This window comes from Pan troglodytes, chromosome 11 (assembly GCF_028858775.2).
Source record: "Pan troglodytes isolate AG18354 chromosome 11, NHGRI_mPanTro3-v2.0_pri, whole genome shotgun sequence".
NCBI lineage: Eukaryota > Metazoa > Chordata > Mammalia > Primates > Hominidae > Pan > Pan troglodytes.
Window position 1 is genome coordinate 77,886,210 of NC_072409.2, and position 287,387 is coordinate 78,173,596.

At 46.7% G+C, this 287,387-nt stretch overlaps 4 protein-coding genes, 1 non-coding gene and 1 pseudogene across 18 annotated transcripts in view; 3 read left to right on the top strand and 3 right to left on the bottom strand.

The window, feature by feature from the left end:
• Positions 1–25,670: 25,670 nt before the first annotated feature.
• On the top strand, positions 25,671–175,656 carry SHB (SH2 domain containing adaptor protein B). 2 transcript variants are annotated; one of them, XM_016960905.3, is made up of 6 exons: positions 25,671–26,785; positions 78,637–78,757; positions 119,956–120,171; positions 138,755–138,926; positions 146,088–146,207; positions 174,784–175,656. In XM_016960905.3, the coding sequence occupies exons 1-6, from the start codon at positions 26,069–26,071 to the stop codon at positions 174,965–174,967; spliced, it is 1,530 nt and encodes a 509-aa protein (XP_016816394.1). In that variant the 5' UTR covers positions 25,671–26,068; the 3' UTR covers positions 174,968–175,656. The 2 variants fall into 2 exon arrangements, with proteins under 2 accessions (XP_016816394.1, XP_054514024.1); XM_054658049.2 differs by lacking the exon at positions 174,784–175,656 and adding an exon at positions 147,656–147,773 and having other exon boundaries at positions 25,942–26,785.
• On the top strand, positions 158,056–158,117 carry LOC112204454 (U7 small nuclear RNA). Its single transcript, XR_002938099.1, has one exon. It is a non-coding gene; the product is annotated as a U7 small nuclear RNA (small nuclear RNA).
• Positions 175,657–190,492: 14,836 nt separating the features above from the next.
• Positions 190,493–207,408, top strand: SLC25A51 (solute carrier family 25 member 51). 4 transcript variants are annotated; one of them, XM_063788553.1, is made up of 3 exons: positions 190,493–191,317; positions 194,865–194,986; positions 206,420–207,408. In XM_063788553.1, the coding sequence occupies exon 3, from the start codon at positions 206,462–206,464 to the stop codon at positions 207,353–207,355; it is 894 nt and encodes a 297-aa protein (XP_063644623.1). In that variant the 5' UTR covers positions 190,493–191,317; positions 194,865–194,986; positions 206,420–206,461; the 3' UTR covers positions 207,356–207,408. The 4 variants fall into 4 exon arrangements, with proteins under 4 accessions (XP_063644623.1, XP_063644622.1, XP_063644624.1 ...); XM_063788552.1 differs by having other exon boundaries at positions 190,496–190,780; XM_063788554.1 differs by lacking the exon at positions 194,865–194,986 and having other exon boundaries at positions 191,241–191,317.
• Positions 207,409–208,515: 1,107 nt separating this feature from the next.
• LOC473236 (thioredoxin-related transmembrane protein 2) lies at positions 208,516–211,654 on the bottom strand. The gene is given in 1 exon segment (XM_054658054.2): positions 208,516–211,654. A coding segment is annotated over 1 exon segment (696 nt). The 5' UTR covers positions 209,322–211,654; the 3' UTR covers positions 208,516–208,625.
• A 4,524-nt stretch (positions 211,655–216,178) lies between these two features.
• On the bottom strand, positions 216,179–217,064 carry LOC134807737 (bifunctional phosphoribosylaminoimidazole carboxylase/phosphoribosylaminoimidazole succinocarboxamide synthetase-like; annotated as a pseudogene).
• Positions 217,065–233,064: 16,000 nt separating this feature from the next.
• Positions 233,065–287,387, bottom strand: part of DCAF10 (DDB1 and CUL4 associated factor 10) — a 60,867-nt gene continuing 6,544 nt past the window's right edge. Inside the window, exons 2-7 of one of the 10 annotated variants that reach the window (XM_001170070.7) lie at positions 275,441–275,554; positions 252,557–252,754; positions 240,109–240,311; positions 237,740–237,850; positions 234,887–235,032; positions 233,065–233,936 (exon numbers count right to left, since the gene is read on the bottom strand). In XM_001170070.7, coding sequence (XP_001170070.1) covers positions 233,568–233,936; positions 234,887–235,032; positions 237,740–237,850; positions 240,109–240,311; positions 252,557–252,754; positions 275,441–275,554 — 1,141 coding nt within the window. In that variant the 3' untranslated portion in view covers positions 233,065–233,567. Of the gene's footprint in view, positions 233,937–234,454; positions 235,033–237,739; positions 237,851–240,108; positions 240,312–252,556; positions 252,755–275,440; positions 275,555–287,387 lie in introns of those variants that run through there. The other 9 variants (XM_009456648.5, XM_009456647.5, XM_063788550.1 and 6 more) reach the window with 9 other exon arrangements.

The following is a 287,387-nucleotide window of genomic DNA, read 5'->3' on the forward strand; positions in this document are numbered from 1 at the left end:
GCCTGGCAAATATGGAGAAACCCCATCTCTACTAAAAATACAAAAATTAGCTGAGCATGCTGGCGCATGTCTATAATCCCAGCTACTCGGAAGGCTGAGGCAGAAGAACTGCTTGAACCCAGGAGGCAGAGGTTGCAGTGAGCCAAGATCACACCATTGCACTCCAGCCTGGGCGACACAGCAAGACTCTTGTCTTAAAAAGAAAAAAAAAAAAAAAAAGAAAGCAGATAAAGGGACCAATACACTCCCCACCATACCTCACTTTCCAAATGTGACTCTTCCTCCGACTCCCAACCACACTGCCAAGAGAAGGCCCAGAAGCCCTCCCCCTCCACACCCTAGAACATCGCAATTATATTCAATAGTTACTGAGCAGTTCTCCTGTGCCAGGAGCTGTGCTGAATGCCTTTTGTGCAGGATTCCCCAACCCAGGAGGCAGGTCAGGCCACCCTCAGGGGTCCCAGCCAGGCCCCAGTTTTCAAAACAAAACCTTCTGGGACTCCTGCAGCCTCAAAGCCCAACCCTTTAGGCAACACCAGCCCCAAAGATCCCCAAGCAGCCAGGCACGGTGGCTCACACCTGTAATCCCAGCACTTTGAGGCCGAGGCAGGCAGATTACCTGAGGTCAGGACTTCGAGACCAGCCTGGCCAACATGGTGAAACCCTGTCTCTACTAAAAATACAAAAATTAACTGGGCATAGTGGCAGGCACCTGTAGTAATCCCAGCTACTCAGGAGGCTGAGGTAGGAGGATCACTTGAACTCAGGAGGCAGAAGTTGCAGTGAGCCAACATTGCACCACTGTACTCCAGCCTGGGTGATAGAGTGACTCCATCTCAAAAAATATTTTAAAAAATGATCTCCAGGCATGGCTTCCTGAGGCTGGACATTACTGAGAGCAAGCCTTCGAAACCCAGCGCTCTCCCACATGCCCCCTTTTTTAATTTCGACTTTTTTCTGAACTGATAGAGCAATGTTCCTTGGAAAACAAGAAAAATTGAAAATGACATTTATCAAAGTCATTCTATCAACTTTGCTTTTCAGTTGGGTTTTTACCGAGTTTGACAAATTGGAGATACAGTAACAGCTTTCTAGTCCTTTCATAAATATATAGATCTGCAACCCTGAAACTTGAAAGGAAAGGAAATTATCCATTTAAATAGACTGGGTTTGCCCGGCAGCTCCCTTTCCCCTTCCTTTCTCTCCCTATACATATTAACAGAATTTCATAAGATGTCTCCTAGCAGCGTTTCCACTGTAATTAATTGCTTTTCACTCAAAGTGACACATCTAAGAAATGAACTAGCACAAAGAAAGATATATTTAAGAAATTGAGAGCTCAGTTAACTTTGCTACGGACTGCTGTGAAAAGAAGTAGCTCTTCTTTAGAAAGAGGGACTCTCGAAGATTAAAGTTTGCTTCACTTAGAAAAAGATTACAAGAAACAGAGCAAAATGTTATCAGGTGTTGCCTCTGGGTGATCGAAGGGTAGATACACATTTCCTTGCTTCTAATGCTTTTGTGAGCTTTCTACATGTTCAAAAATAAGCATGAGTTATTCTTATAGAAAAAAGAAAAATATATACTCGGGGTGATGGCTGCTGAGATTAAGACCCCAATCTCACAAGTCATTTCCCACCTCTCACTTCCCACCTTTTCCTCGTGAAAACATCAGGGGAAAGGAGGGAGAAGGTTGTATCATTGAGAAGGCCTTGTCCTTAAGTGAGCAGATGAGAACTCAAGAGATCGCACAACTTGCCCACAGTCACGAGGTCATTGGCAAAGTTATGATTGCTCTCTGTGGCTCTAGGTTATCGGGTTATCTGCCCATAAAATTATGTGATACTTTTCCCATTGCTCAGTTCTAATAAATAATTAAAAAATGTTCTAAGGCAGTCCAGAAACAGGCACACCCATTAGAATAGATACTACCAAGGAAACAGAAAACAACAAGTGTTGGCGAAGATAGGAAGAAATTGGAAGCCTTGTGCTCTGTTGGAGGGAACATATGATTGTATACAACTGCTGTGGAAGCTAGCATGGTAGCTCCTCAGAAAATTAAAAATAGAACTAACATATGCTCCAGCAATTTCTCCTCAGGGAATATTTCCAAAAGAATTGAAAGCAAGGGTCTCAAGAGATATTTGCACACACCCATGTTTACTGCAGCATTATTCACAATAGCCAAGAGATGGGAACAACTCGACACTGACAGAGGAATGAAGACAATGCATATCCATATTATGGAATATTATTCACCCTTAAAGAGGAATGAAATTCTGATACATGCTACACATGGATGAACCTTGAGTACATTACAGTAAGAAATAAGCCAGTCACAAAAATACATATACTGCATGATTCCACTTATATGAGGTATCTAAAATCATCAAATTCATAGAAACACAAAGTAGAGCGGTAGTTACCAGGGGCTGGAGGGAGGAGGTGAGAGTAGTTATTGTTTAACGGGTATAGGTTTCAGTTTTGCAAGACAAAAGCCTTCTGGAGTGCTGCTTCACAACAATGTGAGTATATTTAACATGACTGAACTGTACACACAAAAATGTTAAAACAGCCGGGCACGGTTTCTCACGCCTATAATCCCAGCACTTTGGGAGGCCAAGGCAGGTGGATTGCTTGAGTCCAGGTGTTTGAGACCAGCCTGGCCAATATGGCAAAACCCTGTCTCTACCAAAAATACAAGAATTTAGCTGGGCGTGGTGGCACAGGCCTCTGGTCCCAGCTACTCAGAAGGCTGAGGTGGATGACTGCTTGAGCCTGGGAGGCAGAGGTCACAATGAGCTGAGGTCACCACTGCCCTCCAGCCTGAGTGACAGAGAGATCCCTTCTCAAAAAAAAAAAAAAAAAATGAAAAGAAACATGGTAAGATGGTCAATTTTATGTTATGTGGGGGTTTTTAAACCACAACTTTATAAATAAAAAGAATAGGTTGAAGACATAAGCAGGCCATTGTCTGTTTCCATGGGCTTAAATGCATTTCTATAATAACCCTGGCAGTGATCTGATTAGCAGGCAGCCTGTGGTCACCCTCTGTTGATCCCATTGTTTCCTTCAATGTGACACCTACAGCAGGAGCCACACAGAGGTCCACTAGACATGGAGTGGCCATGGCCCAAGAACAGGGAGGGCCCTGACACCAAGCTGACTTCCTGTGGATGCCCTGTAACTCCTAAGTGAGCACCCCCAAGGAAAGACAGGGTTGGCCTCAGAGCTCAGCAGGTCTGAGCCTTTTAAGAGAAGAGGGGTTGGAGTCCGCTCCGGGAAGTGGAGGGCTGAGAGACAGAAAGCTAGGAAGAGTTACAGTCAGGCCCCTGCAGAGTCATAGATCAGTTGGGGCCCAAGGATTGATTTCCAAAGCAGAAAGAGGAACCAGAGATGAGCCGTTCCTGCTGCTGGGCTGCCTCTCATGTTCAGGTCACTCAGCTTGTCTTCTTGGTTTCACTCTGATTCCGCCAGCCTCTGATGTCCTCTTACCTACCGTGGCTCCTACCTCTTGTGTCTCCCTGATCTTACTACCATTTGCCACCTCTGCTCGTGAATTTTTTCATTTATTCTCCCACTCATTCTTCTGTTCATTCATTTATCCATTTGATCTATTACAGAGTTTAAGAGCACAGACTCTGCAGCCACACTGCCTGAGTTCAAGTCCCAGCTCTGCCCTTGACCTTAAGCAAGTTACTTCTCTGTGCCTCCATTTCTCCATCCCTAAAATGGAAATTAAAATGACGCTTACCTCAAAGTGTTACTAGAACATTAAAGGACTTAAATCCATGCCTGGCACAGAGTCAGCACTCAAAGCATGTTAGCTTTGATCACTCACTCATTCAGTCAGCAAACATTCACAAAGTATGCATGTCAGGCACGGGTGAAACTATATTGGGGGCAATGAAGAAAAAGAATCTAGATACAGTCCTTGCCCTTGATTTGCTCCCAATGTAGTGTGGGAAACAGACTTACATGCAACTAAATGTAAACCAAAATAGGAAAATAAGCAAAACACAGTGGGCAAGAGGGCAGAGAGAAAGGAAGAAATGATTTGTTGGGGGAAGGTCTTCTCAAAACCGTGGCCTGTAAGCTGGACCTATAAGTCAGTGTAAGATTCAAGAAACGAAGATATAAAAAGCTGGAGGGAGCCTCTTCCTGGTGGAAGTTGAGCCTGGAAATGTGTACATACTCGGGAAATGAGAAGTGCTATGCCCCTGGGTTAGGGTTGCCAGAGAAAATGCAGGATGCCAAGTTTGAATTTCAAATAAATTTTCAGTACAAATATGTCTCAAATATACAAAAAAAAAAAAAACAAACACTGCTTACCTAAAACTCAAATATAATATAACCGTGCATCCTATGTTTTTATTTGCTAATTCTGGCAGCCCTACCCTGGGGTGAGAATAAACCTGCTTTGAAACCTGCAACCTAGGTCACAGTTCAGGGTTCCCCCCACCGCCAACCCCATTTCTGGTTTGCTACCTTCATGAGTCATTTGGCATTCTTGACTCTGGGCTTCACGGGGACCTTTATGAACTGTCAGCAAATCACTTGGTGTCACTTTGTTATTAACAGTCACCGTCCCCATCCCCCAGGCAGAGATGAATGGAAAAATCTCAAATTTGTTCATCCTGTTGAAGGTCACTGTGTCTTCCGTTTTTATGTTGGCGTCTTTATTTCTGAGATCTTATCTCCTTTTTTTCCCCCTTTGAGATTCATTAACATCATGATGGGAAGGAATTCATTCCCTTCATGGCTGTTGGGAAGAGACGCAGGCAGGGGGGATCCAGCAGAATGGAGTGTCTGAAGCCTACAGCACTGGCTGTGAGGTGCAATGAGATAATCAGGTCTTCAGGGTGGGCCCAGAGCTGCTACAGGCTGGTGGCATTTTGTGCCAACTCTTGGGGCGTGTCTAGCTTCCACCCAGGCTGGGCCTTCCAGAGGTTATCAGCAGTGAGAGAAGCAGCTGCTAAACCTTCACCTACAGAAGAGTAGGCTGGGCAATCTGCAACCAAGTCAGAGGCTGAGGACATGAAAGGCAGTCCTCAGGACCCTCCCCTCATCCATAAAACATGCCATGCAGAGTCATTTCACGCCCCAGCTTCCATTCACTGTTCCAGAAAGGTACACCTATTCATCTTTCTCAAAAATGATTATGGAGAGGAATTATCAGCAAGAGAAAACAAATTCTCAGGCAAGATACTGCCCTTTGTGGGATATCTATTTCTGTAGAACCCTGACAATGGGGATGATGTCTGGTTTGACTGCGGTATGCCTGAGAGCACTGGGGAGAGACAAGCTTTAGGAAAATCCCTGGGGCTGGGGGGATTCTGCTACCCTGATGCCTGCCTATATGATGGCTTAGTTGAAAGACAGATGTTGAAATGAAGTTTCTGAGATTAAAGGAAAGTGAAAGGGGGTGTTCTTTACTTGTTGATACACTCAAAGCTTGCACAGGCTCTCAGGCCAGAAGACATGAGACAAAAACTAATAATGGTAAGAAATGACCCCCCACTTCAACTCAGCTGCCTCAAGCAGGAGGATTTTTCCCATCAGGTGCCACAGACAGAGGACAGAGGACCTACGAGCTTCTCAAGAGCCTCGAAAAATGTTTCATGCACTACAAAAATTCTCATTGACTCCAAGTTACAAAATGAAAATTCCAGTCAAAATGTAATGAAATGCCCTGAAATTCTGTGTTACATCAACTCTATACATCGTTATACTTAGTATCTGTAAATTTTTTTATATTTGAAAACAATTAGCAGATTCTTTCACTTCAAGGAATTCCTAACTATGCACAATGATTTCTAAGAAACCATAGCCATTGAAAATAAAATTAGCAAAATAATCCTCAAAGCAAAATTATTAAAATGCCCCCAAAAACTATTTTAGAGAAAATGAATTGCATTTCCAGTGGGATGTGGGGGCATTTTGGTGTGTGCTATGTCATGGGTCAGTGCATCTAGAAATTATACTGCTCAGCTTCTACAAAGGTCTGAACAATCCTGGTCCCAAAGGACCAGGGCCTCCTCAAAAGTTGTAAAGAAAGCAGGTGTACACAGGCAGAAGTGAGAAAGACATGGTCTTTGCAGCCAACTAACTATTTTGTTCATGTCACTTAGAGACCATTGAAACTGAAAGGAACCCTGGTCATCATGGTGCGCCCAGTGCAAGGGTGGGGCTGGTCTCTCAGTCTCCAGACATCAAACTTATTTGGTAAGATGAGACACCTGAGGTTCAGAGAGGGAGAGGTCATCACCTAAGGACACACAGTACGAGCTTTCATCAGGGGCCATAGACACAGGATTGAGGAACTACAAGGTTAGAGATCAGACTCCAGACCCCTGCCTCCCAGACTCAGTCCTTGCCACTGTACTATGCCTGGGCTTCCTGCTTCCTTCTCCAGGACACTGAGTCATCCCCCATCCTTAGCAGAATATGTGGGTCACTGGACATTCATCACTTGCTGGTTTAATTTTGGAGATTCTAGCTCATATTCTTAGGTGTTTATCAATGTTTGCCATCCATCTGTTCATCCTTGGGCTTTCCTAACCTTGGTCCAGGCATACTGCTTCCTAGGCCTTCTGGTTGGGAGGCCCACTTTATCCTGTGCAAATCACCTAGGCCAAGATCCCCCTTCCAGCCAGGGCTCAACTAGCGGACCAGCCAGCTGGCTGACCCCACAGCCACAGCAATATTTTGGCACCTGGACCATGCCCTCTCTCGCCCCCTTGTGGCCACTTGGAGAGGTGCACCACCTGGGACTCAGGGTCCACCCCATGTGTGCCAAGTGCATTTGAGCCAGCTTGATTATTATTTCTCAAAAGGCTTCCTTATTCCTGGATGACTGTTACTTGGGCAGCACTACTCTTCTCCACTCCTGCTCTCCCATTTAATTGTCCATGGCAGCCTCAGACTCCCCGTTTGATTCACCAGTCCATCAACTCCCAAGGATTCTTGAGCACCAGTCAAAGGCGATCAATCTGTGGATGAGGATGCAGTCCATGGCGGGAAGTTACAGCCAATAAAGGGCAGCTGAAGCACTCATCAAAAATTTAATAATTTGTGGTTCAAATTAGACTGTGCCAAGAACTTCAAGAATTAAGAAATGGGGTAATGTAGCTGTGGAGGTCCCAGAGAGAAAATAATCAAATTGGTCTTTGGGAGACAGGAAGTCTTTTGAAAACAGAAGGAAAGGAAGAAGAGAATTCTGGAAGAAAACAAAACCCATGAGAAGCAATAACTAACAGCCTGAGCAACATGGGGAAACCCTGTCTACACCAAAGATACAAAAAATTAGCCGGGCGTGGTGGCATACACCTGTGGTCCCAGCTACTTTGGGGGCTGAGGCAGGAGGATCGCTTCAGCCTGGGGAAGTCAAAGCTGCAGTGAGGCAAGATCATACCACTGCACTGCAGCCTGGGCAATAAAGTGAGACCCTGTCTCAAAAAATAAAATAAATTAAAAATAAGTAATAACTAAGGTAGAATTATGGTTTAAATAGTGTTTCCAAGGAAAAAGATAAAACGGAGATGAACTTTTTTTTTTTTTTTTTTGAGATGGAGTCTCACTCCTGTCATGCAGGCTGGAGTGCAGTGGTGCAATTTTGGCTCACTGCAACCTCCACCTCCCAGGTTCAAGCGATTTTCCTGCCTCAGCCTCCCGAGCAGCTGGGATTGCAGGTGTACACCACCACGCCCAGCTCATTTTTGTATTTTCAGTAGAGATGGGCTGGCCAGACTGGTCTTGAACTCCTGACCCCAGGTGATCTGCCCCCACCTTGGCCTCCCAAAGTGCTGGGATTACAAGCATGAGCCACCGCACCTGGCTGAACTCTTTCTTATTATCTTCTCTAGGTGCTCAGATTCCTTTGTTAGTTCTTTTTGCAAAGCACACACCACACTCTGACTCTGCAATGTTTACATGCTCTCCCTTCTGCTATTCATTAAGACCCTCTTGGCTGCAAGTAACAGAAATCTAACTGAAATTAGCTACAGTGAAAAAGAAATGTATGGATGGATATAACTGAGAAGGACATGGAGAACACTGCATAAGGTAAGCCTTCAAATCCAGGGCTGGCACAATATAATCAGTGTGCTCTCTTTTTCAGCTCTGTCTTTTGCTCTGCTTTTCACTGTTTGGGGGCCTCATTCTCTCCTCCCACAGCTGGGCTTCCTCTAAGTGTCAGGGATAATGGCTTCCAAGGCAACCAGTTTCACATCCTTCCAGCTGTGACCCTAAGAAATAGTAAGAAAATGTCTTCTCCACTTGTCTCCAAGGAAAGCCTTTCCTTGACCAGCACCCCCCTTCTCTTCTCTCCCCTGGATCACAGGAGCTAGAAGCCTGGGAACTACATGTTCCAGAATCCCTGTCTTCAGAGTCCTGCATCGAAAAACACCCATGAGAAGCACTTGCCAAGATCTAGAAGGTAGAAAGAAGGCAGAAGCCAGATTTTTGCCCCTCTGGCAATGTCAAACTTTGGGCTTAGGCAGACATGGCATTTTCCAGCAGCTTCTAGGTACTTTCCTGAAAATCTCAGGCCTTGGGATTGGAGGCAACTGAGATCATCCCTAGTAGTTTTCCGAGTTCCTTCAAATTCCCTATCTGTGAAAGCTAGTGACAAAACCAGTGGCCTTCCTTGACCTTGGCTTGTCCAGACTGTCTTTTGAGTTTTGTTTGTCCAGACTTTCCAAGCACCTGATTGCCTTCATTAAATCCCTTTCCACATGGAAGGCCTAGAGTGGTTTCTGTTTGTGACTATACCCCAGGTGATTTATGCATGCACCTTGTGTGGGAGTATGGGGAATGAGGGAAGTCAGGGAGAAAATCCTAGGAGCCAAATCAAGAGCAAATAGTCGAAGAAATGTTCAGGTAGGGGACGAGGTAAGACCATGAAGGGTGCTGAGTGCCAGACAGACTCGATGTGCTGGGGAAAAAGGAAGCCAGGTGAATATGATGACAAGGGCCACATTTTAGGACAACCCATGGTGGCATGTATGGGACAGATAAGGATGAGGGCAACAGAAAGGAGGCAGTAGCAATAGAAGTGCCCTAGAATGGGGAAATGGGAAAGTACAGAAAAGGGTGCATTTGACAGGTGTGTTGGAAGAAAAAGCAGGATATTTTGGTATATTGTAATTAAGGACTTAATAGTGGCTGCCATTTATGAAGTTATGATTAATTATGCATCAGGTGACCTGCTAGGTTCTTTACTTATATTTGTTATAATCCTGCAAGGCCAAAACCATCTATATTTACAAGGAGGAAAACCAGGTTCTAGGAATATTCTTTGATAGGCTCAAGGTCAATCAGCCAGGGACATGAGCCAGAACTTGAGCTCTCCTCTGCTGCCCTTCACAGCGTACATTCATCCCACCAAACTGGGCTGCTTTTTTTCCCACTCCGGGCCTTTTAACAACATAAACAGCCACGCTCCATCCTCACCTGGTAAGAGGCAGTGGCAGATAATCAAAAGAGTAGAGCCTCTGTCCCCCTGACATGAAGCTCTTAAGAGGGAATGACCAGTCAAATCCAAATTGACAGATATTCTGTAAAACAACTGGCCTGGTCTCCTTAAAAAACGTCAGTGTTATAAAAGACCAAAAAACAAAAAAGACTGAAATACTCTTTGAGATGAAAAGAGACTCAAGAAACTTGACAAGTAAATGCAGTAAGTGATCCTGGATTGAATCCTAAATAAAAAAAAAAAATACTATAAGAAACATTTTGTAAACAATTGGGAAAATAAGCCAGATACCCGTTAAATGGTAATGTATTGATGTGAAATTTCCCAAGTGTAATCATTGTATTATGGTTCTGTGGGAAAATGCCCTTGTTCCTTGGAGATAAACTGAAATATTTAGAAGTAAATCAACACAATGTTCCCAAGTAATTCTCAGATGGATTAGCAAAATTAGTTAGGTAGCTGGGTAAGGTAGACAGAGAGAATGCAGATGTGGCAGAATGCTAACCATTAAAGGGTCCAGGGGGGTTACCATACAATCTTTCCATAGTCTGAAATTTTTCAAAATAAAAATGAGGGAAAAAAACCTTAAATGTATCCATTGCCCCACCCCTGCAAGGGAGAGAAAGAAAAAAAGAGGAAGGCCTTTAAGTTGAACACGCCTGAGTTTGCAACAAAGCGTCTGCCACTTCCTAGCCGTGGGACCTCTGAGCCCTCAGCTGGAGAAGTGTGCAGTAATGCCAACCCACTGTGCTTCTGTGGGGGTGATGTCAGACACAATCGGTGTGAAGCCGGGAGCTCAGCATCTAGCACAGTGTTCTCACTGTTCATATTTGTTCTCTTCCCTTCCTCCTTCCTAATCCCCATTTCATCTGCTGAATCCATTCAACTGGGCACTGAGGGAGATTAGCTCAGGATAAATAAGAAAAACTATGGATCCTGCAGGGCACACAATGGAGACGTGACGCCCCTGCAGGGACACTGACTGCAGCCTGCCTGCCTACCTGTGATGCAGGCTGGCCAATCCTCTGAATGTCAGACTTTTGGCTGGGGACATCGACCAGCCAAAAGTCAAAAATGCCTCCATCCCAGATTTTGTCACCCACAATTTGCTGGTTAATATTACAGATGAGAACTCAGACACTAACCAGAGTTTCTCAAAGTGGGGTCCCTCAGCCCATTGGCAACAGAATCGGCTGTGGCTCAGATTCCTGAGCCCCACTCAGCTCTGTTGAGTCAGCTTCCCTGGAGTGGCCATGGGAGTGTCCATGCTAACACTGATGTCTATGTGGCTCCGAGGCACAGTCGAGTCTGAGTGCCCCTGACCTGCACTGTGGTTGTGGGAGATGTGCTACCTTATTGCAAAACTGGTCCACTGGAGGAGTAAATTCCTGTGGTGAGTGCCTAATAATAACATGCAAAGGCTATACCTACCACAAAAATGTCTGTCAATGGGAGCAAACAGAAATACAAATCGACTTGTACATAAAGATAAAACCGGGCCTGGCACGGTGGCTCATACCTGTAATTCCAACACTTTGGGAGGCCAAGGCGGGTGGATCACCTGAGGTCAGGAGTTCAAGACAAGCATGGCCAACATGGTGAAACCCCATCTCTACTAAATATACAAAAATTAGTTGGGTGTGGTGGTGGGCACCTGTAATCCCAGCTACTCTGGAGGCTGCAGCAGGAGAATCACTTGAACCCAGGAGGTGGAGGTTGCAGTGAGCCGAGATCGTGCCATTGCACTCCAGCCTGGGAAACAAGAGCGAAACTCCATCTCAAAAAAAAAAAAAAAAAAAAAAAAAAGATAAAAGCATGAGGCTTAGGAAGAAAGCAGTGCTTCTCTCTGGCCTGCGCCAGCTCCTGACTCAAAGTGTCCAAATGAGACACTGCCCAGCCTTGGAGTGAGGAGGTCCATAGTCTAAAGCCCCCAAACAATCATTGCATCTTAAGACTGAAAGGATCAGAGTGGGCTCGAAGGCCTGGGCAGAAGTAGCCCCTCCACCCACCATGACTCTGGAAAACCACAAAAACCAACAGTTCTCTCCTTCGGACATTTGCAATACGCAATGATTCTATAGTATCTTGTAAATCCTAAGAGATCCAGAAATCCTAATGAGGAGATGCTCACTTAGATTCTGCTCCAGATCTGCCAGTGCCTCTCTGCACTGTGCCCAGCAGCCTCAGAGGACTCTGTGGGGGTGGATGCTCTGTCGGATGCCACTTAGGTGAAGGAAGATGACAGCAGTCATGTGGGTTCCCTGAGGGCCCTGAAAGAGCTTGTTAGTGGATGTTTGGTTTGGAAGGTTACTGAGCTCCTTCCTCTCTCTTCCAGCCCAAGAGATCAGACCATTTGGCCAGGAACATTCCCCTTCCAACTCTGAGAATCCTCCATGCCAAGCTAGCTCCTGCTCAGGGCAGGCATCTCCCCACAGGGTCTGAGCTATTTTAGGAGACTTGATATCCTACACTCAGCCCTAGGGAGGGGAAGAAAAGGACAGACAATTGGGTGGTATCCACCCCCATCCCCAGACTGAGAAAGACGACAGACGGCCATTTGCAACTTTAACTCTTTCTTGGCTCTGGCAAAGACCAATGCATCCCACTTAGCAAAGCCTCAGATGGCAGCGTGGTAACCATTTCAATTCGAGAAAAAAAAATAACAAAGTGTAGTGGGAGAAAATTATGCATGGAAAGTGACTTTTAAAAATTGCCTTTAAATATTACAGCCAAAGTGAGAGGCTGGAAATTGCATCAGAACATTTTTTGGTGTGGTTTAACACTGAAGAAATCAACCACTTTCCCAACTGCAGGGCTTCAAGTAATATTTCATCTTTTCAGGAACACCCAAGTTTAGTTTGACAAAGAGGAAAATTGGATTAAACTCTTCAGATTTAGGGTGTTTTCCTGGCACCCTAGCACATAAAGTCACTCACAAGTAAACCCAGGTAAATTTAATCTTGATGGTTTCAATGTTTAATGCCTTTATGTCCTTTTTTTTTTTTGAGACAGGGTCTCACTCTGTCACCCAGGCCAGGCTGGAGTGCAGTGGCACAATCATGGCTCACAGCAGCCTCGACCTCCTGGGCTCAAGCAATCCTCCCACCTCAGCCTCCCAAGTAGCTGGGACCACAGGCAAACGTCACCATGCCTGGCTAATATTTTATTTTGTATTTTTTGTAGAGATGGGGTTTTGCCATGCTGCCCAGGCTGGTCTCGAACTCCCGGACTCAAGCAATCCACCCACCTTGGCCTCCCAAACTGCTAGGATTATAGGCGTGAGCCACAGTGCCTGGTATGTCTTTTGTTTCAATTGTTACCGTCAGTATACAAAGCCCAGGTCCAGGAGCTGGGTGGGTCTAACATCTGGACTTCTGTGCACAGACAGGATGCTCTGCAGGAAGATGTGGGAGGGAGGGAGAGATGGATACAGCCAGCAGGAGGAGAGTCTGCAATGATTCTACAAAGATAAAGGTGCCCTTTTACACATGGTGGTGTGGTTTAAGGCCGGAGGTAATAACTGAGATTTAAGAACTGTGACTCGGTGAATGTCTGTTGGATTCAATCCCATACACAGTCACTGGGGCTAACACTTGGCAGGCACTCGGCCACCCACCAGGGTGGGCAGATAAATGCACAGCCCCTGCTGCCTGGTCTCCAGACCTCTCTCAAGAAGAGGAGGATCACACATCCTGGGCACCTGGTAATCCCAAAGCTAATCCCCCATAGAAGAAAACCTAAAGGTGCTGGTGGGCACGTAGTATTTAAGTCCTCCTCAGTTGCAGAAAAACACTGCTGTGTTCTTGATCACCACTTGCTTCTGAACCAAAGCAAGCACAGCCTCAAGGTCTGACCGCCCACCCAACCCTGCAGATATCCGCAGATATTCTCTCTCTGCCGGCACCCTTAGAACATGGGGACTCCTTGGCACCTGGCTGACCTGTGATGTCCTCTGACCAGGCCTGATTTCCTTTCTCCCCACGTTCACTTCCTCCTTGCCTACAAGCTCCACAGATCCTTCTGCCAGACCCTCAGGCTCTCTGACCCAGACCTTCTGCCCCTACATGCCCCTGCGTACTTCTGACTCTTATTGGCCTAACTTGACCTATTGCCAATAAGCCCCAGGTTCCAGTGGTGGCCTTCAAGACGGCTATCAGTCTGAGGTTTGGGACTGAAAAAGCCACTGCACTCAGTGGATTTGCAGCCTCCATAATCTATGCTGCACTTGCCAGATGCAGGCAGTTTGACCATTAAGATGCATCGCTACAAAGCAATTCAACTCATTTGCTGTCTTAGCACCCACCTGTAGATCAGGGCCCTGCGTACACAGCCCCTTGAGTAAGGTCACCAGAGAAAATATACAGCATTCAGTTATACTTGGATTTCTGGTAAATAAATAAGAATTAGCTATAAGTATGTCCCAACTATTGCATGGATGTCCTTTGTTGTTGTTTTTGAGACAGAGTCTCCCTCTGTCACCCAAGCTAGAGTGCAGTGGCACAATCATGTCTCACTGCAGCTTCAACCTCCCAGGCTCAAGTGATCCTCCCATCTCAGCCTCTTGAATAGCTGGGACTACAGGCTTGCACAACCATGTCCAGCTAATTTTTTTTTTTAATTTTTTTTTTTTTTTTAGAAGGAGTCTTGCTCTGTCGTCACCCAGGACGGAGTGCATGGTGCGATCTTGGCTCACTGCAACCTCCACCTCTGGGTTCAAGCGATTCTCCTGCCTCAGCCTCCCAAGTAGCTGGGGTTACAGATACCCACCACCACGCCTGGCTTATTTTTGTGGGTTTTTTTGTAAAGACGGGATTTCACCATGTTGGACAGGCTGGTCTTGAACTCCTGACCTCAAACAATCTGCCTGCCTCAGATTCCCAAAGTGCTGGGATTACAGGTATGAGCACCCAGCATAATTTTATTTTTTTGTAGAGACCAGGTCTCACTATGTTGCCCAGGGTGGTCTCCAATTGCTGGGCTCAAGCAATCCTCTTTGCCCTGGCTTTCCAAAGTGCTAGGCATGAGCCACCATGCCCAGCCTGTTTTGTTTTTTCTAAATATGGCAGCCCTATCCTAAGACACCTCTACTATCCTGAATGGAAAACAATGATCTGCCAGCTCCCATTTTGCAAACAGGGAAACTGTAGCCCCAGCGATCACAGAGGATATCAGGTAAGAACTCAGGAGTCTTGACCCCAGACTGGAACTCTTTGCTTCCATTACACTTAACTTCGCTAAAGGCATGTACCCTCTTGCTAGAGGTGACTGTCAGTCACCTGGAGGTGATTTCAAAGGGGTCACTGAGGTCATAATTTATGACCTCTCTGCTCCACCCCATCCTCACCTCCACCCCCCTTTCTATTGCTGTAGGTATTACAGAAGCTATCCTGGGTTATGGCCATTCTGGGACCATATCATTAATGGCCACCTCAGGGAGGAAGTGGGCTGTAAGTGGCAGGGTCAGAGACAGCTGTGAGTGAGAGCCCATCATTGGGTAACACAAGGACAAGTGGGATTTGAAACAGGCAAACACCGGGCAAAGCATGTTGGGAGAGGCTCACTTAATTCACAGAGACACTTGGAATTAGCTGTAAATTCTCTGGGAAGAGATCAAGGCAGCGGCATAAACAGCTCAATTAAACTGTTGGCTCAATGCTCAGTGCGCGGTAATGGTCAAAACACAGACTTTAATCTAGATATAGAGGATTATTTCTCGACCCGTAATGAGATTCCTAAGATTAGTTGTACCTGATGTGGAGAGAACAGCAGCTGGCTCAGTGACACTGGGGACAGGCTTGCATGTCAGCAGGACTGGGACTCACGTGGAAGCGGCTAACTGGATGCCACAACTTTCCTGGAGCCCCCTCCGGATGCCAGGAAGGCAGGGATGAGTCATGTTCTGCTTCCTCCATTTAAGAGATCTGGGAACAGAACCCCAGAATGCATGTGCTTCAAAAGTACAGCAAGTCAACACAGTATGGCTCTGGCATAAAAACAGACATATAGACCAACGGAAAGAATAGAGCCCAGAAATAAAACCGAGTATATATGGTCAACTAATTTTCGACATGGGCACCAAGAACACACAATGGGGAAAGGACAGTCTTTTCAATAAATGATATTGGGAAAATTGGATTTTCACATGGAAAATAATAAAATTGGACCCTGACCTTACACCAGACACAAAAATCAACTCAATATGAATCAAAGACCTAAATGAAAGACCCAAAGCTGTAAAACTCCTAGAAAAAAAACACGAAAGAAGAGCTCCTTGACACTGGCCTTGGCAATGATTTTTTTGAGGTATCACACCAAAAGCATAGGCAATGAAAACAAAAATAAACAAGTGGAACTACATCAAGTTAAAAAGCTTCTGCATAACAAAGGAAACAATCGACAAAATGAATCGGCAGCCTAAAGATTGGGAGGAAACATTTGCAAACCACATATCTGATAAGGGATTAATATTTAAAAGACGTAAGAAACTCACACAACTCAATAGCAAAAGGGTTTTTTGTTTGTTTTGAGATGGAGTCTTGCTCTGTTACCCAGGCTGGAGTGCAGTGGCACGATCTCGGCTCACTGCAACCTCCACCTCCTGGATTCAAGCAATTCTGTGCCTCAGCCTCCTGAGTAGCTGGGATTACAGGCACCCACCACGCCCGGCTACTTTTTTGTATTTTTAGTAGAGATGGGGTTTCACCATCTTGGCCAAGCTGGTCTCGAACTCCTGACCTTGCGATCCACCTGCCTCGGCCTCCCAAAGTGCTGGGATTACAGGTGTGAGCCACCGCGCCTGGCTTTTCTTTTAATTATTAAATAACTCAATTTAAAAATGGGCAAAGGGCTGGGCGCAGTGGCTCATGCCTGTAATCGCAGCCGTTTGGTAAGCCAAAGCAGGCGGATCACCTGAGTTCAGCATTCAAGACTAGCCTGGTCAACATGGTGAAACCTCGTCTCCATTAAAAATACAAAAATTAGCTGGGTGTGGTAGCAGGTGCCGTAATCCCAGCTACTTGGGAGGCTGAGGCAGGATAATTGCTTGAATCTGGGAAGCAGAGGTTGCAGTGAGCTGAGATCGCACCACTGCACTCCAGCCTGGGTGACAAAGCATGACTCCATCTCCAAAAAAAAAAAATTAAATTAAATTAAAATGGGCAAAGGACCTAAATGGACATTTCTCCCAACAAAGACATAAAAAATAGCCATGATATATAGGAAAGGTGCTCAACATCACTAATCAACAGGGAAATGCAAATTAAAACCACAATGAGATACCACCTCCCACCTCTTAGGAGGGCTGTTATCAAAGAGACAAGAGATAACAAGTGTAGGTGAGGGTGTGGAGAAAAGGGAACCTCTGCACACTGTTGATGGGAATGTAAATTAGTGCAGGCATTATGGAAAACAGTATGGAGTTTCCTCAAAAAAATTAAAACTAGAACTGCCATATGACCCAGTAAACTCTCTTCTGGGTATATACCCAAAGAAAATGAAATCAGCACCTCATAGAGATGGTGAACTACCATTGCAGCAGCTTTCACAATAGCCAAGATACAGAATTAACCTAACATTCACTCAATGGGTGAATGGGTTAAAAAATTGTGGTGGATACTCCATTTACTCTGATGTGATTATTACACATTGCATGCCTGTATTGAAATATCTCATATACCCCATAAATACATACACTTACTATGTACCCATTAAAATTAAAAATATGCTGAGTGCAGTGGCTCATGCCTATAATCCCAGCACTTTGGGAGGCCAAGGTGGGCAGATCACTTGAGCCTAGAAGTTCGAAACAAGCCTGGACAACATGGCAAAAACTTTACAAAAGTCTCTACAAAAAACTTAAAAAGTTGGCCAGGCATGGTGGCACACAACTGTAGTCCCAGCTACGCAGGAGGCTGAGGTGAGAGGATCACTTCAGGCTGGGAGGTTGCGGCTGCAGTGAGCCAAGATCATGCCACTGTACTCCAGCCTGGGTGACAGAGCGAGACCCTGCCTCAAAAATAAATAAATTTTAAAAAAATGATGTACACACAATGGGACACTATCCAGCTTTAGAAAAGGAGATACTGCCATTTGTGATGACATGGATTAATCTGGAAGATGTTCCACTAAATGTCAGATACAGAAAGACAAATACTGTTTGACCTCGCTTGTATGTAGAATCTGTTTTTAGAAAGTTGAATACATAGAAACAGAGGGGAATGGTGGTTACCAGAAGAGGGGAGAGGACAAGATGGGGGAGAACTGGGAGATATAGGTCGAGTACAGATATGTAGAAAAAATAAGTCTAGAGCTGTAATGTACAGCATGAGGACTCAAGTTAACAATATTGCATTGGATACTGGATATTTGCCAAGAGAATAGATCTTAGGTGCTCTTACTGTGTCCTGAAATTGGTGGGTTCTTGGTCTACACTGACTTCAAGAATGAAACTGCGGACTCTCGCGGTGAATGTTACGGTTCTTAAAGACGGTGTGTTCAGAGTTTGTTCCTTCTGATGTTCGGATGTGTTGGGAGTTTCTTCCTTCTGGTGGGTTCTTGGTCTCACTGACTTCAAGAATGAAGCCGCGGACCCTCGCGGTGAGTGTTAACAGTTCTTAGAAGTGGTGTGTCCGGAGTTTCTTCCTTCTGGTGGGTTTGTGGTCTCGCTGGCTCAGGAGTGAAGCTGCAGACCTTCGCGGTGAGTGTTACAGGTCTTAGCGGCTCGTCTGGAGTTCTTCGTTCCTCCCGGTGGGTTTGTGGTCTCACTGGTCTACAGGAGTGAACCTGCAGACCTTCACAGTGAGTGTTACAGCTCATAAGTGCAGTGTGGACCCAAACAGTGAGCAGCAGCAAGATTTATTGCAAAAAGCCAAAGAACAAGGCTTCCACACAAGGAAAAGGGACCCCACCAGGTTACTACTGCTGCTAGCTCGGGCAGCCTGCTTTTATTCTCTTATCTGGCCCCACCCACATCCTGCTGATTGGTCCATTTTACAGAGAGCCGATTGGTCCATTTTACAGAGAGCTGATTGGTCCGTTTTGACACGGTGCTGATTGGTGCCTTTACAATCGCCGAGCTAGACACAAAAGTTATCCACCTCCCCATTAGATTAGCTAGATACAGAGTGTCCACACAAAGGTTCTCCATGTTGCCACCAGAGTAGCTAGATACAGTGTCAATTGGTGCATTCACAAACCCTGAGCGAGACACAGGGTGCTGATTGGTGTCTTTACAAACCTTGAGCTAGATACAGAGTGCCAATTGGTGTATTTACAATCCCTTAGCTAGACATAAAGGTTCTCCAAGTCCCCACCAGAGTAGCTAGATACAGAGTGTCAATTGGTGCATTCACAAACCCTGAACTAGACACAGGGTGCTGATTGGTGTGTTTAGAAACCTTGAGCTAGATACAGAGTGCCGATTGGTGTATTAACAATCCCTTAGCTAGACATAAAGGTTCCCCACCAGCCTCAGGAGCCCAGTTGGCTTCACACAGTGGATCCCGTCCTGGGGCCGCAGGTGGATCTGCCTGCCAGTCCCACACCGTGTGCCCACACTCCTCAGCCCTTGGGTGGTCGATGGGACTGGGTGCCGTGGAGCAGGGGGCGGCACTCCTCAGGGAGGCTAGGGTGGCGCAGGAGCCTACAGCGGCAGGGGGAGGCTCAGCCATGGCGGGCTGCAGGTCGGGAGCCCTGTCCCGCGGGGAGGCAGCTAAGGCCCGGCGAGAAGTCGAGCACAGCAGCTGCTGGCCCAGGTGCTAAGCCCGGGTCGGCAGGGCCGGCTGGCTGCTCCGAGTGCGGGGCCCGCTGATCCCACGCCCACCCGGAACTCGCGCTGGCCCGCAAGCGCCACGCGCAGCCCCGGTTCCCGCCCGCGCCTCTCCCTCCACACCTCCCCGCAAGCTGAGGGAGCCGGAGCCGGCTCCGGCCTCAGCCAACCCAGGAAGGGGCTCCCACAGTGCAGCGGCGGGCTGAAGGGCTCCTCAAGTGCCGCCAAAGTGGGAGCCCAGGCAGAGGAGGCGCCGAGAGCGAGGGAGGGCTGCGAGGACTGCCAGCACGCTGTCACCTCTCATTACCACACACACAAAAAGGTCACTGTGTGAGATGATAGGTTAACTTGCTTAATTTGACTGTAGAAATTATTTCACTATGTATATGTATATCAAGACATCATGTTGTACATCTTACATATATATATTTTAAACCATAGTAAGTCTGACATGCTCCTACCTCCAGGCCAAGGCTAGCAAGCTGAAGTGGACGGAGATGTCCAGCTGTTACCTTCTGCTCTTCCACCCTCCATGATATCAATTGCTTCCATCCACTCATTCATTCAATAAATAGTTATCATGTGCCTACTATGACTACAGGCACTGTTCTGGACACTGGAGGTATGCAGTGAACAAAAGGGCAAAGATCTCTTTCCCGCTGTGGGGCAAGACAAAGAATAAACAAGAAATATACGTAAAATATACAGTAGGTGAAATGAGGAAGAGAGTTATCGGGAAAATAAAATGAGGGAGAGGGATGGCAAGTGTTCAGCGGGGACTGCAGTTCTAGACACTGTGCCCAGGGGAGGCCTCACTGAACATGTGACATTTAAATAAAGTCCTGAAGGAAGGCACAAGTGTGCCTAGAGGCTTCAAAGAACAGCAAAGAGGCAGCCTGGCTGCAGCAGGAGAGAGAGTACAGCATAACAGGAGGTTAGGAGTTTAAGGGGAGCAAGTCATATAAGGCCTTACGGGCTACTGTAAGAATTTTGGCATTTCCTGTTAGGAAAATCAGGATTCCAGGGGGGATGTGAAGAGAGGAAAGACATAATCACACCCATTTTTAACAGGATCACTGGCTGCTGGGGTGAGATGGAAGCAGGGAAGATGGATAAGAGACTCCCACAATAATCCAGGCAAGAGATGAAGGAGTCTTAGTCCAGGGTGGTAACAGTGGAGGGGGTGAGTAGTGGCCAGATTCTGCATATACTTTGCCGACGGGCTGGGTAAAGTAGGAATGAACTAAGGGGTCATGGATGACAGAAGTTTTTGCTTCAGATCTTTACTGAGTTCTAATAACTCCCAAATCCACACCTCCAGTCCAGACTTGTGCCCTGACCCTCACAGCTGTTTATACAGGTAGCTAATGCCAAGTCAACCACCTTCTCCTTCCTGCAGTATCACCTTTCAATGGGAAGTGGTTGGTCACCACTCACTAAGTAGCCCAAAGGCAAAGACTTGAGAGTCAGGCAGAGTCTGTCCTCTAAAATGACTTAACACCCTTTCACTACTTCAATGTTATTTATTCATTCAACAAAAGTACTGAGTGCCTTCTGTGCATTAGCTACTGTTCTCTGCACCATTTTCTGGTTCCTTAACATTCCTTTAACTGCTCTGCCTACTTTCTGTCTCTCCCCAAGAAATACATCTTCCACACTGCTTCCCAAATAATCTTTATAAAATGCAGAAAACATAAGGTAATTAATTTCCTTGCTCAAAGACCTTCAATGGCTCCCTATTGCCTACAAGATAAAAAATTCTCCTGAGTTTGATATTGAAAACTCTTCCTGATGTGGTACAGCCTACCTTTCTACCCTTACCCACCATTCCATGCATTCAGAGATTCTCAGCTACTCCACTCCACTTGACAACTCACTATGGCCCAAGTGGTTTACCACATGTTCCTGCTTCTATGCCTTTCACGATGTTGCTCTCTCTCTCTCCGCATGGAATTCTCTCGTCTACTTCTACTATATCATAATGCTACTCACTCTTCAAGGCCCAGACCAGATATCACCTCTACTAAGAACCCACTATGATCTGCCCCGCCCCATAATTAAAATCTCCCTTCCCTATAGCCCCATAGCTCTTTGTCCCTTGTTCTGTCCTGCACTTCTCTCATCTTGCCTTGTATAATTATTGGTGAGAGACTGTGGTCCAGATCATCTCTGCATCCTACAGGGCCTGGTACACAGACAGGGGACTGATGTTAACATTCAATGGACAGAACTGAATAATGTTATCTAAAAGAAGTAGATGAGGCCGGGTGCGGTGGCTCACGCATGTAATCCCAGCACTTTGGGAGGCCAAGGTGGGCGGATCACCTGAGGCCGGGAGTTCATGACCAGCCTGACCAACATGGAGAAACCCCATCTCTACTAAAAATACAAAATTAGCCCAGCATGGTGGCGCATGCCTGTAATCCCAGCTACTCGGGGGCTGAGGCAGGGGAATCACTTGAATCCAGGAGGCGGAGGTTGTGTTGAGCCAACATCACCCCATTGCACTCTAGCCTGGGCAACAAGAGTGAAACTCTGTCTCAAAAAAAAAAAAGGCCAGGCGCAGTGGCTCACACCTGTAATCCCAGCACTTTGGGAGGCTGAGGCAGGTGCGTCACGAGGTCAGGAGATCGAGACCATCCTGGCTAACGTGGTCTCTGCTAAAAAATTACAAAAAAAATTAGCCGGGTGTCGTGGCAGGGGCCTGTAGTCCCAGCCACTCAGGAGGCTGAGGCAGGAGAATGGCATGAACCTGGGAGGCTGAGCTTGCAGTGAGCGGAGATCGTGCCACTGCACTCCAGCCTGGGTGACAGAGCCAGTCTCTGTCTCAAAAAGAAGAAGAAGAAGAAGAAGAAGAAGAAGAAGAAGAAGTCGTCTGTTGGGTTGGTGGTGGCACTATTTTTCTGGACCTGTACAAGTGGCACAGCCTTCCTCCAGATACTGGAAGGAGGTGCAGCAAAGGAGACACCATGCCCCTGGCAGCTTGAGGAGCTCTTGGTCTAAGGTGAGAAGCTGAGATAGAACAGAAACAGAAACAGGGCCATACTCAACCCTTCTAATAAGAAAACTAGGGTGGGACTGGAGGAGGACATGAAAAGCAAAAATTCCAAAAATGATGGGCACAGTTTACAGCATCACATAATAATGAGTTTGTGATGTCAAGAGACTGGGGACCAATTCTAGCTGTGCCTCTTGATTTAATCTCTTCCCTTCACTGGTCCCAGTTTGCCCTCTGTAAAATGGAGTGGCTGGATCTCTGAAAAGAGAGTCTGTCCAGCTCTTACTTCCTATAATGCTCTAATACTTCTACAAGTGTTTGTCTTCCTAAACCGTTTGGCAAAGTCCTTAGGAAGCTTTTTCTATTTCCCTTCAGAATGATTATTTCGGACTCTGAGTCTTGGATGGTCGTCTCTACAAGCTCCCAAAGGAAAACACCCATGTGGTTTTTGCCTGCTTGAGGTAAATACCACCTTAGGCCAACTACCCCATCTGTAAACTGGGAATAACACCAGATTGCAGGGATGTTGAGGAGGGTTAATTATATACAGAGTGTCTAAGGGTTGAGCAGATACACAAGTGCTCTGGAAGTTCTTGGCATAATACTATAGCATTACAATAATTCTGGCTTGCAAATTATACCCCAGCAGAGGTATCACATGGAAAAGTGGATCCGACTCTATGGCCTGATGAAAGTGACATGGAAAAAATAAGTTATGAAATATAACTTCTCTTCCTGAACTTTTGGAAAAGGCAGAGATAACCTTTCCATGTGCAAGACACATGCAGGGAGCAAGCTTCCAGATTCTGGTGAGGACTTTCTTGTCTCAGGTGGCCTGGCCTATTGCCAGGATCTGAGCCCAGAAGTAGAAATGGGAAGGAAGGGAGCTGGGGAGGATTTGTGGTTGGATGAAAGGTGGGGCTTAAAACAAGGATGTCCTTGCCTTTCAGGTTTTCTACTGGGGCCTCCTTACGTGCAAGATAATTAAGTGCCAATGCGACAGAGGAACAATTTAAAGGGTAATGGAGATACTTAAGTCTAGGTATATTCAAAATAAACATCCTAGCCAGGTCAACTTCTGGGTCCTCTCTGCATGCCCCAGACACATCACATCTCTCTCTCTCTCTCTCTCTCTCTCTCTCTCTCTCACACACACACACACCTTAGATTATTTCCTGTGAAATGCTAAGTAAATAGATCTCAGGCAATGAAGATGCTCTGTAGCTGGTGATAGTATCTGCGACTGTGAGACGTCACATAGTGGGTTTGGAAAATTCAACTGGCCACAGAGGATGACAGTTTTGTCTGACCAAGGAGGGAAAGGGCAAATAGCTTGATTCTGAAATAACAAATTTGAAGTCAATTTCACTTTACCACTGTGTATGGCTGAGCAGACACAGGTCAGCTTCAGGATAAGACCGAGTTCAAGTCCTGCTTCTATCACTTCTGTGCTGTGGCCTCAGGCATGAGTCTGGGTGGGTTACAGAGAGGAAGCAGTAACAGCTCTCAGGCCTTCCCTGTCCAAATGTCTCAGATTGAGAGTTTGACCTCCACTTCCAGCGTGGCCAGAACTATGATGTGATCAAAAGAGCCCCTGGCCTTGCTGTCTGCCCTCACAGTTCCCACTGTTACTACAGGATATGGGAAAAACAGACTCCCCCAAAGCGCATCTATAACAGACAGACAGCAAATGCAGATTATTGATTTGGGCTATTGTTTTAGCAAATCAACATTCTTAGATAATTTCTCAGCTCTCAGGTGCCCACATCTTAGAGTTAAGTCACATTTTGAGGGTTGCCCAGGCAAATTCAAAGCAGCACCAGGCCCTAGTGGCAGTTACTTCATCTTTAGGCAGCATTTCCCTCTCAACAGGGAGCATGCCACCTCCCCTGGGTGCAGATCCCAGGAAAAGTTACACTGACCAAATCAGGCCACTCCTTGGGACTGTTTCCTCAATTTTGGTTAATAATCAAAGGATGATCTGAAATCGCAAAGAAGAGACTCTTGGAAAAGACATAATTATGGTACCACCCGACTTAGGAACTGGCATCCAAGTCCACCTGTGTGACTTTCCTCTGGGCCTCAGTTTCTCCATCTGTAAAATGAGGTCCTGTATTTATTTTTGAGACGGAATCTCCCTCTGTCGCCCAGGCTGGAGTGAAGTGGTGTGATCTCGGCTCACTGCAACCTCTGCCTCCCAGGTTCAAGCAATTCTCTGCCTCAGCCTTCCGAGTAGCTGCTGGGATTACAGGTACCCGCCACCACACCCGGCTAATTTTTGTATTTTTAGTAGAGACGGGGTTTCACCATCTTGGCCAGGCTGGTATTAAACTCCTGACCTCGTGATCCACCCGCCTCGGCCTCCCAAAGTGCTGGGATTACAGGCGTGAGACACCGCACTCGGCCGAGGTCCTGTATTAAATGGATCCTTGCCAGCTCCTACAACATAAGGCATTAAATGTTCCCACAACTTGCTCCCCTCGGCTGGCAGCGAATAGGGCTAAAGCCTCGACTTCCTCAGAGGTGAAAAGGTAAGCAAACATTCCGACCTCCCCTAGCCTTGCTCTCGGATTGGTGCTGGGCCCGGCTCCCACCGCCTATCCCGACCACATCCGTCATCTGGACTGCTAATACACTCATTAGCATAAAGATTCCTCCGAAGACCTGGCGCACGGGGCTGAACCGGAGTCTGTCCCTTTAAGGAAAAGAGGGACAGCCACTCTGTCCCTAAGGGCACTCGGCACTGCATTTCCTCCACTCGGGCCACGCTGTAAACTAGACAGGTTCCGTGTTAATCCACTGTCCCTCCTCAACCCCGACAGGGGGATCCCTGGAGTGAACAACGCGCGGGGTCCCGGGGGACTGCGGAAAGGTTTGGCCTCTGCGCGTAGCAGGCTCCGCCAGGCAACCTCTCGCCCGAGGCGGCGGCGAGCTGCAAGCTAGGTGGAGCCGGCTGCGCGGCGGGACCCCAGCGCTCTGGGGCAAGACCCTGGTGCTGGCGCCAGGGCGGCCGCGGGAGGTGGCGCGTACAGGAGCGGAGAGGTGCGCCCACCCCGGCCCCGGGCGCGAGAGGGGCGGGGCTTGGGCCGCGGCCCGGGGCCACGCTCGCTGGGGTGGGCGGTGCTGGGTCTGCGGGGGCGGGCGGGGGGCGGGGCGCGCGAGCGGGCTCCGGGAGGGCGGGGCGGCGGCGCGGGGCGGGCTCTGGCGGCCTGAGTGTCACACACGCGGCGGCTCGGGAGGCGGCGGCAGTGGCAGCGACAGGCGCCGCCGGGACGGGCACGGGCGCGCGGGCTCTGGCGGGCGCCGGCTGCCTTCCTCCGTCGCTCGCTGTCTCTCCCGGCCGCATTCTCCTCCGCTGCGGGGCCGAGCTCTCCCCAGCGCTCTCAGGAAGGAAGAAGGGAGCCGAGGACGCCGAGAAGTTCCCGCGGCAGCCGCGGATCCCGGCCAAGGCGGAGGCTGCGGCTCCGACGGGGCAGGAGCGCGATCCACGGCGAGGGGCGTACGGCCAAAGGGTCCGCGGCGTGGAGCGCTCGGACTTTCCGCTCTCCCCCGGGCGTGGGCCGGGACCCCATGAGACGCGCCCACGAGGGGCGCGAGATTCCTAGCTTGGGCGACGCTAGGCGGAGGGAGGTGTTGCAGCCGCCGGAGCCAGAGAGCTGCCGGCAGGAGGCGGCGGCGGCAAGAACTTGAACTTGGCGTCGGGAGCGGGCGCCCCGGACGCCCCCCGCCGGGGCGGGGGCGCCGAGGGACCTGCGCCGCAGCGCTGCCCCCCGAATGGCCGCGGCGGCGGACCGGTCTCCCGCGCCGCGGCCCTAGGCGGCCTCTCGCCATGGCCAAGTGGCTAAACAAGTACTTCAGCTTGGGCAACAGCAAGACCAAGAGCCCCCCGCAGCCGCCGCGGCCAGACTACCGCGAGCAGCGGCGCCGGGGCGAGCGGCCCTCACAGCCCCCACAGGCCGTGCCGCAGGCCTCCTCCGCCGCCTCGGCGTCCTGCGGTCCGGCCACCGCCTCCTGCTTCTCGGCCTCTTCGGGCTCGCTGCCCGACGACAGCGGCAGCACCAGCGACCTCATCCGCGCCTACCGCGCGCAGAAGGAGCGAGACTTCGAGGACCCCTACAACGGGCCTGGCTCGTCGCTGCGCAAACTGCGCGCCATGTGCCGCCTGGACTACTGCGGCGGCAGCGGGGAGCCAGGCGGGGTCCAGCGCGCCTTCTCGGCCTCGTCCGCGTCGGGCGCCGCGGGCTGTTGCTGCGCCTCCTCGGGCGCGGGGGCCGCCGCGTCCTCGTCCTCGTCCTCCGGCTCTCCGCACCTCTACCGCAGCAGCAGCGAGCGGCGGCCCGCCACGCCGGCCGAGGTGCGCTACATCTCCCCCAAGCACCGCCTCATCAAAGTGGAGAGCGCCGCGGGCGGTGGGGCCGGGGACCCCCTGGGGGGCGCCTGCGCGGGCGGCCGCACCTGGAGCCCGACGGCTTGCGGAGGCAAGAAACTGCTCAACAAGTGCGCCGCCTCAGCCGCGGAGGAGAGCGGGGCCGGCAAGAAGGACAAGGTAAGGTGCCCCTTGGCCTCTTCCCGAGGTTCCAGAGCCACGGTGCGCACGGGGAAACCGAGGCACCCACCGCTCTGGTGTCGCGTCTCTACTTCAGCTTCGGCCTAGGACCCTGGGTCGGGGCTGGCGTGCTGCTTCCCGCTTCTGCCTCCTCCCGCGCCCTTTTCCTGGGACCGGCGGCCTCCTGACCCCACCTCTTTCGCCGCTGCTCCCAGAACGTCCCCTCTCTGAGCGAGAGCGCCGGGCCCAGCCTTGCCCCAGGAAGACAGACCCAGTCAGCCCTTCCGGCTGCCAAGGAGTAAAGTCAGAGTCAGAGCTGTCTAGGACTTCAAAGAGCTTTGACTCCTGACACCCCTTATCCTAGCCTCCACCCTCCGCTCACGCTGTAGGTGGGAAACTGAGGTCCAGAGCAAGGAAGGGACTCGCCCAATATTACACAGCTTTCTTGGTGGCAGATCCGGACCGGCTGTCTCCAGCGTGTATATGTAAATCTCTTGCGGCTGCCCTGCCCGGCCCTGCTCTGCCCCACCCCCAGCTCCAGGTTTCCAAATCCGGGCTGCCTGGTACCGGAGCTGCTCCGGGAACCTCCACGCGTGCTTTTCCGGTTGAAATGCGCTGCCTGCAAGAGCGCTCCTCATCGAACCCGTCAGTTCCTCCCGCTGCGCGCGGGAGGGGGTCAGCCTATCAGGCCCGGCTGGAAGGAGACCCCACCCCTCCTATCCTCACCTGCTTCCTTCCTGACCTCACCCCTACCCCATAAGGTCCCAGGAACACGGGGGGACTTTGTGACAGCCCCCTTCCTAACGCATTAGGCCATCTAGATTCCTTCCTTTGAAGCAGACGAGATAATTACAGCCAGACTAGGCCCCCTCCTCCCCCTTCACACTCCTGTGAAGCCCTCCCTTCCCCCATAAAATAATACTTGTTCTGTCTTCTTCTGGTGGAAGGCAGTGTTTTGATTAAATCTGAGGCCCGGTGGGAGAGCTCCTTCCTTCTCAGCGCCCTGGTGCGTGGCTGTTGTTCTCCCCACCTTCTTCCCACAAAGGTAAACCTTTGCCCAGGCCTGGGCTGGGGGAGACTGATTAAGAGTCTGCGTTCCTTTTAGGACTGGATGTCCAGACAGGAGGGAGACAGGCTCTTACCTGCCATCTGGTGCTTGGAAAGGGATCTTTTTTGTTTGCCAGGAGAGAGGAGGAAGGGAATGTCCCTCTAGTTTTTCTGCCTGGCCTCCCCTCCCCGAGGTCCCCAGAATATCCCCTCCCCTGTTTGATCTGCATGGGCAGTCCGTGGAAGATCCCACCTCTCCCTGGAGGCAGTTTGGGGCACCCCTCGGAAGCTTGGACTCTGGGTTTCTAAAGCACCTAGGATGCCACACCTAGATGACGACTAGCTGGGAGCCAGGTGGCTACCTAGGAGCTGCTTTGGGAGAGGGGGCAGATTTCCCTGGGAGCCACCAGGACCCTGGGCTTGTGTTTGGTCAGTGAGGGAAACACCAGATAGGCTCCGTGCAGTCTTATGCATGGCTGAAGCTTGGCTTGGTGCAGGCACTGGGGAAACCTGGAGGTCTTGTATATAAAAGGCACGAGAGGGTCACGGCTAACTGCACTGGACTTTATGCATCCTCCTTGTTACTCTGCAGCCACACCCCAGGTGGGCAGATCTCCTTTCTCTTCCACTGCTAGTGGTTCAAAACTTCAGTAAACATTTTTTCCCATTTTTTCCCAGTTACAGTTAAGACTGTTTCAAACACTGAGGAATAATTTGTTTTATAGCCAGGATGTCAAGATGTTTAAGACTTGACTCTTTTCATCACCAGATATTTCTTACGGGTCTTCTCTGTGTCCTCCCCTGCTGGGTGCTGGAGCAGGGACCCTCTGCAGCGAATGCTATGACAGAGGCCATAGTGGCGTGATGGTGATGAGTGCTATGATGAGACCTCGTGTTACAGGGTTACAGGAGGGATGAAGGGCAAGGGAGAGGTTGGGGGGTGTGGCATTGAAGAGTGCACCTTGGAGGCAGGGCCATTATTGTGAGGGAGGGGTGGTCACCATGGTTGGCTGGAGAAGAACCCTGTGCTTCAGGGAACTGCAGGTGAAGTCCCTTGTGGCTGAAATTGAGAGGTTAAGAGTTGGGCAGGGCCTGAATCAGGGAGGACCTTGTAGGCTAAGCACAGAGGGGGCCTGTGAAGGGATTTAGCTACGAGAGTGTTGTGATCAGATATGGTTTTTTAGAAGATCTCTCTGGGTTACTTTTCACCTACTAGGTTGTGACTGCGAGACCCTTGATCTTTTGAGAAGTTGTCCAGATGTTCTTTCCACCCAGGAGGGAGGAGGCAGCCAGGGAGGGTCAGCAGGACGTTATAGTGCAGCGATCCTCAAACTTTAGTGCACCTAGAGGGCTGGTTACAACAGATTGCTGGGGCCCATCCTGCAGCGTCTGATTGAGCATGCCTGGTGGGGGACCTGAGTGTTTGCATTCCATCATTTCCCAGGTTGAGGGGAAATGGCTGAGGGTCCTGGGACCATGGTTTGAAAACCACTCATGCAACAGTGGCTTCTCCTTAACTGTCCTTCTGGGTCTTCTGGTCAGGGCAGCCTTGGGATGCAGAGACTCTGGATGCCCTTGTTTCTGCCATCTGTGTGTGGCTACCTCCTGATCCTGGGCCAGCACCCCTCCACCTCCACCCCATCAGGCAGTCAGGAAGCAGTTATTTTCACATTATTTCCAGCCAGACAGCTTTTGGGAGGCCAGGCACACTGTAGATCCGGCCTTCCTTCTGCCCCTCACTCATGGATCCAGGAAAACCACTTCTGGCACCTTATTTAGTCTTTATGTATTGTTAGAGGTCTCACTCTGTCACCTAGGCTGGAGTGCAGTTATGGCTCACTGCAGCCTCAACCTCCCAGGCTCAAGCAATCCTCCCGCCTTAGCCTCCTGAGTAACTGGGGCCATGTACTGTCACGCCTGGCTAATTTTTTTTATTTGTAGAGAGGAGGTCTCTCTGTGTTGCCCAGGCTCCTGGGCTCAAGCAATCCTCCTGCCTTGGCCTCCCAAAGTGCTGGGATTACAAGTGAGAACCACGGCACCCTGCCAACTTTTCCATTTAGAATTATTTGGAAGAGAAACTAGCCTTACTCTACTGGTTTCTCCCCTAACATAGCCCACTTTTTCCAGCATTTACTTTGTACTCAGAGATGTCTTGGTACAAGTGTGAGTGAGGAGGGGAGGTAGTGAAGGATGCAGGAGACTTGTCCATGATCTCTGGCCTGAGCTCCTGGAGGAGATTGACAGGAATTTCATCCTTTGTTTCCCAGTGTTTTTATCTTGAAGAATTTGGGAAGTTCATCACCTAGGAGGTGGCTTTGAGCTGGATCTAGGGTTGGAAGTGGAATCTCAGCTCAGGGGAGAGGGTGACTGTACGCTGCAGGAGTGCTTATGTGTCAGGGTGTGTATATGTAAGTGTATACGTGTGTGTGAACATAGACGTGTGTGTATGTGTATAAAATCTCAATGTGGGGCCTGTTCTTGGAAAGCAGCACTTTCATGCAGCTGGGCCTTGTTTGGGGAATGAGAGATGACAGTGTGAGAGAGGTAGGGGCTTGAAGTTGGACTCCACAGGGGAGACCTTGAAGGTTGTTGAGCCAGGGAAGGGATGTACTCAGAGCCATGGTGGAGGGGCATCCAGGCTATAAACAGCTGCCAAAATCTGGGGAAAATAGGATCAAAGTTAGGGGACAGTTGTAGTTCTGGTGAGAGACGGTGAGGTCCCGAGCTCCTGGGATGAGAAAACGAAACTGGAATAGGTAGACACAGTATTCCTTCAAGTTGTGCTTTATAAAAAAAAAAAAAAATGATGACAAAAGAGGCCAGTTACTTTGGTAGGTCTCCTTTTGTGCAGCCAAACAGGTCTCATCCAGTTATATTTTCTGCTGAAGTCTTGTTTCTTTTATTATAATTAAATAAATGTTGTTTCCACCACAACTAAGTCAGGAGCATCATGACATCAGTTTTCCCAGGTTTTAAATACATACTAATGTGTACCAACACTTTATATTTTGTCAGCATCCAGAGTTGAGTTAAATAACACTTTTTCCATAGTTACAGAATAAATAATATCATGTCTAACTTTTTTTTTTAAAAAAAAAACATCCAGCAAACAGTTTCTAAACTGCCTGCTAGGCAGAGGGAATTCAGAGAGAAGTAAGTGGTGGCTAACTTTCCAAAAAGGAAGCTTCTCAGTTTGCAGTTGAATACCAGCTTCTCCTGGTCTAGTCAGGGAGACAGATACAACCAGAGAGACAATATCACAACCCGAGGAATGCCAGAAGTGTGTGCAGAGGGCTGGGAGGGCCTGAACTTGGCTGGGAAGCCAAAGAGGGCCTTCAGCAGAAGGCCACTCTTGAGCTGAGTGTAGAAGGCTGAGTGGGAATTCCCAAGGCAGGGGAGTGGGGAAGAGGGCTTTTCATGCAGAAGGAATAAAGCAGCCTGTGCCATGGCCTGGAGGCTGGAGAGGATGGCTGGGGGCAGCAGGGCAGGTGTGGTGGGAGACTGCAGAAGGAGGTTGGAGCCCACAAAGGGAAGAAAGTCTCATGTGCCTTGCTGCGGAGTTGTGAATTATCATTTGTCCTGTTTCACATAAAATCATTGATGTAGGGCTTGATTGAAGCCGGGGTCAAACATGAGTTGTCAGTCATTCCCATTTGATGAACAGCCACACTCTCCAGTTCTTAAAATATCACTAATGGCAAAGGTCAGGGTTGCACTTGATAGCTGTGGTTTGGCTTGGGACACTTTCCCCTTTGAAGTCCCATCCCCTGAAAGCAGTGTGAGAGAAATGCTGCGTATCAAATCCAGTTTTTCCTGGTTGATTCCCCAGAAGGGAAATACATTCCCCAGGCTTCATAGTAACCACTTAATCGGTCATTTAATCCTCACTGTCCCACTGGGAGAGGCTTGAGTACTGTATTAGCTGTTGCTACATAACAAATCACCCCAAAACCGCCCGTGGTTTGATTGTGGGCCATGCTGTCTCTATTGTAGCTCTTCAGCTCTGCCACTGTAGCTTGAAAGCAGCCATAGACAATATGGAAATTAATGGGAACAGCTGTATCCCAATAAAACTTTATTTACAAAAACAGGCAGCTGGCCTGTGCGCTCTAGCTTCCAACCCCTGCTTTAAACGATAAGGTTTTATTATAGCCAAGAGCCTGCATATCTGAGTCATTTTTCTGGTCTCAGTTGGGCTCACTCATGCCTTTGCAGTCACTGGGGGTGGGGTGGGTATGCAGCTCTGCTGATCCTGGCTAGGCTTTCTTACGTGTTTGGTGGGCTGGTTTAGGATGGCCTTGGGCTGCAACAATTCAGCTCTGTTCCGTGTGGTCTCTCCTCCTCCAGCACATGTTCATATGACGGCAGCAGGATTCCAAGAAAAAGCAGGAGCGCATAAGGTCTCTTGAGGTTGGAAACTGGCATGGTGACCCTTCTGCTGCATTCAGTTGACTAAAGCAAATCATAAGGCCAGCCACAATTCAAGGAGAGAGGAGGAGCTGCAGTGTCTCATGGCAAAGGGCGGGGATACAGGCAAGCCATTAATTAGGGCCTTCGATGCCATCATCTACCTTATCCCCATATTCCAGATAAAGAAACTGAGGCTTAGAGAGGTTGATGACTTGCCTAATGTCACACAGCTGCAAAGTGATAGAGCAAGGATCACACCAGTGCAGTCTTGAGTTCAAAACCTATATGCTTCCTCTATTTTCCGTGGTTTCAATGGAAATAAGTAGTGTGAGGCTTTTGGATATTTACTGGAATATGTGTTACATGTCTCCTCCTCCCCTTTACTTAATGCTACTCTTCTTGCATCCCTCTGCTGTAATTTCTCCGCTTTCAGCCTTTACTTTGGTGTCCCTAGAAGAGGCCCTAGAGCTGGCTTTTCTGTTTCTCTGTCTCCCATCTGCCTCAGAGTTCCAGAAATGAGATGTTAATGCAGCACTTGAGTTATTTTATAGAGAAATTCTGAGCACAGAGTTGGCACATCCCAAGGGACAGCTGCACAAAACGTGAGTCTTGTAACTGTCATGTCTTCTCATTCTAACACCAAGCATTCCTTCCCTTCAAGGATTTGCCAGGCTGTGTGTGCTCTGTTTGGAGGAAAAGACTGGCGGTACATTGGCCCTGATCAACAAGGAACTTAAGTTTCCTTGAAGGAGATCAGGTGACTGTCCTCTCTAATCTGACAATCTCAGAACATGACTGATTACCCCAGGGCTTAACCCCCATGACTTGACCCTATCCTCTCTTTGCCCCCAGAGCATTTCTGACCCATAAAAATTAGCTTTAAAAGTCAAATCTGAAACAGCTGTGGTTTCTTCTGATCAGTCAGCAAGGTCTAACTTGCCTGTGGTCAAGCCTTCCCCTGATTAGTTTAGCTTGTGCTGGGAGAGCCCAGAAGTGGTGGCCTGTGGGGAATGGGTAGGCCAGGCTTGGCCCTAGAAAATAAACTGGGACGTGTGACTTTCCAACAGAGCTCGCATGCTGGCTGGCTGACACACCCTGTGGCTTTGCGAGGTTGGTTGATGGTGGTGGTAGGGGTGATGTATTTTCTATTTCTTTTTTTTTTTTTTTTGAGACAGGATCTCACTCCTGTCCCCCATACTGGAGTGAGTGGCACGATTACAGCTCACTGCAGCCTCAACTTCCCAGGCTCAGGCAATTCTCCCACCTCAGCCTCTCAAGTAGCTGGGACTATAGGCACACGCCAGCACACCCAACTAATGTTTGTATTTTTTTATTGCCCAGGCTGATCTCAAACTCCTGGGCTCAAGTGATCCGTCCGCCTTGGCCTCCCAAAGTGCTGGGATTACAGGTGTGAGCCACTGTGCCCAGAAGGTTGTGCATTTTCCGCAGGACAAAGGTGGTGGTCGTCTCTGACTTCCTAGCTTTCATTTGGCCTGTGCTGACTGAGGGATTGCTATATGCAGGCTACCATCAGGAGCTGTGTGGATACAGGGATGAATCAGGGCCTGGATAGTGCCCGCCCCTGAAAAGCTTATCTTTTGGTTGAGGACACAGGAACCAAGGTTGAAACCCACATCTGTATGTCAGAATTTATCTGTAAATAAAGTGGTGTGGGTGAGCTAAAAGCTGTCTTGGCACAGAGACTGTTCTGGGCAGGGCCTTGATTTCACGGAGCCACAGGAGATGCAGGGTGAGGAGGAGGTATTTGAGTAAAAAAGGTACAATCACTTGAATTAAGGGAGTTTTCCACTACAGTAATATTAGCTAATACTTTTATTATACATACTCTGAGCTAGGTGCAGTTCTGTGTGGTTTGTATGTAACTTTACTCCTCACTACAGTCCTTTGAGGTAGCTACTACTACTGCTACTTCTATTCTCATTTTTACATATGAGGAAACCAAGGCACAGACAAGTTAAGTCACTTGTCTAAAGTCAGGTCGGCCGGGCGTGGTGGTTCATGCCTGTAATCCCAGCACTTCCTGTAATCCCAGCACATTGGGAGGCCGAGGTGGATCACCTAAGGTCGGGAGTTGGAGACCAGCCTGGCCAACATGGTGAAACACCGTCTCTATTAAAAATACAAAAATTAGCTCGGCGTGTTGGCACATGTCTGTAATCCCAGCTACTTGGGAGGCTGAGGTGGGAGAATCGCTTGAACCCGGGAGGCAGAGGTTGTAGTGAGCCGAGATCAGGCCACTGCACTCCAGCCTGGGCACCAAAGCGAGACACTATCTCAAAAAAAAAAATAATAATAATAAAGTCAGACAGCCAGTAAGTGGCAGAGATGAGATGCGAAGCCAGATCTAGCATCTGTTTGTAACCACTGTGCCATACTACCTCAAGCTGCACAATCCCATGCCTGAATTTGCTCTATCGTCTCTGCCTTATTTGTGGCTAGACTTACTCTTTGTAAAATGTCCCCTCTGTTGGCATGGTAGAAGTGACTGATTCCAACATTTATGTAAGTATTCCACAGCTTAAAGGGCACTTTCACACCGGTAATTTGTTTGCTTCTCAGAGCCACTCTGCGAGGAAGGGGCTGTAATCTCCCTTTTGCAGATGGAGAAACAGAGGCTCATGGGGAGGAGTGCATTCTTCCCTGCCTCACAGCAGAGGCAGAGCTGGTGGCCAGTACCTGCTGTGTGTGTTGACCTTGTGTTGAGGCCAGTGCCCTTTGTGCCGGGGTGGTGTGGAGGTGGCGTGGCCGAAGCTGGAGTCTACAGGAAGGGTGACAGCCTGATTGATTTCCGCTTCTTCCCGTGTTTTGATTCTGAAACACTTTGCTGAGACCATTAAGGAGCATCGACAGAGGACTTTGCTTCCACAATGGAATTTTCCTTCTCTTCCTGTTTGGTATTTTCCAGTAATATTTCTATTAATGTTTCACTTTCAGCGGCACTAACTTCCTGAGAGTTTGAGCTTTCCTAACTCCTGAGGCAGGAAGAACTGAATTTTCCTCTAAATCATTCAGTTCCTTTCCAGTTTCTCCAAGGGGAGCTGTCTCTGGATTTCCCATTATGCTGTAAAGGAAGGATCTTGGAGGTGGGTCCAGGGGATGGAGAGAGAATTAGAGCCCCACCGAGTGACTCAGGCCCAGTGTTTTCCAAGCAACATGTAATACTCCTGGTCAGAAAGGGGCTTCCCACGGCCGAGGAGGGGAGAGTGACTCGACAGGTGGGTGGGTGGGTGGGGGAAGCAGATTCCCTGGCCCACTGCCGGGCCTTGACTTACAGGCTGGACCCAGAGTTCCCAGGGGGCTGTGAGAGCCCATGCCAAGTCCTTTCTTCTCATTCATTCATTCATTCATTCAGTAGACATTGTTGAGAGCCTGCTGTGTGCTGGGGATTTTTCTGTTTAGGTGCTGGGAATAGAGCCATGAACAAAGCAGATAAGAGTCTATGCTCCCCTGAGCTTGCTCTCTCATGACAGGAGTCAAGTAAATACAGTTACGTCAGGGGTGGGGACTGTAGAGGAAAGTAAAGAGGAATAAAGAGGCGATGGCAAACGTGAATTTGGGGTGGGATGCTTTTTATGTGGGTGCTCAGAGAGGGCCTTGCTAAAAGTTGTGATGGCATGAACCACCCCGCTCTCCAAGGAGGGCATTCCAGGCAGAGGGAAGAGGAACAGTGCAGAAGCCTGAGGCAGTAGCATGCCTCGGTGGTTCAGGGAGCAATGCAGAGATCTATATGACTGAGCGGAGCAGGTGAGGAGGAGGTATGAAGGCAGCTGAGGGCTGAGAGGTGTGGGGCAGAGGATGTCGGAACTCACAAGCATTGAAGAGGCCTTCCTCGCTAACCCTGCATGAGATGGGGGCAGCAGAGGGTTCTGAGCAGAGAAGCCAACCACGCATCTGACTTGGGTTTTTAAAGGGTGGCTCTGGAGATTGTAGAGCAGAGAGGGTACCAGCAGGCAGACCACTGAAAGCAGGGCTTTGACAGCAGGTGATGAGAAGAGGGGCAGATTCTGGTGTGTGGTGAAATTGGGCCTCAGGATTTCCTGACAGAGATGAGGGAGAAGAGCCAGGATGGCTGCAGGGTTTTGGCCCCGAGCAGCCACTGATGAAGTAGATTCAGCAGCTGAGGCCTAGGGGTCCAGAGTGGGGACACTCTCTGCCCTCTGGGTCCAGGAGGTGCCTGAGATCCCAGGGAAGAAATGGATGGCCCTCTGTCTGGGTCTGTGGGAGGAAATGGGGAAAACCGTCAGGAAGAGGAGGCCTCATGGGAGATGGGTCCAGAGGAAGGTGTGGATGGGGCATCCAAGACAGAGGGGATCCCATCTACAGTGGCTGAGATTGGAAGGGGAACTCTGCTGTGTGCAGTCAGGGGTGGCCAGAGCTTGGGGCATGCCATGGTATATTTGCCAGGGATAGAGGAAGGTGGCAAAGGGCCAGGCCCTGCCTGCCACTAGTCTGAAATTGCCCCAATACTCCTAATTCAAAAGAGGCCACCTGCTATGTTGCATGGCTGAGCTGGGCACCACAGGACGGTGGAGACACTGCAGCGATTAAGTCTCCAGGGACAGGGCTGGAGCAGCCACTGTTTTGCTCAGCAGAGCATTTCATTGCTGGCTGCTTCTGATAGGAAGTGGTCCCTTATATTATGGGTTCACTGGTACATGGGCTATGGGGAGAATGCAAACAGAACTAGGAGGAATGAGAGTCTGCAGGTTTCTCCAGGCCACGGCTAAATTCTAAAAATGAAAATCATCAGAAAGTTCTTAACAGTGAAACTTTACCATCTTGTTGGATGTGCACTCCCAGAAAGCCAGACAGCTCGGTAATCCCTCTGGTGCATTCCAAAGCCACACATGTGATCGGGGACTGCATGGCATTTGCGGAATGGCGCGGTGCCTACCTGCCCCGTGTGGGGCCCTTGCAAGTTGGCTGTGCTCTGAGCCGGTTCCTCAGAAAGGGGCCAGCTTGCATTTTGAGCTGTAGTTCCACATTTATCTTTTGACTAACCTTTTACCCCTTATAACAAAATTAAGACAAGTTTGGTATAGAAAATAATAAGTAAGCAAAACTCAGAAACCAACCCTAATTCCGTAATTCAAAGAAACCACCATTAACATTTTACTACTTTTTCATCTAGCCATTTTTCATTGCATATATATATATGTTTATTTTTCTCTCCACAAAAATTAAGTGATACCGTCTATATTTTTTTAAACGTAAAGACATGGAAAGATGTCTACAATATCTTAAATATTTAACAACTGTAATTTAATAGCTGCATTGTATTCTGTTCACATGTTAGGCTTTTCCTCGTTTTCACCAATTTAACAGTGCCGTAATGAACATCTTTGTAACTTAATTCTTTGCATAGGTCTGTGATTATTTCCTTGGGGTTGATTCTGAGAATTGTTGGATAAGACAGTAAAAAGTCTGATACATACTTTCAAATTGTGTTCTAGAAAGACCTTACAAGTTGACACCTATTTTACCCTTCTCACACAATCCTGGGAATTCTAATGCAAGTTAGTTGCATTTGCAGTTTCCTGGATTCCTGGTGCAAATGTGTGTTGACCATTTGTGTTGCTTTTCCAAAACTGTTTACTTTATCATCTGTTCATCCTTTTCTGCTGCAGGGTTTTCTCTGTTGATTTGTAAGAACTCTTTGTGGATTAACAATGGCAGCCCCTTACCTGCCATTTGGGTTGCAGAACATTTTTTAAAGTTTGTAATTTGCCTTTTGGTTCTATATGTGGCAATTGTTGTTGGTTACAATGAATTGTTTTCTATTTAATCAGTCTCCACCTTCATGATTTCTTGAGCATGCTGCTGAGAAAAGTCTTCCCATATGGGCGTGGTGGCTCACGCCTATAATCCCAGTACTTTGGGAGACTGAGGCGGGTGGATCACATGAGCTCAGGATTCAAGACCAGCCTGGGCAGCATAGCAAAAACCTGTCTCTACTAAAAATACAGAAAATTACCTGTGTGTGGTGGCATACCCCTGTAGTCCCAGCTACTTTAGAGGCTGAGGCACGAGAATTGCTTGAACCCAGGAGACAGAGGTTGCAGTGAACTGAGATTGCGCCAGTGTATTCCAGCCTGGAAGACAGAGCAAGACTCTGTCTCAAAAAAAACGAAGTCTTCCCTACTGTAGTATTTATATTTTCTTCTAATACTTTGATGGATTTTTTTTTTTACATTAAAATTTCCATCCCCCTAGAGTTTGATTTCATTGTATGAGGTATGGTTGTCATCTTATTTTCCAAATGGCTAGTGTGTGTCTGGGCACCCTGTATTGCTTGCTCATGATCTTCAGGTACCTTTTGAGACTTAAATATTTTGACTCCATCTTGCCCTGACAGTGTTTAGGTCTCATCAGTGATTATGATAATGATGATGAAGACCTGTCTTTATAAAATGACACCTTTCTTCTGCAGATACCCATGCGCTTATTACACATTCAACTCCTGACATCTGAGGAAAGTAACTAGGTATTAACTAGGGCTTCATCTTTACCCACCACAGCAGAATGCCAAACCTGCTGTGGTGTGTGGGATGTGGCCAAGACAGCCTTGTCTTGCCTCTGGTGGAGTCGGCATCCTCCTCTGATACCGGAGGCTGGGCTGTCTAGGTGTATTTGAGGCAATCACGGTGGTCTGCCCTGCCCATGTGGCTTGAGCCAAGCGAGTGTTTCAGTTTTCACAGAGTGGGTGTAGCGTTCAGTCATCCAACCATATTCCAGCACTGGGCTGAGTCCTATGGAACAATCAGAGACAGTTAAGCCTGGGTGCTCTAGCTGAGAGCCCAGGAGTGGGTATTGGAGAGGGAGGAATTCATTGCCAGCATAGACAGGCAGGTAAATGACTCCCTGAGCAGACAAGAGAAGCATTTGGGCTGAGGTGGGTATGGCTGGTGGGAGAGTTCAGAATGGGTAGGATTTGAAGGTGTGGCCTGTGTGGGCCACACGATTTTGGTCACTCAAATTTTTTAACACCTGCAAAAAGTTCAGGTCACCAAGTTCTTCCTCTGCACCCCACCGTTTTCGGCCCACCATCAACCCAAGTGTCCCGTGTCTTCAATCAGTGAGAGATTTTTTTCCAGACCACTATAGCCTATTTCTCTTTTTCTGGTTCATGCTGGTGTTAGGAAAATCCATCCTGCAGTGTTTGCTGTGAGGTTGATGACATGAACAAATTGGTATTAAAGGAAAAGATTAAGTCGTGGAGTGTTCATGGGGAATAAATCCAGGAAAAATGCAGATTTCTGAACACTGCCGAACATGACTGTGGTTCTAAGAGGCTGAAGGTGTCTGCCTAACTCACATCACGTCACTGAACCCAGGACCAGCCCTGGCAGCACAGTAAAATTACCTGCATAGCATTTTACAAATTTCAGTTTCCTAGGCTCCCATCCCAGATTAATTAATTTCTGGAGATACAGCCAGGGCATCGGTATTTTTTGAAGCTCCCAGATGATTGTGATCTGCAGCCAAGGTAGAAAGCTGCTATCCTTGACCTTTGGTGTCCCAGAGAGCTGGGGATCACCCCATCCAACTCTCTTCCATCCATGCTGAAAACTTCCAATGTTGAGATTTGTTACCTTTTGTCCGGCCACCTTTGCACAGCTGGGGTTGACTTTTTTTTTATTTTAAATGTTTACTCTAGCTTTTTGAGCACCTGGTATTCACAGGAACTCGTTGGTTGAACTCTTTTTCTTTGTAGATTCTACTACTGTCTTGGTTTGACTCTCTGAGGTCAAGTAGAACCAGTCTAACCTTGCTTCTCTCATATAAGGACCCTCAGATGTGCGATTGTATCTTCAAAGGCAGAGAGAAGCTACAGGCTATAACACTGCCCACAGAGCCAGATTCCCAGCCAGGACCCCAGCTGCTAAGGGCGAGGACCCTTTGATGTCACAACTGTGGAGGTCTTGATGGAGCCCAAGTCTAGGAGCTTCCTGTGGGCATGAAGTAATAGGCTAGAGCAGGTTCCCAGTGGGTGAGTTGAGGTTGGCACTGAGGTGTTAACTGTGCAGGCATGTGACTGGATGGGGAACAAGGTCAGATTCCCAGGTGGATTTGGGGAGTCTCAGCAAAGGAGCTGTCAGGAGTGGATTCCAGAGGAGTAGGTAGCAAGTGGAGCAGAGGTTGCCTGGCTGAAAGCAGTGTGATGTCAGGGTTGGGCATTCCCTGTCCTGCTTCTTGGCCCCTTGTGGGGGCTAGCTGACAAGGTCATACACCACAGGAGCCCAGGGCTGTTGCTCCAGACACAGCAGAACCCAAGTGTGTCTCACTGTGGTGGCATGAAACACTCACTGGCTTTAGGGTCGGAAGTCCAGAGCTCAAATCCTAGCCCTGGTGCTTGGAAGCTTAGTAACTTGGGACAAGTGATAAAATTCTCTGGGCCTGGAATGCCCCATCTTCTATGTAGGTAGAATAGTAACAGATGGTGTTTCCTGACCATTCACTCTGTCACCATAGGTAACACTTTCAGTACTTGATCCTTAACTGTGTGTCTTTGAGGTGTTGCTGTGAGAATCCCCATTTTACAGATGGTAAGGCATTTGGGAGATGAGGTTCTGGGGAAGTACATTGGGTCGTTGTGAGGATTAAATAAAATCATTTGTTGAAATGGCTAAGCACAATGCCTAGCATTTAGGAAGAGCTTTATGAATGTTTTATATTATTTTGGCCTGTGTGTCTTGGGCCTCAGTCCAGCTTTGAACTTTGGGCTTTCTATAGCCACAGTAAAGTCAGTGGGGTTGCCCTGTCTGGGCTGATGATGTGGTCCTCAAAGAGTGAACCTATCCTTATCTTGGTGGGTCTGCTTATGGTTAAGCTTTACCTGGGATCACCACTCTGTTCTAAGAGCTTGAGGTATGTTAGCTCACTGATTCCCACAACACCCCATAGGAGGCAAGTTCTATTAAGAGTCCCATTTTGGCTGGGTGTGGTGGCTCACACCTGTAATCCCAGCACTTTGGGAGACTGGGGTGGGCGGATCACGAGGTCAGGAGATGTAGACCATCCTGGCTAACATGGTGAAACCCCATCTCTACTGAAAATACAAAAAATTAGCTGGGCGTGGTGGCAAGCGCCTGTAGTCCCAGCTACTCAGGAGGCTGAGGCAGGAGAATTGCTTGAACCCGGGAGGTGGAGGTTGCAGTGAGCTGAGATCGCACCACTGTACTCCAGCCTCGGTAACAGAGAGTGACTCCATCTCAAAAAAAAAAAAAAAAAAAAAAAAGAGTCTGATTTTGCAGATGGAGAAACTGAGGCAAACAAGTTTGTATCTTATCGTAGATGACACTGCTAGTAGTGGGTAGAGCTGGAGCTGGGGTTCCAGCCAGGCAGTCAGTCTATGTTACACAGATGCAAGGGACAGTGACAGGGGTCAGCTCTGTGTCAGCTGATGGCCATTTATCAGCTGAATAGGTCTCTACTGTCATAGAAACCATAGGTCTCTACTGTCGATAAAGTGTCTAGTTTGGGCCAGGTACTCCCCATAGCCACATTCTCAGGACAATGCTGCCAAAGGGGCATCAAGGAAAGCTTCATGGAGGAGGCAGCATGGGAACTGGGCCTTCATGCATAAGGAGGATCTGGATATTTAGAGATTGGTGGATGTGAGGAGGACATCCTGGGAGAGGGGTCCTCTGAATGGTCCCTAGTAGATGATGGAGGAGAAGCCAGGTGTGGGAAGGCCTTCAGGGCCAGGCCACAGTTTGGTCTTTATTCTGTGGGTAAAGAAAGGTAGTGGAGGGAGTGAGTGAAAGGGTCAGCCTCATGCTTTAGGGACACCTGTATGTCTGTAGCCTGAGGGGATAGTTAGAAAGGAGTGGGGGTGGGGGGGGCTCTAAGCTGGGCATGGAGGTGGGGACCCAGTTAGGAGGACATGGAATGCTTTAGGCAGAGGCACCAAGGGCCTCAAATACTGCAACTGACTGCTCAGGCAGCTCTCAGATGACACTGGGCAATCGAGAGAAATTGACCGAGCGCTTGTCAGGAGGATAGATTTTTCTGTCAATAGCTGAAACGTCCTCTGTGGGAGTTTGTGAGTTACTCAGTCCATCAGAGCATTTGTCCACATTCTGTCAGAGCCAGACGGAACATGTGCTGGGGTCACGGAGTCTGAGCCGGGAATGGCCCTGCTGGTCGGAGAGTTGGGCGGAGGCGGCCTTGTACAAGTCAGACTGCTTGTTTCTGCTGAAACATGGAGCAGGAAAGGACAGAGCTACCGAGCAGCCCATCCATGAGGAAAGACATGGGGGACTAAGGAGATGGGGAGGGGGCTGTGTGTGTTCTGGGGGTGGACAGAGCTAGTCACCTGCCCTTGAGATGGAGCTCTCCCATCTGATGGCAGCACCTCGTGGAGTTAGAGACATTCCAGGATGTCCAGGCAAACGATGGCGGTTAGAAAGAAGCCATGTAAAGTTGCTGGTGTCGTAGTTGAAGTCTTCAGAAGACAGCAGTGCAAGAAGGGAAAGGGAAAACCAGGGCTCTGAGCCAGTGCGGGATGCTGACCTTCAGAGGATGTCCTTGCAGGGAGAAGCTCTTCGAAAAACAGTAAGTGCTCAGCCTCCTTTAGGTCCCCAGAGGGAAAGAAATGTTCGCCACGATGAAGATGTTTGCTGGGCTCAGTCAAAGAGCCCCTTGAAGATACCTGGACAATTCCTTACGCATTCCCCACTCCATCAGAGGGCCACTCTGACCGGCAGAGCTCGCTTTACAGGCTCAGAAGAAACGCTTTGTAAAGATCTAGGAATAATGTTGCCATCAGTCAGCTCCTGCTTGCCGGGCTTCTGTGGGGCTCTGGATCATCTGAAAGCCATCTGTGGTGTGACTGTGAAGTGACGAGATGGTGGGAGTTGGTGTCATCACTTCCTCATCACCCACAGGACAGCTGAGAATGCTGTCACAGCCTGGATGATATTCCCAGGCCTTGGGCCTGAAGGTTGTCAAAGTGCAGACACTCAACCCGGGCATGCTTTGAGGTCTTGCCTACTTGCCCTTTGTCCCTCTGCCTTGAATTTTTTTTTTTTTTTTTAGACGGAGTCTCACTCTGTCACCAGGTTGGAGTGCAGTGTTGCGATCTCGGCTCACTGCAACCTCTGACTCCCTGGTTCAGGCGATTCTCCTGCCTCAGCCTCCCGAGTAGCTGAGATTACAGATATGCGCCACCATGCCCAGCTAAATTTTTGTTATTTTTTAGTAGAGACAGGGTTTCACCGTGTTGGCCAGGATGGTCGCGATCTCCTGACCTCGTGATCTGCCTGCCTCGCCTTCCAAAGTGCTGGGATTACAGGCATGAGCCACCCTGCCTGGCCTGCCTTGAATTTTGTGTGCAACTTTGACTCAGATTCTTTGTCACCTGCAAACTAGGGTAGAAGTGGGCCTGGTTTTGAAAAGGCAGAGAAACTTTTCTTTATCCAGGCAAACTGTTTTGAGGAATCCTTACAGATGATTAGACTTGAAGCCTCCAGTGGGAGCAAAAATTGTGACAATTCAGAGGATGCTAAATAAGCAGTTTGTAGTAAAAGATTGTAGTCAGTGGTTGAGGTGTGAAGGCACATTCTTTTTTGTGTGATTTATACTATTCAGTTTTCTCCCATCACCCCCAAATTAGAAATCTCTCTTTTTTTTGTATCTGCCTGGCCTTTTTGGGAATGGTTATCCTAGAAAATATCTTACCCTTTGCTTTTGATGGTTTCTTCTGATTACATCTGTTTTCTACAGACTAGCAGACACTTAAGAGTATTGGATTTCTTAACATTCGGTGGCTTCTAGTTCCATATATATTCAAGCATTTCTTACTCTGAAAGTAAATTTCAGTTGTATACATTCATTCATTTAGAGAGTCATTTTATGCTTGGACATTTCTGACGGCCACCTTCATAGTTATGGGGAAGGGACTTTAGATCTGTGAAGGGTACTGAAACAAAACATATATTTTGTTCATACGTTCTTGTGTCTTCCCAGACTTTTCTTTAAAAAAAAATCCCAAAAAGGGAAATCAGGGCTTCCCTTGCAGAAGGAGGCCTGGCTGCCTTAAAATATGCATATATTTGAATTTCAAAGGTTTGTTTGAATGTGAAATCTAAGGTAACCTTGCATTCATAGTCTAAATTCAGAGTGAGCAAATTAGATTGTCATTATTAAGTCTATTCCTTAGACTTAATTGGGGCATGGCATTTTCTGCCGCTTAGTTCTTTAGTGGTAAAAGGGAACCTTTCCCATTGCTGAATAAAAGAAAGACTACTTGAGCCCTTTTGCTGAAGGACTGTGACATTTCCCTGCATTGGTTCTGGGGTTGGATGGTCAAGACATTGACAGGTGGATTTAAGATTACAGGGTGAGACTTGGGGACCATAGCAAGCTGTGTTTCAGATCATCATGCATTCAATTTTTAAATGTTGGCTGGGTGCAGTGGCTTACGCCTGTAATCCCAGCACTTTGGGAGGCCAAGACAGGAGGATCACTTGAGGTCAGGAGTTCGAGACCAACCTGACCAACATGGTGAAACCTCGTCTTTACAAAAATTAGCCAGATGTGGTGGCACATGCCTGTAATCCCAGCTACTTGGTAGGTTGAGGCAGGAGAATCACTTGAATCCGGGAGGCGGAGGTTGCAGTGAGCCAAGATTACACCACTGCACTCCAGCCTGGGCGACAAGAGCGAGACTCTGTCTCCAAAAAAAAAAAAAAAAAACTACCCATGGTACCTGCTGAAATACTGGCCTGCCTAGGGGCCTATGAGGGAAGCAGTGTGGGCCAGTGTTAGTGCCCAGGGTTAGTCTGGGTTCAGGGTCAGACTGTGACTATGGGCAAGTCACTTGACCTCTCTGAGCCTGTTTCCTTTTTTTTTTTTTTGCTTTGTTTTTTGTTTGTTTGTTTTTTTGAGACTGAGTCTTGCTGTGTTGCCCAGGCTGGAGTGCAGTGGTGCGATAGCTCACTGCAACCTCTGCCTCCTGGGTTCAAGTGATTCTTCTGTCTCAGCCTCCCAAGTAGCTGGGATTACAGGCGCACCTCACTGCACCCGGCCAATTTTTGCATTCTTTTAGTAGAGATGGGCTTTTGCCATGTTGGCTAGGCTGGTTTCAAACTCCTGACCTCAGGGGGTCTGCCCACCTCAGCCTCCCAAAGTGCTGGGATTACAGGCATGAGCCACCACACCCATCTGAGCCTGTTTTCAGTGAGGATATTGGCTGGGCTCTCACACCTGTAATCCCAGCACTTTGGGAGGCCGAGGCAGGAGGATTGCTTGAGCCCAGCTTGGGCAACATAGGGAGACTGCATCTCTACAAAATAAATTTAAAAATTAGCCAAGTGTGGTGGCATGCATCTGTGGTCTCAGTTAATTGGGAGGCTGAGGTAGGAGGATCACTTAAGTCTGGGAGGTTACGGCTGCAGTGAGCCAAGATGGCGCTACTGCACTCCAGTCTAGGTGACAGAGCGAGACTCTGTCTCAAAAATAAATAAAATAAAAAGGATGTTCGTTTCTGTCTTGAGATCAGCTGAGAAGGTGCCTGTGAATAGACTGTATTGTTGCCCTAAAAATGTTGTAGACTTGGTTTTAGGTCAAAAAGAGTGACTGGAAACAGTGAGAGAGCAACATGGAGAGGCTTAAAAGTTGTTACCCTGGGAACCCAGTGGTGCCCTCCTAGGGAAAAGCACCTAAAACATTTGGCAAAACCAAAAACTGGAAATTACCTAAATATCCAGCCATGGGAAATGGCTAATGTGTGGCCTAAAGTGAGAGGGAATACAGCCAACAAAAGCTGAGTTGAGTAACTCCACTGCAATATCATTAAGATGGAAAACACTCAACGATGTAATACTTTTTCATTTTTTATATGTGTATTTATCATTATTATTTTGAGGCAGGGCCTTGCTATGTCACCCAGGCTAGAGTGCAACAGTGCCATCATAGCTCACAGCAACCTCCACCTCAAGGGCTGAAGAGATCCTCCAGACTCAGCCTCCCACGTAGCTGGGACTACAGGCACTCACCACCATGCCCAGCAAATTTAAAAATTTTATGTAGAGTCAGGCTGTCACTGTGCTGCCCAGGCTGATCTCAAACTCAAGTGATCCTCCCACCTCAGTTCCCAAAGTGCTAGGATTACTGGCATGAGCTGCTGCAACTGGCCAGAAGTAATACTTTTTTAAATGCAGGATATAAAAAATGATGAATATTTGTATTCTTTTCCAATTACTGCATTCCCACCGACATATGTAGAAAAAAGACTGGAAGGAAATCGACCAAAATGTATACACTGGTTATCGCTGGAAGGTTGGAATATTTTACAGTTTTTAAAACCAAATGCAAATCATTTAATTACTATTGGAAATTTTTTTGAAGTGGTAACATTGCAAGCACAACGTGGGGAGGGGGATGAGAAGGTGAGGTAAGGGAGCACAGGCTCTCCACCTCCCAGCAGAGTTTTTGCTGGGGCCATCTGAATGAGTTGTTGAACTTCAAAGCCGCTGAGTGTCTCATTGTGTTGGAATGCTGGCGATGAGGATCACAGGAAGTGGTGACAAGCCCTTTGTTATATAAGCTCACCAGGCTTGCTCATTGGTGCCAGCTTTGGCCCTTAGTGTTCGATCGGGACTTTATCTGTCTGTGTCCGGGGCCACAGCGTTAGCTCGGGCAAGGACCTGTGCGGGAACTGCATAGTCAGGCACAGGAAGCTGCAACTCACACCCTTGTTTGCTTAACACCCACTGGCGCATTGGGCCATTCCATGAAAGGAGAAAGGACAAAGTGGAGGGATTTACTGGCGCTATTCCTGACCTGTAAAGATGGGGGATTTTCCCTTGCTTCTTTGGAAGAAATCTGTCTCACATCCTCCAAAAGCAAGAGCAACCTGCTTTTTGATCTGCTGCTGTTTCTCAGTTCCTGTTAGTTCTGTGTTTATAATTGTGGTCCTGCTGAAGGCATTAGCCAAGAGGGGTAGGAATGTTGCAGTTCCAGAGCCAGATTGCAGTTTTCCCCTCTGTTAACTTCCCTGTTGGAGGCAGGCAGGGCCATTCCTCACACAGGACAGGTGCTCAGTGAAGCCTTGCAGTCTCCAGTTTTCTGCACCGAAGGGGAGGTGTGTGTACACACTTGTGGGTAAGAAGATTGGACCGCTGCAACTAGAAAATAGCTCAGCCTTGTTCCTGAAGTGATTAGCTGCTTTCGGTTGAGCACTTACTGTATGCTATACTCTGCTGGGTGCTTCAGGTACATCTCTCATTGGAGTCCTCACAGGAATTGTGTAAGGAAGATACTATTTTTCATACAAGTAAGCAGACTTGGAGAGGTCAGGGGACATACCCAAGACCTGCCAAACTCCTCTGTTTTTATTGACATTCCTGTGTTATCTGGATACCAGGGACTGGACTCTTGGAGAACATGAACTCATTTTTCACTCATCCCCCACAGCTGGCACTGAACCTGAAACACTGGCCACTTTGGGTACGTTGAACCTTGAGGTGCCATGGCTAGGTGATGTTGGCAAGGCCCCTCCCCTCCCTGGGCCACAGTGTCTGCATTTGTAAAAAGGCCAGGTGTTCTTTTCTCTCACCAGGCCCCATCTTTTCCAAAAACTTCCCAGGACAGCCCTTAACAGCCCTCTCCAGACCGCAGGTTCCTGTGGAATGTGGTTTGTCTTGTAAGAGGTAGTCATAAGCCACAAGCGACGAAGGGATTTTTACTGTCAGGCCTGTCAGGCCGAGGCCCAAACATTATATGACTGTTGTCCCCAATTAATGAGACACAAGAAACCAAGTTGTGCAACTTTACAATGAAGCCACATCTCATTGCGATTTCAATTCCTTCCGTGTTAGAGGCATGCGTCCTGCCCCTGGCAAGTTTGTATGTTTCATTCCTTGGCGTGATCACCCACCTTTTCACCTAAATTGGTTTGGAAAAGCCGTGGGCAGTTTCTAGAAATTAAATCCACTCCAGAGTATGGAAGATTGACCACCCAAGATGTTCAGAGGAATGTGGTGTCTCCTGAGGGCCCTACTCGGAGAAGGAGGACCCGGGGGGCTTCGAGCATCAGTATATTGCCCTCAGGGCAACTGCTTGTTCTTGTTTGCCTGTATTCAATTCTTATGTGTCTAACACAGAGGTCAGCAAACTTTTTCTGTAAAGGGCCAAATAGTATTTCAGGCATTGCAGCAACACGGTTTCTGTTGCCTCTGTTCACTTCTTCAGGGAGCCATAGACAATATATAAATGAGCAGGCCTGGCCACGTTCAGCAATGCTTTACTTACAGAAGTGAAGCTTTGCCCAACCCTGGCTGAAAACATTAGGTGCCTCTTTTCTTCTTTTTTCTTATCTCGGCTCACTGCAACTTCCGCCTCCCGGTTTTGAGCGATTCTCCCACCTCAGCCTCCCGAATAGCTGGGATTACAGGCACGCACCACCACGCCTGGCTAATTTTCGTATTTTTAGTAGACACAGGGTTTCATCATGTTGGCCAGGCTGGTCTTGAACTCCTGACCTCAGGTGATCCGCCCTCCTCTGCCTCCCAAAGTGCTAGGATTACAGGCGTGAGCCACCTGTGCCTGGTGCCTCTTTTCATAATCATGACCCATGTTAACTTGTAATCTCTGTGTTTTATACATACCCATTTTGACCTGATTGTTTTGACCCCACTCCCTCTTGGTTTCTTTCAAGCTGTCTCTGGCCTAGACACGCTAGAAGATCTTTAATCAATCTTTACATTGCACAGAAGTTGCCCACGTTCTCATGTCAAAAAACATACGTCTTTTTAAAATGCACCGTTTTTATTGTACCTGTGTTGTGCTGTGTAGGATCTCACATTGTATAGTCAGGTTCATTACAAAGTGGTAGGAAATTGATATGTTGTCAAATTGTTTATTGTTGTGGCTTTGTTTTTTTTGGAGACAGGGTCTCGCTCTGTTGTCCAGGCTGAAGCGCAGTGGCACAATCCCAGCTCACTGCGACCTCTACCTCCCAGATTCAAGAGATTCTCCTGCCTTAGCCTCCCGAGTAGCTGGGATTACAGGTGCGCGCCACCTATCGGCTAATTTTTATATTTTTAGTAGAGACTGGGGGGGGGGGGGCGGGGTCTCACCATGTTGACCAAGCTGGTCTCGAACTCCTGGCCTCAAGTGATCCACCCACCTCAGCCTCCCAGAGTGCTGGGATTACAGGCGTGAGCCACCGCACCTGGTCGTTGTGGCTTTTACAAATGTTATTAGAAGAAAAGTTCCATACCTGATATCCCATGTGGCTGGAGTCTTGACCCTTTTGATTTGTCCTTTATCTTCTGTCTTCCAAAAGTGAGTCTGGACGTGTCATCATTTAGACACTACCCATGGCTTCTATCATGTCCAGACTCATAGCTTGACATTCCAGCTGACCCTTACCTCTTGGAAAGGCTTCTTTTTACTCCATCCCTTCCATGACAGCCAGCTGGGAACCTCTGGCCTTGTGCCAGGATGCAAGGCTCACCTGTATGCCTCTGTGTCTTCACTTGTGTGTCACACCTTTATCCTCCTCGTCCTCTTAAGTTCAGCTCAGCTGTCCTGCCATTTGGGAGGCTTCCTGACCTCCCACCCCTCCCTCCTCTGTGTACACATGTCCACACCTCTGGCGGGAGCAGTCACAGCATGTCATGGCTCCTGGAGAGCCACAGCGAGAGCCCTGCACCTTGCACGGGGCCTGACCTCAGAGTGGATGCAGGAGTGCTTGTCAGATAAGTGATCTCAGAGAGGTTGATTGAAGAGCCAGTATGCTGTAAAACCCCAATAGTCCCCAAATTGCCAGTAACTCCAACAAGGGAAAAAACCTCCAAACTCCAGTGCCCTCCAGAGCAGCCAAGACTCTACATTTTAGGCTTCTAGTGGCCTCATGCAGGCCTGTGCTGCCTGCCTTTTGGTGTGGTGGTGGGCATTGGGAAGAGCAGCTTTGATTCTCCTCAGTGGCAGGTGGGAGTGATGATTAAAAACAGTTAGTAATTACTGACCACCTCCTCTGTGGAGAGCTTTTAGCTGGGGACTTGTGTGTGATCTGCAAAGGATTCAGGACCCATGAGACCTTAGGAGTGCTTCAGCTCCTTCAGCATCATGCTTGGCACATAGTAGGTGCTTAGTAAACATCTTATAGATGAATAAATGAATTAGATTAGAAAGAGACTTTTCTGGAAAGAGTTGTTGCAGCCAGATTGAAGGGCTGCAAATACCATACTAAGGAGTTAATTGAGCCTTTGGCCCACAGGCAGTGGGACTCCAGGACAGGTTTGTGCAGGGAGGGACGTCTGCACAACATGTGTCGCGCTCACCCCATTATTTGCCCTTTCCGGTGTGACTGAGTTGCCAGATAATGAGGTGTTGGGCTGCACAAAGCGCTTCCTTGTGCTAGAGAGAGGCAGGGCCTGCCTTGAAGCCAGTTGGCCACCGGCCTCCTCCCTGTAATTTATGTGCAGTGGCAGGTTAGAGTGGGCTGCCAGGCAGAACCAGGGCATGCCCGCTTCTCCAGGTCAACGCCTTGGTGTGCTGGCTCCAGCATAGGGGCCACGGCCCTGGCTTGAGGCCTGGCCCTGAGCTTTCTCTGCCACCAGTGCGTTCAGGGAGAATGGTTTCTTTTCTTAATTTTTTTTTTTGAGACGGAGTTTTGCTCCTGTTCCTCAGGCTGGAGTGCAATGGCATAATCTCTGCTCACCTCAACCTCCGCCTCCCGGGTTCAAGCCATTCTCCTGCCTCAGCCTCCCAAGTAGCTGGGATTACAGGCATGTGCCACCACACCCAGCTAGTTTTGTATTTTTAGTAGAGATGGGGTTTCTTCATGTTGGTCAGGCTGGTCTCAAACTCCCGACCTCAGGTGATCCCCCCGCCTCGGCCTCCCAAAGTGCTGGGATTACAGGTGTGAGCCACTGCACCCGGCCAGGGTGGATGATTTCTATGGCAGGGGAAGGGGGAGCCCCACTGACCCTCGATACCTCTCCCCTCCAGCTCCATGTTCCCAGACTCAGACACCTTGCGTTTCTCTCCCATCTAAAGGTGGCTGCCTTCACAGCGGTGCTTCCAGTGATCACTTTTTCAGGGAGGATGCAACTCACTGCTTTCAGACGGGGAAATGCACAGTTAAGATGTCAGTCCCCAGAATCTAAGTACATGGAGCAGTTATCCTGTTCAAAGGAGGCTGTTGTTTTGTCTTTGTTTTTGGTTCAGTCCCCTATGTGTTTACTAGGTAATATCCCCAGGCATAGGCACAGTGGGGAATGCAGGACAGGGCACTGTGGCATAGGCAGAGAGAAGCTGGGGGCAGAGCATTGGACACAAGGACTTCCACTGCAAAGCAAGACAGGGTGTTGCAGTGTGTCAGATGGATTGATTCTGGGAGAGTAATCTGGGCAGGCTACTTGGAGGAGGTGGTTTTGGTCTGGGCTTGAACACTGGGTAGGGGAAGAATGAAATGTACTCTAGGCAGAGAGCACAGCTTGGCCAAAAGCACGGAGTTTGGCAAGGACAAGTTGGGTCTGGTGAGAAAGGTAGAGGACTGGAGCTCAGAGTGGGAACAGGTGGGGCTGTGGGCGGTCTGGCAGACCGGCGGAGTTTGAGCAGCTCCTAGAGCGTGGCCAGAGACTTAGCTGGGTAGTCATGGGTCTGAGGAGTCTCTGTGACTGCAGGGAGTCTGGGAAAGCCCAGAGCCTGGCCTGGCCTGGGGCGGACATTTGGTGGGGATAGTGAGAATTAACAGGAATTCGACTTCGAGGCTGGGCCAGGTCGCCCCAGGAAAGCCCATGCTTGGCCAGGCTGGAATTGGGCCCCTGCTATTCTGGCTGTGGCTGCTGCTTTCTTGGCCCAGCCTTCCAAGAGCCTGTCACAAGTGATTTCCGAGGGAAGCCAACAGAGGAGCATGATGGAAATGTCACTCCCTTGGAGGTAGATCCCCTCTTAAACACCCAGCTGAAGGTGGAGGCAAGAGAGTGCTAACCCCTGCACCGGCACTTTCCAGCTCGCTTTGAGCTGCCCCAGGAGGCAGAGAGACTGGGGATTCCCCCTTCCCATTTTAGGGTTGGAGAAGTGAACTGCTTGGTCACCCAGAAGTCAGTGAATACCTGAGCGGGGCTGGGGCCTCCCCACTCTGGACCCAGTGTGTTACGCACAACACTGCTCCTCAGTAATTAAAGGGCATGTGTGCAGTTTGGAGGTGAGGTTAGCAATTAAACGATAACTGAAGATGCTGGGTGATTTCTGGATCTACTAGTACATAGTGAGCTCTTACTGTGTCCCGGGCACCATGCTAAACTCTGCCTTGCTTTGTTGCAGCAACACTGGTGGGTAGGTATTTTCGTTACCCTGATGAGGAGACAGGGGCACAGAGGGTTTAAGTAACATACTTGGTGACCTGGCACAGGACAGATGTGGCAGTCCCACCCTAGGGCCTGCGCTCCAAACCTTGATGCCTTCTGGGCGAAGCCAGACGTCGGCACGTTTCCCCCGTCTGCCCCAGCGCTCCTAGCATGCTTTATAATTAGAACAGACTGCAGCGCCAGCTAATGACTTCCTCATGAGATTAATATTCAGAAACTCGGGAGAAAATTGAAGAACAAGAAAGGAAATAGGTAGAGAATGAGGTTGTTTCCACTAAGGCCCAAAGCACTATTTAAAAAGTATGTTTGAGAGCCGACTTCGGCTGCGTTTTGGCAATCAGAAGGCTTGCACTGTGAGTACCTCTCCTCTGCTTGTGCTTCGGGCATTCAGTACTGGCCCCTGTCACGACCTGTTTGTGGAGGGCAGCTGATCACATCCCTCCTGTCAAAGCATAAGCCTGAACCAGTTCCTCGACTTCTCAGAACCACCAGTGGCTTCCCACTGCCTTTGGGAATAATGTTGAGTTGCTTTAACCTGGTATCCAACTCTCCACCCCACCACCACCCCCAATGAGGTTTTCTCCACCTCCCTTTTCTTCCCTGAACTCACCGAAGTTTTATACCTCTGCACTTGCCTGTGCCCATTTCTGAAGCAGGCATGCCCTTCTCCTTCCCATCACCCATCCAGCCTAGCAAATGCAGGTTTGCCTCAGATCCTGCTAGTTGGCAAAACTCTGTCCCAACGCAGTCTCCCTCTTGCCCCATACCCATAGGTCATGCCTGGGCCTTGCTTGTGACTACCTGGCCCATCTCATGTCATAGTGGTAAGGTCACTTTAGGTCTGAGTCCCTTCCCCATACACAGCCCCCGCCTGACTGGTAGATTCACCATGCGTGTGCATGGTTATGGGAAGGGAGCTGGGGTAGAACCTTTACTGGGCAAAGGTAAAATGCCGGCTCTTGATTAGGGAAAAGGGCTTTCTGGGTATCAGGCATGAAGGGGAAAGGCTTGTTTCAGTTTGTGTAGAAAGAGAGCAAAGGACTTGGTGGTGGCCACTTTTGACCCTCCATCGCTGCCCAGAAGAAACTAAGCTGTGGCTTGTTAGCCTGGAGAAGAGGACTTCGGTAAGGACAAATGTCCTCAGACCTTCTCTGCTTGAGTCCCACCAGGTGCGCAGTCCTGTGGAAGTTAACTCTAAGCGTCCCTGGGGCAGTATCTTCCACCCCAGCCCTGCCACGTGTCCCCAGTGTGGCTTTATTCCCACCTAACCCCACCTCGCCACCCTCCCTTGCCACTCATCTTCCAGAGTGCACATCACACCTCTGCTCCAATACTTTCATGCTTCCTCCGTTTATGGCAAAGCCCCAAAGACTTTAGCATCTAGAGCCCTCAAAATCTATCCCCAAACTCCTTTTCTTCATTTTGCTCTATACCTCCCCACAAACTCTGCAACGTTGTAAACTGGTATCTTGACTGCCACTTTCCTCACTTGCAGCCCCCCCACCATAGTGTGCCCTATTGCTGATACCCCTGCCTGAGCCCAGGAGAGACCGCCACCTCCTCCAGGAAGCCCTCCCAGCCACTCCAGCACTACCTGCCTGTCTGCCTGCCCGCCCACTCACTTGCTATTGGTGGTATGGCATGCAGTGGCTGGGGACAGGGGTAGCTCTTCACTTGAGCAGAGCAGCGGAGCTCTGGCTGACCCTGTGCCCTCTCTGTCCCTCCACTGCACTACATGGGTGCCGACACATGTCTGGGGAGGCCTCCCTTCCCAAGCCCCCCTTTAGGGATAACGGCCGGCATTCATGTGGCAGCTTCCCACCGTGGTCTGGTTTCCTCCTCACAACAGCCCTCAGCGGACCATCATCTCTGTCTTACCCTTGAGGCAGCCAAGACTTGCCCAAGGTCACACACATGGCCAGCCAGTGGCGCAGTCGAGGCCACACCCCAGCCTTGCCCCATCGAGTTGTGCCCCCTCTGCTTCTCTGAACCTAATGTTCAGCTGCCATTGACGGTGAGTTCTGAGCCTTGGAAGGAGTCGCCTTCCTGCACACAGCAGACAGCGGCTATGGGGAAAGACCGGCCGACCTGAGGTAGTGTACTAATTTCTGAGGAGGAAAAACCCCCAGGCTTATCCTCCAGAAACAATCACCACAAGAATTAGGCGGCTGTAAACACGCCTGGGGCGCAGCTCTAGAACGCAGTTTCAGAACCCAAATCCTGGGTTCTGGCTTAAAATAAGACTGGGGCCCAGGGATTCATGGAGGGCAGGGCATGGGCCGCCAGACTCCTGTCGAGAGGCCCATTTCTCCTCCTCTCCCCTCGCCCCTCCAGCACCAGCTGCAAGTTGCCCCAGAGGCCTGTGGCCTACTGGACCAGCTGCTGCCCTCGCTGAGGCAGGAGGGGATGGTGGGCCCAGCCAGCCTGGCCTGGACTCATGAGGGAGCTGAGCTTCCCTGAGGTACTTCTTATAACAGGGCTGTTTCCGGATGACCCCTTTGCTACGTGTTTTACTGCCGTTGTGTGGTCAAGTTAAAGAGGTTGTTCAGGAAGTAGGATTACAACGGGACCTTGTCGTGGCTTTGTAACCTCTGCTCTGTAGATGGCAGGGACTGGGCCCACAGGGAGGGGCCAAGGGTAGTAAAATCCAGAATCTTGGAATCCATTCATTCACATACTCCTTTGCCACAAAGTGGGATGGGTGTGCTTGGCCCCAGGGCCATGACCCCCTTCGGATCTTGCAGACTTCTTGCAAACTTGAAGTGGCAGCAGCACATACAGGCTAATGACTAAGCAGTTCCCACTGGCTTTAAAGTCTTGCCTTAGGCTTTCAATTGTGCTTATCATTCAAAATGCTCTTTTTTGCAAAAGAGCCCATTTTGTCAGTTTTCTTCTTGTTTAGATTTAATGATTAATCAGAAAAGTGGTTTTTTTGTTTTTAGGGTTTTTTGTCTGGTTTGGAGATAACATTGGAGGCTTACCGCCTGACAGCAGTATCCGACAGGGCACTTTATCTTAAGGATGCTTTTCACCATTCCAGCTATATATTATCCACATTTTTCCGGGGAAGAAAATGTTCTCTGGCGACCCCTTTTTTGTAGTGTAGTGTCCTGGGCTGTCACGCCCGCCCGCCAGCCCTGCCTGATAAGCGTCAGGAGTTCAGAAACATGTTTTTCTTCACGGCTGACAGTCTGTCTCAAAAAACTTCCATCTCCTCACTTCCTCGGGCTCCTGATCCCACCCGCTCTATTCCTGCCTTTGTTCTCTTTGGCACACACTCCCTCTCCGGGGTTCCATCTGCCTTTCCCTACTTCTCCTTGATACCTCCCTGGGGGGTGGCCCCTGCCCACTGTCACTCCCCAACACCCAGTTTCTCCCTGCCCCACCCCCGGGACCTCCTAGATGCCCAGGCAGCTCATTGGTTGGCCTGGGAAGCGGGGCTGGCTCATGACCCGAGTAGGGAGCAGAGTGGGCTGCATCCCTGTGTCCTGGGGAAGGAGGCACTGGGCTGGGGCAGGAAGGAGTCTGGGAGTCAGGCAGACCCGCTGCTTTCCTTTGCTGTGTGACATTGAGCACATTTCTTAATCTCTCTGAGCCAGTTTCCTCATTTGTAAAATACATTTATTCATCTACTCAATACCTTACTGTGTGCCAGGCCCTGCATTAGACTCAGGGAGCAAAAAGATAAAGTGAACATAGGCCCTGTCCCAGAGTCTCCAGTTTGGGGTGGAGGTGGGGGTTCTTAGTAATCATGGTAAGATGACTCCCTGGGTGTTTGGGAAGGGGAAGTGACAGACACAGATGTGTTTTATGAACCACAAAGTGCAGTGCACATGTGGAGAGTGTTGGTTCCTGGGGTTCCCAGGTCCATTGCTTTTGTGATAGAACAGGGCCTGCCTTGTGGTGCTCTTAAGTCTGGAGGTCCCCCACGCCTGACCTGACCACGCCTGGTACCTGTGCGCCCAGCCTGTTGTGTGCTGCTGAGCTCTGGCCTGCATGGAATGGCTGGGCTGGGGCACACATGCATGGGGCGTAGGATGGGGAGGGCAGAGCCGGACAGCCAGACCCAAGCTATAAAGCAGGGTTAGGGGAAGATTCTGGGTGCTGTTTGGAGTTCTCCAAATAGAGTTTGGCCTGACTTTTAAAAACTCTTAGACAATGTGTTAGGAGTTAGTTAAACCACTTTTAGTCAGTAGGAAGAGAGCCAGATTTAAAAAAAAATCTTGTTAGAGTGTGACAGAATGTGAAATGTCACTTTTTAGCTCCTCTTCTAGCCCAGCCACCTTGTGTCGTGCCTATTTGTGAGCCTGTGGCTATCCCCCAATGAGCCTGTGTCTCCTGCAGGAAGGACCACTCCTTCTGCTCTATGTTCCAGAGCCCAGCACAGGATCTGCCCCAAGGTCAGCCCAGGGAGGCTGAATGGAGGAGCAGACAGAACTTCAGGGCTCAGAGGAGAGAGGCTCACTTCTAGCGGAGGTGGGGTTCTCAGAATGGTACATGGGGGCTGAATCGATGATAATGACACACAGTTGAGCCCCTCCTGTTGCCAAGCACTGAGGTGGGTTCTGTTACTATCCCCACTTTATAGTGAAGAAACTGAGGCCCAGAGAGGTTGAGCAAACTTCTCAAGGTGACACGGTGTGGATTTGAACCCACATTTCACTCTAGAGCTCATGTTCTCATGTGCCGAGCATTGGAGGTTAGATAGAATTTGAACATGCAGTGATCAGAGAAGAGAGAAGGGCACAGTATGAGTGAAGACCCCCTGGGGAAGTTGGGGGCTGGTGACTCTGCGTGTGACTGGAGCGGGCAGTGGTGGGGGCAGGTGTCGGAAACAAGCTCACAGCCCTGTTGACCATGGGCCTATATGGAGGTAAGATAGGAAGTTTCCAAATGACACGGAGTACTTCAGCAATTGGTACTTTACACAGACTGCAGACAAGAGCCCTGTGTGCCATCTCTTTCTCCAGTTCTCTTGTTTGAGCCCACTGTTGTGTCATAAGGAGATCACAGGATTCTTCTCCGGGAAAAGAGGGAGTTGTGTCAGCCTAGTAGGGCCCAAAGCCAGGCTGTCTACAGGGCAATACACAGAACTGCTTTTACCCCAGCTCCCATGCTGCGGGGTCCCGCACCAGTCCCTTGCTCTCTCTGGGTCTGTTTTGCTGTCTCTGCAGGGAGGAGTTTCATAGTAGAGTCACTTCTAAGTCTGTTGAGCATAAGATTAAGAGACTGCACCCGAGTTTGAATCAGGGCTCTGCAACTTACTGCTTTGGTGACCTTGGACATGTTATCCAGCCACCCCATGCCTTGTTTTTTTTCATCTGTAAAATGGGGACAATATGAGAATCAAATCCATAGGGATGTTGTATTAAAAGAACTGAGCATAGTCCCTGGTAGCTGCTCTCAGTATTTCTTGTATTATTATTCGGCCTCTCCCATCCTTGCTCTCTCAAGTCCCTCACTGTCCTGTGGCTCAATGGAGAGAACCCCAGAGAGTCTGGGGCTCAGAGACTCTCCAGTTATCTCCACTAGCAGAGCTCCTGCTAGGCGGGGGATGCCTGGGTCTGCCCTGTCTTTCGGAGCTCATTTGCTCTGTAGACGTTGAGATCATCGCCGCCAGCGGCCACCCAGCCTCAGCCAAGCTCTTGCAACATTCCCAAGGGCTCTGGGGGTTCCTTGTGCCCAAGTCCTGCGTGGGCAGAGCTCTAGGCAGGCGGCACGTTTTGGCAAGTCTTTAGTGGTGTCATTGGTAAAGAGTTTGCTGTGGCTGCGCTTGTTAGGACTGAAGAAATACAGTTTTTACAGCCCTAACTTTTGTTCCTCCCAGATGCTAATAAACTGTTAGCAATTTTGGTTAAAATGTGGCTGTTTTAGAAATTCATTCCCCTGTTAGTTCTACGTCGTTGAGGTTTGGTCTGGAGAGAGGGCAGTGCCCCATGCGTTAGAGTGGGTTGGGGCGAATGTGGCTGGTGTTTCTCTGGGGTCTTCACCTTATGGGGCAGCAGGGCTTGAGCAAGAAGGCCTAGTATCCCAAGCTCTGGAACAGGAGTTCGGGCCTGTCTGTGCCTCGGTGCTGCAGGGAGAAGATCTTGGGCTCAGATTCTTTGCCTCTTGATTCACTGTATGACCTTGAGCGAGTCACTTCCCCTCACTGGGTTTGGGAAATCACTGGGGATAATGCTGAGGTTTTGCACGCGCCTGTTTCTGCTGGAGACCAGTGAGTGATTCTCAGTCTTGGATGGATTGTATCCAAGCTCCTAGGGGAGCTTTTAGAAATACTAATCCCAGGCCCCACCTTGGGCCACTTAAATCAGAATTTCTGGGGGCCAAACTTAGGCATGGTGCATTGTAAAAGCTCCCCAGGAGTTTTTCTGATGTGCAGCTATGTTGAGAATCACTGGACTAAACCAGGAGTACTGTATGACCCTCAGGAACCTAAAATATTTTCTATATGGTAATTTACAGGAGAGGGTTGCTGACCTCTCCCTAGACTATCCACTCATTGAAGGTAGACACTGACTGAGCTTTGTCCTTCTGTCCCCAAGACCTGCCCCACCGTGGGCATTGCTGAACTTCAGGATGTGATTCTGTGCTTCTCCCATGGCACCCAACCTTTCACATGCCACTGGGGAAAGAGGTGGAGAACCTCTCCCACTGAGCAGTCTGTGAAAGTGAGAGGGAGGGATGCAGTTTTATAAGGTTGGAGCAACTCCTTCAACACTGGCTCCCCTATCCCCAGTCCTATGCTTCAGGGTACCATAAAAATCTCAGGAGGACTATAGAGTTTCTAGTGGCAAAGGATCTCAGTCTAGGTCCTCCTTGCCAAGTGCTCAACCCGCTTCTGCTTGGAGGTCCCCTGTGGCAGGGAGCTCACTACCTCCCCAAATACTCTGTTATACTTTGAATAGCTCTGTCTGATCATTCTTCCTGAAATTGAGTTGAAATCTTTTTGAGAACTTCTACTGGTTGGTTCTCATTCTGTTCTCTGATCCCACAGAACACGCCTGCATCCTGTGCCAGGGGTTGACCACTGTCTTGCATGCCCCCAACAGATACCCCTGAATCTTCTCTAGTAGATACCCCTCGGTCCCTTCAATTATGCCCATGAGACGTGGGGGAGAGTCTGGGCTCTTTATCATCCTGGTGACTGCTCCTTAATTAAAGTACAAGGCCCAGGCCGGATGGGGTGGCTCATGCCTGTAATCCCAGCACTTTGGGAGGCCGAGGTGGGCAGATCACCTGAGGCCAGGAGTTCTAGACCAGCCTGACCAACATGGTGAAACCCCATCTCTGCTAAAAATACAAAAAATAGCCAGGCATGGTGGTGCACACCTGTAATCCCAGCTACTCTGGAGGCTGAGGCAGGAGAATCACTTGAACCCGGGAGGCAGAGGTTGCAGTGAGCTGAGATCGCACCACTGCACTCCAGCCTGGGTGGCAGAGCGAGACTGCGTCTCAATAAAACAAACAAACGAACAAACAAAAAACATAAAGTACTAGAGAAGATTCAGGGGTATCTGTTGGGGGCATGCAAGACAGTGGTCAACCCCTGGCACAGGATGCAGGCGTGTTCTGTGGGATCAGAGGACAGAATGAGAACCAACCAGTAGAAGTTCTCAAAAAGATTTCAACTCAATTTCAGGAAGAATGATCAGACAGAGCTATTCAAAGTATAACAGAGTATTTGGGGAGGTAGTGAGCTCCCTGCCACAGGGGACCTCCCAAAGAGCTGGACGTGATTCTCCGTTGGTCCTTTGGTTGTACAGAGTAGAGGGAGACAGTCTCCTCTCTCATGGTGGATCATAACATCATTATCACTGTCCTTGCAGCCTGTGGTCAGGTTGGCTGTGGGAAGCTGTGTTAGACCACATGAGCACTGCATCACTTTCGTAAAGGTCCCAGGCAGTGGAGGCCTCTGAATTCTTGCATACAGGTGGCAAGTTATTACATTTTTTCTTCCTCCTGTCTACCTGCAGTTGGTTTTATGAGGGGCGTTAGTACACTTCCCAAAGGGCTTGCCCGCAGGGTGAGAGGTGCACATTGAACTCCCTCACCAGGCAGATGGGAAGTGTGGCCATGAGAGAGAGCTTCAGGGGCCCTGGGTTTATGACATTGCTGGGCCAGGAATGAGGTTAATATTTTTAATGGCGAAGGGTGAGCCCCGTTATTACCCGAGCTTATTCATCAATGGCAGAACCCGTTTCACCTGTTAAGTGCCCTCGGTGTGGGTAATTCATGAATGGGAATCCAATTTTCTTTTTAAAAACCAAGCCACCTCCCCCTTCTTAAATCCAGGAGGTGGTGCTGGGGAGGGTGTCAGGATTTTACAGCAGTTTTTTCCTGGGTAGGAAAGGCTGTGGACAGCTTTGAGGGCCCTTCCTGCCTTACTCACCAAGCAGGCCTGCGTGAGCCAGTCCGTAAGACTGAGAGTTATGGAGAGGCTGGGGCTGCAACAGCTCTAGTTGTGGGACCCAGGATAGATGGGAAACTCGGGACCACCTGTTTTATCCTGTTGCCCACTGATCAGAGGATGGGCATAACAAAAATATGGGGAGGGGGAGTGTAACGAGACCACTCAGGTGGACCCTCTCCAAGCCCTTCCGAAATGATTGGTCAACTAGGGCATTGGATTAATTTTAATTTTTATTTTTTGTGGAGGCAGGGTCTCCCTATATTATCCAGGCTGGTCTCGAACTCGCGGGCTCAAGTGATCCTCCCAACTTCTACCAGCATGAGCCACCGCACCAGCTGGGGTATTGGTTTAAATGTCTCCAAGGAGTACATTTTTCTGGGATCTGTGGGTTGGAAGGGCCCCCTCCCCGAATTGGCTGGCCCCAGTCAGTGGTGTTATCCCTGATAAATGGGCATGATCATGGGGCACCCATAGAGGTGATGGGGTGCTCACTTTTATCTTAGGAAAGCATAGGCTTTAAATTATTCCCAGATGCCCCACTGGAGCCAGCACCTGCTCTGAGGGTGATTGCAGGCTAACCATGCTGACCCTGAGGGCCGCCTCATCTCCTTAGATCGTCCAGTCCTCACTGCATTGTGGATGCTTGGTTTTCTAATTCAGCTGGTCTCACCCTAACCAGATGAAAATGGAACCACTTCTACCATAAAATTCCATTTTCTTGCTAGTTCTGATGAGAAAAATCAGGTTTTCTTTACAGTCATGTTTGAAAATAACAACAGCCAGCATATTTTAGCACTTAGTACTCAGTGCATACTGGGCCCAGTACCAGGGCTCACTCTTTCTAGAGAAGCAGGTTTTCCTTCTGGCTGTCATTCCCTCCTCTGCCTGGCACGGGTATGCTTCCATGTGCAGAGGTTTGGTGTTGGGGTCCGGGGCCTCTCCATGGGGACAACTTCAAAACAACGCTGGTGCTCATTCTGTGTAACTTGAAGACAAGGACTGTGCCACGCTGCACTGGCTTTGGTATGTGGGGAAGTAGGATCCCCCAGGCAGGAGGGATACGGCTGGTACAGGGTGGAGGGAGAGGAGAGCTGGAAGCCAGGCTTCAAAGGCTGCAGGCGGAAGCACTGCTTCCCCAGGTGTGGCCCGGGCAGGGCAGGTTGCAGGTGTGCCGGAGTCACAGGGCAGCTGAGGAAGGGGAAGGGAGACTTCCAGCACTCAGCTGACTTAAGGGAGTTGTCAGGTGGCCTTTGCTCACGGTTGGCGCAACTGAGCCAAGCTGGCAAAGCTGCTGCTTCTTCCTGTCAAACTTCCCTTCAGAGATCTCTTCCTGTTGCCCAGAAGGAGCCTGGACTTAGAAACTCATACAACAGGCTGTGGGTGGCCCAGGAGAGCCAGAGCTTTGGGGTGACGCTGGCCTGGGTTGAAACCTGCGTAGCCTTCTGTGCTCTGAGGCCTTGGCAGAGTTCCTAGACATTTCTGAGCTTCGGTTTTCTCATCTGAAAATGAGGTGATTAGGAAGGATGAAATACGATGATGTATGTGAAAGCACAGAGCCAAGAGCCTGGCTTGTAGAGAAGGTGCTCTCTAGGCGGTGCCCCCTCTGTAAGCATCGTCCCTTAGCCTCCTGCCTGTTCTAGTCCTCTAGAACACTCAGGCGCTTGGAGGGTCTGGTCCGAGGTTCTCAGGCCCTGGCACTGGAGGATCCCAGGCTCTGGGACTCAGCCCCCATGAGTCCTGCCCGGTCCCAGGTCTTCACAGAGAAGTGGGTGAAGAGAGAAAGCTGGGTGGGTGGTAGGTTGAGGTGTCTTGTGATAGCCAAGTTATCAGCAAGGAGCCTGCCTCCCCTTGATTTACTCATCAGCAGTGGATCAAAGTTTGCTCTTTTGAAATGGGTAAGTCTGGGATTCAGTTCAAGATACCTTTGCCTCCCTTTCAGGATAGAATGTTTCCAGTGGCAGGTGATTTATGACTTTGCATTTGGAAGGAGATTTTACAATGTGCATTAATAAATAAGGGCCATTCTGGGCCCGATTCATACAGCCGTTGTCAAGTGCTGTGTTGGTGTTTCATGGAAACCAGCTCCCGTGATGGTCTCAGATGTCCCCTTAAAGCGGAAGGGACACAGGGTGGGAAGAGGGTCTGGAAAAGTCAGTGCTCTTAAGCAATAACATGCACACCAGACCATTGACATCATAGGAAGTCTTGGTTTCTAAGGTAATACTAAAAGGACTGAAACACTCACCTGGGGTAATGCTTCCCTAGAAAGCATGGTGATCTCCAATGAAATTAGAAAAATGGACGGTTAGGGGTTTCTTATGAAGCTAAACTTACTCACCTTAAAGGACTATGCTTTATTCTCAATTTCCTTTTTACCTTTTTACTGTTAAATTGTTATTGTCTTTATCTTTTTTCGTTTGATTTTGTTTTGTTTTGTTTTTTGAGACATAGTCTCTCGCTCTGTCACCAGGCTAGAGTGCAGTGGCGAGATCTCGGCTCACTGCAACCTCTGCCTCCCGGGTTCAAGCGATTCTCCTGCCTCAGTCTCCCAAGTAGCTGGGATTACAAGCACACGCCACCACGCCCAGCTAATTTTTGTATTTTTAGTAGAGACGGGGTTTCACCATGGTTGGCCATGATGGTCTCTATCTCCTGACCTCGTGATGCTCCCACCTTGGCCTCCCAAAGTGCTGGGGTTAAAGGCATGAGCCACCATGCCCAGCCCTTTCCTTCATAAAATGTGGGTGAAGACAGATGGTGGTTGGGTTCTTTTAGTGTTCGTGATCTTGTCTTTCCCCCCCTTTTTTTTTTTGTATAATTTTTTTGTATAGTAGTCCATGAAATCCAGGATTCTGGCCCTAACAACCCACTCTACCCATTCTACAGATGGGGAAATTGAGGAGCTGATAGAATGACTTAGCTAATGGTGCCCTGCTGGCAAGAGGAGGGGATTACAGTCTGGGCCTCAAGCTCCCCATGGAAACTTCTGGATGTTGGTGTTTGGGGAGGGGTCATCACGATCAGCTACATAATTTGCAGGGCCCATCCCACAAAAAATAAGAATGTGAGGCCCCTCATTTAAAAATTATTAAGAATTTCCAAATGGTGATGGCAGGCTGTTAAACCAAGTGCAGGGGCCTTTGCGACTGCACAGGCCACTCACCTGTGAAGCTAGCCCTGGAAACTATAAACGTCAGTCCCTGATATACTGGCATTTAAAAATAAGAACCTAATGTTCTTAACCCCAGAAATAAAGTGCATTGGGCCCGGCCTCTTAAAATCCCCGTTATGCCTGACTTAGAGCATTTCCTCTGCTCTCTGCAGCCCTCTGTGAGGAAGCTTGAGGTTAGAGAAAGCAGCAAGTGGGAGGAATCGCAGCAGTGAGGCCTCTTATATACCTGGAGGAAAGAGGTGGGCAGGTGGTGTTTATCTGGGCTCATTTTGCTGTGTCGTCTACAGAGTGTGCGCTCTGGGGGCTCAACATCTCTGAGGGGGAAGTTGTACATGGTCCAGGACTAATGGATCTGGGGTCCCCTGCCCCAGGCCAGACCTGTGTGGGCTTGGTTGGGCGGGCAGTTGCTCTCTGACTGGGAGCAGCAGCTGGTGTGATAGCTGGGTCCAGCCAGATAGCTGGGTCCATTGGCCACAGCTGCTGGTCATGCCCTCACTGGACTTTGTGGTTTAGGGCAGACTGCAGCCCTTCTCCCTTTCCTCACTGGCTGTGAGAGTACACCCACATCCATCTCTCAGTGATGTGGAGAAAACCAGTTGCAATGCATGCTGTTGTGCTGAAGCATATGGGAGTGTGGGCATACTTGCTTGTGTACACGCATGCACGTGTACATCTAGGTGCAGGGGCAGATGCTGTGCAAATGTGTACACATTTACTTATTTATCAAATACTTCAGCAGTGCTTACCATGCATATTGGTCTAAGCATTTGACAAATACTCACTCATTTAAATCTCATAGCAGGCCGGGTGTGGTGGCTCACACCTGTAATCCCAGCACTTTTGGAGGCTGAGGCAGGCGTATCACTTGAGGTCAGGAGTTCGAGAGCAGCCTGGCCAACATGGTGAAACCCTGTCTGTACTAAAAATACAAAGATTAGCTGGACGTGGTGGCGTGTGCCTGTAATCCCAGCTACTCGGGAGGCAGAGGTGAGAGAATTGCTTGAACCAGGGGATGGAGGTTGCAGTGAGCCTAGATCACGCCATTGCACTTCACCCTGGGCAACAGAGCGAGATTCCATCTCAAAAATAAACAAATTAAAAAAAAAAATCTCATAGCAACCCCATGAGGGTAGGTCTTGGTATTATTCTCATTTTATAAATGAGGAAATGGAAGCACAGAGAGATCAAGTATGTCATGTAAGTTGCCCAAAGTCATGCAGCCAGAAAATGGGCAAGCACTTGAGTAAAACCTTGCTTGTCTATACTGTTGTATGAATTGTCCCTTATTGGCAGGACTTCTGGCTTTGCCCTGGAGAGAAATGGCCCCATAGACCCTCTGTAGATTAATTTGCTCATTGACTCCCCCAGCATTTACTCACACCCCTTTATGCCAGGCTGGGGCTGGGTAGAGTTGATTGGACCACTTGGTGTTGAAAGCTTTGGGCCTGGTGGAAATTTCAAGGCAAAGGCTGTGGTGGACTAGAATCATTTACATGTTTACAAATAGGCTTCTGGCTAGGATGCAGTAAGGGGTCCAGGGCCATGAAGGGAAGGCTCCAGGAGCAAGGAGGGTTCCCTGGGCCTGGGAAGCTCGGTGGTCCTGTATCCACTTGTCCATGCCCTGGCCCTGGAGGGCTTGATCACAGAGGAGCAGCGGGCAAGGTGCCCCCTCACCCTACCACCCCGTGGAATGGCAGGTGACCAGGGAGGCAGACAGCGTGCATCTGTGTGCTGTATTTCATTTCTTTCTGGTCCTTTTTCTATGGATATAAACACATTTCTTTGATGTTATATTTTAGAAAAATGGAATCCTTTTATAAGTACTGTTTTGAGACCTGATTTTGTCAATTGCTGAGATGCCAAAAAGGATTTTGTTTTAATGAATAAATAGACTCCTTAACTGCTTTCACTGGCTGTTAGTATGTCTCCTCAGCTAACTCAGCCTGTGCTGGAGCTGGCCTTGCCGGGTTAGAGGTGCCACAGGCCTTCTGGCTGGAGTTCCTCTTCGCAATTCTGGTGTGGCCTGAGCCATATTTGTTTGCACAAAGGAGGAGATTGGTTTTAGAGGCAGTCAGGAAGGGTATCACTGAAGGTGGCTTGCTTCTCTGTGTGTGGGGTTGTGAGCAAGCCTGGGTTTCCAGCACCCCAGCTGCAGGGTGATGAAATGGGCACACCGTGGTGTTCTGATTTACCACTAGCCAGTCGTGAGGGACTATGGCCTGGCCCACATGGACTTGCCCCTGAGGCCTTCATAGGTATCACAGGGTGCATGAGCCCGTCCATTATTGGCACAACAGCTCTGGGCCCTCCTTGAAGCTGCCAGGCTGATTGATGTTGCAGGATCTAAAGAGGCCCATAGGGTCCCCATTTGGTTTTGTCCATGTGCTTCCTCGGGGAGGTGCCTGCTTAGTCTCTGGGACAGGGCCCTAGACCAGGAGAAAATGATACTTGGGCTTTGGGAGGGGAGGCAGCCTGCACTAGGGAGGGTGGCTTCTGGGGACTCCTGTGATTGTGCGCAGTCTCCAATGCATTTGCAAAGCCATTATCTGCTTCAAACCCTAGGTGGGAGATGGGGTGTGAGATCCGGGGTAGGAGCCAAGCAGATGGGAGCCCCGCACAGTACCATTGCTTCAGCTGGGTAAACGCACCAGAAGAGACCTCTTGGCTCAGCTCCATCCCTCTCCAGGAGGCACCCCCTGCCCTGGGCAGCAGATGCTGTCAAGACCCACCCTGTCCCTTCTGCCTCCCCAGTCTGGCCTTCTCCAGCTGGCTCATCCACATCTCTGTGCCCGAGGGCTTTTCTAGAACATAGGAATGGGAACAGCCGCTCTGCCTACACCAGGAGCTCCCAGGAGTTGGTGCCTGACCCCCAGCTCCCTCACTCTTGGTAAGGTAATTCTGAGGGGTGGGTTGTGCATGGTTTCCCAGAGTTTACTCTATCAGATCATGCTCCATCTAGTTGCCCACCATGGGTAGCTGGCTTTGTAACCCAGCTTTCCTGATACCCTTCTCAGGCCCATTTTCCCTGTCCCCGGTAAGTGTCTTCTCCCAGATCAACCACTTGCATTTTAGTGCCTGCTTCAAGGTCTGTGTCTGGGTTCCCCAGACTAAAAGGCATGGCCTGTGGCCTCTAGAGGATAAGAGCAGCATCTTTTCTGTGTTCTCTAGTGCCCTTGTGCCCTTGCCTATGCCAGCATAATGTGACAGGCACTATGTATCCCTTGGTTCATTGACTCAGCTTCTCCTGCACCGCAGAAGGAAGATGTTTTCCCAGTGAAAGTGGGAGGGCTCAGGCTTAGAGAAAGTAGAGCTCCATAGCTGGTGAGAAATTGGGAAGCATTGGAGCTCAGGGCCCGGAATCCACCACCCTGGAGGCCCTGCCCTGCCCTGCCCCTGGTTTCAGCCCAGCACACCTTGCTGGGACCCTGCTGTGCACCAGGTGCTATATTGTAATAAAAAGGAAACAGAGCTCCAGAACCTGCCCTCCTGGTGGAGTGGAAGTAGACAGGCCTACACATAGCTGCAATTCAGGGCAGGGTGGGAAGGGCCCTTCACCCAGGCATTTACTCACCCTGCCTGGCACATGCCAGCCTGCCTTGGGGAGGTGAACTGAATAATGCCCATCTCCCCTGGGGACCTGGAAGCAATGCAAGAGCAGGGGGAGGAGGCCTGCCTTTCCTCTCCTCTGTATCCCCAGCACAGAGCCCATTGCCTGGCACGTGGAGGCACGAGGTGATCGGACTGAACAGCGATAAACACCATCACAGACCTGCTTGACATCGCAAAGCCCTAGCCACCCTAACTTTCCTGTACATTAGAAAGCGCCGAGTACATGTGAGAAACAGGCCTGTGAGGTTCAGGGTTTCCCAGCCTAGATGACGGCACAGGAGAAAGAGTTCATCAAGGCTTGGTTGCTGGAGGATACAGCATTATTTTAAAAAGTGAATCAGCATTTATGGAGCACCTGGTGTTAAGCGGAATGTAATTGGGAGCCCTCAAACATGAGGCTGGTAATTGTGGCTGATGCTGCCTATCCTCAATAAAGAGAGAGTGACTCTTGGGGAGAGCAGCTGTTTAATGCTGCTTGTGCCTTAAAGGGGCCTGGCCCAGCCTTTTAGCTCCCCTGTGGGAAATGTGCATGAGTCATCCTAATGGGCCCCGTTCGGGGAGAAATGATCCTTCACTTAGTGCGGGTTCCCGCGCCTCTGCAGCTGATCATTAAAAGGCACTATGCTGGCCCGATCTCGTGCTCCTCCAGGCCTGAGCTCTTTCTCCCCTTTAACCTTGGCTCCTAGCACAGGAAGCACACACGAGAGAGAGGGTGCACTTGGTGACTCCCAGGCCTTGACTGGGGCACTTAGGCCTGGCTTTGAAAGGTACCACATTGCACAGGAAAGGCCTTTGGCTCACAGGCGCTGCTGTTTTGCTTTTACATACTTTTCCTGTGAGCACACTGGAAGTTATTCTTACTGTACAGAGCCTTACGTTACCGTGAGAAAGCCTCACGGGCATTCCTGATCCTTCCTTGGGAAGGGGGTGGGGGACCAACAGGCTGTGCCTATCAGAAGCAGAAAAATGCCTCGAATTAAGCTGTCTGAAACCAGTTTGGGAGGCACGCTGTAAATATGTAGTTCAACAGATGACATAGGTCCTCTCATGGTTGGGATTTGATGGGAGTCTAGTTCTGTCACCCGCTCAGGAGTGTTCTGCTGTGTCATTTGTTACTTGGAGCCTCTGGTGGCTCCTCATCAACATGGGGAGGGGGATAGTCTGGATTTCTGATGTCCAGGTGACCCTGGGCAAGACCCAGACTCTGCAGGCTGGATGGTGTGTTGAGCTGATGGTGATCACACCTGACACTGAGCACTTGCTGTGCACCACCCTGTTCCGAATACACCATGTGCGTTGGCTCAGGTAGGCCTTGCCCCATCCTCATTTCACAGATGAGGAGGGTGAGAGCAGAGGGCTAAATGATTTGTGGAACCATCCGGCACCTGTGACCCTGAGCTTAACTAGTACCTTCCCCTTACCCTTCCAGCCTTCAGCTCTGAAGGAGAAAGGAGAAGAAAATCTTGCTCTTACTCTTCACGACCAGGGCTGGTCTGAGAGCTGGCTTAGTAACCAGCTTTCCTGATACCCTTCTCAGGCCCATTTTCCCTGTCCCTGGTAAGTGTCGCCTCAGGCCCCTAGGGGAGCACTCGTACCCCCTAGAGCAGGAAGCCTGAGAGGAAGGGCTGTCTGGCAAGGTGGACAGAGGTTGATGGAGTCTGCAGGAGAGCTGAGCAGAGCCAAGTAGGAGTTGAGGGGAGAATGAGGGGCGGCTAAGTCAGTGGCTCCATGGGGACCCAGCCTGGCCTGGAGCCCACCTCCCACAGAGAGCTGTCCACAGCGATGGGTGGTTGGTCCTTGTAAGGGGAGGTAGGGGGGTTCTTCTGTGAGGCAGTTGTGGTGATTATACTCTGAAATTTTTAAAGATGATTTTAAGAGGAAAGTTAGTGGTATAGGCATTGAAGAAATCGTGTGGACCTGGGAGTTTGGAAACATGGGTTGGGTTACCTGGTCCTGGCATTAACTTTACTAAGTTCATCCCCACTCACAGCCTTCTGTCCCCAGTGGGTAAATGGTTTTCAAACTATGCATGGTGTCACTTTCTTCAGTGGTGCATGTGTAAGATTCCCTTTGCAGAAATCATGCACACACAAGAGTTTGAGATCTAGCAGAATAGACCATCCCCCAGGGATCCTTTCAGTAGTGGCTGCAGACCCCTCCCCGGGTGTTTTTGTCCTCAGGAGGGATGTGCTGGATTTTCTATCCATAGTCCCTGGCTGAAAGCACTTAAGAAATTCTAGGATTGAGGTATTTCTGAGTTCAAAATAGAACCTCCCACTACTTGAGAGATGCTGAAAAGCCTGTCTCTACCACTTGAGGTTCTGGGGTAAACAGAGGGTAGAGCCAGGCTCTGTTCCCAGCAGCCTCCTACCCAGGACCCACAGCTCACTCTGAGGGGGTGAAGCTGGAAGACAGTGGGCTGTGTGTGTGTGTGATGGAGAGAGAGAGGCCGAGCAAGCAGGCTTGAGAGGAGCTGACAGAGGCTGGAATTTGGAATGTGTTTTTCCTAACAAGTTGGAGCCTGCAGGTGTCTAGGCAAGCAGCTGTGGCCGTGGGAGGGGCAGGACTGGAAAGACCAGTGGTGACCACTTTAACCCCCCCCACTCCCAGCCTCCTGACATGTGGGGCAGGTCACTGTCAGGTCTGTAAAGGAGCATTTAGGACAGAACACCTTAGGTCAGTAGAAAAACGGATAGTGGCTGCTGGGAGACAGATTTCAGCTCAGTGTAGGGAAGACACTTTAGTGGTGATGGCCGTCCCAGAGGACTGTGTTGCCACATCATGAGCTCCCTGCCCCTGAAGGCATGTGGGCGGAGTACTTGGCAGGGGCCTTCATGATGCAAGAGGGGGCTTTGAACTTTGAGGCAAGCCAGATCTTAGAAGGTAGAAAGCAAACCAATCCTAAATGGAGTGGAAAACCAACCTCCCCACCGTCTGATTTCCAGCAGTTGCAGCTGAGTGCATGAATGTAGCTAATTAATCTTCCCTAAATTAATTTCCTTACCATGTCAGCAGTGATTTATTGGCGTGCCTATAAGGAGAGTTGGTCTATGATGATAGTCAAAGCTGAGGACAGGAAGAGGCGAGTAGGGGGCGCTTGTGTGTGTACCTGCATGGGTGTCCCATATCCCTGAGTGGTGTAACAGCCTGGTGCTGTGGACCCCTCAGGGCCCTGGATGCTGGCCATAGGCAAGTCACACTTCTGTCTCCCAGCACACAGGCGGAAGTGCCTCGAGAGTTATGAGAGCTTCTCCACCACTTTGCCAGGTGCCCCAACTAGGGCATGAATCTTACCCAAAGCAGGAAAGGGGAGAAAAAAGAGCATTCACAAACATTTTCCTTTTTGTGTTTGAGAAATAGGACAGCTGTTGTCATGCATAATTGTAGCCATTTTCCCTGGTAATCACCGGGGCCTTGGCGGGGGTTTCTTTTCACGTCTTTGTCCTGTCTTCCCTACCAGATTTTCATCTTCTCGTGGGCAGAGACCCTGCCTGAAAGTGCTTTTGCCCCTCACCGCACTTACCTTCATCCTGGAGGTGCCACCTGCTCTGTAACAAGGACACGGCCTTTTCTTTATAAATTACTGACACATCCTTGGATCATCTGATTATTTGCTCCTTACAACGTTTATGTGAAGCTGAGAAGGCAAACCACCCTGCTCCACTTCACAGGTGACCTGCCGAAACTCAGAGAAAACAGGTTGCACGGAGTTACCCAGCAAGGGTGTAGCAGAACCAGTTCCAGAGCTCCACTTGCCTGGACTGTCCCTGCCTGGCTGCATCCTTTCTGCACTGCCAGCTGCCTTTCTGTATATTTACATAGCCTCGGGCAGCTGCTGCAGCCCAGCTGCCACTGGTCAGCCTTGGGACTTTGGAAATGCTGCCTGCCTCCGCCATGGCAGGGGTTCTGCAACCCACTTAGCCAGTCCTTAAAGCCAGGGCTCTGCTCGGGGCAGCTCAGACCTCTACGTCCAAGTTGAGTCTGGGCTTTGCACTGTATGTGCACTAGAAAGATACTGAGCGTGGCATCCAGTCAGCTGACCTTCCCCCCAAAGCAGAAGCCCATCTTAGAGCCTCTGTTTGGACACCCCATGCAGCAGGAGCTCCCTTTCCCAGACAGCGTGTTCCTTTACTGGCTGTCGATGTCTTTCCTGAATCACCTGGCTTGTGTCTGTATGGCTTCTGGGTCTGCACAGAACATCTGTCCACTACCGCTTCTCTGAGCGGCCTCATCATTATTTGAAGCCCTCTCCAGACCCCCAAATCTCTGTTTCTTTAATGTCATCTTTGTTGGCATGGCAACAGAGCCTCCTTCCTGTGGACATCAGGCCCGCTAGGGCCTGTGTTATGGGGGGGTCCCAAAGGAGGACTGGGACTTCAGGCCTCGGAGCGGGGACAGAGGCACTTGTGCTGCTGCTGCCGCCTCACGTCCCCAAATGCTATTTGCTCACCTTCAAGGAGCCCTCCTGACCCTCAGAGCTGGGGAGAGGGCCAGGGCTCCCGGCAAGCCAAGACAAAGAGCCCCAGGCCATCATTCTCTCAGAGTGACCCTCTCACAGTCAATGACAGGCCTGTGTCACACACCAAACCGCATTTTTAGCCAGGTGAATAATGAGTGTTGAATTACGATGCAGTCGACGCGTCGCATCTGCGCACCTGCCGCCTTGCTAAGGTCTTTAGGAGAGAGTGTCTTGTTTTCACTGTTCATTACTGTGGCCCTAGACAGGGGGGCTTGCTTCATGACCTTCCTATGATGTGCTCAACAACACTCTGTGGGTGTATGTAATGTGATGAGGGCAGGCACAACTTCATCAATGATCATATTCTCTAAGAGATTAGCGGCCCCCAAACTGTTAAGGAAATTAATGTATAGTCTTAAAGGTGAATCAGTGAGAAAATGGTCTGACTGGGAGCATTGAGAACATTCTCAAGTGCATTCATATGCGGTTTGCTTTGGCGTAGAGCAGAAGTCAAGGGCCTGGCAAGAATCAGGGGCCTTGTGGGGTGCTGCCGCCTCACTTTCCGGGGAGAGGAGAGCAGCACAGAGACCCTTCAGCCAGCAAGACACCCTCTCCTTTGCCTTAGCAAGGTGGCGGATGTGCAGATGCGACGTGCTGACTGCATCATAATTCAACACTCATTATTCACCTGTCTAAAAATGCAGTGTGGTGTGTGACACAGGCCTGTGCTGTCCCACAGACAGCAGGGCACATGAAGGTGACCATGGGGCAATAGGGACAGTGTGGGCCACTCGATCCTGGAAGATAGCAGCCAGTCTGCCTCTCTCATCATTCTTTTTTTTTTTTCTTTTGAGACAGAGTCTCGCTGTGTCACCCAGGCTGGAGTGCAGTGGCACGATCTCAGCTAACTGCAACCTCCGCCTCCTGGGTTCAAGCAATTCTTCTGCCTCAGCTTCCCAAGTAGCTGGGACTGCAGGCATGCACCACCACGCCCAGCTAATTTTTGTATTTTTTAATAGAGACAGAGTTTCACTATATGTTGGATAGGCTTGGTCTTGAACTCAGGTTATCTGACCTCAGGTTATCTGCCCACCTCGGCCTCCCAAAGTGCTGGGACTACAGGTGTGAGCCACCGTGCCCAGCCTCATCATTCTTTTTTATTTTATTTTTATTTTTTGAGACAGAGTTTCGCTCTTACTGCCCAGGCTGGAGTGCAATGGCGCGATCTCGGCTCACCACAACCTCCACCTCCCGGGTTCAAGTGATTCTCCTGCCTCAGCCTCCCAAGTAGCTGGGATTACAGGCATGCACCACCAGGCCCAGCTAATTTTTTTGTGTTTTTAGGAGAGACTGGGTTTCTCCATGTTGGTCGGGCTGGTCTCGAACTGCTGACCTCAGGTAATCCGCCCGCCTCGGCCTCCCAAAATGCTGGGATTACAGATGTGAGCCACTAAGCCCGGACATGCCTCATCATTCTTTTTAGCAGGTTTGAGCAATTTCAGCAGAGATTCCCTTTGCATTTCTGCAGTGGCTCCTCTTCTGAAGTGCCACCAGCCCTTCCTGTAGCCGGGTGATCCTCCTAGAACGAGTTTGCTGAGAGTAAATTGGCCTTGGCCTGAAAGCTGCTGTGGGTTTCAAACAGATAGCCTTGCCTTGCAAGATCCTCAGGGCTAGGATCCCTGTTGGGCCACCCCCCCACCCCGTCGCTTTCAGGGTGGTGACAGGGCAGAAGTCTTTTTTTAAATTTATTTAAATTTTTATTTCCATAGGTTATTGGAGAACAGGTGGTGTTTGGTTACATGACTAAGTTCTTTAGTGGTGATTTGTGAGATTTTGGTAGCCCTCTCCCCCTGCACAGGCCGAATTGCTCAATCTGGAGCCAGCCCACATGATTGCAGAGGGGTTACCATTTCCTCCATGTCTTAGATCCTGGAGATGGCACGTTGGGTCCTCTTTTTCTCCAGTTGACCCCCAGGGAAGAAAGCAAAAGAGCTGCAGTTAGCACAAACTTCTTGCTTCACTTCAACGAACAGGGCTGAGCAATACCTGGGAAAAGTACAATTCCAGAGTAATATCTGGAGGCTTGTCTCTAGACTGGTGGGGAAGGGTGCTGGCTCTAGCTTATTGTTTCCCAAGCTTTCCTGATAAGGATCACCTGGCTTGCTTGTTAAAATACAGATTATTGGGGCTAGGAATCTGTTTCCTTAACAAGCGTTCCAAGCCATTCCTGTCTTCAGGCAAGTTTGGGAAACATTCTGTCTACTGTACCAAAAATAGCCTGTGGAAGAGGAGTGCTTTTAAGCAAGTATAGTTTTGCACATAGTACATGAATAGGTTCTCCTTGTTTGAAAATGTTTTAACATTGCAGAGAAGGTCTCTTTTGACTTCCCCTAAGCACCCCATTCCAAGTCCTTCCCTCCTTCCCAAAGAGGGGTCAGTTTGGAGTGTGCATCTCCCAGACCCTTTCTTTAACTTAATAGAGATACAGGTTTCTGTTTTGTTTTTCATTAAGTAGGTATGATGTTGTAGTTATCATTCTACAGCTTGCTTGCTTTCCATTCAGAGCTATGTCATGGAGCGCTGTGCCAGCTCACACAGAGCAACTGCTTTTTTAAATTTTTTTTTTTTCAGCCTGCTGCATAATGTTACATCGTATGGAACTAGCACAGTTTATTTAGCGATTCCTCTATTGATGGATGCAGTAGTTTCGGGTGGTTTCTCATGATTACTTCAGGCAGCATCCTTGCCCATGGACCCTTATGCACATTTGGGAATAAATACTGAGAAGTAAAATTGCTGGGTCAAACTTGGGGCATTTGGGGATTTTAATGGATTCTGCCCAAAGTTACCCTTGTAAGTGTCTCCACCCAAGTGCATTTCCACTGAAAGCATGTGGAGAGGACCCAATTCTGCTCACAAGTGCAGCTGTCCCACAAAAGCAACTAAAACTCTCACCAGTCCGTAGGGAAGTGTGGCCAAGGGGCAACACCCACCTTCCTCTAGTCCTTTCCTTTGGGATGAACAGCTGCAGACTACTTCCTATCACAAAGTGAAGTTCCTAAGATAAAAACACAGGGGCCCCAGCAGTGTGCATTCCAGAGAGGAGGCATGGAGAGGCCATCCCCAGGCCACTGCTGGTTTGCTAGGTGACTGACAACGCCCTGCAGTGGGCCCTGTGGAAAACAAGGGGAGGTCAGAGCAGGTCTCCAGGAGGACAAACCTGTGGAAGCCCTGTAGGGGCTTTGGGCTGACCTGGGGTCTGTAGTTTTGTCTGAAAGCAAGAAAGGTGCTTGCCTGGGGTTTAGCACTCATCCCAAGAGGCAAAGCAAATAAAAGATGACGTGGCTCACTGGCTAAGCAGCCGCACTCTACAGCCTTTTTTTCTGCTACTGCTCAGCTCTGCCTCTGTGGCTGCCAGGTCTCTGCCAATCTGAGACTAAAAGGAAAGCTTCTTGTGGACCCAGGTGGCCTGGCCTGCAGAGGAGTCCCGGCTGGCTCCCTTTTGGTTGAATTGTTCAATTAGATATACAGGAGTTGTCCACTAACTGGGAAGTTTTAAAGCAAAGCAAAAGCAATCCCGTCAGAAATCCAATCTCACATCTGGAGAAAACTCATTCTCTTTCTTTTAGCTCAAAAAAGCAGCACGCTTCACACAAACCTTCTGCCTGGCCATCTGGACTGGCGGTGAGCCCCAGGCAGCTTGGACAGTGGTCACACTGCCCAGTCCTGATGGCTGGGGCCCATGGTACTTCACAGGGCACTCTGGTTGACTGCCTGCTCAACTCTCCTAACACCTGGTTGAATTTTTATTCCCAAAACTAGGACATCATTTTGCAAAAGATCAGACAGTTCAGTGTAGTGTTTGCCAAGTTTCAGGTTGCTCAAACCTCAAATTTCTTTCCCTCCACCAACCTCACTTTGAAGTTCAAAAGCAAATTGATTAAATATACATTTTAGGAACTTTCCAGTTTGCTTCTTAAACTAACAGAATTCTAGACTTTTTTTTTTTTTTTTCAATGGAAGGATTTTCAGCTGTCAGCAGGTATAACTGGAACCATATGTCAGCAGAGACCAGGGGCTTTTCCTGGTTTTAGGATTTGTACATTCTTATTGAAACGGAAGTAAGTGGAGCAGGCAGCCGCAGCTCCATGACAGCCTGAGCTCAGATCTCATTTTAATTAGAAAATATAGGTAGCACTTGCTGAATCACAGTCCTTCCAGAACTCCTGTCCCAGGGCAAACAAAGATTTGGTTTATATCCTGCAAACCTCTGTGTTTGCAAATTACAGAGCACTTCTGAGAGCTGGAATGGCGATTTCTAGATTACTATGGAGACTGCAACCCAACTGCCTCTCCCACCCCGCCAGCAAATCCCCCCAAATGATTTTGTTTTCCAGGGGAGACATTTTTTCCCTTCCTTATTGCAAAATAGATGGAGCATGTTCATGTTGAAGAGAGACAGTGAGGAAATCTGGGACAAGAGAAATAAGATTAGATGTTATCCACAGCAGCAACTCATTTTCTCCATTTGGATGTCTGGCCCCTTGAACTCTGAGACACAAAACCCTGCACCTGACCAGCATCTGAACTGTTCCGTTTGACAGCAGTTTATGTGTATAATTTTCTCCCTAATGTATTCTGCAAATGGTAGAGTAGAAATAGCAAATGAAAGACATTGCAAGGCCTAGCTCTCTCCCACCCCTTCTTTCCCCGGCCTGGTGTCATTTGAGCTCAGTGAGTCTCAAGAAAGGCTGCCATTACAATGTCAGCATCTGGAAGCCACCCCTACTGGGTCCCCACTGGGACTCAGAGCCTGAGCCACAGCCACGGAGAAAGCGGTGGAGTAGTGGCAGCGGGAGCCATAGATGCTCCAGTGCTGGGCACTCTGGGCTTCGGTCTTCACTGATGAGCTTCTCTTGTTTGGGGAGCAGTGACCGCTGTGTGCTAAACCTCCCGTTGGCCTCCAGCAACTTACCAGGGACAGAGCTGCCGCCTGCTGTCCCTTTCCGGGCATCACATTCCTGGCAGCTGGCGGTCACTTGCTCATCCTGCCAGGACGGCTGCCACAAGCTGCCATTTACCAGGCAGACAAAGGGGGATTTTCCCTTCCCCTGAGTTTGCAGGCCCCTCAAATGCCTTACATTCCAGGAGCTGAGAGAGAGAGCAGGCTCCTGTGGTTTCTAATTAAACCCACAATTTAAATAACAATTCATGTAACCCCAAGGGTTGAGAGGAACGCTAACCTGCCCCCTCCCAAGAGAAGCAGCCGGGTGGCACTGGCTGAGGAGCTGAGGGCTTGGTCTTTGCCAGAAATGTGACCAAAAAGGGCAAGAGGGAAGTCCCAGGGCAAGTTTATGATGAAGCGGGGCTAAGCAGGAGGGGCGTGGATTCGGTGGGTTCTGTGCCTCTCCTAAAGGTTAGGAAGTAAAAAGAGGGAGGAACACTTGCCATGTTTAATTGGAGCCTGCAATCGAGAATTTTTACTCTTCTCCAGGGAAAACGTGGAACGGTGGTCTCTGAAGTGTTAGAATCCTAGATACTCAGGTTCTCATGGGAGTGCCCCCCACCCCCAGGTGACTCACTCTTTGTCTGTGAGTTGGAGAATTTTTCTCTGGGGAGAAGAGGCAGGGGCTGTGTTCTGGACTACAGACAAGTGGGGAGCTCAGGCAGGGCCCTGGGAGGCAGAAGATCTGGCCAAGCCTCTGCTCACACTGGACCTCAGTTTACCCATGTGTTGTCGAGGGGTCTTTGGGTTTGTTGCTTTCAGGTCCTTACTGGCCCTGGCTGTCTGTCAATCCTTGAGCTGCTTTTGTGTTTTTATTTGGTCTGTCTGGGGCCACAGTGATCTTTGTATGTAGTTGATCTCACCAAATTGTTGTCTGATGACCCAAGGCGTGGTTATGTTCCAGGTCTGGGGAAATGGAACGCCGAGCTAATTATCTCTAGACAAACTCTTCTTTGCCTCAGCCAGCACCAGGAGCATGTCAGCATTTCTAGGCTTTCTGTGATCTCGTTTCCAACTTTTCCTCCACTTCTATTCCATTAAACCGAGCAACTCACATTCCCTGAGGATGCCCTCCAGGTTCTCGCCTCCATGCTTAGTGTGCATTGTTACCTTCACCAGATGCCCTTCTGTTCTCACCTCACTGTGCCTGGAGCCAGCCAGGCATGCACGAGCTCAGAGGGCTCTTCATCGCAGTGGAGCCCTGCCAGTATGGGTCCCATTCGTTACCCCTGTGAGACGTGGAGCTCCCTGAGTCCGGGCGCCGGCTTTGGTTCCTGCCTCCCCTGCCTCTCCTTGCTCATCTAGCTGAGGCCCAAAGCCTAGCTGTGAAGAGATGTGAAACAAAAAAGCCAAAGGTGGACTCACACCTGCCATCTTCCTCCCTGCAGGTGACCATAGCCGATGACTACTCAGATCCCTTTGATGCCAAGAATGATCTCAAGAGCAAAGCAGGAAAGGGGGAGAGTGCTGGCTACATGGAGCCCTATGAGGCACAGAGGATCATGACAGGTAAGTGGAGCTGAAGCGCAGGGGCTCACAGCTGGGGTTGTAGGGGTAGAAAGGGAGTGAGGGCACTGCCGGGTGGTCCCCAACCAGCCTCACTGGGGGCATGGTGTGTGCTTTCAAGTTGGTAGGTGGGAGCAATGCTGTATTAAGTCTTCCCCACAGTTTACCTGCTTATGTTTCACCTATATTAGGAAAAAAACTGGCCGGGCACCATGAGAGTCCAAATACAAGGATATCACGTGCAGTTAACCAAAGGTAGGGGCCAAGAAGTAAGTGGGGAGAGGAGGGAGAAAAAGTAGTTCTATCAGAAATTTCTGAGTGAAGAAAGATAGCATTTGAGACATAAAACTTTACTTAGAGCTTCCTAGTAGGCAGGGCAAAAAGGGAAGCAGGCTGGGTCACCTGGCTTTCGTTGCTTAGTAGAAGAGAGCTGGCCAGATTACTAGTAGAGACAAAATTATTTCTGGCTGCATCCCGAGAAATCTTTGTTTTGGAGCTGGAAGCAGCATAAATAACCCTGGTCTACATGACAGGTTTACAGGAAGCATGGAGACATTCCCCCAGTGGCTGTTTTCCTGTTGGCCCTTGATGACAAAACCTTGTCAAAGCAATTGTGTGGAGTCAAGAAGAATGTGGCTGGGTATGCAGCATCCTGGGGGCCTATTTTAGCCAGGATAATACAACACTTGGAGCATCTTTAAGAAGTGAAGGGTTAGCAGACATCAGTCATCTTGTAGGCAGGATTAGGGGGAGGTCACAAGCAAAAGGGAAACCCCTGTTGTGGCTTCTCCTGGTTCAAGAGGGCAGGCCAGACACTGAAGAGCAGCTGTGTAGGCTGCCCCTGTGACCCCACACAGGCAGGGCCATGGGCAGGGGCACATCAGCACATTGTGCTGCAGGGTGCAGGAGAGTGGCTGGGAGCAAGTTTGGGGCTGCCCGGGCTTTGGAGGCCTATCAAATTGGTACCCTGTGTATCTGGACACTTGGGATACAGATACCTCTTTCTGTGGCCCTCTTATTGTTTGTCTGGTTTTTGTTTGTTTTTTTGCATTCCTGTCTTTGAGCACCTTCTCCTGATTCCTTCTTGAATTAGGAGAAAGAAGGGAGAGGAAGCGGCATTTACTGAGCACTTAGCGTGTGCCGGGTCCATGTCCAGCGTCAGCTTATAGGGCTGTGTAGCCGTGCAAGTTGATTGTTGAAGGATCTGGGTGCACCTTCTAGGCTCTGCCTTTGCTGTTCTCTGCCTCCTGCTCCTCCTGTTCATGGAAGGAGATTCTCTGACCACCAGTGTGGCCTCCAGAACACTTAGCCACTTTGTGAGGGCCAGGGCAGAGAGCAGTGGACCAGAGGGACTTAGGTCCAGACTTCTGGAGCGTCCCTCTCATGCTCACTCCCATCTTTCTAATCTCCTCTGGCAAAGCAGCCTCAGTGGGCAACAAGAGGCCAAGAGTTGAGCTTGTGTTTGGATCTGGGGTCCTGAGGGAAGGCAGCCTGCTGTCCTCCAGTGGCTCAGGGAAGCAGGCTGGCTGGGGTAGTCCTCACCACAGATGTGATGCATGCCTGGGCTCTGCGACAACCACAGCCAGTGCATGCCCTCACCTCCATCAGGCTTGGTGAGACACCAGCTCTGTGGAAGCCCCAGGACCAGCTCCAGCCCTTGGGCTGTGGCCTGCGGCCTGCACCTCCCTGCAGCTCTGTCAGTCTTGCATTCAGCAGGCGTTGGCTCCGGTTTAAAGGAGCAGTGGTTACAGGAGCGACTTTGGGTCATGTTCAGAATGTCAGGGTGGGGAGGGATCATTGAGGTCATCTAAACCTAACAGCCTCATTTTACAGATTGGGAAACTGAGGTTGGGGCGGGGGGGACAGAGACTTTCTTGAGGACGCACAGTGAATTGATGGCAGAGTACAAAGTATGGCCTGCGCTTTGCAAACTTTGGGGTGGGGTACTGAAGGAAGTGTAGTGTTTGCATCAGATGCTGGGGCACCTAGACATTAGGAAATGGCAGGAGCCCCTGCCAGGGACCAGACTCCATGCTGGGCACTTTGACATATACCCTCATTAAGCCTCATTATGTTTCTTCATCATGAGGCTGAGGGAAACTGAGAGGTTCGGCTCCTTTCCTGGAGTCGCACCAATAGAAGTAAGTGGCTTGCCCTGAGTGCAGAACATGGGACAGGGGCTGAGGTCCCATGGAGCCACAGGCAGGATGTTGTTATAGGAGTCCACACTCGGGAATGGAAGGGGGATGGGAGAGGGCATCTGCTGGGAGCCCCAGTCTCATGGAGGGTTTGCCCCTGCCTGGTGCCTTAGGAATGGAGCCGGAGTCCCCTACTGGGTGCTGCTGAAGACCTCAAAGGTGAGTAGTTGTTCATCTGGCTAGAAATGACCTGAGGAACTTCGGCTTTTTTTGAGACAGGGTCTTCCTCTGTTGCCCAGGCTGGAGTACAGTGGCATAATCTTGGCTCACTGCAACCTTCGTCTCCCAGGCTCAAGCAGTCCTCCTGCCTCAGCCTCCTGAGTAGTTGAGACCATAGGCACGTGCCACTGTGCCAGGCTAATTTTCTTGTAGTTTTAGTAGAGACGGGGTCTCACTGTGTCATCTAGGCTGGTCTGGACTGAAGCAATCCTCCCACCATGGCCTCCTAAGTGCTAGGATTGCAGGCATGAGCCACTGCACCGACTTTGCCTTTTAAATGAGGGTACACCCCCATGGGGTTAGGTCCAAGGCAGGGCAATTTGATTGAGGCAGTTTGATTTAGAACCTCTTAAAGACCTCATGCCATTCTCTCTCCAAAGAAGCATTCTAGCATATGCTGCTCTGTGTTTGCATCCTAGCTTGGCAGCTGTGCCCTAGTTTACCCACAATTCTTATTTTTAAGAATATAGGTTATTAAAAGGGGTGTTTTCTGTTTGTAACGATCCTTGCTGAAGCTCCCTTTGACTCAAAATTATTTGTGTGTAATTCTTTGTGGCGTCACCCCAGTGATTGATGGCAGGGCTGCATGTGGGTGGGATGAGCCATCAGTGCATAGATGCTCCGGGAGGCTTGCAGAGCTGACGTGAAGCTTTTCGAAGGGGAGATGGTGGGGGAAGAGAGAGTGGTGCTGGTGATGGCAGTGGAGTGGGAGTGGCATGGAAAAAGTTTAACCTTTTCTAATGATCCTTTTTGGATGATATTACATTTTATGTGTATGTGAGCGTGTAACTTGTAGTTACAGGGCATCATCTTGAATAAGTAAGCATAACGCTGACAAGAAGGCTGTGCCCTCCGTGTGCCGCAGGTGGCGTACCTGTACAGGAGGAGCGTGGGCTGGAGTCAAGCAGATATGGGATGGTCACTTGCCACCTGAATGACCCAGGGACCTCGGTTTTCCCCTGCAAAGCAGTAGCCTCAGAGCAGGCAGTCATTAGTGCTTCTAGCCGCTTTGGGCTGCTAACTGGCTGTGCGACGATGGGCAGCACGTTGTATGCCCCCATATTTACTTACATATGGAATGAGGGGCCGGTGATAACAACAACGGGGAGGCAGCTGGTAAGCTCTCTAGTACTTGCTTACAGCACTTGATGTCAGTTCTTAACTGGGTCCTCACCATTACCCTTTGGAGTATAGGCTGCCCACTTGACTAATGGAGAAACCAAGGCACAGAGAGGTTAAAAAACTAGCCCAAGACGTCCCAGCTGGTAAGTCAGTTGTGGGGCTGACTTCCTAGCCTGTTTGAACCATCATGTGGAGCATTCTTTCCAGGGCCTCTCCAGCCTTGGTGCACTGCAGTTTGGTTTTCAGATTCCCCAGCATAGCCGTCTTGGGCAGTGATTCACTGACGAGGCTTTGTCCTCTGTGTCCCTTGGCTCCATGCAACAGGTGGTGGGGAGATTGGCCCAGCCCTGTGGACTACAGCTAGGATGGAAGGCGTGAGGAAATGTGCCTGTTTCTCCCAGGGGCTCCTCTCACCCCTGCCCTCTAAATGCCTCAGCTTATCCTCTCCACAGGCTCCAGTTTGTGTCACCGGCAGGAGGTATGTTCTGCTTCCAAGATGGATGCTCAGCCCTTCACAAACCTCCGAGCCCAATTGTCTGGGCCTCACTTGCCATCCCCATCGCCTCTCTCACCCCAGCAGCATCTCTGGGGGTGTCTCCTTAAACCCTGCAGCTCTATGGAGCCTAGTTGGAGAACTAGTGACCTGGTCCAAGCTTTCTTTTTTATAGATAGGGAAACTGAGGCTCAAAAAAGTTATAATCCTTTTGAGATTTTTTTTAAAACCCACTGATTAAATGTGAAGCTGTCTTGTAAACCAGTGAACTGCCTATCCCCAGAGGTATCAGAGCAGAGGCAAGACAGCCAGCATTGGGCAGTGACATGAAAGGGAGTTGAGTCTCAGATGGGTGGCTGGCTCAAGCGACTTCTGAGGTCTGCATTAACCCTGAGCTCCCAGGATGCCATGTTTCACTGTGATCTGCGTTTTAAGCAGAGTGACTCACTAGTCACCCAGGACCAGCCCCACAAAGACAGCACCTGAGACCAACTGAATAGGAGGGATCTGGGTAGGGCTGGCAGCTTCCTTTCTCAGTGCTGGCCTGGCTAATTGTTCAGTCCTATTTCCCCTTTTCATCTTCCTTGACTCGTCTCTCAAGATCAAATTCTGGTCTTGGCCTTTTCTATGCCCTGCTGCCCATCTGGGCCTCAGTTTCCTTGTGTACAATTTAAAGAGAAAGTACCAGAGCGTTTCTGGGTTTCCTTCATGCCCCATCATCTCTGTATTTGGAATCCCCAGGCCAAGCCTCCTGTTGAGGCAGTGATCAGGCAGCTAGCTTCACAGCCCCTTCTTTCCCTCTTCCCCAGGTCTTGATCCCAGGCTTAAGGTCCCCGGATGCATGAAATCCTGCTGATGCAGCAGGAAGGGCGCTGGACACTGATCAGGCTGACTTGGGTGCCTGGATGGGTCAGGGTGCCTAGCCCACTGAGGGCCGTGGTGTCATGGTAAAATAGGGCCTGTGATCCTGATGCCCATGTGGAAAACAAACTTTGCACATGTGCATAAGATTGTTGCTATTAGAGGACAGAGGGCCTGTTTGTCCTTCCTGTGGAATGCTGTGCTGTTGAATTCTCTAGTTATTCCCTGTAGGATCACCTACCCACCTGGAAGTAGGTTGCACCCTTGCCAGTGCTGGAGCAGGTGGTCCCTGGGCCCTCTGCAGTGCACTCGGTCATTGCAGGGGCTCCAGGCCAGGCTGTGTTGGAGACTGGACCAAATAACCTGGGCAGATACTGCCACTGCCCTCCAGGAACATCCACAAAGCAGATAGGCATGGACCTGGAGTGGTCAGTGGTGGGTGCACTGAGATGAGCATGTGGCTATCCAGGAGTTCAGAGGAGGGAACAAGGGCTTCCAATTTGGGTGATCCAAGTAGAGTGGGTTGTGGGAGGTGGCAGTGATGAGAACTGAGTCAGGCATCCCAGGCCGAGGGAAAAGCTTGAGAAAAGCATAGAGGTGGGCCCTTGTTGCTAGAGAGGAGTGGCTGGAGATGAGGCTTTTGATAGGATAATGATAGGAAAATCTCATGGGGCAAGAGCATGTAGAGACTGACTGGGATCTGGAAGCCCAAGTTAACCTAAAGGCACAGCGTGTTTTTGTGCCTGAGATCGTCTCTTCACTGGCCTTCAGCCCTAGGAAGTCTCAGAGGTACCCAAGGAGTTATGGTGGCATGGATGACAGTCATTAGCTTTTGCAGAGGGCTTCCCTGTGTGCCAGGCACTGCTCCAAGTACTTTCCAGGGATTAGCTCACTTAATCCTCGCTTATGAGGTATAGGGATGTTCATCATCCCCATTTTACAGAGGAGAATACTGAGCCTCAGATTAAATAAGCAGCAGAAACAGAACCAAGAAGCACCTTCTGGAGCCCTCGCTTACAACTAAAACACTCTCACATCTGTCCTGTGTTCCCCAGAGAGTCTGAGGAATAATTGGAAAATTTAGTTACTTAGGCCGCCTTTTTAGATGTTACTAACCCTTCCTCTGGCATCCTTTATAAAACTGTTCAAAGTGTCATCTCACAGGATGAATCTTTAAGCATTAATTGAGAGCATTTTCACATAATTTTTAATATGTAAGCAATTACACATTAAAAAGTCCTTAGCATGTTTTTATTATTAAATCAACTTTATAGCCTAATAAGAGGAAATTAAAGTCATTTCACACAGAGCCCCCCTGCTTTGACGTGGCTGTTTTCCTTGCTTACAACTGGCCTTCTGCCCTTTTTAACTGTGTGCTAGTAGGCACCGTCCAGATGAAGCCAGTCACTGATTTTAAAGGCAAGAGGGGATTTTTTTTGTATTTTCTCATCCTCTGGCGTGGCCTCTTCTAGTGGCAACATGCTCTCTGGGAGAATCATGGGGTTTATCATGTTAAAGACGATGTTCCAATTGTGGCCTCTGTGTTTCAGGAGAAAGGAGGCAGGAAGTACAGGTTCTAGCCTTGGCTCTGCCCCTGGCTCTGCCCTTGGGCAGGTTGCTTCTCTTCTCTGGGCTTCAGTTCCCTCATCTCTAAAATCAGATTCTGCCTCCTTCACTGGGTGTCAAGAGGATTCTTAGAGGTCATGGGTCTGGAATGACTTCATAAACCCTTTGGTTACCCGCCTCTGCGGTCACACTGGGCTTCTCCAGCTGCCCTTGTCAGGCCTGGTTCTAACAGTCCTGAGGGTCCTGCCCCACCCCCAGCCCACCTCCATGTGGCATCAGCCTCAGCCCCTCCCAAAAGCATGCATGCTGCTGTCTCTGCTCTCAGGACAGACAGGACACCATTCTGGACAGCCAGCTCTAGAGGCCCTTCCTAGGGCTCCTGTTCTCTCATTCTGGAATGAACTCTCCCGGAGACCGGCAAATGCTTCTCAGAAAAAGGAGCCTGTGAGTCTTGCTTGGGTGTCAGAGAAGCTGCCTCTGGCCACCCTGCCTGAGACTTCAGCCTTCCTCTCATATTTGCCGTCAGCCCTGACCCCTGGTTCCAGGCAGAACTGTTCCCCTGAGCTGGGAAAGCAAAGGGCCTTCTGTCTGGGTCCTGAGTCCAGGCCATTCCCAGCCCCAGCTCTGCAGTGCCGTGGACTCTGCTCCCAGGATGTCCACACACTTGCCTCCCTGCACAGCTCTGCTCCCCAAAGCCTGTACCCTGAGCCCCCTCACTTCCTTCTGTCCTGCTGCCTCTCACCCTCTCCAGGCCTCAAGCTCCTCCCTGGCCTGCCCTCCCCACCAAGACACCACAGGCTTCAGCCTGTCCTGGTGGTCACAGCTCTCCCCCAGCTGGATGATGGCAGGATGGAACTGTCCTTGAGGAGCAGTGCTTCTGGCCCCATATAGGCTTCCTGCCCGAGGCCCAGAGAGGGTTGTGCACTAGCCAAGTTTACACAGCAGCAAGCCACAGGGTGAGTCTCCTGACTTCCATCCTGGAGCTCCTGGGCCTTATTTTGAAATGTTGTGAAATCTGTTGTCAGTCCTCCTGCCTGGCAGGTAGCAGGCTTGGTCATAGACTGTGCAGAGTTCCCTGGCTGGTCTGTCATTTACCAGAATGACTTACCTACCGGACAGGAAGGAGATCATCAAGTGTAAATAGATTTCATATTAGTCACCTGATGACTTTCCTATTCTTAAGAAACAGCAGGGCTCACACACCCAGCCCAGTGGTGCTCACCCGCAGAGCTGTGGGTGGGGAGAGAAGTGGGAAGCCTGGGTTTCCATGGCGACCAGCGGGCCCACTCTAGGAGCCACTTCCTATTCTCTCACCCCGGCTCCCCTCTTGTCTTTGACCCCTGACACTGAGCACGTTCAGGTTTTCAGGAAAGTTGCAGCAGGCCTGGAATAGGCCAAGGAGAGCAGACAGTCATTGATAGCACCCCCGCTGTGGGCTGAGGGTCCTTGCCCTCCAGGTGCTCCTGTCACATGGGGAAGGTGGACAGGGGCCCAGAGAACACTTGATGTCTGTAGTATAAAACAAACTAAGAAAAATTACACTGGAGAGAGAAATCTGGTCTTGGAGAACACAGAAGAAGGAGTGGTACAGCCTCTGGGACCAAAGTGTGCTGCACAAAGAGGGCAGCATCCCAGCAAAGCCACGCTTGAGGTCCTGACTCAAAATGACCTTCTCAGGGAGGCCTTCTGGCCACTTATCTTACATTTCCACCCCTCCCCCACCTCTCTGATGTTGTTCCTTAACACTTGTCATTATTTAGCATATTACATACTTTTTTTACATTTTCCTTGTTTGTTGTCTGTCTCACCGCTGAGATGTGGCCTTCACAAGGGCAGAGATATAGGTTTTGTTCCCTGTTAGAACCTGAAGTACCTGGTACAAAGTAGGTTGTCAGTAAACACTGGTTGAATGAATGAGTGCATTAATTCACTCCTGGGACCCGGGCTGGTCCACAGAGTCCTGGGTGCCCCTCAGGAGCCCAGGGACCTCCTATCCTCCTCCAAAGAATGCCAGATCTGGAAAGTCTGAGTTTAGCCACTTGCTAGGTGGGCAGGGAGGCTGCCTTGGCGTCAGGGTGGGAGTTGGGTGGGCGTTCTGACCAGTTCTGTCTCCGCAGCTGGCGGACTGCATAGGGATAGCTGATTCTGCCTCTTTTCCTTCCCTCTCTGGGCCGAGAGCTCCGTGAAGGAAGGGACTGGTCCTCACCCATCTTCATTTCTCTTCTGGGCCCAGTAAATATTCACCGATTGAATGAATGAGTATAGAAATGCAAGTCTGTATGGAGAAGAAAGAAAAGGAAACAAACAAACAAATACTCACTATAAGCAGCCTCTCCCATTCTGCTGAGACTTGCTTGCTTGAAGTCACAGGGCCTGGGTCAGGGGAAAAATGCAGTGCATTCATTCATTGACTGGGTGGCTATTTGCGAGCACCTGCCATGTGCTGGCACCGTTCTATGCTCCCGGGTCTATGCATGAACAAAACAAAGTTGTTCTCATGGAGTTAACAGTTGAGTGAGGGACCAAGGTGGCAGTAGCCTACCCATGATTCCCCGAAACTCATTTACTAGATGCTGTGGCTCCGGGTTATCAAGGGCTGGAATTCAGGGGCTTTCTCAAAGTCAGGAGCTGAGTGGAGACTTGTCCCCAGGGCCAGGGCCACCTTCAGTAGGAAGGATGGTCTCAGTGCTGTCTTCTGGGGATAAGGGGGACAGCTGTGGCCCAGTGGCTGGCAGGTGTGTTCCTCTGTCCTTGGCCCCAGTAGAGGAGCGTGGGCCCTGAGGGTTGCCATTGGTTTTCCCCGTGCTGCTGGCACTAAGCCTCATAGATGTGAGGGCCCAGCAAACAGATTGCAGTCCTGCTGAGCGTTTGTCAGCGAGGGCTCAGGCCCCTCGGAACACATCCCTAACTCCTTGTCTTTCCTGGCAGCTGTGAGAGAAACGTGCATTTTACCCAAGGTAGAAATACAGGAATAGGAATGTGAAATGGAGGTGTTCACCTCCCCAGGCCTGCCTCAGCCTTGCATTTCAGAATCCCAGAGAGACATTAAAAGATCTGAAAGTGCAGAAACTGATGGAGATACCTGTCCTAAAATAGGCTCAGGGAGACTCAGATTAATCTGCAGCAAAGCTCCTGCATCCTGTACCCACCCAGCTCCCTGCGTGCTGGGCAGGGTGTGGAAACCTTGCGGAAACCCACACTGCAGGGGTGTGGCACGATTAGGAAGTCATTTAGGAAAATAGGCCCGCCTGGGAGTGTGGGATGGAATCTTGCAGCGCCTAGCAAGAGGCAGGGAGACAGGTTCTATGGTTCCGAGGCTATAGCAATCATCTAGGCCAGGTCAGGTGCTGTGGAGTCAGGGTAGGTGTGGTGGAAGGGCCCACCAGCCAGTGGGTGCTTTGTGGAAGGGAGAGGGGAGGGTGGGATGACACCACCAGTGGGGTCCTCTGTTAGTGGGAGGATGGGAAAGTCAGTCACCTGATGGGGCCTGTCCTATCTGAGTAGGGAAGGGAGGTTCCTGGGGAGGAGTCAGAGTTGAGATGTGGTCACCTTTGAGGTGGGAGCAGCCAGCTAGGTGCTTGGGAGAGATTGAATGCATTCATGTGTTAGGGAAGGTGCTGGAGTCAGATCAGAGGAGGGCCCCAAACTATTCCAGGGACCTGGGGGCCACCATGAGAAGTCCTGGCCTGTGTTTCTGGTCTGGGGAGAGGAGTAGTATGCAGGGAGTGGCCAAGGAGACAGCCGGCCACAGTTCCTGCCTTTCAGAAGCCTGAAGGAGGAGATTCCGTGATTTGCCCCACACCCTATTATTTGACTAATTAATTAGTACTCTCCTCTAAGTAGGGCTCAGGCTGGCTTTCTGGAAACTTACAGAGATGACAGAGGTCTGTGTTTAAAGGGTACCTTTTATAGATGATACCAGGACTCTCCCTAAGGCTCCGAGAGGAAGCAGATGAGATGATTTCCATTTTGCAGATGAGAAAGCTGAGTCCTGGTGGCTGACAGGACTTCTGGCCTCTTCTCCCTACAGGGATCACTGCCTGGTGATGCAAGGGAGGGATGCTGAGTAACAGCAGGTCTGAGTCCTCCCTTGGTGGCGGCGGTGTAGCCGGTGCCTCAGGTTTGGTGCTCTTCCCCATCTCCTGGAGAGTCCTGCCTTCTCCCTTTCAGCCAGCTTGGCCCGTTTGCGTTCCTGTGGTTAGTGAGGGCTGGCTGTGGTCCTTTTCCAAAACAGGCAGCTGAGCAGAAGGAAATAAAATGCCACCTCTTCACTCTCCCTTTCAGGGTATAGGCGTGTAATTGTACCTGGCCACCTTAAAGCACCGAAAGAGGGGCCGTCTCCCAAGCCCAAGCCTCAACTTTTGGGCCTCTCTTTTCCTACTGCCCACGTCACCCCATTCTGTCCATATGCCGTCACAGCCCTCACCATGTCCACTGTGATGTATCTGCTAGACTGGGAGCCCCTGGAGGGCAGGATGACAGGACAGGCCGGGGCCAGGGTGTCTTGTGCTCAGACTGTCGGTGCCCTGTGTTTGAGGTTTTGGCCTGGAACTTTCTGGTGAAGAATGTCCCCTCATCCAGAACTTGCTGGTTTTGGTGGAATGATGTGTGCACATGGTGAGTAAACATCCCCCACAAATCTCTCAGCTCCCAGAACTGGGTGTCATGCCTGCTGGGTCAGTTCACCTCTGCCCTGGCCAATGGGGCAGTGCGTATCCTGTCCCTGGCACCTCAGCTGATCTCTCACTTGCTGGCCTGTGGCCATGTTCCCTCCCATCTGCTAAGCCTCGAGTCTCTGCGTGGACGCTGGCACATGCACTCATGTGCCCATGCCCCCAGCCACACAGCCCTCCGTGAAGCTACCCTCTCTGGCAACTCCTCACCAGGTCGGGGGCCTTCCAAGTCTTCATGCTGCCCTAGTGGGCCTCTCTTGGCCCCTAGGTCCCCCTTCCCCACCCTCTGCCCCTCAGGCTGGGTTCTGGAGTCCTCAACTTCCTGAAGTGAATGGCCTTCATCGTGCCTGCCTTAAGCTCTAGCTCTTGCTGCCCAATTCAGAACACCTCTGGCCTGGTCCCCCCACCTTTGCCAGCACAGCCCTGGGAGGGTGGGCTGGGGGGCGCCCACCTCCTCAGCAGATCTTTATTCACTCAGCTCCACCACGGCCCTTCCCTTCCGAGTCCCACGCAGCCCCCAGCAGCTCAGGTTCACCTTCCCCAGAAGCCTCTGCATGCTTCAGGCTCCCGACCTGCTGCTTTCCCCAGGTGCCTGTGGCTCAAGGCAGAACCAGGCCAGCTGGCATTCAGTTTTCTGCTCAGGTGGTGTTTATTGAAGCCCTGTGCTCTCATGCCCTTCACAGCATCTCTCCTAAGCCTCCCTAAGGCCCAGGGAGGGAGTGCCTGGGTTGTTTCCATTTGCCAGTGAGAAACCTGGAGCAGAGGCTTCCGCAACAGCTGGGGGCCTGGGAGCACCTCCAGGAACCTGGGAGTTGTGTTCCAAAGCCCAGGCAGGAGCAGGGCAGGCAGTCAATGGGCCGGATGGACCCTGGGCTGAGGGAAGCACATGGGCCTGAGATAGATCCCCCGGGCCAGCTCCTGCCCTCCCCAGTAACAGAAGCAGAGGCCTGGAGCCAGGAGGCCCCCAGCAACAGCCTCACCACCCCACACAATTGGGAACCAGCCGGTGGGCGACAGCATCCTCCCTTCCTTGACCTCTTCTAGGATTTGCTTCCATTTCTGTGCTGTGTCCTTTACCTTACGGAGAACTGTTTCTGCTGAGTGAGTCTTTACTGGGGGAAGGGTTAGTGCTGAGCCACTGAGTGGCCTGCTCCAGTGGGCACTGAGGGACATAGTACAGTTGGGACAGTGTCAGAGCTGTGTAAGATAGAGGAGGGGCAGCCAGGCCCCATGCTCCTGTCCTCCCCTTCAGGGTGAAGCTCTGGAGGGTCTTCGTGGAGAATCCATGGAAGCCCTGCTGTTCTGGGCACTGCAACGAGCACAGGGGCTGGGAGGTGGAGCCCACCTTGGCCCTCCCCTCAGGAGGGCTGTCCACTGGGATGTGGCTTATGACTGCTGTCATGTGTGGGTGTAGAACCCTGCCTTCGTGGGACGGGGAGCCGCGGGGAGGATGTGGCCCATTCTGCTTGGTTAGGGGTGGATGTTGGTTAGGACTGGGTGGGAAGGGTGGTGGAAGCAGTTGCAGCGAGGGGCGTGGCCTAGCCCCAGGGTTCAAGGGTGGAGTTGGAAGGAAGTAGAGGCCTCAGCCTAGGACAGAACCCAAGGAGGTCCTGTGTTTAGCTGAAGGGGACTCAGAATTGTGAAAAGCACCCACCTGGGGCAGGTCCCTATGCCTTTGGCTTGCCCATCCCTGCCCCCTTCTCACTCTCATCCCCAGCACAGCCCAGGCTGCCATGCAAAGTGAGCTGTCCTCCAGCTGATCCTCAGAGGAAACTAGACAATATTTTTAATTATTGTCTAATTTACACCCAGAAATTAGGAGGAAGGGTTTGGTCCTTATTAATAGCCCAGCCTGTTTACCCCTAGACTTGAAACTAATTTTCATCTGGACCAAGATTTGTTGTAAATTCCCAAGGCTCCGTACTAATAAAAAGTTTCTGGCTGCCTTTTGGGCCCCAGCCCTATGCCCTGGGCCTGGCTCCCAAATTTGCAGAAATGTGTGATTTCTTGGGGTGAGACAGGGTGGATCTTAAAACTCACGGTCTCCACCCCCGGGAACTTGATGCAGGGTCCTGGAGTCTGCAGGATCTAGTACTGCAGTTAAAATTCACAGTCTGGTTTTAGCTCACTTTTTAACTGAACTGTATGTGATGCTGTTGGAAAAGCTTGAACTCGGGCATTAGAACCTTTCCCCTCTCTGGAAATCTTCTTTCACAGAGAGAATTTTAGAGCCAAGCTAGGTTGGGGGACTAGACAGATGGTGGTGGGGCTAGGGTGAGGAGGGTGTGGGAGGAGGGTTCTCACAACTGTCCCCTGAATGGTGGCCTGAGCTGAAGTCCTAGCCCAGGGCCCCTTCCAGTCACTAGGATGCCTTCTTATGTGGTTCACGTGGTTTGGTAGTGCTCTTTCAAAGCAAGGCCTCCTGCCCTGCCTTCCCCTGTAGGAACCCTGTCCAGGTCGGTCAGGGTTCCTGTCCTCTAGGTCCTCTGCAGGGAGTGATGGCTTTTCCACCTCTCTGTTTAAGCATTTAGGAGGAAAACTTCTTTGTTTCAGGACATGTATGGCTTTGTAGAAATTTCTAATTAATATTGTCAGATTGTTGGCATTTCTCTAATTTCTTCCAAGACCGTGGCCTTCAGTTATATGTGTGGGGTTATTGCTATCACCATTTATATTTATTTCTCCTTTTGCTGACTACTCATATCTCATTTCATCCTCAGAACAACCCTGGAGGCAGTCCTTGCTATCCTTTTTTTAAGATAGACAAACTGGAAAACCAGAGAATCGAAGTGACCCACCCAGGATCAGCCAGCTGTAGTGCCAGGGCTTGAGCTAGGGTCTCTTTGCTATATCACATCAGTCCCTGTCCCCTTCCCCTCCCTTCCATTAAAAAGAGTCTGTGCTCAGAGCCAGGTCCTGTGAGGTGGGATCAGGGTGGGTGAAAGTCACTCACCACCACTCGTGCTCTCTGGAGCTCATGGGGAGGATGCAAATGGCCTTTTCTCTTCTCTCCTGTTCATCTCCTTTGGGCTGTTATCTACAGAGGTCTCAGCGGGTAAGTGTGGGTGAACTGCCAAGCACTCAAGTCATTGTTCTAACTCCATGGTAGACGCTGGGAGAGAACCTTTCTGCCAGCAAGGATGTGGCCTCCAAGGGAACTAACCCTAACCCTCTGTGGCCAGCCAGTCTCCTCCCACTCTAAGAGGCTGCTTGTGCCTCAGTGTCCCTGGCACCTGGTCTCACCATGCAGCGAGGCAGGACCGCAGAAGACCTAACTTGGAGAGTATCGAACCCAACCTGCCTGGACATGGCTTCCAGGTCAAAGCGTCCAAAGGGCTTGGCCTGGAGAAGCCATCCTTGGCTGAAGGACAGAACTGGCCAGGCTCTCCCCAGCCCACAAAGAGCCTTGCATGTCTTCCCATTCAGGGTGAGGAAAGGCGTAATTGTGTCTGGACAGAGCCCTGGGTTTGACACTAGCCATGGAGCTGTAATTATCGTCTTTAATTACACGATGGTGCCTTTGCCAGGAAGGTGTGCTTGACGATTATCTCCTCTCCTGACAAGGGTGGTTCCGTCTCCCTTTGTAAGTACTGATGTAAACACACAGGCTCACTTGAGATTTCAGGATTACCAAAGAGCCATTCAGAGTTGCCTACCTAAGGACCCCTGCCTTTCAGAGGAGAAAGGGGCAAGCCAGGTATCAGCCATGCAAGTGCTTTCTTGCCTGCTGCTGAAAAAGAATGTCCATTTACCTCTGAGTTGACTTGGTCTCTGAAACTGAAAAAAAGAATTAACTTTTCCCTGATGCTTAAAATAAAGAAAAAAGGAAGAGCAAAAAGCCATGTAACAGTGCCCCATGCGTTTACATACCAAGCACATCCTTGCTGATTTGATTCTCACACCACCCTGGCGAGACAGGCAGGACATGTGGTGCTATCTCCATTGTATAGATGGTGAGATGAGGTCTCAGAGAGGCTAAGGGACTTTCCCGAAGTCACATAGGAAACCAGGACTAAAGCACTCTGCCAGCACCCTGACTAAAAGCCAGGCTTTGGCACCTGCAGGGCAGTATTTTGGTTCATTTTGTGAGATCCCTCAACCCCAACGCACTCTGGGGCTCCTATGTGGCAGGTAAAGCCTCTCAGCCTTGAGGGGCTTCCGAGGGCCAAATGCCATGCACTTTATAGGACTGAATTGAGGGGCAGCCCCCAAAGACTTTGGAGGCCAAATCACACTACATTCCCCAATGGACTGTACAGGTTAGCCCAGCATTGCAGACAGAATCAGCCCACCCAGCCTCGGAACAGCGCCACCTGGGAATCAGCACACAGTGCAGAGGATGGGAGGCTCAGGAGAATGCCCCCGCCCCCTGGCTCTGCTCACCACATTGGGTCAAGGTGAAGGGTAGGCTGCCCTGAAGATCCACGAGTGCAGGGCCTTCCAGGGTCAGTTGGTACCATGGTCAACATGGGGAAACAAGGGCAAGGTCGTGGGCAGTGGTGAAAATGCGGATTCCTAGGCCCCATCCTGTAGAGGCCCTCACTGAAGCCCGAGAACTTGCACTGTAATACATGGCTCCATGGCTCTGGGACAGATGGTCCCATGGTTAGAGAGTCCCTGCTTTAGCAAAGAGCTTAGGCCTGGGGTCTCCTTCAGTTGTTCAAGCTGTGGTCTGGCCTGGCCTGGTCTGCCAGCAGCAGCAATTCTCGCTGACTTCTCGCTCCCTCTCTTTTCTCTCTCCACTGCCTGTGGGAGGGATGGACATCCATTCTGTTGTCTCCTTGAAGCTACCTGTGCAAGTCCTGAGGACCCAGCCCTGGGCCTATGGAAAGGAATGGAAACCACCCACTCAGGTGTGGTGCCCCAGCCTCGTGGCTCTTCTTGTCAGCCTTCACAAAGCTGTGATTCATACTGGAATCTTGTAAATCTCTGAATGGCCAAATAGAACAGGGCTGGGGGTAGAGGGCGTGGGGTGACTAGTGGAGAGAGTCATGAGCTGGAGGCTGCAGGAGTGAATTGCAGCTCCTCCGACAGCCGGTTTGAGCTTGGACAAGGCATGCCTCAGTTTCTCCATCTCTGAAGTCAAGGCTTCAGCCAGATCCTAAGGTGACTTTAGTGCTAACCTGTCCTGGTAGTGGTGGCAGTCACACAAAGACACGCTGCATGCACACAGGGACACAATCTCCCAGAACACAGAAGCCTCCCACGTGCTGCTGGTGGTTGGGCTGTTGCCTCGGCTGCCTTTGTTTGTCCCCAGTCTCTGTCAGACCTCCACTCAGTATGCGGCGCTTGGTGTCAGCAGCTTCCACTCAGCACTCCAGAAACCTGTTTGTGAGCTCAAGTCACACTAGCCTCCCTAGGGGATATCTTTCCACAGAAGCCTACTTTCGAATTGGGCCTAATTGTAGCATATATACCTTTAAATAATTTTTTTTAGTGTATTTGAAACAGCTGTCATTTTGCATGTGCATCAGCTGAATAAAGTGGAGCAGCCATTTGAGCTCCTGGTCACCCCGAGTCTGCAGCAGGCTTTCTTCACCCCTTGCAGGAGAGAGACCTCAGGGAGGAGAGAAGCTAGGAGGTTTGAGAACAGAGTGAGATCAGCTCGCCTGCTGGTTTCAGCCTTTCGCAGATCCCTCCTCACTGTCCCCTGATGAGTTTCCCAGGCCTGGCTAGATCATGTTACTTTCCTGCTCAGAGATCTCCACTGGGTTCCTCAGATCTGAGCCCAGACTTTCCAGGCCTTCCTCAAATCCCACACCCTATAGGGTTCCCAGGGTCCGGCAGCACCCCATCACCCACTTGCTTTCCTGTGTAAATGCTCACTGTCCTCTTCACTGAGGGGCTCCCCAGGGCTCTGTGATCCCGCAGGGACTTCCTCCCTCTTGTTCTGCCTTGCTCTTGAGTTCCTCCAGCAGCCTGGGCAGGGCCTGAGTGACTCACAGTGGATTCCCCAGAGCCTAGCACAGAGCTTGGCTCTTGGAAACAGCTGGTTGAAACTGGATGAAAAATGGGCCTTTCCTCTGCTTCCATCTCATCCTTGCCTTTGAAGTCAGTTTAATGGCTGCAAACATATTAATCATTTGGATTTCCTGTTTGTCCCTGAAAAATAAGCATTCAAAATAGGATTTCGAGGACAGGCAGGGCAGCTCACACCTGTAATCCTAGCACTTTGGGAGGCCGAGGAGGGTGCATAGCTTGAGCTCAAGAGTTTGAGGCCAACCTAGGCAACATGGTGAAACCCCGTCTCTACTAAAAATTCAAAAATTAGCTGGGCGTGGTGGCGTGTGCCTGTAGTCTCAGCTATTCGGGAGGCTGAGGCAGGAGGATTGCTTGAGCCCAGGAGGTGGAGGTTGCAGTGAACTGAGACCGTGCCACGGCACTCCAGCCTAGGCAACAGAGCCAGACCCTGTCTTTAAATAAATAAACAAAATAGGATTTTGAGACCATCAGAACATGTGCTTTCCTGGATTTGAAAACAGGCGATGCAGAGACCATGTATCTGGCCCTGAGGGTGGTGGGGGAGGTTGTGAGTCTCTGGGGTGCCTGCAGTTCTGGGAAGTTTACCGTTTACGGAGTCCTTGGTGGTCAGGAAGCCCAGGCCAGCAGGATAGCAGTCCAGCTCAGTACTGTGTTGGGGCCCTGGCCCTAGTGCTTCCCTCCCTCCTCCCTCCTCCCTCCAAGCTGCCTGCTCCCGGCCACTGGTGCCTTGGAATCGTAACTCAGAGCTCAGAGCAACAGGAATGCTATAAATCCCCGTCGCGCTCCCCTTTACAAGCAGGCAGTTGGGCACGGCGGCACTTTACAAGAGAAAGCAGCTCCACCACAGCAGAATGCAGCAAGTGCCTGTCACACGGGCTGTCCTGCCACTGCCTCTGCTTGCTCGGTTGGACACAGTGGGTACCACAAGCCAGGAAGACGCGTCACTCTTGTTCATCCCCATCCCATCCCAGGGCCCTCTGCCCCTTAGCAGGGTCTCCTCCTGGGCCTCAGGCCCCCAGGGCCTTGTTGTCCTTTCTCCCACTTGCCCTTGTCACACAGTGAGAAGCTGCTGTCGCCCTGGACAGCTGTTGTTTGACAAGCTGGCCATCTGCCCCGGGGTGATGGAGCAGAGTGCCTCGGCCTCCGTGTCTCTGTGATGTGAGAGGTACAGGGTTCCAGTCCTGAGGTGGAGCTGGACAGCCCAGAAGGCCAACCACAAAGATGAGATAACTTGGGGTAGCAGTACTTTAGGAGTTTTGCCCACTCTGCAGTCATTTTGTACCCTCCTGTGCCAGCTTCTACACTGGGCGTCCAGAGATTGACATAAATGAGATCCAGGCCCCAGTGGATGTGGACTCAGGTCTGACATGTCTTGGGCTTTACTTTGTGCTGTGGGGACCCCCACAGAGGTATTTCGATCACTCAGGTTCCAGGGGAAAAGGAGGCAGGAAAGGCTTCCAAGGAATTGGAGCTTGGCCTAAGTCTTAAAAGATGAGCAGGCCAGGAGGGAAGGGGCTGTCTAGGCAGCAGCCCAAGCTCAGACCTGGAGGAGAGGACTAGCTAGTGGCTCTGGGGACCCACCAGTGGTTTCGTAGGTGCTGAGCTGACACCTGAGTTGGGTCCTGAAGTTAACTCAGAGGTGGGTGTCATGTAGAGAAGAGGGAAAGGATGGCTTGCAAATGGAGATACAGCCTGTGGCCGGCATGGCTGCAGCTTCAAGAACTTACAGAGGGGAGACGTGGCTGCCAAGATGTTCGATGACTAGTTCATAAAGGGCTTTCTGAGCCCCCTAAGGGGCTTGGACTGTACCCACAGGACTATCTGGAGTTGTTGAACCTTCACCTGCTCCCACCCACCTCCTGCCTGTCAGCTTCCCATTTCCCTGACTCAGACTATTGAGCTCATTGAAATCCTCCTGACACCAGGCAGACACACAGATTGATCACATAGAGCCTCTGCTCTCAAACCTGGATCAAGCTAGAAAATTAGTCCAGGATAAGCCGGTAGATATGGAGAGTCACAGGGCAGTTAGAGCCAGCACTGGCAATGTCTTAAGGCCTTGGGTGATTAATTGACATGTGAATCAGACAGATAATTAGCACTACATTGGGGTACCAAAGGGACAGAATTCTTCTCCAGGGTGATTAAGAGACTACAGTAGAAGGAGGGGAGATCTAGGCCCAACCTTGAATGCCTTTGGGTGTTGAATGAGGAGCTGAAAGAAAGGCCATTGCTGGGGAGGTGGGGACCAGCAGGCTCCAACCTTGGCCCAGAGCCAGCACATCAGTGGACACTCTGTGTCTGTCCAACATTAGGAGATGAGGAGCCAGTTGGTACTATAGAGATATGGGCTTTAGACTCTCACCTAAGTGTTCATTGAATTACCAAATTTTTTTAAAGAACTGCTGCTTTATTTAGGCTCTGGGCTCCTATGTACATGATCACAGAATTCTGCACACGTACAGGCCTCAGGCCTGAGTTAAGGACCCTCCACCCAAGGGCTGGACAGGCTGCAAGGCTGTCCCAGCTATGTGCTATTTCTCCCTGTTGAGCAGGCTTCAACCATGAGTACCAGCTAAGCTCAGACTTCATGATCCAGGCGAGAAACAGGAAAGTTCATCCTGGGTGTGAGGGAAGGGGAGGGGTTCAGATGCTCCTGAAAGTGGAGTCGCTTCATGCAGCCTGTGGACAGATGGCCTGGCGGCTTCCTCAGCAGGCTGCCCTGTGTCCACTCCCACCTGCAGACCCTGGCTGACTGCGGGCACACAGAATGGCTGCAGTCATTTCGGCTTGGACATTATTCAAAACCGCCATTTCAGGTCATCCACCACATAGAAAAATCTCCACAAAGCACCCTGGTACATTTCATTTTAAACAGTGGGAGCTTTCTGGTGAACCCTGTAAGAGAAATTAGTTGCAAATTAAGCCCCCAGGAAACAATGATTTGACCTATTGTATAGAATTGTTGGGTGTAAGCCAATTGGATGTTCAAAGACACCTGCCTAAGATGGTGTCTCAGAGCAACTGATTTTAAACCCCTCTGGCGGACGTAAGGGAGTGCCGTCAAGTGTCCTCAGAACAGTGACCTTCTCTGCAGAATAGATGAGAATGATGGGAATCAGCCAGCATGGAATGAGGCCCCTGCAGGTGTTGGGGGCTTTCTGGATAAGTTTGTCGAGCACCCTTCGTCTCATTGCTCCCTCTGCCCCCTAATATTCCTTCTGATATTAATATACATGACATTGACGGTGAGGAAAGCAAGCTAGGAAGGAGGCTCCCCGCTAGTGGAGGAGGAATGAGAGTGTAAGGACCTTTGGGGTGATGCAAGATTCAGTAGGGCCTCTGAGGTCCTGTGCTCCCCAGGCTTGGAGCACGCTGTGACCCAGGCTGGCCTGTGGAGGAGCATTTTTCCAGACTGACTGACAGTGGCCAGCCCCTCTGCCAGAGCTGGGAAAAGCAGGGCCTTCTCCCCATCAGCAGTGGGCAGGTGGCTGGAATATCAGGCCCAGAGGCCAGCAGGTATACACAGCAGAGGAGGGCTCGCTCTAAGAGGAGTTTAAAGATTCCTTGGGAGGGTGGGGTGGGACTTCCCCAGGAAAGTGTCCGCCTCTGTCTCACCAGGACAAGGATGAGTGGGATGAGCTGGAGCCTCAGCGGTCATGTGGCCTGTGGCTGGTGCCTCCCTCCGTCAGGGGACATGAGTGAAATCTGAAGTGCGTGTCTGTGTGGTGGCAGCTGTAACATGACAGCTGCCGCCTGCCTGCCCTTCCCCCAGCCTGTTCTCCAGTGAGGAAGCTTGTCTGGCAGCGCCAACTCAGCTGTCATCCCACATCAGTTTTTGTAGGTTCCCAGCTAGTGGAAGAGTGCCAAACGCAAGCAGATGATATACTTAATGAAACACTCAGGAAGAACGTTTCAGTTCCAGATATTAAGGGTTTGTGTGTCATGTTGCTGAGCCCTGGAATCAGATCATGCCTTCTCAGCCTTGTCACAGAGTACAGGCCTCTTCCTTTTAGGGGTGAATGTAAAAAATATTTCACGGTGAGGTAGATGTTTATGCTATTGAAGGGCAGCATACATGACTGATATTATGAAAGAAAAATGAAACGAGAAGTCTTCTCCATGTGGACATAAACCAATTGACTGGTGAGTCATTTATACCAGATGTCAGGTAGAAGGAAGGTTGTGTGTCTGCGCACTCTGTGTATATTCCTCATATGTAACATCTGCATGGGGTTTTATGGTTACAGGGCTCTTTTATATACCTTTTGTTTGGTTTTATTTTAAACAGCACCATGAAATTGATATTAATATTCTCCCCACTCCACAACAGAGGTTGCCAAGTCTCTACTGGGGCAAATCGCTCCCCAGAGGGCATAGGCTGGTAGGCGGCAGAGCCAGGGTTTGAACCTAAGTCTCCCGAGTCCAGTTCCAAAATGAACTTACTGGTATTTGGAATTGCCAGTGTATTTCATATGTGGAATCAAATGGGAAGTAATCAGTCATTTGAGTTACATTTGCATTTATTCTAACCTGATCAAGTTGGAATGAGGGATGGGACAGAAGAGAATAATATTTATATGCACGGTGCTCTTCATTGGTTACTCTTTGATGTCTACTGACTTCATTTGACTTTTGAGGAGCTGGAAGCACAGAGAAGTTGGAGGATTTGCTGGGGTCACACAGCTTGGAGTGGCCAGCTGAGAGTCCATTCCAGATCTCATGGTCACTTTCTACTCTCTCACATTGCAGTGTTGCTATAACCGTCTATAAAGTAACAAAGGGATAATATGAAAAAGGGTGATTCTGTAAGTAAATGAACCACTGAGGTCAATCAGCCGCCTATGGTTCCATTATTTTGCAGACAAGAAAGCTGCAAAGGAGAGGGGGTGCTGTCTGGGGTCTCCCAGCAGCAGCTGGGGCCAGGCTTCTGACTCTAGCCATGTTCCACCCATTGCCGTCCTGGGTCTCAGCTTCAGGCAAGGCTTCACAGTCTAAGTTTTTTGTAGGTCTTTGAGCCAATAGACAGGAATGCTCTTGGAGTTGATCTCAGTTCTGTATCGTCAGCTTCCTATTTAGAAGAGAACCTTAAAATTCCAAAGTTCAGGTAACTCCTCCCTGCCAAGTGAGACTGTAAGCTCAGGCTTATATCAAAAATTCCGTATTTCTCAACGGTGAAGTCCACATTTACACTCCCAGTTATTTTTAGGTGGGAACTTTATATTTCCTTTTTTTTTTAAGGGAGAATAAATTAACAAATATATGTTTAACTTACATTAACACAAACTCAATGTTTATGTTAACATAAAGAATAGGATTTCTTCATTGTAATTTCTTTTTATTATTATTATTATACTTTAAGTTCTAAGGTACATGTGCACAACGTGCAGGTTTGTTACATATGTATACATGTGCCATGTTGGTGTGCTGCACCCATTAACCCGTCATTTACATTAGGTATATCTCCTAATGCTATCCCTCCCTGGGAACTTTATATTTTCTGTTTCATATCACATTGGCTTCCCTGCCTAACTGAGGTTATATTTTCTGTCTCACAATAGTGTTGGAGCAGCCTTATTTTTAGCTCAGTTCGTTTTTCTTCCTGTGACTTCCTTTTTCTTGTTTAACACACACACGCGCACACACATTCAAGTAAGCATCCGTTCCCATCGCACTCTCCCTGCCAGTTCTCATTCACTTGGTCACGAGACTTCATCCAAAAGGCAAGTGTTAAGCCTCATCTCATTCCAGGAAAAAAGGAAGAGGAAGAGCCTTCAGCAAACCTCAAGAATCTTCTTGTAACATAGGCTGCTGCTTGTCATTTTATTAAAATCTCTTCACCTGTCACTCACCTCGCCTGCCGCTAACTCCTGGCTGAGACACTCTCATGTGCACACCTGATAAGAAATGCTTTGGAGCTCCCTTGCAGAGAAACCTATTGACTGCTGTTGGGGGCATGTTCTCAGGAGCTTGGGTATCAGGCTCCTAGAGGGCCTAGAGTGTGAGACTGTGTGTGTGTGTTTGTGTGTGTGTGCATGCATATACGTATATGGTGCTCACCAGACCCTGTTTCTATCTCTGATACCTGTAGCATTTGATTCTGGTGGCAGGCACCCCATGGAGAGCACTTGCCTGTGGTCCTGTGGTTGATGATCCTTGTTGGTGCTGTCTAGTTCATTTACACCATGCTGTATGGTGGCAGGCCACCGGTGAGAATCCAGTCTAAAATGTTAGGAAACAAGCCAGGGGAACACGACTTACCCAGCCCCCTGCATGGGATAAAGTACGGGGCAGACCCCAGGCCCCTGCTCACCCCAAGTCTTCCTCAGAATCCTTCAGTGGCTCCCTGTTGCCCCTCCACTGAAGTGTAAGCCTCTTTAGCCTAGTGGTACTTGAGCAGGTGACATACTTACCTAGCCCCAAAGAAGACCACGTTTTTAGGCCATGAGCTTCTCTAAAGCTGGACCAGGTTTTTATTTATTTTTTATTTTTATTTTTTTGAGATGGAATTTCGCTCTTGTTGCCCAGGGTGGAATGCAATGGCGCGATCTCAGCTCACTGCAACCTCCGCCTCCTGGGTTGAAGTGATTCTCCTGCCTCAGCCTCCTGAGTAGCTGGGACTACAGGCGACCACCACCACACCCGGCTAATTTTTGTATTTTTAGTAGAGACGGGGTTTCACCATGTTGGCCAGGCTGGTCTCAAACTCCTGACCTCAGGTGACCCTCCCACCTCGGCCTCTCAAAGTGCTGGGATTACAGGTGTGAGCCACCGTGCCCGGCTGGACCAAGTTTTTATTGTTCAGTGTTTTCCCGTAAAACAGCAACACAGGTGCTCGGGAGGGGAGGAGTGGAAGAATGAACTAGTGAAGTGATATGTTGTATCTGGACCTCCTCCTTCACCTACTCTAGCCACTAGTCACCAGAAGCATGTTTCTGGTGTGGGAGCCTGGGACCCCATGTTAATCTGTGGGAAAGAACCTGTCGTGGTACTGCCTGTAACCCCTTCAGATCCCTCAGTGAGGCGTAGCCTCTTCTGACAGGGTGTCTGACCTCCTTCACTCCCAAGCACACCTTCCTTCACAGAGCACAGCCTGTGGGTTATCATCCATCTCAGTTTGGTTTTTGGTTCAGAGCTTTGCTGATCAAAATTGGGTGATGGGCATCACTTTGCCTTGTGACTTAGAGGGTATCAAGCTTCCAGGAGAGTGGGGCCCTTTGCAGTGAAACCATGGGTCCCAAAAAGTCATTAGGCCTGTCCTTGTAGCTGTGTTTTTAGGGAAATCTTTCATCATTTCCTGTGCTGAGACCATAACTATGGTTCTTTAATAATCGAGTACCTCTGTGGATGACCAGGGTCATGTTTGGGGGAATGTTATAATTAAAATGTACATCTTGGAGTTGAAAACCAATACATAATTTGTTCCAAACTTAATTTCCTAAACTTCAAAATGTATAAACATTACATGAAGTGAAAATTGTTTAGAAATACTCTTGAATGCAGAAGCCCATTTCACTGGAATATTAAGTAGAAGTTGATGGAATTCCATGACACAGTGTCCCCGAAAGCGTGGAGCCCTGAGGAGAGCGTGCACAGACTCTGATCAGAGAAGCGGAGGTGGGAAATTCTAGCCCTGCCATACCAGCTCAGGTATCTGCCCTCTCAGTCTCAGCCTCAGTTTCCCCATCTGTCCTAGGGGTTAATGTAGAACTCCTGGCACTGTGCCTCGTTCCACATAGACCCTCAACAAGTGCTGTCACAGATATTGATAATATCAAACAGGAGAGTCTTCATGTGCCACATTTGCAACTTCCTTTTAAAATTTTAATTATCACATTAGGTAATATGTGCTCTGAGTAAGAAGATTCAGCATACAGGCTTATAGGAGGTAAAAAGTGAAATCTCCCTCCCGAGACAAGGATTGTTAATAATTTATGTATTCTTATAGCCCTTTTCCCATTTGCTTACAAAAATACACATCTGTGCGTATCTACAAACACAGTTTTCTACATAAATTCTATCCTGCCAAACATTATTCTTTGTCACAGATCTTGTCTGAGGTCATTTGTTCTATTGAACGATTCCGTGTGACTGTAGCGTGATGTATTCAGTTGTTTTCCTGTTCATAGACTTGTAGGTTATTCCTAGTTTCTGGTCCCTTCATTCTGGGCTCCCTTCATTCTGTAGCAAAATTTGTGAGCAGTTATTTCTGCCTGTGGGTCTGGATATTTCTGTAGAGTAGGTTTCTAAAAGTGGAACTTTAGGCCACAGGATATTTACCTCTGAAAAGGGCATTTCCAGTTTATACTCCTCCAACAGTCTATGAGTACAGTTCCCTTTTTAGAATATACAATTTTTTTTTTAACATTTGTTTTCTGTGCTAAATTCTGAATTTGCAAAAGGCTGTGTGTTTATGTTATTCCATTTCACCAGTATTTGCTGAGCATCTGTGGAGCTGGGTTCTGCTGTGGGAATCACAGGGGATGTGTTAAGTGGATTCGACTGGAACTTGACCCCCAGAGGTGGGGTGGGGTGAGCCTGAGCACGCAAAGGGCTAGAAAATGGTAGAAGCCTCAAGGCTCCCAGGGTGGAGAAGAGATGACAGTGGGAGTATTGGATTCATCTCTGAGCCCCTGTACCACCTCCAACACCCTTGACAGTTTAGAGTACCTGGTGCTCTAAACTGAACAGAGGCTGAGACTTGAAGCTGGAGCAGCAGCATGTCAGCAGGGCACCTAGAGGGGACTCCATTGGAACAGACCACCAGGGGAGATGAGGCCATCTCTACTCAATCAAGGTGCCTCCAGTCTCGTGTTCTGGAAGTTGATGACATCTTTCACACAGTCTGGAACCTCTTAAGGACGGCTTTTCAGGGCCCTGAGCAGGGGCTATTCTCGTTTCTTCCAGCACAAAAATGTTCATTATCCAGATGTTTCCTTCCACATAATTCTTGGGATGGTTGTGTGGATGGTGTCATCCATAATAGCTATTGACAGGAAAGAGCCGCCTGAGAGGAATTTTGAATAGTGGCAACTTTCAGGTTCCTGGCTCTTGTGCATGGCATCCCACACACACCTTTTCCTTCCCCACTCCGCTTTAAAACAAAAGCGAAAACAGCAACAACAACAACACTTTAATAGGGTTTTATGTGCTGTAACACCAAGAAATACAAGAAGTGACGTTAGAGTTGGAAAGGCCATTAGGGTAGGAAGTGGAGACATAGTAACTGTGCCGACCGCTCACTCTGTGACTTTGGCAAGGCCCTTCAATTTTGAGTTTCCCGTTTCCCCACTTAAATGGAGTTGCCGGCTCTGTCTGCAATCAGGTGGTTACAAGAACCAAATAATGCAAAGGGTTTTGTGGACCTTGAAGTGCTATATGGAAGGAGGGAGTCTTGCTGTTAGTCCTTTTTGTTAAATTTTGGTTGACCCCTGGCAGGTGATCGCTCCTGGGCCAGGTAGGAAGTTCCACCAAGATCCTTGGGCTCATGGTGGCTTTGCTACTGTCAAGTCTCCTGAAGGAAGAATTGCAGGTCCTCTTAGGGAACTGCTATTTGGCTGCATGCCTCGTTCTTTGGGGTCAGGAGAAGGGGCAGACGGATCCCTCTGTATTGTGATAAAGATAATTCCTCATAGACTTGACTTTGAATTGATCCAGTCTTTGCAGGACCTTTGTTTCCTAAGAAGAGAAACAGACAAGCAGCTAGTCTAAGGACCACGTTCTGGACATGTGGGGAAAGGGCTGTCCATAGAGGCATGTATTAGGGTTCTCCAGAGAAACAGAGCCAATAAAATGTGTGTGTGAGAGTGAGTGTGTGTGTGTGTATGTGCATGTGCAGAGAGATTTATAAAAAAAAAAAGGATCATGTGATTATGAAAACTGCCAAGTCCCAAAATTTGTTGGTAAGTTAGTAAGCTGGAGACCCAGGAGAGCCAGTGGTTTAGTACCAGTCCAAGACTAAAGGCCTGGGAACCAGGAGAGTCAATGATGTAGTTCAAGTCTGAAGGCAGGAAAAAGGCTAATGCCCCAGCTCAAAGGCAGTCAGGCAGTAGAGTTCTCTCTGACTCAGGAGAAGGTCCACCTTTTTGTTCTATGCAGGCCTTCAACTGATTGGATGAGGCCCACCAACAACGAGGGGTGTGCAATCTGCACTATTCAGCGTACTAATTTAAATGTTGATGTCATCCAGAAACACTCAGAATAATATTTGACGAACTATCTGGGCACCCCATAGGCCAACCATGTTGACGCATAAAAAGAACCATCCCAGGCAGGAAAGCACAGCTTTGTGTATGGAAGAGAAGCTTGTCGGTGGGCAGAGTTCTTGTTGCATGTGGTGGTCGGATTTTGGAGGCATTTGCTGGAAGGTGGTCAGGATGCCAGGTCAGCGTCCAACATGCTAGTAGGATGGGTGCTCTTGACAGGTCCCCTTCCACCTTAACTTGATGGAGCCACAGCATTAGCAAGTTACAAGAACAAGAAGAAGCCGGTGTGAATATCCACTCTTTGTAGAAGCAGACTGAAAAACTCTGGAGTCAGAAAGGCCTCTGAGATCATCTGGTTCAACCCCTCTCACCTCACCTGCGAGGAATATTAGCCCTGATGGATCAGGCAGCTGGCCAAGGTCACACAGCTGGTGAGCGGGGAGCCAGGCTGGTCCCAGGCTGGCAGCCTCGTCATTGTTATCCAGAAGGCAAAGGTTGTCTCTCAGTCCCTGGGGGGATTAGTGCCTCTCTTGAAGCAGTTCCAAAGTGAAGAAGGGTGGGCAGAGCATGTGCCAAGATCTCAGCAAGTTGCTTCCGCAGGGGCAGCTGTGCTGGGCACTGGGCACATTGTCAACAGCACCCCTCAGCTTGAGGCAGTGACCCTGTGACGCCCCAGGTATACAGGTGGGGCTACTTTGGTTGGGAAGGCTGGCATGTGGTGAGGGGTACCTCAGCCCAGATGACCAGGGCCCCCAGGGTATATAGGTAGAGGGGAAGGTCCTCCCCAGTAGAGGACCCTGGCTCTACTCTAGGCAGCTGGCACCCTGCCCCCACTACCAGTTTGTAATCACTAAGCACCAGCCAGGCCGGCACCAGCAGCCTGTGTTGGCCGCCCCTCTGACTCATCTAGAATGTGCTGAATACCTCCTTGGTGGGCCACTCTCTTCCTCGTGATACCACCCCAGGCTTTCCTCCCAGGCCCCCCAACCATGATGAATCCTGTAGGGACTTGTATGTGGTCAGATAAACCTCAGGGCTAGAGGGCAGGGAGCCTGAGATTACTCCAGTGACCCTGACTGATGACCAACTGACAGCCAGAAGGAGGAAGCGACTTGCCTGGTGTCACTCAACCTTGTGGGATCCGGACAGAGCTGGAGCTGGGACTGGGCTCTTCAGTGCCTGCCTTCCTTGCTGACCTGAATGTGTCCGTGTTCTTTTGTCCCTAGTGGAGTGGAGGGAACACTGACTTGGGCTGGAAAGGCACTGTAGATAGCTGCACAGTTAAGGACATGGACTTTGGAGCCAGACTGCCTCCATCCCTTCCTCGCTTGCCCTGTGGCTGTCCATAAAATGCCAGTGTCTGTGGGGTACCACCTCATGGGGTTGTCTTGAGAGTTAAACGAGAAGCTGGATGGCATGCACTTAGCAGACTCCAGCACGCAGTGTTCCTAGAATGGTGATTACTGCACTATTGACAATTGAGTTTTTGAGATGTTGGCCCAACCACTGAGCTTGTCTGAGCTGTGGACTTGGCAGCAGTCAGGCGGGGAGGGGCCTGGCTGCACCACAGCTCCTCTGAGGTTCGCTCTGTGAGGTTCTGTGAGAGCTGCAGGTGAAGCCGCTTGATGAGCAGGGAAGCCCCCACAGGGTAAGGGGTATAGCCGTGACTGGTCTGGCGTGAAAGCCTGTCCCCTATGGCTTTACCTCATTAGAGTGTGGCCCCAGGCCTCTCTGGAGGCAGAGACCTCACCGTGCCCAGCAGACTGGAAGATCGCGTGTGTGGGGCGCTGGCCCTTCGTGCAGCTGTGGTCTGTCGATACTCAGAAGGAACAAGCTGGGACGCACATCTGCCTGTGTGTGCCGCAGCCCTGTGAAGTCCCTGCTGGGCCCTGGCTGTCTGCAGCACAGGGGCCCCGGGGATGCCCGCCCTGTCATGGTTGGCCTGAGGATGCTGATGCCACCCGTGCTAGCCCAGCCCCTGCTCCTCATCCCAGTGGATATGCCAGCATTTCCACATCTGGGGGCTGTTCACAGGAGTGTGTTTTGCTTTCTGGAGCCCTGGGCATCTTCTGCCCACTTCTTGAAAGGGTGGAGCCCTAGTTGTTTGGAAGGCCCAACCTTCAGATTATCAGTGTCTAGTTACCACATCCCCATGTGTCCTGCCAGCTTCTTAAAGGATTTTGTGTATGTGAAGCACAAACCCAATGAAGGCTCCTGGTCCACCTTTCCCAGTTTCTTGCCTTTAGTGGCTGCACCCCTAGTCCTGGCATCCCAGATCCTCCATAGCTGGCCCCACCTTCTGTGGGGGCCATTCCCTGTTTCCTTCTACCTCATGAGCATTAGGCTTAAGGCAGCAAGAACCCTGATTTTCACCTCAACATCCCCCAGCTTTCCTCTCTCCCAAACTTGGTTTATGCTTGTCCTGCCCCAGTTGCCCTTTGGACTGATGGCCTCATCGTCCTCTCCTGGAGAGCCTTCTACACCTGGGCCCACTCCTCGCTGTTTGTGACACCAGGCAGGGTCTGTTGGCATCCCTGGCCCTCAAGGTGTCTCCTTGCATCAGGACTTGAGATTCTGTGAAATGCCACCTCCTCCCTGAAGTTTTACTGAATCCTAGGGCTAGATTTCCTTTCTGCCTCCACCAAGCTGCTGGTACATGCACCACTCTAGGACGCTGGGAGCCAGGCAGAACTAGGCTTGTCCTGGCTTAGCCTCTGCTCCTGTCTGAACCTCAGTTTCTGAATTATAAAATGCAGTATAACTCTTGCCTCTCTGTTTTGAGGATGAGGAGTAATTTACTCCCAGTGCCCAGGACACAGGACAGTGCCTGGCGCAGGCAGGCGCTCACTCGTCACTGCTGTCCAACTCAGTGCTTACAGACGGTGGTGTCCCGATTCTCCTGCTAAGCCATGAGTTCCCTAGGAGGCAGGAGCCTCATCTAATGCATCTAGTGCTCAGCATCTGGCCTCAGGTCTAATGTGGCACATAGTAGGGGTTCAGTGGGTATTCGAGGAAGAAAAACAGGCACCCCACTTGCCTATGAAGTTGGATGTTGCAGTCGGCGAGGATTTAGAAAGCAGTCTCCTAAGTAGACGTGGCTCCTTTAAAGGGAGGCCCACTCGCCCCCTGCTTTTGGCCCCCAGAGCAGCAAGCTCGCCTCAGTGAATCTCCACGGGGGATGGCGCCAGAACGCAGGCCTGCAGCGGCTTAGAGGCCTCCGCACGCAAAGGCAGTCACTGGAAGATGCAGAGTGATGGTAGGGCTGATGGACACTGTGGATCATTGCAGAGCTGCACGGCAAGGTCCACGTGGCCTTTTTACTCACAATGAAAGCAATTGGTCGTCATCAGGTTTGCAGGCTTTGTCTCTCTTCTAGTACTTCAGGCCAGAGGGGCTCACGAGAAGACCCTGTCCTTGTACAGACAACCAAGGGAAGGGAGCAAACCCAGGCACCCTGACTCCAGACGTGGGCCTTTCCCTTGCCCTCAGGCTGAGCATAAAAGATCAGGCAGTACAGGTTCAGCCAGGCAGCCATAGGCCCTGCTCTGCTTCTAAGGTGACCATTGTTGTCCCACAGCCCTGCTTCCGCAGAGCCCACCCTCTGTTGGTTGGGTGTTTCTGTGCATGCCTGGAAAAGAGATGACAGAAGAACTCCAATTAGTCAGTCTCCTGGCTCCTAGACAGCTCCGGAAACTAGACTAGATAGATGAGGAGGAGGTGGGGCCTCCTGCCGTGTGACGGTTGGGGTGGCTCCAGCTCCGTCTCTGAGCTGCCCTGCCCTGCCTTGCCCTTGCCGTCCTGCAGCCCTGCTCTTCCATGCCACTCACCCTCAGCCTCTGAGGGACCCCTGAATTCAGACGTTGAAGCACCCTGGTTAGGGGGAGGATTCTTCTCCAGCAGACGTTTGAATGGTTTAGATGGGGGTAAAGTCACCTCCCTTTTGATGTGGCACCTGGAACTTGGCTGGTTTTGCCGCGTGTCTAATTAGGAAGAACCGCCTGGCACTCCTGCAGAGCTCATCACTCACTCCGTGGTGCCAGGTGTGCTTTTAACACCTCAGGGACCTGACTGCAATAGACGCCCTGGCCCCCAGAAGACCAAAAACAAGACAGACTGATTAAAAAAAAAAAAAAAAGTCAAAGTGTCTGGAAAAGGCCAGGAGAGCCCTGGTCCAGGAGTTAAGGAGCCTGGGGCCTAGTCCCTGTGACTTTCTTCCCTTCCCCTGACCTCAGTTTCCCCATCTATAAAATGGGGTGACTAGACATACATGAGACCTTCCCTGTGTGTTTCACGTTACGTACAAGAGCTGACCTAGAGTATGGCTCCTATGTGGGGGTGTCAGATTATCAAAGTGGCACTGGCCTCGGGAGTTGTGGACCCAGAAATGGCAACAGGCTCAAAGGTTGGTATTGGGACCCTCCCGTTCCCAGTGCATTTTTGGCCTGTGAGGCTTCAGTCAGCAGGCCTTCTGTGGCTCTGTGGGCAAAGACAGCCTTGGAGGAGGAAGAATCTTGGAGATGGGGCTCCAAGGAAGCCCCCAGGAGTGGTCGTTGAAATGGCAATATTCACAAAACGCCTTCTGTGCACCAGGCACTGTTCGAAACACTTGACGTATATGGATTCATTTAATCCTCGTAACATCCTTCCTCCAGTGGGTGCCGTTTTCTCCCCTCTAGAGATGAAGAAACTGAGGTAACTTGCCCCAGGTCACCTGTTGGAGCCAGGATTCAGACTAAGCAGTCTAGTGGGATCGGTGTTTTCACCCAGCACACAGTGCTGCTATGCCTGTCGGTTCACCTGGACCCAGGGCTTTGCCTCCCTCCAGGTGGTTGGCGAGGGGCAGCCCCGCTAAGTGGCAAGTGCATCATTCCAGTAATGCAGCCCTTCCTGACACCGCTGGGGCCCTGAGCCTAATCTACCTGCAACCCTGGCGTCTCGGGCACGGATCCCCGGTGGCTGCAAAGCCATGTGAGAGAGATCAGATGGCATGCCTACCACTGGCAGAATAGAGGTTTTCTGGGTCGAGAGGTAGTGGCAGGGCCTGGGAATGGAGAGCCATACAACTCTACCTAGCTTGCTACCCCATGATTAGGGAGTGGTATGGATTCCCAGACAAGCCCAGCTGGGAAAATTAGAGGTGAAGGGCCTGCAGGCCAGCGTCTATCATTTCCAGCAAGGCTCCTGCACGTCTGTGCCAGCATGTGTCCTGCCCAGCTCCTCCCTGCCCAGAGGTTCCTGGGCATCACTCCTTTACCACTCCTGGGGGTGCTGCCGTGCAGTACTTTTAAGGCCATCCAGAAACCCACTTCCATCTGCCTCCAGCATCATCTCCCACCAGGTACCTGTCAGTCCCCAGCCCTCTCGAGCAACCTCATGTACACCTTAAGCTTTTGACTCCCTGGGCCTCTGCCTTGGTTCTTCCTCTGGTACCCATTTTCGCCGCCACATCGCTGTGCTATGACCTCCTGTCTAAATTCTTTTAAGGCCCTCCCAGGTTCCCCCAATGGAAACCTGTCTCTTAGTTATCAGATTGTGGTATCAAGTCTGCTCCCATTAAGGAGGCTGAGCTGTGTCTGTCCCTGTTGGGAGCTCTGCCTTCTCCTACCAAGAGCTTCATGAAGGCCAGGACTGCATCTCATTCCTCTCTGTCTCCTCTCATACTGGGCATTCAGTAGATAGTTGGTTGGTTGGGAGGACAGGTGGATGCCAGCACAGCTGGAAAAGATGGAGGGGGGGGCACCAGAGAGGCCTGCTGATTTCCTTGGCCTCAGTTTTCCAGCGAGCAAACCCAAGCCTTTTTTTTCTATTCCTGAAGAGAAGGTAAAGAAGTAAAGAACAGGTTTCTTCTGATGTTTACCATAAGACATGTTATGTATCATTTCATTAGATGCTTATTCTTTTTTTTTTTTTTCTTTGAAACAGAGTTTTGCTCTTGTTGCGCAGGCTGGAGTGCAATAGCATGATCTTGGCTCACCACAACCTCCGCCTACCAGGTTCAAGTGATTCTTCTGCCTCAGCCTCCCGAGTAGCTAGGACTACAGGCGTGTGCCACCACACCTGGCTAATTTTTTTTCTTCTTCTATTTTTAGTAGAGACAGGGTTTCACCATGTTAGCTAGGATAGTTTCAATCTCCTGAACTCATGATCCGCCCGCCTCAGCCTCCCAAAGTGGTGGGATTACAGGTGTGAGCCACTGCACCCGGCCTACTTATCCATTTTTTTTGAGACGGAGTTTTTGCTCTTTTGCCCCGGCTGGAGTAAAGTGGCGCAATCTCAGCTCACTGCAACCTCCGCCCCCTGGGTACAAGCAATTCTCCTGCCTCAGCCTTCCCAGTAGCTGGGATTATAGGTGCCCACCACCACACCCCTCTAATTTTTGTATTTTTAGTAGAGACGGGGTTTTACCATGTTGGCCAGGCTGGTCTCGAACTCCTGTCCTCAGGTGATCCACCCCCCCTTGGCCTCCCAAAGCGCTAGGAGTACAGGCGTGAGCCACCACATCTGGCCCATCTTCTTTCAAAATACAGATTTTGAGACTCTCCATAATAAAATGTTTAGGCATACTTCATTTTATTGTGCATTGCTTCATTGTGGTTTGCAGGTATTGCATTTTTTTTTTTTTACAAAATGAAGGTTTGTGGCAACCTTCCTTCAAGTAAGTCTATCAGCATCATTTTTCCAACAGCGTGTGCTCATTTTGTGTCTCTGTGTCACATTTTGGTAATTCTCATATTTCAAACCTTTTTATTATTATAGCTGTTACGGTGACCTGTGATCAGTGATCTTTGATGTTACTGTTGTAATTGTTTTGGGGCACCACAAACTGCACCCACAGAAGATGGCAAACTTAATAAATGTTATGTGTGTTCTGACTGCTCCACTGACTGACCATTCCTTCATCTCTTCCCCTCTCCTTGGGCCTCTCTATTCTGTAAAACACAACAATGTTGAAATCAGGCCTATTAATAATTCAACAATGGCCTCTACATGTTCAAAGGAAAGGGAGAGTCACACATCTCTCACTTTAAACCAAAATCTTGGAAATAGGCCTAGTGCGGAAGTCATGTCAAAAACCGAGATCTGCCGAAAGGTAGGCTTCTTGCACCGAATAGTTAGCCAGGTTGTGGATGTAAAGGAAAAGTTGTTGAAGAAAATTAAAAGTGTCACTCCTGTGAATACACAATTGAAAAGAAAGCAAAACAGCCTTGTTGCTATTAGGGAGAGAGTTTGGTCTAGATAGAAGCTCAAACCAGCCACAAATTCCCTTAAATCAAAGCCTAATCTGGAGCAAGGCCCTAACTCTTCAATTCTGTGAAGGCTGAGAGAGTGGAGGAAGCTTCAGAAAAGCTAACAGAGGTTGATTTCTGAGGTTTAAGGAAAGAAGCCATCTCCATAACATGGAAGTGCGTGATGAAGCAGCAAGTGCTGATGTAGAAGCTGCAGCAAGTTATCCAGAAGATCTAGCTGAGGTCATCAATGAAGGTGGCTATGCAAAACAACAGATTTTCAGTGTAGACAAAGCAGCCTTCTATTGGAAGAAGATGCCATCTAGGACTTTCAGAGCCATAGGGAAGTCAATGCCTGGCTTCAAAGCTTCAAAGGACAGGCTGCCTCTCTTGTTAGGGACTAATGCAGCTGTTGATTGTAAGTTGAAGCCAGTGCTCATTTGCCATTCTGAAAAATCCTGGAGCCCTTAAGAATTATGCTAAATCTACCCTGCTCGTGCCCTGTGAATGGAACAACAAAGCCTGGATGGCAGTTCCTCTGTTTACAGCATGGTTTACTGAATATTTTAAGCCCACTTTTGAGACCAACTTTTCAGGAAAAAAAGATTCCTTTAAAGATACTACTGCTGATTGACACTGTTCTTGGTCACCCAAGAGCTCTGCTGGGGATGTACGAGGAGATGAATGTTGTTTTCATGCCTGCTAAAACAACATCCATTCTGCGGCCCATGGATCAAGGAGTAATCTCAACTTTGAAGTCTTATTATTTAAGAAATATATCTCATAAGGCTATAGCTGCCAGGTCTGATGGACCTGGGCAAAGTAAACTGAAAACCTTCTGGGGAAGATTTACTGTTCTAGAAGCCATTAAGTACATTTGTGATTCATGAAAGGGGTCAAAATAGCCACATCAACAGGAGTTTGGAAGAAGAGTCCAATCCTCACAGATGACTTTGAGGCCTTCAAGACTTCAGTGGAGGAAGTAACTGCAAATATGATGAAAATAACAAGAGAACTAGCATTAGAAGTGGAGTCTGAAGATGTAACTGAATTGCAGGAATCTTATGATCAAACTTGAAGAAATAAAGAGTTGCTTCTTATGGATGAGCAAAGACAGTTTTCTTGAGATAGAATCTATTCCTGATGAAGATGCTGGGAACATTGTTAAAATGACAACATAGGATTTAGAATAGTACATAAACTTAGTTGATGAAGCAGCAGCAGAGTTTGAAAAGATTGACTCCAATTTTGAAAGAAGTTCTGCCGTGGGTAAAATGTTATAAAACAGCCTTTCGCTAAGAGAAATCTTTCGTGAAAGGAAGAGTCAATCTATGTGGCAAATTTTATTGTCTCATTTTAAGAAATTCCCACAGCTGGGGGGAGGGGCATAAAAAAATTTCCACAGCCACCTCAGCCTTCAGGAACTACCACCCTAATCAGTCGGCAGCCGGCAACATCAAAGCAAGACCCTCCACCAGCAAAAAGATGACTCACTGAAGGCTTAGATGATTGTAAGCAGTTTTTGGCAATAAAATATTTTTAAAATTAAGGTACTACATTTTTTTAAGGCAGTGGTATTGCACATTTAATAAACTACAGTATAATATAAATATAACTTTTGTATGCATTGGAAAACCAAAAAATTTTACAGGTACCTGCCACCATGCCTGGCTAATTTTTGTATTATTAGTAGAGATGGGGTTTCGCCATGTTGGCCAGACTGGTCTCGGACTCTTGACCTCAAGTGATCTGCCCACCTTGGCCTCCCAAAGTGCTGGGGTTACAGGCATGAACCACTGCACCCAACTTTGGTGGGGGGGCCTGTTTGTTTTGTTTTGTTTTGTTTTGTTTTGTTTTGTTTTGTTTTGTTTTCAGGGAGGCACTAAGTTGGTGAATACTGGAGCAGAGTATAGCTTGTTGCTTGTGGACTGGGCAATCTTTTAAACCCCCATCACATCCTCTCAGGATTACTGCCTGCTCTCTTCCCCAGCCCTTACCTTCTCCACATTCCCATGGGCAGACCCCACCATGGCCGCAGTCTGTGGGGAGCACACCTGCCTAGCTCTCCTGGTGAATGGGCCCAGGCAAATTCTTAGGGTCCCTTTCAGTTCTTAACATTCTCTGATTCTAAAGAAAGTGCTTTAGTCTTCTTTTCTTTCTATGTATGTGGTTCTGTTTACAAACCTTTCTGCTCCAGAGGTCAACAGAAACCCCCATCCTGTTAATGTTTCTGCTTTCTGCCTAAGAGGCATGAAATTACAGACTGCCACCTAATATTAAAGGTCATTTTGCATGAATGTGTAGATGCTGATGTTCAGATAACTTGTGACTTAAAACATATGGTCACAGACTCCCTTGTGAGATCGGTCTCTGGACCCTCATGGATTGGCCCAGCTAATAAGGAAGACGGGCCTGGTAGTTAGGCAGGAGGCAGGAACATCTGGCAAGCTGACCTGGCACAAGGGCCTTCGATGTCCTGGAGCTGTTGGTGAGCCTCTCCCAGGAGAGAAGATGCTCCCAAATGGGCATTTTCTCAGGGAAAGGCAGCTGCTTCCTAAATACACGCAGCTCCTGGAAGCCCAGCCTGCTTAAAATCATATTTACTCTCTTTCATGTGCTCATCTTAATTACATTTTTTCTGCTCTAGTGTCTTTATTCATTATTTAAAACAACTTTCAAAAATAATTACGCGATAATCCCTTCTCCTCTACACAGTAGCTGTTTACCTTCCTGTATTGGGTTTTTCAGCTCTTGGTGTTGTGGATGTCTGTACTTACAACGTTGCTGTCATCACAGTGTAGATATAGGCCAAATCTGTGATGTCAGTATTTACCAATTCCCAGGCAAGGAGCAGAATTCCCTGTGGGGCCCTGCTCATATTGACGGAGACTTGTTTAAAAAGCCTGCGTTATACTTTGCCCTCCACACATAAACAATCTTGCATTTTACTTTTTAGCTTAGCATAATTTCTTGCATGGTTTCCCATGTCGCTACATAATCTTCAGATTGATCATTTTAATGGCTGCTTAATATTCCACCCAGTTAACATGCCATAATTTACTTAACTCTTCCCTATTGTTGGGGCCTTAATGAAAATTTGAATTCGCCATGTAATGTAGTGGGAGAGGCTTGTTTTAATGATTACCGTTATAACATCCCCTGCCCTAACTGCATGCCATTACTAGTCCAGCTTTGGTAAGGTGCAGATGCTTCTGGAACAATAAATCCTGCATGAGAGGTGTATGCACAAGTCCTCTGATTTAATAGCTAATCTGTTCACTGCACATGTTTCCCTTTAAGGCTGGTGTTTATGGAGAATATCTATCTCTAATGCATATTGTTTAACACTAAACTGTATGCATTTGGCATATTGTCCCAGATCCTTTATCACTACTGTCAGGGACTTTCATAAAGTATCTGGAATTTGGGGGTAAATAGTGGTTTCTGGCTGTCAGTTCTGTTTCATTTATCCCACCACATTCACTGAGTATCTCTTTGGCGTGAGAGTGAGCAAAAGCACTCCTGATTATCAGGGGCCCGACAGGAAGTACATCTGTGAATTGTTTGTGGTTCCTTTAGATTAAATGGTGAATTGCATGAAAAGTACTTCATCAACTGTGTACATGGGAGTGGTTGCTGGTCCTGCTTTTGTGAAGGAGGGTGAAGAGGAAGGTGGTTTTCCCAGGTCAGTGCCTTCTCAGCTGCCGTATCCTCAGCCCCCAGAATTCTGCAGACAGGAGGCTAGACTTCACTCCTCAGAACGGAGGAAGACGAATACAGGTGATGAGGACCCTACAAGGCAATAAGTAGCAGATTAGTTTGGTAGATTTAGTGATTTACGAAGTTGTCCACCGTACTTAAAAGTTGGTCTTCACCGTAAAGTGACAAAGTTCTACCACTCTTTTCCCTTCTCTTTTCCTGTTCCTCCCTCTGTAAAAAAAGGAAGCATCATCCTCAAAACTAATAAATGATCCGAGTTTACTCATGGGACCCAATAAAAGCTGTGTTTGCCAAAGTGTGGGACACCTTCTCATAGATGTGATATTAGGTGCCCTGAGAACTACATAGCGAGAAGGTTTTTCCCTTCTTATTCTTTCTCTTTCCAGGGAGAGAAGATTATTCATATTTGCCAGAGAAAGTGTCTGTTTGCTGATTGCATTTCCCGGTGGCTCTCCAACACTTGCAAATCTCACCTCTCAGCAGAGAAAGCAAGCCCCACGCTCAGCTTCCCAGCAGGCATCAGCACCTACCTTGCTGGTTTTTATTCATTCTGCTTTGTATCTATTTTTGGCAAAGAATAATGGCTTATGGGATGGTGATCCAAAATCTCTTTTTTAAATGAGTTTATTTTATCTAAAAAGTGAGGTGAGATAAATAAAAATGGTAAGTAACCACCCAGGTTACTACCACCCAACTGGTAGGCAGAAATGGCCCAAGTCATGAAGTCACATGACTAAATAAAGCTTGGGAAATACTAGCATAAAGTTAATTCATGTAAACACTAACGATCACAGGCACAGTATCCTTGGCTTCTGTTTCTTCGTGGCGTGTGTCCACATGAGCCGGCCTGGATCATAAAGCCCAGCCTGAAAGCAGCTCTCTTTCTCGGAAGGGCTGATGTCATTTGTGTGTGTTTTATCAGCCGCTCTTCAAGGAGCATAACTCCTGTGGCTTCTGCCATATCTTTATGCCATCAGAATTCTGATTTCGGGAAGACCTCAAGAGAGCATTGAAATAGCTCACTTACAGTCCTCACCCCTTTTGCATCAAGCCTCACCTCTGCTCCCTCACCTCCTTGGACCTGGTACTCCAGCCAACATGGACGGTGAATATACATAATGATGGAATATTAGCCTGAAAAAGGAAAGTCATACACAGGCTACAACATGGAAGAACCCTGAAAACATTATGAAACTGAATGATTCCACATTGTTCAGGATATGCCTAGACCGATCAGATTCATAGAGACAGAAAGTAGAAGGGTAATTGTGGGGGCTGGGGAGGGATAATGGGGAGAGTTAGTGTTTAATGGGTACAGGGTTTCAGTTTGGGAAGATGAAACAGTTCTAGAGATGGATGGTGCCAAAGGTTACCAATAGTGTGAATGTACCTAATGCCACTGAACTGCACGTTAATCATGGCTAAAATGGTCAATGTTGGCTGGGTGCGGTGGCTCACACCTGTAATCCCAGCACTTTGGGAGGCAGAGGCAGGGAGATCACATGAGGTCAGGAGTTCGAGGCCAGCCTAGCCAACATGGCAAAACCCCGTCTCCACTAAAAATACAAAAATTAGCCAGGTGTGGTGGTGCACATTTGTGCTCCTAGCTATTTGGGAGGCTGAGACACAAGAATCGTGTAAACCCGGGAGCCAGAGTTTGCAGTGAGCCGAGATTGTAGCACTGCACTCCAGCCTGGGTAACAGAGTAAGACTCCATCTCAAAAAATAAAATAAAATAAAAAAGTGCTCAATGTTATTATATGTATTTTACCACAATAAAAAATAAAGTAGGCAGCAAGCACGTTCTTTCCAGCCTCATCGCATTGGCTTGCCCTGGTCCTACCACCAGGAAGCCACCCCTCTCCTGCTTCCACTTGTCAGAGCTGACAGTTCAAATGCCATCTCCCTTCTCTCCTGCCCTGCCACTCCCAGGCCTTACACTGAGCCCCTTTTGCCGCCAAGGATGATGGTAATTTAGGCACATGTTGTGTCTGCTGGGAACAGTGAGGTTCCTGAAACCAACCTCCATGGTAAACCTTCCCCACATTCCCTGCTTGGGCCATGCACATAGTATCCATGATCAAACAGCAGGTCAAATTTCCCTGTTTGACTGGGAAGTGCCTGATTTTAGCATCCTAGCATCCATCCTTCCAGCCACTACTGGCCTCCCAGGACTGAGCAGCAGCCAAAATGAACACCTCCTGTCTGGGACCTCATCTAGACAGGCAGTCATCCCTCAGCCCACACCAGTGCCAGGCCTTAGCATCTTCTCTAGAAGATCAAGAGCTTGCTTTCTTTATTCAGAAGTGAAGCTGGACACTCTCTCAAATCCCTAAATAAATTCAGTCTATTTAAAAGATGGTCTGGGGGAGGTAGAAATAAAGGGAAGGGGTCACTCAGGCTTTGCAGGGGAGAAAAGTGGCCTATGGTCTCCTTGGGGAGGCTCTTGTTGGTTCTTTTAAATGAATGTGTGAGCTGGTGGGAACTGGGAACTGCATGGCCCAGTCTTTTCTTTGTACAGATGAGGACTGAAAGTCCAAAGAGGGCAAGGAACTGCCCTAGAGGGAAAGACCCCAGCCTGTCTATGAAGCAAGGGTTCAGAAGCTCTGCGTGTTCTGGGTGGGCATCAGGACACACCTGGAGCATCATGTTCACATCTGGGCTCTGCCTCTTAAGCCTGAGATTCATGAGTGGATGGAGGCAGGGCTGTCATTAGGCCTGCGAGCATGTGAGCCTTGTGAGCAAGCCTGGCCCAGGAAGAGCAGAGACGCGGCACTGGGGGTTGGTGGGGTGGGTAAAACCCAGACAGGGGTCTGTCTCTCTGTCGTTCTCACCTCCCCGCTGGCAGCTCTGAGTTTGTGGTGTTTCTGGGTGGGAATGCAGGTGAGGAAGTGCAGTATCCATTTCATCTCTGCTTCCTTCCTTTTTGCCTGCAGAATTTCAGAGGCAGGAAAGTGTCCGGTCCCAGCATAAAGGTATCCAGTTATATGACACCCCTTACGAACCTGAAGGCCAAAGTGTTGACTCAGACTCGGAGAGCACAGTCAGCCCCCGACTGCGGGAGAGCAAGCTGCCCCAGGATGACGACAGGCCCGCCGATGAGTACGACCAGCCTTGGGAGTGGAACCGGGTCACCATCCCAGCCCTGGCAGGTAAGGAGCCCTGACCCTGCTCAGGAGGCAGCTGCTGAGCCGTGCTCAGCACTCACCTTGGTCCCCACCTGCACTCAGGACAAACTCCAGGGTTGTTTAATAATCCAGTTGGGTGGTCTTTTTTCTCAGTACCCTCAAAGATGTAGGCTGCAGAGGAAAGGGAGAGGTGAGGGTAGGGAAACCAGGCCGAGGAGAAATTCTGGGTCTGGCTTCCAGGGTCTCAGTGTTCCAGCCTCCACACTTTAAAGAGAGGGCTCAGATGCTCTCATTGTCTGGCTCTGTCTTGGTCCTATTTATTGATAATACCCTAGCTCACTGAAGCCAAGAGTTCAGTTTTTGGTTTATTTATTTATTTATTTATTTATTTATTTATTTATTTATTTATTTTTGAGACAGAGTTTTGCTCTTGTTGCCCAGGCTGGAGTGCAGTGATGCGATCTCGGCTCACCGCAACCTCCATCTCCCAGGTTCAAGTGATTCTCCTGCCTCAGCCTCTCAAGCAGCTGGGATAACAGGTGCCTGCCACAATGCCCAGCTAATTTTTTTGTATTTTTAGTAGAGACGGGGTTTCACTATGTTGGCCAGGCTGCTGTCAAACTCCTGACCTCAGGTGATCCGCCCACCTCGGCCTCCCAAAGTGCTGGGATTACAGGCGTGAGCCACCACACCCGGCCTGATTTCAGTTTTCAGAAGGAACTTTCTTAGAAGCTAAGAGGAAACCAGTGTGCACAGCAGCTCCTGTTGGCCCTGAGCGGGCCCATTGATCTCACCCAGTGCTGCGAGCTGAGCTAGCCCTGCAGGGCTCACAGGGCCACTGTGTCTTCTATCCCAGCTTCAGCGTGCACACGCTCACAGAGCATAGGTGATGGACAGAGCTCAGCCCCTCCCAGATGATCCTCCCCTGGCCAAGAGCCCCTTGAGTGACTTGGGTGTCTCCTTCCTACTCAAAGGCTGGTTTTTCTAGAATCTGGGTATCTGTCACAATTCTAGAACTCCTCTCCCACAGCCCTTTTGAAAAGTGATCTTGGGCATGTGCATCATAAGTCATAAATCTAAGCTAACACCTTTTTATTCTAATCCCACTCCTTAGAATCTATGCCAAAGTTATGATAAAAAATTCAGAAGGTCGGGCGCGGTGGCTCACGCCTGTAGTCCTGGCACTTTGGGAGGCCGAGGCGGGTGGATCACCTGAGGTTGGGAGTTCGAGACCAGCCTGACCAACATGGAGAAACCCTATCTCTACTAAAAATACAAAATTAGCTAGGCGTGGTGGCACATGACTGTAATCTCAGCTACTCAGGAGGCCGAGGCAGGAGAATCGCTTGAACCTGGGAGGTGGAGGTTGCGGTGAGCCGAGATCGCACCATTGCACTCCAGCCTGGGCAACAAGAGCAAAAAATAAAAATAAAAAATAAAAAAATTCGGAAAAGGCACTGTTTATAATCATGGAAAATGGAGAGCAACCCGAATGTTCAGCAATGGGGACTGGATTTCTGTGCGTCTGTGTGGTGGAATATTGGAATGTTGTGCAGCCTCTAAAAGGTGATGTTCAGCAAGAGTTCATAATAACCTAGAGAAATGCTTATGTCTAATGTTAAGAGATGAAAAGCCAGATGCCAAACAATGTTTAGGTATCTCAGAGTTTAGGCATGTAAAAAGAGAGACAGTGAGTGACATTTAATTCCTACCACACTGACAATCATAAAGGGAAACTTCTTATCTTTAGTTTGTTTAAAATTTATTTTGCCTTAAATCTCCCCTTTTTTTGTATATAACTAGACCCTTTCTACCTTTCTAACCCCGAACAGTGAGGCCTCTACCCTGCCCTCATCCCAGGCCCCTTAATTGCTGTTCTAGCCATTCCAACACAGATTACTCACAGTTCTGTGAATATAGCATGCGCTGAGCAAATCCCATTTTTCTAGCTAAAATGCCCTTCCCTGCCTGTCTTATCTGGAACAATTCTATGCCTCCTTTGAGGCCCAGCTTAAACATTATCATCTCTCCAAGCCCTCTCTGGTACACAGCCATGCACTCCACAGGCTTCCTGCTGCCCCTATAGGTCTGTCGAGTTTCCTGCATACATCACTGGGGGAAGATTTCTCACACCACATCAGGGTTAGTTCTGTAGGTGTTGGTCTCGCCTGCCAGGCTGTGAGGTCCTCAAGGACAACCTGTCCCATCACCTTTCTGGAGCCCCAGCCCCTGGCCGAGAGCCAAAGATAAGAGTCATCCTGTGGCTGTAGGTCCTTAGTTGCCCCAGGTCTCTCCTGTGCATTTTACAGCCTCCTCTATTCCCTTGAACCAAAGGAACCCAAGGTCTGTCCCCTGGGCGTGGCTGATCAGGGGCTGTGTTTCTCTGGGCATGGGAGGAACTGGGGCCATCCAAGAGCTTACTCTTTGCAAACACGAGTTTGATTAAAGGGCTAAAAAGGCTCATGTGACAACTCTCCCAGACACCGAGGACCCACATTATAACGCAGCACCACAGGCAGGTGTGGGGACTCACCCTCCCCTGGACTGACCCCCTGTGGGCCTCTCAGGGGCTGCCCTTGCCTTTGATGGTCTAGTCTAGTCTGGCATCTTGTTACTCAAAGTGCAGTCCCTGAACCAGCAGCATTGGCCTCACCCAGTGCTGGTTAGAAATGCAGGGTCTCAGGTCCCATCCCAGGCCTATGAGTCAGAATCTGTTTTAACAAGATCCCAGGTGATCTGTGAAAGTGAAAAGCAATTCCCCTATTGGACATCATCTTTGAAGAAAACTCTCAGGCCAGAACTTGCCCACTTCTGCCCAAAGGTGGTTTTAGAACTCCTGTACATTTAGTTGTTCACAGAGGATCATAAGGTCTCAGATGGAACTGTCTCAGAATGAGTTTCTGAGCCCACAAGCATCCGTTTTGGCCTGGGTTTTGTGTGGCAGAGTTGCCATCACAGGTGTCACGGTCAGTCTGAGTTATTGGGCTGTTGATAGAAGATAGACAGAGAATCACATCCACGTCTGTGTCTCATCCGGTCACTGGCCTCTGTAGGTCCTACTCCAGGGTGGGTGCTGGCTGTGCTTTTCCCAAGCTGCTTTTGGCTCAGTTCTGCTTCCTGGGGCATAGAAGGAGGAGGGCATCTCACTCAGGAGCTGGAGGGGTCCTATGGGCACCAGCCTTCTCTTCCCGTGTCTGTGGACAGAGTCCATTAGGCGCAGCATTGGCAGGCGAGAGGCATCCTCACTGTTTACTGTCGCTGGAGGGAAAGTGGAGAGGTGAGTGGGCCACCTCTCAAGTGGTGAGGATAAGTTGAAGCAGCTCGGTTAGATTGCTGATGTGTTGCCACAGCCCCATGTGTAAAACCAGAAGTGCAGCTTCCCGGGAAGGATGGCGAGGACCCCCACCTGAGTCAGTGTTGTGTGTGCATGTGAGAGTGTACATCCATCTGCATGTGTGTGGGTGTGTATGCAAGTGTATGCACTCACACTTGAGCGAGTCGTTGGTGTGGTCAGTGAGTAAGGCAGCTTGGCTGGGCCCCATCCTTAGCATAGTACCTGTCAGAAATGCCCTGTGCAGTTTTTTCTTGGCTTTTGGGAGCTCTCTGCACTGAGTCTTTGGAGCCTGAGGTGCAGGATCCATAGCTGGAGGAAGAGCTGTATGGGGTGGAGTTGGCTGGCCAAAATCATTACCCTCTCCTTTCACCCCTTATATTTGCTGATTGTGCAGATTTGGCCTGGATGGGGAAACTTGGGCGGGGAATGGGGTCAGTGCTTTCAAATTTCCAAAGGGTGGAGAGTGTGGGGGACTCCTAAGGGACAGACCTGGGGCTGCCAAAGGGGGAGTCACAGGGATGTAGGGCCCAGGTGAAGGGTAAGAATTTTGGTTAGACCTGAATGTGTGTAATGAGCTTCCCATCACTGGGGGGTTTGCAAGCAGAAGCTTGAGCGAGGCAGGGCTCTGACAAAGAGCGTGTCCTGGGAGGTCAGTCTGCAACCAGCTCTGGGTATGCATCCAGGCTTCATTCCATCAGAGCCTCAGCGTGCTGGTCAGAGACAGGGAGAGGGGAAGATGGCTGAATTAGCTCCATCCATCTATGAAGCAAAAGTGCCTTCCAGCTTTCAAAGCACTGTCCCGAATTGCGTTCAAGAAAAGCACCTCTCAGGCACTGCCTCAGCATTCTCCACCAGAGCGCCCTTCTTGGGCAGTGTTTCTGGAAGTCAGCGCCTTCCTTCCCATCTCATCAGGCTGGGGCTGCCACCGCGGAAGGCTCGGTTATCACTTCCCAGTTGTCACGAAAACAGCTCTTAGAGTGTGTGAGGTGGCCCCAACTTCTTAGGAATGAAAGTTTCCCCTTCTCTGAGAATGGCTGACATGGAATTTAATTAAGGATTCAGAGAGTTGTTGGTGAGAAATACTTGGAGCTGTCCAAACAGCAAACCCTGGGTGTTCGTTGCCTGCTCTCCTCCAGGAAGCCGACTGTGGCCTCACCAGACCCCCACTCCCATTTGTCGGATCCCAATCCCCAGGACAATGCCCAGTCAGATTCCACCACGGGCTGCTGGCTGCAGGGAGTGGACTGCAGCTCTGCCTCCACAGAGAAGTGATGTGGCTTCCATCAAGCTGTCAGCCCCCTTCCCACCCGGCAGAGACACCAGCCTTCCAGAGCAGGCTAGACTGTGTTCCTGGCCCACTTTGAATCACCCCAGGAGTCTTTACAGCAACCAGCAAGGCCAGCAGTTAGGTCTAGAAATGGCCTTCTTGCTCTGTCCCCAACCCACCCCCACCAGATGCAGCTTGGGCCCACACGAGGCCTATGTGGCACCCTCTGCCCAATGTTGGGAAGGGGACAAGGAGCCTTGGATGATGTCATGGTGTCTGGGGGTGGTGCAGGTTGGTGTGGCAGGTCTACCTGGTTGCCAGGCTGTGTGGCACAGATTGCAAGATGGACAAATGGAACCTGAGCAGAAAGTGGCCACATAGGGAGGGGCCCACAGGCAGGGACCAAGGAGCCGGAGTGGATAGCCTGTAGAAGCAGACCTTGGTGGAGGTGGCAAAGACACCAAATCGGTGTCTTCACACCTCTGAAGGACCAGTGTGAGGACTGGGCATGAACATGTCCTGGGAGTCTCAGTTTCTCCACCTGGGAAGTAAGACCAGTAGTTCCCACTTCAGAAGGGTCTTGGTGAGATTTGATGGGTATCACATCAGGAAAGTACTGGCATTGTTGCTAGCATTTACTGAGCACTTTCTGTGTGCATTCTCTCATTCAATCCTCATAATCACCCTCTGGGAGGTTAGTTTCCTCCTTTTACAGATAAGGAAGCTAAGGTCCCATGAGAAGAAATAACTTGGCTGGGGGCCCAGCCCATGGCTGGTCAGCAGCAGAGCCGGACTTTGAACCTGTCAGCTCCAACTCCAGAGCCCCTGCCCTAACCCAGTCAAATGTCTGGCCTCTCTGGTGCTATCCAAGATGCTGCAGGAAATATGATTGGAGCTCTCATCCCCCCACAGCCCTCAAGAGGTATCGCATGCCCTTCATCTCACTTGCACTAATTTCTTCATCTCACTTGCACTAATTTCTGCGACATCTACACCAGGATATGTAACTGGGTGGTGGCTTCCCACCTGAAATGGTTCCAGTCAGGGTTTCTGTGGGGGACTGGGTTCTGGAGGTTCGTGCTTTCATTGGAGGGGGACCAGCGCCATCCCATGGGTTGGTCTTCTCCTACCACCACTCAGCACAGAGAGGGGCCCATATACCATAGAGTCCCACATACCATAGAGTCCCACTCCCTGTCCTTCTGGGGAAACTAAGGCTCAGAGTGGAGAAGGGAACAGCTGGAGACCTCATGGCAGAGCCAGTCAGGCCATACATAGAGGAATGACCAGCATTTCCTTTTAACCCAGTGAGTAAACGGCTATGTCTTTAATAATTTGCACTTGTATCTGAGAAGTAAGTAACTGCAGCTCTTGAGCTTGATAGAGGAGCCAGATGACAGGAGGGTGTGTGAAGGGCACCCCCCAGACCTTCTTGAGAAACTAAGTCATCTCATTTCGATTCACCATCTGAAGCTTTGTCTCCGTGAAAGTTACTCTTCAGGCAGTGTCCTTGGCTCAGCCAGGTCTGCCTCATAGCAAAGATAAAAGACACATGACTCAAATACTGCTCAGCATACTTATTTTGGGTACTTATCTGTCTTCCCCACTAGCTCCTTGGCAGATTTCTCTGCCCTAGAAGTTTAGGACAGTGTCTTGCATGTTGGGACCCATGGGGCAATGGGATGAGTCAGACAGTCCCAAGTTCACATGCCGGCTCCACCCTTCACCACTTCGGGACCTGAGACAGACTGTTCAGTCTCCCTGAGCCTTAGTTTACTTATCTGTAAAATGGGGATGGTCACAACTTCTCACACTGGATCTCTGTGTTGATTAAATAAAAACAAAAGATCTGAATGAAAAGACATGGTAAGCCCTAAAGATCATTTGGTGTTTTGGTTTTCAGAATTGGTTTTGGTGTTCAGAGGGGGCTTGCTGTATTACATAAAATTCAATTTAACATAAAAACCATGTTGCATAAAGAAGTACTTAGTGGCCACAGAGGACCTGTTTCCAAAGCTCATTCCCAGTTATGCCTGGCAATGGGAAGCACGGATGGTGTGGAAAGCACCACTTCTTCAGGAAACCCCATATCCCAGTTCCAGCAACAGTTCTGACGAGTCCCCTGGTTCTTCCATTCTTTACTCAGTCCCTCCCGAGGATTGGGCCACTGGTCCCCTGGGTGGGAGAGGGTCCCCGGGGCCTTCCTCCGATCCGCGCCTTCCCTATTCTAGGTCTGACATGTCTGTGGATTTCTTTTTTGCCTGGAGCAGTAAGTCTTAAACTTGCAGGCATCAGAATCACCTGGAGGAAGTGTTATACAGATTGCTGGGGTTCCACCCCCAGGGTTCCTGATTCGGTAGATCCGGGGTGAGGCATGGGAGTTTGCATTTCCAACAGGTTCCCAGGTGATGCTGATGCTGCCATCTGGGGACCCCACTTTGAGAACATAGAGGGTACAGAGTACATGCTTTGTATTAGGTGTGGGGTTGGGGTAGAGTTAGGGAGGGGAAGTCACCTCCTCCAGGAAGCTTTCCCTGACACAACCAGTTCCTTCCCCTCTGTGCTTCTACTACACCCTGTACTGGAGTACATTGGTTTATTCGGAAATAGCTAGATACGCACTAGACACTGTCAGCGTGTGGGGTGCTTACGCTATGGTATCACCCCTTAGCCAGCCTCCCTCTTGAGTTTTGACACCTTCAAAGCCTCATCAAGTGAGGCTAAAAGGGAAAGTAAGGCCCCAGGTATGTCTATTTCCTAAACAACTATGAATCATCTCAGAGCCAGCTCAACTAGCTAATTTAAAATAATCCCATTAAGGTAAGGAAAGGATGGGGAGGAACCAGGGACAGGAAATTAACATTTATTGAGCAATAATTATAAACCTGGCATAGGTTAACCCTACAGAGCCTTGCAAGGTAGGGTTCACTTCATTGTCGTCACTCAGATGACAGTACTGAAGCTCAGAGAGGGTGAGCAGCTTGCCCACAGTCACACAGCTGTGAACTTGGGCCAGTCTGACTGCACAGCACTTGTTCTCTCCACTGCTGCCTTGATATCCTGTGTGTGGCTGGGGTCAGGCTGGAATTCCCTTGCACACCGGTACAAGGCAGAAGCAGTTGCACCCATACCATGTTGCCCTCGTGACTTGTCACCGTCCCCCTCAAACACAGTCGCTCTGAAGCTGGTTTAACGCCACCATTGTGTGTGTAGGGCACTGCTCCACACTTGCTATTCCCACCAAGCTATGTGACTCATCTTCACGTGCTCAGAATAAACAGGGCCCCGGCATCTGCAGAGGGTCCCTTGGAGAACCTTAAACCCGGCCACCACCACCACCTGTCCTAGCCAGGAGAATGCTGTCTCTTCCAAACTGGCTTCCCTTAGGCTCCCATGATGCTTCCTGTCCCCTGTATAGCTTCCCAGAATGCCTTGAGCCTGTGAGGAAATTAACAATTGTGTTGGTACCAAATGCTTTTTGCTATGTAATGAGTAACAGTTGTAATTAATGTTTAACACCTGTGAACAGCAGGTCTGCCCAGGAAAGGGGGGTTTCAGTGAGAGAACGGGGATCACTTGCTTCCTTTGGCTAATGTATTACTGAGGGACAGGTTTTTCCAGTTGGTTTTTCTATTTGACGTATGAATAAATTCATTTAGTAATCTTAAAAAAAGGAGAGAAAAAAACCACCAATGTTTAATAGCTTTGTTTCATCTGCTAATTACATTGATAGAAATATTCCTCCAAGTGCCTTTGTCTCCTCAGTGGAAAAAAAACAAAGATTTGATAGAATACTTTTGCTCTTCTGTTTGGCAGCTCAGACATCTTCATGTGGAGATTTTTAAGTTCCCTGAGGTCAGAGACCCTGCCTGTCTTGTTCACACCTGTGATCTGTGCCTGGCACACAGTGAGCCCTCAGATATTTGAGTAAATCATGCCGGACGCAGTGGCTTACGCCTGTAATCCCAGCACTTTGGGAGGCTGTGGCGGGTGGATCACCTGAGGTCAGGAGCTCGAGACCAGCCTGGCCGATATGGTGAAACCCTGTCTCCACTTGAATCCAGGTCTCTACTTGAGTCCAGGTCTCCTGAATCCTGGAGGCCCCTAACAAGTTCAGCATAAACCCTGTGTGAGTGCAATACAGTCTCAAAAACAACCACAGTAACCACAGTGATACATCTATGAGCACTCACTGTGCCCCCAACTCTCAGTGCATAGTACCGCCCCCACTGTACAGATGAGGAAACAGAGACAACTTGGCCCAGGTCATCCCGCCAGCAAGTGACAGCACAGGACTTTAAATCCAGATACCCCGGCCCCAAAATACAAAATTAGCTGGGCATGGTGGCAGGCACCTATAATCCCAGCTACTCAGGTGGCTGAGGCAGGAGAATCACTTGAACCCCGGAGGTGGAGGTTGTAGTCAGCCAAGATCGTGCCACTCACTCCAGCCTGGGCAACAGAGTGAGACTCCGTCTCGAGAAAAAAAAAAAAAAAAAGATATTTGAGTAAATCGGGTCTCAGGAAAACCAACCCTGTGTTCTCTTAGGAGCAGTAGAATACCAGTAAATCTCATGGCCTGCCCACACACAGTTGGTGTGTTTTCATGTCTTTCTTGCATGCTGTATACCTGTCTCCTCACTAGGTGAGGCAGTGGGAGGGCATTTCTGAGTAGCCATTGACTGCTGTGGCTGCCACCTCTGGTCTCAACTTCCAGGGAGAAGTGGACAGCATGTCCCTGCCTGTCTGAGGATTGACTATGAATCCAGATGCCACATTGTGGGCCTGGAGACTGGTGTGTTGGTTGGGTGCAGGCAGCCCTGGCAAGCCATATTTGTGGCCAGTACCTGGCTTGTCCCCCCGACCTCCACTCCCCATCTCTGCTGGCCTCCCTCACAGCCATCCACAATGGGCAGCAGAGAAACATACACAGTGGGGCTGGGGCTTTGGGTCGTATGGACAGGGAGACTCATTTCCACAAATGCCCAGCCTGCTCCTCGCAGGTCTTTGGGCTTGTGGATGGGGAAAAAGTCACTTTCCCAGGCTCTAGGATTCTAAATAAGTGTCTGTGGGTGTCTGCAGGTGAAAGTGTCGGGAGACATACTGTATCAGACGTGTGTAGGTCCCAGGTATGTTTTACAGATGGGCCTGGCCCGGAACTCAGGAAGGAGCTCAGGTGCTGGGGCCAGGGGTATCTGGATTTAAAGTCCTGTGCTGTCACTTGTTGGCGGGATGACCTGGGGCAAGTTGTCTCTGTTTCTTCATCTGTACAGTGGGGGCGGTACTATGCACTGAGAGTTGGGGGCACAGTGAGTGCTCATAGATGTATCACTGTGGTTACTGTGGTTGTTTTTGAGACTGTATTGCACTCACACAGGGTTTATGCTGAACTTGTTAGGGGCCTCCAGGACTCAGGAGACCTGGACTCAAGTCCAAGTTCACGTCTAACTGTTGACTCTGGGTGAGTCAGTCCTTTTTCCAGCCCTCCATTTCCCATCTGCATAATGAGTTATGACAATAAATATGGCTTGCTTTGGCAGCCGTAGAGGCCTCTGCGTTCGGGTTATTTCATCATCTTCATCGGGCTTTATCTTTAGATTTCCTGTAGTCAAGCATCAGATCTTAGGGTGGGGTCTTTGCTCCCAGTAATAGCATTCATTTTTCCTCTGGGGATGTCACAAATAAGAGAAGAAAGGCATGCCCCTTCTGCCAGGCCCGCCGTCCCCATCCCAGGTTTGGACATGTGTGTACAGCGTTCCTGGAACCCAGGCAGCGTCCTGGCACCTGCTTCACAGCCTTCCCGCTTGCCTGCTTTGTGGTGAGTCGCTGGCCGCCTCCCCTCACAATGAGGACCTCTGTTCTCAGGCACCTCCCATCACGAGTGGCAGCACAATGCCCTGAGGCCTGTGTGTGTCTTCCAGGCGAACACAGAGGCCTCTTGTTGGTGATCCTGGAAATACAAATCAAACATTTGCTAAGCCACCTGTCCTACAGGTACATGAAAGGAACCTACACTCACTGGGCAGGTGGGGTAGGTGGGTGAGCAAAACTCACTCTTGAACTAGAGGGAAGAAGGGGCCTCACCTCTCTGGGCCTCGGTTGTGTCATCTATAAAATGGTAATTCTCATACTTGTTTGGGAATTCTAATACTTGTTTTGCTGTGTGTTGGTGAGGGTCAGATGAGATGATACAGTACGTTGTTTGGAAAGCTGAAACAGCAGAGGCCCATTGTCATGGGAACAGGGTTTCAGTCATCTACAGATGTTAGTGCATTGTTGTGAAAGTTGATGGCATTTTCATAGACTCCGGGGGTCATGTAGTCCACCCTACCTCCCAAACCAATGCATAATCTCCCCTCCTTGCCCCTTCCTGGGGTCGCACAACTACCTGGGCAGCAGTGCCTTCTGGGCTCTCCACCTCAGCTCTCCCCACTCTCACCCACCTTTCCCCCTCACCAACACCCCAGAGTCCCAGCCTAGCTGTTGGTGCTGTGCAGGAACCCCTGCCAGGGACTGTGCAAGGCCTTGGGCACCTTGACTCTGCCTCTGTACATTCGTGAACCAACACCAGGGCTGCAACAGCCTTCAAGCCCCTCCTGTCAGCCACATATGGTTTACAAATGTGGCCCATGTTCATTCCAGCTCATGTGCAGAGGGGCTAAGAAGCCTGTGGCGGTTGAGAGCTCCTTGCAAGCAGTCTACACACGGTGCCTTGTTTTTCATCATTCCAACCTTTATTGCCTCTGTTTAAAGGAAACTCCATCTTATACTGGAGAACTGAGAGGGTCATAGACTTCAGGCCAGAAAGAAGCAGCCAGACAGTCAGAGCTTGGAGAACCATGCCAGTCTCCTCTGGGTCCTGTTGCTCCGTTCCAGTTCTCTTTGAATGACCCCCTATCCCCGGGGGCCACTGCCCGCACCCTTGGTCAATGGTGAGGACAAGAGGATGTGCGGCAGACTGTCAGCTCTTCTCTCACTGCACCTCCCCCGGGGAAGGCACTCCTGGGTTGGGGAGGCTGCCCAGGGCTGCAGTCCCAAAGCAGAGGGCTCAAGGGCTAGCGCTGGGACCCATTGCCTGTCATAGCAACCTGTTCCTATTGCCCTGGGCAACTTACCTAACCATACCGGGCGTCACTTTTAAAAACGAGGGCAGTAATAGCACTGACCTCATAGGTTTGCCACAACAACTAGAGGAGAACGTGGACTTTAAGTCCCCCATGGTGCCTGCCCATGAGCAGGAATCACTAAATAAAGAGTAAGCTAGGCCAGGCGTGGTGGCTCCTTCCTATAATCCCAGCGTTTGGGGGAGACTGAGGTAGGAGGATCACTTGAGGCTAGGAGTTCAAGACCAGCCTGGGTAAGATAGCGAGAGGCCACCTCTACAAACTTAAAAAAAAAAACTTAGCCCAGCATGGTAGCATGCACCTGTAGTCCCAACTGCTTGGGAGGCTGAGGTAGGAGGATGGCTTGAGCCCAGGAGTTCAAGGTTACATTGAGCTATGATCGTGCTACTGCACTCCAGCCTGAGCGACAGAATGAGACCCTGTCTCTTAAAAAAAAAAAAGATGAAGCCATTTTTCAAAACTGTTCCCAAAATCACTTGAGTGAGTCCAGCTCCTGAGTTTCCTTTGTTGGCTGATGAATGGAAGATTTACAGTCCTGCTGAGCCAGGTGCAGGTTCATTCCTTCAACTGATGTTGAGCATCCACTGTACATCAGACACTGTTTTAGGTATCGGGGATTTAGCCTTGAACAAAACAGAATGAAATGCCCTATCTTCTTGGAGCTTCTGACTCAGGAATTTCAGCAGGAGTCAGAAAAAGGGGTGGTTTCTGATACAGGCTTTGTATCAGAGCGTACATGTGACCATGGGTCAGGGTCTCCCGCTTACAGGGGGCCTGCCTGGACCTTGGTACATCATCTGTTACCTTCACGGTACAGGTATTGTCAGCCCTGGTTTGCAGATGAGGCAGCTAAGGCTCAAAGAAGTTTAAGAAACATGCCCCAAGTCACTCAGTAATGACAGAGACAGGATTCAAACCCAGGTCCTCCTGACTCCTAAACTGTGAGTCGAGTCACTGCAGCTCCTCCATTCCCTGGGTGGGTTTCAGCCATGGGCCATTCATCGGAGCTAGCTGCAGGTTGGCCATGGGGAGACTCCGAGGAGACTGAGGCACATGGCCCCATCTCTGCAAAGTGTCCAATTCTGAGAAGACACCTACATGCCTCAGTGTTGCAGAGGCCAGTGCCAGGTCAGTGGTGCAGACTTTGGAGCTCAGAGGAGGAGAAAGGAATTCTACCTGGGGGTCTAGAGCAAAACCTACCCCAGGAGATAACGTTGGAGCTGAGCTCTGAAGAATAGCTGGGGTTTTTGCAGAGAAATAGTGAAGTAAAGGGATTCTAGAGGGTAGACTTAGCCAAACAAAGCCCTAAAGACAAAAAGGCAGATGATAGATCTGGGGACTGGCTGTCCTTTGTGATTGGAACCTAAGGGTGGGTGTGGAACCCACAGGGGTTTTGTAGGGGAAGATGCATCATTACATCAAATTCAGAGGAACTTGAGTGCCAGAATGAATTTGTCCTTTGTCTTGGGGCACTGGGGAGCCAGGGAGGGTTTGCAAGCCCAGGAGAGCTATGCTTTAGAGGTCCATCGGCTTTTTGGAGTTTACTCTCTGGCCAGCTCTGAACAGTGGACAGGACAGTGGAAAGAGATCCACCCTGAAGGAACACATTTATCTCATCCAAGCACCTTCTCCACATGAAACTTCTGTGAGTTAGGGGCAGACAAGAGACTGGAGAGGGCAAAGAAAAATAAATCCCAGGCACAGCACCCAGGCTGACTGAGAAGAGTGGTGTGGATGCCCCCTGAGCTACAGGAGATGTACTGAGGGCTGGGAGCCACCAAGAGGGAGACGATAATTCTCTGCAGGTGGCATCAGGGTAAGCTTTGTGGAGGAGGTGGCGTTTGTGCCAGACCTTTCCTAGACATCATTCAGATGGAGCAGAAGGGCAGTAATTCCAGGCCTAGAAGTAGGAAGTGCACAGCAGGGAGGCCAGATGAATGAGGCCCAGCTCCTGCCAGACCAGCAGCCCTCAGGTATTCTTGTGGGGAATGAAGACCCAAGGGTGGGGTGAACCTGACCTTGCAGGCCTGCAGTCCTGGGCTTGACCCTCACCCTGCTATTTGGCTTTGAGACCCTGGAGGAGTTCCTCCTACTACTCCTCTGGACCGCCGTTCCTCACCCATTACCCACGTGGCAGGGCCAGTAGGAGGGATAGAGCTAAGCTAGGTGTCTTGGATGCTGTCTTCTGTTGTTGGCAGTGACCACACTTTAGGACTGATTGGTGTAAAATCTGTCATACAAGCAGAAAGGGGACCAATCCAGATGGGAGGGCCAGGAAAGCTTCCTAGAAGCAAGGCACTTGAGCTGGGTCTCAAGGAATGAGTCCTGCCACCATGGCAGAACTTTTGGAAAGACATTGACCAGGCTCTCTCTCCCATCAACCACCAGGGTCTGGTCCCCATCATTGGAACCAAAGTCAGAAGGGCTCCCAGAGCCTCAACCTGCACAGCTCTGAGTCTTACTTTCCTCCTTCAGATTCCAACTTCCATTTTTAATTGCCCATAGGTGAAATTAATTAGGTTCTGTCATTCTAATGACTCACGGGGGTAGCATATTTTTTCTCTAAATGCAGATCTTCTTTTGAAGGATTGTGTCTTTATCATTTGCAGAAAAATCACTAAATTAAAAGAATTGCCATGTTAAATTGCAGATTAAGGAGAAACGTAATTAGAAGGAATGAGAGCAGTTGTGTTTGGTGCTTTTGTTCTTAACATTTTTTTTCTTAGGCTGCCGAATCACTGCACTTGGAGTTTGTATGTTTGTATTTTAGGTGAAATGATTTGCCTAATTAAGCCTGTCACTCATCACCACCTGTTCTCTCTAAGATATATGGCTATATTATTAAGCTTGCCAGCAAATGTATAAATTATTTCAGTGGGGAATTACATTGTTGACTAGGACGTTACTAGTTTTTATCCAATTTATCTGGTATGAAACCGATTTTTTTTTCCCAATAAAGCTAAACAGCAGTTCATTAAGTTTCTTCATTTAATCACTTATTGAGCACCTGTTATGTTGCCGGTAATGGGCTAGGTATGGGGGAAGGGGCACATGATACAGCCCCTACCCTCAGGGGGCTCACCGGGAGCCAGGAAGGACATGCAGTTAGGGTGCTAAGATCAAGGTGAGTCTTGGGAGAGGTGAGGTCCAGGAAGGCTTCCTGAAATAGGTGACCTCTGGAGGGTAAGTGGTATTAGTGAGGTGAAGAGATTGGTGGACCTGAGGCTGGACAAGCAGCCGGGTCCTAGAGAGCCTTTTGGGTTGTGCCGAAAAGCTTGGGCTCCCTCCACAATCATGTTCTGTGCTCCATGCCTCTCTGCTCACCTTCTGTGTCTGGATGTCGATTGTAGAGATTTATATTGGCAGAAATCCCCCAATCCTGATTTTAGCCAGTGGAGCCCCAGGATGTCAGGAGTGAAAGTGACTTATAATTCATCTGGTCCCTCGGTCTCCTGAGCCTGTGGCAAAACTAAGCCTAGAACCTCACTTCCAGCTTAGTCCCCTTCCTATGCCAGGGCAAGCCGCTGCCCTTCAACGCTGGCAGCCCTGTGGGCCAGGATGCCTGCTGAGTTGTATCCTCTCTATTCCTGACAACCAGAAAATTAGCAGCAGGGAGGCATCATGGAGAAGTGCAGGCTGGTCCCATGCTCCCTGACCACATCCCCTTCTGTGCCCATCCCAATGGGGGCATCACCCTCCCCCAAGCTGGAAATCTGGGCATCACACAGCAGTTATCCCGGACTCACTCCCACAAGTAGTCAAGCTTCTACATCCCTCCCGTCATTGAGGGGGTCAGCCTCCATCACCTTTCCCTCACTGGTCTTCCCTTCTTCAGGATTGACCCCAAATCCACCCTCCACCAGCACTCAGAGAGGTCTCTAAAGCCCATTCTCTGATTATCCCCATCCATAAGTTCAAGTCCAAGCTCTTTAGAAAGGGGCTCCAGGATGACATGGCCCCAATTTGTCTGTCTAGCCCCAGTGCTCTCCCCTGCCCAAGGTCACCCATGGAGGGCTTTGCAAAGTAGGGGCTCGGGTAAGAACCTGCTTCACCTCTTTCTCTCCTTCTCCCAACCCCCTGTCCAAGACCATATGTCCCATGATTGGTTGCCATCAGGGTGCCGTCATTCAGCCAGAACCCCACTGGGAGATCCAGGCTACTGGAAGGCCAGCGAGGGGTAGATGCTGGTGGTGATGTGTGTGCTAGGGCCCCAGCTCCAGGTTTTAGGCCACTGTCACAAAAGCCCCCTTATTAGCTGATGGGAAAGGGCCTTCTCACTCTCCAGCCCCAGGACCTGTCCCCTGGGAAGGCCTTGAGGTCATTGCTGTCTGTGTGTAGTTGGACACAGGACAGAACTGTGGCCAGAAGGAAGGGCAGGAACCCCCAGCGAGTCCTCGCTCTGCCTCCTCTCCACACCACCAGCCCTGGCATCACGGAGCTGTGGGTGTCTCTAGGTTAAGGCATGGCCTCCATGCTGCTTTCTGGAAGCTTAATTAGGGCCTTTGGTGAGTCTTCCTCTCGTAGGTAAGGCCAGCCCATCCTTCCAGCGCTTAGGTCAACAGCCTGTGGTCACCAGTAGTCGTCCTTCTCTGATGCTGCACTTCAGCCTGTGGTCACCCGTAGTCCTCCTCTCATGCTGTACTTTGCATGCACAGGCGAGTCCTGCCATCTCTGCCTGCAGAATGTGGCTGGATCTGACCACTGGCGGGCACTGCCTCGCTGCCCTCCTGTGTGCCCGTGTACACATGCTCTCTGTCCCTCTAATTAGCCAGCTATACTTTCTAGAGCAGTTTTAGGTTCACAGCAAAATCAGACAGAGTCCAGAGTGTTCCCATACACCCCTTGCCTCCATCTCTTTTCAGCACAGCAATCCTGTAAGGAAGCGCCCGGTCAGAACGGCTCTCCACGTCTCTCAGAACAAAGCCAGAGTCCTTCCCAAAACTAGGAAGCCCAGCTTCCTTCCCAACTCCCTTCCAATCACTCTGGATCATTTTGTGTCTCACTCTAGGCCCAGTCCCACCCCAGGGCCCTTGAACTTGTTCTTCCTTCTGCCTGGAGTGTCCTTCCTACAGATGTTCCTCCCTCCCTTCAGATATTTATTCAGATGTCACCTTTGGAGAGGGCTTTCCTGCCCTGCTGTATTTTTCTCAGTGGCACTTGTCACCAGCCACTGATAGGCAGATTGATTTATTGCCTGTCTCTCCTCACGAGGACCCTGCGCTCCATAAGGCAGGTATCTCTGTCTGTTGTGCCCATCACTATTTTCCCAGCCTTGAATTGTGCCTAGTACATGTGGATAAGTGGTTAGGAGTGTCATCGCGGGTGGACTACCTGTCGGTGTCACTGCTGGGTAGCAGGCTGGCCACACGCTCAGCACAGTCCGGAAAGTGGGTGGGTCCGGTGTCTCTGGAGCCTTCTGTTGGCAAGAGCCTCCCTTCCCACTGTTTTCCAAAGTGGTTGATGGAAAAAGAGTGTCTTAGAGGGACAGAAATGCCCCACAGTCCCTGATAGGGAAGATGGTTCAGTGGCTGAGATGTAGAACAGGTTCATCACGCTCCTCGGTTTCAGCAGACAGTGCGTTACCCCACCAGCGCTGAGGTTTCTCCAGGACCTTCTGTGAGCATGGGGGTTGATTTTCGTGTGTCTGGCCGGTCTTGGAGGATAGCTTGCCACAATCATGCTTGCTGGTTAGAGGAGAGGTTTACGCCTTTGTGTGGCACAGCCAGGGACATGTTTGTGAGCCTGCAGCTGGCCTCGGCTTCAGGAACCTTCCTCTGCAGGCTCTGGCCTCGTTTCTTAGGCACCCTCTGTGTGTCAGGCGCTGGAGTATCCTCTTATCTGACCTTCACAGCAGCCTGGGGACTCAAAGAGGTTCAATAGCGTAGCCAAGGCTCGCAGCTAATCATTGGCAGGCTTAGGAGAAGAACTCAGGTTGGTTCAGTTGCTTCTGTGAGGTGACTAGTACTGTGTGTGCATTGAGCAGACACAATAAGTGTGATTTATAATAACAGCACAGACTACCTTCCACAGGTACAGGCACAGTGCTAAGATTTCTAGGTGTGTCACCTGCTTTAATCCCCATGAGATGGGTGGTGTCATCATCCCTGTTTTTCAGAGAAGGAAACAGGCCCAGCTGGATAACTGGCAAGGTGGTCTCCAGGAACCCTCTGGCAACTCCAGTTTTAGCTCAGCGCTTTCTGCTCTTTGTGGTGTCTCCAGGGTCTCCCTCAAGGAGCATCCTCCCCCAGCCTGTGGGGGTGAATGATGCTCCCACAGGCCCAGGGCGGGGAGAAGAGCATGTGGAATGGCCCTTCCTGTGCTATGGGCACTGCTCTAGCCTCACCTGGGCGCTGGGTCCTGGGCCCCTGCGGGGGATCTGAATACAGGGGATGTAGCATGACCCCTAAGTGGCACTCTGTAGGAGTATCCCAGGGAAAGGGGCAGATGTGGCCAGTATGGCCTGAGGTGGGATGAGAGGACGAGAGGAGCCACTTGGAGGCAGATTTTTGGCCCAATACAAGAAACAGCTTTTTCCCCTGAGAACTGTCCAGAGGACAGAGCTCCCCCAAGGCAGTGCCCCCCCAAGGCAGTGCCATGCCCCCCGCTAGAGACCGCAGGGAGGTTTCTGTGGGGGTAAGGCTGAGCCCAGTGGCCTCTGGAGGCTCAGCCAGCCCCTCACACGCACCATTGGGCTGTGACCACGTGGGTGTCCTGTCTTAGGAAGCCAAAATCTTTTGTGCCATGTTATGTCATTGCTTGAAACCCTTCCTCCTGCAAGCTGTAAAGTGCCAACTAGACCAGCTGAACATTACCCTTCTGTGCCTCACAGTAGCTCCCTGGGCTGAGCTCTGCTAACCCTGCACTTTCTCTCTCTCCCCACAGCACAGTTTAATGGCAACGAGAAGCGGCAGTCATCCCCCTCACCTTCGCGGGACCGGCGGCGCCAGCTTCGTGCCCCTGGAGGGGGCTTTAAGCCTATCAAACATGGGAGCCCCGAGTTCTGCGGGATCCTAGGAGAAAGGGTGGATCCTGCCGTCCCCCTGGAGAAGCAAATGTAAGTTCTTGGGAGCAAAGCCCAACCTCACCTCCCAGTTCACCTAGTTTTTGCCCTCTCTTTCATGTCATCTTCTTTTAAAAATCCACAGACTGGGCCGGGCGTGGTGGCTCACACCTGTAATCCCAGCACTTTGGGAGGCCGAGGTGGGTGGATCACTTGCCTAGGAGTTCAAGACCAGCCTGGACAACATAGTGAGAGCCTGTCTCTACAAAAAAAAGAAAAAAAATACAAAAATTAACCAGGTATGATGGCATGCACCTGTAGTTCCAGCTACTTGGGAGACTGAGGCAGGAGACTGAATTGAGGCCAGGAGGTTGAGGCTGTGTTGAGCTGTGATCACACTACTGCAGTCGAGCCTGGGCAACAGAGCGAGACCCTGTCTCAAAAAAAAATAAATAAATAAATTCCCAGACTGAGGCATGCTAGAACTCCAGGGGCCTTCTAGCCTGCCCCTACCTCCCCCTCTGTGTATACATGGGCAGGTTAAGGCTCTTGGAAGGTTGAGGCTGCCACCCAGCCAGTGGTAGGCCCAGGATTAGAACACATACCTCCTAGCTTCTAGCCCTGAACTTTTTCTCTCCACACTGTGTTGCCACCCTTACCTTCAATGGCAGGAGGAACTGCAAAAGAGTCTACAGGGTGCACTCCTCCTTTTTACATCCTAGTTTCTCATTTCATCATGCAGCAAATAAGTCCTTGGAAAAACTAAATATAAACTAAATCCTTTCCCCTAAGTGTAAAACTATGTGTAAATTAGATTTATTTTCTAGCTACAGTCGTGTTCTTGCTCCATGTCTGCTTGATACTATTAGAGTTGGGCGAGGCCTTTCCACTCTTGATGCGGGTTTTCCCAGCCCCTTTGCCCAGAGATTTCCTACCTCCAGTCAGTGGCCAAGTCCCATCCATGCTGCCCCCAAGGTCCCACATCCCTTTCCGTTCTTGCTGCCCCCCAGCACTGTGCAGGGCCGGGCCCTTTATTGCCCCACCCCTTGGCCATGGTTATCATCTCCCTGCTCTGCCAAATCATCCCTGGGTGCAGGGTCCTGCTCTGCTCTGAAACCTTCAGTGGCTCCACATTACCTCCAGGATAAAGTCCCACCTCCCTAGCCTGCCATTCATTCTGTGAATTGTCCGCAAACTATGTTTTCAGTTTCTAACCGTGTCTCATAACTGGACTAGAATGAGCTTCTCCAGGAACTTGACAAAGCAGGTGCAGGACTTGTGCTGGTGTCCTCAGGTGTCTTGTCTGCTTAAACAAGCAAATGTGCTGCAATAAAGGGTTGTCAGCCCATTGCCTAGATGAGAACATCAGGGCCCAGAGTGGTGCAGAGCCTTGGCAAGGACTCACGGCTCAGAGTGCCCCCAACCTCATGACCCAGACCCCACCCTCTCCCCTCCCCTCTCCTCCACTTACTCTTTGCTCATTCCCACCCTTTGCCTGGTATGGAGTAGGCACACATAAGGCCACAAGACTCGCTGACAACCACACATGGTTCGTGAGCCTTCCCTGGTGTGTGTCACGTACTGTATTTGTCTTGGGGATTCTGGTCTTGGCATGGCTGGCAGGGCATACCCTCACAGGAAATTCTCACTCGGTGAGCAGGATGCAGGGTTTTCCGAATGACATCATATGCTGCCCTTTTAAGCAAGTGCTGTCACCTCTGGAGGCTTCTGCCACCTTTGTGAGTGCTCCACTCCTGCGGTACAGAGCACATCGGGTGTGGGGGGGTGGTGCTCCCAGCCGGTGCTGTGAATCATTTCTCACAGCCATGCAGATCGTCTGACAGGTTTTGCTTATTTCTGATCAAACTGTGCACTTTTAATCAACAAACTGTGACCCACAGATGTTCGGCGTGCGTCCTGACCAGCAGTGGCCAGGTCTGCCTGGGTCAGTCTGGGCCCAGCCTGCCCACTCCCACCCCCAGACTCAGCCTTCATCTCAAGGTGGGAGGGTTGGGCTCTCTTTCCTTTCCCATTCCCACGTGATGGGGCCCCCAGCCAAGTCCAGAGGCATGACTGGCTTTTCCTCTCCCATCGTCTCATCTCCCCACGATTAACTCCCCAAGATGAGTCAGAAGTCCTGACTCATCACCCGAGGGGTTTGCTTAAGGTAAAATCCCATTTCGGATAGAGCCTGATGACCCCAGTAAAGAGGATCACCTAGTCCCCCACCTGAACTGATGCTGTTCTAGAGTTCAGGAGGCGTCTTCCAGTCTGAACCTCTCCTCCACCCTAGCACAGAGGGAGGTAGGAGGGGAGACCGAGGCACTGGGGGTGTGCCCCAGGTCACACGGGGTGGCCATGGATGGGCAGGCACACATCTGCCTAGGCGCTCCTACCACCTGCCTTCCCTCCTGGGACAGCAGAAAGGTGCTCCAGTGCTCAGGGTCTGTCCCCACTGCCTCCTGGAGGCAGCCCCACCTGCACCCCTCTTCCTTCCTCCATCATTACCATCAGTATATGAACGTGTCCCAGTAACAAACTTTGCCAACATAAGTAAAAAAAAAAAAACCTTGACTCAACATTCCTCTCAACTGCCCCTGCTGAGAACAGAAACTCCATGAGGGCAGGAACTTGTCTAGGTCACCACCTGTGCCTAGAACAGTGCCCAGCAGGTAACAGGTGCTGAATAAATAGCTGTTGCATGAATGAACAGTCTCCAAAGAGCTGCCAGCACTTCTCCCCTCTCTGTCACCTCCCCTTCTCTCTCACCCACCACAGCCAGCCTCCTTTTTCTGCCCCGGTCCCCAGACGACCCCCTCTGTCCTCCGTGGCAGTCACCACAGTTGACCACTCTCCTTCTGGGCCTCTGGGCCTGGTGCTCCTCCTGCCTCCCTGGCCACTCTTCCATCTCCTCTGCTGGCTCCTTGCCTCTGCTTGACCTGAAGGTCTGACTTTCCAGGGCTCAGTCTCCAACTACGTGCTCTCCCTGGGTTGTCTCTCCCAGGATCCTAGTGGTGACTCACAGACATGTAGCATCAGCCCACACCTCTCCCAGAGCTCCTGACTCCTACGTCCAGTTGCTTCCTGGCATCCCATTTGGCTGACAAGTGGGCATCTCAAACTTAATGTGTTCAAAACTGGGCTCCTGATCTTCTCCTCGAAACTTGCCCCTCCCCTAACTTCCGCACCTCCATAAACGGTGTCACATCTAACTAGTTATGGTTCAAGCCACAAACCCGTCATCATCTTGATTCCTTTTTTTGCTGGACACCAGCATCTGTTGCTTTACCAAGTTCTGCCAGTGCTCCCTCCTAAGTACCACCAGAATCCATTATTCCTCCATCTCCGCGGCCACCTGCCATGTGAACTACTTCACTAGCATCCTGACTTGTCTCCTCTGGCCCCTCCTCACGCCAACCTGACTGACTGTCTGTAAGATTTCCCAGGGCAAGTAACATCTCTTAAAACTCTTATTGCTGTGGGTGAAATCAAACTTCTCCTCCTGGGCACAAGAACTGGGCCTACCTCCTGCCCGCTGCTCACAGTGCCTGGGTCATTCTTGCCGCCTTTCTGCTCTGTGAGCACTGCAAGCGCATTCCTACCTCAGGACCTTTGCACTTGCTGCCTGTTTTGCAGGGATGTTTTCTTTGGCTCTTCATGATTGGCTCCTTCTCATGTTCTCAGGCCACATGTCATCTCCTCAGGGGCCTCCCCTGCCCGTTCATTTCTAAGCGGGCATCTCATACAACCCCAGTCACTGCCTTATCATAACCCCAGGATGCCTGCATAACCCTTGTCACTATCTGGAATTGTTTCCTGTATCTCTCTGTTGACTCTTCCTCTCCCTTCATCAGCCCCGTGAGATCAAGGATATAGTGAGTGGTGAGTAAATACTGGATGAGCTCATGGGTATTGGCTGGGGTGAAGGACGATAGTTGAGTCTCCCTAATCCCCCTGGTTCTGACCTGACTGGCCAACCCCACGAGGTCCAGCCCATCCCTGAGATGACCTCCTGCCTGGATTCTCTTTCCAGGTGAAGCAAGGCCTGCGTGGGCCCAACAGTTGGCTGTAGCCCCCCACAGGACCGCCCAGCCCAGCCTGACTCCTGGTCTCCAGCCTCCTGCTGACAGGCTGGCCAGTGCCGGCCCGGCCCCCAGATCCAGCACCCTCTGCTCCTTCTCTCCTTTGTTCCTCAGCCCCTTGTCCCCTGCCCTTGCCTCTGTGTGGAGCAGTTGGGGAAGGGACTGGTAGCTTATCCTGTTAACCACCTGGGATTCCCCTTAACAAGAATCCAGAGGCCATGCCCCCATCTCAGAGCAGGGCTTGCTCCTGAGCTCAGGGAGGGTGGATGGCAGGCAGCCCTTCCCCAGAGACCACTTCTAGGCCTTTCCCTGAGGACGGCTCAGCTTCAAATGGCTGGGACTTGTTTTCCTAGTAAAACGTTTTTGTCAGCTCACTGAGGGTGTGTTACACAGTGAAATCTCCCAGAGGACAGCCTTCCCAAACCTGTTAACTCTTACTTCCGAAGTCAATGCTGTCTTTGTTTCTCCTGATTACAGCCATGTAGCCTTTCTAAAGCATAACATGGACCTTCATGTCTCAGGAAATGTTTTACTTGTGGTGTTTTAATTGTGGCAACCCATGCATACCCCAACTTCACATTCCTCTTTACATATTTCTCTGTACCTTTAGAAAGAAAGGGGTCTGTGGTCTGCATGCTCTTCCTGCCTTCTCCCCTGGAAAGTCTCCCCTCCGGATGTCCAGCTTGGTGGCCACTGCCTGGACCGTCCACCACTTGGCCGCATTCCCACTGGACAAGGACACTCACATTTACTCTCCAGTCCTTGACTTTAAAGTTGATTTTTTTTCTTAGGGTTTTAATTTTGCTGTGGCCACTGCTACTAACTGTTGAGCTCTGCCTCATGAGTGGCAGGAATTGCACGGGGATGGGTGGTTTGGGTTTTTCTCTGAGGAGAGTGTCAGTGCCGGAACTCTCAGAGGCACGGTTTGCAGGACACTCTGAGACAGGCACCAGGAGGCAGCATCCCCACTTGCACCTGGAAATGTAATGTAAAATGCAGCCTCTGGATGGGCAGCGGCCTGCAACCATTGTAGGTGGGGATGTCACCACACAGTCTGCGAGGGCAATCTCTTTCTGCTAATGCTGCAGCTGCCGTCGGTTAAGACTCGCCCCACATCAGGCTCTACATTGGCCCTTCCTGCGGGGCCACTTGTTACATTCCCACAACCCAAGAGAGGTTGGCATGATCCTCGCTTAATAGAAGCCGCCTGGTCAGTGGCTTGCCTGGCCAGCGGGCAACAGAGCCACCATTCGGAGCAGCATCCATGTCTCTGTGGACAAAGCACACTCCAGCCACAGTACCGCCCCGTGCCTCTGCCTCTCCTGGCTGAGTCTCACCCCCTCCACTACTGCGCAGAGACCATCATGTAAACAGGAATGTATTTTGAGTGTGTCCACTCATGGGCAGTGAGGATCTTTATTCTTTCCCTGCAGTTTTACCGTCAGCTCTTCCAGTCATGAAAATCAGTGAGCCAGACATGGCGGTGCGTGCCTATAGGCCCACTACTTGGGAGGCCGAGGCAGGAGGATCCCTTGAGCCCAGGAGTTTAAGGCTGCAGTGAGCCGTGATCACACCACTACACTTCAGTCAGGGCAATAAAGTGAAAACCTGTCTCTAAAAACCAAAAAAAAAAGGAAACACACACACACACACAAGGAAAATCAGGCCGGATGCAATGGCTCACGCCTGTAATCCTGACACTTTGGGAGGTGGGGTGGGAGGACCACTTGAGCTCAGGAATTGGAGATTAGCCTGGGCAACATATTAAGACCCTGTCTCTAGAAAAGATTTTAAAATAGCCAGGCGTGGTGGCACGCACCTGTAGTCCCAGCTACTCTGGAGGCTGGGGGTCGGGGGGATTGCTTGAGCCCTGGAGTTTGAGGCAGCAGTGAGCTATTATCGCGCCACGGCACTCCAGCTTGGGTGACAGGGTGAGACCCTGTCTCAAAAAAAAGAAAAGCATTGCTCCCATTTCCTTCTCTGATGGGAGATGGGGGATGAGTCGGGCCCTCTGCACGGCACTCCTCCCCTCAGATTCTGCCGCCTGCCCTCCTCTGGCATGCATGGCATCTGGGAGCAGTAATGCTGGGATTCCCACATGCCCAAGTGGTGCTAGAGCCGTCTGGCAGGAGCATGGACAGCTACCTCCCTGCCCACCATCCATGTCTGCACACATCCCTTAGTCAGAGCGTGGCCCTCCCATTAGCACCCTCTGATGGTTTCCATGTTGCTCAAACAGAGAAAAGCCCCTGCTGCAGCCCCATTTCGGGACCTCTTGCACACCCCTTCCCCTTGCTGCTTCTGTCCATGCTGGCCCCTAGCTGTTTCCAGAACATGCTAGGCAGCCTTCTGCCTTGGCCTTCGCTGCTGATTTGTCTACCAAGAAAGCTCCTCTCTGGCTTCCCTCCTTGCCTCCTGCAGGTCTGCACTGAAATGTCACTTTTTTTTTCTTTCTTCTTTTTTTTCCATTTTCTTTTCTTTTTTTTTTTTTTTTTGAGATAGAGTCTTGCTGTGTCTTCCAGGCTGGAGTGCAGTGGCATGATCTTAACTCACTGCAACCTCCGCCTCCCAGGTTCAAGTGATTCTCCAGTCTCAGCCTCCTGAGTAGCTGGGATTACAGGCGCCCACCACCACGCCCGGCTAATTTTTGTATTTTTAGTAGAGATGGGGTTTCGCCATGTTGGCCAGGCTGGTTTTGAACTGACCTCAGGTGATCCAACTGCCTTGGCCTCCCAAAGCGCTGGGATTACAGGCGTGAGCCACCTCACCTTGAGAAGGCTTCCCTGCCCACCCTGCCTGAAATAGTCCCTCACCAGCCCCCAGCTCCATGAGCCTATGCCACTTCATCTCCATGATGCCTGTCCTCACACTGTGCTCTGTGATGACTTGAGTGTCTGTGGCCTGACTCCCTGCACCAGAGCATAAGCTTCCCGTGAAAAGAGACTGGGTTTTGTTCACTGTGCTCTCCCCAGGACCCGGCAGCAGCAGGCGGGCAGTGGGTACCCATGGAATGAACCAGTGCATGCCTGCTTGTACAGGGAGGCTCTCTGCGGGTGCTGAGTCTCCCAAGGCAGGTCAGGGCCATGGGAATCCCATCGCGCTGGGCTCTGACCACTCTCTGCCCTCTCCACAGATGGTATCACGGAGCCATCAGCAGAGGAGACGCCGAGAACCTGCTGCGACTCTGCAAGGAGTGTAGCTACCTTGTCCGGAACAGCCAGACCAGCAAGCATGACTACTCCCTCTCCCTGAGGTGAGTGCCGCCCCAAGCACCCCCAGCCCTCCTCGGCAGCCTCTGCGAGCGCAGCCGGCCACCGTGTCTGTGGCAGAAAGACCCGCCAGTGTCCCCTGGGAAACTTGCCAGCACACGTTATTTTAGGCCTGGGTTTTTCAATTTGATCCTATTCTCCTGGGATACAGAGGAGTTTTTATGTTCGCTGTTGTTGCCCTTCCAGAAGATGAGGGGCCTTTTTCTAGGATTTTATATTAACTATCCAAGAAAGCTTTCACATCTGCTGTGAGCCGGGGTGGTACGAAGTTCCTAGCATGCCTCATCCCACTCTCAAAGCCCACGACGACGGTCCTTTGATTTTTTTGAGGAACATATCGTCGCCAATTTGCAGATGAGTAAACAGGTTCACGGAGGGGGGTGTGGCTGGCCCAAGTGGCTGGGCCAGGACTTGTGACCAGCCCGTGACTCTCTGCCACTGTGAGCATGACCTAGCTCTGGCTTGCGGTTTGTGTGGGCCTGAGTTTGGGTGTTGCACAAAGTCTAGAAAGAGCACTGGGAAGAGGTGGTGTTACTGCCTATCGCAGCTTTGGAAACTCTCAGGTCTTTCTGACCTGTGAGGCATTTCTGTCAGGATGGGCAGGCCCAGAAATAAGAAAAGCATGTTTTAGTTGGGTGCTATTGCTGGACGGGACCCAAAAGAATGCCTAAACCCATTTTACAGAAAAACTGAGGTCCAGAATAAAGGAGGGATTTGCCAAGGACATATAGAGAGCTGGACATAATTGGGGTGTAAATTATGGCTTTTCAGCCAGCACAGATCCCCCAGAAGCAGTGAATCCCTCTGCCTGGCATCCTCTCTGTCCCACTTACCGCTGTTAGAGGCCATGGGAGGGAGAGCCGGCCTGCAGGGACACGGTTGTCAGGAGAGCTCACACACATGCCGGCCCTGTAGACAGAGGCTTCAGTAAAACCAAGGAAGGTGAAACTGGCCTGTGTTCTCTGCTCACGACTGACCCCTCCCCCCACAACTTCTGGGCTTTGCCCTGAGAGGGACAGTGACAAACTGCAGAGGCAGGAGGGCGGCAGGCATGGGCAGAGGCAGGTAGGGCAAGGCACACAGGCTGTGGGAGTCCACCTAGAGAAGAGAGAGCATGTGGACACGGGGTGGGGACCATGCATCTCTCAAGGACTGTCAGGGCAGAGGGAGCCGATGTACAGACAGGGGACTTGTGGGCAGACGATGCATAGACAGATTCCAGCTCTGCAAGAGGAAAAGTTTCCTAATAGCCAGAGCAGATCAAGAATTAGAGCTACCCAAGCTGCCTCAAGGTAGTGAGCCTGTCATCACTAGGGGAATAAGACCAAAGGCTGGACCACTGCCTAAACCAGAGAGGATGCAGAGGGAACTTCTAGCCTAGCGGGTAAGGCACTCAAGACAAACAAGAAATAGGTACCTTGCTCTTCTCTAGGCTGCTGGTGCCTGCATAATTCGTTGTCTGCCATCAGACCTGATGGCTGAAAGAATCGGGTCAGTTATGGCAGCCGAGGAAAGTTCAATATGCTAAACTGCAACTGGGGCCGGGCAGAAGGTGGCCAAAGCCAGAGGAGCGGAATTGGACTGAGGAGAGGACAGCAGCAGGGGGGCGTGCACACCACCAGGCATGCTGATGGGGCCATCAAGGTGAATGGTGCTCTTCTGGGCTGTGAGAGGTAAAGGAAGCAGGTGGCATCAGCGACAGGACTCAAGTGTCACCAGCCTTCCCTGCATACTGGGCTTCCTCAGTGCTCCAGGGACCCTCTGGGGCGCTGGTCATTGGGGGTTATCACTCTGTCTCCCTCCCCATCTGTCTCTGAGTTCCTCAGTGAACCTCATTCCTCCTGGAATCCCCGTGGCTGGGGGCCTGGCCTGGAGGGGCCTTCACGAAAGGATCAGGGAGGACAGGACAGAGCACTCCATGCCAAGCCGGGCCGTTCATCCTAGAGGACCAGAGCCCCATCAGCTGCTCCAGCTTCCTGTTCTTCCAGGCAGAGGTGGGGAAGTGCTGAGCCCTTGAACTAAGGTCCTGCCTGGCTGGCACTGGGGCCCTGTGGTGACTCCAGTGCAGTCCTGCCTTCGAGGGAACAGCAGCCTATTGAGTATCCAGGATGTGCCAGGGCTGAGGTCCCAACCAGGGAGCACACAAGGAACCTAGACCCGGTGGCAGAAGTAATAGCACCAGCTGTCTCCTGCAGAATACATTTCTCAGTCCCCCGTGCAGTGTACCCTCAGTTATAAAAGCAGGCCCAGATGTCAGCTCACAGTGGGGCTCAGAGGGCCAGAAGCGTCATTTCCCCTCCTCACTGGGGTGTGCCATTCCCTAGAGGGTAGGACCACCCTTGACGACACGTTGATTCTGCCCTCACAGCGTAGGCATGCAGTCCCAAGGGCCCAGCTGTGTTTGGTGGGGAAGGTAGAGGACGGGCCTCGTGCCTGGCCTCCTGCACTCACTGGCCTTGTGGCCTTGGCCAGTCACGCGATAGGGGCCTCAGTGTCCTCATCTGTGCACTGCATATGGCAATGAGCTGCTGACAGACAGTGTTCCCAGCCCAGACAGTGCTGTGTCAGTGTTATCTAGTGTGATTCCCATAACCCTGCCCCTGTTTCCTGGGGTCAGCCCTGCAGTTTGATTGAAGTCCATTTTTAAGAGCCACAGGAAGGACCCATTGTCCAGAATTCTGGATAGGAGTCCTGTCCTGCCACTCGCTGCTCCCTGTGTGACCAAGTTTCTTCCCCTACATCTGTCCAGTGGGGAGTTGGGCTTTGATGGGCTCTAAGGCCACCTCCACCAACGACATCAGGGGTTCTCTAACTCTCCCCATGTCCCCATCTGTGGGCTGGACCACCTGCACCTCCCAGGTGAGGGGAGGACGTCGAGGGAGACTGGGAAGGCAGCCCAGCAGCCTCTACCATCAACTCTGTGTTTGCCTTCCTGCACCCATCCCATGGACCTCATTATCAGGAACTGTCATTTGGGTGACCCATCTGAGCCCAAAGGAGCTGGAGGTGAGGTCTAGTTTTGCATGCAGATCTAGAGGCATTAGATCACCACCTCCAAAGGCCGGGATTGTTCTCACCTGCCCAGCTTTCCCCTGAAGAATGCCAGAATTGGGGAGGTGGGCTGGGCTGGGCATCCTATGGCTAAGCCAGGCAACCCACTCAGGGGAGATGAACTTGCTTCCCAGAGGAGCCCCAGCTCCCGATGGCCAGTCCAGCTGCTGGTTGGGGAGCAACGCCCTGGAATGAATCACCTCAACCGCAAGGGGAACCGTCCTGGTACTGCATATCCTGGCTGCCTGGAGCAAGCACCATCTTTGCCAGCCACCAAGTGAGGGGCCTGATCTCTCAGATACTCAAGGCTTGCCTGGCAGGGATGGGTAGGGAATGGCATTCTTGACACTGTCAGGAGCTTGGTGCAAATTGACATTGGAATTCCAGCTATGCTGGTTATCCGCCTCTGGCCATTTTCATGTGAGTTTGTCCTGCCCTGAGGGTGTTCTAGGATGAAGAAAGGATCTGGGGGAGTTCAGCCTCAGAGGACACCTCGTGCACCCTTCCCTCAGCAGATATTTTTCAGAGCCCTCCGTACCAGCCACTGGGCTGGGCATCAGAGAGAGTCCAGAGGTGAGAACAGTCAGGCCCAGCCTCCAGGGGCTCAGCCTGGCCAGGCCAGCCTGTGTCTTGTTGTACACAGGTCTGCACAGGGGGTCTTGGGAGCCCAGAGCTGGCATGTGGGTGGGCAGTCCCTGCCACAGAGAGTCAGGAGAAGCTGCAGGGAGAAGGCTGCACCTGAACCTTCAAGAGAAGGCAGGTATTCCCCAGACAGGGACGGCTAGCAGGGCAGCTCAGGTAGAGGGGACAGCCCAGGCAGAGCCATGGAGGTGCAGGAGAGCCTTGGCGGGTCTCGGGGGCTCCCAGAAGAGTTGAGATGCAGTTCTCAGTGATGGGGCCACTGACGTGCAGGTTGTACTCACCAAGGTCCTGCGAGGCATTTTCTTCCTCATCTTAGGCTGGGGGAAGCTGAATGCCTGCCAGGGTCCACAGCAGAGCCAAGACTGGAGTGGAGGCCATGGGACTCCCAGCCGTGTCCTCCCATCTCCTCCCCGGCATTCCTTACACTCAGTTGAAAGGTCTTCTGACGTCAAACCTAGAAGTGTTTGAGACCCATTTACTCTAGTCCCTTTGCTTCATGGGGGTGGGGAAACTGACACCCAGAAGGGATTTAGGGTTGGTGTAAGGCTGCCCGGCTGGCAGCTGACCACTGACCACAGAGATGGTGACAGCTTCCCACTGTGGTGACCAGACAGGTCCCTGGATCAGCCCAAGCTGCCACCTGTCTGCATCCCACCCCCCAACTTTCTGCACTTGCAGTGACCCACAGTGGCGCCTGCACACCTCATGACATCTCAGAGCCCCCTCCATGGCAGGGGCCCCTACCTGTGAATCGTCTTCGGCGATTCTGCCTGATTGCCCTTGAACACTTTCCTCATCCCCTCCTGCCTGCAGAACTCTCTCCCTTGGCTGCCCGCCAACTCATTGACCTGGCACCCACCACTGGCCCCTGGATACTCTCACTCCAGCCACAGGGAGCAAAGGGTTGAGCTGAGAAATTGGCAAGAAAATGTCAAACTCTTAACACAGTTTCCTGTCTCTGGAAAGGCTGGCAGTGGAGGAAAGGGATGAAAAGCCTTGAAAAAAATCTCATTAAAAGGCTCTTCAGGCACTTTGGCCTGCGAATGAGTCTTCGCAAGTTCTGGTTTGGTGAGTTTTTGCAAAGGAATGTGGACAAGATGAGGGAAGGACTTCAAAGACTGGGGGACTTCTAGCTGGGGGCAGACAGCAGGGAGGCGGGGTGAGTGCTGTGGCCTCCAGTTCTGCTGGGCAGGCTCTGCCCTCATGGAGCAGGGATCCTGTGTGACCCATGGGAAGGGGCACCGAGTGGCACCTCTGAGGCCTCTGCAGTCAGCAGCTTTGACAAGGACCCAGCCCCTGCTTGGTTGAGGTGGTGAGAGTCCCAAAGCCAGTGGGGGTAATGGCTGCATACAGTCCTTACGGAGGGACCTTTGGCTTTCTAATCCCCGAAGGCAAATTGCCTGGCATCTTGCAAACGTGACCTAAGGAGACACCTCTGGGGTCTGGCCTGTTTCCATCATGCTGTGGCACTTGGTTGTTCACAGCCTCTCCAGCCCAGCCCATGAGCTCTGCCCCGTCCAGTGTCAGTTACTGAATGAGCTGTAGCCCTGCAGGAGCTCACAGCCTCACAAGGAAAGGAAGACACTTACACCTATAACTCACGGAGAATGTGTTCAGGGCTGCCCAAAGTAGAAAGTACTCTTTCTATGAAAGTTTCCAGGCTATGAAAGAGGGAAGGAATCAGGAAGGGGAATGTGAAGGATGAGCAGGTCTTAAACCCATGCACAGGGGAGAAAAGGCAGGCTGCAGAGAGAATGGGCCCAGAGACAGGGCAGGGCGGAGCTTGCCTAAGAACAACAAATGACACATTCATCTGAGCCCAAGAGAGGTGTAGCCCTGATCACCAGGTGGAGGGGTCGGGGCTTTACCTGTGAGGCAGCAGGGAGTTCTCAAGGTTTGAAGCAGGATGCAGTGCTATTGTCAGGGCTGTATTCTAGAACCATGAGTGAACTAGGGGGCCCATGAGTACTGGCGAGGAGGGGTGCCAGCTTCTGCCTCCCCATCCCCCCAGTGATCCCCCCCTTCCCCTCCATGTCCCTACACATGCCACGTGAACTGACACAGACCGAGAGCTGGGGAGGGGCCTGATGTAGGAGTCCAGAAGGCGAACAGCACGTGGGCAGGCATCCCAGGAGACCGAGGCAGCCCTTTTCAAGATGAAGAGGGACAACACAGGCTCTGCAGTCAGATATCTGAATCCAAGTCCTGCTTCCGTCTCTTTCCCCGCACCTGATGCTGGGCAAGGTACTGCACCTTCCTGAGCATCACGGGATGCTTGCCTCAGCAAGAAGTAAGGCTTGGCAGATAAGCCCTACACATAGATGGTGCTCAGTATATACCAGTCTCTGCTTCTCCCAGCTTTTCCAGAGCCTTCAGAAATCACCACGGAAGCAGCAGAGTGGACAGAGCCCTGGGTGAGTCCAGGCTGTCCCTGCTGCACTAGGTGACTTGGGCAGGTATCTGGCAGGTATCTTCTCCACTTGCATCGATAAAATGAGGGTCTGGGGTCTGATTAGTAAACTTGCTTCCAGTTTAAGGGTTCTATGACTAGATCACTTTCCTCTCAGTCCAAGGATGGCAGGAAGGTCCCATCTCCTCCAAGGAGGGAAGGAGGAGCACGACATTATCAAGAACTTGCCTCCTGTCCTTCAGATTGCTTGATGACATCTATTTGTATCCGGCTTAGAGCAGCCGGGTTTGTGCTGACTGCTGGGTACTCAGTCTTCAGCCGGCAAATACCTCCTGTAGCTCCGAAGGAGGTTGGGTGGGTGTAACAGGGCCAAGAAGAGCTGAGGGGCACTGGGGGTGCGTGGCAGTTAGGGTTGTTTTTCTTTTGTCTGTCCCTTCATTGATTAATATAGCAAAGGAGAGAGTTTTCAAACAGCAGGCATGTCTGGGTCCAGGCAGGCAAGTGATTAATCTTAGTTTGTTGCTGCTGACAGCTAGGAGAAAGAAATAATAAAGGTTTAGGGGCCGGTGGGAGTGGGGATATGAGGAAAGGCTGCTCTCCCCTCATCTATCAGCAGGGAGCAAGTCTCCACTTCCTTCTGCCATCCAAGCATCCCCTTGTTGGGTTAACATCTGAGACTCCAGACACCTAGCTCCGTGGTGGTTGCTTGCTCCCATGTGTGAGCCACCAGGGTGGTCCCTGCAAGGCCACAGTGGGACCTCCCTGGCCATTGTTGAGTTCCCCACACAGCCCCAGCATACCTGAATACCTGACAGTGGACTTAGTAGGTCACTGTATTCCCCAGCCAGGCCCCTGCAGGGATGATGAAGCCTTTTAAGAGCAAACTTCAGGGAAGGCAGGTGTGTGCAGCTCAGGTACAGTACTGCTCGCCTCAGGACCCCCACACTGCTCAGCAGTGGTTGCAGGGGCCCTGAGCTCCTGGCCATGTGCCCCATGACTCCCCCAACAGAGGGAGCTCTGCACAGCAGTGAAGACAATGGCTCTGGATCTTGGCTTAGGCTCTTGAAACCCAGCTCTGCCACATACTAACAGGGTAGTGTTGGGCAAAGGGACTGAACATCTCTGAGCCTTGGTTTTCTCATCTATAAAATGGGTTTCACAGGTGTATTAATGAAGACACAATATATGTGAAGTGCTTAGCATATGCCCCAGCATATAGTGAGTGCTCTATCAGTGGTAGCTCAAATGTCTTTATTATGGACCTCAGAGAGCCACGGGTTGTTGGGGAAAGAGCTCGGTGTGTCCCAGTGCATTGCAAATTGTCTGGGTTCAACCTGGAAGTCTCCATCTGTGCCCACATCCACTGTCCTTTACGATGATGGGTTCTAGATTTTATTGGCTGCAGCTGGAAAGAATGCTAGAGAATCTCACAGAACTGGAGTCCAATCCAGGCTCCCCTCTTCCTGGATAACCTGTCTTGAACCTCTCACCTCTCTTGCACTCTGTACGTTGTGCTTTGGTGTGACCTTGGATGAATGAGTGAACTTCTCTGACCTCCTAGTTGCTCATCAGGAGCTGGAGATGATGACCACTCAACAGGTATCCTTTTTCATCACCATGCTGCTGCCCCTCCAGCTCTCCTGCCCATCCTCCGAACTTGTGGTCTGGCCTCCTCATCTCATAGGGAAGCATGTTGGCAGCCAGTCAAGGTAGCAGCTCCAGGAATACCCTAAGCAGAAATCTTGGGGTTTAGGGAACAGAAAGAGACTTTTTCAATTTTCTGGTCCAATATCTTGAACAAGTGGAGATACTGAGGCCCAGAAAGAGGAAGAAGCTTGCCTGCCTCCGGCTTTCCCAGCAGGCCCTGTTTGCTAGCAGCATTTGAGCCAGCCTGAGTCAGGGCAGCAGGGGTGGTGGGGGAAGAGGGGGTCTGCCTCTTTGCTCTTATCGCATGGAGGATTTCATGTCCTTTCAGGGCTGATGGAGGAAAAATGAACTTTCTGCTCAATTAGCGTGCTTCGTGTTTTCTCCTTCTAAAAGGTTTAAAAGAAATGCCACAATTAGAAGCCGCTGCTGTAGGCAAAACAGAGACTCCTCAAACACTCTTTGCAGAGGACTAAATGAGAACAGTGAACTTTAGAATGTGCAGATGCCTTGCAGGATAAGAGAGTGCACCATTGAGGGGACACTGTGAGGAATATTAGATGACATTTCCCTTTATTCAGAATTACTGAGAAAATGTGCCCTGCTGGTGGTAAAACATTGCCAAGGACCCCACCCTCAACATTAGACTGGCACCTCTTCTGGACTCCGAGCCTGGTGCTTTGGTGATTCTGGTGCAGTGGGGGTGGAGAGTGTAGGAACAGCCCTGGGCCTATGCCCAGGAGACCTGGGTTCAAATCCTAGCTCTGCCTCTGACAAGTTACGGGATCCCAAACTAGTCACCATGATTTGCACCCTTCCTTTCTGAAGGGTTCAGACAGACCCTAGTTTGAGTTCTGCCTATTCTCTGAGCCCTCTGTTTACTCTCTAGCGCAGCAAGTGTAAATCCTGCCCCGCCACCTGCTCTGGGCCACTGTAACATGTGAGTGAGGTGATACGGGTCAGCATGCCCAGCACAGGGCCTGATATTTGGGAATAGCCAGCTTTCACACTGTGATAGTATGTTCAAGAAGAGTAGCAACCATTGCCATCATTTTTACAGACAAACTGGTGTTCACATTACGTCACAGTTAATGAGTAAAGAGATGAGATTGCAACACAGCTCGAGGCCTCTTTCTACCTTGTGGGGTCTCTCGGAATAGAAACATCCCCATTCCTCCCTAGCAGGCACTGAGAAGCCCAGCCAATGGCCAACTAGTTCTCTGGACCAAAGCTGGATTTTCTGACAGGACCTGTGACCATGAGCCCTGTGCCCAGCATTTCTCAGACACCTTTCCCCAGGCAGTGGTGACATGGAGAAAGCCCAGAGACCTGAAACCAGAGGGGCTGGTTCTGAGCCAGCAGTGTCAGCATCCATGACCCAAATAGAAGAGTCTAGTTTCTTCTCTGGGTCCAGCCCTCAAGCAGCTGTGAAGAAAGCGCAACTCATTGCTCCTACTTTACAGAAGAGGAAACAGAGGCTCAAATGGGCTTAACCTGTCTTAAGGCCGTGTTGTCAGGGAGGGGCAGAGGCTGAGCCTGCCCAGCTCCTGGACCACTGTTCTTTCCTGACCCTTCTCAGCCATTTGCTCCAGCTAAGCTTAGAAGTTCTCCATTTGCACTCAGGTGCTAGGCTGATGATGCTGAGACTATCTGGTAGCAAAGTAGGAGGCCAAGGCCAATTCAGAGGGGCCAGTGGCAGGCGGCCTACATATCTGATGAGAGAGAAGTTTAGGAAGCCCTATCTGGCCCTGGGTGTGTGATATAGATCAGGAGTGAAGGACTAGGGCAGTGGGAGTAGAAAGGAGAGGTGTGTGGAGGTAGAATTGATGAGAGGGAGGAGGAGTGAGGAGTCAAGGACCACATCCAGATTTCGGAGCAGCTGGGTGGATAGTGGCTCTCCCGGCTGCAACGTAGACCTGGAAAAGACCAGGAAAACAGACTCCCTGCAGCTCAGCTTCCCCCTTCCCAGTGCTGCCTAAAACGCAGAGGCAAGAGGTGCCTGCTCTCATTCTGCCTCACTCTGCCAGTTCACGGCCCAGTGCACCACCCCCCAACCCGGCAGTGCCAGACGTGCCTGTCAACAGGCTGGGGTTCCCTCCCTGGACTGCTGCGTCTCCCGTCTGAGCCAGGGATGGAGCAGTGCCCTTTGTTTTACCGGAGCTCCTTGGTCTTCTCCAGCATCTGAGCAGCCCCGATTACATTTCCAGCCGGTTTTTAATTGTCTCATATCAGCCCACATAAATCTGCCTGTGCGGCTCCGCCACCAGGGAAGCATTCCAACTGCCCGTCTGTCTCCAGGAAACCTCTCGTGCCCCGGGACAGTTGCCTTCTGAGGCATTGGGTGGTCTCTCCAAATGAGAAAAACATTTCTTTCCAATCACATTTCTAACATCTTGTTAATTTGAATTATTTAACAATATTTTTGCAAAAGCCATCTGGGAATGAGTTGGTTGGCGACTTGGGAGAAGGCATACAGGGTGCTGCAGGGAAGGCCACGAGGACAGCTGCAGACGTCACATCTGCTATCAGTGAAAGGGTGGCTGCATGGAGAGGAAGGCTGTGATCAGGAGCCCGGGGATTACAGCCTGAATCCCACCATTCCTACCAGCCAGGAGGTCACCAGTGAGTCACTTCCCGTCTCAGCCTCTGAGCCCTGAGGCCCAGATTTGCAATGGCAGTGGAAGCTCTTGTAAACTCTGAGAGGCTGCACAGATGCAGGTAGGGTGGTTTGCAGAGCCTTTGTGCTGTAGGGGCTTATTTTACTGATAGCTGGGTAAGCGATACAAAGGCCCCACAGGAAACATGATTGGCCCTTACCTAGAGGCATTTGGTGGGGCTTGAAGCAACTAACTTCACGTGGTAAAATCCCAGTGTTAAGGCAGACTTTTGGGGAGTCAGAGCCCAAAGGGAGTTGAATCATCCAGGTCAAGACCCTGGTGGGGTCAGCTGAGGCACAGGAAGGGAAGAGGACCTTCCTGAGGTCCTGTGGAAGCCTGCTGGTACAGCCCCCAGAAGTCCCAGCTCCCACCCCAGGGTTATCACCCTTTGGAGCCCCGTAAGCACTGTATTTTCTTCTCTCATTTTCTCCACAGACATTGTCAGTCCTTGAGGCAGATTTATAAAATCAGATGTCAAATTTTATAGCCCTCGTCTTCGCTCCCGCAGTTCAAATGCTAGGGCTATAAAATGAGGTTTTGTTGTGTGTGCGGCACACTTGCACGCAGGCGCCTTTGCCCTCTGTTGGAGCAGAGGCTGTTCCATCCGCGGGTCTATGTCTTGCACCTGCTCTTCTCTAGGAAGCTCCCCTGTGAGCAGCCTCCATCCTCCTTCCAGCACGAGTGTTTTCTGCCACTTTTAATAATGCTTTGCTTTTTTTTTTTTTCTTATCTTTTTAAAGATTATTTCACCCAAGAGGAATATCAGAAACAATTGGGTTTGGCAAAGCCAGCTTATTCCAAATGCTTTAATTAAAACCATTTTTAAATTTTAATTTTATTTTATTTTTGCCATTTCTTTTGGAAAATCCACACTCTGCTTATGGCCTCAGGCAGCTTGGAGATCACCCTGCCACGTTTTAAGCACAGGCTTTCAGGGTGGAGCTTATAGACAAGTCAGCAGCATGGCTTTCACCACTGAGCTCTTATCGTGCCCTGGGCTGTCAGCTGGGTGAGGAGACAAAGACATGTCAGCCTCTGAGCTCACAGTCCAGACAAGGAGACAGGACAGTAGGGAAGTACTGTGATGGACAGAGGTGTGGCAGAAGACAAAGCGAGGGAGAAAGAAAGTAAGTCTGACTAGGGGCATCTTGGAAGTCTTCCTGGAGGAGGGGCCAGTTGAGGAGGACTTCAGATGTTAAGATGTTTGAGAGGAGAAGACCGGGGAAGTTATGGGGAAGCAACAGGACATTTAAGCAACAAGGACATTTAAGTTGGAGATTAGAGGAAAGGCCATATGCAGTGTCCTTCCTCCCTAAGGTCCCAACTTGGCTAGGGTAGCTGGCTGTTCAGTTTTCCCTTGGAAGTGACAGAGCCTCTCTCTGTTTTGTAAAATGTCATCCAGTTTTTGTTTCCAGGTTGAGGTGCATAAAATGTTACAGCTCTTCTAGAATTTGTCTAGCAGATTTTCCAGTTTTTACTAGAAACCCCCCAGGAAAAAAATCTAGGTACATAAACCCTGGGACCTTGCTTTCTAAATTTGCCATCTAACATCTGATTTTGACCCTCAGGGTTGTAGTGTGAAATGATTTGTCATCTGCTAGGAACCTTTCTTGGCTGAGCGTTCTTTGGGAATGTGTCTTTCGGTCTCAACACCCCAGAGGGCCTGGCACATGATAGGTACTCAGGAAACATTTGGAGATTATATTTGGGAGAAAAATAATCACAACATTCAAAATGAGCCATGATTGTAATAAAATCAGATTGCAAAGGTCAGCCCAGTCGGTAGCTGTATATCACATGCATGTACGCATGTGTGTGGGAAAAATATAGGAAGGCACTATGCCAAATTGTGATTAACCACTGTCTGTGGTGATGAAATGGCAGGTTTTTATCTTCTTTTTATTTTGGATTTGTGTTTTCTGGATTTTCCACAGTGAATCTCTTTTATAATGGTGTTTTGTTTGGTTTTGTTTTGTTTTTTGAGACAGAGTCCCGCTCTGTCGCCCAGGCTGGAGTGCAATGGCGCTATCTCGGCTCACTGCAACCTCTGCCTCCCAAGTTCAAGCAATTCTCCTGCCTTGGCCTCCAGAGTAGCTGGGATTACAGGTGTGCACCACCACGCCCGGCTAATTGTTGTATTTTTTTTTTTTTTTTTTAGTAGAGACGGGGTTTCACCATGTTGGTCAGGCTGGTCTCGAACTCCTGACGTCAGGTGATCTGCCTGCCTTGGCCTCCTAAAGTCGCCTGGCCTATAATAGAGATTTTTTTTTCTTTAATGAGGCAGAGCAGGAAGCTCATTGGCTATGGAGTTAGGAAACGCATTTCTGGTTCCAGCTCTGTCTTGAGATTTTCTTTGTAACTTCTCTGTGCCTCAGTTATTTGGGGGTACTTTAATTGGCTCAGTAGAGAAAGAGCATAGAGTATCGTGGCTAAGAAGGTAGACCACCTGGAGCCAGAATCCCTCCCTGGTTCAGATCTCAATTCTGCGTCTTACTAGCTGTGTGGCCTCCATTTCTGCATCTGTACAATGGGGAGAGTAATAGTTCCTACATCTCAGGATCGTTGTGAGGCATAAATGCAATCGTGGTCCAGGACCACGATTTTGTACACTCTGAAGCCCTAGTCAGCTCTCTCTGACTCCCCACAGCAACTCACTTTATGCTGAAGGAGACGGGCTCAGAGAGATGAGGGGCTCACCTGTGGCCATAGCAGTGCTCTACATCCCAGCCCTCCATCCCTTCAACAACTCCCCACCACTTCCCAGTCTGCCAGAGAGCAAGCCGTGTGCCCGTCATTTCCTCCTGGCACTAAAGGCGTATGCCCCACCGAGGCCGAACACAACCTCACAGGGAGAAATGCATTTGCACGGTGCCGGGCAGGCTTTTCTTAGCTCCTGGTATAGCTTGAACAGGCGTCTGCAGAGTGTTCTCAGAGGCAGGAAGAATGATGCCAGTAACAGTGATTAGAAACTCGAGGCAGTGTAGGATTCTGACACATCAATGGTAAGATGACTGAGGCAGCAAACGCAGGAGATGGTGTGACCCGGACACCCACATTTCAGACTCACAGTCTCCAAATATTCGCATAACTCCATGTTGAGTTCAGATTTTCAGGCTAGGAAAATACATTTTCCTGTTCTGAATTGTTCCAACCCTAACCAAAATGTCATCTCTGAAGAAGCTAGGGTTGCCTGTTTTACTTCTGTGGGATCTGTGTTTTCAGGAAGCAATCAGTTCCTATAGTAAGTAACTTTGTGGAACTCAATTACTTGCAGACGTGCAGGGGGAAAAAAAAACAGCAATAATTAATGTGGTCAAACCCAAGCCAAATAATAAAATGAAAGCTTTGTTGTCTGTCAAGGCAGAAATCAATTTCATTAGGGAGCAAAGAGCCAGAGATTTAATTTTGAGAAAATTCTCCACCCTGTGGAAAAAGGTTGTCAAAAAGCTGCCAGAATGAGTGTCCAACATGAGAGGATTTGCCCCCCAGAACCATGACCACAAAGAGCTGACAGTGACCTTTCAACGTTCCATTTCCAAACCTTCCAAGTGTGGCCAAAGCCAGTGGGCTTTTGCTTCTTAAAATTCTTGGACCCAACTGTACACAGTGGCTCACGCCTGTAATCCTAGCACTTTGGGAGGCCAAGGCAGGAGGATCTCTTGAGCCTAGGAGTTCAATACCAGCCTGGGCAACATAGTGAGACGAGGTCTCTACAAAAAAAAAAAAAAATTAATTAGCTGGGCATGGTGGCTCACACCTGTAATCCTAAACTACTCAGGAGGCTGAGGCAGGAGGATCACTTAAGCCCAGGAGTTAGAGGTTACAGTGAGCTATGAATGTGCCACTGCACTCCAGCCTGGACAACAAAGCAAGACCCCCATCCTTTCCCACCACAGAAAAGCTCTCGGCCCCATGCCCCTTTTGGGGTGCTCAAGAGATGAGTGTTACTATACCTGATGACACTTGCATGTCAATAAGACCCTGTCTCTTGGGACTTGGGAGGGGCTGGGAGAGGGGGGGACTCAGGAGGTCCACAGACCCCAAAAAGGAGTTCAACCGAAGCTCAGGAGTGTCTGTGTTAATGATGGAGTTGTGTCCAGCCAGAAGGGCTGATGGCCAAGCTGGACAGACCCCACGGGACCCTGTTTAGTTGCTGACTCCCGCTGTGTGAGAGATGGTGACTGCCTGGGGAACGGGCAGCAGAAGCGACCAGGATGGGAAAGGACAGGAAATTCTGCCCCAGGAGCACAGCTGGAAAAGAGCAGCCCGGGTCTTCCTGTCTCTGAGGGACCTTCACAGGGCAGAAGCAGTGGCCTTGGCCTGCAGGAGCTAGAGCTCGGAGCTGGGCTAACCTCAGCAAGCTGTAGTTAGCCACATTTCAGCTCAGGACATGGAAGAACTTAACCACGGGCAAAGCTGTCTGTTTGGAATGGGTTGTCTTGGTGGGGAATGAGCTCTCTGGTGATGGTGGTAAGTAGCAAAGCTGGACAGTAAATATTGCGGATATTACAGAGGAGTTTCCATCATTAGATGGAACTAGAATGATGGTTCTCAAACTTGAACATGCATCAGAATCTCTTAGAGGGCGAGTTTACAACAGATTTTGCTTGCAAAGAGATCCAGGGGGCCACAGGCTTAACAAGTAAGTCTCTGGGTACTGGTGGACATTCTAGGACACACTTGAATAAACTCTATTTTTTAAAAACCTCCACTCCACTTCCAGCCCTGGGGCTCCATGGTGTCTGTAATGAAGGTGAGTCCTTTTGTTTAATATCCTTCCTTCCCATGTGGTATGAGCATCTCCTATGTGCCAAGCTTCAAAGGTTGTCTCTTCATCATGTAGATGGGGAAACCAAAGCCTGAGAAGGCAGAAGCCAGGACCCCAACACCCAGTTCTGAGCTCTTTACTTAGCTTTCAGTGGACTTCAGGGAACGTTGTAAACTATTCTCTATTTCACAGATGAAGAAACTGAGGCCTAGATTCCCAAGAACTATTGGGAGTTTTTCCACCAGGAACCACGGTCATTCATATAATTTGCAAAAGGTCCTTGGCAGGGTTTCTGGGTGGTTCCCAGTCAACCCGCTGCCTTTGAAATTCCAGGGAGGAAAAACCACCCTCGGGTTAGATGCAGTGGCCTTTGAGCAGGCAGATCTGTCTTAATTTGCAGTTTTAAAAGGCCCCTCTGGATTTTTTTTCTTCTTTTCAAATAAAGTTTATTGTGTATAATGAAGATATACACCATGATGTTATAGAATACATATAGATAGTAAGAAGGTTACTAAGAGCTAGATGCAGTACCTCATGCCTATAATCCCAGTGCTTTGGGAGGCCAAGGCAGGAGAATTGCTTGAGCCTGGGAGTTCAAGACTAGCCTGGGCAACATAGTGAGACCTCATTCCTATAAAAAGTTTTAAAAATTAGCCAGGCATGGTGGCACACCCCTGTTGTCCTAGCTCCTTGGGTGGCTGAGGCAGGAGGATTCCATGAGCCCAGGCATTTGGGGTTACAAAGTGAGCTGTGATTTCACCACTGCTCTCCAGCCTGGGTGACAGAGCAAAACAAAAAAGTTTCCTATAGTGAAACAAATTAACATATCCCTCACCTTACATAGTTACCTTTTTTTTTTTTTTTTTTTTTGTGGCTAGAGCAGCTAACATCTACTCATTTAGCATGAATCCCATATGAAGTACAATTTGTTTATTACCCGTGGTCCTCTTCTTGTGCATCAGCTCTCTAGACTTGTTCATCCTGCATGTCTGCTCTTTTGTACCCTCTGACCTACATCTCCTCATCTCCTCCCCACCCTGCCCCAAGGACCCACTATTTTTTTCTCTATCTCTACATATTTGAATTCGTTTTAGATTCCACATGTAAATGAGATCGATCATACAATATTTTTCTTTTCTTTTCTTTTCTTTTTTTTTTGAGATGGAGTTTCGCTCTTGTTACCTGGGCTGGAGTGCAGTGGCGCAATCTTGGCTCACTGCCTCCTGGGTTCAAGTGATTCTCCAGCCTCAGCCTCCCGAGTATCTGGGATTACAGGCACCCGCCACCATGCCTGGCTAATTTTTGTATTTTTAGTAGAGACGGGGTTTCACCGTGTTGACCAGGCTGGTCTCGAACTCCTGACCTCAGGTGATTCACCCACCTTGGCCTCCCAAAGTGCTGGGACTACAGACGTGAGCCACCACACCCGGCCATATACAATATTTTTATTTCTGTATCTGGCTTATTTCACTGCCCCTAATGTCCTCCAGGCCTATTCCTGTGTGGTGAATGACAAGATCTTTTTTAGGGCGGAATAGTATTCTATCATACACACACCACAGTTTCTTTATCCATTCATCCTTGACAGACCTTCAGTTGTTTTCATATGCTGACTGTTGTGAATGGCGCTGCTGTGAACATGGAGTGCAGATGTCTTTACAAGATGGTGATTTTACTTCCTTTGGGTATATGCCCAGAAAAGGGATCGCTAGGTCATACTGTAGTTCTAATTTCCTTACAAAACTCTTTACTCTTTTCCATAATGGCTGTACCAATCTACATTCCCACCAACAGTGTATAAGAGTTTCCTTTTTTCTGCATCCTCGCCAACATTTGTTATCTTTTGACTTTTTGATAATAGCCATTCTACTGGGTATGAAGTGATACCTCGTAGTGGTTTTGACTTGCATGTCCCTGATGATTGCTGATGTTGAACACCTTTTCATATACCTGTCAGCCATTTTTTATGTTTTCTTTGGAGAAATGTCTATTCAGGTCTTTTGCCCATTTTATAATCAGGTTATTTGTTTTTTCACTATGGAATTATGTGAGTCCTTTATAAATTTTGGATGTTAACCCTTTATCAGATGCATGGTTTGCAAATATTTTTTCCCAATCTGTAGGCTGCCATTTCATCTTATTGTTTCCTTTACTGTGCAGGAGCTTGGATGTAGTCCCATTTATTTATTTTGAGCTTTTGATATGATATCCAAAAAAATCATTGCCAAGGCCAGTGTCCAGGAGCTTTTCCCCTGGGCTGTAAGAGTTTTATAGTTTCTATTTTTATATTTAGGTCTTTTATCCATTTTGAGTTGATTTTTGTGTGTAATAGAAGATATGGGTCCAGTTTCATTCTTTTGCATGTGGAAATCTAGTTTATTAGCACCATTTATTGAAGGGATTATCTTTTCTCCATTGTGTCTTCTTGGTAACCTCGTCAAAAATTAGTTGACCCATATGTGTTTGGATTTGTTTCTGGGGTCTCTATTCTGTTCCACTGGTCTATGTGTCTGTTTTTATGCCAGTATCATACTGTTTTGATTACTATAGCTTTGTAATATAATTTCAAATCAGGAAGTGTGATGCCTCCAACTTTTTTTTCTTCTTCAGCATTGTTTTGGTTACTCAGGGTCTTTTATGGTTCCACATGAATTTTAGGATTGTTTCTTCTTTTGCTGTGAAGAATGACATTGGGGTTTTGATAAGGATTGTTGAGTTTCTCATCTTTACTTTTTTTCTTAAATAAAACTAAGTTAGATAAGGTGCTTTGTGGATAGTGAGTCCGCTTCATTGCTGTGCTGGTGAACACCCTTGGTCAGTTGGTGAGGAGGTCCCCACCAGGGTGGGCCAGGAAGAGACTGGTGAGGGTGAGCACTGTGCTTTAGCAAGAGCCAAGGTCCATGGGGTGACTCGGGATGAGAAATGAGGAGCGGGGGGCATTGCTGCTTCTTTCCCCTCTCCCCTCCCTGCATGTCCCCTCCCCCTGCCACATCCCCCACCCCAGCTTGTCACACCCCATTACTGCAGACTCTAGTCTGCTGGTCTTGCCAGAGAATCCTCCGCAATAGAGGCATGGGGCAGGGGCTGTATTGCGGAAAGAGAGCAAACCTCTGCCCTTCTCTGAGCCTCAGTGTCATCTGTAAAATGATGACAGGGAACCAAATGATCTCAGAGTATCTGGTTGGCATCTTGTCTCCTTCAGAAATGTTGCATTTAGAGCAGTGCACACAGTAGACACTTAATAAATGCCATTGACCATCTATGACCAGTTTCCTGTTTAGTTCGTTTTCTGTTTTGTTTTTTGAGACAGGGTCTCACTCTGTCGCCCAGGCTGGACTGCATTGGTGTGAACACAACTCACTACAGCCTCAGCCTGCCAGGCTCAAGCAATCCTCCCACCTCAGCCTCCCAAGTAGCCGGGACTACAAGCGTGTGCCACCATGCCCGGCTAATTTTTAAATTTTCTACAGAGATGAGGTCTCATGATGTTGCCCAGGCTGGTCTCACAAACTCCTAGGCTCAAGAAATTCTCCCGCATTGGCCTTCCAAAGTGCTGGGAGTGCATGAGTCACCACGCCCAGCTTCCTTTTCTGTTTTCATGTGGATCCTGTGTGCAACAGTGTGCCTTAGAGACTGTGGTGAAAGAACACTTGATGTTTCAGGAAATCGATCTCAGGGCAGTAAATGCCTTGCCCCGTGTCATCCAGCCACAGACCTGGGCCAGAACCCAGGTATCCCACCGCAGCCAGGCAGGCTGCCCAACTGGAGGAGACGCTCCTGCAGCCACATCCATGGCTTCTGGGCTGCCAATGCAGCCATGAATGACAGAGCAGACGTATGGGAAGCCTAGCTCAGTGCTCAGCCCAGACAGCACAGAGCCAGCCAGGTGCACCAGACACACCAGACAGGCGGCCACTGGTGCAGTGGCTCCTGCCCAGCAGATGAGAACAAGACCCACGCCAGGACCCTGAGTCCTGCATTGGCGTCAGTATTTTCTGAAAGGCACTGTTCTTCATTTAAAAATTTAAAAATGCATTAAGCTGGAATCTAGTGCCAGCCCCCTGTTTCACGTCATGCTTATCCGAGGGGCCTGCCAAAGAGTGCAGATTTGTACCCAGGTGACCAGGCTCCAACGACATCCTGCATACTCGGCGGCACCTCCGCACCTGGCGAGCCTTGCTTCCCTGCTGTCCAGACCTCAGACTACCCTTGTGGGTGAACAGTGAAAGCTCTACTTCCCAGATGAGGGACCTGAAGCTCAGACCAGGCACAGTTCAGGGCAGGGACTCAGATACAGGTCTGGGTGGCCCTGAGCCTGGGCTGCGTACAGCACCATCCTCAGGCACCCCAAGGCCCGCCCCCCTCTCCAGCCCTGCCTGGGTCAACCCCAGGGTGCTGGCCCCCCTTGGGCTATAAAAGCCATTGTGCGCTCCAAGTCCTCCCCTCGGCAGCTGGGGCTTCCCCCGAGGCTGCCTTGGCCCAGCCTCTGCATGGTCCTGCTCTGGAGTCTCCTCAGATGCGGTACATCTCCCACCATGTGCTGCTCAGGTGGGACTAGGGGGTCCTGTCCTTGGAAACAGCCTGGAGCCCTCTGGAACCAAGCCATTTGGCAGATTCCGCTCTGTGTCTTAAACCTTTACATAAGGGGCCAGGCGAGCCAGGATTCGTCAGACGTTCACACTTCGTGTGGAGGTTCTCATCTGCCCTTCACCACAGCAGCAAGGGTGGACTCTGGTTATTCCCATGTTGTGGATGCAGAATTTGAGGCACTGGCCGTCTAGTGAGTGGTGTGGCTTTAGCCTAGGCACTGTTGGAAGCTGGGCTACATTATTCTTTGTTGTGGGGGCTGTGCTGTGCATTGTAGGATATTTAGCAGCATCCCTGGCCTCCTCTTACAAGATGCTAGTAGCACCCATGTATCAAGACATTGCTGAATATTCCCCAGGGAAGAGGGAGTGCAAAATTGCCCCAGGTAGGAGCCACTGCTTTAAGGAGCGTAAGGGCTCAGACAGCCTTGTCCTCAGTAGGAAGAGATCACCCTTGGCCTGGATTCTGTCCATCCTGTTGGCACAGGCATGAGAAGCCTGCTTTTGTCATTTTGCTGTCCACAAGCCCAGGATCCACTGTGGCCAGTGTACCCACCTGTCTCCCTCCATGAGGGGAGCCATTCTGCCCTGCCTTGTTCCTCCTGCTGTGGTGCTCCCACCCACACTGGCATGTCCGTCACTGACTTGAGAACTCAGCACTGAAGGGATCCCCTCCAGCTTTTCCAGAGGGAGACGCTGAGGCCCAGGGGGAGGGGACTTGCCCAGCCAATGATATCAGTGGGATCAGACTTTGAACTTCCTCCCTTTGGGGAAGCACCCAGGGCTGAAGAGTGGAGAAAAATAATTTCCGACACACATAGGCCTTCATGTTCCTAGAAAAGTCCTCAATTAGAGGTAGAAAAAAAGAAAAGAGAGAGTGAGAGAGAAAGAGAAAGAGAGGAAGGAAAGAAAGAAGCCCTAGACCCTGTTTCCCTTTCCTGAAGCTTTGGCAGCATTTCACCATCCCCCTCCGCTTCTGCGTCCAGCCCTCCTTGCAGTTTCCACGTGCACTTGGCTGAGGCTGGTGGGAACCCTGAGGGGGGACTACAAAAGGCATCCAGCGGGATCCACCCACCAAGTGTCATTGCCTTCCCACTTACACACCCCTGGTAATGGGAGGCTTACTCCCTCAGCCTGAGCGCTCATCATTTAAAAACCTCTTGTCTGATAATGTGTTGGTTTTCTCATGAGAAAAATTGCCCAAAATGGATTCATTTTGACATACCTACTGCTTTGTGTGCTAAAACGAGCCTTATGCCTCTACATGTTCGCCAGGAGAGGCATCTGCCAGCTCTCCTGCCTAGAGATGGCTTTTTGTCATGATTTACTGAAGGCCTTCACCCTGGGCCGCCAACTTAGAGCTTGAGAAATGCCCGGGCGTCTCGGGTAGGCTAATCGCTGCTGATGCGTTTATTGAAAGTCTAATTATTTGGTTGTAAATCACGTCATTTTGCTCAGCAGCGTTTACATCGAGACGTTTGTTCACAATAACTTGGTGTGTGTGTCTTTGGCTTGTCACTGTGAAGGCTGCTTTGGAAGCTGTGGGCAGGATGCAGGTGTTGGCCGCGTGGCCTCCTAAGCTCCTTTATCCCAGCTGCCTTGACTATTAGAACATCTCAGCTAGAAGGAGCCTCCATGCCCCCTGCCCCACGCCTCAGACAGTTGGAGAACCCAGTCACACAGTGAGATGCACTTACATCCTGGTCCCCTGGCTTGGGAAGCCCTGATAGCCTTGCATCGTGACTGGGCAAGTTGCTTCTCCCTCAGGCCCTTAGTCTTCTCATCTGTGCAGTGGGTATCTTGCATATAATGCCAGCCCTCCCAGCTTCCTTGGGAGGCCACAGGTTAGTCCAGTCATGGACCAAGGGAGCATTTAAGGTCTTCTCAGCCATGCCAGAGGTAGGCCAGGCCCTGTGCGAGTGGGATCTGCCTGGGCTCTGGGTGAGTAATTGGACCACAGAGGTGGACTGTTGAAATATTTGCTGTGGAGAAGCCACATCTCTCACAGTGTTGGGGCAGTGTCTGTAAGGAGGTAGCCCAGGTCCAGGCTACAGCTCTCCATGCATTTGGGATTCTTGGCTTTCTGCTAAGATAGCAGGGCCCTCTCTTTGCTGAATGCTGTACTGAAACAGTGGCCTAATTCTCTTCAGAGAGATCTCTACCCCCTCTTTATCTACCACACATTGAGGGAGAACGGGGTCGTGTGTCTGCCTGGCAGGCGGGCACCCACTCTGGCTCTGTGAAGATTCAATGGACTTGTGTTCAGTCTCACTTCTCGCCTCAGTGGCTGCATAGTCCCAGGCCAGTCACTTGAGCCCTCTGACTCTGTTTCCCCACCTGGAATCTGTAGGCCCATCTCTTGGTGTTGCTGTGAAGAGGTACATAGAGCTCTTGGCAGCATGGCCACAGTCGGTAAGATGGGTAATGCAGTGCTTCTCGAATCTTCTAGCACTAGTGTTGCTGAAGTGGCTGCATCGTGCTTGCGGGTGTGAGGAGGAGAGTTTCTTTAGAGGCATAGATCTAGCAAAATGTCCCACTTCCCTGGAGGTCAAAGAGGCGGCAGGAGGAGAGCAGAAGTTGTGAGTCATAAAGGCACTGCTTTCAAGAGGCAGAATTGCCATCCTCGGGGTGGGGGTGGGGTTATGGCAGGAACTACCCATTTTGCAGGCTTGTAGGTGACCACGGAGGTACCTTGCCATGGTCACCCTCCATGCTGGCTCTCACCCACATCACAGCAGGTTAGCATTAGAGCTGGGCCTGACTCCCTTCAATTCCGCACAGACTTCCCTGTTTGCCTCCACCCTGTTGGAAGCAAGTACATGTCTGTGGGGGTGGAAGGGCCCTTCCCCATGCCAAGCATAGAGGCGGTGCTCCCAGGGATCAGAGTGTGAGCACTCGCTGCCCTGCTCCCCAAGGCCAAGGGACCTGCGACACCTCCCACACCTGAGAATTATCTGGCAACTGATGGTTGAGTGCACTTTAAATGCACAAGCTCATTCTGTCTCTCCTTCCACCAACCTGTCCCAGGAATCTTCGCACAATGTAAGATTTAAATGTTTAAAATGGCCCAACAGCTTTGTGCCACATTCTTTGGGGTAATAGAAAATAAAGTCATAAGAAAGAGTAGGGGTAAAAAATACCAAAATAAAATAGCCCAACAAGAAGAAAAGACGCAGCCACTTAGAGCCTGAGTAGGGAGGGGCAGGGCCAGCGCTCACCTTACCCCTTCAAGAAGACCATGATTTTGCAAGGAAACTTGTCTCACATTCATGTTTTATTTAGGCCTGGGCAGGGGACACTGGGCGGCTGAGTGGCCTCAGGAATAAGTCCTTTCCAAATCCTAAGGGAAGAGGGCTGTGGTGCATTCTTCCCTGTGGCCTCCCTGGGGGAGATTTTCTGATTTGAAAAGCATGTGCCTGTGTACTCACCTCATAGGGATGACCCTCCGGAAGCTCCCCAGTCCTTCCCACTCTACCAGTTCTCACTGGCTCGTCCTGGGACTGTTGCTGACTGGAGAAAGCATCCACTGTATCCAGCCTCAGAGTGGGCAGCTTCTCCCTTTGCTGGGCCGCAGTCAGGGACAAGGTCGACCAGCCACCAGCCTGCCCTGGGAAGCTTACGTCTGGAGGGGAGGATGCATGGGGCCTCATTGCCCCGGCTCTGGGCAGACCCTGGTGGGCGGGTGGATGGATGGATGGATGGATGGATAGATGGGTGGATGGGTGATGGGCACAGTGCCCCAGCTGTGTGCCAGGCATGTATGTGTGCCCAGAGGCCAAAGGGGGCTAAGGCTCAGCCTGCTGAGAAACATCACAATAGGCTGACAGGATTCTCAACCTCCAGTTCTCACCAAGCTGCAGGGAAGCCAGATCTTGGGGCAGAAAGAGGCCAACGGGTAGCTGAGCAGAGGAAGATGAGGCTATGGTGGGAGCTTCAGGGCCTTGAATGCCAGGCTTTGGAGTTCAACAAACATAGGTTCAAATCCTAGCCCTACCATGTCCCATGAGACACAATCTTCCTGAGCCTCAGTTTTCCCATGTGTAAACAGTGATCATTCTAACAACTTAAAGTTGTTTGCTCTACAGTTTAAATGAGATAATATGTGGCAACAGCTCAGCTCAGAGCCCAGTACCCAGTAGGGGCTCTTGAAGTACTGGGTGTTGTTACATCTGTTTTGGCCATGGGGAGCCTTAGATGGTTTTGACCTGAGGGCTAATGTTCTGGGGACATCTGGGTCAGGACAGCAGCTCCCCATGCACCTTTCAAGCTAAGGTATACCAGAAATCCCTTCTGTGTCTGGAGTCCTGTAACTGGGTCCCACACGTTAGTCCCAAAGGCCAATTTCCATCCTTCTCCTGCATAAATATTATATGCAAGTATTTTTAAGTCATTTCATCATGAAAAGAAGCGATTTAACATAACTATTACCCAGGATTCTTCATGAAATATGCATCAAGCAATTAGGTCTAAAAGCGAGAGGTGAGGCCTCGCACCCTGCTCGGCGGCCGGCAGCTGCAGGCTGAGTAATGTTTTATTAAAGCCCGTGATTGCGCTGTGAGGTGGGGCCTGTTATTAGCCCTGCGTGCCCGGCACGTTTGATAATCCTGATGATGAGGAGGTGCTTTTTGTGATGATAATGAGCGATCTGAACGCCTGTGACAGCTCCAGCACCCCGGCCTCTGCCAGCCTTACAAGACTCATTAGACAGGTCACCCACCAGAGACACCTCTCATTGTGACTTTGCCCTCGCAAGATGTCCTATCAAAGGAGATGTGGCTGATGCAGGAGCTTGGCAGGCACAGCAGCCTGTTGAAGCTCCCCGGGGGCAATGCCCTCCCTGAACGACGATGGTGCTGATGACGGTGCCGAGGTGCGGAAGCCCACGCTGCCTTGAAGAAGGGTGGGAGGAGATGTGGCCCGGAGCCCGGCTCAGCTGGCTCGGGATGCGGGGCCGGGGCTCTGGGTTCACCTGCAGCCTGCCTTGCTGTGCACCTTGGGCCAGGGTAGTGTACTCTCTGGCCTCAGTTTCCTCCACGGTACCCCAGGGGAGTGAGAGGTGACCCCCAGGCTGCTTGCAGCTCAGAATACATGCTGCCCGGAGCAGCCATACTCCTTGCCTGATGAACCCCTCTGTTCTCCACAGAAATGCTCATGCTTCCTTTGCTCATGCTCGCGTCTCCTTTTGTGTGAAGGTGGGAGTCACTGAAGCCACTCCTGGCAGCTGCTTTTAAATCTTCAACTGTTAGATGGCATCTCCCTCATGGGGACCTTAACCAATGAGAATGTATTGTCACAGCACATCTCCTGGCTGTGTGTGGACAAGGCGTCACCTGACCCTTGCATTGGTCGAGGATTGGCAGATAGTCTCGGGACCTCGGACCCCTGGGGGGCGGTCACCACCCTGCCTCTCAGGCTGGGGGGCTCCACCAATCAGAACCTGCCATTTCCAATCCTCGGCACAGCCCCTTGTGTGGGTGCCACACATTGTCTTTTACTCCCAGCCCCTCTGCTGTCTCTGACCTGCCGTCAGCCCTGCACCATGGGCGCTGTGGAGGCGGAAGATCAGCGTGGAGGGGATGTTTGCTCAGAGTCTGACGCCTCTCATCCGCCCCCTCTGCCTGGCTTCACATGGAACACTGAGGGTTACATGAGGCCCTCTGTCAGGTCTGGGGAATGCTGAGGTCAGGAGCACTGACTCTGGGCATCTGCTGCTGATAACCACTGTGTGACTTTGGGCCAGACACCTCCCCTTTCTGCACCTCGGTGCTTCAGGACATAGAGCCTGGCCTACAGGAAGGATTGTCCCTGAAGGCAATCCTGGCCAATGCCCCAGTGAAAGCAGGACTGGGGATGAGGGCAGTGGTGGAGGGAAGGTGTGAGGCTGCTTGCAGACCCCTTCCTGCAGGAAGCCCTCAGCGGGTAGGCAGCAGATTATGTTTTGCACATGTGGAAACCAGGATCTAGGGCTGGAAATACCCCCCAGGGTCATCTAGTCAGCCTCCCTGTGGATGCAGCAGGAGAAGGGACAGAGCCCAGCAAGGCACAAGGATAGCCTGAGGGCCAGGGAACCCATGGGGTGCAGTGCTTGAGCCCAGGAGGGTCAGCATGTGAACGCGCCTTTCTCCCTCTGCCTGAGAATGGTCAGGCCACAGACTAGAGGTTCATGGAGCCCAAGTGCTGGTCCCAGCTCTGCCTTGGTCTCTGAGCTTCATGACCAGTCTGCCCCATCGGCACAGCCTGGCTCAGGGTGGTAAACTCGTGGGTGCTTACACAGGCGAGATAGGAGTGTGTTGGGGGTGATAAACAGCAGGCTCAGATAGGCAGGAGGGACTTCCCGGGGACATCTAGACTCTTTTCAGCCTGGCAGCTGCCCCACCTCGCTATCTGTCGGCAGCCAAGGTACAGAGGACATTGCGTGGCTTTTAATACTTGGTGGCCATTCTAAGCCCCTAACCTGGGAACAGAGGAGCTTAGCTTCTGCTTCGGACTCTGTCAGAGCCATTGCTGCTATCACTGTCCACTTCCCTTGCCAGATGCCGTAGAACAAATTCATATGAAATGTTGCCTTCACCCATGTGAGTTACTCTCCTAACCTTGAAAATGAAACTGGCTTGTTCCCCTGCAGCTTCATACCTGCACACTGGCAGACTCAGTTCCCGCCAGCGGCTGTGACCCTCTGCCTGACACCTCCTCCACTCTGTCCCCCAGGTATAGATCTGTGAGAATCACAAAGCCTGCTGGTCCAGCACCCCAAAAACGTAAGGCCACTCAGTGCATGCACGCAGAGGGGAATGATGTGCCCAGGGTCATACCCTCCTCCCTGCTGAGTGTCCCTGGCACCTGCAGCCCCTCCTTACCAGCCCTGCTCTCTCGCCCTTCCACACCCCTTCTCCAGGCAAAGCTGGGCATGTGGCTCTGAGAGCTCAGCTTTTTAACTCTTCTGCTGTTAGCCACACAGTTTCAGCGCATTACTTAAGCAATCACAGCCCTTTCCAAACTGGCACAGATCTGTGGTCTCTTCGGCGTGGTGGGTAGGTGAGTCTTTGCTGGAATGGAGTTTTACATTCTTCTTGTAACACACATGCCGTTTCCTTTCTGCAGCCTAAGCGAGTGCGCCGCCTGCTTCTCAGACGTGTCTAGGCAATTCTCCAATGAAATGACCCTTCACTGAGGAGCAGAACTTGCCACAGGCTCTGTAATTAGAACATTGCCAGCCTTAAAAAAAATCTTGATTTAAATTTCAGTTCTTTACAGGAATTAGTCTCTCTTGAAATGTAATTGGCTCTCCCAATGATTTCCTTTAAGCTAAGGGTGACATCTCTAAATACATTATTATGAGCAGACATATTGCTTACTAAGCTCGCACTTCATTAAGCATTTGTTGTGCCCATTTGAAAATGGTCCTGGAGCCCAAATTAAGGTGTTAATAGAGTGGGCACTTGTAAGCTTGGGAAGCCCAGTCCTGACTGGAAGAGATGTGTTCAAGCCCTGAGAGCCCCTGTGGGAGCGACAGCGGCCAGGGGCGGAGCTGGAGCGGAAAGGCTGCAAACATTCAAGTCTGCTTGGAGCTCAGGTTGGGGGAGTCTCCTGGAGGCCGTGGAGATGGGGGCAGGTGATTTGTCAGAAGCTCCAGCTTTCTACCTAAGGGACAGACACCCGATAAAGTGGACTGTGCTTTGGAAAATCTAAAGCATCCACAGGCGTGGTGGCAGAATCACAGTAGAATCATAAAAGACGTGGAACTGAGTGGGCAGGCAGAGGGCAGGCTGGTGGAGGGGTGAGGGATCCAGTGTGGCTGCAGCCCTGGTGAGAGCTGGGAGAGGTCTGCTGGGGCTAGGCAAATGCTGGTGGGAGGACTGTGGCCTTGGCCCTCGTGAGCTGATGCAGGCAGGCTGCAAGGGCTGTGTGCTCTGATCTCTGAGAAACCCACCCACTGCTTTTCCTTGAGCAGACTTCAGGTGGCTCCTCCCAGGCAGGTCTGAAGCCAAGCATGGTGGACATAGACTGGGCCCTGCTCCATGGCATGCTCAGAGGAGCCGGGATGGTGGCTAAGTACCTACAGTTCAGGAAGGCATGCGTGTCCTCAGTGCCACCAGATGAAGGAAGGAGCTCTGCCTGTGGGAGCCTGGAAAACCACCCAGCAGAGGCAACACAGGCTGGACCTTGCAGGAGACAGGGTTTATAAAGAAGGGCAGGTAGTACAGACTTTCTGCCCACCTTCCAGTGGCTAAGCCAAGTCACATGGCTAACTGCCTGCAAGGGAGGCTGGGAAATGTAGTCCCTGGCTGGGTGGCCCCTTCCCAGTGACAGTTTCCTACTACTGAAAGGGAAGGACAGATCACTTGCCATCCCTGCCACACAGTTTCCTCCTCTGGAAACTGGGGGTGATGACGCCTGCCCTACCCACTTGTCATGGCATTGGGGACATGAACACACTTTGCACCTGTCAGGCAAGGCTTAAACAGGGATATGCACTGGTAATAGAAAAGAGGGACTAAGTTTTGTTTTGTTTTGTTTTGTTTTGTTTTGTTTTTCTGAAGAAGCCCCTAGAAGCGCTCAATGTTGGAATGCTCTCCTGTAGCAGTGGCGGCTGCTGCTGGTTCCGGGTCAGATGCCGGAATTGGGGGTGTGCTTGGGTGCAGCTGCATTTCATCTGGTCCTGGGCCTCGGTCCTGGCTTGGAGAGGTGCAGCTCGCAGCCACTTCATGGCTGGGATCCCTTCTGTCCCAGACAGCTGAGGAGACCCTTGGTCTCAGCCTGAGTGTCAGGGGGGTAGTTCTGATAACTGTGTTTTGTTCACAGGAGCAACCAGGGTTTTATGCACATGAAACTGGCCAAAACCAAAGAGAAATACGTTCTGGGTCAGAACAGCCCTCCGTTCGACAGTGTCCCGGAAGTCATCCACTACTACACCACCAGAAAGCTGCCCATCAAAGGGGCTGAGCACTTGTCCCTCCTCTATCCCGTGGCTGTGAGGACCCTGTGAGCGGACCAGACTGCCCTGCTCTGTGACAGAGCCTGAGACTTGGAGGTGCCAGAGGCCCCCCACCAACCAGCCCGGCCACTGTTGCTGGCTGTGTCGTTTTGTGTTGTGTGTATGGTACTAGCACACCACTGCATGTCTCTAGAATGCTGTTGCCACTTACGGGGGCTGGAGAAGGCCTGGATAAAGACAGAAGGGCGGCAACACACCACCCCAGCCCCCACCCCCACCCTCTCCTTGAGTTTCTGTGAATTAAAATATTTGCAAATCCAAAGAGATGCCTTCCAGGATGAACAAAGGCAGACCAGCTCCGAGGGGCGGGGTAGGGTGGGGCGGGAGCTCCCTGGCTGACATCTCTTTGTTCTCCAGCTGTCTCAAATTCACACCTGTGTACAGGGCAAAGTTTTCCCACAGGAGCCCCCCTACTGATGCTGGGAGCCAAATGCTGGTGCTTTGAGAGTCCCGGAGGCCCCGGGGTTCCCGCCCCCCTGGTGTGTATATGTGTGTCTGTGTGAGTGTGTGTGTGAGTACAGATGTGAGAAGGTGGTCACACACAGATGGGTAAGCCCACTGATCTACTTGTAGTCACTCAGTGTAATCATTAGGCTATCTTCAAGGAATCATTGTGCAGTCAGAAAGAGGATTCAATTATTTATGAATAGGGTGTGTAAATAAAATAGTCATTTAATATATAGCCTTATCCTTTTTTGATATACTGCAGAGGGTCTCTGAGGGGGCAGTTCTGGTTTCACTCCCAGAGCAAGGCGTGTCTCCTCTGGGCTTGCTGCTGTGGCAGGCCCCAGGGAGGGGAGGGAGGCCGAGGCCTCAGCTCCAGCCCTCAGCAGCTCTGGACACAAGAGCCATCTGCTCTGGCAACTGGGCTGAGGCAGTCGGTAGCACTCTGGGAGTCAACCCAGAGCTCAGAGTTCAGGCTTCAGCAGTGGACATAGTCAGGAGCCTCCAGTGTTGACCAAACAACCAGTCTTTCCCTCCTGCAGTGGGACGTCTGTGTTGACACCTCCCCAACCCCTGGACACAGCACCCAGCTGGCTACAAAGGGCTCTCTCCCCACTATCTGTTAGCACCACCTGGGAGGTATTTGGCATGTAGGGAAAGGGAGACAGAGAAGGAACGTCATTTGCCCAAAGCCACACAGCTCACCAGCAGCAGAGCGGTTCTGCAGCCAGTGCTCTTTCGTTGGTTCTGCATGGCCTTGCTGTCACCCTGCCCATGGAGGAGGGAGAATCCTGACCTCCCAGGGACATAGAGCCCTCAGTGGTCCACACTGCTTCCACACACAAGAACACCTACACACACACACACACACAGCCCTCAGTGGTCCACACTGCTTCCACACACAAGAACACCTACACACACACACGCACACGTGACCTCTCTTGCTTGCCATAGCAGGGTCCTCCCACACAGGCCAGGCAGCCCCGATGAGGCTAAGAGTTTCTCAGCTCTCCTGCTTTTTCCACCCACCCAGCAGCATGAAGATGTGGCTGCCCTCTCCTGAATGAGATACAAGGGTTCCAGAGCCTTCGCCAGGCACCAGCTGGTCTGAATGAACTAGAAGTTTGATGACTGTCATCCCTGGCCCACCTGGGCAGAGCACAAGGGGCCGAGTTTGAACGTCATCAGCAGGTTCAGACATCAGTGCTGCTCATGTCTTTAGAGACTGTTTGGAGGTGGTTCCAGCTCACTGTTCACATGCAGAGACACAGGCCCGGAGAAGGAGGACTCGCCAAGGCCACGTGTCGAGCTGGGACTGAGCCCTGCCCCTTTAGGTAGCTGCATGGACTTCAGCGGTTTGTGCAAAGCCCTGCCCTTGGTGACCCGCCTTTAGTGACCAGTCTGCCTCTTGGGTCTTCCTCCCAGGCCTTGTCTGGCACGTCCACGTGGCCCAGCCCTCATAGAGACCACGCTGGCTGTGGCCTGGGTTTAGTCTCTTAAAGAAGCCAATCCTTTCCTTGCCTGTTTGGCATTTCCTAAAACATCCCTCAATGAGGGAGGAAGGCAGGGACACCCTGGAACGATTCGTGCTTTCCTTTGGGGGAGTGGGAAGGTAGGTAGGAAATGACAAGATGAGTGAGGAGTTGGCACTTGGCCAAACAGAGGAGCCTGGACCCCAAGGCTTATCCTCAGAGGAGGCCCAAGAGAGGCTGAGGAAGAGGGGGAACAACCCTCCGGCGGGGGAGGAGGGTGAGACCTCACACTGGCAAGTTCAGGTCCGGCCACTTCCTGAGGCTGCTGGGTGGGGCCGCACCTCACGGTCCTTCCCTGTAGACCATCTTCCCGGGCACATTGCTCCTCAGAAAAGGCTCTGGGAGGGTCTCAGTGGAAGCTGGCAGCTGTGCCCTCTGGCCCTGACTTGGCCTCTTAGGGTATTCCTGGGACCCTCCCTCTGTCCCTGGCCTTCGTCTTCCTGAAGTTTCCCTGGGAGGCCCAACCTCCTGCCCCTCTCAGGGACAGAGGCCAGCAGAGGAGCCAGCTTACAGGATGGGAGCTGCTGAAAAGAATTTTTTTCCCTTAATTTTATGAACCTCTCCCTCTTCTTCCTCTAATTGTGACCGTTTCCTCTGTCAGCCTGTATTCATGTTTTCTTGGACATCTAACAATTGAAACAGCTTTTCCCTTTCAGAAACACTCACATTCAGGTTACTGGCTTTGGTTTGGTTTTTGTTTTGGGTTTTTGTTTTTTTTTTTCATCTGCTGCCAATTAATTGGGGAAAAAATTGAGCTGGATTTCTTTGAGAGAAAAGAAAAGCTCCTGCCACACAACGTCGCGCCCTCGGCATTTTGTCTGAGAACCTCCAGCACTAGCAGCTGTTTCTGTGTCTCCCTTCTTTGCTGGCTTTATTATTGACCATAATGCCTGACCACTTGAGCAACTCTGTCCTTGAGCGCTGAGGAGTCAAGGGCCCTTCTGGCAGCCCCCCAAACAGGATGGCGCCCACAGAAAGAAAGGAGGCTTTATAGGGGAAGAGGGCCCCACTGCCTGCCAGTCCCGTCCTGAAGTCAGAAGAATGGCCCAGGCTGACACCCTCTCCTGGAGAGAGGCTCACAGCGTAGCTTTTCCCAGGAAAGGGGTGCAAAGACTCCGAGGCTTCAGGAGGCAGGCCCTGTCCTCACAGGGCGGCTGTGGGCCGGGGCCCCTCTGTGGCCTGAGAGTGAGCAGGAGGGAAACCTGAAGCAGCTACCCGCAAGGCGCCCGGTCAACAGGGTGGAGCTGCAGGCTCCCTCTGCCCATTCCCAGAACCAGCGGCCCCCTTTGTAAGATGCTGAACACGAAGTTCCGGTAGCTCCCCAGACGCTGTCTCAGAAGTGGTGATGTCATTGACCAAGGGCCTGGCAAGGACCGGCAGCCAGGGTCCCCATTTGCTCTTGCAGCCCTAGGGACTGTGCAGGTAGAAGCCCTGCCAGCAGAGCAGGCTGGCGTTTGGTGTTGGCCCACAGACACCCGTGAAGGGTCATGGCTGAATCAGGCAGCTGTCCAGCCAACTGTCTCTCCACCCTTTCAGAATTGGTGATCAGCGAAGACCAAATTCGGCAAGCCATCCAGAGGGAGTGCAGGGCCCACAGTCTTAGATGTGGGCGCACCTCCCAGAACCCCACGGGGACTTGTTCACAGGCGCGCTTGGAACACAGGTGCCCCTTGGCCTTTCCACCTCCCTCCTTGGGGCTGTTTGCATCCCTGCCAGGAGCCTTAAACCAGCCACCTACTGCTGAAGTCTCTTGTAACATTCCAAATCTATGTGACACACTGTATAATGATGAATATTTAATGTGAAGCTCTTAATATACTACAAGTGTCTTGTTTACCATTTGTCTTTTTTTTTTCTTTTTTTTTTTTTTTTCTTTTTTGAGACAGGGTCTTTCTCTGTTACCCAGGCTGGGGTGCAGTGGCACAGTCTCCACTCACTGCAGCCTTTGCCTCCCAGGCTCTGGTGATCCTCCTACCTCAGCCTCCCACATAGCGGAGACTACAGACATGCACCACCATGCCCAGCTAATTTTTCCATTTTTAGTAGAGATGGGGTTTTGCCATGTTGGCCAGGCTACTGGTCTCACTCCTGGGCTTAAGGGATCCTCCCACCTTGGCCTCCCAAAGTCCTGGGATTACAGGCGGGGGGCCTGGCCACACAGTGTCTCATTTAAATGCACCTCCTTGAGCATGCATGATTTTTGTTTGTTTGTTTGTTAATGCAGCCATGTGCCCCAGGAATCTAGCTGGACTGCCTTCTGCTTGCAAAAGCTGAGCTCTTGCCATCAGCTTCCAAAGGTGGATTGTTAAAGGAAAAAGCAACCTTTCTGCTTCCTAATTATGAGGAAGAGAGAGGCCTAATGAGCTCAATGGAAATACATGAATTCGTTCAGCAGACATTCATTGAGTACCTACTGGTCCTCAGGTCTGGTGGATACAGTGGTGAATGGGACTCAGCCCCTGCCCTCAAGAAGTTTCCAGTGTGTAAAAACAACCCAAGGAGCTGTGGGATCCCAGATGAGAGGGAATTGAATCTGCTTGCAGCGGTCAGGGAAAGTTGGGCCTTGGGGGATGGTAGGAGTTCAGCAGAGATCCTGGCGGGCTGGATGGTCTATGCAGAGATAACAGGTGGTAGAATCATCAGGGTGAGTCCATCAGAGCCTAATGTGGTGCAGCCTGCCCTGGTGGGAGGTGGCCAGACTCCTGGGACTCCAGAGGCCTCATCCCACAGAGGCAAATGAACAGGGCAGGGCAGGGAGGGTCTCCCCAAAGATGGGGAGATGCTGGCCACCTGTTTCCTAGAGGAGCTGAATTCTTAAGGAGAGAAGGGCAGGACACGAGTCTTGGCACAAAATCTGCCATTGTTTGCCTGCCACCATCGCCATGATGACAGCATTAGGCAGCCCAGGTCCACCTGGAAGATCTGCGCCCAAGCCCCTCCTCACCTACACCTGAAGGGGCACAGCATTCCCCAGCATGTTGGGGGCCTGCTCTGGAGTGATTCCTCGACCCCCCCAACCCCCGCCCCTGCCCCCGCAGGAACTTAGTTGCCACTCCTCCCTCCCTTCTCCTTTTCAAGAATGTGGCTGTCTGTCTCCCCAGCTGGCCCCCTTCCCCCCCCGACTCTCCAGGACTCCAGGGCTTTGGTTCACCTCTTCCCCTCTCCCCCACCTCCCCGATACATCCCAGTGTCCCAGAATCCACACCTCCAACTGTCAGGCTCCCTCAGAGCATTGACACCAACACCCCCATGCCACAGCATACACATGCACGTGCACACACACACACCCGGGGAACGCCTGTGCTCGGGGAGGGCAAAGCCCTGGCACAGGGTCCTGGTGACAGAAAACATTCCTGAGCTTGGTCAGGACCAAGGGGCCACAGGCAATGCCAGTGCTCTGCCACCGGGAATTTCCTGAAGGGAGGGAGGAAAGGTCACCTCTAGACTGTGTTCTGCGTGGTGGTGGGTGGCGGTGGTGGCGGGTATTTCTCTTTCAGTTCAATTTAACACACATTGAGCATGAAACAGACAGGGCAAGCTGGTGACCAGGAGCAGGAGACTGAGCACAAGAAACCCCTTCCTCATCAGAGTCCACAGGAAGCGGTGGGTCGCCAGATGCCTTCATCCCTGCACAGAGAGCCAGCAAGGCGGGCCAGAAATGGAGGCCCAGACAGGGACAGAGGCATGCTCAAGGCCACACAGCAAGTCCCTCTCCACATGCCTTGGGGTGCTTGAGGGCGACCAGCTCCAAGGGTCGCCTTGGCCAGTGCAGCTCTGGGAAGACTAGGGTAGGGCTGGGGGATTCTTCTCAGAGTTGATGAGCCATTTCTTTCCTCATTGGCTCCCCCAAGTGGGAGCATCCCAGGCCTATAGTGACTGGTGTCATCTCTGGCTTGGGGGACAGTTTCCTAAGCCGTGATCTGACCAGGATGGCAGGAAGTCACCAGTGTGGCTCTAGTGCCCTCGTGTGGTTTTCTTTAGTATTGCAGCCAGTCCCAGGGAGCAGAAATGCCACCTCCAAGTCACCCTGTCAGTTACAGAAGGAGAACTTCTGCAGGCCCAGAGAAGGAAGAGGAAGGCATGTAAACAGATAAACGGCAGGCAGTGCGGAGTGATGAATGATGGGTGCTCCAGCAGAAGGGACAGTAGAAGTGGCATCTGAGCCAGGCCTCAACACGCAGGGAGTACGGGCATCCTAGGCAAAGGAAACAACTTCAGCAAGAGCTGGGGGGCTCCCTCTGACTCCCGATCCAAGCTTTTCCCACTGCAGTGTACTCTAAAGTCAAGCCCATTCATGCCCACTGGGAAGGGAGGTCAGGCCGAATCAGAAGGGCTCAGTACGGAACAATTTTATGCAATATTATTTCAAAGTTACTGACTTCCAATTATAAAATTAATGTGTACTTTGTGGCCTGGCGCAGTGGTTCACACATGTAATCCCAGCACTTTGGGAGGCCAAGGCAGGCGGATCACTTGAGGTCAGGAGTTCAAGACCAGCCTGGCCAACATGGCGAAACCCCGTCTCTACTAAAAATACAAAAATTAGCCAGCCATGGTGGCTGGCGCCTATAATCCCAGCTACTCAGGAGGCTGAGGCAGGAGAATCACTTGACCCCAGGAAGCAAAGTTGCAGTGAGCCGAGATCCTGCCACTGCACTCCAGCCTGGGCGACAGAGCAAGACTCCATCTCAAAAAAAAAAAAAAAAAAAAAACACAAAGTTTGTGCTTGTGGCTGGGCACGGTGGCTCACACCTGTAATCCCAACTCTTTGGGAGGCTAAGGCAGGCAGATCACTTGAGGCCAGGAATTCAAGACCAGCCTGGCCAAAATGGTGAAACCCCATCTCTACTAAAAGTACAAAAATTAGCCGGGTGTGGTGATGGGCACCTGTAGTCCCAGTTACTTGGGAGGCTGAGGCAGGAGAATCGCTTGAACCCAGGAGGCAGAGGAGCCAAGATCGGGCCACTGCACTCCAGCCTGGGTGACAGAGCAAGACTCTGTCTCAAAAAAAAAAAAATTTTTTTTTACTTGTATTAGTAATGGAAATTTGTATTTCAGGAAAACATAAAGAAGAAAATAAAAATTACCCTAAACTCAAAGAACAGTACATTCACGTTCTGAAGTATCACCTCAGTCTTTTTCTCTATGCACATATATAATTATTTTAAATTAAAATTGGGCTCAAGCCATGTTTACATAGTTCTATAGCCTCCATCTTCTGCTTAACACAGTGTCGTGTCCCTTTTCCTCTGTTATTAAATTTCCTACAATATGATCTTTTTTTAATAGCTGTATCGTATTTGCTACCTTAATTTTTTTTTTTTTTTAAACAGAGTTTCGCTCTTGTCGCCCAGGCTGGAGTGCAGTGGCATGATCTCAGCTCACTGCAACCTCTGCCTCCTAGGTTCAAGCGATTCTCCTGCCGCAGCCTCCCAAGTAGCTGGGATTACAGGCGCCTACCACCATGCCCAGCTACTTTTTGTATTTTTAGTAGAGATGGGGTTTCACCATGTTGGCCAGGCTGGTCTGGAACTCCTGACCTCAAATGATCCGCCTGCCTTGGCCTCCCAAAGGCGTGAGCCACCACAAAGGGATTACAGGCGTGAGCCACCACACCTGGCCTCTACCTTAATTTAACTTATTTGAATTTTTGTATAACCAGCTCTGCAGGGAATTGTTCAGAAATCTTTATCCATATTTCTGGTTTTTTTGTAAGGAGAAATTAATAGATGGGGCATTATGAGGTCAAAGGTTAGGTACATCTTCAAGACTTCCTGTCCTCCAGAGATGCGTCAGTTCCTCTTCCACTGCTGTGTCCGGGAGTGCCCCCACAGAAAAGCTGTCCTGTTACCTTTAAAGACTTTTAGCAACTTGGACCTTGCCTAAAACATGAGGCACACTGTAAGTAGCTTTTCTCTTCAGGGACAGCATGAATTCAGGCTACCCATGAGGTTGGACAGGAGACTGGGCTCTGCATGTAGGGTGAGTAGTTGTCCCTATAAGAGAAGCTTTTCAGGGTGCAGGACTCTGAGGGCTAACACCAGGATGGTCCTAGCAAGCTGGAACAGTTGTCCTTTTACCCCAAGGGCAAGCCCCTTACCTCCCATTCAGTAGACCCTCCCTCTGCCCCTGTGAGAGAGCCAGGGTCAGGGGCTGGAGCTGGGGCTGGGGAAACCCAGAGAAGCTCAGAAGGAGCCCTGCCCTCCTCAGGTCCAGGACGCAGGTGAGCAGAGAAACAGCCATCACCCAGGGGGAACTTAGTCTAATTCCATCCCTTTCCAGCTGTGTGACCTGAGCAAACTGCAAAAGCTTCCGCTTCCTCTGCTGCAAAGTAACACAAAACCAGCAGCCTCACAGGGTTGCTGCAAAGATTACACACGGTGTTGAATGACTGCCCTTAGCAAGGCTTAGCAAGGCTTAGCGTCATCAACCTTCAGAGGTCAGCTAGGATGAGAACAAAGTGTGATGGCAGAGGCCAGTGTAGCCACAGGATTTCAAAGCAAAGAGGGTCTAGGGTGCCAGAAAGGCTTCCTGTGGGAGGCAAGAAGTGGAGTCTATTTTATAAATAAAAAATGCTCCAGCCTCACTGGACATCTCCTGAAGTTGAGACCACAGCTCTTAAGATCTTCCTCTCCAGCTGGATGTCCCAGAGCAGTGCTCACAGAGTTCTCTCCATCCCCTTTCTCAGCATCCTCTAACATCCCATCTTTCTCTGTTATTTAAATTAATTCTAACACACTATAGTTATTATCTAAATAATAAGCATCTGTTGGCCAGGAGCGGTGGCTCATGCCTGTAATCCCAACACTTTGGGAGGCCGAGGCAGGTGGATCACATGAGGTCAGGAGTTTGAGACCAGCCTGGCCAACATGGCGAAACCCTGTCTCTACTAAAAATAGAAAAATTAGCCAGGTGTGGTGGCAGATGATGCTTGTAATCCCAGCTACTTGGGAGGCTGAGGCAGGAGAAACGCTTAAACCTGGGAGGCGGAGGTTGCAGTGAGCCAGCATGGCACCACTGCACTCCAGCTTCGGCAACAGAAAAAGCATCTGTTTTGTTTCCTATTTAAATAATTACATTTATTTATGTCAATGTTGAACCTATTTATTGTCTTATTGTTTAAATGTTAAATCTGTGCAGCAGCCTTATTCTTTAAATATTAAACATGTATTGTGTTCATTATCTATTGTCTGTCTCCACCCCCTAGAACGGAACCAGAATGCAGACTCCACACAAGCAGGGATCTAGGACAGCTCCTGGCATACAGTAGGTGCTCAATAAGTATTTGTTAGCTGAAGGAACAATGATAAAAATCCTGTCTGTGGCGGGTTTACTCTATGTGCGCCTCACATTGTACATGCATTGGTCTCCCACAGTGGGAGTCCTGCTGTGCAGATGAGAAACTGAAGTTCAGGCCTGGTGTGGTGGCTCATGTCTGTAATCCAAGTACTTTGGGAGGCCGAGGAGGGAGGAGCATTTGAGTTCAGTTCAAGACCAGCCTGGGCAACATGGAGAAAACCCATCTCTACAAAAAAAAAAAAAATACAAAAATTAGCCAGGTGTGGTACTGCACACCTGTAGTCCCAGGTACTTGGGAGGCTGAGGCGGGAAGATCACTTGAGCCCAGGAAGTTTAGACTGCAGTGAACTGAGATCTTGCCACTGCACTTCAGCTTGGGCAACACAGGGAGGCCCTGTCTCAAAATAAACAGGCCGGGCATGGTGGCTCACGTCTGTAATCCCAGTATTTTGGGAGGCCAAGGCAGGCAGATCACTTGAGGTCAGGAGTTCGAGACCAGCCTGGCCAACGTGGTGAAACCCCCCTCTCTACTAAAAATACAAAAATTAGGCATGGTGGCAGGTGCCTATAGTCCCAGTTACTTGGGAGACTGAGGCAGGAGAAGTGCTTGAACCCAGGAGGTGGAGGTTGCAGTGGGCAGAGATTTCGCCACTGTACTCCAGCCTGGGCAACAGAGCGAGACTCCGTCTCAAAAAATAAAACAAAATAAAAATAAAAAATAAACAAGAAGTAAACAAAATATATCAGAAAAGAAAAACTGAGGTTCAGAAAGGTGAAGCGATGCTAGGAAAAGCAGAAGTTGTATTCAATGGTGGAGGCCCAGGGGGAGGTCATAGCCCAGAGGTGAATGGGATCTAGAGAGAAATTGCATGGTCCCTTCTGCCCCAAGGACAAGAGAGAAGGGTGGCATTTTGTGTCCCTGAGCACCACTGCCCCCTCTATACCTGAAGGAGGATGAGCTTCCATCGCACTGGATCTGCCATCATGGGGAACCTCCCTCAGGGTCTTGGAACATGGTCACCAGGAAGGACCCTCATCCTGTAGATGGAGATATTGAGGCTGGTGTGGGGCTATCCAGTGACATCACTAGGAAGTGGTGGATCAAGGATGCAAACCCAAGTATTCTGACCTTGCAGCATGCTACATTGAGTTCAGTGTTTCCCAACTAGCCTCACCTAAGGTTTACACATGGTTCTTATAAAAATACAAATTCCTAGGACCTCTGCTTGGAGATTTTTATTCAGGAGGTCTTGGGTCAGCCCTGGAAGCCGATATTTTTCACAGGTTCCCCATGGGTGTCTTATGATGAGGGAGCTCAGGAGATACTCCCCTGGGGTCAAGGCCAGGCTGCCCACCACCCTGCAGCTCACCATCCACCTGGGCCTTTGAACAAGTGCCAGGAAAAAGGAAAGCATCAACTATCACACTGCGCATTTGTGGCTAGCTCCTTCCCCCAAAACAATAGGAGTGGCAGAGTCCCAGCTTCACCTCTCACTGGGTACATAGCTCAGATAGGTCATGGGACTTCTTTGAGGACACAAAGTATGTGAAAATCAGAGGAAATGACATATCATGTGGCTGCTTGGGAAACCCACACAGTATTGTGCAACTGCTTCTTGTTTCATTGACTTGGCCCTTGGTAGGTAAAAATGTGTTTGTATTTCACAAGTAGGTGTCACTCAGACAACAAGTAAGGTGTCCCTGACCTTACCCAGAGGTCACCAATCTTTCTGAGCTCTGGGACTTGCCAGGGGGCATAAACTTTGCCTGCTGGTGTGCTGGGAGAAAAAGCTGGGGTACCGAAATGATGATAGGGAGAAAGCCACCTGGTGTCTTCCTTCTTATACACTTTTTCTCATCCCATGTTTTTTCTGGAACCCACCTTATTTGAATCCTAGCTTTCCTTTACAGATCACCTTTCCCAAGTAGCCTTCCCTGATTGCAGCTGGTACAACTTCCCTCTCCTATCAACACTCAGAGCACTTGGTATGTGCGGCTCTCAAGCAATGCTGATAATTTTTCCTTAGGACTGTTTCCCCTCTGAGCTGCAGGCTCATTCACTTATACATTCCTGAGCCCTGTAGGACCCTGTGTTTCAAACCACAGGTCACTATTATGGGTCAGGATGTCAATTTAAAGCTATAATTTCCCAAAATTGCCTGAGAAGAATCAGCCAGGGCTAGCGTAAAATATACACAGGCCAACTGGCCTCTCTCCTGGGGATTCTAATTTAGTCTGTCTTGGAACTGATTATATATCTATATCATATATATCATATGTGTATATATATATATCATGTGTGTATATATCGTATGTGTGTGTATACATCATGCGTGTATATATATCGTGTGTATATATGTCATGTGTATATATATCATATGTGTGCGTATATATATCATGTGTGTGTGTGTGTGTGTATCACATATATATATATGTTGGGTTTTTTTGAGTTAGGGTCTAACTCTGTCTCCCAGGCTGGAGTGCAGTGGTATGATCACAGCTCACTGCAGCCTCAACCTCCCAGACTTAAGCAATCCTCCTGCCTCAGCCTCCCAGGCAGCTGGGACTACAGATGTGTGCCACCACGCCTGGCTAATTATTTTATTGTTTATAGACAGGGTCTCACTGTGTTGCCCAGGCTGGTCTCAAACTCAAGTGATCCTCCTGCCTCAGCCTCCCAAAGTTCTGGGATTACAGACATGAGACAGATCTATTTTTTAACCAGACCTCTAGGACCTAGAATCTAGGTCAATGCTTTTCAATCTGTAATGTGCACACAGCACACCTGGTGAACTTGTTAAATACCAATCCTGGTTTACTGGGGCCAGAATTCTGCATTTCTAACACATTTCTGGGTGACTCAGTGCTGGTGCTGTCCTGAAGTGTATGGCCCATAGGTAGTTTGCCCAAATTCAAGAGATTCTTGTCTTCAGGCACATTGGGGAAGCAAGAATTGAGCGCTGTTGTTCTCAACCTCAGCACACCTGGGAAGCTTTTAGACTATACTAAGGTTCAGGTCCCACTGCAAACCAATTAAATCAGAACCTCTGGGGCAGGGGAATGGGGCCAGGGAGTGGGGCGGGGGGTGGCTGTTGTTTTGTTTTCAAAGCTTCCCAGATGATTCTAATCTGAAACAGGGCTAAGAATCACTGATTCAGTGGGTCCCCACCACCATTAAAATGAATGAATGAATAAATTGAAGAGAACAAACAATCTCCCAGGCTTGCAGGGTAAACCCTGGGTCTCTGTTATATGTTATAAATACAGATGCACATGAGTTGCTGGATCAGAGCAGGTTTGCTCTGAATAAATTGAAGAATGAATGAATAAATTGAATGAATAAATTGAAGAGAACAGACAATCTCCCAGGCTTGCAGGGTAAACCCTGGGTTTCTGTTATATGTTATAAATACAGATGCACGTGAGTTGCTGGATCAGAGCAGGTTTGGACATGAATGAAGCAGAAAGGGAGAAGGTCCTGGAGTTCACAGACCAGCCATGGGGACAGACTGCAAGGACCTGAGGTGGGGGCAAGGGAGGGTGGGGCTGACAGCACTGAGGGGCTCTGCAGCAGGACGTAGTGAGTTCAGATGGGGCAGCAGTGACCAGAAGCCTCTGAACTGAGCCATGCAGGAGGAACAGGACATTGTTATGAAGCAAGCAAGACCTTTTAGGCACAGAGGACAAAAAATACCCAAGCGTTGGGGGACGTGAAAAGAATGCAGCAAGTTCAGGGAAGGGAACACCAAGGGGCTGGCTGGCCCTTGGCCATTTGGTACTGGGGGTGTGAAGGGGAGTGGCAGAGATAGTCACTCACAGTAGCTGATACTCCACTGACAGCTTGCGTAAGGCTGTTTTCATGCACCTAAGAGCCAATGAAGTCTGAGGGCACCAGACAACCTTCTAGAAAGCATTTTTTGAGGGGAGGAGTGGAGGGTGATTAAGCAAAGATCCACCAGCAACCTTCCTATGGCCCTTTCCCCCAAGAACCCAGGCCCTGCCTTCCAACAGCTCTGCTCTCCACCCGCATTTCATTTCAGCAAATATCTCCTAGGCGCCCTTTTTGCCAAGCACTGAGTTGGAGAGCCAGGAAAAAGCCAGACAGCTCTGCCCTCATGAGCTAGCGGTGGGAAAGATCCAACTGTCATGAGTGACTACAACATAGGACAGGATGTCAGAAGCGCCCCAAACTTTGGGCCATAGAAGGCAGGGGCAAGGACAGTCAATTTTGCCTGAGATGATCAGGGAAGGCTTCTAGGAGGGAGAGGAGGCAAAAGGACCTTGAAGGGCTATTTGGTGAAGGGCTAACATGTATCAGTGGTGAAAGGGGGAAACAGTCTTAAGGAACACAGGATTTGCAAAACACTGAGACTGCATATGGCTAAAGCACAGAATATAGTTGGGGTTGAGGTGGACAGACTGGCAAAAGGGCCAGGACAGGACAGCCCCGTGCACCGAGTTAAGGAGTTTGGATTTACTGGGGGAACCAAGAGGGAACCATTGGAGATTTTTAAGCTGGGGGATGACATGATCACAGCTGGGTTGGAGGATATCTGGCAGCTGACCTAGTGGCTGGAGGTATGGAATGCAGGAATGGGTGGATGAGGACAGAAATGAAGGGCTAACTTTAAGATGGATCTGGTATCCAAAAATAGAGGGTTTTCATCCCCAACATTCATATGCCCAAGAAGAGCCAATGAAGGGCCTGGGGGTTTCTGACAAGGAACTAAGAGCTGGAGGGGCAGAGGACTGTGCTGTGGCCTGCAGCAGCATAAAAGAAGCAGACTGGGCTCAGCTCCAGACCTCAGTTTTCCCGTTAGCCTGGGATTTTCTGAGTCTGGTGTGCCCCAATTGTGTGTTTAATTTCAGTCTTTTCCTTCTTGTTCAGGTTTTACCGCAGGAGAATAACCTCTCCATTCTAATCTGAAATTAATTATTTATGCTTATGAACACCCTGGATGCCTGCCTGGTTTATTTATTTTTCAAATAATGCATCTGAATAGGCATTCACACAAGACAGGGCAAACATAATTTTGAGGCAAAGGCCCTTTCCAACTGTTGCCCGATTAACTGTTCTAAGCCATTGTGTAGCCTTGTCCTTATCCTGCGGAGTCCAAAATTTATCCCTCGCATACTAATTAGATGGCAGGTGTCTGTGTCTGACAGTCAAAATTCGCATTATCCAGCCCCACCACCTGACCCTTACAATCTTATCTCCTGCTGCTATGACTTTCTCCACTGGGCCAAATTCCACTCATCCATCCTCCAAGGCCCAGTTCAAACGTCTACTCTGTGAAGCCATCTCTGGTTCTCCCTCGAGGGGGGAGGTCCCCTCATGCTTCTGAATTTCCAGTCTTTTGTTGTTGTATCCTTCATCAGACGCTAAGCTCCCCAGGACCTGGCACGCAGTAGGTTCCTCAATGGAGCGTTTACTGGAATGGGGGAGGGTGGTCTCCAGCTTCCTGAGAGGCACCTAAGCACGCCAGCCAAAGTGGGGCTGGGCAGAGACCAGACCCGCTTTTGGAGTCAGTGTCTACAAAGTGCTCTCGGGGGAAGGGGGCACGCGGGGAACGTCGCCCACCCGGAGCCGATCCCCCCAAGAACGCTTCACTCGGGTGGGGTTACTGCTTGGGCTCGCCCCAAGCACAGTGCACACACTTCACACATCCGCAAGCCTCCTGAAATGCCTCTCCCCTCAGGCCGACCTTTCTGTTTCCTTCAACGCCTCCCATCTGTTGTGTGCGTTCCAGTTTCCAACTCAGAGTCAGAACCATCATTTCCAAAGACTACTGCAACAGCCCGAGGACGCATACAAGGCACGGGTTACTTTTCAGACGGAGATTTGGGGCTCAGGGTCCAGCGACTCGTCCAAGGTCACTCTCAAGAAGTATGAGGGCTATGACTTTGACCCAAGCCTTCTAACTCCCCGGGCAGCGCTCCTCCCAAGCCCCCCGCAAGCTGTCTGAGCTTCAAAGGAAAAAGTTTAAAAGTGATCCATACGTCCCAAAGCACGCACAAAGCGTTCTTCTGTAAACTGCGGCATGGGTCGCTGATAAAAGGTCCCTCTGAAGGTTTGAAGATACTCAACAAGGCTCCACAGAGGGTACTTTGGAGTTTTCCGCGAAGGCGCTCGCCCCGCAGAACCGACAAGGCCCCTAAAACCGACAATGCCCAGACGCCCGCTGCAGGCAGCACGCTAGAGAACGCGTTGGCTGTTTCTGGCACGCTGAGGCCACCGTACGGCATCAAGGGTGAAGCATGGTGGCTAGCGGAGCCCGCATCCTGACAGGTGTGCTGGCGTGGCCCTCTACCTGCCCCGCCGCGGCGGCCTGCGGCCAGGAGAAGTAGGCTGGCGACATCTGGCGGGCCGCGGACCGAGGGAGGGGAGGCGGGGCGGGGCGGTGTCTCCCTCACGTGACCCCAACAGCGCCCAGCGCGTGGCGCTGCGCCCCAACCTCGGGGTCGGTCACAGTCTGCGCCTGCGCGGCCCCGGCTCGCTAGCCGTCCTGCGGGACGCCGGCGGTGATGGGTGAGTGTGGGACGAGCGTGGGGAAGCACCGGGCTTTCTTCGCATGAGGTTGGAGGGAGGGGAAACGCGCTGAAGGGCCCGCTGGGGCAGGCTGCCGCCCTGGGGGCCCATCCCTGTCTTCTGCGCGCTCCGGCTGCCCTGGCCCGGCCCCTGCGGGCCCCACCCAGGCGGCGCGGGCGGAATCAGTTCTGAGCCTCCTCGGCTCCCGGCTCCCCCGCCTGCCGCGGGTGTTTGTCCGGCTGCTGGGCGACCTTTCCCGCGAAGGCGCTGTCCCTTCATTCGGGCGCGCCCTGGGCTGGGGAGGCACCTCCCTGGTGTACAGGAACCGCAGGGGCGGGGAGGAGCCGGGAGCTGCCTGCGCCCGGGGGACAGCGGGGATGGCACCGCGCAAGGGCCTCTGCGTCCCGGGAGACTGGGATTTCGGCCTCACCTCGGGACCCCTGACTGTGAAGTGTCAGAGACGGAAGAGGACTTAGTGATCTTGTCCAACCCCCTCCCCGCCTTTCACAGGTTGGGGAAATGGACGCCTGGAGAACGGTGAGTTCAGCTACATAGCCTGGCAGTGCTTGTTCTGCGACAGCATATTGCATCGCGTTGTAGGAAGCTCACTTGTACAAGGATTTTCGGGGACGATGGTGTTGGTGGTGTTAGTCTCCATCCGTTATCTGGTGTTCAGTTTAGCTAGATGGAGTATGTCAGCACCTCAACTTTCTGCAAAACCTTTGTTTTGCACCTCACAGCTCTACCTAGCTGATCTGAATTCCCACCTTCTGTTTCTCTCTACTTGTAATCTCTGAAACAGAAGCCCTTGAAATGTATAGTGACCTTGCCATTTTGAGCCGCCTCTGCCCGTGCTTTGAAAGGATTCCATAGGATCAAAAGGTGCTAGGACTCTTGAGGTCCCATAGTGGTTTAGAGCACAGGTTTCCGCTTTGGAACTGGAATCACCCTTAGCGCATCTCAGGGGAAAACAAGCTAGGAGTTGACTCATCTGATCTCTCGTTTGGTAAATGAAAGCAAACTCAGATCAGTGGATTTTAAAATCAGATATTGCTTTGTCTTTATATTGGCAAGCTAGTGTCGTAACTAGGACTAGACCCAGGCTGATCTTGTTCTGAATGCTGACTCAGACCTGCTGACTAGTGGAAATTCACATCCTTTGAGAATTGGAGTTACCCTCTCCCCAGTTTTTGCAGAGACCTTTGTGCTAGGATCATATCTGTATCATGCTGATCCATGTAGGCTGTAAATTATAATAAGGTTTTAGACTTTACACTGTTTTCTTAGTCACAGAAGCTTGACACTTGTAGTTGCTTGAAAATCAAGTTCATTAACTGCTCCCTTATGATGAGATAGTTTTACGTAGCAAACAAGCGTAAAGTTATGGTAAATAAATTTTGCAATGAATTGCAAAGAATTATCCACATTAATGAATAAAAATATAAAGATCAGTTTAGCAAAGAAATTTAACCATGTTCACAGTATAGGTAAACATGCAAAAGTCTAAACTGTACTACCAAATAATGCTGTGCACATTATCCTTCTATTGCTAAATTAAGAACATGTTCACACCATCCTGGTGTGCAGGATTAAACTAGAGAAAAAGCTTTAAATCTGTAAAGTCCAGGAGGGTTTCATAACATTTTTTCCCCCATCTAGGCCTATTTTTTAAATCTGAGAATCTCAATGTACAGTAATGTTCTTAAAATAGTTTGATATGGTGGTCAATAAATGGTTAACTTCTGTTAGCTGTAGTTTTCTACTTGTTTAATAACAGTCCCCATTCTCACACAGAGTCATAAATAAACTAACCTTTATTTGCAAAATTTCAGAAAGTAATACAAGTAACATTCCAGTAAAAGTGAACATGGACAAAATTTTTATTGTTGTTCAAGTACGCAAATAACTTGGCTTGTACTGTCAAGGAGCATATGTAAACAGCTTGTAGGTGGTGACTTTAGAATTTAAAATATTTTGTGTGCTCAATATGTAAAAATAAAATGGTTTTGACATTCATAAATTGTCACTATCATGTAATCATGTACATTAATCTAAATATTCTTGTTGATTTAACATTGTTTAATTCTGAAACTGAAGAAGTGCAAAGCATTACATAGGTATCAAGCATTTCTAGACTAAGTTTTAGGACTTCAAATATTGATTAATCTTAGCTTGTAAGTGTACTAATAAGAGTTTTTAACTCATACCTATCAGCTGAATCATTAAAAAGTAAGGATGTAGTAGAACTAATAATTATCAAACTCAATACCCTAACAGACTTCAGTGTCTAGAACATATCTTGAAGTTAATCATATTAAGCCCCAAAACTCTGTACATTAAGAAAGGGAGAGGAGAGAGGGAACAGATGATATTCTGGAACCTTTTTTTTCCCTTTAATCTTATTTTTACTGTGAATAACAACACTAGACTCACTGAAGATTTTGGGACACTTACTAGCAAGCATAGTTAAGACAAAATGCCAACTCTCTTAAATAGTAGTAAGAGTTTTGCTCAAAGAAAAGTACACAGCCTTAAACAGTCAAGTTATGAAATAAAGGATAAAAATAGTTGTCTCACTTAAGAATTACAAGAAAATAAGCCAGGCACAGTGGCTCACACCTGTAATCCCAGCACTTTGGGAGGCCAAGGCAGGCTGGATCACTTGAGCTCAGGAGTTTGAGACCAGCCTGGCTAACATAGTGAAACCCCGTCTCCACTAAAAATACAGAAATTAGCCGGGTATTGTGGCATGCCTGTAATCCCAGCTACTTGGGAGGCTGAGGCAGGAGAATCGCTTGAACCCAGGAGGTGGAGGTTGCGGTGAGCCAAGATTGTGCCACTGCACTCCAGCCTGGGCAACAGAGTGAGACTCTGTCTCAAAAAAAAAATTTTTTTTTTAAACTAGGTGAGCACAGTGGCTGATGCCTGTAGTCCCCTTTGGGAGGCCAAGGCTGGCAGATGATGTGAGCCCAAGGAGTTTGAGACCAGCCTGGGCAACGTAGAGAAACCCTGTCTCTACAAAACATACAAAAATTAGCTGGGCTTGGTGGTGCGGGCCTGTGGTCCCAGGTACTCAGATGGCTGAGGTGGAAGGATTGCTTGAGCCCAGGAGGTCAAGGCTGCAGTAAGTGCAGTGAACTGTGAGGTAGCCACTGCACTTCAGCCCAGGCGACAGAGCAAAACTCTGTCTCAAAAAAACAAAACAAAACTGAGAAATAGTAAAATTGGTAATTCAGAAGCTGCTGCTTTGCTAGGAGTGGTAAAGTTATAAATTAGATAAACTGATAACCCTGCTCAAGAAAAAAGGGAACATAAGTACACAGGTTAGAAATAATTTTTTAAAACAGCAAGTGTTGGATGGGTGCAGTGGCTTGTAAATCCCAGCACTTTGGGAGGCCAAGGCAGGAGTTCAAGACCAGCCTGGGCAACATAGCAAGGCCCCCTCTCTGCTAAAAAAATGTTTTTTAAAAGTTAGCCAAGCATGGTGGCATGCACCTGTGGTCCTAGCTACTCAGGAGACTGAGGCCCCAGGGGTCCAGGCTGCAGTGAGCCATGATCGTACCACCGTACTCCAGTCTGGGTGACAGAACAAGACCCTGTCATTTTTTTTTTTTTTTTTCTGGATGGAGTCTTGCTGTGATCTTGGTTTACTGCAACCTCTGCCTCCCGGGTTCAAGCAATTCTCCTGCCTCAGCCTCCCAGGTAGCTGGGACTACAGGTGCGTGCCACGATGCCTGGCTAAATTTTGGATTTTTCGTAGAGATGGGGTTTCACCGTGTTAGCCAGGATGGTCTCGATTTCCTGACCTCATTCATGATTCGCCTGCCTCAGCCTCCCAAAGTGATGGGATTACAGGCATGAGCCACCACACCTGGCCAAGATCCTGTCTTTAAAAATAAAAATAGGCTGGGAGCAGTGGCTCATGCCTGTCATCCCAACACTTTGGGAGGCCAGGGTGGGAGGAACACTTGAGCCCAGGAGTTTGAGACCACCGTGGACAACATAGCGAGACCCTGTCTCTACAAAAAAAAAAAAAAAAAAAAAGGCTATATAAATTAAACCAGAATTTTTTTTTTTTTTTAAGGAAATCCAGTTATCAAAATTGATTCAAGAAGAGAGAACCTAACAGAACAATAACAATGGAAGAAATTGGGAACATTATCACAAAGCTATCATCCTGCCAAACTCCAGGCTCAGATGTCACAGGTGAATGCAATTAAACTTCAAGGAACACATCATTTTGATAAGATTTAAATTGTTCTACAGTATGATGGGGGTGGGGGGGGGGCGGGGAATCACATATTCTTTTTACAAAGCCAGTGGAACATTGACACTGGCACTTGATGTGAAGATAGTATTAAAACTGAAAACTTATCTGAGTGCCAAGGCTTATGCCCATAATCCCAACACTTTGGGAGGCTGAGGCAGGAGGATTGCTTGAACCAAGGAGCTTCAGACCAGCCTGGGCAACACAGAGTGACCCTGTCTCTACAAAAAAGTGAAAAATTAGCCAGGCATGGTGGCGCACGTGTGTGGTCCCAGCTGGGAGAATTGCTTGAGTCTAGGAGCTTGAGGCTGCAGTGAGCCATGATTGTACCACTGCACTCCAGCCTGGGTGACAGAGTGAGACCCTGTCTTGTAAAAGAAGAAAAAAAAATGACAACATGATCTGTTATGAACAGTAATATGAAATTTTAAAATATTAGTAAATGGAAGTTAGCAGTATGATGAAAGAATATTTCACCACGGCCAAGTAGCATTTATCCACATATTGCAAGAGTGAGTAATCACCAAGAAATATGCTAACATAATACACCAAATGAATAAGTCAGAAAAGACAGAAAAGAATAATAAAATAGCTTGCCCTTGTTGAGTTCCTACTGTACACTAGACCGCTGTCCTGGGCACTTTACATGTTGTTAGCTCAGTTAATTGAGCTAGTCTATGAGGTAGTTAATAGCCATGTTTTATAAAGAGAATAAGCTATGGAGTGACTTGTCAGAGGTCACACAGTACATGTGTGGTGGAGCTAGGATTTAAGTAGGTAATTAGTAGGTTCCAGAGGCTGTACTCTTAAATATTACACTGGCTGTCTCCAGTGTTTGTATGATCATCTCAGGAGCTTTCTAAAAGCATTTGACCAAAGTTTAAGATAGACTCTTGAGTTATTGGTGGTGGGAAGGTGTGGAGGTGATTGAACTTCAGTACAACAATAATAAATGTATATTTCCTTCCCATGTTTGAAAATTCTCTCAGTTTGACTTATCAGTTGACTAGAAAAATGAAATTCATTTTTATTTTATTTATTTATTTATTTTTGAGACAGAGTCTTGCTGTGTCGCCCAGGCTGGAGTGCAGTGGTACAATCTTGGCTCACTGCAACCTTGCCTCCTGGATTCCGGCAATTCTCCTGCCTCAGCCTCCCAAGTAGCTGAGATTACAGGTGCGTGCCACCATGCCCGGCTAATTTTTTTTTTTTTTTTGAGATGGAGTTTCACTCTTGTTGCCCAGGCTGGAGTGCAATGGCATAATCTCAACTCACTGCAACCTCCGCCTCCCAGGTTCAAGCAATTCTCCTGCCTCAGCCTCCCGAATAGCTAGGATTACAGGCATGCGCCACCACGCCTGGCTAATTTTGTATTTTTAGTAGAGACAGGATTTCTCCATGTTGGTCAGGCTGGTCTTGAACTCCTGACCTCAGGTGATCCACCCGTCTCAGCCTCCCAAAGTGCTGGGATTACAGGCGTGAGCCACCGCACCCGGCCACCCCCGGCTAATTTTTGTATTTTTAGTACAGATAGGGTTTCGCCATGTTGGCCAGGTTGGTCTTGAACTTCTGACCTCAAGTGATCTGCCTGCTTCGGCCTCCCAGAGTGCTGGGATTACAGGTGTAAACTACTGCTCCTGGCCTGGAATCCATTCTTAATGGGAAGCACAATTTCATAGTTAATAGTTGGGGGCAGGAGCTTAAATTATAATTGCAGCTCTACTAATTCTTAGAATGAATATAGATTGAAGTCTTGGGGTTTTTGGCATGATTTGTGAGATGAAATTATGTGATAGCAAAAGGAAGGCCTCCTTCACTTCATGTTTACAGTAGAGTCCTACAGATGGGCAGGGGTAGATGATAAACAGGGAGGAGGGATACTTGAGTGGAATAAATCTTATATGACTCAGCTGATCAGTGAACGTTTTTGTGTCTTGATGATTTGTTTCCCTGTGTAAACTTGAAAACTGCTAGGACCTGGATTATGAACACTCAGATGACAAAAACTTCCTGTTTAAAACCAAAAGCCAACTTAATGATAATCCCTAGGAGAGTTCCCACAGGTGTCAAGAAAAATATAACAACTATAATTATATATATATGTAATTATATATAGGGATTATAATTATAATTTATTATAATCCCTTATTATAATTTAATTTTGTTCAGGAAGTATTTATCAGTTCAATAAGAAGAAAGAATTACACATATTATAAAAGAGAAGGCAAAATTTTTTGCAAGTGATCTTTTACATGGTGGAAACTAAAACGTTCACCAAAAAACCGAGACATAGTAAGAATTCAGTAAGTTAGCTGGTTCTAACCTTAATACCCAAGAATTGTTAGTTGTTTTCTTATGCAAACGAAAACTAGTTAGAAAACTGATGGAAGTAAATAGCCTATGAATAATAATAATCAGGCAGGGCAAAGTGGCTCATGTCTGTAATCTCAGCACTTTGGGAGGCTGAGGCAGGAGGATCACTTGAGCCCAGAAGTTGAAGACCAGCCTGGGCAACATAGTGAAACCCCATCTCAAAAAGAAAAAAAATTAAAAAATTTAAAATATAATAGTAACCAAAAAGGTAAAATACATAGATGTAAGAAATAATATCTATGTGAAGAAAATTTTAATGCTTTAAGGTTTGCAAAAAGTTATAATAGGAAGATACCAAGTTCTTGTAAAGTTAAGATTCAATTTTGAAAAGATGATCAGTATTTAAAATTAAGATAGACTTGTCATGTCCTGTCTGTCATTCCCTCTGGACAGCTAGTTAATGACCTCCTGCTGTACGGGGCCTTGATACCTTCTATGATTGCACTTATCTCCCTATAGTCTAATTAATTTGCACGTCTTATCTCCCCTGACATAGGTACCGGACATACATATGCTCTTTAATTTTCACTCTTTCCATCTAAATACCACTAAAAATTCAAAGTTAATACTGTTCTGAACCTTAAATATTTATTTATTGAGGCAGAGCTTTGCACTTGTCACCCAGGCTGGAGTGCAGTGGTGCAATCTCGGCTCACTGCAACCTCCGCCTCCTGGGTTCAAGTGATTCTCCTGCCTCAGCCTTCAGAGTAGGTGGGACAACAGGTGCACACCACCACGCCTGGCTAATTTTTGTATTTTTAGTGGAGATGGAGTTTCGCCATGTTGGCCAGACTGGTCTCAAACTCCTGACTTCAAGTGATCCACCCACCTCGGCCTCCCAAAGTACTGGGATTACCGGCGTGAGCCACTGTGCCCGGCCACCCAGCCTATTTTAAATATATATGCCTCATTCTGTGGATACATCTTCCACCATAAAACACCAACAGGATTTTGGGGAAGAGTACACTGAAGTTTACCTGAGAAAAGTGAGAGGGCCAGAAAAACTGTAATAATTATCTTTGGAGGGGGAAGCCCTACTAGATGATGAACTATATTTTGTTGCTGCAATAGGTTAAAACAGGTTAGTACTAGAGAAGAAATACCAGGCTCTTTGTGGAAAAGAATGGAGTGCAGAAATAAACGCAAACGCCCGTGGGTATTTAGATTATGCTGCAACTGATGGAAACAAAGTTCAGTCATCAGTGATGTTGGCAGTCTGTTATCTTTGCCTCACTTCTTAAACTGATATTCCAGAGATATTACAGTATATGTGATAATTCACCATAAAAATTATGGAAGGGCCTGTAATCCGAGCACTTTGGGAAGCCAAGGCAGGCAGGTCACTTGAGGCCAGGAGTTTGAGACCAGCCTGGCCAATGTGGCAAAACCTTGTCTTTACTAAAAATATAAAAATTAGCAGGGCATGGCAGCACACACCTATCATCCCAGCTACTTGGGAGGCTGAGGCAGGAGAATCACTTGAACCAGGAAGGCAGAGGTTGCAGTGAGCCGAGATCATGCCTCTGTGCTCTATCCTAGATGATAGAGTGAGACTCTCTCAAAAAAAAAAAAAAAGTTGTGGAAGGAAGCCTGGATTACTTGTTAATAATTTTGGAGTAATGAAGACCTTCTTAGGAGAACATGAAATCTAGAAGTTGAGATATATTTAATATTCAAATTAAGAACTTCAGTGTATAAAAATGATATAGACATGGAAAAATTATTTGCCACAATTTGACTAAAATAGATTCATTTGCTTCATATCCAAAAGATACTTTACAGATCAGTAAGACAACCAAAGTGCCAGCAGAAAAATGGGCAACATATATGAAAATGTATAGTAAAGAAGTGGTGAATAGAAATGAAAGATGGGGAATCATATTCAAAAATTTTAAATGGCAGTCAAGGTGGCTCACTCCTTACAATCCCAGCACTTTGGGAAGCTGAGGCATTAGGATCGCTTGAGGCTAGGGGTTGGAGACCAGCCTGGCTAACATAACAAGACCCCTTCTCTACAAAAAAAAAAAAAAAAGCCGAATGTGATGGTGGATACCTGTAGTTCCAGCTACTCAGGAGGCTGAGGCAGGAGGGTCATTTGAACCTAGGAGTTCGAGGTTACAGTAAACCATGACTGTGCCACTGCATCGTAGCCTGGGCAACAGAATGAGACCTTGTCTCAAAAAAAAAAAGTTTTTAATGGCAAAACAATTCACATGGTGTAGGTACAAGGTTGCCCATTGCTGCATTGTTTAAAGGTGAAATAGAAAAAAACAATACCCAAAGGAATAGTTCTACTATAAGGACACATGCACAGCCATGTTCACTGCAGCACTATTCACAGTAGCAAAGACATGGAATCAACCTAAATGCCCATCAGTAGTACACGGGATAAAGAAGACGTGGTACACATACACCATGGAATACTATGCAGGCATAAAAAGAGCAAGATTGTGCCCTTTGCTGGAACATGGATGGAGCTGGAAGCCATTATTCTTAGCATACTAACTCAGGAACAGAAAACCAAATACCACATGTTCTCACTTACAATTGGAAGCTAAATGATGTGAACTCATGGACACATAGAGGGGAACAACACACACTGGGGCCTATAGGAGAGTGGAGGGTGGGAGGAGGGAGAGGATCAGGAAAAATAACTAATGGGTACTAGGCTTAATACCTGGGTGGCGAAATAATCTGTACAACAAACCCCATGGCACAAGTTTACATAACAAACCTGCACACGTACCTCAGAACTTAAAATTTTTTTTAAAAGGCCAGGCCAGTGGCTCATGCCTGTAATCCCTGCACTTTGGGAGGCCAAGGCGGACAGATCACTTGAGCCCAGGAGTTCAAGACCAGCCTGGCCAACAAGTTGATACCCCGTCTCTACAAAAATAGAAAAATTAGCCAGGCATGGTGGCGGGCACCTCTAATCCCAGCTACTCGGGAGGTTGAAGCAGGAGAATCAGTTGAACCCAGGAGGTGGAGGTTGCAGTGAGCCGAGATCGCACCACTGCATTCCAGCCTGGGCAACAAAGCAAGACTCTGCCTCAAAAAAAAAAAAAAAAGTTAAAAAAAAAGGTGAGTGGGGGCAGGTTTAATTAGACCTTTCCTCTAGACACTCTCTGGAAGGTCTTGGAATTAAAAATGTATATCTTTTGTATACCCACTCACACACTTGGCAAGCTGAATTGTCCACAGAGTTTTCCAAACCTTAATAATACAAAACCATAAAAAAAAACAGCAACCATAAATAGGAGGTAGAATAAATTGTATACAGTGCAGTCATTTCATAGAGTACTGTGCAACCATTCTGAACGCTGAGGTATCTCTGTGCTAATATTAGATTCCAAAATGCATTGTTACATACCTCACTTTTTAAACTTAGTAGTGTGTGTGTGTGTGTTTCTTTTTAAAATGACGAGTAGGTTGAAGAGGGCAGGGAATAGGGGTGGGTGAGCGTGAACAGAGTCAGGCTGATTGCTGCAGGGTCCCTTGCATTAGTTCAGGTGAGAAGTGACCCGAGTAGGCCAGTGAGCCTGGAGGAGAGGCTCTCTGTGTGTTTAATTGGTTTCCAGCTTTTTTTCTCTATTCATGTAGGTTATACACGTTTCTTCTGTGAATTTTTATTTAAATGATTTTTTGTTGTTACTGGATCTACAAACAGCCCAACTCCAAGGAATCTGGCATCTCTCAGTGGAGCATACAGGTGACTTCATAATCTAACCTCATTAGTAACTGCCAAAATCGGAAGTAATTTCTCTCTGTTTAAAAGGCAGTGAAACAAATTTTCAGAGCAGGTTTCTTCAACTGAACAAAATATTTTGGACCTTAGAGGTGGTATGGCTCTCCTGATCAGGGAGGGACAGTGAAAGGTTTGAGCTCTGACACTGCCCAGCTCTCTGGATACAACCAAGTGACTTTCTTTGAGTGGGGAGAAGTTTCCTGACTCCTTGTATTACCTTCCTTAGGGTAGACTTTGGGCCTGCAGTGACTTAGTCCTAACTTGCTCTTAGGTAAGAAGAGTTCATCTTTTCTAATAGGAACATGACAGCAAAGCAGCTCAAACTCCAAAGAGGCGTTAGGCCATAGATTGTACAGATGTCTACATTTTCTTAATCATAGTCTATATTCTTAGAAAAGGATATACAGATCTTAGTGTAACATACTTAAGTAAAATAGTTTCTTTCATTTGCTTCACAAGAGAAAGCAAAAAAATTTGGCTGGGCACAGTGGCTTACACCTGTAATCCCAGCACCTTGAGAGGCTGAGGCAGTTGGATCACTTCAGCCCAGAAGCTCAAGACCAGCCTGGGCAACATGGTGAAACCTCATGTCTACAAAAAAATACAAAAATTGGGCCAGGCGCTGTGGCCCACACCTGTAATCCTAGCACTTTGGGAGGCCAAGGCGGGCGGATCACCTGAGGTCAGGAGTTCAAGACCAGCCTGACCAACACAGCAAAAATCTGTCTTTACTAAAAATAGAAAAACTAGCTGGGCATGGTGGTGCGCACTTGTAATCCCAGCTACTTGGGAGGCTGAGGCAGTAAAATCGCTTGAACCCAGGAGGCAGAGGTTGCAGTGAGCTGAGATCGTGCTACTACACTGCAGCCTGGGCAACAGAGTGAGACTCCATCTAAAAGAAAAAAAAAAAAAATTAACCAGGTGTGGTGGCATGTGCCTGTAGTCCCAGGTACTCAGAGGGCTGAGGTGGGAGAATTGCTTGACCCCAGGAGGTTGAGGCTGCAGGTGAGCCAAGATTGCACTACTGCATTCCAGCCTGGGCAACAGTGAGACACTGTCTCAAAAAAAAAGAAAAAGAAAAAAATATATATATATAATGTAGTATTATATATATTGTATATATATAATGTAGTATTATATATATTGTATATATATAATGTAGTATTATATATATTGTATATATATAATGTAGTATTATATATATTGTATATATATAATGTAGTATTATATATATTGTGTATATATAATGTAGTATTATATATATTGTGTATATATAATGTAGTATTATATATATTGTATATATATAATGTAGTATTGTTCAGAGGGTCTTGGGATTTTCCTGAGGGTCCTAACCGGCTTCTCTGTCCTCATCAGCTACCCATCCTTCTCTACCTACGTTGTGCCCCTGCAGGGCATACACAAGTAACCTCCAAGAACGCGATGCCGCTGCTCCTTTAGCCCAACACCTGTGCCTTAGCCTCTGCTGCTCCATTGGCTAAAATGTGCTTCACCCTTATGTGCATAGTGACAGTTATTCAGCTTTCAGAGCCGAGCCCACGGGTCATGTCCTGCCTGTCATTCTCTCCAGACAGCTGATTAATGACCTCCTGCTGTATGGGGCCTTGATACCTTCCATGATTTCATTTATCTCCCTGTTGTCTAATTATTTGCCTGTCTTATCTCCCCTGACATAGGTACCTGACATACGTATGCTATTTAATTTTTACTTTGCGTCTAAATACCATTAAAAATTCAAAATTAATCCTACACTGAACCTTAAACACTTCTTTATTTTTAATAACTTTATGTCTCATCCTGTGGATACATCTTCACTTACACATTGTGTCTTTTACTATTGAGCATTTGTATTCATTATTTGCTGTTAAAAGCCTGGCTGTGACTATCTTATGGCTGAATCTTTGTTTGTTTTTTTTTTTTTTTAAAGTAGTTGTGTGTGTATATATATATATAATTTTTTTTTTTTTTTTTTTTTATTGATCATCCTTGGGTGTTTCTCGCAGAGGGGGATTTGGCAGGGTCATAGGACAATAGTGGAGGGAAGGTCAGCAGACAAACAAGTGAACAAAGGTCTCTGGTTTTCCTAGGCAGAGGACCCTGGGGCCTTCCGCAGTGTTTGTGTCCCTGGGAACTTGCGATTAGAGAGTGGTGATGACTCTTAACGAGCATGCTGCCTTCAAGCATCTGTTTAACAAAGCACATCTTGCACCGCCCTTAATCCATTTAACCCTGAGTGGACACAGCACATGTTTCAGAGAGCACGGGGTTGGGGGTAAGGTCATAGATCAACAGCATCCCAAGGCAGAAGAATTTTTCTTAGTACAGAACAAAATGGAGTCTCCTATGTCTACTTCTTTCTACACAGACACAGCAACAATCTGATTTCTCTATCTTTTCCCCACATTTTGCCCTTTTCTATTCGACAAAACCGCCATCGTCATCATGGCCCGTTCTCAATGAGCTGTTGGGTACACCTCCCAGACGGGGTGGCGGCCGGGCAGAGGGGCTCCTCACTTCCCAGAAGGGGTGGCCGGGCAGAGGCGCCTCCCACCTCCCGGACAGGGCGGCTGGCCGGGTGGGGGCTGCCCCCCACCTCCCTCCTGGACGGGGCGGCTGGCCGGGCGATGGTTGAATCTTTGTGTACATGTTGTGTGAATTATTTTCTTAATCTGTAGTCTTAGAAGGAAAATTATGGTTGTGTGTGTGTTCCATATTCATTACACATCGGTGGCTCTGGCAGATATACGCCCCTTAGGAACTAATGCTATCTGATTCTTTCTGTGCCTCAGCTCTACGCTTTCTACTTTGAGAATGATCATGGTTCTCTTTAACATCTTTTGTCCTGAGTGTTGAGCAGTTCACCACAGCATGTGTGTAGTATGAGGAGGGAAAAAAAACATAAGGAACTTGGCAATTTTTTGTTCCAAGTGAAAGACCTAGACGGTTTTTTGTTGTTTTTATTATTTCCCATTGAAACTCTTAAATATGGTTTGGATTGTTTCCACCTCTTGGCTGTTGTGAATAGTACTTCTGTGAACGTGGGTGTACAAGGTCTTTGAGACTGCGCTTTCAATTGTTTTGGTTATATCCCCAGAAGTAGGATTGTTGGATCGTATGTTCTTTTTTTTTTTTCAAAGCAGGGTATTACTCTGTCACCCAGGCTGGAACGCAGTGACATGAACACAGCTCACTGCAGCCTGAACTTCCTGGGCTCAAGAGGTCCTTCTCCCTCCACCTTCCCAGTAGCTGGTGTACGCCATCATGCCCAACAAATTTATTTTGATTTTTGTAGAGGCAGAGTCTCACTATGTTGCCCAGGCTGGGCACAAATTTGTGGCCTCATGCAATCCTCCCACCTTGGTCTTCCAAAGTGCTGGGATGACAAGTGTGAGCCACTGCGCCTGACTACTATTTTTAATTTTTAAATTATTGTTATTATTTTTAGAAACAAGAGTCTCGCTCTGTTGCCCAGGCTGGAGTGCAGTGGTGCAATCATGGCTCACTGCAGCCTTGACCTCCCTGGCTCAATTGATCCTCCCACCTCAGCATCCCACATAGCTGGGGCTACAGGCATGTGCTACCATGCCCAGATAATTTTTAACTTTTTCATAGGCATAGGATCTCTCTATGTTGCCCACACTGGTCTCAAACTCGTGATTCAAGCAATCCTCCTGCCCCAGCCTCCCAAAGTGCTGGGATTACAGGCATAAGCCACCATGCCTGGCCAGTATCTTACTGTTAAGGAATTAAAATCCAATTAAAAAATATTTAGCCTCATATACACACACACATACACATATGTGTGTATATATTTATATATATTTATAATATATAGAAGTTTCTATATATTTCTATTATATCTAAGATATAATATACAGTTATCATGTTATCCCCCAAATAAAGGTGATTTCCAAGACCAGAACTGGAAGGTGGGAATTGTTCTGTATGACCCAGCTATTTGGATCTGGATTTTTTCAGGGAGAAGGAATCAGATTTAGATGACTGGCAAGGAAAGATCATGCATTTTACAGAAGGAGGTGTATTATAGGGGTGGAACTTTGGCTTAGTTCCAATCATTTTCAGCAGTATCTAGTATAGCCACCTCTTATCCCAGGGCAGCCTCACAAAGTCATTGCCATCTGTGTTATGGTAGCAGGGATATGAGCCCTGGAATCACTCAGACTTCATTTCAGAATGCTGACCCCACCAGTTACTAGCTGTGCCCTGAACAGAACAAAAGGGAATACTGGTTTTATTCATTTGTAAAACTGGAAAAATAATTGTGGAGTTGTTTTGAGAATTCATACATGAAAATAGAGTGCATGGTACATACCTGCAGGCCTTCCTTGCCCCCATAGTCCCACACCTCCACCTTCCAAGGTGCATGTTCAGTGTCCCTTACCTGTGTTCCCACAATGGTTGGTTGTCATAGAAGCTGTCACATTGGTGTAATTGTTCACCTTGGCACATTCTATTAGTTTGTGAATTCCTTATCTTTGAATCTCTAGCAACTTAGCAGAGGACCTAGTTCATAGTAGGTACCAAAGAAGTATAAATATGAATAGAATGAATGCATGTCTTGCTATTTTATTTCTCATGGGAGGAATGTGGGCCTATTTCAGCAGGACAATAGATAGATACCGTGTATAGTGTAGTCAGTAATTACGAACTAGTCTAGTGGCTCTGAAAGTTTTTGGTGTTAGGACTCCTTTACAGTCTTAAAAATGATTGTGGGCCCCAAACACCCTTTGTTTATGTGGACTGATATTCAGGGTCTTTAGGAATTTAAAATTAAAATATGAATTTTAAGGTAATGATAAACACATTACATGTTAACACATTTTCATGAAAAATAACATTCATGCCTCCCATTTTTTTCTAATGATTTTACAGTCATTAGAAAATATTTTACAGTTTTCTAAGCCTTTTGCATGTCTGACTTAAGATGGAGTTTCCTGTTTGCTGCATTCAGTCTGTTGTGATAAGTCATTTTGATTAAAGTATATGCAAAAAATCAAGCCTCACATAGATATGTAGTTTGAAAAAGGAAAATCTCCTGGACTCCCAAAAGGATCTCAGGGACTTCCAGGGGTCTTCTGAAAATGCTTTAAGAATCACTGATCTAGTCTGAAAAGGAAAATGTGGTGTCCAGATATTAGAGGATGGATTAGGGAGAAAGCCCATGTGTTTAGCTCTCTATAAAACGGGTTTACCCGTTGTCATTTATTATTTGTAGGTTAAAAAAAGTCCTTCATGAAAAAGAAAGATCTTAAGCAACATGATGGATTCAGAAGCTCATGAAAAGAGGCCACCAATACTAACATCTTCAAAACAAGATATATCACCTCATATTACAAATGTTGGTGAGATGAAGCATTACTTGTGTGGCTGCTGTGCAGCCTTCAACAATGTCGCAATCACATTTCCCATTCAGAAGGTCCTCTTTCGACAACAGCTGTATGGCATCAAAACCCGGGATGCAATACTTCAGTTGAGAAGGGATGGATTTCGAAATTTGTATCGTGGAATCCTTCCCCCATTGATGCAGAAGACAACTACGCTTGCACTTATGTTTGGTCTGTATGAGGATTTATCCTGCCTTCTCCACAAGCATGTCAGTGCTCCAGAGTTTGCAACCAGTGGCGTGGCGGCAGTGCTTGCAGGGACAACAGAAGCAATTTTCACTCCACTGGAAAGAGTTCAGACATTGCTTCAAGACCACAAGCATCATGACAAATTTACCAACACTTACCAGGCTTTCAAGGCACTGAAATGTCATGGAATTGGAGAGTATTATCGAGGCTTGGTGCCCATTCTTTTCCGGAATGGACTCAGCAATGTCTTGTTTTTCGGCCTTCGAGGTCCCATTAAGGAGCATCTGCCTACCGCAACGACTCACAGTGCTCATCTGGTCAATGATTTTATCTGTGGAGGTCTATTGGGTGCCATGTTGGGATTCTTGTTTTTTCCAATTAATGTTGTAAAAACTCGCATACAGTCTCAGATTGGTGGGGAATTTCAGTCTTTCCCCAAGGTTTTCCAAAAAATCTGGCTGGAACGGGACAGAAAACTGATAAATCTTTTCAGAGGTGCCCATCTGAATTACCATCGGTCCCTCATCTCTTGGGGCATAATCAATGCAACTTATGAGTTCTTGTTAAAGGTTATATGAAAAAACCATCAGTTAAGTGCCATTTATCAACTGAATAGACCTTCTAAGAAGAATGCAGTTTGGCCTCTTTTTTTTTTTTTTTTTTTTTAAAGGAAATCCCAATCTTATTATGGAAAGCCATCAACTGGGTGTGGGGAGTAGGTCAGAGGGTTAGTGAAAGTCCAGGGGATTTCTCCTCCAAGTCCTACCACACAAAGGAAAATCTCAAGCCTCTATTCACCCCTTCTCAATCCCCACAAAATAGGGGGTTGTTCAATATTGTCTTCAATGATAAAAACTTTGTGGTTAAAAGTTTCTCCTTAGGACTAGTGACAAAGTTAGGCTTATACTTTTTATTTTTTTTGAGACAGAGTCTTGCTCTGTTGCCCAGGCTGGAGTGCAGTGGCACGATCTTGGCTCACTGCAACCTCCGCCTCCAGGGTTCAAGCAATTCTCCTGCCTTAGCCTCCTAAGTAGCTGGGATTACAGGCGCCCGCCACCATGCCCAGCTAATTGTTTTGTATTTTTAGTAGAGACGGGGTTTCACCATGTTGGTCAGGCTGGTCTCCAACCCCTGACCTCGTGATCCACCCGCCTCGGCCTCCCAAAGTGCTGGGATTATAGGCGTGAGCCACTGTGCCCGGCCACGCCCAGCTAATTTTTTTTTTTTTTTTGTATTTTTAGTAGAGATGGGGTTTCATCGTGTTAGCCAGGATGGTCTCGATCTCCTGACCTCGTGATCCACCCGCCTCGGCCTCCCAAAGTGCTGGGATTACAGGTGTGAGCCACTGCGCCCAGCCAGGCTTATACTTTTAATGAAGACCATAAACCAAGCCAGAAGGGCTTAAGGAAGCAAGAGTCCTTGGGGGAAAATTCTTAGCGTTCTGTACCCCAGCATCTTACCTTAGGGTTAAATCTAGGTCTAACCAGGCTGTGCAGGTTGACTAAGAAGGAATAATGAAATGACAGAGTTTCATGGAGAAACCATGGAGATGTCTGAATAGCTGATAAGCAGTTAACACACTGACCCAAGCTTGGAGGGAAACCATTTCCCCCTCCATCCTGTGAGATCTCTTTCTTGCTCCAGTGAAACAGTTGGCCACAGCATGGCAGGCCTTCCTGTAGGGTGCCTGACAATTCCCTAGATGCCTCTTTAAAATCAGAAGCCGCGCACTGCCCCACCCAGTCACAGCCAAAGGGAAAACATAAATAAAAGGCTGTAGTCTCAGGCTTGTGGTTATGGAAAGAGCCTGGAATTGACAGGAGAGGAAGCACTGCCAAAGTGAGGATTTTATTTATCCTTCTTGCTTTCCCCATCTGACACTGTGGTGGGGGTTGAAGCCACAGGCTGCTCCTCAGGGATATCGTCTCCAGCCTTTGATAGCTTCTTGGCCCGCTGGTATAGCTCATTTAAGTTAAATTCTCGGATCACATTCTCCTCAGAGAAGGTCCATGAGACAGCCCGTCCTTTCTTGTCAGTCTGTGGCTGCCGCATTACCTTCTTGCCACCTTGGAACAGGATCAGGGTAGGGAGTTGATTGGTGAGGGGTGATGTGCTCACTTTGTACCGCGTACTAACATCAGTATAGCGTCCAGCATCCACCGTCCCAAAATTTAGCCCTGTACAGTTGTACTTAAGGGAGAGGTCAGCATAGATAGGGGCAAATGATTGGCAGTCATTAGATCAATTGGCAAAGAACTCCACAATCCAAGTGACCCTGTTGTCCCGTTCTAGTTCCTCATCAATGGTTTTATCATTGAAGTACTTGATATACTCAGGGCCCATATATGGGGGGGGGGGGGGCGGGGGTTTGCACGTCATCAGGAACACTATGCAGAGTGTGATGTAAAGTAGGCCCATGCGAATATCCAAGCGGAAGAAAAGAATTGCGTTGGCCACTTTACTAAACATGAAAATGTTGCCTATGTGTTGCTCCACAGTGATGGATCTGCGGTTCTTCATCATCACAATGGCACTGAGAAACATCAGGATCTCCGCTTCTCTCTCCGGTTTTGGGCAACTCCTTTGGGGTTCCGAGTCTTCTCTGAGGCCCACGTTGGGCGCCGTATTATTGTTGCCAAAAAGAGTGAAACTCACAATGAAACCCCATCTCTACTAAAAATACAAAAAATTAGCCAGGCGTGGTGGTGGGCGCCTGTAGTCCTAGCTACTCGGGAGGCTGAGACAGGAGAATCTCTTTCTTAATTGGCCAAATATAAGTTGGTGTCATAACTCCAGGCCACAGTGAGTTATGGGCAAAGCTTTTTTCCTTAAGCATCAACAAAATAGAATAAAAGGTTCCAATAGGAAAATACAAGGTTTTTGTTTTGTTTTGTTTTGTTTTCTGTTTTTTTTTTTTTTTTTTTTTTTTATCATTACCTAAGAGCTTTAGGCTAATTGCCTGGTAAATAGCTGTCCATCTGATGGCCTTTGACAGGGAACCTAATCCCCAAGATAGGATTCTTTTTCTTAAACCAATCTTGAAATCGCCTGCATTGAAACATAAGTGGCTGTGACCGGCCAGAGAGAAGGTCCTCAGGGGCCAGGGGCTCCTCAGGCTTCCTTTGTTACTCCATTGCTTGCTTCTCTGCCCTTAGGAGCAGCTGCAGAGGACAGTCTTCATTAAGCTCAAGCATATGACAAAGGGGCAGAACAGAGAAGAAAAACAGCTTATTAGGTATAGGCTTTTCATGATAAATTGCTTGTATTAGTTTTGAAACTAAGCACCTATTGGATAGGCATTATACTATTTCTATTTAGATATGGTAGATCAAGGAGCTATGAAAGTTCCCGTTTTGCTTTCTAGGTTTGAAAGTTTTCTGTTCGATTCTGACTGTGATCTTCAACCCTTCCAAAATGTCCTTATGTTATAATTTCACTTATTTCATTGCCAAAAGATGAAGGGACTTGAATCTTGTTATAGTTGTTCCATCCTGTTAACAAGTTTTCATTTTGTGTGTGGATCAAATTCTGGTTAGCTTGGTTTCTTTGAATTACTGGTGCCATCTCAGCAAAGGTCTGTGGTTATTTTTCCCCTTGAGTGGGAGTTGGTCATATTCAAGCATCCTGTTCTCTTAAAACTCTCCTTTTAAAAAATAAACACTTCCATAACATTTTGTTTTGGAAGTCTATTAATGCAATCCCACTTTTTCCCCCCTAGTTTCTAAATGTTAAAGAGAGGGGAAAAAAGGCTCAGGATAGTTTTCACCTCACAGTGTTAGCTGTCTTTTATTTTACTCTTGGAAATAGAGACTCCATTAGGGTTTTGACATTTTGGGAACCCAGTTTTACCATTGTGTCAGTAAAACAATGAGATAGTTTGAGAGCATATGATCTAAATAAAGACATTTGAAGGGTTAGTTTGAATTCTAAAAGTAGGTAATAGCCAAATAGCATTCTCATCCCTTAACAGACAAAAACTTATTCGTCAAAAGAATTAGAAAAGGTGAAAATATTTTTTCCAGATGAAACTCATGTGCCACTTCCAATTGACTAATGAAATACAAGAGACAGACTGAAAAAGTGGATTATGCATCTTAAAACCCTTTCTGTAAATATTATGTAGCTAAAGATTGATTTCCAGCATCTGACATGACAGTAGGTTTCTTGTTAACCAGTTTTTCTTCTTTCTGGATAATTGCATATGAATATTTATACATACTGACCAAAATAAAGGCCTCAACTTTGTAGTTTACTGAAAGTTCTTGGACAAATAGTCCATAAAAGCTGTTGACCTCTAAATGCACTATGGCTGGTTAAATACAGTGACCATCCTTCTTCCAGCTGTAAAGGATGAAGCGTATTAAGCATTAGCCAGGCAGTAATAAAGCTAAATAGCCATACAGCAGCTCTGACAATGTTGTGCTGGATATTGCAGTTTGCTTTCAAGGTGCAGATGTAAGGATTTTAAAAAATAATAATTTGGCACCAAATAAATATGAGTAACATCCTTTGGCCTATTAAATAGAGTCAGGATTTGAAGGGAATTGAGTTTGAGAAATGAATAAATAAAGGCACCTTGGTGCCTGACCCCCTCAATCATGCGTGTGACTTTGAGCACTCACAGGTGTGTGCAGCTACTCAGCCCAGGGCAGGTGGGTTAGCCTGGGGTTATACCTTGGCCCTGGGAATAGACACCATTGGGCCTTTGGTTTTGTTGGGCTTCCTTTTGTCTTTACACTCCATACAGGTGGTAGAAATCTGAGTTCTAAAGCACTTTTGTGAAATACAAGCTAAGTGAGAATTCTAAAGAAAATGCTTTGGTTTCTGCTGTCTCAAATAAGTGGCATTTAAAAACAATTATTAATAAATATTTTTAATGGTTTTAACGCAGTATTTTTTTTATTTCTTTGTCACTCTTTACAGCTTTTGAAGACCAAACTGCAAATACATTACCAGGGATGGTTTTGTGTTGTCCTATAGACTTCTTAAATTTGACAAAAAATTTAGCAGAACTTGTAACCAACAGCTTTGTCTGAACTTGAAGTCAAAATGTGTTGTTAATAAGAGATTCTAACTATTGCTTTTACCTTCAGTGTGAACTAGTGTGGTAACAACTTTGAAAAGGCAGGCCGGGTGCGGTGGCTCACGCCTGTAATCCCAGCACTTTGGGAGGCCAAGGCGGGTGGATCACTTGAGGTCAGAAGTTTGAGACCAGCCTGGCCAACATGGCGAAACCCCATCTCTACTAAAAATACAAAAAACTAGCCGGGTATGGTGGCACATGCCTGTGATCCCGGCTACCCAGGAGGCTGAGGCAGGAGAATCGCTTGAACCTGGGAGGCGGAGGTTGCAGTGAGCCGAGATTGCGCCACTGCACTCCAGCCTGGGCAACAGAGTGAAACTCTGTCTCAAAAGAAAAAAAAAAAAAATTGAAAAGGCAAACGTGATTGAATATCTGAAAAGCTTTAAAAGTGGCCTTTCTGTTACGTCTGTGGCACAAATGGCTCATGAGCGCAGGACACTTATGGTCTTGTGTCCTATACTTCATGTGTGATGCCACCAGAAATGTTATGGATTCCATATTGAACACACTGAGAGTGGTATGAGCCCTCAGGACTGCACCACAGAGTAAACACAACCTTGATATGGTGGCGAATATGTGTGTCTTTCTTGTTTCATTTGTGGTTGGGGACAAAATCGATGTATTTGTCTAAATAGTCGATATTCATCTTAACATGGTTGGTTGTGTAATCACCGGCTATATTGTGAACTGTGCAATAAAACAGAAGCGTTTGTGTATATAATTACCTTTGGATACCTGAAATTCCCAAGCTTGGTTACAATGTAATGCTCAGTATAAGGCTGTGCAAACATGTAAGGGAATAATGGTGGTCGATGGGATATATGAAATGGGATCTAGAGGGCTTCGAGTGAAGCCGGTCATGTTGAACGAACACTGGTTCAGTGTAGATGAAGTAGAGTGAGGTGTGTGCAGTCATAAAATGAAGGGTGGACAGGAGATTACATTTGAAGAAAGGATAAGCACTCAGACTTGGTCTCTTTTAAATTAAAATATTTCTTTTCTCATGTGCAAATGTATATCAAAGACTTGAACAGGTATTCTCTTGAAATTTGAGGATTTTTAGTTTTTAATGCTGTCTTTGCTTAATATTAAATACGTGTTGCCTATTGGCTCCCAAATTGTGTGGGAGTCTCTAAATGTTTCCTCTTGAAGGTTCATTATTGAAAGTGGTTAAGTGCACAATGCTATTTTTGTTTGATAGTTTGAGTTTTATGACCCTATGAGTTTAAATGAAATCTGTTAAATGTTTCAGAGTTAACACTTTTTTTTTGATAATTTGGAATAAAGTTTGTTTTTTAAGCCCACTCTTTTTGGTCTTCTCTTATGCTTGAGTAGTTGCTTGTTACTGGCACGTTCCTTTTTTGTGGTAGTAATAGATTGATCTGTTAGTCTTTTTATTCAGAAAACATTTAGCACACTACCTTGACTTTTAGCAACTTAACCTGGGGATGTTGCAGGTAAAACATTCCTTTGTCTATCCATCTTATTTCGTCAAGAGGGGTTTCATATAAGTTTTATTTTCCAGGTAGTTTAACTGCAAAGCTTTTTGTTTGTTTGTTTGTTTGACAGGGTTTCTATTGCCTGGGCTGGAGTGTAGTGGCATGATCATGGCTCACTATAGCCTTGACTTCCTGGGCTCAAGCGATCCTTCCGCCTCAGCCTCCTGAGTAGCTGGGACTACAGGTACGTGCCACCAAGCCCAGCTAATTTTTGTAGAGATTTTCATCATGTTGCCCAGGCTGGTCTTGAACTCCTGGGCTCGAGCAATCTGCCCACCTTGGCCTCCCAAAAGTCTGGGATTACAGGCGTGAGCTACTGTGCCTGGCTACATTTTATTTCTTAAAGGTCTTCCTCATATTTAATACACTTCCCTACTGAGTTTAAACTTTCTTGGTTTAGCTTATCAGTACTTTCTGTTGTAATAGAGTAGCCTCATGCAATGTTTACTCCCAAGTTACATGGTCTGGATGTTTGTGCTTTTCATTTTTTTTTTTTTTTTTAATATCTACTTTTGCCTTCAGAGCTGCTCCTTTCTGTTGTAGCTCATTGGTTAGGAGAGTGTGAAGTTTAGCCACATTGTGAATTTGCATGTGAAGTTTTAGGTTGTTTCCTGGCTTTAGAGATCATTGAGGTTGCCTGATAAGGACAGCAAGGTAAAGGAGCAGTTGCTTCTAAAAGTCCTGTTTTGGATTGAAATCCATCATAAAGAGAAAGTGTAATATCCTGAACTTGTAAATTTAGATTTGATAAAAAGGGTGTTTAATCATCATCTGATGAAATCTTTTAACCCGCCCATAGCAGCCACTGTAGAGTTCTAGACCTCCAGAGTGAGGAGTAGGTGTGACCAGGAACAGCCCTGGGGGAATCTCTGCATAGCTACAGAGCACTCCCAATCCCCAAGAGACTGGTTCCCATCTTAAATCTTTTGATTTATTTATTTACTTTTTTATTTAGAGACGGGGTTTCGCTCTTGTGACCAGGCTGGAGTGCAATGGCGTGATCTCGGCTCACCGCAACCTCCGACCTCTGGGTTCAAGTGATTCTCCTGCCTCCGCCTCCCAAGTAGCTGGGATTACAGGCATGCGCCACCACGCCTGGCTAATTTTGTATTTTTAGTAGAGATGGGGTTTCTCCATGTTGGTCAGGCTGGTCTCAAACTCCTAACCTCAGGTGATCTGCCCACCTCGGCCTCCCAAAGTGCTGGGATTATAGGCGTGAGCCACCGCGCCGGCTGCCTTAAATCTATTTATCTGACGTTCCCAACTAGGAAATTTTTTGTCCAAATAAGTATATCTGATTTTAAAGTAGAAATCGAAGGTAAAATAGGATTTATCTCAGTTCCTATCTCCCTTCAATCTATTCTTCATATTGTCAATAATTTTTTTTTTTTTGAGACGTGGTCTCTGTCGCCAGGCTGGAGTGCAGTGGTGAAATCTTGGCTCACTGCACCCTCTGCCTCCTGTGTTCAGGCGATTCTCCTGCCTCAGCCTCCGGAGTAGCTGGGATTGCAGGCATCCGCCATCACACCCGGCTAAATTTCGTATTTTTTCAGTAGAGACAGGGTTTTGCGCCAGGCTGGTCTCAAACTCCTGACCTTAAGTGATCCACCTGCCTCAGCCTCCCAAAGTGCTGGGATTACAGGCGTGAGCCGCCGTGCCCGGCCATCAGTAATTTTTTAAAATGTCACTTCAATAAATGCTTTTCCTCTGCCATAAAGACCAAACATCTTGCTGTGGCCTACAGGAGACAGGATGATCCAGCCCTTGCCTCCCTTACTCTCATCTCTAGCTAAAACTGCGCTGCTGTCTCTGCACTCCAGCCACTGGCACTTCTTGATTACTTGGAGCACGCTGTACTCATCTTGCTCCCAGCCTCTGCCCATGCAGGTGCCCTCTGCCCTCAGCACTGCCTTTCTCTACTTCATTTATAGACTGCTGTCCTTCAGATCTCGGTTGAAATGTCACTTCCTTGGGGAAGCTGGCTTACACTCTCAGGACTCGGTTAGGTTCCCCCGTCAGGCTCTTCTATGTCACCATGTTTCTATTTTTCACAGCACTTACCTGTTTTAATTACGTTGCAAATAGTTTTTGTTTGGGTCTAGAGAAGCATGTATTCACTAGTACATTTTATTTGTGTTCTCTAATTATTTTTTCTGCAGCTAAATTAGAAATTTGTAGTTTTCCCCCTAAAAATGCAATGATGTTTTCTCTGATTTTCTTGTCACCTTTCTTCCAAATAATCCGTGTGTTCAAAGTGCTTGCTTGCAGTTTGCCCCATAATAAATGGTTGTTTAATCCAAATATCTGAGTAGCAAGCTGAGCTGATCCTTCTGGAGAAAGTATGGTTGAATAGCCGAGACCACTGAGTAGTCGCAGAGAAGACCACACATCCTGAACTCCTCAGTCTGGTGTGAGGGGAGGACAATAGATAACTGGATGTGTAGTGTTCCCAAACATCACTGATCCCAAACCATTGCTTCTGCCTGCCACTGCCACAGATACAGTACGACTGCCGCCCCTTCATACTCAGCTTTAATCCTCAGCGTTTCTTCTGGTCCTTTATGTGCAGATGTTACTCAAAGTCTACATGGAATGCCAAAATTTCCACAGGCCTTGATTTTTTTCACGGTGATTAAGATCAGAAGTAGAACCCATCAGTACTATAACACTGCACTGACTTTCTGATTTCAAAAGCGACTCTACTCTCTACAACCCACGCAAAGTTTTTCTTTACCATTTGGAACCCTTCAGGAGTTACACTGAAGCCTTGATAAGACTGTTTCAGCCAGGAGTGGTGGCTCACGCCTGTAATCCCAGCACTTTGGGAGGCTAAGGCAGGAGGATTGCTTGAGTCTGGGCAACATGGCAAGACTGGCTCTATTTTTTTAAAATTACATTTTTAAAAGTATGATTAAAAGACTGTCTTTCTATTGGCTTTGCTCCCCCGATGGTGAGTGTCTCTAGGAGTCATTATCAATAACATCAGTGAGAATTTATTTGCTGGTCACATGAACACCAAATTCAATCTTCATATCAACCGGTGTACAGTTCTGGGAGCAACCGGGATTTCTCCGGGATTTCAAAAACAGCCTATGTGGCATGACTCATGATATCCACTTCAGTTTTATACCAAGTGCAGCAAAGCCAAATTTTGCTGCAATTAGCTGTTGCCTAGACCACTGTGGGTCATGATTGGCATCATCCTTGAAAAACATCTCCACTTTAGGTGGGCAAAACTCACATCCTTCCTTGACACCAGGATTTCTTTCGAGTAAAGAACCAGTTAGTATTCTTCTGCAAACCATTCAGTTGGAATTATTTCACACTGGGGCACAATGAAAGCTGTCTCCTCACATTTCCTGGTGAAAGCAGTTTTAATACCTGCTTCCTGTAACAACAGAAAAATGCAACTGGTAATTTTATTTGAGATTGCAGCTTTTCCTTCCAGGTGATTCTGACTGCATTTCCTGCTATAATCTGGTCCTTAGATTGCAGGACTTTTCCTGGCCTATCTAACAAGCAATTCATAGACCTCTTTTGTTTTACCCTCACATAGTTTTTTAGCAATGTTCAGTACCTCAGCTCTCACTATTATCCTGAGTGGGATGAGAGTTGCACCCATGCTGAGAGGCAGAAATCTCTGTTGTGAATATTTGATACCTCTTGCTTGCTTGCTTGCTTGCTTGCTTGCTTTCTTTCTTTATTTATTTATTGACACAGATTCTCACTCTGTCACCTAGGCTGGAGTGCATTGGCGCAATCTTGGCCCACTGCAGCCTCAGCCTCCCAGGCTCAAGCGATCCTCCCATCTCAGCATTGCCAGTAGCTGGGACCACAGGTGTGTGCCACCATTCCCAGCTAAATTTTGTATTTTTTGTAGAGACAGGGTTTCACCATGTTGCCTAGGCTGGTCTCAAACTTCTGAGCTCAAGTGATCCACCCACCTCAGCCTCCCAAAGTGCTGGGATTACAGGCATGAGCCACCATGCCTGGCCCTGTTGCCTCTTTAAAAAGCCAGTCCTGGCAGGGCACAGTGGCTCACGCCTGCAATCTCAGCATTTTGGGTGGCCAAGGCAGGAGGATCTATTGAGTCCAGGAGTTTGAGAGTTCAAGTCCAGCCTAGGCAATATAGTAAGACCTTGTCTCAAAAAAAAAAAAAAAAACAAAAAACCAAGAATCAAGAATGATGGGACACATGGATATTCAGTATCACAGCATTCTGGAATATCCTATGAAATGACCGAATGAAGGTCAGCCTTCATTTGTTAATGGGTCATGGAGGTCATTTAAGGAAAAGGTAATTTTTACATTGATCTCAAAGTACTGAATTGTTTTAGCTTGGGCTGCCATAACAAAGTACCATAGACTGGATGACTTAAATCAGGGTTCCCCAACGCCTGGGCCATGGACAGGTACCCATCTGTTTGGAGCCAAGCTGCACAGAAGGAGGTGAGCAGTGGGTAAGTGAGCATTACCACCTGAGCTCTGCCTCCTGTCAGATCAGTGGCAGCATTAGATTCTCACTGGAATGCAAACCCTACTGTGAACTGCAAATGCAAGGGATCTAGATTGTGCACTCCTTATGAAAATCTAATGCCTGATGATCTGAGGTGGAACAGTTTCATCCCCAAACCATTGTGTCGCTCCACCTATCTGTGGAAAAATTGTCTTCCATAAAACCAGTCCCTGGTGCTAAAAAGGTTGGGGACCACTGGCTTAAACAACATTTATTTCTCATGGTTCTGGAGGTTGGGAAGTCCAAGATCAAGGAGCCAGCAGATTTGGTTCCTGGTGAGGGCCCTCTCCCTGGTTTGCAGAGGGCTGTCCTCTTGCTATACCCTCACATAATGGAGAGAAAGTTCTAATCTCAGCCCTTTATAAGTAATTATAAATTAGTTATCTTTATAAGATTACTAATCCCATCATGGGCACCTCTCTCATGACCTCATCTAACCCTAATTACCACCCAAAGCCCTCACCTCCAAATACTATCACATTGGAAGTTAGGGCTTCAATATATGAATTCAGTCCACAACATTAGCTGCATGATTGATGAGACTGTTCTTTATTCTCCTTTAGTTTCCAAACACTGCCAGCGATCCTTTACTCTGAGAAATGTCTAGCCAATTTGAGATAAAACACTTGTGCATGAGTCAGGATTCAGAGGTACAGGCACTCCATTTTTCTTATCCCTCCTGGCACTGTTTCTGAATTGTGGAGCTCAATTGAATGAAATTGACTAGGAAGAGCAAGAAGAAAGTATTCTTTAGAATAGTTTGTCATGGAGCACTGCTTTGTTACTGTTAGAAGCACCATTAAGGCAGTGACTTGTTTACATTGTTTTAGGGCAGCTCACCTCTACAGCTGCTCTACCTTTCATGATCAACAGAAATAAAACAAACTCAGTTCAGGCCCTCTTTATTAAGCAATTACTTCCTTCTGATGTACACTAAAAAATGCATTTAGTTACACTGAGATGCTCTCTGTTTCAGACAATACAAAGAAAAATAAACTATTTCTCTTTCAAGGGTCATCATATCTATAACGGGTGGTTTATAGTAAGTAGCTTTCTTGTTTCCTTGGGCAAAAGAAGCTTCAGAATTTTCCTTAGCCCTCTCAGTTTTCTGGGGAAAGTGTGGCTAAACAAATTTCCAGGTTTTCTCGGGCTTCACCTCCTCACTAAATAACAGTGATAGAGTTCTGAGAAGGACCAAGGTAGGAAAAAGTGGGTACAGGTGGAAACTGAGGATCTTTCATTTGTAATCTGTGTGTAAAATATGGAAGTAAAGAGTAAAAAAAATTAGGAGATGAGGGCCTCAGTTTGAAGATACAATTGATTTGGTTTTTGGTAGAGATGAGGTCTTGCTATGTTGGCCTAGGCTGGTCACAAACTCCTGGCCTCAAATGATCCTCCCGCCTCAGCCTCCCAAAGTGCTGGGATTATAGGCATGAGCCACCATGCCCAACCAGCAACAGTTTTATATACCTTGAGAAGGTTAAAGGGAAGTCCAAGAAGATTAAAGTTTTGCTGTTGCTATCTAGAGCTCTTGAAAGCTTCTGCCACTTGTGATCCAAGAACAGGAATGCATGTTATTTGTGTTTGGGAGCAATACCACATCTATTTGAGTCTATTTCAACTCGAACTAGAGGAAAACAGAATCCCCAATAATTTCAGTTTGTGCCTTTTACAGTTTTTCCTCATTTATTTTATTTAGCGAGTTTGTGTTACACCTACTCAGTGTTGTAAAACTGCCATTTCAGGACAAATCATTTTGAGTTAAGAGGTTCTAGACTTTTATGGAAAATAAAGAGCATTGGCTGCCCGAGACAAGTTCCAAAGTGAAAATGTAAATGTCTCTTGATTTCTCCATCGCCTCCCAGGCTGGATTAGGCCCCTTCTGTGCCAAGTGATAACTGTTTCTTGCCTGTCTCTAACTGCATGTTTGTACTTTATCTGCCAGGACAATGTGATCTCCTCGAGGGCAGGGTCTGTCTTTCAGATTTCTATATCCACAGATTAGAGGTTCTCATAATAAATACACTTAATGAAGTAATCAATCTGATCTCTGATATTTTCTTTATCAATTATTCTCCTTGTTTCGGAAACCCTTTTAATTTCTTAAGAATTTCTTTTAGAAATCATCAAGAGGAATACATAATGGATAATTTCACTTACGTGAAGTTCTAGAAGAGGAAAATCTGTAGCAGAAAAAAACAAACAAACAGTGTTTCCCTCTGGGAGGATGGGGGCAGAGGTTCACCTGGAAGAGGCAGGAGAGAACTTGCTGGGATGGTGGTAGTACTCTATATGTTGACAGATGTTTGGGTTACACAGGTGTATACATTTATATAAATTTAAGTAATGTAGAGTTAATCTGTGTACTTCATTCTATGTAAATTTTACAACAAAAGAAAAAAACAAATGTTAAACTCTAGTCATGTGAGGACTTTTAGAAGGATGGGTACAGATGTCAGCAATTTAAAATGCATCAAAAATTAAGATGGATTAGGCTGGGTGCAGTGGCTCACACCTGTAAATCCCAGCACTTGGGGAGGCTGAGACAGGTGGATCACCTGAGGTCAGGAGTTCAAGACCAGCCTGGCCAACATGGTGAAACCCCATCTCTACTAAAAATACAAAAATTAGCCAGGCGTGATGGTGGGTGCCTGTAACCCCAGCTACTTGGGAGGCTGAATCAGGAGAATCACTTGAACCTGGGAGACGGAGGTTGCAGTAAGCCGAGATTGCACCACTGCACTCCAGCCTGGGCGACGCAGAGAGACTCCGTCTCAAAAAAATAAATAAAATAAGATGGACTGATGGACAGAGTTAGTTAAGGGATAAAACAAGTAAAATATTAATGGTAAAACCTTGGTAAACAGTGTTCACTGTAAAGTTCTTTTAACTTTGCTGTTCGGACATTTTCATAATAAAATGTTGGGAAAAAGCATTAGGGGGTTTATCATTATTGCTGAATAATTGAGAAACTCAGTTTAGCTCCTTTAGTATGCTATTCTTAGATTGCTATGAAGTTATAAGATACCACTGAAATACTTGCTAGAAGGGAACACAAGCCTGTAGCCTAGAAATTTACTTGTCTTCCCCACTAATGATAATAATATGGCAGTTCCCTCCCACTGAGGTCTGGACTATCCCCTCCTGAATGTGACAGGGCTGGTGGCTAAAACAGAGGCCAATCTTTCAAACATTCTTTCCTGCTGGGCGCAGTGGCTCACGCCTGTAATCCCAGCACTTTGGGAGGCCGAGGTGGATGGATCACGAGGTCAGGAGATCAAGACCATCCTGGCTAATACGGTGAAACCCCGTCTCTACTAAAAATAGAAAAAAATTAGCCGGGCGTGGTGGCAGGTGCCTGTAGTCCCAGCTACTTGGGAGGCTGAGGCAGGAGAATGGCTTGAACCTGGGAGGCAGAGCTTGCAGTGAGCCAAGATCACACCACTACTCTCCAGCCTGGGCGACAGAGCGAGACTCCGTCTCAAAACAAACAAACAACAACAACGAAAAAACATTCTTTCCTAAGACTGCCCAGCAATAAGGGGTCTACCCACCTCCTGACTAGCAGGGACCAGGCTACCAGGAAAATTATGATTTTCCTGCAATACACTGCAACTTTAAATAAACGCCAGGAAATCTTTCTTTTAATTACATACATTTATTAAGTATGCAAGAAAAAAACTATTTAGGTAATAACTGCTTAAGAATAAATGCAATGTGTTTAGAACAAATCTGATGCTTTGTATTTTAACTTTTAAAAAGTAACCATTTCACAATTAAATTTGGATCCTTCATTTTACCCCAACAAAAACTAACCTTTTATAGAGAAGAACTTTAACAAGTAATGTCAACAAAGCATTCTAAAGTACTCATAATTTAAACAACTTGCAAGGAGACAACTGTTTTTTTTGAGACAGGGTCTGGCTTGCAGTGGTGCAGTCTCAGCTCACTGCAACCTCTACCTCCCAGGTTCAAGTGATTCTCCTGCCTCAGCCTCCTGAGTAGCTGGGACTACAGGCATGTACTACCACACCCGGCTAGTTTTTTGTATCTTTAGTAGAGACAGGGTTTTGCCATGTTGGCCAGGCTGGTCTCGAACTCCTGACCTCAGGTGATCTGCCTGCCTCAGCCTCCCAAAGTCCTGGGATTATAGGCGTGAGCCACCTCACCCGGCTCCCTGGAAATAACTTTTTTTAAAAAACTTTTTTTTTTAAGGCTAAAAAGTGTTTTGAGTTGTGTATGCTCTGGTTAAAGTTTCAGTTGTTCCTTTTCTGGATTTATTGCTATTGTTAGCAACAGTTGCAGCTATTTACAGCTCATACCAGGGAGTGTATATTTCTGTAGCTGCTCTCTCATTTTGAGTTAAAAGATAAGCTACATAGCACCAGGTCTGTTCCTGAGAAGGTAAGATCATCTTAGCTTACTTAACTGCCCAGTAATGTAAATATCATGTTTTTGTTTTATTGTTTTGTTTTTTGAGACAGAGTTTCGCTCTTGTTGCCCAGGCTGGAGTGCAATGGCACGATCTCGGCTCACTGCAACTTCCACCCCCCATGTTCAAACAATTCTCCTGCCCCAGCCTCCCGAGTAGCTGGGATTACAGGCCTGCGCCACTACACCTGGCTAATTTTTGTACTTTTAGCAGAGACGGGGTTTCACCATGTTGGCCAGGCTGGTCTTGAACTCCTGACCTCAGGTGATTGCCTGCCTTGGCCTCTCAAAGTACTACGATTACAGGCATGAGCCACTGCACCCGGCCAATGTCATGTTTTAATCAGGGAACTCTTAGCTTTAGTTCAAGAAGTGCAAACCTGATAATGTACTGAAAATGATGTAGCTGAAGGGACACATTGTTCTTCTATATTGGCCTCAAAAAGGTAGGAGGTTCTCTAAATGGACTTCTGTTATCTACACAGAGATCCATGGCATCTGTCATCCATGGAAGATCTAAATCTTAACTGCATTTTCTATATCCGTGGTTCTCAAACTGTGGTCCCTAAGACCTACAGCATCAGTGGAGGACTGATTAGAAATGCAAAACTAGGGCTCCCACTCCAGACCTACAGAATCAGAAACTCTGGATGGGGACCCAGCAATCTATTTTAACACATTTTCCAGGTGATTCTAATGCACAGTAAAGTTTGAGCACCACTTTTTTTTGTCCTTTGCCAAAAGGGAGGAGCCTGGAGGAAAACTCAGGGACAGGCCCAGTGGTTGTTATACAAAAATTGGACTTTCCCAAGAGGGGATGTAATGCCATGAGGTAGGGGATAGCATGAAGTCTCTCCAAAGAATGAGAATGACACTCCCTGACTAGGACAAAGTCAGAGCTAATTAATGCGGTATTACAGCAGATGCTTCTAATACTTGGTGAGCAGACAATGATAAAGCTCCCAAGAGTGCTTGCCCATGGTCTTGAGTACTCTCCTGTAAGGGTGGGGGAGTCAGGGATAAGAACCTGATTCTAAGGCCTAAAATGGCAGTCTATTTCTGCCTAGTATACTCACTGGGACACACTGCCAAATAGAGATGATGCATGGACACCAGATAACCACTGATGACTGATAACGTCTCTGTTAATACATCCACCTTTACCCCATCAGGAACCAGGCAATCCTATAATTATCCCATTATTGTGGAAAAAATATATGTGGTTGAAGCCACACAGATCAAGAGAAAAACTTTAAGAATATGGCTCTGGAAGCAATAAACCTTAAAAAGTTTTAAGCTTGCTTATCTTTGCCTTTTAATAATATTGTGGATTTTTTTTCAGCCTGATATGTAGTTTTTGAGATGCAGCAACCAACTGTACATAATGTTCTATAAATGTACATGTGTCGTGATTTAAATACCTGTTTCAAGTTGATATCCTAAATAGTTATTAGTTTTTATTTATTTATTTATTTTTGAGACAGGGTCTCACTCTGTCACCCAGGCTGGTGACATGATCAAGGCTGCCTCGACCTCCTGGGCTCAGGTGACCCGCCCACCTCACTGCCCGCCCCTCCCCCCACCTTCCCCAATAGCTGGAACTACAGGCTCGTGCCACCATGCCCAGCTAATTTTTTGTAGTTTTTGTAGAGATGGGGTTTTACCACGTTGCCCAGGCTGTTCTCAAACTCCTGGGCCCAAGCAGTCTGCCCGCCTTGGCCTCCTAAAGTGCTAGGATTACAGGCATGAGCCACTGCGTCCAGCATTATTTGTTTTAAAAGTAGTATATGACAGCTATAAACTAAAACAGCTAAGCCCTAGTAGATAAAGGTCTAGGGAATAAAAGCACTTATGTGTTACAAGACAACTCTGAAAATGTTACTGGCCCTATACACATAAGCGGAAGCTTTTCAACTTTTTCACAATGATATCAGAATAATTTTACCTGATTACAGAATAAAGCTGCAATACATTTCTCTTACAGTATGACACCTGTATTCACAATGTTCTACATAGTTTGTAAGCAGTAAACATTTTCTCACTGAATTATCAAAGCTGTATAGCAACTGAAGTTAGGCTATGAAGTCAGACAGAACCAGGTAGAAGTCTAACTCTGAAACTCACTAGGTATATGACTTTAGGTAAACGAATCTAAGCCTCAGTTTCTTCCTCTGTAAAATGGGAATAACTGTACCCACTTCATAAGAATGCCTTAAGGATTAAATAGTGCCTGTGAAGCGCTAAGGCTAGTACCCAACACTAGCACACAGTAAGCAAACAGAACAGTAGCCCCTAAAGATGTCCACATCCTTAATACCCAGAACTTGTATGTAATGTTACAGGGCAAGGGCTAATTAAGGTTGTAAATGGAATTAAGTTTGCTAATCAGCTGGCCTTAAAATGGAGAGATTATCCTGCATTATGCAGTGGGCCCAATGTAATCACGAAAGTCAGTGTAAGCACGGTGGCGTACACTTGTAATCCCAGCACTTTGGGAGGCTGAGGCAGGAGGATCACTTGAGCCCAGGAGAGTTTGTGCCCAGCCTGGGCAACATAGTGAGACCCTGCCTCTACAAAAATAAAAAAATTAAGTACTTTTTTTTAAAAAAAGAATATGCTTTTCTGCTGGTTTTGAAGGAAGAAGGGGCAATGAACCAAGGAATGCAGGTGGCCTCTAGATGCTGGAAAAGGCAAGGAAATGAATTGTCCCCTTAGGCTCCCAGAGGAAACACAGCCCCACCAACACCTTGATTTTAGCCCAGTGAGATCCATTTCTGACCTCCAGAACTGGAACATAAATTTTTGTTGTTTTAAATAACTGAGTTTATGGTAATTTGTTACAGCTGCAATAGAAAACAAATATACATTGTTGATTCCTTATTATTAATGCATGCCAAATAATTATTTCCCTTTCAATTAAAAATATATTTTTAAATAGCCCAAAATATGTCAGTCATAGAGATAACGAAATAGTGATAATTAGTGCTATGGTTAGTTAAATCAGTTTGTCTGAATGATTAATTTCACAAAATAATTTGAATTCAAAGGGATTCACTCTTTTTTTAATCTCCAATGATTTACCAAAAAGAGTGTCCCAAATATGATTATCATATTCTGGTGAATGAAAATAATCTGGTAAAATGAACCATCAATCACACTGTTAAATAATACAACAAGAAAATGAAATTCTAGAGAACACTGAAAAATATCATGTTCTGAGTTCTTATATAAGATTCAGTCACTGTAAACAGCTTGACAAAAAGAGGGTAAAAATCTATGAATGATGCTTCCTGTTGATAATACAATTTTCACTGAATAAAGAACTAATTTTAGAAACTCTACAAACATATTCATACCAAATAAACTTGCAAATGGCTAGAACATTAGTGAACATATGTGAAAGAATGCAATCTTAGTAAATGTGTTTTTAGTGTAAAATGCCAATTCTACATTTTAGATAGTGGCCTTCCTAAGATGAAATGTCCATATACCAGCTGAGGCCCAGTTTATCCCTGGAGGTACAGGAAGAAATTTAGAACTTTAATTTTTAAAAATCGTATCCTTTTAAACTTTCGATTTTCCTCTCTGTATGTTTAATAATGTACTTAACAGATCAGTACAATAGTATACCCATCATTTATAGATAATCAAAATTTGGATCTTAAATTTTTTCTGATGGAGAGTGCATGATTGAAAAAGTCCAGAATGTCACTAACAAGAATTACCAAGCCACTGCCATTGTCATAGCCTTGTGCTTGATTTTGGTCTAAAAATGCACATATAGGTAGTTTAAACAAAAAATCTCCAGCAATTACTAAATCAAGTTTGCCATCAACCTTTTAAATAGGTTAACCACACACAAAAAGTGTGTCAAATGTTTCAAAGTAGCATTTATTTTTAAAAAATCATGTTATGAGGTAGACATATCACATATTCAGTGCATTTATAATATAAAGGTTTTTTTAAATTAAAACCTTATATGTTTATGTAGGTGTGTATATAGATAAAATAAACTCATCTACAACTCTACATTCATCCATTTGAAAGACTCAAAACAATTAAAAAGGTAAAAAGCCAATTATAGTTTTAGAAAGCTTTTGTAATTCTGAAATGAAGAACATTTGATCTGTCCAAAAATTTGTGGGAAGGAGGTGGTTTTAATTTCAGAAGTTATTTTACTAAATTATACATTTTATAGCTAATTCTCAATGAATGTGAATATCTTTATTAGAAGGTAAGTGAAAGATACTGTAACTCTTTTATTACTTTGTACCCATCATGTCAAAATGATTACATCTAAGTAGGACCAGCTACATAATTTGCAAGCCCAGTACAAAATAAAAATGCAGTGCCCTTGTTCAAAAAGTTGAGAATTTCAAGATGGCTATAGCAAAGCATTAAAGTAAGCATGATGCCTTTCAACTTTTTTTTTTTTTTTTTTGAGGCAATCTCACTCTGTTGCCCAGGCTGGAGTGCAGTGGTGTGCTCTCAGCTTACTGCAGTCTCAACTTCCTGGGCTCAGGTGATCCTCCCACCTCAGTTTCCCGAGTAGCTGGGACTATAGGTGCATGCCGCCATGCCTGGCTAATTGTGTTTTCATTTTTTGTAGAAATGGGGTCTCATTATGTTCCCCAGGCTGGTCTCAAACTCCCGGGCTCAAGCGATCCTCCTGCCTCGGCTTCCCAAAGTGCTGGGATTACAGGTGTGAGCTACTGCACCCAGCCTACATGGAATCTTTCTAAGTATGGGACACTATGTAACTGCACATGTACAACCTCTTTAAGCCAGCCCTGAATCTAAATCTCTTTCAACTACAGCTATGGAATACCAAGACGATAGTTATCTTTGTCCCTTGACTTCCCAGTACTAAACTAGGCATATAATAGGGATTCAAATGTTCGTTGAATGAAAAACTGAGTCTTAACTTGCAGTTTTCCAAGTCAATGAGAAATGTTTGCTTGCTTATGGTCAGAACAGATCTTACCCTGATGAATATAGTCTGTTAATTATAATAATAAATGATGGATTCCTCTATTACGGAATAATCTGCACACTGCATTCTGCTGGCTTCATGAGAGCTTCAGGCCATATATGGTGAAGGTTCATTTGATTCATTCAACAAATATTTATTGAACAACTACTCTGTGTCAAGTCCTGTACCAGGCACTGAGGATACAAGAATAAATAAAACAGTCTCTGCCCTCAAGGAGCTTACAGTCTAGCATAAGAACTTAAAACACCTCAGAACCTACTGAGAAAAGTTTCTGGGTATCTAGTATATTGTCTGGAATACTCCAAATTTCCTAAAAATGTGAATCTAAAATTTATCAGAAAACACAGTTGGGCAATTGAAGATGCAGTGAAATTTAAAAGAAAATTCAAATATTCACCCTTTATGTAAAAACCATGAAATCTAAATGAGGGAGAAACTTAAGAAAGCTGAAAATCTACCTATTTTAAAGACTTTGGACCAGATTTAAACTTTAAAAATTATTTTATTATCTCTGGGTGACATTTTCATTTATAGTGGCATTTATATATACACATACATATAGGAGGTGTATGTGAGATATATTCCTTGGGGCTTTTGATAAAACCCATATCTTTATCCCTAGTTCATTTACAAGTAAAGAGAGCAGCGTAATGGTAACTTTGAGATTTTCCTTTTGACAGTAATTTCCATTATCATTTGAATGGGAGAAATTCTTAGGACATGATTTGGAATCATTTCTAGAATATAAATTTCATATAATCTTATTTTATAATGAGACAAAACTGTGTCTTTGTAACAATATGTGATAATTTAAGCCTATGTTTTAATGGTTATTGACAAAGTTTAATGGCATCCAAAATACTCTTATGTCTATCTGAATTTTTTTCCTGTACTCTTCTTTTTTCTTAAAAGCATGATAGACCCCTCTGCAAATACAGAGCCTTTGTTGTTGCTTTGCTGTACTTTGGTACATTGCTGTTTATTCCTTAGTCTAGCAGCATCCTTAGTTTGTAGTATATCTTACTTAGTTGCAACTAAAAAAAATTGCTAGCCTAGGCTTTAACTGGGAGTTTCTATTATCTAGAAGGTTACTGTGAACCTTTCAGAAAAGTGGAAAGCAACCAAAAGAGCTGTGTCAAAGACTGTGTCCCCCCAGAGTTTGTCCAGCTCTTACTGTAGACACTCTGAACAGGCACGGTTATCTCATGTCCAAAGCTCATAACAGCACATTAGAAGAAAGTGGGGAGCCTGTTAGAAGCAGGCATATTGATAGTGTGGGAGAAGACATAGCAAATTACTTAGCAGATATTTAAAAAATTTTAAAATCCAACAGCAGTCTGAGGCAAATGATTCTGTATACCTCAGGGCTGAGATAATCACTTTATAACATATTTGTTATAGCCCTTTACATTTTATGAAGTGTTTTACATACATCAGAGCTGGATACTTATAATAATACATTATGAATATAACTTTAACTTTTCATTATGAAAATGTGAATTATACTGAGCATGATGTTTAAGAAGAAGGCAGGAAGGTATACTAACATACCTGAAATACATCAAAAATAATTACAAGTTTTAAATGTTGGCACTTGAGAGATATACATTAGCTATCCAAAAATTCATATGTACGGTTTCCTTCAAGACCAACATGGGGTATCACTGAGTGAATTTTCACAGCCCTCAGTGACTGCTGGTCATTAAATGGGGATGATTGTCATCAGTATAAGTATCACACTATTTGTCCTGCTAAATGCAAGTTAAAAGATACTTATGGATGCCAGTACCACATATTCTGACAAATAAGGGAAACACTAGGGTTTTAAAAGATTCTCAGAGTGTTTTCCCTATATTGCACTTTCTAGATAACACAATTTTAACAATGATATAATGTGATCTTGGTTCTAGACACAGCAGTGGGGAACACATGAATTTACCTTTTTCTTGTTCCTTTTCTTACAGTTTTTAGTATAGTCTCAGGAATATAGCAAGGAGAAATAACAAAATATACATGTGCTTTGGGCTTCTGAGGAAAAAAGACCACCCACACACATTTTTAAAAGACTAAAATAGACATCTCTTCTGCTTTAGCCATTTCATTTTCACAACTGAAAATAAGGAACTACTATATATTTGATGTCCCTAACTCATTAAACATAGCATTGCCATAAATGCACTGTTCTGCAGAAAACTTTTTAAAACAGGAGAACAATTTGTACTGCATTTACTAACAATTATACTACATTACCAATTATCATGAATTATAAATAAAAATTACTGAATAAAATTCAGAGTAAAAAACATCAGATTAGATTTTACTCTTAAGTGAAATGGGGCTTTGAAATGTTAAGATGTAATTTCTTCCAATACTATAGCATTCCTAATGCCCTTTAATTCCTTGATTAATATTCCTTGCTAACTTTTTGATCATCACCATACCTCAAGGAGGACAAAGGTTCTTTTGAGTTTGCTGGCTGTTAATTTTTAATTCTCATCTGTGTGGCTTGGTTTTTTTTCACAATGCCGTTTATCCTTAATTTTTCTTTTCTATTTTATAGCTGCTTATTCTGCTTGAAGTTTTTTAGTTAGGAATGGCCAGAATGTGTGCCCTGAGTTTATGATATTCTCATGGAAATTGTTAATCTTATAAATTTTTTTTACATGATACACATGGTAAGCTAGCTTTATAATAAAAAAAAAAAAATCCAGAAGATACTAAACAAATAACAGGCCAGCTTACCATACTTTACAAACTAAAGAGCACAATGGTAAAGCAGTAAGCACAGGCTTTGGACAAGACACAAACCTGGGTTTGAATCCCAGTGCTGCCACTCACTGCTAACTCTATGACTTAAGGCAAGTCATTTAATCTTTCTGACCCACTATTACCTCCAAATTAAATTGGGGCTCATTCCACCTACCCTGCAAGTTTTTGTGAGGGTTAGTAGTGAAGTTTGTATATTATTTGACACATGATAGGTACTCTATAGTAAAGAATCATTGGCTGAATTTTGAGTTGGGTAACTTGCTGGTCTAGCATCTGACATGAACTCTTTCTAGAGTTGATACGATTTATGAAACTTCTTTTGAATGTCAATATGACCACAGTACTTGGTAGGTATTTTTAAATAATAACAGTTTGGGTGTTTTCACCTCCAAAACTAATTTTATTTTATTTTATTTATTTTTTTTTTTTGAGGCAGAGTATCGCTCTGCTGGCCAGGCTAGAGTACAGTGGTGCGATCTCGGCTCACTGCAACCTCTGCCTCCCAGGTTCATGCGAGTCTCCTGCCTCAGCCTCCTGAGTAGCTGGGATTACAGGCACCTGCCACCACGCTTGGCTATGATTTTTGTATTTTTGGTAGAGACAGGGTTTCACCATGTTGGCTAGGCTGTTCTCAAACTCCTGACCTCAAGTGATCCACCCACCTCAGCCTCCCAAAGTGCTGGGATTACAGGCATGAGCCACCATGCCCAGTCTATTTTTATTTTTTGAGACAGGATCTGGCTCTATCGCCCAGGGTGGAGTGCAATAGTGCAATCTTGGCTCACTGCAGCCTCTGCCTCCCAGGCTCAAACCATCCTCCCACCTCAGCCTCCTGAGTAGCTAGGACTACAGGCGTGTACCAACATGCCCATCTAATTTTTGTATTTTTGGTAGAGATGGGGTTTCGCCATGTTGCCCAGACTGGTCTGGAACTCCTGGGCTCAAGCGATCCTCCCACCTTGGCCTCCCAAAGTGCTGGGATTACAGACATGAGCCACCATGCCCATCCCTATTTTCTTTAAAAAATGTGTGTTTTACAAAATGTATGGTAAGTATATGTATTTACTGTGCTTTGTGATAATTTTCTCAATGACAAAAAATTTCCAATTTTGTTAACATCCATGGTAAAATGATCTAATTTCAAAAATTTGTTCTAGAGCCAAGATCCTTATAACCTCTATAAATGTGTGTGAATAGTTAGTTGGCAGGTCCTACAAAGAAATGTCATTTTTATTCATGTATTTTGGGTTGTTTAAACATTTCTGTAAGATTTAAAATACTTTTCTTCTTATGGCTAGAATTCTCAGCATCTACTCCCATGCCTGCCTTTCTAAAATCTATTGGCCAGTTTAAGAGTATTTACAATAATACAACTTAAAGACAAAGTGTCCATAAGTCATTATTTCTAACAGACAGCATAACACAGTAGAAATTGCCCTGACCAAGGAATTAGAAGACTGGAATTCAAGTCCCAACTCTGCCACTAACTTTGCAGGATGACCTTAGGCAAGTCATGTCACTTCTCTCATTTGTCAAATAATGCAAATGATTCCATTCTAAGGTATTTTCCACCTCTAAAATTGCTTTCATTTACTATTATTATTTTTTAAATAATGAAAACACTTTCTGGGAATTGTCTTAAGCCCAAATGGGTAGAGAAGAATTTTTTTTTTTTTTTTTTTGAGACGGAGTCTCGCTCTGTCGCCTAGGCTGGAGTGCAGTGGTGCAATCTCGGCTCACTGCACCCTCTGCCTCCCGGGTTCAAGTGATTCTCTTGCCTCAGCCTCCTGGGTAGCTGGGATTACAGGCAAGCACCACCACGCCCGGCTAATTTTTGTATTTTTAGTAGAGATGAGGTTTCACCATGTTGGTCAGGCTGGTCTCGAACTCCTGACTTTGTGATCCACCCACCTCGGCCTCCCAAAGTGCTGGGATTACAGGCGTGAGCCACTGCGCCTGGCCGAGTAGAGAAGAATTTACTGCTGATTAAGGTTGTGTTTTTCAACCTGCAATCCAGAGACCCTCAGAATAAAGATTACTTGAGGTTGCTATGAAAAATACAGATTCCTGTCCTCCCCCTGGCTGAATCAGAATCTCATAAGGTGAGGCTCAGGTTTCTGCACTTTTCACAAGCTCTGTAATGGTTACAGTGCACCCTAATGTTTGAGAACCAGTGGCCTAAAGAGAATGCAACCTAAGAGGGCAAGGCTAGTGCATAGCTTAAATTGCTCCAGCCTTTGGTAATCCCTTCTAAACACAGTGCCACCCATGTGGAGGAGACTGTAAGGAAGCTGTTATTCAAAGTAGAACAGTCAGCCTTGTGCTTGAGTCCTGCTTTATGCTTGCATGTTTCATAACAAAACACAAAGGCAAGTCTTCAAATCAGCACTTAGTCTTGATATCCAAGTAACTGACTACTGTACTTATGATAACAGCTTGAAGAGGACTGCAACTCTCCCCTCACGAATGGTGACAGAGTTGGCTTGTCACACCTGGCTCAGGGAAGAAAAATGAGTAAACCCCTACCTCTTTACTCTTGATTCCTCTTCCACCCTAATACTGTTAACACATCATCCTGTGTGATTCAAATAATCTGGCAGATAAAATACAGAAAATCTAAGTCATATTGTTCTTATCACTCTATGGCCAGATATTATACTAATCTAATTTTAAAAATCCTTTTCTGTGCAATAGAAATAACTAAAGCTCATTCTGTCTCCTTTCCTTTCTAATGCTGTTGATAGGAACAAAATATCAAGTAAGGATACATGCTAGAGATGTTAAATTCATACAAGTAAAGTAAATTACAAAGAGAGGTGGTAATATTTTTTTCTAGAATTTCACAATAAAATCCCTCTCACCATGAAAATCTTTTTATAATTTTAACAGGAAACTTAAAAGACATTTTGTTGCAAGACTATCTTAACAATTATAAGAATAATGCCATTATCTGTGCTCAATATAGATAAACATAACAGTAACTTTAAAAGGCCAAGTATACTCATAAGTGAGGATGAAATTTATTTTTCAACAACCAATATGCCAATATCCAACTTCTAGGTTTTATTCAATTCTAATGTCATGGGTTTCTCCTACCCCAGTCAAAACTCCTGCCAAATGTCCACAAAATTGACACCAAAATCAAAAAACACAAAGAAAGAGAGGGTCAGGGAGAGGGAAAGAGAAATAGAGAGTGAGGAAGGAAGGAACTTGACAAGAGCTACCATGCAAAATGACCAGAAGAACTGGAGTTCAGTGGCACAGATCAGCAGGAGCAGAGGAATGCTGAAAAAGATGATGCTGCATAGAGTCTAACTTGGAGATGCCTGTATGATGCTGGATGACCAAGTACTAAGGTCACAAGTGTGTTCATGGACCCATAAGAACCAGGATCTTGACCCAAACTTATAAGATCTTCTAAAAAGAAAATACTTCATCTAAATTGAAGCAATTCCTAAGTCAAACACCAGAAGAGTTCCTTATTTGATGTAAGTTGTGCCTAAAACTTTGGCTGATACAAAGAAACCCGTCCACTAAGGCACCCTGAGGCAATCTGACAATGTGTTGGAGAGAACTTTGTTGTCAGTACCACATCATTATGAGAGTACAGAGAACGGATCACCCGCAGGGGACTGGCTTCTTTGGGCAAGCAGTCAACAAGTTCACTGCACTGTTTGTCAAATCCCAACAAGCGAATCCCATAGCCATGTGGGGAAGAAATCATTCGTCCATCGGGGCTGAAGCAAAGTTCTTTGATGTAACCCCTGCCTACATTGGCTTCTTCAATGTAATGAGTCAGTCGTAGAGAACAGCGAGGTGAGACAGGTCGCACTGGAGCTCCTTCTTGGAATTCATAGACACAAGTACACTAGGGGGAGAGAAGGGAGACAAACCAAGTTTACAGAGCCCAAATAGTGCTACAGATATTCCTTATTTTTAAAAAGCTCAACAGATTGCCAAAGCCACAGAATTTTTACAAGAAATCACTCAGAATAATGCTATCCCCCTCCCAACTAACAAAACTTGTAGGCCCCGTACTTTCTTATCTTCATAAGCTGAGGTTATTCTGTGTTATGATGCTTTAAAGCCTTTTGTTCCCTGAGGCTGCCTGTGACTTTTGTAGTAATACATTCTCTTTTCTAAGGGCAACAACAATGTTGATATTTTAAAAATTCCTGGAGTACATCCAAGCCCTAGAGTATCTTACCTCTTCCCCTACACAATTCAAAGGCTCTTCTCTTCTCTCCTTTCAGTTGTGGCCTCTAGGACCAGTGAGATCCTTGGAAGACTCTTGCTTTCCAGAGTGATGAGAATCATAAAGTCATTTAACACCTTTCCCCCTAGTCATCAGTATAGTCCCTTCCTTTCCCAGAGTTTCCCCTGGTTTTTAAAAAAAGAAAATTATGATACTCAATTGGCTTAGTAAAATCTCACATTTAGCCAGCTTAGCTGAAACATTTCAGACCTATGTTTATTATACAAGGGGTGTTTGTTTGTTTGTTTGTTTGTTTGTTTTTTTAGGGTGAGATGAAAGAGGCAAGATTTAAGAAGCTGGGCAAAAACTGAGCTGATGCTGGCCTTTAAAGTACCTCCCACCTTGCTCAACCCCAGCAGGAGAGGAATAAGAAGAGTTTGGAAGGGATAATGATACCATATGAAGCAAGAGAGGACAGAAACAGGAGAGTCGAGAAGCAGGATCTCTAGCAGTATGCCCTTGAAGGCAGAGACTGCAGTCAGCGATCGGCCTAAGGTCTGCACACACGGCAATGGCAATTTGTCCAATGAGCCCTGTTGAAGGTGGAGTGCTGCTGCCTGTACCTCCTCATCATCACTGTTGCTTGAGCACCGAAGAAGAGTGGCCCAGCCTTTTGGGTGCAGCTGTAAGGACGTGATGCAGTTTCCATGGTCACTCTCACCAAGAACTTCAGGGGTTACGACTTCAAGACTATTTCGTGGTGAAACTCCTGAGATACAAGAAAATGAGGATGTGGGATTTGTATTATCAAAAAACTAAGGCAGTTCATCAAAGCTTTTTATTTCTGGCAGCCACCTCCCATGCCGTCATTCCTTAGTCTGCCCCTTATGCTACCATATGTTAAAGAGCGTGGTACTCCCCAATGTATGGTGTGTGAGTTTTGGTGGGGTGAAGGTGTGGGGAAAGGGTATAAATAGAACAAAAGATCCAAGTTCCCACAGCAGTAATTGTCACTGACCTAAGGCTAAGGCATAGAAGCTGACTAGGGGTTCTTTTATTTGGATCTTACATCTCAGAAAGCTCTTTATTTAAGTAAGAACCAAAGTTATGTGACATGAAAGGACTCTAGAAAGGTAAAAGGTAACAATTCTCCTCTCATTGGTCCTGGTGCTTTCTGGTCCAGAGAAGGAAATACTTGGAAGCCATGAGGATTGCCTTTTAAGCAAATAAAAAGATCAGGACTTAAGCACCTGCAATAACAACACTATAAACAAAAAATAAAATGTTGGAGGTAAGAAAGGACACCTCACATAAAGGCATGTCAAAACAAGGGATGGGAGACATTGCCAATCATAGACTCTACTATGCCTCATCATTTCCTTCTACCTAACTCCCAATGAAAATGACTGCTGGAGTAAGGCACTGTTAATAATAGGAATATGTTATATCCTTCAGGTGCGTGAAAAACCACTTTCATAGACACTGTAAGGAAGCAACTTAGAAATTTAATAGCAAGAGAAATATTTCAACACTTCTCTGACTGTGGAAGGAGTTATTTTGAAGGCATTGAGCTCCCTCTGTCAGATCCTTTGTGAATTGCTTGTCAAGCAGATGTGTTACCTTCTTTCTAAAGATTCCCTTTAGATTACTACATCATTAACAGAAACCTGTGAAGCTCTAAATTACACTGCTATAACAAAACTATACTGAAATAACTATTTCACATATGATTGAACTTTAACAATTTTAGAGAAAAATATACTCTTATTTTAATAATTAATTTGGAAAACCTATAACAAAACCAGACAAGAAATGCATTCTAAGTAGGTGGTTTGCTAACTGTGCTCCTTTGGGGTTCCTCAGGAGATGGCAAAAGTGGGGAACCACGTGTGGGCTGAGGTGTAGATGGAGTGGGGAAGGCTGGAGGGTCAAGAGCCTCCCTAATTTTTCTTGAACCAGAGCTACTTTGATTTTATTTGTGCTACATCTCTAAGAATCCACAGCAGATTTCATGTCAAAAATAGAGTTCTAATGCTGAAATGCATTTGAAAGCCTCTGCTCTATACAGCTATTATATCTGCCAAAGGATAGTGTTAACATACTCTGACATCTGAAGATCCAGGATTTCCAACATTTAGAGCAACTTCACCTATAAGCCCCACCTTCTCCCATGTTTTCCCTCTCTTTTCACCCTCTCATTTTCCTCTTCTTCCCAGCCTCCTCATATATCATCTCTTCCCTCATTCTTAACTCTCTGTGGCATAGAACTGCTGTATATTTGTGTTTGTGTGTTTACCACTGGTCAATAACAAGCAAGCATGTTAACTATTCTTCTTAAATTAAGTTTCTTTTTCTTGTGGATGGTGTAGTCAATCAATAAAGATTTTTCTCAATGATTATTAGAAGCCTTGACTTGTTTCCCATAGCACAAGTAGAAGGAGAACAGGAAGAATCTGCAAAAGATGTTTGTGTTACAAATCAAAGGAAAAATGTTATACTTCTGGGCATAAATCTTTAAATTTAAGAGGAGGAGCCTTTAACCTTAAAGTGAAATATCACAGACTTCAATATCCAGAGGCAAGTGGATAGGCCATATAGGTTAGAAAGAGCTCTTAAACCATTCTACTGACATAAGTAGCCATGCAAGATAACCAGCATCTACTAGGCAAAGCCACCCAGTGAAAACACAAATTAGAAGTCTAAGATTTAGTCTCTGCCCAAAATAACAAGGTAGAGAAATGTCTATCTCTAAAAGTGACCCAAAATGACAAAAAAAAAAAAAAAAAAAAAGCAAGCCATATCTGGCTCTTAATACTCAGTTCAAAAAGAGAAGAATAAACAATGAATGGTATAAGAGCTTAGACGTCAATTAGTATGAAGAGGAACAGTATGTGGAATTTGTATAGGCAGAAACCATTTCAACTGGGGGGGTGTGGTGGAAGGTATAGGGCAGAGCAACTAGTTCTGCCAGAATGGCTAGGAAAAAACTGGGAAATACAGAGAGGAGCCAGATGGTAGCTCACTTTATCCTACAAACCCTTGGAAGCTGTCAGGCATTGCACAGACAAGGAAATGGCAGAGCAAAAACTCTGAGGGTAACCAGGTGACTTTCACAATTACCTGAAAATTCATGCCTTATATTTATACAGAGCTTTCACGTGCATAATCTCATTTAATTTTCACAACAATCTTGATTGAAATCTATATTTCTGAACTACTTCCTCTCCAAACTAGACCAAACTAAGTCCAGCTAATAAAACCAAAGCTCAAGTTCTATTAAGATTTAACTCAAGATATTCAACCCCAGGGACTCTCGGTTAGCTTTTTGAAGCTGATGACTGAGGGATAAATCACCTCATCTCCATTGCTTTTATTTTTATGGATTAAAACCATAAAACTGGTTTTAATCAATCAATAATTAATCAGATTGGCATAATCTGTTGTTACAAGATTATAAAATCCAACTTTTAACCTACCTTCTCTTTGAGAGGCTCGTGACATGTGTTTCTCAGAAGAATTAGAATCACTATGATGACAAGGTGAGCCAGAAACTCTAGGACCAGATGAACTTGATGAAGTGGTCAAATCTTAAAAATATAAAAAATTCTGACAATAAACCTAGCATAACTCTGGTAGTGGCTCTTAACTTTTTAATTATCTACTCGAACCATAGTTTTAAAATTTTAAAAAAATGCTCATATATCACTGGCCTATAAGACTGAGGAAGGCAAGACAGCTCTTTGAAGTGTTCTAAGATCTAGTCCCTTTCTGAATCTTTTATATCAAAGACTTGACTATGTGAAATAAAAATGAAAAACCAAATAATCATAGGAGCGTCTTTGGATCCTCATCATTTCTGTACTAAAATGGAACCCAAAAATTCCATGAAAATGAAAACTAAGCTCTTAAGCCTATTGTTTTATGTTAAAATAGGGTGCAAACAACAGGCCCATTACCAGAAACATGAAGAGATTCTTCTTTAAAGTATACCAAAAACTTCCATTATCATTCTTGAAATTACGTGAATAGTCTTTTTTTTTTTGAGACAAGGATCTTGCTATGTTGCCCAGGCTGGACTCCTAATTCCTGGGTTCAAGTGATCCTCCTGCCTCAGCCTCAGCCTCCCGAGTAGCTGGGCCTACAGGCATGCACCACTGTGCCAAGTTTATGTGAATACTGTGAAATGTGACATAAAGTTTACATTGAAAAAATAAAATGAGTATCAGGTAGTGGAGTCTGATATATTACTCCAAATAGCAATGTCTATTTCATCATCACACTTTGCTAGTGGTCCCATACCTATGTTAAGAATTCTTACTAGTCTAATTTCCTGTAATGTTATTTAGTATCAGAATTACCATTAGAAAACTGAAAACCTTGTTGGTTTTTGAGTTGAAATAGGCCAACTAGACATTCAAAATCACTATTTCTCACTAAGTTAGAGTTGCTTATCATGTTTAACTTAAAAGGCAAATTTGAATCTCAAAGGATTATACTCGTATATTTATGAAATCCCTTGTTTGCAAGTAAGTTGGTAAAACTTAAATTTCTGCTTTTGACAGTTATGCCAGGCACTGCAGTACAATGATGTCTGTACTTTCCCAGAGGAATCTTCAGAAGTGGTCCTGTGCACAAGGAGAAAGATTCCAACCTTTTTTTTCATTTCCTTTTTTTTGGACACAGGGTCTTTCTCTGTTGCCCAGGGTGGAGGGCAGTGGGGCACAGTCATGGCTCACTGCTGCCTCAACCTGCCAGGCTCAGGTGATCCTCCTGCCCCAGCTTCCTGAGTAGATGGGACTACAGATGCATGCTAGCATATCTGGCTAATTTTTGTATTTTTCGTAGAGACAGGGTTTCACCATGTTGCCCAGGCTGGTCACAAACTCCTGGGCTCAAGCGATCTGCTCACCTCAGTCTCTCAAAGTGCTAGGATTACAAACGTGAGCCACTGCACCTGGCTAAATTTTTAAGTTATTTGTAGAGATGAGGTCTTCCTATGTTGCCCAGGCTACCCTTGAGTTCAACTCCTGGGCTCAAGCGATCCTCCCACCTTGGCCTCCCAAAGTGATGGGATTACAGGTGTGAGCCCCTGCACCTGGCCCCACCATTCAAAGCTGCCTTTTAATAGCAATTTATTAGCATTCTATGTTCCAAATGCTTAAGTCTTTTTTCCCCTGGATTTTTGTTTATAATGTAAATGATGGGTATGTCCCCACACCAGTCCCTTCTTTCCCAAAGGTAGATGAAATATAGTCTTTTTTAAATCACATAATGTTGATAAAATACAATACGTACATTTTTCTGAACCCTACGTTCTCTTAAGTCTAACAAAATCAGCAATGGGAGAAGAGACAGAGTTTTAGCAAGAGAGCGTTTAGAGAGTAATGAGATAAGATGGCACCAGCTACCTGTGTCTGGACATCTATAAGTCTAGGATACAGATAAAACTAAAACTCTATATTGACCATAATTTAATAAAAGCTCTGCTTGATTCCAGAAGGACTTAAGACCTTGTGCCATCACTAATTTTTGAGATAGTGATGATTCAAAATTACTGATGAAAAGATCCTGTGGCTAGCATAAAGCTGAAAGAAAATACTTTAGGGTCAGCAGTTATTCCTCCTAGTCCATTTGTGATTCAGAGGTACATATGAATGATATGTCAGAGATACATACAAATCATTATACTTGCTTAGATAAAAACCCATCAATGAGCTTTCTAAAGAATGCCTTTTAAAAAATTGTCTTCCCTTTTCCTGCTATCATTCTCAGAAAAGAAACCTATATCATCTCTATGTTTGAGATTCTCGAGAAAAATCTTTTTGACCAAAAAAGAAAAGCTTACCTGAACTTGAAGTAGTTCTTCTTGCTCTTAAAATGGGATAGCTGCCTACTTCTAAAGACTTAGTTAAGTCAAGATCATGCAAAATTAAGAGATATCCAGAGGACGTTGAAATCAACATTTTGGAACAATCTGGTGTTAACCTCATTCGCATGAGAAAACGTGTGTGAAAGAATTTCTTATGTGGACACCCATCTTCTGTATACCTACAGGAGAAACCAAGCCAACAAAATCTAGAGTTATCATAAATATAACGGTTCAGTAATAATCATATTTTTTGCCCTTCAAAATAAAATATAGGGAGGATGAGAAGAGCTTGGTCAATGGGCTCAAAATTACAATTAGGAGGAATAAGTTCTAGGGTATTAATATTGCACAGTAGGGTGATGATGGTTAATAGTAAGATACAGTATATTATAAAATAGCTAGAAAAGCGACTGTTACATGTCCTTACCACAAAGGAATGATAAGTGCATGCTAATACTGATTTGCTCATTATACAACATATATGTGTCAAGACATCAAATTGTACCCTGTAAATATGTGCAGTTACAATGTGTCAATTAAAAAATATTTGAGGCCAGGCATGGTGGCTCATGCCTGTAACCCCAGCACTTTGAGAGACCAGGGCAGGAGGATTGCTTGAGCCTAGGAGTTCAAGACCATCCTGGGCAAGATGGTGACCCCATCTCTACAAAAATTTAAAAAATTAAAATAAATTAGCTGAGTGTGGTGGTGTGCACTCAGAGTTCTAACTACTCAGGAGGCTGAGGTGGGAGGATCACGCGAGCCTGGGAGTTTGAGGCTGCAGTGAGCTATGATCACACGACTGCACTCCAGCCTGGGTGACAGACAGACAGACCCTGTCTCTATTCAAAAAAAAAAAAAATTGAAACTTCAAAAATGAGATGTCTTTCCAATAAATTTTACTTTTTATGTTAATAATTATTATTTAAAATAATACATGTTGTTTTAATCAATTGTGGACTAATAATATTGTAATGATCATTAAATCCAGAAGAAATGTAACACTAATAGCCCTGTGGTCACAGAAAACAATTTTTAAAATTAATGTCAGTTTACGTGCATATTTTTGATGCCAATAAGAATGATCAGTAGGCTGGGGGTGGTGGCTCACACCTGTAATCCCAACACTTTGGGAGGCTGAGGCGGGAGGACAGATGGAGCCCAGGATTTCAAGACCAACCTGGGCAACATAGCAAGACCCTGTCTCTACAAAAAATAAAAAGTTAGCTGGAGACTGAGGTGCGAGGCTGGTTTGAGCCTGGGATGTGGACGGTGCAGTGAGCCATGATTGCGCCACTGCACACCAGCCTGAGCATATAACAGGATATAATTCTATGAGAAAATATAATGAAAATGAGTACCAGAAGAAAAAGTTGTAAAACTTCCAGCTGTTAAAAAAAATAGAATTTACAGTCAATGTATATTGAGATTTACATACATGCTTAACAATCTTTTTGCTCATCATTCCTTCATTCATCTCCAAAATTCCTTTTTTGATCCTTTCTTTCTGAAGTATATCCCTCAGAATTTTTTTTTTTTTTTGAGATGGAGTTTTGCTCTTGTCGCCCAGGCTGGAGTGCAATGGTGCTGTCTCAGCTCGCTGTAACCTCTGCCTCCCAGGTTCAAGCGATTCTCCTGCCTCAGCCTCCCAAGTAGCTGGGATTACAGGCATGCACCACCGCACCCATGCCTGGGATTACAGGCATGAACCACCATGCCCGGCCAGAATTTTTTAAAGTTAGACTTTGTTGAGGTAAATGCTCTCGCTTTTTATTGTTCTGAAAATCTTTTTTTTTTTTTTTGAGACGGAGTTTCACTCTTGTTGCCCAGGCTAGAGTGCAATGGCGCGATCTTGGCTTACTGTGAACTCCGCCTCCTGGGTTTAAGCGATTCTCCTGCCTCAGCCTTTAAAAAAAATAAAATTTTTTAATGGTGTACATGATGTTTCAAATATGTATATATTGTGGAATAGCTAAATCAAGCTAATTTTTATATATATATATAACCTCACATACTTAACATTTATGATGATAACACTTAAAATCTACTTTTAACAAATTTCAATTATATATAATAACAACAGTAAATTGTCATTAACAGTGGTCATCATGTTGTACAATATACATCTCCCAAGTAGCTGGGATTACAGGCACCTGCCACCACATCCAGCTAATTTTTCACATTTTTAGTAGAGATGGGGTTTCACCATGTTGGCCAGGCTGGTCTCAAAATCCTGACCTCTGGTGATCCACCACCTTGGCCTACAAAAGTGCTGGGATTATAGGCGTGAGCCACCATGCCCAGCCTGTTCTGAAAATCTTTATTTCACTCTCTTTTAAGAGACTGGGTCTCCCTCTGTTGCCCAGGCTGGGGTGCAGTGGCATAATCATAGCTCACTATAACCTCAAATTCCCAGGCTCAAGGAATCTTCCCACTTCAGCCTTCCAAGTAGCTGGAACTACAGGTGTGCACCACCACTCCTGGCTAATTTTTAAATTTTCTGTAGAGATGGGGTCTTGCTGTGTTGCCCAGGCTAGTCTTGGAACTCCTGGTCTCAAGTGATCCTCCCACTTCAGCCTCTCAAAGTGCTGAGATTATAAGTATGAGCCACTATGCCCAGCTCAACTCATCTTATTGAATAAAGGTTTAGCTTAGCATATAATTTTAGGTCGTTGTTTCCTTCTGAATATTTAGGATAATTTTCCACAGAGTTCTATTTTCCATTGTTACTATTTGTGAGTCTGCTATTAGTCTGACTATTACTTTGTGTAATTTATCTTTTTTCCCCCCTCTGGTTAATCTTCTCTCTGTCGTTAGAGTACTGCAATTTCACTGGTATATGTAAATTTGGATCTCTTTTTATTTATCTTTACTGGGATTCATTTGACTTTCCAAGTCTTAAGATTCGTATTATTCATATATTCTGAAAGTTTCTCAGTCATTATTCCAATATTGCCTCTCACTGATTTTCTCTATTCTCTTAGAGCTCCAAATATATGTATGAAACATTCATGTTTGACTCTCCTTTTCTTATAACTTGCTTCTTTATATTTTCTATCTTTTCATTTCATTTCAATATCTTTTTCATATTCTGGGTAACTTTTCAATATCTATTTTCATATATATATATATATATATATATATTTATTTATTTATTTTTTTGAGACAGAGTCTTACTCTGTCACCCAATGCAGTGGCGTGATCTTGGCTCACTGCAACCTCTGCCTCCCAGGTTCAAGCGATTCTCCCGCCTCAGCCTCCCGAGTAACCGGGATTACAAGCGCCTGCCATCACGCCCAGCTAATTTTTGTATTTTTAGTAAAGATGGGGTTTTACCATGTTGACCAGGCTGGTCTCAAACTCCTGACCTCAAGTGATCCACCCGCCTCGGCCTCCCAAAGTGCTGGGATTACAGGCGTGAGCCACTGTGCCCAGGCAGTTTATGCCCTTTATTTTAAAATTTGCTTATTGGCTAGGTGCAGTGGCTCATGCCTGTAATCCCAGCACTTTGGGAGGCCGAGGTGGGACGATCACTTGAGCCAGAAGTTAGAGACCAACATGGGCAACATAATGAGACACTGTCTCTATGAAAAAATGCAAAAGTAGCCAGGCAGAGTGTCACACCTGTGGTCCCAGGTACTTGAGAGGCTGAGGTAGGAGGATGGCTTGAGCCCAGGAGGACAGGGTGGTAGTAAACTATGATTGTGCCACTATATTCCACTCTGTCTCTCAAGCTGGAGTGCAATGGCACAATCTCGGTTCACTGCAGCCTCCTCCTCCCAGGTTCAAGCAATTCTCCTGCCTTAGCCTCCCAAGTAGCTGGGATTACAGGTGTGTGGCACCACACCCGGCTACTCTTTGAAATATGTATATATTGTGGAATGGCTAAATCAAGCTAATTTATATATATATCCTCACATACTTAGCATTTATGATGATAAAACTTAAAATCTACTTTTAACAAATTTCAATTATATATAATAACAACAGTAAATTGTCATTAACAGTGGTCATCATGTTGTATCTTATAAATCTCTTGAACTTTTATTCCTCCTAACTGAAATGTTGTATTTTTTTACCAAAGTTTCCCCCAACTGTACTCCACCCACCTGTCCCCAGTCCCTGGTAACCACCATTCTACTATCTGCTTCTATGAGTTTTTGACTTTTTTAGATTCTACATGTAAGTGATATTTGTCTTTCTGAGCCTGGCTTATTTTGTTTAATATAATGTCCTCCAGGCTCATTCGTATTGTTGCAAATGACAAAATTTCCTTCTTTCTTAAGGCTGAATAGTATTTTGCTGTGTATATTACAACATTTTTAATCCATTCATTCATTGATGGACGTTTAGGTTAACTCCATATCGTGGCTACTGTGAATACTGCTGCAATGAACATGAGAGTGCAGATATCTTTTCGACATAGTGATTTAATTTCCTTTGGATATATACCTAGTAGAAGGATTGTTGGATTTATATGGTAGTTCTATTTTTAAGTTTTTGAGGAACCTCCCTACTGTCTTCCATAATTTATATCTAATGACCTTTGTTAAATCTTACTAATTCTGATAATTTCTCTGAGGAATTTGTAAGATTTTCTATATAGAACAGGGAGTAGAAAACTTTGGCCTATGGGCCAAATTTGGCCCACTTTTATCTATTTTATGTTTTAAAGACAGGGTGTCAATCTCTTGCCCAGGCTAGAGTGCAGTGGTGCAATCATGGCTCACTGAAACCTTGAACTCCTGGGCTCAAGGGGTCCTCCTGTCTCGCCCTCTTGAGTACCTGGGACTACAGGCACACATGGCCACACCTGGCTAATGTTTTAAATTTTTTGTTGTTGTTGTTGTTGAGATGGAGTCTTGCACTGTTGCCCAGGCTGGAATGCAGTGGTGCGATCTCGGCTCACTGCAACCTCCGCCTCCCAGGTTGAAGCGATTCTCCTTCCTCAGCCTCCTGAGTAGCTGGGATTACAGGCACCTGCCACACCTGGCTAATTTTTTTGTATTTTTAGTAGACACGGGGTTTCACTATATTGGTCAGGCTGGTCTCGAACTCCTGACCTCATGATCTGCCCACCTCAACCTCCCAAAGTGCTGGGATTACAGGTGTGAGCCACTGTGCCTGGCCATGTTTTAAAATTTTTTTAGAGATGAGGTCTCACTATGTTGCCCAGGTTTGTCTCAAACTCCTGGGCTCACACAGTCCTCCCACCTTGGCCTCCCAAAGTGATGGGATTATAGGCATGAGCCACTGTGCCTGACCACTGCCTGGTTCTATAAAGAAAGTTTGTATAAACACAGCCACATCTATTCATTTATGTATCATCTATGACAGCTCAGAGACCATGTAGTACACAAAGCCTAAAATATGTACTACCTGGTCCTTTACAGAAATAGTTTGCCAACCCCTGATATATCATCTGTGAATAATACTGTTTTCTTCTTTCCAATCCATATATAATTGTTTTCTTCCTTCTTTTATTGCACCAACTAGTACCCTCCCCCGCTTCACCCACCCCATGACACTGATGAACAGTAGTGGTAACAGTGAGCAAGCTCTCCTTCCAGATTTTAAGGAGAAATCTTCTTAAGGTTCACCATTTTAAAATGTGCTATAATTTTTTAGTATATACTTTTGATAAATTTCCTTCTATCTCTAGTTAATTAATGATTCAGGAGTTTCATTGAGGTATAACTTACATGCCATAAAACTCACTCATTTTAGGTGTAAATTGTTTTTTGTTTTTTTTTTTTTTTGAGACAGAGTCTCGCTGTGTCGCCCAGGCTGGAGAGCAGTGGCGTGATCTTGACTCACTGGAACCTCCACCTCCTGGACTCAAGCAATTCTCCTGCCTCAGCCTCCTGAGTAGCTGGGATTACAGGTGCCCACGACCACGCCCGGCTAATTTTTGTATTTTTAGTAGAGACGGGGTTTCACCATGTTGGCCAGGCTGGTCTCAAACTCCTGACCTCAGGTGATCCACCCCCCTCGGCCTCCCAAAGTGCTGGGATTACAGGTGTGAGCCACCATGCCAGGCCGCAATTAAGTAATTTTTTAGTAAATTTAGAGAGTTGTGCAATCATCAACACAATCCAGTTTTAGAACATTTTCATCACCTTAAGAGATTCCTCCTGCCCATTAGCAATCACTTTCTGTTCCCACTCTCAGCTCCAGGCAACCACTAATCAACTTTCTGTCTCTATAGATTTACCTATTCTAGATATTTCATATAAATAGAATCGTACAGTAAGTAGTCTTTTGCAAGTTGGCTTTTTTCACCCAGCATAATTTATTGAGGTTCATCCATGTCATAGCATGTATCAATTATTTGTTTGTTTTCATTGCTAAATAGAATTCTGTTGCATACATCCACCACATTTTGTTTATCTATTTACCACTTGCTGGATATTTGGATTGGTTCCATTTTTGCTTATTATGAGTGCTACTGTAAATATTCATGTACAAGTCTTTGTGTGGCCATATATGTTCATTTCTCTTGAATAGATATCTAGGAGTGGAATTGGTGGATCATATGGTAACTCCATGTTTAACATTTTATGAAACTGCCAAATTGTTTTCTAAAGTGGCTATTCCATTTTACATTCCCACCAGCAATGTGGGTTTCAGCAATCAGGGTTCCAGTTTCTCCATATTCTTGCCAATACTTGTTATTAATTAATAATATGGAGTCTTCGAATCCATGAACATGGACTATCTCCCCATTTATTTACAACTTCTTATATTCCCTTTAGCAATGTTTTATAGTTTTCAGTGTACAAATCTCATACCTCTTTTGTTAATTTTATTCCTATGTATTTTACCCTTTTTGATGCTATTGTGAATTAAATTATTTTCTTCATTCATTTTTGGATTGTTCATTGCTTTTAAGTAGAAATACAATTGATTGTATATCTTGCGAATTTACTAAACTTGTTTATTAGGTCTAGTGGATTTCTTGGTAGGTTCCTTACTATTTTCTATATACAGAAACATATTTCCTGCATATGAAGACAGTTTACGTCTTCCTTTCTATTCTGAATGCCTTTTCTTTTTTTTACCTGATTGCACCTCCAGTGCAATGTTGCACCTCCAGTATAATTTCAAAAAAAAGTGGTGAGAGCCTTGCTTCCCATCTTAGGGGGAATGCATTCAGTCTTTCAATGTTAAGCAAGATTCTTAGCTTTTGAATACATTCCCTTTTATGCCTAGTTTTATCACAAAGATTTTGTCAAGTGCTTTTCTGTCTTGATTATCATATGGGTTTTGACCTTTATTAGTATAATGTATTACATTAACTGATTTTGGGAGTTAAACCAACCCTGTATTCCTGGGATAAATTCCACTTGGTGATGACATAAAAATGTTTTTATATATTGTTAGATTTGCTAATATTTTGTTGAGGATTTTTCCATCCTTTTTTTTTAGGAATATTTATGGTTTCTATTCTTTTTTTTTTTTTTTTTTTTTTTTTTGAGATGGAGTTTCACTCTTGTGCCCCAGGCTGGGGTGCAATGGTGTGATCTTGGCTCACTGCAACTTCCACCTTCTGGGTTCACATGATTCTCCTGCCTCAGCCTCCCGAGTAGCTGAGATTACAGGCATGCACCACCACACCCAGCTAATTTTGTATTTTTAGTAGAGGTGGGGTTTCACCATGTTGGCCAGGCTGGTCTTGAACTCCTGACCTCAAGTGATCCACCCGCCTTGGCCTCTCAAAATGCTAGGATTACAGGCATGAGCCACCACACCCAGCCCTGTAGTTTCTATTCTTATGGTGTCTGTCTGGTTTTAGTATCAGGATAATAGTAGACTCAAAGCATGAGTTGGAAAATATCCTGTCTCCTCTATATTCTGGAAGAGTTTGTGAAGGACTGTTATTATTTACTATGTAAATATTTGGTAGAATTAATCAGTGAAGCCATTTGATTCTGGGCTTTTCACTGTGGGAGTATTTTTAAATTACCAATTCAGGCCAGTCACAGTGGCTAACACCTGTAATCCCAGCACTTTGGGAGGCCGAGGCGGGCAGATCACTGAGGTCAGGAGTTTGAGACCAGCCTGACCAACATGGTGAAACCCTGTCTCTACTAAGAATACAAAAATTAGCCAGGGGTGGTGGTGGATGCCTGTAATCCCAGCTACTTAGGAGGCTGAGGCAGGAGGATCACTTGAACCTGGGAAGCAGAGGTTGCAATGACTCCATCTTAAAAAAAAAATTACCAATTCGATATCTTTACTTGCTGTAGGTCTATAAGTCAATAGATTTTCTATTTATCGTAAGTCAATTTCAGTAATTTGTGACTCCTTAGGTGTCTATCTGTTCATCTGTGTTGCCTAATTTGTTGCCATAAAGTTGCTCATAGTACTCCTTATTAATCCTTTTAATTTCTGAAAGGTTGGTTATGATATCTCCTCTCTTTTGTTTTTAATTATGAATAAATGTTGAATCTTATTCCTCATTTGAAACAATCATACAGATTTACCCATTTTATCTGTTAATGTGGGTAATTATATTAATACAATTTCTATTGATAAACCATCTTTTCATTCCTTGAGTAAGCCCAACTTGGTCATGATATTTACTATAATGTAGGGTTCAATTTCTTTGCATTTAGAATATTTGTATTTACATTCATATTACAGATTGGTCTTTCTTTTTTTTAATATTTGTTAAGTTCGGGTATCAAGGTCATACTAATTTTATACATGATGTAAGAATTCCCTTTTTCAATAATCTGATCAGTTTAATAAAATTAGAATGTTCTCTCTTATTTGCAATATTTGGTAGAAGTCACCTGTAAAACTGACAGACCTGCTCTTTTATTAGTACTGTAGGTAGTTTTTAACTCATTTTTTCCATTTCTTTAATGGCTGTGGCAGAGGTGATATTCAGAATATTTAAATAACAAGCACTGCATGAACACTTGCCAGTCAGAATAGATGCAGATGGCTGTGCTGGAACAGGGTCCTGGAATCGCCATATTGTGTAAGGGGGACTTTTGCTGCTGAATCACGGGAAGGTTTTGTGGGAGGTATCTCTAGAAGAGGGGCCTGGGTAGTCAGAGGGTGTCAGAGGGTAACTCAGGGCAGTGCCTATTTACGAATTGGTATGGAAGAAGTTCAATCTTTTAACAGTACTTCAGCTGAACCAGTACATATTGGCTAAATATTAGTCCTAGCAATAGGTCTATTTCAGGTTTTCTATTTCTTCCTTGGCCAGTTTTGCTAAGGTGTATTTTTTAGTAAACTGGCTATTTCATCAAAGTTTTCAAGTATATAGGGATAAAGCTCATCTATCATCTTCTTCTATATTGTTGTCTCCTTTTTATTGCTGATATTAGTTATTTATGTCTTTTTTCTCTTGATGAATCTTGCCAGAGAATTGCCTATTCAATTAGCTTTTTTCAAAGAGCAGGCTTTTAAAAATCCTCTATTATATTTTCATTTTTGACATCATCAATTTTATGCTTTTACACTTATCATTTCCATACATCTACTTTCATTGGGTTTATCCTTTTACTTTTTTCCAGTTTTTTGAGTAAGATGCTTAGTTCATCAATTTTCAACCTGTCTTCAGTATGATTTCTTCTTTGATCCATAAATTATTTAAAAGTGAGTTTATAAGTCTCTAAACATGAGAATTTTTAATTAATAACTAAATGATACTAAGAACAGGGAAAATGGTTTGTGTGATAATAGTTCTTTGGTACCAGCTGAAACCTACTTTGTAGTTCAGTACATACTCAATTTTTGTACTGGTTCTAAGTTTGCTTCAGAGGATGTTTTCACTAGTTGTTGGTAGCAGAAATCTAAATATGTGTAATACATCAAGCTTATTAATAATATTTAAATCTTCCATAGCCTTATCCATTTTTGTTTGTTGTTGTTGTTATTTTTCTTTTTTGAGACAGAATCTCACTCTGTCACCCAGGCTGGCCCACTGCCACCTCTGCCTCCCAGGTTCAAGCGATTCTCCTGCCTCAGTAGCTGGGATTACAGGCGTGTGCCACTAGGCCCTGCTAATTTTTGTGTTTTATTTATTTTTGTTGTTGCTGTTGTTATTGTTTTGAGACAGAGTCTGACTCTGTGGCCCAGGCTGGAGTACAGTGGCACAACCTCGGCTCACTGCAACCTCTACCTCCTGGGTTCAAGTGATTCTCCTGCCTCAGCCTCCCAAGTAGCTGGGATTACAGGTGCCAGCCATCACGCCTGGCTAATTTTTGTATTTTTAGTAGAGATGGGGTTTCCGCATGCTGGCCAGGCTGGTCTCGAACTCCTGACCTCAGGTGATCCACCCACCTCGGCCTTCCGAAGTGCTGGGATTACAGGTGTGAGCCACCACACGTGGCCTAATTTTTGTATTTTTAGTAGATTTGGAGTTTCACCATGTTGGCCAGGCTGGTCTCCTGACCTCAAGTGATCTGCCCACCTCAGCCTCCCAAAGTGCTGGGATTACAGGCGTGAGCCACCATGCCCGGCCCATTTTTGTCTGTCTTATCTAGATAAGTAAATGAGAGAATGCTGTTAATATTTTCCACTGAGATGGAGATTTCTCACTTCTTTCTTGGAATTCTGTCCACTTTTACTTTTTATAGTTTTATGCTATGTTTTTAGGTGCATACAAGCTTTTATATTTTAGTGAAAGTAATCTTTTGTTATAGTACCTTTTTATCAGTAATGCTTTTTGTCTTAAACTTTATTTTGTTTGCTATTAATGTAGCCACAACTGTTTTGTCTTTGACGTATAATTGTTTGTTTTTTCTCATCCTTTTACTTTCAACTTTTCTAGGTTTGTATGTTTTAACTGTGTCCCTTACAAAGAAAATACAGTTCTGTTTTATTTTTAATCTAATCTAACACTGTCTATTTTTAACTGGACAGTTTAGCCCATATACGTTTATCACAGTTATTAATATTTGGATTGAAGCTTAGGTTATCTGCCTACTAGTTTTATGCTTTGTGAAATAACAAAAAATATTTTTCCTGAAATTAAGGAAATTTATTTTGTAAGCTAGTTTTCATCATGAACTATACAACTTGGTCTCCTTCCTGTATAATTTTCTCCAACTTTTTAGTTGCAGTATATGACTAGTTTTGTGCTTCCTAATTTACCTGTTCTTTTAAATAATTATCTTTTTTCCTTCCCTTCTCTGCTTCTATGGGATTGATCATGTTTTATTAGTTTTTTACCCTCTACTAATTTGGAAGTTACATTTATATTTCTATTCAAATTTTATTTCTAAATTTTAGTAAACAAATTCATTTAGTAGGTATGCTTGTCTTTGTCTAAAGATAACCAATAGTTTTTGCCTTCCCGAGTATGGGTAGCTAGAAATCTCCAAGAATAGCCCCTCTCTTTTTACATATGACCTCTAAAAAGAATATTTCGAAAATGATGGCCACACACAGTGGCTCATGCCTGTAATCCTTGTATTTTGGGAGCTGAGGCAGGAGGATCACTTGAGCCCAGGAGTTCAAGACCAGCCTGGGCAGCATAGCGAGACCCCGTCTCTACAAAAAATAAAAAATTAGGTGGGCATGGTGGCTCATGCCTATAGTCCTAGCTGCTCAGGAGTCTGAGGCAGGAGGATCACTTAAGCCTGGGAGATCCAGTCTGCAGTGAGCTGTGACTGTACCACTGCACTACAGCCTGGGTGACAATGCGAGACCCTGTCTCAAAAACAACAACAAAAACAAATATACACAGAAATGATCATGGTGTGTTTACTATATTATCATTTCACCATAGCTAGCAAAGCAGGCATATTTTAATTGTTTTTCAAACTTCAACTCTTTAAATATCAATTTCTTTATAAGGAGACATTTTGTTGGAATGTTGCACAACAGAGGCATAACTGGCATTTTAGGTGGGACAACTAGTCCACTGTGCACACTGACCTGTGTACTGCAGGATGTTTAGAAACTCTGGTCCTTGCCGACTACATGCTAGTAGATAGTTCTCTTCCCCCATAGTGACAACCAAAACTGCCCCACGCTTTATTCCTAAACATTCCCTTTGAGATCAGTAACATTCCAAATGAGAACTACTCTTTTAATGCATGAAAACAAAGAACAAAAATTGCAAAATATATGTAGAATTGAGGGAAGAAAAAGTGAGAAACAGTTTAGTTTCACAGGAGAAATAGCAAAAATATTTTTCCTTAAATTCAGGAAACTCTTTTTTTATAAGCCAGTTTTCATCATTAACTATACTACTTGGTCTCCTTCCTGTATAATTTTCCCCAAAATTTTTAGTTGCAATATATGACTAGGTACAATTAACAAAATATATCATCACTTTTTGGTTGCTTTTCCTACAGCCAGTTTCCTTCTTGAGGCTAGGACAGAACACTGAATTTGTTCACCATCTTTAAAAAAATGTTTTTGTTCATAATCCTAACATGGTCTCCTATTCACAAACCTGTTAGTGTCCCAAATAATGACATTTCCATCAAATCCTGATGTTACTAAGAGTCTTGTATTAGTATCATATTCGATGTTCTTCACCCAGCTAGTGTGACCATGTAAAGTGCATACTTTGGTGTTCAATTTTCTCAGATCCCATAGTGCTATTGTAGTGTCATCAGAGCAGGTAGCAAACAGCCGGTTATCAAGAAATCTATAAAAGCAGAAAAACAAAACCCTGGTTCATTTAATCTCTTTTTAAAGGAAAATTGATTTGAGAAACAGTCACTATATTACCTAGTCAAGAAAGAAAGAAAAAAAGGACTACACACTCACTATGTAAACCCAATGACTGATATACTATAAAAAGTATACTTTGCATAATCACAGAGCCAGGATACTATGATTTAATGACAGTCACATTGCAATTGGATCCATTTGCTTTAAATTACTGATTTTTATTTGAAATTGGAAATAGGGGTAAGTGTTTGGAAAACAGTGACAGAAGGGAAAAAAAGAACTTCAGAATCTCTATAGGAAACAAAAATGATGAGAGAGAATTTAATAGGCGATAGAGGAAGTTTTGAAGACTTGATTGCCGAGAGGGACACATTACACATAATCAAAATCATGAGAAATATTTGCTCTGCTACAAGGAACATCTTTTTCTATTTAGAACAGAGTTACATACAAAAATTGCTATAAAATTGCCATTATTTTAAATCTTTTAACTGAAAGCTATTTCCCAAATAATCTCTTAGCAACATTTTATTAGGACCAATCAAGAAAATTACAAAATAGGCTTAAAATACTCTATAATTCAGACTTTTTATTATTTTACACTAACTTCTCAATCCTTAGTGAGAATATATTTAATACAAATACTTAAAAAATAAACTACTATTCACACTTGAATTTTCGTTTAATTTAACATTAGGATGCTTTCTGTAATACATGCTGTTATCCTAATCTCTTACAGAAGAAATGAATTCTGGTGCTTCTTCTAAGATAAATTTAGATATAATTGTCAGAAATCAACCTCAATATCCACAAACACCATAACGACCTTCCTAAAATTGATCACGGTTTTCAAATACCAGGCGTTTACACAGGTTGTTTCTGCTAGGTGAAACAACCTTCCTCCTGCCCCTGGATCTGGCTAATTCTTGCTTTCTTTTTAATACCATCATGTGTCACTTAATGATGGAATACATTCTGAGAAATGTGTCCTTAGGTGATTTTGTTGTTGTGTGAACATCATAGAATGAACTTACACAAACCTAGATGGTACACACTGAGGTTATATGGTATATATGGTATATAGCCTATCACTCATAGGCTACAAATGTGCACAGCATGTTACCATACTAAATACTGTAGGCAACTGTAACACAATCGTAAGTATTTGTATATTGAAAGATAGAAAAAATACAGTAAAAGTACTGTATAAAAGATTTAAAATGTTACACCTGTATAGGGCACTTACCATGAATGGAGCTTGCAGGAGTGGGAGTTGCTCTGGGTGAGTCAGTGAGTGAGGGGTGAGTCAGTGTGAAGGCCTAGGGCATTACTGTCCATTACTGTAGACATTATAAAGACTGTACACTTAGGCTACACTAAATTAATTTAAAAATTTTTCATCAGTAATAAATTAACCTTCGATTACTATAACTTTTTTTACTTCATGAATTTTTAATTTTTTAAACTTTTGACTCTTTTGTAATAACAGCTTAAACACAAACACATTGTACAACTGTACAAAAATATTTTCTTTCTTTATAGCCTTATTTTATTAACTTTTTTCTATTAAAATGTTTACTTTTTAAACTTTTTTGTTAAAAACAAAGACACACATTAGCCTAGTTCTACACAGGGTAAAAATCATCAATATCACTGTCTTCCATCTCCACATCTTGCCCCACTGGAAGGCCTCCAGGGGCAATAACAGGAACAGAGCTGTCATCTCCTGATAACAATGGCTTCTCCTGGAATACCTCCTGAAGAACCTCCCTGAGGCTGTTTTACAGTTTAATTTTTTTTTAAGTAGGAGTACATTCTAAAATAACAATAATAAGTATAACATAGTAAGTATTAGGCAATAGGAATTTTTCAGCTCCATTATAATCTTCTGGAACCACTGTTGTATATGATGTCACTCACTAAAACGTTATGTGGCATATAACTCTATTCAGCTGTTATGCCCTCCAGGAAGCCTTCCTTGTTTAACCAGCCTGGTAGACCTACCAATTCTCTGAGCTCCCAAAGCATTCTGGGAGCTTCTATCATAATACTTAATATTATACTGTAAGGAACAACTTTACTGTAAACTCCCTGAAGACAGAAGGAACCTGTCTGCCTAGGGTCATGGTTAGATCTGCAGTATACGATACACATGGTGCCAGACACATATGCACTCAACAAATACTTACAAAATAAATGAAAGAGGAGTTCACTGCCTAGCAGAAAAGACACTGTAACTACATAATTACATGAAATAATTGTGTGGAATAAGCAAAGAGGGTGGCTGGGAAAGACTTCATGATGTTATCATTTGAACTGAATAAAAGATGAGCAGGAACTCCCTAAGTGGTCAGGGTTACTAAGCAAAGATACACAGGCATGTGAGCGGATGGTGCCCTCTGAGAAGCAGCAGTTAGGAGTGCTGTGTGTGGGAAAGTAGAGATGACTAGGGAATACATTATGGATTTATTCTATGGTGATTACCAGTAACTATTTTTTAATTATAAAAATACTTTTCCTGGCCAAGCGTGGTAGCTCATACCTATAATCCCAACATTTTGGAAGGCCAAGATGGATGGATCACTTGAGCTCAGGAGTTTGAGACCAGCCTGGGCAACATGACGAAACCCCATCTCTTATTTTAAAAATAACGATAACAAAAAACATTTCTATTGAAAATATTTTTAATGAAAAAAAATCGGCTGGGTGCAGTGGCTCACGCCTGTAATCCCAGCACTTTGAGAGGCCGAGGCGGGTGGATCACAAGGTCAGGAGTTCAAGACCAGCCTGGCCGAGATGGTGAAACCCTGTCTCTACTAAAAATACAAAAAAAATTAGCTGGGCATGGTGGCGGGCGCCTGTAATCCCACCTACTCGGAGGCTGAGGCAGAGGCAGAGAATTGCTTGAACCCGGGAGGCGGATGTTGCAGTGAGCTGAGATCGTGCCACTGCACTCCAGCTGGGGCACAGAGCAAGATTCCGTCTCAAAAAAAAGAAAAAGAAAAAAGAAAAATCCATCACCAAAAATAACCACTTTATTGATGTTTAGCTTAATTTCTGTTTTAAACCTAATATTATCTCAAAAACATATTGCCATTATTAAAGATTTATTAACAAAATCATGTTTAATGGCTGAATAGTGTTCACTGTATGAAGAACTGAAACCTTTTTTCTTTTTAATTTTTTTTTTTTTTTGGAGACAGAGTCACGCTTTATCCCCCAGGTGCTCACTGCAACCTCTACCTCCTACATTCAAGTGATTCTCATGCCTCAGCCTCCAGAGTAGCTGGGATTACAGGCGCCCGCCACGACGCCCAGCTAATTTTTGTATTTTTAGTAGAGACAGGTTTTGTCAGGTTGGCCAGGCTGGTCACAAACTCCTGACCCTCAGGTGATCTGCCTGCCTCGGCCTCCCAAAGTGCTGGGATTATAGGAGTGAGCCACTGTGCCCGGCTTCTTTTTAAAATGAATATGCAATTTTTGGGTGTTTGGATTGCTTACAATTTTTTACTACTAAAAAACACTAAGATGAGCATACTTACAGCCAAATATTAATCACATCCCTATGTATTTCTCTAAGTATATTTCCAGAAAAACATATTGCTAAGTAAAATGAGATTTTTTTTAATGTAAGTTTTTTTAAATGTAGCCAAATTGTTCTCCAAAAAAACATACCAATATGGAGTTGCATCAGTAGTTAGGAGAGTGTCCATTTTCCCAAATCCTTGCCACATAGGTCTTTAAAAAAACTTTCTCCTAAGTGCTAGGAAAAAAAATCATCTTGTTTTAAGTTGAAACTTTTATTTTTAGTAAAGTTGAAACTTTTTCACATTTATTAGAAAAATATATTTCTTTGCTGTTCATGTTCCTTGCTGATTTTACAACTGCAGTATTATTTTAATTACTGAGTTGTAAAAAAAATCTTTAAAGATAATATATCCGTTTTTCAAATACTGTGCATTGCATATATTTTCCACATATTTCTATCTTTTATATGGTTTATGTTTTCTTCCCATATCAAAATTTTAATTTTTTTTTTTTCTTGAGACAGGGTCTTGCTCTGTTGCCCGGGCTGGAGTGCAGTGATGATTATGGCTCACTGCAGCCTTGACCTCCCAGGCTCAAGCAACCCTCCTTGTCTCAGCCTCCTGAGTAGCTGGGACTATGGGCACATGCCACCATGCCCAGCTAATCAAAATTTTAATTCTTTTTTTTTTTTTTTTTTGACACACAAGCAGTATGTATTCAACACACTGATACCTGATAGCATGTCAGGAAAAGAGAACAGGCAATGCAGTTTAAGGGGGGAAAAACTGAGAAGTCATAACTACTCCAAAGATGTGAAGGAAACCACAAAAGACATGGACCTGCTTCTACTATAAAAAGAAAATGAAGCACTTCTCTGGGGTTGCTATACCAACTGTTTCAGCCCATTGTAGTCTTGCCTCTTTCAGGGCTTTAGCCACTATTTCATTTCATGGAAAAGCAGACATCTCCTAACAAACAGAGTGACATTTACCAAAAGAAAGAGGGCTTATCAGTGAGAAGCTTAGTAAAGAAAAATATTTACCTATGCTTTGCACAATTTTCTTTTTTTTTTTTTTTGAGACGGAGTCTTGCTCTGTTGCCAGGCTAGAGTGCAGTGGCACGATCTCGTCTTACTGCAGCCTCCATCTCCCAGGTTCAAGGGATTCTCCTGCCTCGGCCTCCTGAGTAGCTGGGATTACAGGCACACGCCACCACGTTCAGCTAATTTTTGTATTTTTAGTAGAGACGGGGTTTCACCGTGTTAGCCAGGATGGTCTCCATCTCCTGACCTCGTGATCCGCCCGCCTCGGCCTCCCAAAGTGCTGGGATTACAGGTGTGAGCCACCGTGCCCGGCCTGCTTTGCGCAATTTTCAAAAGCCATTATTTCTATTCAATTTTGGGTACTTACTACAGTGCTGGATGCAAAGTTTATGCAGTAAAAGCTTATTGAATGAATGAATCACAGGATAAATAATACAACTAGTAATTTCTTAAGATCATAAATTCCATTACAGTAACCCTGGTAGGCAACTCTATAAAGTTCTGGGCTCCAAGAAGAGGTCAGTGCATGCCATAAATGTGTTTGATCTGCTGTGAAGTATATTCACAGTCTTCAAAATGTAATGCTTAAATGAGATAAAATTGGTTGGTTACCACCCCCAAATTAGCATATGCCAGCCTGCACAAAGGTAAATAGCAAAAACTTTAACTGCTCAATCTGAATTAACCAAAGATTCCTTCTAGGAATCTTAAAAAAAAAAAGTAAGGGTGTGAACACTTCAAGCACTTATTTTCAGATGCATCAACTGACATAAATTAAAAATGGTACAAACTAATAATTGAACACCAGTAGCATAACAAAATAGAATTTTCACTCTTTCCGCTTTGAGTCAAAGTGGTTTGCTCATGTTTGTTGAAATCAGAACTGAAACAATGACATGTATAAAAAAGAATAGATAAAAGTGGTTCTTGCATTAAAGTTCCATTCCCTGCTCTCAGCTGATGAGGGCACGAGAACTCAATGGAGCAGTTAGGGCAGACTCAAATCATCTCAGCTGGAAGCACTCTCCACTTAAACATACTCATCTGGCCCACCCTCATTTCAAATTCAGGCAAAAATGGCCTCCCTGAGGCTTTAAGACTTGCTTTCTTCTTTTTCTTCTGATAGTGTTTCCCAGATTGGCTCCTTGATGTGTTCTGGTAACTGTTCTAATTGTGTCTTTGTTACTTCCATGGCAACCCTTTCAGGTAAGTTTCGCTGAATATATTCCAAGTAGACATCTGCTGTGCTTCCAGTTAGATGTTCTAACTCTAAACATCTGTAAAGTGTTCTCATTTCATACTGAACTCCGTGCTTCTTGTAAATATGCACTGATATGAGAAGAGTAAATCGCTCTATTTTCCTTGGAGGTTCGTGTACTTTAATAGAGATACCAAGTTCTTTAGCATCAAGCACAGCAAAATATTCATAACTGTCCAATACAGCCTTACCGTGGCGGCGCGGACGGCGTTTGGGGCCGTGTGCCGGCGCCTCTGGCAGGGATTGGGGAATTTTTCTGTAAACAGTTCTAAGGGCAATACAGCCAAAAATGGTGGCTTTCTTCTCAGTACCAATATGAAGTGGGTACAGTTTTCAAACCTACACGTTGATGTTCCAAAGGATTTCAGCAAACCTGTGATAATCTCTGATGAACCAGACACATTATATAAAATTTTAATTCTTATATTGTCAAGTCCATCTTTCCCTTATAGATTTACCTTTACTGATAATGTTTTTTGTTGTTGTTGTTTTGAGACTGAGTTTCACTCTTGTTGCCCAGGCTGGAGTGCAATGGCGTGATTCTCAGCTCTCTGCAACCTCCGCCTCCCGGGTTCAAGCGATTCTCCTGCTTGAGCCTCCTAAGTAGCTGGGATTACAGGTGCCCGCCACCACGCCCAGGTAATTTTTTTTTTTTTTTTTTTTTGGACGGAGTCTCACTCTGTCTCCTAGGCTGGAGTGCAGTGGCGCGATCTCGGCTCACTGCAACTCCACCTTCCGGGCTCAAGTCATTCTCCTGCCTCAGCCTCCTGAGTAGCTGGGATTACAGGCGCCCACCATCACACCCGGTTAATTTTTGTATTTTCAGTAGAGACAGGGTTTCACCATTTTGGCCAGGCTGGTCTCAAACTCCTGGCATCAAATGATCTGCCTGCCTCGGCCTCCCAAAGTGCTGGGATTACAGGCGTGAGCCACCACACCTGGCCCCAGCTAATTTTTTTTACATTTTTAGTAGAGACAGGGTTTCAACATGTTAGCCAAGTGGGTTTTGAACTCCTGACCTCAACTGATCTGCCCACTTCGACCTCCCAAAGTGCTAGGATTACAGGTATGAGCCACTGCGCCCGGCCCTGATGATGCTTTCTAAAATAAAACTAGTTCAATGACTTCCATATTTGACAGAAATTATGTGACTGAGACTGAGCACAGTGGCTCACATCCATAATCCCAGCACTATGGGAGGCCGAGGCCAGCTGATCTCTTGAATTCAGGAGTTTGAGACCAGCCTGGGCAACATGGTGAGACCTCGTCTCTATGAAAAATACCAAAATTAGCCAGGTGTGGCACACGCCTGTAGTCCCAGCTACTCAGGAGGCTGAGGCAAGAGAATCGCTTGAGCCAGGGAGGCGGAGGTTGCAGTGAGTCGAGATAGCACCACTGCACTCCAGCCTGGGCGACATGAGTGAAACCCTGTCTCAAAAAAAAAAAAAAAAAAAAAAAAAAAAAGTACGTGATTGAGAAAAATACGTACAAAAAATATTTTCTAAAAAGCTACTGGAAAGTTAAAGTTTTAAAATAAATTGAGCATATTCATACATTTGAAAAGTTTTTAAAAAATAACAAAGATATTTTATTCAGTCTACAGAAAATACTTAATGCACAGATGGATTTAAAACCCCAGTGGGGTTATATTGCTGTAGGCCACAGTGGTCTGAGAGTTTTAAGGAAGAGAGATTATTAGAATGAGAGTTTCAGAAAGATCTCGGAACTGGCTAGGTTTCCAGACTGTTGGACTTTCATAAAAAATAAAAAGGGGGATTAGCTTTTTAATTTTTCTTAATAAGGTCATTTAAAAAACTATAATTGTTGCATGAAAGGATATTTTAATACCAAAAATATAGAAAAATATAAAGTTGGAATAAAAGCTAATAATTTTGAATTGAATAAGTTTAATGAGAAATTCAATACTTTGACTTTAATTGGCTCATTTTTGCCTCAAAATATTACTTATTAAAAACTTTGATATTGGAAGTTGCTGTTTAGTAAAACATAAATTTAAAAAAAGATGGCTGGGCACAGTGTCTCACTCCTGTAATTCCAGTACTTTGGGAGGTCAACAAGGGCGGATCACCAGAGCTCGAGTTTGAGACCAGCCTGGGCAACATGATGTAACCCCATCTCTACTAAAAATACGAAAATTAGCCAGGTGTGGTGACGCCTGCCTGTAATATCAGCTACTCGGGAGGCTGACGCAGGAGAATCGCTTGAGCTGGCGGGGCGGAGGCTGCAGTGAGCCGAGATCACACCACTGCACTCCAGCCTAGGCGGCAAAGCAAACAAAAAAAACTTTGGTATTGGAAAATCACTGATAAAGAGAAAAAAATTGTAGAATATTAAGAATGTACACTAGGAGATAAATTAAAGCACCTAGAACAATTTTTATCCCAAAATCAACAGATGCAGAGAATGTAGCGTTAGACAAATCCTTGGATATGTGGGCCTAGTCCTCTCAAAACTCAGTCTAGCTTAATAAGTTAATAATTGTAAAATATTTATAACTCCACAGACCCCAATAAATAAGAGACAACCCTTCAAACACACTGAAATCTGTGTCTCTGAATCACAGAACTTCTCCAAATGTCCCCATCAAACCCCAGCATACATGACTGTAACAGCTATGGGTAAGCTGACATCTGGACAAATTCAAGGTCTTCATTGTCAGATGATATGGTAAAGGATAAAAGAAACTGAAAATGAATTCTATTAAAATGGGTACTAACATTTCATTGTATAAATGAAAGTGTTGTTGAGTCTATATCTTAAAAAAATATTAAACGAAAACTCATGAAAATAACATTTTCCTGTTTATTTAACTACAGACGATCCCCCACTTAAAATTGTTTGACTAACAATTTTTTGACTTTATGATGTTTATCTGGGTATTAAATTTATTTTGACTTCCAATATTTTCAACTGACAATGGGTTTATTGGGAGATAATCCCATCAGAAGTTGAAGAGCATCTGCATATGCAAATTCTCAGAACAAGAATAAAGTAAATGTTTGGCATTTTTTACATAATCTTCCCAATGAAATAATGATAGCAGAATATGACATCCTTACTTCATATTTGAATTTGTAGTATAATCAAAAAGAAGGTCATTTCAGCTCACGCCTGTAGTCCCAACACTTTGAGCGAGGTGGATTGCTTGAGGTCAGGAGTTCAAGACCAGCCCCGGCAACATAGAGAAACCCTATCTCTACAAAAGATTAGCCAAGCCTGTAGTCCCAGCTATTGAGAGGCTGAGGCAGGAGAACTGCTTGAGCCCAGGAGGCAGAAGTTGCAGTGAGCCATGATCGTGCCACTGCACACCAGCCTAGTCTAGGTAACAGAGCAAGACCCTGTCAAAAAACAAAAACAAAAACAAAAAAAACAAAACCTAAAACAGAGAGTCATTTCTGTATAAATATTCAAGGGCCTCATCAATTTTCCCAAGAGCCTTTTTCCTTAGTCCTGTGAGTTATTCACATAATGCTTTGAGGTGTCTATCATGTCATAATTGATGTCATTTTCTTTAATTGATCACTACTCTTAATTCTATGATATCATTATCTGCCAGTGATTTTATATTACTTGACCAGTTCTCTAACATAATTTTCAGGGTTTTGCAAAATTCTGCATCCTTTGTAAGATAAGAAATTTCGTGTTCCCACTGACACAGCACTACATTTGCATTATATAGTTTGAAATTTAACAATCAGCAGCACGCCAACAAAGACAGTGGGAGGGAGAAATAGATCCTGGGATATATTTAAATGGGTATTAATTTTTTTTTTTTTTGAGACGGAGTCTCGCTCTTGTTGCCCAGGCTGGCATGCAATGGCGTGATCTCGGCTCACTGCAACCTCCACCTCCTGGGTTCAAGCGATTCTCCTGCCTCAGCCTCCCGAATAGCTGGGATTACAGGCACCCGCCACCATGCCCCACTAATTTTTGTATTTTTAGTAGAGATGGGGTTTCACCATGTTGGCCAGGATGGTCTCGAACTCCTGACCTCAGGTGGTCTGCCTACCTCGGCGTCCCAAGGTACTGGGATTACAGACATGAGCTACCATGCACAGCCTAAATGGGTACTAATTATTATTATTATTTTTTAGATGGTTCAGGCGATTCTCCTGCCTCAGCCTCCTGAGTAGCTGGGATTACAGGCACCCGCCACCATGCCCGACTAAATAGGTACTAATTTTTTAAATGTAATATCACTAAGTAAATATTCTTATGATGACCTCCGGGCTTCTCCCTGCAACTTCATAACTGGGGGGACCTAGATCTTTCTTTTGTTTTGTTTTTTGAGACGGAGTCTCGCTCTGTCGCCCAGGCTGGAGTGCAGTGGCACAATCTCGGGTCACTACAGCCTCCGCCTCCCAGGTTCAAGCAATTCTCTGCCTCAGCCTCCCGAGTAGCTGGGATTACAGGTGCCGGCCACCACGCCCAGCTAATGATTATTAAAGGAACTCTAAATCCACATACAGATCCCTCAGGAATGAGAAGTAAGCCTGTATAATGGGTGTAAGTATTTAAATTACAGACTTTTCCCACTACTTTCCCAAAATATGAACTAATAGAAAATATTGTCCGTAACTACCAATGTTTTTTATTTTTTTATTTTACAAGATAATAAGCAAACTACAAAACTAAGAAATGAACTAGAAGACATTACCAAGTATGTACAAAATGACTGTCTAGATTCAAACCAGAAAATGCATGCCCCTGTCTCTGAACAGTACAGTGAGGTGATCTAATGGAACTGAGTATGAATTCCAGCTTCACCACTTACTATATCTAAGAACTTGGGCAAATCTCTTTATTTGAGTTATAGTTTTTTATTCCTTAAATAGCTACAATATCTGTCTCACAGAGGGATACTGTGAGGATTAAGTAATGTATAAAAAGTGCTTCACAGAAGGTTTGGCACATAGAAAGCATTAAAAAATGGAAGTTAGTATTATTAATAAATAAAGCACACTTGAGCTCATGCACCAAAGACTCTTCAGATCCTCACTCAAAACTTTCTTTTTTTTTGAGACAGAGTCTCGCTCTATCGCCCAGGCTGGAGTGCAGTGGCGCGATCTCGGCTCACTGCAACCTCTGCCTCCTGGGTTCAAGCGAGTCTCCTGCCTCCCGAGTAGCTGGGACTGCAGGCGTGTGCCACCACGCCCAGCTAATTTTTGTATTTTTAATAGAGACGGGGTTTCACCATGTTAGCCAGGTTGGTCTGGAACTCCTGACCTCAGGCAATCTGCCCACCTCAGCCTCCCAAAGTGCTGGGATTACAGGCATGAGCCACTGCGCCCAGCCAAAACTCTTAAGTTATGTATACTTCTAAACGAGCTTCAAAATCGATTTCTCTAATCAACAGATCAGAAGAAGCAGATTCAAATTTGTAGGCATGAGTTGCTATGGCAGGCATACTGGCAGCAGCAAATGAAGGCTAACATTGATAAATAATACATTCTAATACCGGATTAGCCAAAGGTTGTTTTGAGTAAAGGCAAACAACTTGGCACAAGTCTTATCTTTCTAAGAAATTTTTAAATTATAACATATTAGCAACATAGAGAAAACTACGAAAAATATAACAAACATCTGTGATACCACTCAGCTTTATCAATTTTAACATTTTATCTTTCACATATTTTTGAACATTACAAACACAGTTGAAGTGCCTTGTATATCCCTCCCCAATCCCTTCCCTTCTCTTCCTCCCCAGAGGGAACCACTATCCAAAAGTTGTTGTTATTCCCATGTAAATTTTTAATACCATGAATTCATATGTATGTAACCATAAACACTTTATAGTATTGTTTTGCGTTCAGTTTTTTCTCTGTAAATGTTTAATAAGAACCCACCATATGCTAGGCACAATTCTAGATGCTGGGATAGAGCACAGAACAAATACATGCCCTCACCAAGCTTATGTTTGTAATGTTTTCGAATTTTATGTAAATGGTATCACACTATATAAAGCTCATTCTACATTTTTTTCTTTTCTACCTCAACTTTAAATTTCTGAGATGTGTATCAGATGCTGATGCTTTTAGTTCATTTATCTTAACTGATGTATAGTATTTCATTGTATAAGTACACCAGAATTTATTTATCTATTAATATTTCCTCTTGATAGACATTCGTTTCCAACTTCTATTACAAACAATGCTATAATGAACCTTCTTCATATACCTCCGTGTCCACATATGCATTAATTTCTTTCTTCTTCTTCTTTATTCTTTAAGAGACAGGGTCTTGCTCTGTCACCCAGACTGGAATGCAGTGGTGCAATCATGGCTCCCTGCAGCCTCAAACTCCTGGGCTCAAGCATTCCTCCTAAGCTTTCTAAGTAGCTGGGACTATAGGCACGTGCAACTACACCTGGCTAATTTTTAAATTGTTTGTAGAGACGGAGTCTCACTGTGTTGCCCAGGCTGGTCTTGAACTCCTGCCCTCCAGTGATTGTCCCACCTCAGCCTCCCAAAATGCTGGGATTACAGGTATGAGCCACCATGCCCAGCCTGCATTAATTATTAAAAAAAAATTAATCTTCAGCTTTACCATATATTGCTCAACTGCTCTTCAAAATAATGTTATAAATTTACACTTCATCAGTAATATCTAAGAGTGCCTATTTCTCAACATTTCGCTGCCGAGAGAAATACCAAGTATTTTTCTGCCAATACTTGATATTTACTGTTATTTTTATTTGCACTTCCATAATAAATGATAAGCTTGAACATCTTTCTGTAGTTATTCTTCATTGTAGTTTTTTGTTTTATTTTATTTTATTTATTAATTTTTTTGACATGGAGTCTTGCTCTTGTTGCCCAGGCTGGAATGCAATGGCACAATCTTGGCTCACCGCAACCTCCGCCTCCCGGGTTCAAGTGATTCTCCTGTCTCAGCCTCCCGAGTAGCTGGGATTACAGGCATGCACCACCATGCCCGGCTAATTTTTGTATTTTTAGTAGAGACGGGGTTTCTCCATGTTGGTCAGGCTGGTCTCGAACTCCCTACCTCAGGTGATCCACCCAAAAGTGCGGGAATTACAGGCATGAGCCACCGTGCCCGGCCTGTTCATTGTAGTTTATCTTAGGTGATTCTCTGCCTCTTTTGCTAAAGGGCTATTATCTTATATACTAATACTTTTCTGGTTATGTACATTGAAAATACCTTCTCCCACCAACTGTAGCCTATCTTCTCACATTATTATGATGCGTTTGGTTACAATGAAGTTTAAAATTTTTATGCAGTTGAACTGATCAATCCTTAATGATTTATGCTTTTTGTATCTAAAAAAATCCTTTCTTACACTTAGAACACAACTATATTCTATACTTTCTCCTAAAACTTTAAAGCTTTGCTTTCATAATTAGATCTTTAATCTAACTGGAAGTTATTTTCACTTATGGTGTGAAGTAGAGATCTAATTTTATTCTATTTTTTCATATATATATAGCCAAACCTCTCTTTTCCATTTCCACCCCCCACTGATGTATAATGCCCCTGCTATCATATACAACATTTTTATAGATACACAGGTCTGTTTCTGGGATATTCCATTGTCACTTAATCTACTCCTGTTTTAAGACTACATACTATAGGCATGCACCACCATGCCTCGCTCTTGCTGTTCTATATAAGTTTTAAAATCAAGTTTTATGAAAAACTCTGTTGGTATGTTAACTAAAACTACACTGGATTTATGGAATAATTTGGGGAGAATCAACTTCTTTATGATGCTGACTTTTTGCCTCCAGAGAAGATTTGAATTTGTTTTCCTTTTTTTTTTTTCTTTTTTCTGAGAGGGGGTCTTGCTATTTTGCTCAGGCTGTCCATGAACTCCTGGGCTCAGCCTTGGCCTCCCAAGTACCTGGAACTACAGGTGTGTGCCACTGCACCTGGCAGACTTATATTTGTTTTTACAGATACATGACAGTGCTTCCAACCTGAATCCAATTGAAAATTGTTGGCTGGAGATTTTGAACTATATGGTAGTGTGAATTTGGGTCCCACACATGCATGAGTGCTGGATTGTGGTTAGATATTCACAGAGGAGGGCCAGGCACAGTGGCTCATGCCTGTAATTTCAGCACTTAGGGAGGCCGAGGTGGGAGGATTGCTTGAGGTCAGCAGCGTCAGACCAGCCTGGGCAACATAGCAAGACCCTGTCTCTACAAAAAGAAATTTTTTTTAATAGCCAGGGGTGGTGCCACACACCTATAGTCCCAGCTACTCGGGAGGTTGAAATGGGAAAATCCCTTGAGCTATGATCATGCCACTGAACTCCAGCCTGGGCAACAGAGTGGGACTCTGTCTCTAAAATAGAGGGAGACTTTCTCTAAAATAAAATAAAATAAGATATTCAGCTACTTCTGTCCCCAATGCCACAGCCTAGATGAACAGGGTGGTTTATCTCTAGATCACCTTTTTGCTGAAAGTAAGCACTTTTGGGGTCCCAGCCTTATGCAGAGTCACTTTCTACTAAATTCCTCACCTTAAACTGGTTCTAGAATTATCTCTCTTGTTCCCTTTACTTCTCATACTTGTCAAAACAGAAGCTCAAGGTCACCAGCACTTGGCAGAAGCCTCCAGGGTAAAAGCCAACTGAACACCTGTTTACTTCTTTGCATTCCTGATTCCATTTCATTTTTGGCCCATGGATTCCTGTCCTTCTTATCAGCTCAACTACATATTAGAAATATATATATATATTACATTTTATCCAGCATTTGTTTTTAATTAGAAACATTGTTCAGGATATTTTTTGTTCTTAAAAACATATTTGTTTAATGTAAATACATTAACTCTACCACCATTTTGATAACTCTGTTTTGCATCTTTTCTTTTTGTTTTTGTTTTCTACCTGCTTGTTTGCTTGCTTGTTTTTGAGACCCCCAGATGCAGAAGGTGGAGTTAATCATACTTTTATCCTATTGTAGCATATTTTCATCACCAATCTGTGCAAGGTTCCCAGGTCACTTTGTTGTCTAAGCATTTGTTTCCATTTATCCCCACCTCCAACTTTCATTTCCTCCCCTACCCATTTACGCAAGGATTTTGTTCTGATCGCATGTAGTTGCTTCTTACGTTGGTGTTCTTACAAAATAGGTATTGTGGTGGCCGGGCGCAGTGGCTCACCTCTGTAATCCCAGCACTTTGGGAGACCAAGGCAGGTGGATCACCTGAGGTCGGGAGTTCGAGACCACCCTGATTAACATGGAGAAACCCTGTCTCTACTAAAAAATACAAAATTAGCCAGGCGTGGTGGCACATGCCTGTAAACCCAGCTACTTGGGAGGCTGAGGCAGGAGAATCGCTTGAACCTGGAAGGCAGAGGTTGTGGTGAGCCGAGATCGCGCCATTGCACTCCAGCCTGGGCAACAAGAGCACAACTCCATCTCAAAAAAAAAAAAAAAAAAAAGGTATTGTGGTATTTGGGTGTATGTTTTATTTGCATAAATGATAGTGTATTACATATTCTGCTTCTTACTATTTTTTCTCTCTAAAAAACTGCTAGGTTCTGAAATCTCATACATGTGGCACAGGCATATCTAATCTGGGTTCCCATTGCCGAACATCACCCTGGCATCATCTGCCACATTTCACCTGTGCATTCTCTCATTGATGGTGGGCACTCAGTTGGCTCCAGTGCTCTCCCACATACATACACCACACCAAACAACCTCAAACCTGTGGGCTCTTGTGGATCCTATGAGAATGTCTCTGGACTATATACTAAGCAGCATAACTGCTGGGTCATAGCATTAGTAGCCCTAGATCCTTCCAGAAAGGCTATAGCATCCACACCCCATCAGCCATCAAGGTACAGAACCCATCTATGACAACATTTGGCTTATCCAGCTTTTAAATTTTTGCAGTCCAGTAGATGTAAAGTGCCATTTTGTTCTAATTCTCATTTGTGTGATTACTAATAACTTTAAGCTTCTCTTTACATGCATAATAGCTGTAGGGGTTTCCTTTCTATCAATTGTTTGTCCATATCCTTTGCTCATTTTTCTACTGGGGTTGCCCTCCTGATTTTTATTTGCAGGAGTCCCTTGTATATTCTGGGCATTAATCCCTTGTCAGCTTTTAACATTGAAATACCTTTTCTCATTTGTTCAGCTATGCATTAACTCTGTTCATATTGCCTTTTTTTTTTTTAAAGAAATATACCACTTTTTTTAACTTTTTTTTTTTTCTTTTAAGATGGAGTCTCGCTCTGTTGCTCAGGCTGGTGTGCAGTGACGCGATCTCGGCTCACTACAGCCGCCACCTCCTGGGTTCCAGCGATTCTCCTGCCTCAGCCTCCCGGGTAGCTGGGATTACAGGCACGCGCCACCAAGCCTGGCTATTTTTTTGTTTTTGTTTTTGTTTTTTTGTATTTTTAGTAGAGATGGGGTTTCACTATGTTGGCCAGGCTGGTCTCAAACTCCTGACTTCAGGTGATCCGCCTGCCTCCGCCTCCCAAAGTGCTGGGATTACAGGCATGAGCCACTGTGCCCAGCCACTTTTTTAAATTTTTAAGTTCGGGGTACATGTGTAGGTTTGTTATATAGCTAAACTTGTGTCATAGAGGTTTGCTGTACAGATTATTTTGTCACTCAGGTATTAAGCCTAGTACTCATTAGTTATTTAACCTGATCCTCTCCCACCTCCCACCCTCCACTCTCTGGAAGGCCCCAGCGTCTGTTGCTCCCCTCTATGTTGTCCATGTGTTCTCATCATCTAGCTCCCACTTCTAAGTGAGAACATGCAGTATTTGGTTTTCCGTTCCTGCATTAATTTGCTAAAGATAATGGCCTCCAGTTTTACCCATGTTCCTGCAAAGGACATGATCTCATTCTTTTTTATGGCTGCATAGTATTCCATGGTATATATGTACTATGTTTTCCTTATCCAGTCTGCCATTAATGGGCATTTAGGTTGATTCCATGTTTTTGCTATTGTGAATAGTGCTGCAATGAACATATGCATGCATGTGTCTTTATTCCTTTGGGTATATACCCTGTAATGGGACTCCTGGGTCGAATGGTAGTTGTTTTTAGGTCTTTGAGGAATCAACACACTATTTTCCACAATGGCTGAACTAATTTACACTCTCACCAACAGTGTATAGGTGTTCCTTTTTCTCCGTAACCTCACCAGCATCTGTATTTTTTTGACTTTTTAATAACAGCCATTTGTTCAGGATATTTTAAAATCTTCTACTGCCTAATTTTTATCTGCTTGATTTATCAGTTTTGGACACACCTGTATTAAAATATCTCACTATAATTGTAGACTTCTAATTCTTTATAATTCTGTTTTTGCTTTGTGTATTTTAAGGCTATATTTAAGGTGCATTTAAGTTCATAATTATTATATCTTCTTGGTAGACTTTTCCTTTTATTAATGTGTACTGTTTCATTTTATCTTTATTAAAGCCCTTGGTCTTTCATCTGTCTGATATTGATAATTTCTATCAGTTTTCTTTTCCCATTTCTCAGTGGTTTTATTTTTGGCATTGCTAAACATCTATCGATAGAGCAACAGATAAATAATTTGGCTTTTTATTCAAATTGTTGACTCTTAAAGAAAATTAATCTATATTTACTTTGAACTACTCATATATTTGGAACTCTTTCTACTTCTCATTTTCTATATTCTATTTATCATCCCTATTCTTCATTTAAATTTTTTTTTTTTACTTTTTAAAACTATCCTGTCTTTTACTGAACTGATTAAGTTTTCAATATTCTCTTTTGCCCTTCTGCTGCTTTGAGAGCTATAATGGTTTGTATTTCCATTATTTTAGTTAAATCTTTTCAGTTTTTTTATCACATATATTTAATTATACATTTTGCTAGAAGAGTCTGAATTACTTAATATTTTTATCTTCCTCTTGAACATGAAGAGGGCCTTAACATATTATACCTTCCCACTTAACAAAACTCCCCTGTGCATGCAATCTATTTGTTGTTACTATCTAGAACCACACTGTCCAATTTGGTAATGTAGCCATTACCTACATCTGCTTTTGAGTCATTGATAGGCAGGCAGTCTGAATTAAGATGTGCTCTAATGACTGGGCATGGTGCCTGATGCCTGTAATCCCAGCACATTGGGAGGCTGAAGCAGGTAGATCATTTGAGGTTAGGAGTTCGAGACCAGCCTGGCCAACGTGGTGAAACCCCATCTCTACTAAAAATACAAAAATTAGCTGACTGTGGTGGCACATGCCTGTAATCCCAGCTACTCAGGAGGCTGAGGCACAAGAATTGCTTCAGTCCAGGAGACAGAGGTTGCAGTGAGCTGAGATCACGCCACTGCACTCCAGCCTGGGCAACATAGTGAGACTCTGTCTCAAAAAAAAAAAAAAAAAAAAAAAGATGTGCTCTAAGTATAAAATACAAACTGGATTTTGAAGACAGCATGAAAAAAATGAAAGTAAAATATCTCAATTTTTATATTGATTACATGTTGAAATGATAATATTTTGGACATACTGGGTTAAATAAATTATTAAAAATTAATTTTACCTCTTTTTTCTTTTTTAGTGTGACTACTATAAAATTAAAAATTACATATGTGATTGGCATTACATTTTTATTGGATAGTGCTAATTTAGAGTTTTAGTTTTTATTTTGTTTTACATGTACCCCCCCCAAAAAAAACTCCTAAATTCTTTTCTCTTAATAACAGTTAACATTTTACCTAATTACAATTCTTTAGTCTGGATTAACAGTTTCCCTGGACATAACATGGTATTGAACATTATTTTACCTTCATATTGAAGATATTAATATTACTCCATTTTCTCCTGATATCAACTATTGCTAATGAGAAACCTGTTTCTGTAATTATTGTACTTCTGTAGGTAATCTGGCTTCTAACTTTGGTGGCTTCTAAGATTTTCTCTTGACTTTTGGTATTCTAGAGTTTCACCACAACCTGTCTAGATGCAGATTTATCTTTATTTAAACTGCAAACACTATAAAGTTCACTTTTGATTTGATGTCTCAGGCCCTTCAGCGCTAAAAATTCTCAGCCATTGTTATCTTCAAAAATTTAGTTTTCTACCAATATTTTTCTATAACTATACACTGTAATCTCTCAATTAATCCTGTCTTTCAACTACTTTTTCATATTTTAACCTTTTTTATGTGTTCTGTGTGAATTTTAAGTGCTATATTCTAACTCATTAATTCATTTATCAATAGTGTAAAAGGTAAAGTTTATCCCATCTATTGAGTTTTTTATATACCAACTACATAATTTCTTTTTCTTTCTTTTTATAAAGATAGAGTCTTGCTCTGTCACCTAGGCTGAGAGCAGTGATGCAATCATAGCTCACTGCTGCCTTGAACTCCTGGGCTCAAGTGATCCTCCTGCCTCAGCCTCTCAAGTTGCTGGGATTACAGGTGCAAGACACCAAGCCCAGCTTGACTTTTTTTAAATTTTATTTTATTTTTCTGTAAGTTATTGGAATACAGGTGGTATTTGGTTACATGAGTAAGTTCTTTAGTGGGGATTTGTGAGACCCTGGTGCACCCATCACCCAAGCAGTATACACTGCATCATATTTGTTGTCTTTTATCCTTTGCCCAACCTCCCACTCTTCCCCTTAAGTCCCCAAAGTCTATTGTATCATTCTTATGCCTTTATGTCCTCATAGCTTAGGTCCCACATATCAGTGGGAACCTATGATGTTTGGTTTTCCATTCCTGAGTTACTTCACCTAAAATAATAGTCTCCAATCTCATCCAGGTCATTGCAAATGCTGTTAATTCATTCCTTTTTATGGCTGAGTAATATTCCATCATATATATATATATCACAGTTTCTTTATCCACTCATTGATTAATGGGCATTTGGGTTGGTTCCACGATTTGGCTATTGTGAATTGTGCTGCTATAAACATGCGTGTGCAAGTATCTTTTTCAAATAATGACTTCTTTTCCTCTGGGTAGATACCCAGTAGTGGAATTGCTGGATCAAATGGTAGTTCTACTTTTAGTTCTTTAAGGAATCTCCACACTGTTTTCCATAGCGGCTGTACTAGTTTACATTCCCACCAGCAGTGTAGAAGTGTTCCTGATCACCACATCCACACCAGCATCTACTGTTTTTTGATTTTTTGATTATGGCCATTCTTACAGGAGTAAGGCGGTATCGCATTATGGTTTTGATTTGCATTTCCCTGATCATTAGTGATGTTCAGCATTTTTTCATATGTTTGTTGGTCATATGAAGAATTATTCTTCTGAGAATTATCTATTCATTTCCTTAGCCCACTTTTTTAATGGGATTGATTGTTGTTTTTTTTTGACTGATTTGAGTTTGTTGTAGATTCTGGATATTAGTCCTTTGTCAGATGTATAGATTGCGAAGATTTTCTCCCACTCTGTGGGTTGTCTGTTTATTCTGCCGACTGTTCCTTTCGCCATGCCAAATCTCTTTAGTTTAATTAGGTCCCAGCTATTTATCTTTATCTTTATTGCAATTGCTTTTGGGGTTTTGGTCATGAAATCCTTGCCTAAGCCAATGTCTAGAAGGGTTTTTTTTATTATAGTTTCAGGTCTTAGGTTTAAGTCCTTAATCCATCTTGAGCTGATTTTTGTATAAAGTGAGAGATGAGAATCCAGTTACATTCTCCTACATGTGGCTAGCCAATTATCCTAGCACCATTTGTTGAAAAGGGTGTCCTTTCCCCACTTTATGTTTTTGTTTGCTTTGTCCAAGATCAGTTGGCTGTAAGTATTTGGATTTATTTCTGGGCAGCTTGACATTTTTAATTTCTAAGAGTTCTAGCTAGTTCTTTACTACATTGACTTCTTCTTGTTCAATCTCTTTTGTTTCAGTTTTTAAGCTCTCTTTAATTGGAACGTATCCTTAATTTATTTCTCTGAGCATCCTTAAAAGTTAAAGTTAAAAGCAAAAGTTAAAGGCTTAAAAGTTTCTCCCAATCATTGGAATACCATGCAGCTATTAAAAAGAATAAGGTAATCCCATGGGTATTAATATCAAATGATCTCTAAACATGTTATTAAGTGAAAAAGGCAAGGTAAATAATAATATGTGTAAATGCTACCATTTATATAAAAATGTACATATGTGTGAGTGTGTGTGTATATATATATATATATGTTTGTATATGCAACAATTATCTTAGAAAGGATAGCAAGAAATGGGTAACAGTGGTTGCCTTTGGGGAGGGAAACTGGGTGGCTAGGTGAAAGAGGTGGAGATAGACTTACTTTTCACTGTTTACCCTTTTTGTACCTTTGAATTTTGTACTACGTGCATCTATTACTAGTCAAAAATAAATACATAATTTATTTTTTAAAATAAAGCCTTTGTTGAACTGCTCCATAAAATTAATTTCATCCAGAGAAATGAATGTTTTGGTGGCTGATTTTGTTATATTAATATTATATGTCTTTATAAATTTTAGAATTTGGGTTATAGGTTTCTTTTGAATAGAAAAGGTTTTTAATTTCTCTCTCTCCTCCTATTTAATGGTTTCAGAGTTGCTCCCACTTGGCCATCTGGGCCCCCAGTCCACAACTAGGCCTTATAATGACATTTCAGGGCTCCATTTTAATCATGATACTGGAAATATCATACATAGACATTCAGTTACTGACTCAGCAAGTGGCTTCATTCAATAGCTATTGATGAGGCTGTGTTTTTATCAGCTAAAACTTATAGTCTCGGGTAGTAAATAGCTCTTTTCTCTTTTCAGCCTTTCATAAATAAGACAGATATTTTAACCAAACCCCGGACTTCATGTAGTGATTCTGGCTCTGGTTCCTGCCTCGCATGAAACACTTAAGCACTTCTTAATCCTTTTACCTGACAGGAGCAAAACTACTAGCTGTCAGTGCTAGACTGAAAGCCAGCTGGTCTGTGGTTTCAGCCCTGTTTAAAACTTTGTGTCCGTGTTTCATTTCTGGCCCACAAAGATGTTTATGTTGTTTCAGAACCTGGCTATACTTTTTGTGCTATTTAATTTATTCTTCTATGTGTTTCGAGCATAGGAGTTACATCAAAACACCCAGTATGTTACGTTGACTAGTAATTTACCTATTTCTTTTTTTAGAAAATTAAAAGTAATAATTATAAAAGTAATATAATCTCATTACATAGAAAAAATAGAAAATTACTCATAATCCATCCATTTTAACTACTGTTAGAATTTTAAAATATTTCCTTTTAATCTTTTTCTTCTGTATCATCTCCTATTTGTATAATTCTTATCACAATTTTACCCTGTATTATGCGAAGCATTTGTCTATGTTGCTATGTAGTCTCTATGACCATCATTTTAATGACTGAATATTAATCACCAAACTACTCAATTATAATTCACTTCCCACATTATTGAAAATTAAGGAGCTTCCAATGATGCTACAGAGAAATTGTCTGTGCATGTACTTTTTCCTCTTAACAGTCTGTATTTCTGCAGAGAGTGGTGGGGTGGAAGTGAGAGGTGCTAAGCAATGGGACTGCCATCATTCTACACAAATCATTAGCACAAAGGCATTACAGGACTAGCATAATACATGGCTGAGGTTCATAATGATGACCCTAATATATGAAAAGGTAAAATTATATAGAAGTTAGAAATGTATTTCAGAAACATTCCAATCCAACATAGCTAAGAGTAAGTTTTGTAATTAAAGGATTAGTTTTATAAGGGATTAGATTCACAATTCACAATGTGGATCATCTAGCAGTGCTGGATAAGGCATTAAACATTTTCATTTTCACTAACTTCCAAAACAGAACATTTTGGGCCACACTGATAAAGTTCACTTTTTCACTAAAATACTAACCTGATATTATTTACACAGTCTTCATGAGCTTCAGAAAGTGTTTTTATGTGCTTTGAAGATATAGGGTCAAAAAGCAGAACTTCAGTTTGTTCACAAGCAACTGTCAGCACTGACCTGAAAGCAAATGACACATTTATCTTGTTTAGTTTTCTAGCATTCGCTGGTTATTGATGTTCACTTATTTATAATTACACAAGCTATAGGTAAATAACTTTTTTTTTTGCCCATGTTAGTAGCAAATGTTTAAAAGATTGATACTATCTGTGGTTGGCAAGAGTAGTAGGAAATGGTACTCTCATACATTATCGTGGAGTATAATCTGGTACAGCTTATGTTTGGACAGCACCTCTAAAGTATCAGAATTTAAAATGGGCATATGTTTTGACTCAGCAATTTTTTCTGGGAATTTAATCTAGAGAACTAATTACTTACAAATACAAAGAGACATATAAAGATATGCTTCATTGTAAAAAGGAGAAATTCAAAGTATCTTAAATGTACATGACACAGGGAGTGACTGATTATACAAGCCATAGTACACAATACTTTGAAATACTGTAGAGAAGTTAAAAAGGGGTAGCTTTATATGAATATGAAAGAACTGCAAAACATATTTTTAAATAAAAAAGGTGGTTGCCAAAAAAATGTACATTGATGAGACAACTTAGGGGAAATTCATATACAACCAAATTATATATTTCTTCATCACTGTCAATAAAATGTACTGGAAAATATCTGGCATATAACCTATCAGAGCAGTTAAACATAGTCAAACTTATCAGTCTTTTCCTTCATGGTTTTTTAGGTTTGTCTCTTGTTTCAGGCCTTCCCCACTGCAAAGTTATATTTTTATAAACCTTTTACAAACCTTGTTTTGATTTGTGAAAATCTATTGTATTTTATTCTATTTATTTTGATTAAGTATAAGTTTTTTGTGGGCCCTGCTCTTTCAGATTCATTTCATTTCTAGCAAATGAAATCCTGTGTATTTTATACAACTAAGATGAACGTACGTAAGATAGAATAAATAGCCAAAAACTTTTCTATTCAGAACAAACTTTTTAGGTAAAGTGGGAGATTAAAAAACAACCATTAAGTTGAAATCTTGGCCGGGTGCAGTGGCCCACGCCTGTGATCCCAGTACTTTGGGAGACCGAGGTGGGTGGATCACAAGGTCAGGAGTTCGAGACCAGACTGGCCAACATAATGAAACCCTGTCTCTACTAAAAATTCAAAAAATGTTAGCCAGGTGTGGTGGTGGGGGCCTGTAGTCCCAGCTACTTGGGAGGCTGAGGCAGGAGAATCGCTTGAACCCAGGAGGCGGAGGTTGCAGTGAGCCAAGATCACGCTACTGCACTCCAGCCTGAGTGACAGAGTAAGACTCTGTCTCAAAAAAAAAAAAGTTGAAATCTTTTCTATATTTACTAATCATGGACTTGTCTGCATAAACCCTTTTTTAAGACATTTGGACTTCAAAGTTTAATAATATCTGAAATTTTTTATGCTAGTCATCGGGAGTAAAAATATTCAAATTAATATTTGTAATTTTTGAAGACATATAAATAGCTATTTCTTTTTGTAAGTCAGAAGAACCCTGAAATGAACTTTTTTCCCTTTTGTGCATAAATAGTGAATCAATGATTCTGGGAGACTTTTTTTTTTGGTGGAGATGGGATCACACTATGTTGCTCAAGCTGGTCTCAAATTCCTGGCCTCAAGTGATCCTCCCACATCAGCCTCCCAAAACTCTGGGATTACAGGCATGAACCACCAGTCCCAGACTCTGGGAGATTCTTTTTTTCTGAGACGAAGTCTCGCTCTATCACCCAGGCTGAAGTGCGGTGGCGTGACCTCAGTTCACTGCAACCTCCACCTCCCTGGTTCAAGTGATTCTCCTGCCTCAGCCTCCAGAGTAACTGGGATTACAGGCACCCGCCACCACACCCCACTAATTTTTGTATTTTTAATGGAGACAGGGTTTCACCGTGTTGCCCTGGCTGGTCTCAAACCTCAAGTGATCCTCCTGCCTCAGCCTCCCAAATTGCTGGGATTATAGGTGTGAGCCACCACACAAAGCCAACCTTTGGGAGATTCTTAATCTTGAACATTGTATAAAAGGGATCTATAAAACTGTTAGTTATTGCTTTGTTTGAATCAAATTATAGTATATTTTTGTACATGGTATGATATGTATCTTTTAAAATATACATATTTGTTTAAAAGATACATATTGCTTTGTTTATTGCTGGTACACAATTTGTCCCAGTATCAAGGCTGATCTTATTTACATTGGTTTATAATGCCATCTTCACTACATACAAGTTTTGTTCTTCGACTGTATATTGGTATTCTATGCAACATCACACTATCTTAATTTCTAGAAGGCTTATGATATATTTGCTATGTGGCAAAGCAAGACTCCTTCATTTGCTTTACAAACACTTTTTCTTGGCTAATACTATGCTTTCTCTTCAAGTAAATTTTATATATACCATGTCAGGTTCTGTTAAAAAATTTTGTTGAAATTTTATTGAAATGCACTGACTTTACAGATTACTTAGGTAGAATTTATATGATACAATATTGATTTACCTCATACAGTAATATGCACATTTTCCCACACATTAAAGATTTTCTTAGAGTATCTGAGTAAATCTTGGATCTTTGACCATCCTTATACAATTAGAATCAACATATCAATTTATGTATACACACACACACACACACCCCAGGTGCAGATGTTAATTGAGATTATATTAAATCTATTAATACCAAAAGGTTGTGTTGTTTTTTTTGAGACAGAGTTTTGCTCTTGTTGCCCAAGCTGGAGTGCAATGGCACAATCTCAGCTCACTGCAACCTCTGCCTCCTGGGTTCAAAAGATTTTCCTGCCTCAGCCTCCCAAGTAGCTGGGATTACAGGCATGTGCCACCATGCCCAGCTAACTTTTTGTATTTTTAGTAGAAACGGGGTTTCACCATGCTAGCCAGGCTGGTCTCTAACTCCTTACCTCAGGTGACCCACCCACCTCAGCCTCCCAAAGTGCTGGGATTACAGGCATGAGCCATCGCGCGTGGCCCAAAAAGTTGTAATGGAACTGCTATCTTTACAATATGGAATCTTCCAATCCATTAACATAATCTATCTCCATTTATTTAAATCTTCTGTAATTCTCTCAACAAAATTGTATAGTTTCCTCCATATGGCCCATGCCTACCTTCTGTTGAACTTATTCCTGGGCACTTGATTTTTTTTTATATTTGAATAAATGTTCTTTTAAAATTTTTGCTTATGCTGGACACAGTGGCTTATTCTTGTTATCCCAGAATTTTGGGAGACCAAGGAGGAAAGATTGCTTGAGCTCAGGAGTTTGAGACCAGCCTGTGCAACACAGTGAGACCTTGTCTCTACAAAAAATTTAAAAATTAGCCAGGTATGATGGTGCACACCTGTAGTCCCAGCTATTTGGGTGGCTGAGGTGGGAGGATCAGCTGAGTCAGGGAGGTTGAGGCTGTAGTGAGCTATGATCATGCCACTGCACTCCAGCCTAGCTGACCAAGACCCTGTCTCAAAAAAAATTTTTTTGGCTTTGCTTATTGCTGGTATACAGAAATGTAACTGATTTTTAAATATTGATTATTTATCAATCAATCTTACTATTCTATTTTTGGGGGTTTTTGGTTGATAATAATACCATCTAAAAATAATTGCTTTGTTCTTCCTATTTTTTTTTTTTTATTGGAGACAGAGTTTTGCGCTTGTTGCCCAGGCTGGGGTGCAATGGCGTGATCTCAGCTCACTGCAACCTCCGCCTCCCGGGTTCAAGTGATTCTCCTGCCGCAGCCTCCTGGGTAGCTGGGACTGCAGGCGTGTGCCATGATGCCCAGCTAATTTTTGTATTATTAGTAGAGACAGGGTTTCACCATGTTGGCCAGGCTAGTCTCGAACTGCTGACCTCAGGTGATCCACCTGCCTCGGCCTCCCAAAGTGCTGGGATTACAGGCGTGAGCCACCATGCCCAGACTGTTCTTCTTTTTAAAAACCTGTTTCCTTCTCTTTTTGGTTGTTATACTGACTAGGACTTTCAGAACAATGTTGAATAGAAGTGTTAATAGCAGGCACTCATCTTGTTCCTGATCTTCAAGAATATATTCAACATTTCATCATTAAGTACAATGTTTGCTGTAGGTTTTTTGGGCAGATTCCTACTATTAGATTAAGGAAAGTTCTGTTTCAATTTTGCTAAGCTTTCTTTTCATGAATATATGTCAAACTGTGTAAGAGATTTTTCAGCATTTATTGAGATACTCCTATATTTTTCCTTTAATATATTAATGTAGTTATTTACATTAATTTACTTTCTAATTTCAAATCAGTCTTTTATTTTTACCTCATTGCTAGATTCGGTTGGCTAATATTTTGTTTATGATTTTTCTATCTTTATTCTTCAGTGAAATTGCATGGTAATTTTGCTTTCTTGTGCTATTCATGTCAGATTTTGGTATAAAGTGTATGCTAACATCATAGAATGAATTAAGAATGGCCCTTGTTATTTTATACACTGGAATAGTTTATATAAATTGGGATTATTTATTTCTTGTAAATTTGGTAGTGCTAGTCTATAAAACCATCTAGACCTAACTACTGATGCAGTATTATTGGTTATGATACTACTTTCTAATCTTTTACTAATGTCAGTTTTGGTAATTTCTACTTTTCTAGGAATTAGCCTATTTCATTGAACTTTAGAATTTTATTGGCATGAAGTTGTTCACAATATCCTCTGTTTCTATTTTTAAACTTTAAAGGCCAGACACAGTGGCTCTCACCTATAATTCCAGCACTTTGGGTGGCTGAGGCAGGAGGATCACTTGAGCCCAGGAGTTTGAGACCAGCCTGGCAACACAGCAAGACCCTGCCTCTTAAAAAAAAAACTGAAGGCCGGGCGTGGTGGCTCACGCCTGTAACCCCAGCACTTTAGGAGGCCGAGGCGGGCGGATCACAAGGTCAGGAGTTTGAGACCAGGCTGGCCAACATGGTGAAACCCATCTCTACTAAAAAAAAAAAAAAAAAAAAAAAGCCGGCGTGGTGGCACATGCCTGTAATTCCAGCTACTTGGGAGGCTGAGGCAGGAGAATCGCTTGAACCCGGGAGGCAGAGGTTGCAGTAACCTGAGATCGTGCCATTGCACTCCAGCCTGGGTGACAGAATGAGACTCCATCTCAACAACAACAACAACAACAACAACAAAAATATATATATATATAGTGACAAATAGTTTCAAAGTGGTTCAATTGCACTCTGATCTCTATTCCTTCTTTTTACCTTCTTTGGGTATAATTTGTTGTTCTGTTTCAAAGTTCTTGAGATGGATGCTCACTTAGCTTATTGACAATTCAGGCTTTCTTCTTTTCTAATATCTGCATTTAGGGATCTAAGATTTTCCTCTATACATGGCTTCAGCTGCAATTGCACAAATTTTGATGGTGTTTTCATCATTCAGTTTCAAATATTTTATAATTTATACTGTGATTTCTTCTTTGACTCACAAGTTATTTAAAAGAGCATTTCCAAAAATAAAGAGATTTTCTAGTTATTTATTTCCTGAACTTTCATTGAAAAACAAACTGCTTAATCTCAATGCTTGGAAATTGTATGAATTTGTTTTTTGTGTTGTCTGATATTAACATAACACACCAACTTTCATTTAGCTAATGCTAGCAGTGGTATGCCTTGACATCCTTTTACTTTAAAACTTTGCGTATCCTTACATTTCAGGTATGTCTTCTGTAAGCAGTTTTTAAAAATCTGATCTGACAATCATTGTCTCAGTCAAACTACATTTAATGTAACTACTAGCAATCTTTGAGTTGAAATCTGTCACCAGAGAATTTACTTTCCATTTGTCCTGTCTGTTCTATGTCCCTTTTCAGTTGCTTTAAACATTTTTTTGGCCAGGCACATTGGCCCATGCCTGTAATCCTAGTGTTTTAGGAGTCCAAGGCAGGAGGATAGCTTGTGGCCAGGAGTTGGAGATCAGCCTGGACAACATGTGGAGACCCTATCTCTATAAAAAAATAAAATGGCCAGGCATAGTGGCTTATGGCTGCAGTCCTAGCTGCCCAGGAGACAGGTGGGAGGATTGCTTGAGCCCAGGAGTTGGAGGTTGCCGTGAGCTGTGACAGCACCAATGAACTCCAGCCTGGGCAACAGTGCAAGACCCCATCTCTAAGAATATATATACATTTGCTATTGATATCTCCCCATATGCTATTTAGTATGTTAAATATATTCTTTTACTCTTCTTTTAGCGAATACCTAAAGAGCTAACATCATGCATCAACTTTTTAAAGTGAAGTACATAATTATTACTTCCTGGATGATGCAAGAACCTTAGCTCACTTCAACTTCCTTTATCCCATCCTAATATTTAATTTTTTAGATATAATTATATATAAATTTAATGCTCTACTAAAATTTTTCATGTTTTATACCATTCCCAGCCTGGACAACAAACTGAGACCCTTGTCTCTACAAAAAATAAAAAAATTAGCCAGCCATGCTGGCGTGTGCCTGTGGTCCCAGCTACACAAAAGGCAGAGGCAAGAGGATTACTTGAGCCCAGGAAGTCAAGGCTGCAGTGAGCAGTGTTCATGCCACTGCACTCCAGCTTGGATGACAGAGAGAGACTCTGTCTAAAAAAAAGAAAAAAAAGTTAACATTCATTTTGATTTACACGCATATTTATTTTTGTTCTTTTCATTCTTTCCTGTACCTCTGATCTTCCACCTTTTTCCTTCCTCCTAAAGAATAATTTTGTTACCTGTTTCTGTGTAGATCTGATAGTGGCAAATTCTCTCAATATTTGTCTGGAAATATCTTTGTCTCTTGACTTCCATTGTTTCTGCAGTGAACTTAGCTCTCTTTTTGAGCCTCCTTTGAAAGTAATCTATCTCTTTCCTCTAGCTGCTTTTAAGATTTTCTTTGTCTTTGTGCATGTATGTTTTATTTTAGTTTTAGCAGCTTTACTCTTGTAGCTAAGTGTGGCTTTATATTTCTGTCTTTTTTTCTTCTTTTTTTTTTGTTGTTTGTTTTTGAAGAAGTTGGTAGGGATTTTTGTTTTTGTTTTTAAAGCAGTTGGAAGGTTTTTTTTTTGTTTTTGAAGCAGTTGTTTCAGAAGGTTTGGAGTGTGGTGGCGCTGGAATGCAGTGGCGCAATCTCAGCTCACTGCAGCCTTGACCTCCCAGATTCAAGTGATCCTCCTTCTTCAGCCTCCTGAATAGCTGGGACCACAGGCGCATGCCACCACACCCAGCTAATTTTTTTGTAGAGTCAGGGTTTTGCCATGTTGGCCGGGCTGGTCTCAAACTCCTGAGCTCAAGAGATCCAACTACCTCAGCCTCCATAAGTGCTGGGACTACAGGGGTGCGCCACCATGCCTGGCCTGCTTTTTTTGTCTTTCTCTTGCTTGAGATGTATAGCCTTTCTTGAATCTACAATGTCTTTTGTTAATTTTTAAAATTGTCATCCATTATCTGTTCAAATATTGATTTATCTTCATTCTCTTTAATATCTTTCTGAAACTCCATTTATATTTATAAGATCTTTTCCCTGTATCTTATGACATATCTTCATCTCTATGTCCCATTTTGGTAAATCTGAACTTTATTCTGTATATTTTTTTCTCATCTATTCTCAAGCTCACAAATCCTTCAGCTGTGTCCAGTTTGCTGTTAAATCATCCAGTGAGTTTTTATCAGTTACTGTACTTTTTAGTTCTAGGGTTTTCTTTTTTTAGCTTCTAGTTCTCTGCTAAATTTCTCCATCTTATAATTCCTTGAACATATTAAATAGTTTTAATGTCAGATCTCCTGTGGGTCTATTTCTATTGTTTGCTGATTTTCTTGGTTTTTCAGACAACGAATCTCTTTGTACTAGTGCTCGTCACTGTATACAAAAATTATAGGGATAATTTAAAGCACTGGATGATATATTATCTTTTTAAAAAAATTTCTTTAGAGACAGGGTCTTGCTTGGTCACCCAGGCTGAAGTGTAGTGATGTGATTATAGCTCACTGTAACCTCAAACGCCTGGGCTTAAACAATCCTCCCACCTCAGCCTCCAGAGTAGCTAGTATGGCAGGCGCACACCACCTTGCCCAGCTAATTTTTAAATTTTTTGCAGATATGGGATCTCTCGCTATGTTGCTCAGACTGGTCTCCAACTCCTGGCCTCAATTAATCTTCCCTCCTCAGCCTCCCAAAGAACTCGGATTAAAGGTGTAAGCCACGGCACTCAGCTGCATATTTTCTTCTTCCATAGAAGATTCATCTTTAATTACGACAAGTAAACTAGAGTAGAGGTGCTGGCAATCTGAGGTCTTCTTAATCTACGTAGGGAATGAGATTATTTGAAGCTGGCCTTTAGTCCCCATGAGTACTGTCGATTCTGGATTCACCTTTAGTCCTAGGGTATACTGGGTGGGGGGAGGGGAGTTTCAATCCCAAACCTAAATTGCGGATCCTAAATTGCAATTCTTGTAATCTCATCTATCCCACCCATGAGTCCATTAGAAATACCATTCAGAGGCCAGGCGCAGTGGCTGAAGCCTGTAATCCCAGCACTTTGGGAGGCCGAGGCGGACAGATCACCTGAGGTCAGGAGGTCGAGACCAGCCTGACCAACATGGAGAAAGCCCGTCTCTACTAAAAATACAAAAATTAGCCGGGCGTGGTGGCGGGCGCCTATAATCCTAGCTAATCCAGAGGCTGAGGCAGGAGAATCGCTTGAACCCGGGAGGCAGAGGTTGCAATGAGCCAAGATCGCGCCATTGCGCTCCAGCCTGGGCAACAACAGTGAATGAAACTCTGTCTCAAAAAAAAAAAAGAAAGAAAGAAAGAAAGAAATACCATTCAGCCTCATTGCTGCTGCTGCTTTTGAGATTGACAGATGCCTCTCAGAGAAGCGAGCTCAAATGCTGGGCTCACATCACTGGCTTTCCTATTTTTTAGAACTTGACCCTGCAATTTCTTCATTTCCCTGATAATGCTCTAATCCCCTCACACATAAGCTTTCTATATCTTACATTAAATATTTAATATTTTCTCTAGCTTTTCTGATTATTCTCAGTTGGAAGTTTGGTCCAAACAATCTACTTCTTGCATATAAAATTGTCCCCCCAACTTTTTTTTTTTTTAAGATGGAGTTTCGCTCTCGTTGCCCAGGCTGGAGTGCAGTGGCGCAATCTCAGCTCACTGCAACCTCCGCCTCCCAGGTTCAAGTGATTCTCCTGTCTCAGCCTCCTGAGTGGCTGGGATTACAGGCGTTTGCCACCATGCCCAGCTACTTTTTTGTATTTTTAGTAGAGATGGGGTTTCACCATGTTAGCCAGGCTGGTCTCAAACTCCTGACCTCAGGTGATCCAGCCGCCTTGGCCTCCCAAAATGCTGGGATTACAGGCGTGAGCCACCGCGCACGGCCGCCCCGCCCCCCTGACATTAAAACCCTTTTATTTTTTTAATTTGAGACAGAGTTTCGCTCTTTTGCCCAGGCTGGAGTGAAGTGGCACAGTCTTGGCTCACTGCAACCTCCGCCCCTCGGGTTCAAGCGATTCTCCTGCCTCAGCCTCCGGAGTAGCTGGGATTATAGGCGCCCACCACCACGCCTGGCTAATTTTTGTATTTTGAGTAGAGTCAGGGCTTCGCCATGTTAGCCAGGCTGGTCTCGAACTCCTGACCTCAGGTGACCCACCCGCCTCAGCCTCCCAAAGTGCTAGGATTACAGGTGTGAGCCACTGTGCCGACCTATGTCCCTCTTTTTATTCTGAATATTATCTGTGCATTTTCTTAGTACCATGGATGTTTTTCATTTTTATAAGTATTTTCAAAACTTTGTCCCTATTCAGTATTTCTGATGGTTTTTAAAATTTCACTAATTTCTACCTTTTTTTTTTACTATATTTCCTTCTGCTCTCTTTAGATTGATTTTCCTATTATTTGCAGATAACTTTGCTATTCTCTTTCATGAGATGAATACTTAGCTCATTAATTTTCCTTATCAGTTTATTAAAGACTATAATTTTCCTACTAAGTACAGCTTTACTTGTATCCCACAAGTTTTGATACATATGATTTCATTATCATTTAGTTCTGAACATTTCTAATTTCCATTATAATTTCCCCTTTGACCCATGAATTTATCAATTCTTTTTGAAAATGAATGAGACTTTTCTAGTTATCTTTTTTTTTTTTAATTTGAGACAGAGTCTCATTCTGTCGCCCAGGCTAGAATGCAGTGGCAACCTCAAACTCTGAAGCTCAAGCAGTCCTCCTGCCTCACCTTCCTGGGTAGCTAGGACCACAGGCACATGCCACCGCACCAGGCTAATTTTTAAATTTTTGTAGACAGTCTCTCTTCCTTGCCCAGGCTGGTCTTGAACTCCTGCCAGATCCTCCCACCTCAGTTTTCCAAAGTACTGGGATTACAAGTGTGACCCACTGTGCCAGGCCTCTGGTTATCTTTTTAATTATACTTGTCTCTTGACTTCCAAAAATATAAAATATATAATATATAATATATAAATATATTTTATGTAATATATATTATATAATATATATTATATAATACATATTTTTATATAAATATATATTTTATATAATATATATTTATATAAATATATACTTTATATATGTATTTTTATATATTTTATATATAAATTTTATATATAAACATATATTTATATTTTTATATTATATTATATAAATATATTATATTTTTATATTATGTATTATATATTTTATATATTTATATATTATATAAATATATTATATATTTTATATTATATATAATATACTTTTACATAATATAATATATATAATATTTTTCTTGAGACAGGGTCTCATTCTGTCGCCCAGGCTGTCGCCCAGGCTGGAGTGCAGTGGCGCGATTTTGGCTCACTGCAACCTCTGCTTCTGGGGTTCAAGTGATCCTCCCACCTCAGCCTCCCGAGTAGCTGGGACTATAGGCATGAGCCCCACAACTGGCTAATTTTTGTATTTTTTGTAAGGATGGTCTGGAACTCCCAGGCTCAAGTGATCCACCTGCCTCAGCCTCCCAAAGTGTTGGGATCACAGGTATGAACCACCATGCCAGCTAGTTATCTTTTTATTTACTTCTAGTGATCACATTGTGGTGAGAAACTGTATTCGGTATGATACCAATCTTTTGAAACTTGTGGTCTCATATGTGAAAATTTTATAAATGTTCCTTGTGTGTTTGAAAAATATAAGGATGAAGCGGCTGTTACATACAGTTAAGTGTGATATTCAAAGAGGTTAAAAATTCAGGCCAGGCACAGTGGTTCACACTTATAATCCCAGCTCTTTGGGAGGCTGAGGTGGGTGGATCACCTGAGGTCAGGAGTTCAAGACCAGCCTGACTAACATGGTGAAACCTCATCTCTACTAAAAATACAAAATTAGCCGAGCGTGGTGGTGCATGCCTGTAATCCCGGCTACTTGGGAGGCTGAGGCAGGAGAATTGCTTGAACCTGGGAGCTGGAGGTTGCATTGAGGCAAGATCGCGCCATTGCAGTCCAGCCTGGACAACAAGAGTGAAACTCTGTCTCAAAAAAAAAAAGAAAAGAAAATTCAGTGGTAATATAAATTAACATAAATAAAATTTAAAAACATTTTCTAAATAAATTAACCTATATAGATTATAAAAATGCTCACCAGGTGATAACCATTGTAGCTCAAATTGTTCATTAAATCATTCTAGTAATTTTCAATCATTTATTAATTTTTGGAAATTGTAGCCATAATCTTTTATTTGACACAGATGCCCTTGTCTGAACCATGAATTGACACAGGAAACTAGATAAAGCCCTTCTAAGAATGTCCACATTAAATTTATAGTCATTAAATAACTTGTAGTCATGATACGTTA

What these genes read in the sequence shown, in the direction of transcription:
- SHB (XM_016960905.3), top strand. Translation starts at nt 26,069, where the DNA reads ATGGCCAAGTGGCTAAACAAGTACTTCAGCTTGGGCAACAGCAAGACC. An exon ending in GGCACAGAGGATCATGACAG is followed by an intron (nt 78,758 to 119,955) that starts GTAAGTGGAGCT and finishes TTTTGCCTGCAG; the next exon opens with AATTTCAGAGGCAGGAAAGT. An exon ending in GTCCCCCTGGAGAAGCAAAT is followed by an intron (nt 138,927 to 146,087) that starts GTAAGTTCTTGG and finishes CCCTCTCCACAG; the next exon opens with ATGGTATCACGGAGCCATCA.
- SLC25A51 (XM_063788553.1), top strand. Translation starts at nt 206,462, where the DNA reads ATGATGGATTCAGAAGCTCATGAAAAGAGGCCACCAATACTAACATCT.